This window comes from Macaca mulatta, chromosome 11 (genome assembly GCF_049350105.2).
Source record: "Macaca mulatta isolate MMU2019108-1 chromosome 11, T2T-MMU8v2.0, whole genome shotgun sequence".
Classification (NCBI taxonomy): Eukaryota; Metazoa; Chordata; class Mammalia; order Primates; family Cercopithecidae; genus Macaca; species Macaca mulatta.
Window position 1 is genome coordinate 138298331 of NC_133416.1, and position 288358 is coordinate 138586688.

At 49.1% G+C, this 288358-nt stretch overlaps 1 protein-coding gene and 1 long non-coding RNA gene across 4 annotated transcripts; one reads left to right on the forward strand and one right to left on the reverse strand.

The window, feature by feature from the left end:
- The first annotated feature begins 40878 nt into the window (after nt 1-40878).
- ADGRD1 (adhesion G protein-coupled receptor D1) lies at nt 40879-227658 on the forward strand. 3 transcript variants are annotated; one of them, XM_028830174.2, is made up of 26 exons: nt 40879-41551; nt 41644-41680; nt 53790-53873; nt 56970-57065; nt 59459-59581; nt 69480-69659; nt 74878-75132; nt 78827-78891; nt 80066-80221; nt 85522-85581; nt 88417-88534; nt 89433-89543; nt 91148-91223; nt 99456-99597; nt 162123-162196; nt 169937-170060; nt 191508-191611; nt 192432-192543; nt 195182-195335; nt 204991-205057; nt 207453-207519; nt 217682-217773; nt 221975-222101; nt 223065-223106; nt 224184-224276; nt 225370-227654. In XM_028830174.2, the coding sequence occupies exons 1-26, from the start codon at nt 41486-41488 to the stop codon at nt 225463-225465; spliced, it is 2721 nt and encodes a 906-aa protein (XP_028686007.2). In that variant the 5' UTR covers nt 40879-41485; the 3' UTR covers nt 225466-227654. The 3 variants fall into 3 exon arrangements, with proteins under 3 accessions (XP_028686007.2, XP_001104579.3, XP_077811971.1); XM_001104579.5 differs by lacking the exon at nt 56970-57065 and having other exon boundaries at nt 225370-227658; XM_077955845.1 differs by lacking the exons at nt 56970-57065; nt 191508-191611; nt 192432-192543 and having other exon boundaries at nt 225370-227658.
- On the reverse strand, nt 78439-82440 carry LOC144333213 (uncharacterized). Its single transcript, XR_013401692.1, has 3 exons — nt 82284-82440; nt 80178-80297; nt 78439-78958 (listed from the first exon to the last, which is right to left on the reverse strand). It is a non-coding gene; the product is annotated as an uncharacterized LOC144333213 (long non-coding RNA).
- Nucleotides 227659-288358: the final 60700 nt, after the last annotated feature.

The window sequence follows — 288358 nt, forward strand, 5'->3', positions numbered from 1 at the left end:
ATAAATAGAAAATAAATGGCAAGATAATAGATTTAGATCTAACCATACCAATAATCACATTAAATGTAAATGGTATAAATACCTCAAACTGAAAGACAGAGATGACAAATTGGACAATCTAGTATGCTGCTTACAGGAAACTCACTTCAAATATAAAGGCTCAAGTAAGTTAAAAGTAAAATAATCGAAAAAGTTATAGTATGCTAATATGAATAGCAAGGAAGTTCATTGACTATATTAACATTTGAGACAGTAGACTTTGTGGCAGAAAAAACAGGAATCAAGAGGATCATTACAAAATTGTAAATGGGGTAAATTTATCAAGAAATCTTAATAATCATAATAAAAGAGCATCAAAATATACACAGCAAAAACTGATAGATATGCAAGAAGTAGAAAAACCACAAATATTGTCAGAGATTTTAACACCCTCACTCAACAATTGATAGACCAAGTGAACAAATACTCAGTAAAGATGAACATCATCATGAACAACATGAACATCATCATCCAAGTCGACACTTTTAAAACGATCTACTCAACAATGGTAGAATACACGTTCTTTTCAAGTGCATACAGAACATTTACCAAGGAAAACCATATTCTGGCCATAAGAAAAGTCCCAGTAAATTTAAAAGACTTCAAGTTACACAAAATACATTTTTTAGTAATGTGGAATAAAAAATTGGAAAAATTGGAAATCAATAAAAAAAAAACTCAGCAAAATCTCTAAGTATTTGGAAACTCAATAACACATGTCTACCCGTAAGTCAAAAAAGGAACCAAAAGAAAAATTAGCATTTTGAAGTAAATGAGAATGAAAACACAGCATATCAAAACTTATGAGATGAGTTAAAGTGGCCTTAGAAGGAAATTTCTAGCATTACATTCTTAGAGGGAAAGTTATAGCACTGAACATCAATATTTCAGTAAAATTCTTAAAATTTTAGCAAATCCAAAAAAATGTATATATAAAGGATAATACATCATGAACAAGTAGGCATTACTCCAGAAATGTAAGATTAACTTGACATTTAAAAATTAATCAATATAATTAAACATATCAGGTGCTACATTACACGATCATCTCAATAGAAGCCTGGTGAGCATTTGACAGCCTTCAACATCCATTTCTGATTAAAACTGTCTGCAAACTACAACTAGAAGGTGGCTTCCCCATCATTATGAAAGACATCTATGGAAAATTTACAGTTAATATATATTTATACTTAAGCAGTTAAAAAGACTTTCTCCTATGATCAGGGCAAGGCAAGGGTGGGTGCTGGTTCTCATCACGTCTACTCAATGTTGTACTGGAGGTACAGTGCAATGTGCAGTTGCCCATGCAATAAGGCAAGAAAAAGAAATAAAAGGGATCTGTATTGGGAAGGAAAGTGTAAAGGCATTATTTATTTGCAGATGGTATATTGTATATGTAGAAAATTCTATAGGATCTACAAAAAAGCTGCTATAATTGAAAAGTGGGCCAGGCACGGTGGATCACACCTGTAATCCCAGCACTTTAGGAGGCCGAGGTGGGCAGATTGACTGAGCTCAGGAGTTTGAGGCCAGCCGGGGTAAAACAGTGAAACCCTATCTCTATTAAAATACAAAAAAAAAAAAAGCCGATTATGGTGGCATGCACCTGTAATCCTAGCTACTGGGGAGGCTGAGGCAGGAGAATCATTGGAACCCAGGAGGCAGAGGTTGCAGTGAGCTGAGATGGTGCCACCGCACTCCAGCCTAGGTGACAGAGCAGAAGAAGCCTCTGTCTCCAGAAAAAAAGAAAAGGATATAAAATCTATATACAACATGTATTGCATTTTATGTAATCATAATGAACAAGCAGAAATTGAAATAGAAATATAACTTACAGAGGCATAAAAATGATGTATACACAAAAGGTGTAAAGGACATTGCACTATAACCCAGTACTAAGAGAAAGAACATCTAAACGAATAGCCATATACTGCGCTCTTGGTTTGAAGTTTCAGTATTATTACGATGTCAGTTCTCCCCAAGTTGATCTACAAATTCAATGCCATTCCAATAAAAATCTCAGCAGATTTTGAAGAAATTGACATGGCAATTATAAAGTTTAAATGGTAGTACAAAGGACCTAGAAGAGCCAAAACAACTTGAGAAAGATCAGTACAGCTGGTAGACTTACACTACCTGACTTTAGAATTACTACAAAGTTATCATAATTAAGACAGTGTGGTATTGGCATAAAGACAGGCAAAAAGATCAATGGAACAGAGTAGAGATTCCAGAAATGAACTCAGAGGCATATGGTTAATTGATTTTTGGCAAAGCTGCAAAGGAAATTCAATGGAGAAAAGATAATCTTTCCAACAAATTATGCTGTAGAAATTGGACATCCATAGGCAGAAAAAACAAGCCTCAATTAATATTTTGTATCATCTATAAAATTAACTCAAAAAGGATAATATAATTAGCTGTAACACCTAAAACTGCTAAAATTCAGGAAGACAACATAGGAGAAAATCTTTGTTATCTTGGGTGAAGTAAATAATTCCTAGATATGACACAAGTATGATCTATAAATAGAAACAGATTATAAATTGTACTTTATCAAAATTAAGAATTTCTTCTCTTCAAATGATACTAAGAGAATGAAAATGTATGTATATCCCAGAATGGGCAAAAATAATTGGAAGTCACGTATCTGACACAGGACTTGTATCCAGAATATACCAGAACTCTTCAAACTCAAGAAGAAAAACATGCAACCACATTTTTAAAATGCATGATTTCCTTTTTTTAAAAAAAATTTTTGAAATGGGGTCTTCCTCTGTCACTCAGGCTGAAGTGCCGTGGTGTGATCATAGCTCACTACAGTCTCGACCTCCTGAGCTCAAGCCATCCTTCTGCCTCAGCCTCCTGAGTAACTGGGACTACAGGCATGTTGTAGAGGTGGGGTCTTACTATGTTGCCTAGGCTGGTTTCAAACGCCTGGACTCAAGATGACCTTGGCCTCCCAAGGTGCCGGGATTACAGGTGTGAGCCAACATGCCTTGCCCAAAATGCATACTTGTCTTTTTATTTGTATTCGTTCATTCGATACATATTTATTGATCACCTGTGCGAAGCCCTTTCTAGATGCTCAGTGATTATTGGTAAACCAAGCAGGAGGTCCCTGTCCTCTGGGACTTGTTTGTGGAGCACAGATATTTGCTGTGCAGCTGAAATATGTGCTATGGGGATAGGGCGCTGGTCTACCTAATGCACGCCCGCATCCCCGGCACCCAGGACCCTGGCGGGCTGCAGGCCCTCAGAATCGCTGTGCAATTGGCGATGGTAACACTCGGGGGATAAATTCCCCTACGCGACGCATGGGGGCGCTCACGCTCCACGCTGTGGCCACACTCTCAGGAGCGTTTGTTCGAACGGTCCGCGGTCATCATCCTTCCAGCTTAGCTTCTCAAAGAGGGGACGTGGACGAGGCTCTCATGATTAATGATCGCAGTACGGATTTGTAACTTATTATGGAAGAAAAGCCACATCAAGCATGTGTCGTTTGGAACAAGAGAGATTTGGCCGCCTCAGCGGTACCAAAGGACCGTGTCCTTTTCTGGGTCACGTTTTTTTTAGGTCTTGAAGAACAGTGATTTGTTCACTGCTAATGAAATCCTTAAGTGCTTCAAAGCATTACAACTTAGGGGAAGAAAGACTGGTGTGTCTTCTGAGACGCCCTGAGCAGCACAAATGACTAGAAATGCGTTTACACTTGACTACTTGGGCTGATTGCCTTTACAAAGAGGCACATAGAACCGCAGATATCTGCATGCACAGCCAGCAAAGCAATCGTAGAAATAACCACATTATTGGGAAGTCATATTTTAAGCCGAGGCAGACGCTGTGTCACTGAGTTCCTAGGGTAGTTCAGACACACCTAATATCCAGGTTTTTAGGGAGACTAACGTGTGCGTGGAGCTGTGTCTTGAAATAATTCAGTGTTCTAAGCCTCAGTGAAATCGTGTCTCTGGAAGGTCAATCATTGAAAGTATAATATAAAAACTCAAGAAAACAAGGAGACTTTGTGGCAGCTCTTAACGTTGTGAGACCAGCTGCAGTAGCTTTGTCAACTGTGGGGGCATCAGATAAATCATTTTAAGCTGGAAAAGTCCTTTGAGGTATCCAGATGGTTCGTAAGGCTACATAACTCTGTCAAATACCGTCACTTTGGGGATTTCTAAGAATTCAGAGGATATTAGGTCTTGATGCGTGGAAAGAGGCAATCGGCAGGATTTTAGCAAAGGGACTCTGAGACAAAAGCCACAAGTTTTTGTTCGTCCGTGCCTGCTTTCCTCAGTTTCACTGTGCAGCACCTCTCAAACTTTCATGAGAAATTTGGGATGCCCTGGTGCTCTGTATTTCTAACCAGCTCCCGGCCGACACTGAGGTTAGTGGTTCTTGAACCACGCTTCGGTGTTAGGGTGCTCTGTGGTACGTACCTCGAGGAAAGCGCTTCCACAGAGGGGAGAAGCCTGTTTACCACCCTGTCTACCACCTGCAGGATTCAGCTCATTCCTTCATTCAAGAAAATTGGGCAGCACTGTGGGAGGCCTGACTTACGCTAGTGGCTGGAGACAAAGGGTGAGTCAAACTGAACTTGGTTTCTCTCCTGTTGAGGCTTATTATTTTGGTTTGGGAGACAAGCACAGAGATTGGTAATTCCTAACTTTTAAATGCTGTATAACTTTTAAATGCTGTGCAGTGAGGAAGTGCAGTGGGCAGCTGTGAACACGTCTAACGGGGGCTGTGAGCTTCAGAAGTCAGGGAAGTGCCGAGGTTAAAGGAGGAATTGGGCTTCATTGACTAAGAGAGCCACAGGTGGGGCGGGGTAGATAATATTCCATGGAGAGGAGGCGTGTGTACAAAGCCTCTGAGGCAGGAGGGATGTGGGCTTTTGGAGGACCTGGCTGGTCTGTGTGGTTGGAACCTGATGGGCACACGCTGGGTGAGCGTGGAGTATCTGGAGGTGAGGCTAGGGTCGGTGGGATCCTGGTAATCCTGCTAGGACACCAGGTCATCCTCCGTCATTAGATGACGGTAAAGATAGTGGATATTAGGAGAAAGTGGGGACTGACAGCTCCCCTTTTCACGACAAGAGTGGCGTGTTTCCATTGGACGAACGGACCCGCTTACTAAGCACCTGTTAGCACAGGTGACACCCACCTGCTCCGCGAGCTCAGTAGACATCCATCTCCACGAGGGGGCAGCAGAGCAGAACGCTGAAGCTGGGAGTCTAAACTGCGTGAGAAAGGCTTTGCCGTAGAATTCCAGAATTGATAGTTCTGCAGACATATTCTAGATGTCTCGGTAGAAGCTGTGTGCCAACAGTGGCCCACACGCGCCTGCTCACTCCAGTGGTCCTGTTTCAGTTCCTTCAGGGTGGCTGGTGTCTAGGTGAGAACAGCATCTGGAAAGGGAAAGGTCAGCCCTCCCTGACCCGCACTGCACTCATGAGGAATGTGGCACAACCTGCCAGTATGAATTCCCACTATGCCCTGTGGCGGGGCCCTGGCAGACATGGACATCTGCCAGACAGCCAATGTGATTGCATCCTGCATTAGCTATGAGGTGGGGTAGGAGGAGCTGTTGACTCTGGGGGTGGCAGGTGGTTTGGGGGCCAGGTGGCCAAGTTTATTGAGTGCCTGTGGTTTCACCCCACCTTGCAGGCATCGGGCTGGCGGCCCTCGCCTCTGTGAGCCTCCCAGGCTTTCTGCACTCAGAGAAGGGAGCTGGTGGCAAACAGGCCTCGAAGGAGGGGAGAAAGCAGCTGTCAGGTGCGGCTACTCAATGCTGCCATCAGCTTAGAATTGTAAAGGGCACTGTTTGAACCAGGGCCTGAGAAGAGTGGTTTTATTTCTTTTATTTTCTTTTGTTTGTTTTGGTTGAGGCTAGGATTCCCCTATGACCTCAGAGCATCAAGGGCCAGCCTGTTTCCAAAGGGTCTGCCAGTCTAACGTCTCTGCTGCTCATACTTAGCACCTAAAAATCATATTCCTCCATGTCGAAATCATATTTCTCTATTTGAAATCGTGTTTCCCCATGTTTAAATCATATTTCTCCATGTTGAAATCATATTTCCCCATGTTGAAATCATACTTCCCCCATGTTGAAATTGGAGCAGTCAATTGGGGTCACAGTTTTATCATCTTGTCCTGGACTTTAGCTCCCAGGGGCTGACCAGGCAGTCATCAGAAACACCAACCTATTTCGGGGACTGCCCTCTTTCAACACACACCTGCCCTGATCATTCGGGTTGGAATATGGCTGCTTGCGGTGTTTCCCGCGCTCTCAGCCCCTGACCACTCGGGTTGGAATGGTTGCTTGTTCTATTTTCTGCTCTGTCAGCCTCCACGTTGGAGAGTCTTTGCGTGGCTGAGTGTCAGCACTTGCCACCCGTTTCCTCTTCTTGGGCAAACAGCCTCACTCTCTGGCCATGTGGTCAAATGTCCCGGCCTCACCGCAGAGTTAGATGTGGCTGATGGGATGTGAGTAGAAGCCGTACATGACGCTTGCATTCGTGACCGTAAATGTTTCCGCCACACGGCCAGCAATTCACTTTCTCTGCTACTGACTTGAAGTGACTAACAAGGCAACTTCAATGGTCACACATTACACACAGAGCCACGGATGAAAGGGGCTGAGGTCCCTGAGTCACCACGTGAAGGACACAGTCGCCGGCTGCATGGAAGCACCCTTTGTACTCCTGAGAATGAGGAAGAAACATCCATCACGTGTGAGCCATTCTATGTTTGGGTTTGTTTGCCGCAGCAGTGGCCACATCATTAGATTTTTGTTTGGATCTAGGGACACCACAGTTGGAGGAGAGTTAACTGATCCAGGAGAAGTTGTGTGAACTGCCTGGTGGGCCCAGGTATTGGTGAGACCACAGCAGGGCTGAATGGAGGGAACAAAACTCTGTCCCCTGAGCGTTCACTCCGGCCATCTCTCCTGCTCTCTTCAGAGTGGAGGCCCACGTGCTCAGATAGAGGAGGCGTTATCCTGACCTTCCTCCTCCCAGAATTGAGTTTTATCACTTATGCTCAGAAATCTGAGATTGCTCTTGGAATTCAGCACTGGCTTCATGGATCCTTCTCTGCCAATGCGCATTTTATGGCCAACGGATGACCAGGACTGGCTGGATTGTCATGAATTCACAAGACATGTTCATGGAGACCTTGCCAAGGGTGTGGCCACTTCAGCTGTTGCATCAGAGTGAGTGGAGGGGGTCGGGGTGGCCAGCTTGGCCGAGGATGTACGAAGTATGCGTAAACATTCTTTCTCCACTGATATCAAGTGTATTAGTCAGGGCTCTCAATTGCAAGCACTCTGACTTTCTTAGGCAAAAAGGGAATTTTTGAAAGGACGTCGGGTTCACAGCATCATTGTGGAGCTAGAGGGTCTATCTTGGAAAATGGAACCAACTAAGGGCACTTCAGAAGGCTGGACAGCAGGAATCACAGCTGAGGCCAGGATGCAGGTACAGACTGTTCATCGCTGCTGGAGATTCAAAGTGCCAGGGGAGAGGGCCATCTGCGTAGAGCCTGAGTCACAGGCTTGCTCCCAGCTGCGCCAAGGCTGGTGTGTTGATCGGTTCTCACACTGCTGTAAAGAAATACCTGAGACAGGGTAATTTACAAAGAAGAGAGGTTTAATTGTCTCACAGTTCTGCAGGCTCTACAGGAAGCCTGGCAGCACCTGCTTCTGGAAAGGCCTCAGGGAGCTTTTACTCATGGCGGAAGGCAAAGCAGGAGCAGGAGGAAGGGGGTCGGTGCCACATACTTTTAAACAACCAGATCTCATGAGAACTGTATCACGAGAACAGCCCCAATGGTGCTAAACTATTCAACTAGTACTACTATAGTAATTGATAAACTATTCATGATCCAATCACCTCCCACCAGGCCCCACCTCCAACACTGGGGATTACAATTCAACATGAGATTTGGGCAGGGACACAGAGCCAAACCATATCAATTGGGAAAGGAAGGATTTTACCCACTTCAGCTTTCACAGGAGGTGTAAATATTCCCTCCTACTCCACCCACACACAAAGGCAAATTCCTCCAAACATTTCAGGGGCTTCACCTGATACAAGTTCACTTTCTGTGTCAGAGTCCAATTTCTGGTGTTCCTAGTGAGTATGTTCCCTTCCATGCAGTGACTCAGGGATCCAGGCTCTTCCAACCTGGGGCTCCATTTCAGAGCCCTCTGCTTTCAAACAGAAAAGAAGGAGGCGAGTTACCTCCAGTGCATCTTAAATGCCCCCTGGCCTGGATAGAGCAGGGGAGGGGGATGAATGATATGCTTCACTTTTGCTCATATTCCCATAACTCATTACAAGGCTAACATAATTACAAGGGATGCTGGGAGAGACACAGAAGCAGAAGGATGCTGTGTGGTGCCAACGACTTCTGCTATAAGCCTTTACAGGAGCAGAGGATGTTTGGTTTTTGGACAGATAAAAAAGTAATTGATATATGTGGGGATGGGGAGCTTGAGAATGTGGTCCTTTCTTGAGCTGTGAGGAGAGAGGGATGGGTGCTAGTATTTGTTGAATGGCTACTACGCATTAGGAACTTCGCAGATGTAAGCTCACTTAATCCTTAGGGGTGCTAGTTTACCTTTTTGTCATAAATACTATTCTTTCCACTTTACAAATGAGAAAACTCAGTTAATAGGCGGTGGAGGGATTTTTTTCAGCTAGGCAGTGACAGAGCTAGGATTCACACGTTCCATTCACCACCCAACCTTAAGGGTCGCTGGGCTCCAGCTTTGGCTTGAAATATAGTCTACTTTGCACTGGGAGGGTTTGGAATGAAACGCTACAATTTGGATCAAGATAAGCCACAGGCAGTGAAAGTAAGCTGCAGGGGCTGGAGGCTGGGTTTTCCCACAGATGGAATTTTGGGAAAAGCTGTACAGTTTGGAGGGGCCGGGTAGGGAGGAAGAAGGGAAGGGGGATAACCTCATTCGAGTGAGAGAAGTTATGGTCACCAAATATTTCTCTAATTGCAAAAAAATTAAGAGACTGAAGGATGCCAAAAACATAAAGTACAAGTGTACTAGGCGTTGGCTTTTTTGGCAAAGCAAATTTGTCTGTAATCACTCTTAAAAAGATATAAAAGGAATTGCCTCACACAGTGTGATCACGTAAGCCTGGCTTTTATCTGTTTCTTCAGACGCATTGCATTTTGAAGGAAACCATATTAGCTGGAGATGGTAAATTTGTCTGGTAATTGCTTTCCATTATAAATCTAAGCAACATTTAACACCACTAGGGAATGCAAAATTACCAAGAAAGCTGAAAGAAGAAAAAGTCTTTTTCTAAGTTGAAAGTTCTGTTTTCCTGGTTGAAAATAGATGTTTTAAGGTTCACAGAACACCATTTTGTATCACTTAGCAAGATTATGGGGCAGTGCTTATAAAGTTCCAAAACTCCCTGCTGGTTAATAGATCTTAGAAAAAGCGTCTGAGGCAGATCCCTTGACCCGCAGCCATGCTCTGCAGTGTTCAGCTGTAATAACAATTATTTAAAACTGGGCGTGAGATGGGGGGCGATTGTGATGTCTCTTCTGGCCTTACACACCTGCGATGATCTTTGCTGTGGTCTGAATGTTTGTTACTGCTCTCCCCGCAAATTCTATGTTGAAACCTAGCGCCCCAGGTGATGGTATTAGGAGGTGGGGGCCTGTGCGAGGTGATGAGGTCATGAGGGTGAAGCCCTCAAGAAGGGGACTAGTGCCCTTAATTTTTTTTTTTTTTGAGACGGAGTCTCGCTCTGTCCCCCAGGCTGGAGTGCAGTGGCGCGATCTCGGCTCACTGCAAGCTCCGCCTCCCGGGTTCACACCATTCTCCTGCCTCAGCCTCCCGAGTAGCTGGGACTACAGGCGCCCACAACCGCGCCCGGCTAATTTTTTTTTTGTATTTTTAGTAGAGACGGGGTTTCACCATGGTCTCGATCTCCTGACCTTGTGATCCGCCCGCCTCAGCCTCCCAAAGTGCTGGGATTACAGGCGTGAGCCACCGCGCCCGGCCTAGTGCCCTTATTAAAGGGAATCCAGAGAGCTGCCTCGCCCCTTCCACCAGGTGAAAACACAGTGAGAAGGTGCCTTGGACGAACCAAGAAGGGGGTCCTCACTGGACATGAAATCTGTCATGCTTTGATCCTGGACTTCCAACCCTCAGAACTGTGAGAAACACGTTTCTGCTGTTTATAATTTACCCTGCTCATGGGGTTTTGTATAGCAGTCAGGATGGACTAAAACAATCTTTGACCCACTTACTATTATTTTTGTTGTCAAATCCGTATTGTACGTAGGTCAGCTTCACTATCTTTATAGGGGTAGAGCACTGAGTGTCCCCAGGACTTACTTGGCTCCAAGACATCCTTTTTTTTTTTTTTTTTTTTGAGACAAAGTCTTGCTTTGTTGCCCAGGCCGGAGTGCAGTGGCGTGATCTCGGCTCACTGTAACCTCTGCCTCCTGGGTTTAAGTGATTCTCCTGCTTCAGTCCCCCACCCCCTACCCCCCCGAGTAGCTGCGATTACAGGCACCCGCCACCACACCTGGCTAATTTTTGTATTTTTAGTAGACACGGGGTTTCACCACGTTGACCAGGCTGGTCTTGAACTCCTGGTCTCAGGTGATCTGCCCGCCTCGGCCCCCCAAAGTGCTGGGATTACAGGCGTGAGCCACCGTGCCTGGCCCAGGGCATCTTTTCAGAGCGCTTGAATGGTCAGTGTTGAAACATCAAAAGGTTTTACACAATTCTGAATTTTCAGCTTCTCCAAAACCCCACAAAAATCAGACGATCTTACCAAACTGAGTCCTCGTTTCTGCCTGGCAGAAAGGACTGTATTCCCAAGATCCCCACACACGTGCGGTGCCTCTAGAGCAGGTACTGATGACTTCTTGGCTTCCAGAGCCAACCGTCCTCTCTTCCAATGAGCACCTGGAGCAGAAACATCCAGGGCTCCCAGCAACGGAGAAAGAGTTCTGACTCCTCCATACCTTCGCTGACATTTGGGTTCCTCAGTCTTGTATGTTAGCCTTGCTTGGTGTGTGTGTGATGTGTGCAGTGGACAGTCGTTGTGAGTTTGTTCTCCTAGTGACCAGTGATGTTGAGCAATTGTTCCTGTACTTACTGGCCACCTGGAACTCTTCCACGAGGTATCATTGTCCCAGAAACGGGTCACCATCCTGGTATTTTCAGCTTCTTCTTGCCTTTATAGAACTCTTCCTCTTCCTCTTCCTCTTTCTTCTCTTTTGAGACAGAGTCTCGCTCTGTCACCCAGGCTGGAGTGCAATGGTGCGATCTCGGCTCACTGCAACCTCTGCCTCCCAGGTTCAAGCTGTTCTCCTGCCTCAAGCCTCCCTAGTAGCTGGGACTATAGGCGCCCGCCACCACGCCCGGCTAATTTTTATATTTTGAGTAGACACCGGGTTTCACCATGTTGGCCAGGCTAGTCTCGAACTCCCAGCCTCAGGTGATCCACTCGCCTCTGCCTCCCAAAGTGTTGGGGTTACAGGTGTGAGCCACCATGCCCCCGGCCGAACCAGTCTTCTTAATCTCCCTCTCAGAGAGCCCAGCCCTGGTGAGGCAGGCCCTACTTCCTGGAGGTCTGACTCCAAGCAGAGCCAATCAGAAGCCGGAGGGCAAGAGTTCCTTGTTGAAGTCATTGGGGAGATCAGCCTCCTGGTGCACAGAGCACAGGGGAGGGTGCAGCGTCATGTGTGTGAGTCCGATCTTGGCTTCCGTCAGCTGACATGAGCCTTCGAGTCTGGGCTCGGGGCGGGAGTGAGTGAGTGAAGATCCTCACACCCCAAATGACCGCTTAGATGGACGCTAAAAAGGGATACCTTGGGAACAACACGCCGACGAATGCCTCAAGCGCGACACCACCAAAGCGTTGGGCTCACTTGGCAGATGAAACCCCCACTAGACTCTCATGAATAGAGCAGATGAGACGAACCAGCCCGTCCCCACTGCCTATAGATCTGTCCCGTTTCCTCCTGCAGATAATTGATAGTGAGGTCGGGGTGCCCTCCAGCTGACAGCTAGTCCCTGCTGTGGCTGCTAATCACACACCATGTTTGTGTTTGTTCTTAACTGGAGTTCCCTGCGGGTTTGTGTTTCCAGCAAGATTGAGAATTCTTTGGGTCAGAGACTGTGCCATCTCCGTTCCTTCTGGCTCTCAGCAAGAGACGCACCGTCCTTGATCCTTATTTCTGACCCATGGCTAATTGCAACAAGTGCCAACCAGGCAATGAAAAATAGGAGACTTGTGGTTTTCCAAACATAGGCTGGTTTCTTACTACAGAAGGCAGCTGCTTCAACAGGTCAGCTGACGCTGGCCCCAAACAAGCAGTGACTCACGCATCCTAGGAACTCACGCTAAAGATAGAGGAGGAGAGCGGTCGGAGTCCTGAAGGACACAGCGTTCTTTCATCTGCTGTTGTAAAGTCTCTGACTTAGTAAAGGACACTCTTTGTTTTCTGGTTCTGCGTGGAAGTAAGGGCTACGTGTGGTTGATGTGGTTTGGGAGGAGCGTGCTTTCCCGCCGGGCTTCTCGCTCTGCAAAATGCTGAGATGTTGTTAAGGGTGAATTACACAGATTTGGAAACACAAAAGACGGGTGAAGAATTGAATGTATAATAAAGAACAGTGCCACAGGCTGGCTTCTTAAAATGAGAAACCTTAAGATGTGCTTGAAACTTTTATAAAACAGAATTTTTGGCCAGGCACGATGGCCCACACCTGTAATCCCAGCACTTTGGGAGGCCAAGGTGGGCAGATCATGAGGTCAAGAGATCGAGATCATCCTGGACAACATGGTGAAACCCCGTCTCTACTAAAAATACAAAAATTAGCTGGGCGTAGTGGTGCATGCCTGTAGTCCCAGCTACTCAGGAGGCTGAGGCAGGAGAATCGCTTGAACCTGGGAGGCAGAGGTTGCAGTGAGCCGAGATCACACCACTACACTCCAGCCTGGTGACACAGCAAGCTTCCATCTCAAAAAAAAAAAAAAAAAAAACAAAAACAAAGAATTTTTATTACTTAAGTCATTGACTGGATACATTCTTCTTGTAAAGATGTAAAATGTCACAACAAGGCTAGAGAGCTCTTTTTTTAAACTTTATTAATTTATTTGAGACAGGGTCTTGCTCTGTCACACAGGCTGCAGTGCCAGTGGCGTGATCTTGGCTCACTGCACCTTCAACCTCCCAGGCTCAGGCTCAGGCAATCCTCCTGCCTCAGCCTCCTGAGTAGCTGGGATTACAGGGAGGCCCCACCATGCCCAGCTAATTTTTCTATTTTTATTAGAGATGAGGTCTCACTTTGTTGCCCAGGCTGATCTCAAATTCCTGGCCTCAAGTGATCCTCCCACCTTGGCCTCCCGCAGCTGGGACTGTGGAATAGTCCCAGGCACGCCCCCGGGCAGTAAAGACCTGTGACTTCTGGCCTTTCTCTCCATTCTCCAGAAGTATATTCTCTTTTGGTCTGCATCCTATCCTTCCAGAACTTTCCCTATGCCTTTACATAATATGTACCCAGGTGTCATTTATGCATATGCTTTACGTAAATGATATCACATGCTCTTAATGGTTCTGTAACTTGTTTTTTTTGTTTTGTTTTTGTTTTCATGCAGCATATCTTGGAGCTCTTCCCATGTTAGTCTCGTGCATTCTATAAACTGCCACCCAGGATTGAAAAATATTAATCAGGTTATTTAGGCCACTCTAAAGCTTTTGGAGAATTCTAGAGCCTCAAATTCATATATTTTGACAACTTCCTTCCATTAGCTGGCAATAGGTTATCTTGAATTTCTCCAAGCTTCCTAAAATCCCCATTATTTTAAGAATTTTCTCCTAAATATCTGCAGCAAGTCAGAGTTCCTTCTTGGAAAAATGGCCACCTTCTCCCCTGTGTGGGCCCCCCTTCTACATATTCACTTGCTTGAATTAATGAGTTGCTATTTTCTATTTGATTCCTTACTAACCAACAAGAAAATGATTATGATTTCTCTACCATGTTTGTCAGAAAACTGGTCTAATGAGGCCTGACTCAAACATGTAATCCCAGTATTTTGGGAGGCTGAGGTGGGAGGATCACTTGAGTCCAGGAGTTCGAGACCAGGCTGACCAACATAGCCAGACCTTGTCTCTACAAATTAAAAAAATCGTAGAGACAGGAGGTCGAGGCTACAGCGAGCCATGATCACACCACCGCACTCCAGCCTGGGCAAAAGAGCAAGACTGTGTCTCAAAAAAGTAATAATAGGCCGGGCGCGGTGGCTCATGCCTGTAATCCCAGCACTTTGGGAGGCCGAGGCGGGTAGATAACTTGAGGTCAGGAGTTCGAGACCATCCGGGAAACGTAGTGAGACCCCTGTCTCTACAAAAAATGAAAGAATTAGCTCGGTGTGGTAGTGCATGCCTGTGGTCCTGGCTACTGGGGAGGCTAAGGTGGAAGGATTCTTTGAACCCAGAGGATCGAGGCTGCAGTGAGCTGTGATCGTACCATTGCACTCCAGCCTTGGTGACAGAAGGAGATCCTGTTTCAAAGAAGAAAAGAAAAAAAGAGAAAAGAAGAGAAGAGCTGTCTAATGACATAATTAAGACAAGTCAGAGAGTGAGTCCAGGCTTGGCACTGCTTGTAAATATCCACAGCAAGGAAAGGGTCTGAAAAGAAGGCCAGCATTGGGGAGGACAAAGCTGAACCCCACGATGTCACCTGAGCCCTGGATCCAGCTGTGCCTGCAGCCAGTATCACCACTGGCCTTTCCTTCCATGGACCAGTTTGTTTTCCTTCTGTTTCTATCAGATGGGTTGGTAACTGACACAGCCCTGACAGACAGTGCCATAGTGTCATATCCCATTGCTATCTTCTCATGACTCTTTCTGGTTTCCGCATCTGCCAGGAGCTTCTATTTTTCCTTCTTGGACGCTCTGCCTCTGTTCTCTATTTATTCCAACCCTGCAAAGAACCAAAAACATCAACAATCTGTATACAACATAAATCATTACTTGTCTGACTGCATTCATGGTTACTGTGTGTACTCGTGGATTAGTTCATATTTGGCTTAGGTAACATAACAAAAAAATGACACACACACAGAAAACAACAAACCCAGCAATGCCTTGTATTTATGCGGCAATAGCATAACTTATTTGGCAACACATTTTTGCCGTGGTTTTAACCTAGTGTGTGGGGAGTGGCATATGGAGAAGTTTCACTCCTTCCTGAGTTTTCTTGTATTTGTCATTCTTGAGTTCCTGCCAAAATTTACATCTAATTGCCCCAACGCATCATTCCTTCCCCTCGAATAGAAAAAACTATGAGTCCTGGAATTTTTTTGTTTGTTTATTTGTTTAAACAGGGTCTGGCTCTATCACACAGGCTGGAGTGCAGTGATGTGATCTAGCTCACTGCAGCCTCCCTCTCCTGGGCTCAAACGATCCTCCTGCCTCAGCCTCCCAAGTAGCTGGGACTACAGGTGCATACCACCATGCCTGGCTAATTTTTATACTTTTAGTAGAGACAGGGTTTTGCCATGTTGCACAGGCTGGATGTAAATTCTTACAAACATGTTCCGTCCACATTTGTTTCCTCATTCCACATGACTGTGGAATTGGAAATTCTTCCCGAGATGCCTCTGATGGTGTCAAGCAGGGTGGAGTGTGAGTGGTGCTGCTTCTCTCTTCATGAGGACACGGCTGGGTGTCTTGACCACCCAGTTTTATTCTTCGTTACTGCGGCGGAGGAAGAGGGTCTACCATTAAAAAGCCTTGAGCAAGGTCGGACTAGGAAGGTTTTTTGTTGTTGTTGTTGTTGTTTTCTCATGGGTTAAAGAAAGAAACATTCTCTTGAAGATGCTATGAGACGGGAAGGTTTCCAAAGCCTTTGAGTAGCTACACATGAAATCATCATCAAAATGTAAAAATAATCCTCTTGGTGGTGCACGTGATTGTGAGCCTGTGTGTCTGTCTGAGATGTGGGTGTGAGAGAATTGAGTTAGAGGTGACCACAGGGCGTGTGTCTGGGGACGATAACGTCTTCATGCACCACAGAATATAATATCAAGGTAATGATAAACCCTACTTGTGCACTTCTTTTTTGTAAGATGGTTTTCTTTCAGAATGTTTAGGACATACAGAAAGTACGTGGTGGAGTGGTTAAGAACTCGGGTGCTGGAGTGAGGCTCCCTGCATTGGAATCTTTAATCCTCCACTCACAAACTGACCTTGGGGAACTTACTTTACCCCTCAGAACTTTAGTTTCCTCATCTGCAAAGAAGGTTTTAAAAATAGTGGCTCGTCTCTACAAAACATTTTAAAAATTTACCTGGGCATGGTTGCACATGCTTGTAGTCCCAGCTACTTGGGAGGCTGAGGCAGGAGGATGACTGGAGCCCAGGAGGTCAAAGCTGCTGTGAGCTGTGGTCACAGCACTACGCTCCAGCGGGAGTGACAGAGCGAGACCTGGTCTCCACAAAGTAAAAATAAAATAGCGTAAACTTGCTAGGGTTGTCCTAAGGAATCAGCGGATGCCTGCAGGTAGGCACTCGGGGCAGGGTAGGCGTTGGCGGCTGCCCTACCACTGATCCCTTTGAGGATGATGATGACGTTGTCTCTGATCACGAGATGAAGATGGTGAAGGAAGGGGATGGTGATTTAGCCTTCTAGCAAGACTTGGCGCCCCTGGACAGCCTGCCTGACTGAGGAGTCTCTGTCTATAAATTCAGAGACAACAGCACCTAAGAGCAGTCTAAAAGTATGCTTGTTATTAAAAATCTCTGAAAGATCATGGTTTCAGGTGTGCATTCTCATCTCCCAGAATGAGTTAAAACTTCCCCATTCCAGTGCTGCTTCATTGGCACTCACAGGTTCGGATGTGCCCGGGTCCTCCGGATGTTCAGCTCAGCAGCTGCACGGCTCAAGGTTATTTTTCTGCAGAGGGAAACAAGGTGGGTCACGGACACAGTGCTGATTTTGGAGCAGGGCCGCGTGCAGGGGTCATCCCTTCCCACTCATTTAGTGGCTGTTCCCGCAGGTCTCAATGAGATGTGTGGCCGGCTGTGCAGTAACTGCCAACTGGCTCTGCTGGTTATAATCAGTGGTTCAGCCTTCTCTCTCTCTCTCTCTCTCTCTCTCTCTCTTTTTTGAGATGGAGTCTCACTCTTGTTGCCCACGCTGGAGTGTAATGGTGAGATCTCGGCTCACTGCAACCTCCGCTTCCCAGGTTCAAGCAATTCTCCTGCCTCAGCCTCCCAAGTAGCTGGGACTATAGGTGCGCACCACCACACCTAGCTAATTTTGTATTTTTTAGTAGAGACGGGGTTTCTCCATGTTGGTCAGGCTGGTCTCAAACTCCTAACCTCAGGTGATCCACCGGCCTCGGTTTCCCAAAGTGCTGGGATTACAGGCGCAAGCCACCTTGCCCGGCCTCTCCTTCTGTCTCTCACACACATCTTTCCCAGGGTTTTTTTACTCCTTAGAAATACTTTATTCTGATTTTTGTAAATAATTTTGAAAAGATTTTCCTGAAATTGTCAGTGTACAGGTTGCGAGCCCCAGTTCTCCAGGGGACTTTTTCCAATCCATCACCCCTAACAGGATATGATCGGAATCCTAGGCCAAAGGCTCTCAGAAGAATGTGCTGTTCTGTAGCTTACTGTGATTCATGTAAATGGATTACAAACTGTTACTTTCTACATTTATCATTACCACTTGGCATGCTTTGTGTTTAATAATCTCTGAGCACATGTACAAAAGAAATACATTTAAAAAGAATAGTTTCTGGGCTGGGGATGGTGGCTCACGCCTCTAATCCCAGCACTTTGGGAGGCTTAGGGGAGCAGATCCCTTGAGCCCGGAAGTTCGAGACCAGCCTGGATAGCATAGTGAGACCCCATCTCTACAAAAAATAGAAATAAAATAAAAAGTTAGCTGGGTGTCATGTCGCACACCTGTAGTCCCAGCTACTCAGGAGGCTGAGGTGGGAGGATTTGATCCTGGGAGGTCGGGGCTGCAGTGAGCCAGGATTGCATTACTGCACTCCAGCCTGGGAAACACAGCAAGACCCCGTCTGAAAAGTGAAAACAAACAACAAAAAGAATAGTTTATGCCATTATAGGAATAATGTAACAAAGAACCAGAGAAGGAGTGAGGGTCAGGCATGGTGGCTCTCGCCTGTAATCCCAGCACTTTGGGAGGCCGAGGCGGGGGGATCACCTGAGGTCAGGAGTGTGAGACCAGCCTGGCCAACATAGCGAAACCCCGTCTGTACTCAAAATGCAAACATTAGCCTGGAGTGGTGGCGCATGCTTATAGTCCCAGCTACTCGGGAGGCTGAGGCATGATAATTGCTTGAACCCGGGAGGTGGAGGTTGCAGTGAGCCGAGATCACACCACTGCACTCCAGCCTGGGCGACAGAGTGAGACTCCGTCTCCAAAAAAAAAAAGGAGTGAGGCACACAAGCAAAGCCCCTGCAGCCACTGCATTTCTACTAAAAATGGTAATTAGTGAGTTTAAAGTGACATGCAAGAGGTTATGCTCCGGATCAGAGTTCAGGAAATATGATCTTTGGTAATTGCCTAAATAGCGTATTTTTCCTCAGTGATGTGGAACCACTTGGAGTTGGTAAATGGGAGGCAAACGAATGAGCTCAGGGCATAAACGTTTTCAATTTCCCAAATTCCTCACATTCTGAGTTAGAGAATTTTTTTAAAGTGTGGTTTATAGACATCTAAAATTTAGGGTCAAGGAAATAAATAAAATCATCCCTTCACATATGTTTTCTGTTGTCCCTCTCCCCCTGAGGCTGGGAGGCTGCCTGTGACTTCGAGAGCGAGGTTGAATGCTGGGATGCTGGGATACACACTTACACGCTTCCCGCTCCCCTCCTTGTCCCCTGTACCCCGAGCCATAGATACAGCAGGAGAGCCCCTGGGTGACTGCAAACTGTGCTCCCCTAAACCCAAAACCCCCATCCGCAAAGTCATCCCCGTTATGGCATCCCTCTTATTCCCCTTCTAATGACAGAAGTCCCAGACTCATTAAACAGCCAATAGCTTTTCCCACTTTATTTTAGAACAACACGATGTGAGATAACCCTGCTCCTCTGGAGTTTCCATGGGTTGTAAGTCTTTATGGGAAATGAGGCCAACTAGAAATGCATTCTAACAGCTGGGAAGTTTATGAAACCATTTTCTTCCAGATTTACTAAATATTTTAGCACCAGAGATGCACAGCGATCTCTTAGCTATATTATCAACTAACCTCCGAGTAAAATGAAACTACAGATGAAAGCAAAAGATAAAACCATCAACCCTGATGAACTTTCTGCCAGCCAGGGAGAGTCTCCTAAGTCCATTCCCCTTCTTTTTATCATAACTAGGAGTCAAAAGTGACATCTGATCTATTGCCTTCCAGGTGGCATCATGAAAGGACAGAGCGTGGCTAGGGTTTCAGGGCTCTGGAGTAGAGCCGGGGTCTAGCTGTGCTCTAGGGACTCAGGTAGGCAGGTGCCTTTCATTCTGGAAGGATGAATGACAGTTGAGGACAGAAGAGAAACTGACAGAGACGCCGACAGGGTGCTGCTGCTTTCTTTTTTTTTTAAGAAATGCTTTTTAAGGAATTAACGACACTGATGGCCGCCTCCTTCTCTGTTCTATTCCAGCTCAATTGGCAACCGAGACACAATCCACGGACACTTAGCAAAACACCGCATCGAAAACAAATAAATATGGATGAGCCCTGGAGAAAAGATACACAGGCAACATCTAAGGGGCATGAGGGCTCTTTTGTTAGCAGCTCGGGACGGGGCAGTCAGACAGTCCCCCCCAGGGAGGCAGGGGGATTCTCACCACTGAAGTGGACGTAAACACGCGTCAGACGGCGAGCCCAGACGTGGGTGTCACCCCCTGTTTCAATGACAAGCCCCACAGTAGACAAGGACGTTTTTGGTTGTGCAAGCGGCTTCTGAAGTGGTTCCTGTGGGCACTGTGGGAATTCTCCGGAGCCTCACAGTCCCCAACACGGGATAGGCCCAGAGAGCTGGGAAATGGGAGCCTGCCTGAGATGGAGGATCCAGGCTCCCCGGGGGTGACTCCCCGGGTTTTGACTTCATCGCTGCACCTGTGAGTCTCCCAGTGTCCGGACACTCCTTAGGGCCCCGACACGGAGGCAGGCTTGGGATGACTGCAACCTGCTCTCATGAGTCACAGCAGGTGCCTGTCAAGACCCACGTGGACTCGGGCGGGCAGGACCTCAGATGCTGATTCCCTGTGGGGTCAGGACCTCCTTCCTCCAGGTTCTGCTGTCTGAGGCCGCAGCCTGCTCCTCCCCAGCCTGCTTCTTGTCCAGGGCATGCCTGCTGCCCCCACCAGCTGCTTATCCAGGAGTCTGGGAGTCAGTCCCGTCCCGCAGATTCTCCACCTGGCCTCGTCTAATCCATCATCACATCTTGTCAGCTCTGTTTCCAAAAGGATGCCTTGACTTTACCCACATCTCTCTGCTCCACTCCCACCTCCACTTCCCTGGTCCAAGCCACCATCACTCGTGGCTGGATGTCCTCAAAGGCGTCTCAGCTTGACTTCCAGGGTTGCTCCCCTCCACCCCGGGAACCGAGGATCTACAGCGCAGTCAGAGCAATTTTCTGGCAGTGTCCATTGGCGAATGCATCTGGGCTGCCCGTTACCCTCTGAGTCCAGTCCAGCCTCCTTCCCGTGCTCTGTGGAGCTGCTCATGCCTGGCCCCTGTGCACCCCCAGCCCCTTCTCAGCCTCCCCTGTTGCCTACTGCTTCTGGTCATGCCAACTTTGCCAGCTCTCATAAACACCAGGTTCATTCTTGCCATGGGATGGGGAATGTAAAGATCTCTTCATCCATCACACTTTTTTTTGTTTTGAGATGGAGTCTCGCTGGAGTGTGCAGCGGTGCAGTCTCCGCTCACTGCAACCTCCATCTTCCAGGTTCAAGCAATCCTCCTACCTCAGCCTCCTGAGCAGAGCAGCTAGGATTACAGGCATGCACCACCACACCCGGCTAATTTTTTGTATTTTTAATAGAAATGGGGTTTCACCATGTTGGCCAGGCTGGTCTCAAACTCCTGACCTAAAGTACAGGTGTGAGCCACCGTGCCCGGCCAGCACACTCTTTCTTCAGATCTTTGCATGTCCGAGCTCAGCTCAGATATTACCAGTTCAGCAGAGTCTTCCCAGGCCCTCAAACTGCCGTAACACTTCCCTTCACCCAAGTCATGAACACCAGCTGTGCTTCTTTCTCCCTTTTCCCTTCCCTTCCCTTCCTTTCCCTTCCCTTCCCTTCCCTTCCCTTCCCTACCCTTCCCTTCCCTTCCCTTCCCTACCCTTCCCTTCCCTTCCCTACCCTTCCCTTCCCTTCCCTACCCTTCCCTTCCCTTCCCTTCCCTTCCCTTCCCTTCCCTTCCCTTCCCTACTCTTCCCTTCCCTACCCTTCCCTCCCCTACCCTCCCCTCCCCTCCCCTTCCCTTCGCTTTCCTTCCTTCTTTCTCTCCATCTCTCTATCTCTTGCTGTCCTTCCTTCCTTTGCTTCTCTCTCCCTTTTCTTTTTCCTTTCCTTTCCTTCCTTCTTTCTCTCCATCTCTCTCTCTGTCCTTCCTTCCTTTGCTTCAACTTTCTCCCTTTTCTTTTCCTTTCCTTTCCTCTCCTTCCTTCCTTCTCTCCATCTCTCTCTTTTTCTCTCCTTCCTTCCTTTCTCTCTTTCTCTCCCTCCTTCCTTCCTTCCTTCTTTTGTTTTGTAGGTTGATTTGCTTTTTACAATTTTTACAACTTGAAGGGACTACGTTGATATGCTGACAGGTGATGTGTAACTCTTTGCTGATCTGCTGTTACCCAGTGATAGCTGAAGCTTCTTTAGAACACAAATGTTATTAAAACATACTTTGTTTCAGGGAGGGAGGTGGTGATTGTGAGAAGAAAGGCTGACACAGAACAATCTCATGATATCAGATCTTTAGAATTTTGTGCAAGTTCAGAGAATTTTCTCCATCGGATAAGGGTCAGTATCACTTGTTCTCTTAAAGCACTTAGGGCACCACCTGAAGGCTTTGGTGGCCTCCCTCCCTCCATCCCACAAATATGTATAGAGCCTTAATTTAATTCGATAAAAAGTTGGTATGGTCTGGTCTTTGTGCTCTGGAGACTAAGAATCTACTAAGGGAGTTAAGATAAGGACACAAAGACGGAAACTCCAGGCAGAGTTTGATAAGTGCCATGATAGGTGTAGACATGATCCTTGGGAAGTTCAGAGAAGGGAAGCAGGGCCCTGAAGTGATTAGGGGCGTTAATGCAGGAGGAAGCATGTCTGGGTTCAATTTTCTGCTTCTCTTTTTACTACTTGTGTACTCTTTGGTAAGTTATTTAATAGTTCTGTGCCTCAGTCTCCTTACTGTCTAAAGATACAGAAACTATTAGTACCTACCTCTTAGAATTTTCAGAAATATTAGATAAAATGATGCACATAAGACATATATAAAACAGCATCTTACTGCTAAATATTCAATTTGCAGGACTAAGGATAGAGGCATTTTATCTTAAGGTTGAATAGAATTTGATTGTAAGATAAAGGTGGGCAAGGAACTTCCAAATGGAACCATGTCAACAAAAGAAGCATGAGGAGCAGGAATGCGTGGTTGGCAGTAGCTGAAAAACTCAGTTGACTTGAGAAAATGGGAATGAGAAGATGATAATTTTGGGAAGTTATGTGGGATCATAATGGGGAAGAACATTAGTAACCATTCTCTCTTTTTGGTGAGTAACCATATACCACCGAAGATCTCTAAGCAGGAAAGATGTTGAGGTGGCTTAGTTTCTCCAACAATTATCTTCCTCAGAAATCACTGGCAACATAAAATAACGTAATGAAACCTATTTTTTCCCTTCTGCTTGATTTAGGTTTATTTTGCTCTATCTTCCTCAGTTGCTTAACATGGCAACTTACTAGATTATTGATTTGAGGCTTTTTATTCTTTTCTAATATATTTTGCTCTATTTTTCCCAGTTTCTTAACAGGGCAACTTATTAGATTATTGATTTGAGACTTTTTTATCTTTTCTAATATATGGATTTGATGCTATACATTTTCCTCTAAGCACTGCTTTAGCTATACCCCACAAATTATGATATGTTGTATTTTCATTTTCACTTAGTTCCAAATAGTTTCTAATTTCCATTGAGAGTTAATACTTTACCTATGCATTAGTTGGGAGTACGTTTGTTAATCGCCAAGTGATTTGACATTTGCCTGCTATTTTTCTGTTATTGATTTCTAGCTCAATTTCATTATGTCCAGAAAGCATATTTTGTGTGGTTTTACTTCTTTTAAATTGATGAAGGTCTGTTTTATCTTGGGGAATGCTTCTCATGTGCACTTGAGAAGAATGTGTATTCTGCTGTTGTTGGGTGGAGTGTTCCATAAATGTCAATTAGATCCAGATGGTCGATCATGCTGTTCATTTCTTCTAAATCCTTTGCTGATTTTCTGCCTCATAGTATGGTCTATTAGTCTAATAGACATGGTTTTTTAGAGAAACAAAACCAATAGGATATGTTTCTATCTATCTGTCTACCTATCTACCTACCTCTCTATAAATAAGAGAGATTGATATGGAAATTGGCTTATGTGATGATGAAACTGAGAAGTTCCACTATCTTCTCTCTGCAAGCTGGAGAAATAGGAAAGCAGGTGGTGTGTGTTTGTCTGAAAGCCTGAGAACCAGGGGAGACAATGGTGTAACTCCCAGTTTAAGTACAAAGCCCTAAGAACTTAGCAGGGCACTGGTATAAGTTCAGGATTCTGAAGGCCCAAGATCCAAAAGCTCTCATGTCTGAGAGCAGAGAAGATGGATATTTCAACCCAGGAAAAGAGCAAATTCTTCCCTCCTCAACGTATTGGATTTTGGCTACCTACATTGATAAGGGTGGATATTCTTTATTTCATCTACTGATTCAAATGCTAATCTCTTCCCAAAACATCCTCACTGACACACCCAGAAATAATGTTTTACCAGCTATCTCTGCATCTCTTTGCCCAGTCAAGTTGACACATAAAATTAACCATCATAGTTACTGAGGGAGAAATGCTGAAGTCTCTGATTTTAACTGTGGATTTGTCCATTAAGCCTTTCAATTTTGTCAACTGTTTATGTGTTTTGAAGCTCTGTAGTTAGGTGCATACACATTTGGTACTGTTTTATATTCTTGATGAATTGGCTTATATAGTATCTTTCTTTATCTTTTATAATTTTATTTATTCTAAAGTCTATCCTGTCTGATATTAATATAACCAGTCCGATTTTTAAAATTAGTGTTTGTCAATAGCAAAGACTTGGAACCAACCCAAATGTCCATCAGTGATAGACTGGATTAAGAAAATGTGGCATATATACACCGTGGAATACTATGCAGCCATAAAAAAGGATGAGTTCATGTCCTTTGCAGGGACATGGATAAAGCTGGAAACCATCATTCTGAGCAAACTATCACAAGGACAGAAAACCGAACACCACATGTTCTCACTCATAGGTGGGAAATGAACAGTGAGAACACTTGGACACAGGGCGGGGTACATCACACACTGGGGCCTGTCGTGAGGTTGGGGGCTGGGGGAGGGAGAGCATTAGGAGAAATACCTAATGTAAATGATGAGTTAATGGGTGCAGCAAACCAACATGGCACATGTATGCCTATGTAGCAAACCCGCACGTTGTACACATGTACCCTAGAACTTAAAGTATAATAATAAAAAAATAAAATTAGTGTTTATGTGATATATATATATATATTTTCCATTCTTTTACTTTTAACTTACCACTATTGTTGTGCTTGAAGTGACTTTCTTATAAACAGCATATACTTACATCATTATATAAAATTTAATCTGACAATTTGTATCTTTTAATTGACATTGTATTAAATTTAATTATTGGTAAGTTTGGATTTAGGTCTATCATTTTAATATTTGTTGTCTGTTTGTTGGATTTTTTGGTTCTTCTGCTTCCCCTTTTCTAACTTATTTACGTTTATTGAAGCATATTTTAGCAGGTCATTTAAACTTGTTTTGATTTTGAGTATTTTTTGGTATATATTTTTTAGCGGTTAATCTTGGGATTACAAAATACAGTCTTAACTTTTCACATTTTATATAGAATCAATATTTTACAACTTCAGTTTGTTTCTTCTGTTTGTTTTAGATACAAGGTCTTGCTATACTGCCCAGGCTGCTGGCCTTGAACTCCTGGGCTCAAACTCTCCTTCCCCTTGAGCCTCCCAAGCAGCTGGCATTACAGGCCTGTGCCACCATGCCTGGTTTTACCACTTCAGTTTGAATGTAGAAATTTTGTCACTCTAAAGTTCCTTTGTCCTCTTGTCTTTATGCAATAGTTGCCTTACATACTACATTTACATATATTAAAAATTCCACTAGACAATGTTATATTTTTTCCTTTCAACTGTCAAACATATTTTAAAATTCTGGAAGGGAGGAATAATCTATCGTATTTACCCAGATATCTACCACTTTGGTTACTCTTTCTCTATCTTCTGGTATCAAAAGAACTTTCTTTACCGTATCTTTTTTTTTTTTTTTTAAGGTACAAGGTCTGGTTCTGTTCCCCAGGCTGGAGTGCAGTGGTGCAGTCATAACTCGCTGCAGCCTGGAACTTCTGGAATCAAGTGATCCTCCCACCTCAGCCTTGCAAGTAGCTGGGACTAGAGGTGCATGCCACCGCACCCTTCTAATTTTTAATTTTTTTGTAGAGATGGGATCTTGCTTTATTGCCCAGGCTGGTCTCAAATTCTTGGCCTCAAGTGACCCTCCTGCCTCCCAAAGTGCTGGGGTCACAGTCATGAGCCACTGTACCTGGCCTCTTTAGTGTATTTTTAGAGCACGTCTGCTGTATACAAATTTTTAGAGCACGTCTGCTGGATATTTTATATATATATGTGTGTGTGTGTATATATATATGTGTGTGTGTGTGTATATATATGTGTGTGTGTATATATATGTGTGTGTGTGTGTATGTGTGTGTGTGTGTGTGTGTATATATATATATATATATATTTTTTTTTTTTTTTTTTGAGACAGAGTCTTGGATCTGTTGCCCAGGCTGGAGTGCAGTGGCATGATCTCCGCTCTCTGCAAGCTCTGCCTCCCGGGATTACGCCATTCTCCTGCCTCAGCCTCCCAAGTAGCTGGGACTACAGGCGCCTGCCACCACACCCGGCTAATTTTTTTTGTATTTTCAGTGGAGACGGGGTTTCAATGCATTAGCCAGGACGGTCTTGATCTCCTGACCTCGTGATCTGCCTGCCTCGGCCTCCCAAAGTGCTGGGATTACAGGTGTGAGCTACCGTGCCCAGCCTTCCTGAAGAATATTTTTGCTGGATGTCGAATTCCGGGTTGTTAGTTTAGTTTTTGAAAAACGTTTTTTTCTTGCCTCCATGGTTTTTGATGAGAAATCGTCAGTTATTTTGAATAGTGTCTGCCTGTAGGTAATGTGCTCTTTCTCTCTGCCTACTTTAGCTACTTTTCCTTCGCCTTTAGTTTTCAGCAGTTTGATTATGATGTCTCTGGGCATGGATTTCTGTTTGGGATTTGCTCAGCTTTTGAGTATGTAAGTTTACGTTTTTTATCAAACTTGCAAAGTTTACAGTTATTATTTCTTAAAAAAATTGTTTTAGCACCACCACACTCTCTCCTCTTCTACCAGAATATCAAAGACATAAATGTTAGGCTGTTTTTGTTGTCCCACAGGTCCCTGATATTCTGTTGTTTTTCTTTTAATCATTTTTCTCTATTGTTCAGACTGCTTAATCTTTATTGATCTAGCTTCAAGTCCAACATCACTTTTTATTTGTTATTGTATTTTCTAGTTCTAAAATTTCCATTTGTTTTTTCTTTATATTTTTAATTTTTTTCTACTTTTGTGTGTGTGTGTGTGTGTGTGTGTGTTTCCAATTCTATCAAAAGGTGTTGTAAACATAATTTAACTTCTCCTTTAAGAGACATTTGTTATGGTACAGGTACAGTTGATGTTGTTGCAAAAGCAAATGGGACAAAAGCAGATTAGATGTTAATCCTAGAGACCTTTTCTACTTTCTATTTTAACTTTTATTTCAACAGTGTTTGGATTACTCATTTGAGCATTTTCATAATAGCTGCTTTAGATTCTGTCAGATAATTTCAACATCTGTATCATCTTATTATTGGTCATGAAAAGTTCTCTCTGAAGAAGTGGCAACTGAACTAAAACCTGAGTAATAAAGACAGAGGATTCCAGGCAGGGGAAGCAAGATGTGCAAAGTCCTCCAGGAGGGAACGACCGTGCTGAGGTAGTGTTTCTGGAGCATGGTGGCTTAGCTTGGGTTTTCATAACAAAGTACCATAGACTGGGGTTTAAACAACAGAAATTTATATCTCATCATCTGGATGGTGGGAAGTCCAAGATCAGGTACCAGCTTACTCAGGTTCTGGTGAGGGCTCTCTTTATGGTTTACAGACAGATGCCTTCTTGTTTTGTCCTCATATGGCAGAGACAGATCATCTCCCTCATGTCTCTTCTTGTAGGGGGACTAATCCCACATATGAGGGCTCCACCCTTGTGACCAGCTGGAAATTTTCCAGCAAAGAGAAGGGTGAGGAAGAAAATTCTGATGTTTTGAGCCCAGGGACAAGAGGAATAGAGGTACCACTGGCTAGGAATGAAAGCTTAACCAGCAGTTTAGCATTGTGGAGTGGAAATTGACTGATTGCTTGTTCAACATTCATTCCCCCTTCTTGAGTTCCAGATTCTGATTTTCACTCTACTCCCCACCCGCTGTATCAGTCAGTATAGGTTGTACGTATATGCTATAGCAATAACAGTTCCAACATCTTAGTGGCTTAAGACAACAAAATTTCATCTTGTTTTTGCTCATATTATGTATAAAACTTGGACAGCTGGAGGGGTTCGGCTCATTGGAGCCATTCAGTTGAAGTTTTCGTCCACTCACTCACATGTTTCTGCAGCCTATGAGGCAGTGAAAACTTGAGTATGATCTTCCATATGGAAGTGACGTGTATCACTTCCACTCACCTATTGTCAGGCACAGCAAGGCATATAGTCACACTAACTGCAAATGAGCAGGAAATGAAATCCTTGCACGTGCCTGGAAGTAGAACTAGAGACATTTGTTGAACAGCATCAATGACTGCTCTATTTCCTATCAGTCCTTACAGCCTGCATGTGGGTCTGCCCAGGACCCAGGGATTGAACACCTGACTCAGTACTGCATCAGTCAGCTCAACACATTCCCTTGACCACAGGGATTGGTTCAGGGATGGGCACACGACCCAGTGAAATGCAGTGGACATTTTCTGCAGATGCCAGGGCGTAGGAAGATGTTTCAGCAGCCGTTTTGTGACAGTGAGGCATGAGGCTGATAGAGAATGGAGCCAACAGGAAGTAAGTGGAGACTGAGAAATAGAAAATAAATTCCTGATGCCATTGACTAGGCCCTGAAGGTGGCCATACCATCCTCTGGGATTTTAATAGCTTGAGTGTAAATACATACTTTCCTCCTTTTTGGTTAAGTCTGTTGTATTTTCTGTTTCTTGCAACAGAGAGCACCCTGATTGATATTGTCCTGAAGAAGGTTTTGTGGAAGGATATTATGGTAAATTCCTTTTGTTGTTATGGGTTAAGTTATAGTAGCTCATACATCACAAAATTGCGGTACAATTCAATTGATTTTCAAACCAGATATCTTTTTTGATTTCTAGTTTAATTCTGTTTCTAGGGCCTTCACAAAATTCAGTATTGGAACACTTGTTGGTATAGGCTCTCCCCAGAATACGTCCGTTCACATGCAATTCTCTTTTTGGAGGTTTTTTCGAGCTTCACATTGTTATTCACTGAGACAGTGAGTGAGGTATTAATTAATGGCTAGTTTTGCTGCAGTGGTTCAGCATGACTTTCTAAAAGGTGCAAGGTAATTGATTGTCTTTTCCCCTGCAGTTGGTTTTGCTTCCAAATGGCAAATCATGATGTTTGCTGGATGATCTATTAATTGGTCATGGGATGATGGTCGTGGTGATGACAGATGAACATGTAGTACCTCACTGTCTAATACAATTCCACCTTTTAATACCTAGAGTTATTTATTCCTTAGTTACAAGTGGGTGAAAATAAAAACGGACTTATAGGTAGGTATCCCATGACTTTGGCTGAATTCAGAGGCAAAGTAAAAAAGCCACTCGGGACTGAGAAATCACCTGAGTAATCAAGATGAGGCCCCAATCCACTTGTCATACTGTGTCAGTTAGAGATTCTTTTCTTTTTTCTTTTTTTTTGAGATGGAGTCTCACTTTGTCACCCAGGCTGGAGTGCAGTGGCATAATCTCAGCATACTGCAACCTCCGCCTTCCGGGTTCAAGTGATTCTTCTGCCTCAGTGTCCTGAGTAGCTGGGACTACAGGCACCTGCCACCATGCCCGCTAACTTTTTGTATTTTTAGTAGAGACAGGGTTTCACCATGTTCACCAGGCTGGTCTCAAACTCCTGACCTTGTGATCTGCCCGCCTCGACTTCTCAAAGTGCTGGGATTACAGGCATGAGCCACTGTGCCTGGCCGAGATTATTTTTCAAGTACATGTAATAAACACAAGATTCCAGTGACTTAGGCAAGTAGAGGGGCAATATGGCAGTTCTGCAGTGTCACCAGGGACTCGAGCACCTTCTAATCTGTGGCTCTGCCATTCTTAGCTTATGGGATAGTTCAGGCAGGTGTATTTAGGTGTAACTCATATACAAAAATAATCACTCTTTTTAGAGTACAGCTCCATGAGTTTTGATAAACACATGGTCATGTAACCACCATCATAACAAGACACAAAATTTGTCCAACACTCCAAAAAAATTTCCCTAAAAAGGGAAGTATTTAATTTTTTGGTGTTGTAGGAAGTTTAATATACTTGGTAATTAAAAATTACATTTTAGATATTTAATATCATATGTAAAATGATATTTAAAAATTTAAATTCCCAATCATCCATTGCTACTGTATCAAAACAAATTATTTTTTTCATGTTGAACCTGTTTCTGTGACCTTGCTAAACTCACTTATTAGTTCTAGTACTTTATTTATTATAAAGTTCACTCATTTAAAGTGTACAGTTCAATGTTTCTTATTGTATTGACAGTCATGTAAAAACCATCATAATCTAATTTTAGAACATTTTATCACCCAAATAGTTCTCTTTCTTTCATTTTGACTTCTAGTTCAATTCCATTATGATTAGAGGACATACTTTATAGAATTTCAAAATTTTGTATTTGCTGAGGTTTGTTTTATGGGCCAGAGTATGGTCTAATCGGTGTGTATTTTATGTGCACTGAAAAAGGATGTCATTTCTTTGTTGTGGGACGGAGTGTTCTATAAATGTCATTAAGTCAAGTAAGTTGATAATGTTGGTGAGGTCTTCTGTATCCTTACTGATTTTCTGTCTACTTATTTTATTGATTACTGAGAGAGGAGTCTCTAAATATAACTGGATTTGTCCATTTCTCCTTTCAGCTATAGTGGCTTTTGTCATGTATTTGTCGTTCTTTTGTTAAAGGGATACCTACTGAGGATTGCTATGTGTTGTTGGTGAATTCACCCCTTTATCCTTATGTAATGACCCTCTTTATCCCTAATGGTCTCTCTTGTTCTGAAGTCCACTTTTTCCACTCCAGACAGCCACTCCAGTTTTCTTTTATTTGGTGTTTCATGGTATATCTTTTCACTCTGCTTGTACTTTTAACCTCACTATGTATTTATATTTAAAATGTGTTTCTTGTAGATAGAATATAGTTGGGTCTTTTTGTTTCATCCAGGGAATCTTTATCTTCTCTTTGGTGTGTTCAGATCATTAAAACTCAGTGCAATGATTGATATGATTGGAATAAAATTGGACATTTTTGCCAGTTAATTTCTATTTGTTCTATCTGTCCTTTGTTTTCTCCTTCCTTCTTTCTCCATCTGCTTTTTGATTAATTCACAATTTTAGATTCCTTTTCATGTCTATTATTGGCTTATTATTTATCCCTCTATAACATTTTCTCCCAGGGGTTGTCCTAAGGCTTACCAAATGCTTTTCTTCCACCCCCCAGGGTTGTTATAGAATCTGTCTCTTCAAATTATCTTCCACTAATATTATACCACTCCATGTATCGTGTGAGCACCTCAGGACAGGGCGCTCCTACTTCCTCCCTCCCACGTTTTATTATATTTAGTCATAAATTTTACTTTTACAAATGCTATAAACTCACAGCACCTTCTACTCTTTTGTCACTAGACAGTCAATTTTTTCTTTCTACAGCAACTGAAAATAAGAAAAACACCTTTTATACTTACTTCAAATTTAAACATTTCTGGGTATCTTCATTTCTATGTGTAGATCCAAGTTTCTGGGTGGTGTCATAGTGCTCTGTCTAAAGAGCTTCTTTCACATTTCTTGTAGTTCTGGTTTCTGATAATAAATTCTGTCACTTTCTGTTTGAAAAATAGTTTATTTCTCTTTCTTTTTTTGAGATATAATTCATACACAATGAAGTTCATTTTTAAGTGTAAAATTCAGTGGTTTTGAGTATATTCACAAGGTTGTGCAACCATCATCACTATTTAATTTCAGAACATTTCCATCAACCCCCAAAGGAAGCTTGTATCCAGTAGCAGTCACTCTCCCTCCCCCCATTCCCAGATCTGTCATTCATTTCTGAAAGATATTCTTACTGGATATAGAATTCTGGGTTGACAGGGCCCTCCTCATCCTTCTGACCCCACAGCACTTTAGGTATTTCACAACATCATCCTTTGGCTTACATAGTTATTGATAAGAAGTCTACTGTAATTCTGATTTTTGCTTCTCTGTACATAGTGTATATTTTTCCTTTTGATGCCTTCATGATTTTGCTTTTATGTTTGATTTTTGGCAGTGTGATGATCAAGTGTCTAAATGTTTCTAGGGGTGTGTGTGTTTGATATTTATCTCGCTTAGGATTGTCTGAGCTTCTTGGGTCTGTAATTGAATATCTTTCTTTCTTTCTGTTTAAATTCTTAGACTTTATATCTTCAAAGCATTTTTCTGTCTTATTTTCTCATGTCTACATCTACAGTTTCAATTACACATATGTTAGATTATTTGCTATTGTGACATTGTTCTTTCATGCTCTGATTTTTAAAATATATATATTTTCTTTTTCACTTTGTGTTTCAGTTTGATAATTTTAATTGACCAATGACAATGTTAACGGATTATTTCCTTGCCTGTGTGGAGTGTACTGATGAACCCAGAGAAGGAATGTTTTATTTGTTATCTACCTTTTTTTAGTGATAGCATTTCCATTTCCTTGCCTGTGTAGAGTGTACTGATGAACCCGGAGAAGGAATGTTTCATCTGTTATCTGCCCTTTTTTAGTGATAGCATTTCCATTTGACTCCTTTGTATAATTTCCATCTCTTTGCAGAAATTCTCCATTTGCTCATCAGTGTTGTCATCATTTTTCCAGTAAAACATTTAACATATTAATCATAGTTGTTTAAAATGGTCTATCTTCTAGTTTTGATGGCTTCGTTTCTTGGCAGTGGGTTGTTTTTTCTTTCTCTTTCGTGCGTGTCATAATTTTAGAATGAGTGCTGGACATCACACATAAGACAGTGGAGACTAAGATAAATAGTATTTATGCCAGGAAATGGGGAAAAGTCTCTGCTAGGTCATTAATGCATGTGTGTGCTTGCATGGGAGTGTGTGTGTGTGTGTGTGCAGATGTGTGTGTTTATGTGCATGAGTGTAAGGTATGTGTGTTGGTGTGTATATGTACATGTGTGTGTGATATGTGTGTTAAGTCAATCAGGCGAGTTGAGCTGGGTTTGGGTTCTGTTGCTATGGTTGCCTTCAGTCCACTGGTAGCTTCACATTCCTCTGGCAGAATCTTGTGCTTTGGGTGGGGTTTGGTTTGGCCGAAGATTTTTCTCAGTGTTTCTGCTCTGCTTTCAGTTTTAAGCATTTCTTGTGTGCCAGAATGTCAGAGCGACTCTCCTCTGGCTCCTGCCCTCTCAATCCTAGAACGCTGGATCTTGTAAGCCTGCTCATGGGGAACAGAGAAGGTTCTGAGGCCCAGCCTCAGTCTTGGGTGGACCTTGTGTCTCTGTGCCTTGAGATGGATTTTCTTGGTGGCCCTGCCCCTTTCCCATTTGAAGGAGATCTTTGATGATCTGGGCCCAGGAGAGTTTCTGCCCCTGCCCTGGGAATAGAGGGTAGTTTCTCCCCACTGCATCCCAGAAGTTCTTCCCTGTGCCCTGCGGCTGGCAGGGCTGGCTATCCTTCCCCCAGCAGCACAAGGACTTTGTTCCTTGGGGAGAAAGGTCCAGGCAGGGCTTCGTGCCCTTGCACAGTGGTGGCCATTCACTTCTCCAGCTGTGCAGAACGGTTCTCTCCAGCCTCCTGCCTGCCCCCAATCCTTCTTCTGTACCTGCTGGGCATCCAGGGAGAAGAGGCTGAGATGGGAACAAACTTTCCTCGGTGTCCAGCTGCCAGCAGTCTATGCTCTCACTCCAGCCTACACCGGCCTTTAGAAATCCATTAAAAGCTTTTGCTGAATGCTTCTTACCTGTTGAGCTCATGTTCTGCCACCTGCGAGATGACGCTCATGTCCCGTTTCTCCTTAGACCTATCTTCCCCTAAGATTTCGGGCAGGGTGGTTTCCTTGAACCTCAGCTCTCTGATGGGTTCAAGAAAAGTTACGATTTTGTAGATTAACTGACTTTTTCTCATGATGAGAGTGATGTTCTTTCCAGCCTTTTACATCCCAGGAGGAAAAGCTTGTGGTTTTCATTCTCATGGTTGAGGACAGCTGCTCCACCTCAGCTTAGCATTTCCACATTCCAGCCAGAAAGAAGGTCAAGGTCAGAAGCCTTCAGGAAGAGCAAAGGTGGAAAGGAGTTTACCTTTTCAAAATGTCTTCTCAGAAGCCCATTCAAGAGACTTCTGTCTGTCTCTCCTTGCATGCAGGTCACATGGCCACCCCTAGCTGAAAGGGAAGTAACCTTTTTACCTGCTCATATTGGCACCCAAATATGTTTGCAATTCTGCATACAGAGAAGGAAGAGAACAGATTTTGGGTAGGCAATTAGCAATGTCCCCTGTGCATATTCATGCTGAAAACACTCCTTACAAACTAAGCGGTTTCTTACACCTTCGTCCTTGCTCTTATCGTCTTTGAAAACTGGATAAAAACTACGGACCTGCTCCCCCTAAAATTCACATATGCACATTCAAAATGTGCACATGAGCTGGGCACGGTGGTTCGTGCCTGTAATCCTAGCACTTTGGCAGGCTGAGGTGGGCGGATCACCTGAGGTGAGGAGTTTGAGACCAGCCTGGCCAATATGGTGAAACCCCATCTCTACTAAAAATAGAAAAAATTAGCCAGGCGTGGTGGTGGGCACCTGTAATCCTAGCTACTTGGGAGGCTGAGGCAGGAGAATCGCTTGAGCCCTGGAGGTGGAGGTTGCAGTGAGCAGAGATCGCGCCACTACACTCCAGCCTGGGTGACAGAGTGAGACTCCGTCTCAAAAAAAAAAAAAAGTTCATGTGATCCAGAGCATTTAATGATTCCTGAAGTCTATCCGTGAATGCCTTTGGGATCCTTGGTGATCCAGGAGCTAAAAAGAAATGTTTAGGCAGTTAGTGAGGGTACGGGAGTCCTTGGTAAGGTTTCCTTTTAATACGAAAGCAGCCTCCAAGTCATTTCTTTTCTAACAAAAAGCAGCCTGAAAAATCGAGCTGCCAGTATAAATAAGGAAGCCTGCATAGGTGAACGCTGGCAGCTGTGCCAATAGAAAAGGGAAACCTGGAAGCCAGGTATGTTCAACATGGAGGTTCCCTCTTCCCTTTTCTTTGTGGCCACGTGTGCGGGCATCATGGCTCCAGCCAGGTAAAGACTCCATTTGCATAATAGAAGGTTAGAGTGGGATAGCCAGCCTCTATCGGGCTATGTAAATGGCACATCTGGTCCAACCAATCCACTAACACCGCCTCCTCAAGCTCGTCTGTAAAACCAAGCACATCTCACCCCAAACCCGGAAACCCACTGGGTCCCCCTTCCTTTGCACGAGGAACAGCTCTTCTTTCTTTCGCCTATCAAACTTCCTGCTCTTAAACCTACTCCTTGTGTGCCTTTGATTTCCTTAGCAGGAGACAACAGACCCCGGGGATTTCCCCAGACGCTGCTTCATTGGGACTAACCCACACGAGTGTCTCGTTCTTGGTTCTCCGAGAGGAGAGCCCAGTGCAAACACTTACATGGGAGCAGTGCTTTAGAGTGTGAGTCCAGGGGGTCAAAGTGGGGGACGGGGGCAACAGACACAGAAGTGGGGAAGCGGCAATGCAGGGAAATGCTACTGTGTTGCAACCACGATGGCTGGAGGGAGAAAAGCGGGTGTTTGTCCACTGGATCCTGCACTGCATGGGCATGAGTCCCTTATGTTTCTGGGTGCTTACGCCTGAGGCTGCAGGGCTTCCCTGGGCCTCCCATCTGCCTAGTCCGAGACCCCAGGGTGGAGCACGCTCTGGCTTCTGAGGGCATCACCGTCAGGATCAAAGCTGTGCAAGCCAGTGTGGAGCTGATCATCCTACTGGTAGGTGGATAAGAAGCAGGGCAGAGAAGATTTAAAGAGGTGAACGAGAGGCGCCCCGTACACAGGCCCTCTTGATGATGTTGTTGACTCTCTCCAGCCTCAGCCCCTGCCACTTTTCCTACTTGTGCCTACTCTTCATTGATTATATAATTAATTGTGGTTTCTCAAATACGTGTCATTGACCAGGACTCTTAATCACCAGGGACAGAAACCAAGCTCAAACTTGCTTGAGTCTAACATAAATTTCTCGGTGCCTGTCAGGGAATGCTGGCTTTAGGTCTTGTAGGATCCAAGGCCTCAGCTGACAGCATCAGGTTTTCTCTTGCCCCTCTCCAAGGCTAGGACGCTAGAGTCTCTCTGTTTGCTTGTTATCTTCAGCTCTGTGTAATTATTTTCTTTGTTGTGGGGAAAACGGGCATCACCAGCCTTGACCGAAGACCGTTCTGGATTAGCAGTGGGGGAGGGAGGCTTTTCTCTCCCACGGTCAGTCTATTGATCCCCGGGAAGACACTGATTGGTTTTGAGTGGGTCACGTGTACACCTTTGGGCCAATCACAGTGCCTGTGGTATGGAAGCGCTGCAGGCGTTCCCACTGGGTCCCGAGTGCCCCGCAACACCTGCAGCTTCTGACAGCCCCGTCTGAGCTCACGGGTCAGCGGAGGAAACGCCCTTCAAAAGGAAAGCCGGTGGGAGCCGGAGGGGAGGCTGGGCCGGTAGAAACAACACGCGTCCACGGTCCATGGCACGCTGCGTCGGAGCTTTAGTCCATTCCATGGCTTCTTTCCAGAATGTTCCATCCCTTAACCCCTCAGAGAAAGAATCCCCGAACTCCTTGACGTGACTTCCTCAGTGAATTCACCCCCAGGCTTCTAACACCGTTCATTTCCACGTACGTTGCGTGCTGCACACCCCTCCTAGCACCCTGCTGAAGCATTACTGCTCCGCCTTGCTCATCTCCACAGGAGCAAACGTGATGGACACACAGCTCTTGCTGCCTCTCACAGATATGCCGGCGTGTGGGAGGATCTGAGCTGGAGGGAGGCGCACCTTGGAGTGCTGTGAATCAGGCATCAGGGACTCCTGTGCTCACAGCGTGTCCAGCTCTCCCTCAGCATTTCGGCCACGCCACAGAATTCTTTGTTCAGGCCCAACCTGTCCTCCTGGGACGTCTGAGCTGCTCAGCACCAGGAAACACCCTCTGTCGTGCACAGGCCATCAGCTTTGCAAATGATCCAGTTACATTCCCATGGGCAGCTGGCGTCACACTTTTTGTCCCTGTACAATTTTGAGTGGAGCCTAATCACAGTGTAAAGTCTCTTTCTATCTTTTTTTTTTTTTTTGAGAAGGAGTCTCGCTCTGTCGCCCAGGCTGGAGTGCAGTGGCGCTATCTTGGCTCACTGCAAGTTCCCCCTTCCGGGTTCACACCATTCTCCTGCCTCAGCCTCCAGAGTCACTGCAACCACAGGCGCCCGCCACCACGTCTGGCTAATTTTTTGTATTTTTAGTAGAGATGAGGTTTCACCGTGTTAGCCAGGATGGTCTCAATCTCCTGACCTTGTGATGCAGCCGCCTTGGCCTCCCAAAGTGCTGGGATTACAGGCGTGAGCCACCACGCCCGGCCAGGTCTCATTTTTAATGTTTAATTAGCATCCTGCCAGTGAAGTCTGATATATTTTACCAAAGTGTAACAATGTTTTGCATTCCTTAAGTACAGTACACATGCATGTGGCCAAAAACTATGACTTGAATGTTAAATGTGAGGCTGCCTGCCGGGCACTCCCCACCCAAGCATAGAAAGAAAACAAAATTGGGCCGGGTGCTGTGGCTCACACCTGTAATCCCAGCACTTTGGGAGGCTGAGGCGGGTAGATCACGAGGTCGGGAGTTTGAGTCCAGCGTGGCCAACATGGTGAAACTCCTTCTCTACTAAAAATACAAGAAAATTAGCCGGGCGTGGTGGCTGGTGCCTGTAGTCCTAGCTATTCAGGAGGCTGAGGCAGGAGAAATGCTTGAACCTGGGAGGCAGAGGTTGCAGTGAGCCGAGATCGCGCCACTGCACTCCAGCCTGGGCGACAGAATGAGACTCCATCTCAAAATAAATAAAGAAATAAACAAATACAATAAAATCCTGGGTTCCTTCAAGGGGATTTCCAGCCACCTAGCTAGCCCTGAGAAATATATGAACAACTTGAGAAGCAAGAAGGTAATAGTAGCGTGAAACAATAGTCGAGAGAGTTGGAGTCAGGAATTCATTGCTTCCCTATAGAAACTAAAGATAACATCGTCGTAACAAACGTCCCAGAGTTGTTTTTCAGAACCTGGACCCCCATCAAATGGATCTGTTGACTTACAGACCTCAGATATGGGGGAGTGGAGAGCTGAACTCCACCACCATTCTATGTTCTTTTTTTTTTTTTTTTTTTTTTTTTTTTGAGACAGAGTCTCGCTCTGTTGCCCAGGCTGGAGTGCAGTGGCTCAATCTCAGCTCACTGCAACCTCCATCCACCTCCTGGGTTCAACCGATTCTCCTGCCTCAGCCTCTCGAGTAGCCTCCCGAGTACAGGCATGTACCACCACACCCAGCTAATTTTTGTATTTTTAGCAGAGAGGGGGTTTTGCCATATTGGCCAGGTTGGTCTTGAACCCCTGACCTCAGGTGATCCACCTGCCTCAGCCTCCCAAAGTGTTGGGATCCACCCCTCGGGGCCCACCACTGTTCTTTGTTCTAACTTTCTTCCTGAGGGGCCCGGAGGAGGTCATGCCCACAGGCCAGAGCTAACATTCTTTTTTGCTGGTGTCGAATTTTTGGACAAAGGCTTGCCTTCTTAACCAGTCACAAATCAGAAAATCTATACTCCCACTCTACGACCTGTGGGTCCCCACTTCAAGCTGTCCTGGCTTTTTAGGTCAAACCAATGTGTGGCCTCCAGGTATTATTCATGTGGGACTTAGCCTGTAACCGCTGCCTCTCCACCTTGAAAAACCCTCCCCCATCAGCTATCCAGGAGTTCAGGTCTGAAGTGTGAGCGGCCAGGTTCTCCTCGCCTGGCGCCCTCCTCTAAGTGCCTCACTCCCTCTCGCTGCAATCCTGACGTGCATGTTTGGCGATGCTGCGGGAAGGCAGAGCCACGCTGGGTTCAGTGAGAAAGGCTGAGTACCCACCAAGTACCAAGCCCTGTCCTCAGGGCTGGGGCGCAGAGTGAACAAGCAGAAAGAAGTTATCTGCCCTCATGGGGCCTATGCCTCAGTGGGGAGAGACTGACAGTAAGTGAAATAAACGTCTAAGATATGAAGTACATTGGATCGTGGTTAGTGGGATTGAAAAAATACAGCAGGGGCGAGCTTTAGGGATAGGGAGACCTGCTGTCAAGGTGATGTTTGGAACCAAACACCCCGATGTTTGGGTGATGGGATGAGACACACGGAGGCATCAGAGGTGCTTGGTTCCAGGCCCATGGACCACTCAAGGCCCTGTCTCAAATCTCCAGGCTTTAAGACACGCTGCTTTACATGGAGGTGGGTTCTCCTTCTGGGCCTCTGAACAAGGTATGAGACAGGACACGGGCAAATAGCATGAGGCAGGAGGCACTCACTCGACTGTAGTCCAGGATGGACAGCCAGAGTGAGTCTGCGGATGAATGCAGACGCCTGCAGGGCAAGCTCTGCTGAATTGGTTTTCTATCTAGTTTTTATTACAGCCATTGAATTGGGGTGTCTCCCGTTATCTGATGACAATTTTATGATTAAAAGAAACCATGCTGGCTTTGTTTGTTCATGGAGATGGGAAAGGTCCACATATTCAGCAATCTGTTGAATTCTTCCAGGTTAAAACTGGGGCTGAGAAGAATCTGCAACTGCCTGTCCCTCCCTTCACCTCTTCCAGCTAGAGGCAGTGGGGGACTGGAGAGCTGATGAAACGGCAGAGATAAAGGTTGTAAATTAGTTTTCCCTGAAGCCGACCAGCCTGAGCAACAGGATAAAGGTCGTTATTACAGACAGCCCTGGGCCTTTGGAGTTCACAGTTTCTCTAGTGCTAGGAGATGGAACTCTCTGGAAACCTTCTCCAGCTCCACAGAGAGGCTCAGGCTATCAGAGGATCTGAGTGGTTATAGGCTGCAGGCACGAGTTAAAAATAATCACCTAACGTTTTGACAGCACTTTCTTTTTTTCTATCCCACAGAGATTGGAAGTCATTTCTTATCCTCTTTAGGAAGCATGTTGGATTCGGGGTTCTTAATTCCCATTTAAAGTCAGGACGATTGAGATAACTGTATCAGCTAACGTTTACTGGGTGTTGTGTTATACTTGCTAATAATAATCATAGCTAACATTTACTGAGTGATAATTTTTCTTAATAAAAAATAGCAGCATTTATTGAGTGCCACATATTTTCCAAGTACTGCCTGAAGAGCCTTGGATCTGTCCTCTAATTTATTGTTACAGCCCCGAGGAGGAGGAACTGTTAACCCTCATTTTGCGGATGAGGAATTTGAAAACAGAGAGATTAAGTAGTTTGCCTAGAAACACAGCTGGTGAATGCGGGAGAAACTATGAAGGGTAAGTATTACTGAAATCACATAGCAAATATAGCTGTGATTGCAATTATAGGGTGTGTGTCTCTGTGTGTACACGTGGATTTGGAATAGATAGGATAAACTTTGGTCTTGGGTAAACTGAGGCATGTCTGGAGAAGGGGCTCTTTTCTGTCACACTGAGAACATCCTCCTGGTGCTGGGGTGGGGGGATATGCGGTATGGTATAATTGGGCAGCGTACCTTGTAATTAATTCTGTAGCTTTCACTGACGTCTGAAAGGATTAAAGAGAAAAATGTGGTAAACACTTAATATGGAGGGCACAGTGGGTGTGCTGGTTTTTCTTTTCCATCCCTCTATCAACTTCATTCTTTCTCGGAGGCAAACAAGACTCAGATCTAAACAGAGTTTATGGTTTGTTTTGCATTTTGTATTTATTAATATTTATGCTGACTTCGAGGGTGCCGACCAGAAGGCATCAGTAACACACACACAGCCCGTGTCTGTCTGGCTTGATTCTGAGCCTGAGATCCTGAAAATATTTCAGTTGTTGTTAAGAGGCTGGAGTTAGGACCCAGGAAGGACACAGCAGTGGGGATATAAATAGAGAAGGAGAACAGAACAAGGTTTGAGGAGAGAGACTTACATCACTCACTCCCTCTCCACCCAGAGAGCGGGACGGAGGTGTGAACTTGAGCCAGACCAGAAGGAGCTCCAGAGCGGCCGCAGGACGAGTCCGAGGAGCAGGCGGGCGCTCCAGGGAAAAACCACGCACAAAACCTTCTTCAGAGAAAAGGGAAGCACCAAACCTGACCGAGACAAACGGAGGCTTTTTAAATAAAAAGAAAACACCGCAGGACAAACAGCCTCCCATCCCCGGGCGCAGGTCGCGGTCACAGTGGTGACCTGGGATTGCTTTCCCAGGACTGTGAGTCGGATTTGGGTTTCTCCTCCCTGCATTCCACAGCTGCTCTGGTCATCGCAACGTGTTTATTGATCACTGAAGAATCTCAAGTTTTGAGACAAGGAAGAAACACCCATTAGGTCTCCAAAACAGCTGCGTTTCACAAACTTTAAGGAGACAGAACTTTTTTTTCCCCCCTGGAACCTGTGAAAATGTCCCTTTTCCAAGGAAGTGAAGGTTAAGAGGTCCTGTTCTCACAGACCCTCAGGAATTTCACTTGGCTCCGAGCTTTGACCTCCCAGAAAGCCATGGCAAAGCTGCTGCGGCTGTGCTGCTGGTACTCCCGCCTGCTGCTATTTTGTTACAACTTTCAGGTAATGTCCCCAAGTGGCCAGGATGGAGACGGGCTCGGTTTCTCTGGAGGCTTTCCCCGAGCGTCTCTCACACTGTGGTCTTTTGTGTGCAGGTGCGTGGTGTCTACTCCAGATCGCAGGACCATCCAGGTAAGAGTGTTTCCTTCTCACGCTGAGCACCGCCCTCCCCTCCCTGCCTAATGTGGTATCCCAGGAACAGCCCACTTGTTCATCTCTGAGGCCTCAGCGAATGGCCCTTGCTGGGCTCCTGGTCCTCGACCTCACTGCCCCACCACACGCTGTGGCCCTGGGCAGCTCCGCTACCCCTCACCGGCCGAGTGGTGGACGGAGAAGCGGTTCTGGGCCCCTTGAGCTGGGTCATATGAAACGTGATTCAGGAAATAGGATCTCCTCCACTTGAATGCCTTGTCTGTCCCTCCCTCCCTCCCTTCCTTCCTTCCTTCCTTCCTTCCTTCCTTCCTTCCTTCCTTCCTTCCTTCCTTCCTTCCTTCCTCTCTCTCTCTCTCTCTCTCTTTCTTCCTTCCTTCCTTTTTTTTTCCTAGATGGAGTCTTGCTCTGTTGCCCGAGCTAGAGTGGCCCAAACCTCCGCTTCCCAGGTTCAAGCAATTCTCCTGCCTGAGCCTCCCGAGTAGCTTGGATCACAGGTGTGCACCACCACGCCCAGCTAATTTTTTTTTTTTTTGTATTTTCAGTAGAGACAGGGTTTTACCATGTTGGCCAGGCTGGTCTCAAACCCCTGATTTCAGGTGATCCGCCCGTTTTGGCCTCCCAGAGTGCTGGGATTACAGACGTGAGCCACCGCACCCATCACATGTCTTCAGGGCAGTTTCACTGGGGGACACTTGGAGCTCTGGCCCATAGCAGGGTCTTGGGACCTCCAGCCTCAGAGTGCTGACCAGCTTAGCCTGGAGCAGCCCATGAGTGGGACTCAAGACAGAGGGCCACCCTTGGTCTGGCCCCAGAGCCACATTCCTTTGGCCATTGTGACACCAACCAGGAAGCATCAGGATGGGGCTTCTCCTGGGAGCACAGGGAGGCACACGCCCTTTGCTGTTGAGAGTGTGGGCGCACGTTCCGGTCAGCCAGGGGCAGGGATGGGAAGACCAGGCTTTCTGGGAGTGGCGGGCAGTCACGGGGTAGTTGCTTCCTGCTGGAAGTTGCAGGAGATGGGGAGAAGACCCTCTAGTGCCTGAACCCCTGCTGGGAAGCCTGTTGTGAGCACAGCCACCGCCCCAGCCCCACCAGAGCTTGGCTGGGCACCTCCCTGAGCACTATTGTATGGCCCTGCCTGTCTCTGATGGGAAACCAGCCTTTTTAAAAAAGATTATTTTTATTTTTATTTTTTCAGACAAAGTCTCACTCGGTCACCCAGGCTGGCGTTGAGTGGTGAGATCTCAGTCTCAGCTCACTGCTACCTCTGCCTCCCGGGTTCAAGCAATTCTTGTGCCTCAGCCTCCCAACCAGATGGGATTACAGGCCCGTGCCACCATGCCCGGCTAATTTTTGTATTTTTAGTAGACACAAGGTTTTGCCATGTTGGCCAGGCTGGTCTTGAACTTCCAACCTCGGGTGATCCCACCACCTCGGCCTCCCAAAGTGTTGGGATGACAGATGTGAGCCACTGCGCCTGGCTGGGAACCAGCCCTGAACGATCAGACAGAAATGGGCTCAGGCCAGCCCTGCGGGCAGATCCCAGGGCGATGTCCAGGCCTCCAGGGAGAGCCCCTTTCCTGGGTGGAACACCAGGAGACTGCTGGGGTCTAGGGCCAGGGGCTGAGCCTGCTGGGGTCTAGGGCCAGGGGCTGAGCCTGCTGGGGTCTAGGGCCAGGGGCTGTGCCTGCTGGGGTCTAGGGCCACGGGCTGTGCCCTCAGCCTCTGTCTCCTCTCCGGCTGCCCGGCAGCCCCAAGCCAGGATGTTCAGGCATCGTCACCTCGCCACCACCTCCATCCACCAACGCAGGGGTGGGGACGCTGCCACTTCTCTTTCGTCCACATGCGTAAGGAGCTCCTTTTAAAAAGGTGTGGAAGCTGTGCGTTTCCACTCGTTCCCCTCTCCTCAGCCAACTCACTGAATGAAAGAAACAAGGGCTCCTGTGGCTTGGGAATGAACAAACACACGCAGCGCTGCGTTAAAGAGAGGATGTGTCTGCCTTGGACACCTTGCTTCTCATGAATGCAGGCCTCCTGGCTTGGGCTGGGCTCTCCCAGTACGGGAGAGGACTGAGAGAAGGGGACAGGTGGCCCCTCGAACTGCAGGGCGGTCAGGCAGAGCTGCGCACCCGGGTCCTGCAGCAGGCAGGTGGTCCCTGAGGCCCCAGCATGGCTCTCGCTGCTGCTCAGTGTTGAGGAAAGCTGTGCGGATACTCCCCAGACTTCTGCTTATGATACAGAGCCCACACACATCCTCACACATGCACATGTGTCCACATGCCCCCATGCCACATGTCTACATGTGTCAACATATGCCCACATACACCAACACAAATCACACACATCCACACATGTTGACACATATGCATACACACGCACATACCCAGATGTCTACATGTGTCAACATATGGCCACATGTCCACACACATCACTCACATCCACACACATCAGACATGTTGACACACATGCATACACATGCAAAAGCATCCACACATCTACATGCATCATGTGTCCACTTGCATCCACACATGAGTGTCCACACACTTCACATGTGTAGATACACATGCACAATATACACATCCATGCACACACCCACACCCACATGTGCCAATGCTTGTTGACATGCATCAACACACATGTATTTACACACGTTCACACATGTCCACACATATCCACATGTCTACACACATGACCACACACATTCACAGACCACACACATCCACATGCGTCTACACACATCCATACATTTCTACACACATGCATACATATGTGCACACATTTACACAAGTCCACGTGTCTACACACATCTGCACATGCTTGCACATGTCCACACACATGCACACACATACACACATACCCACACACGTACACCCCACACACATGTCCACACACACTCATACGCATGCACGTGTCCACACATGTCTTCACATACTCACACATGTGCACACACATGTGCACACATGCACCCTCACACATTCACACACATCCACACACGTGCACACCCATTTACACAGCTCACACATCCACACATGCACACCTATGTATACACATGTACACACACATGCACTTGCATTCTTGACTCTAAACTTGAAGGAGCAGTTTGAACTCAGTCTTTGTTCCATATAGAACCTTTGTTCTTCCAACTCTGGATTTAGGGTAGAAATCAATGTTTCCTGATCAAGGCGCCGTCTAAGAGAAACAATGGCCGTGCTGATGATGGTAGAAAGGGATGGAAGGGCGTGGTGACCCGGAGTCTGTGTGGGAAAGCACGGTGAAGGCGACCACGCCTCCTGAGCTCTTGAAACCGAAAGATTTCTCTCTCCTCAGCTTTCCAGGTTCTGGCAGTCCCTCTCTTTCTCCTCATCCTCCCTTGTCCTCCTCTTACTGCAAAATGTTTTTGACCTTTTCCTTTTTTCTCTTCCTTCCTCCTTCCTTCCTTTTTAGAATAATGGTGAAGGTGGACACTTTGCTTAATGCTTAGGTGTCCTCTATGAACAAAACATCCTGCTGCCTGCCTTCCTTCCCTTCCTTCTCTCCCCTTCCTCCTCACTGCTCCCCTCCTCCTCCCCCTCTTCCCCTTCTCCTGCCTTCTCTCTCACTTTGTTTCCTGTCTCATTTTCTTTTTTCCATTTTCCTCCCTCATTTCCTTCCCTCCCTCCCTGTCTCCCTCCATCCTATCCAATCCTTTCTTTTTTTTTGAGACAGACTCTTGCTGTGTCGCCCAGGCTGGAGTGCAGTGGCATGATCTCAGCTCACTGCAACCTCTGTCCCCTGGGTTCCAGTGATTCTCCTGCCTCAGTCTCCTGAGTAGCTGGGACTACAGGCCCCAGCCACCAAACCTGGCTAATTTTTGTATTTTTAGTAGAGACAGGGTTTCACCATGTTGGCCAGGCTGGTCTCAAACTCCTGACCTCAGGTGATCCACCTGCCTCGGCCTCCCAAAGTGCTGGGATTACAGGTGTGAGCCACCGCGCCTGGCCCCAGTCCTCTCTTTTTGTCTTCTTTTCCCACATCTCAGACTCGGTTCACCCCATTTCCTGCTGAAAAGCCCCATCCCTGGCTGTCTGTGTGAACCAGAATCTAGGGGACTCCTGCATGTTCCAGCTTCCATCCCTGAGGCTCGCCTGCCCCTGGGGAGCCCTGGTAGAGGAAGCCTGGCCCTGGAGTGTCTCCTCAGGAGTGCTCATGACGGGCACGGGCGCCCCAGACACACCAACAGAACCAACCTGTTTCCATCGCGAGAGAACAGCTCCGTAATGTGTAGTATTTCATTCTAAAGAGTGCTAAACAGCTCTGAAAACCGGCCAGTTTGTCTGCACGTTGGGCCTTTCGAAACACTGATTTCACATCATCCTCGCAAGAGCCCTGCGGTGGTGTCATGCCCTCGCACCGCAGGTGAAGAAGCGTGTCTTTCAGACAGACCAAGCGATTTGCTCAAGGTCACAGGGCTCAGAAGACACAGTATTAAGCCCAAGAAGCTCACAGCGTGAGGGGAGTTAGGGGGGACAGACGCAGACAGAGATTCTTGGAAAACAGCAGCCGCGTGGTCAGTACCGGGACACAGGTTCCCTCAGGTGCTAGGGGAGCCTTAAGGAGGAGTCCCCAGTATAGAGCAGAACCCGGTCTTCCAAAGGCCAGCCTACTTTCCACCACAACCACACCAAACTGTATTATTTTGTTAAAGGTTCCCACAACTGTTAATCATTTCTTGTTTTCTCATTCTGGCACTCAGCACTGTGCCTTATGCACAGGAGGCATCCAATACATATCTGGCACAGTGGCTCACGCCTGTAATCCCAGCACTTTGGGAGGCTGAGCCAGGAGGATCACTTGAGCCCAGGAGTTCAAGACCAGCCTGAGCAACAGAGTGAGACCCCACCTTTATAAAAAATAAACATTTAGCTGAGCATGGTGGTGCATGCCTGGAGTCCCAGCTACTTGGGAGGCTGAGGTGGGAGGATCACTTGAGTCCAGAAGTTTGAGGCTGCAGTGAACCATGATCACACCACTGCACTCCAGCCTTGGTGACAGAGTGAGACCCTGTCTCAAAAAATATCTGTATATTTATTGACTTGTCTATGCACAGTCACTGAAGATTTGCGAGTCATCTGGTAAACCGCATCAGTAAAGCCAGCCAACCAGCAGGCATTCGCCTCACGGGAGGCTGCTTTGGCTTGTATCACCTGCTTTGCCTGTCTACACTGGCAGAGGTAGCCAGCTATTTGCCAGATCTTTATGTGTACCATGTAGAGAGGTATTTCATTTTGTAAGTAATTGCCAAACAACTTGAAATCATTTTAAGCCTTTGCATACTCTGTGCTTATCTGTGACCATAGATTGTCATTCTGGAGGAATTATAGAATGGCGTAGCTGGGGTGCCGTAGGGACTATTGAGCCCCTTCCCACTTTACAGGGAAGCCAGGAGGTAGGTTTGGAGAGGGAAATCCAGGGTCGGCAGAGTCCGGGCCCCTCCCTGCATCTGGAAGCTTTTCCAGGGCCCCAGGCTGCCCGATTTCTTGCCTCTATTCCCCAGGGACAGCCTTCTGAAGCCGAGATGGTTGATTAATCTGAATCCATAAATGCCACTGGCCAATAAATTGCAGGCCATTCTTAAAAAGTTTATAAGCATGCCATTGTATAGATGACATTTGTAATGAGGAAAAGGGAACTTAAAACAAACCCAAAGCCTGTCATTACCCAGCAGTGTCCTGGTCCTGGGGCACACGGCACAGCTGGCTCCAGCCGTCTCCAGAAGTTTGGGGCGGTTCACTTCACCCGCTCTATTTAGGGGTCTGGGAGGCCAAGCAGATAATTACAGTAATTATCATTCCTTAGATCTCCATCGTGCCGTGGAGTTTATAACGAACTGTCGGAACCGCTAGGCCATGGCGGAAACTTGATTCCTCATCTTCATGGTATTTATAATAGAATTTTAAAGAACAACATTTAGATCCAGTTGAAGAAATGGAAATTTGGCAAATAGAGATTTTCTAAATACTAGAATTATATAGATAATTATAGTCTATGTTTATTTATTTATTTTTGCATTTTATCATTCATTCTACCTGTATAGTTAGTTTTTAAATCGCTAACATTAAAAATCTGGGAGATTTCAAATGCAAAAATCTCTCTCTCTCTCTGTCTCTCTCTCTGTCTCTCTCTCTGTCTGTCTCTGTCTGTCTCTCTCTCTCGCTCTCTCTCACACACACACACCCCTCCCAGGCCCCTTGTCTTAGACATGGGGGATTCAATGTAAATAGAACACTCAAGGAACAGAGTCTGATTTGGAGACAACACACATATACTAACAAAAAATCCCAAACAATAGTAAATGCCATGAGAAAACCAAATAAGGACCTGAAAGAAAGAGCGGACGGTGGTGGCGACGAAGGCGTGGCATGAGGGGAGGGGTCCTGTGAACTGAGACCTGAATCATAGAACCAGCTACACAAAATGTGGGGAAGAGCATTCCAGGCAGTGGGAACAGCAGGCAAAGTTGTGCAGGAAAAATGAGCTCCATGTGTTGGAGGCCGAGGAGGATGGAGCCACGAAGGCCAGCCCAACCATCAGCAGGGGCCGGTGTTCCTCTGTGTGGTATAGATTCCAGCTGGACCGAGTCAGTGCAACACCGAAGATTATTCCCCTACAGGAAACCAAGGGATAAAGGTTTCCCTGGACTCACACAAGGAATAAGTAACAGGCAAGGGGGAAGAATAGGGAAATCTGGAAGAAAAATGGAAAAGGAAAAATTAAAGGTTTTATTACCTTGTTTTGAGTATTAATACTCTGTCTCTCATCTCTGTCTTATGTCTGTGACACACACACACACACACACACACCCCAAACTCAATAAAACATTACATATGGATGATAAATTAATTCTGAAGAACTATGGTGATGTGGGCCTGAATATACCCCTTTCTCTCTCTCTCTCTCTCTCTCTCTCTCTCTCTCTCTCTCTCTCTCTTTCTCTCTCACTCTCTCCCGTTCTTTCTTTTCCTCCTTACCCTCCCATTTTCTCTCTCTGGCTCTGTCCCCTGCTATTTGTTTTCCAGGCTGGGGATGTTTTGGAGTCCTCAAATGGGCCATGGTTTTGCTTGGCTGGCCGACCTGTCTAAGAAGACGTTTAGTCTTTAGGAGAGTTTGGTGAAAATCAAGGTGGTTGCAGAGCTAGGTGGTCTCACGCCACCTTCTCAATGGGAAGGTGCCACAGAGTGCCTTTTTCCCAAAATAATGAGATTTTCTTGCTCTGATGAAATTTGTAGAACTACAAGTTATTTTACTCCTTGAGTTGGAAAAGAAACCTCTGGGCTGAGTTCAGCCCATCCCATTAGCACCACACAATGTTTTATTTTAAAAAAATATGAACATTAAAATTTTGATAGATTTTGCTTTAAAAAAATCTGGATTTCTGACTCCACTTTAAAAAAAGGAAGACCTGACAATCCTGGGCAAACCTTCCCGCAGAGCCGCAATGCTTCGGCATCAGGAGGCACTACTTAATTTAGACAGAGCACAGTTTTCCGCGCCACCTCGGCCTCTCCCGCCCTACGACTCTGGTGGTACCAGCTGATGGTTTCCAGCATCTGCTCTGATGAGTCTGGACTGTGCCTTCCAGCTTGTTAACTACCTTGGATGCCATCCCTGGACTCTGTCCAGTCACTTTTCAGGACTCGCTGGCCCCTGCGGGTGTTACAGCTTGCAGCCCCTTCATTGCTTGTTTGCAGTCAGTGTTGCTAGTTGCAAAACATCTGTGGCAACTGAGGTGTTGTACACTTGTCTGAAGTGCGGTGGTGTGGAGAGAAGGCAGCGTTCTGGCCTCAGCCCCCCTCTTCTCATCACTGGCCGCCTATGAGCCCTGGCTGACTTTGGGGTGAACGAGACACCATCACTTTACTCTGTTAGCCTTTCTGCCAGGACTGATTGTGACCATTTGTAAATGGAAAGAATAGGAAGGGCTTTATCGTCCACAGGGTTATTTTATAAAGACGAGGATTCTGAAGACACATCTGTTCTTTGTATAACAGATGTTATTTCCTTTTACAATTTTTTTTTCCCGGATGACTGGAATAACAAGTCAATGAGGTTTTGTCCTCTTCGAAATGAATATCCTAGATTTTAGGGGGGAAAACAAAGCACAGTAGGAATGAAAATGATTATTTTTGATTTTTGCATTTCAGATTCTTCGTATTGCGTTACAATAGTAGGACTGTCCTCACTGGAAATCAGCTGAAGTCAGGTCTTGCTTTCTAACATGCTACTTTATTTAGATAGGGCTATTTTATTTGGAGAGTAACACGACCCTGAAGTTATTGTTTAGGTACTTCTCCTTAGCTCATGTTGCAGAGTTAACTTTGTTCTTGGCTTACATTTTGAACTTGTGTACATAAAACTGGAGGGACAGATGCAAACTGAAAAGCGGAACCAATGAACGGGATGTGTGCGGACGTTTGGCACCCAGTGGACAAAAATTCAGATATGAGATGGGGTGTATCAGTTCTTATCTGAAAATGGTGGTATGCTCCTAACTACCTATGGCACTTCAGTTGTGAAAGCAAGCCTTAAAATATTTCTAAAGGAATACAGATTGAAAAATTCAAATAGAACAGGAAGATAATGCAACACGAACCTTCTGCTGACACTTTGCACTCAGTTTTTCGATTTCTTCACTCCTAAAACACCAGTATTGGTTTCTGTATCTATCCAGACATCTCTCTCTTCTTCTCTCTCCTCTTCTCTTCTCCATGCCTGCCCTGAACCAACTATATTTTACACAAATAGCTCATAGTATACACATTTTTACCACCTTAATTTTTTAAAACTAGACAATATCAATGAAAGAACATGCTGTCTCAGTGCACTGATGAACCTTAGTATTCGTCCCAGCTGTATTCCAGTCCAGAGTGTAGATGTGCCATATTTATTTAGCCAGCTCTCTGTAGATGAGCATTTAGGCTGTTCTCAGGTTTCTGATACTATTAAAAAATTCTGCAACAAACAAGCCTTTGCACAGAGGTCTTTGATCATGTGTATGAGTGTATCTCTAGAATAAATTCCTAGGGGTGGAATTACTAGATCAAAGGGAATGTATACGTAAAATTGGAATAGATATTGCCAAATTACCCTTCAGAAGGGGTGTACTGATTTGAACTCTCATCAAAAATGTGGTGGAAGTTGCCAGCTTGGTATAGCTAACTTACTGCTTGCCAGTCTGATAGGTGAACTCTGATAAACTCACTGTTGTTTAATATACTTTTAAAACTTATGAGCAAGGTTGGGCATCGTTTGATATATTTATACATAATTTTTATTTCTTTTTCATTAAACTATTTGATTATCTCCTTTGCCTCAATATTCGGTTGGTTCTTTTTAATAGTAGGAGTTTTACCAATATAATCGTTTAATACCTCTAAAAAGAAATCAGTACCCTTCTGTAATATGTATTACATAAACAACACTCCTCGCTTTGATTTTGCTTGATGTTTTTTTTTCTGCACAGAAATTTTAAAAAGGTATGTTGTCACATGTATAGCCTGTTTTCTGCAGAAGCTTTTGTGTTTTATTTTATTACATGGAAATTTTGATCTATCTGGAAATTGTTCTGGTATAAAGAGTGAGGTTGGGATCTTAATTTTTTCCAGGTGGTGAACTGCTTCCAATGCCTTTGTTGAATAATATTTCTCCTCTAATTTAAAAGACCAGCTTTGGGGCCAGGCGCGTTGGCTCACACCCATAATCCCAGCATTTTGGGAGGCCGAGGCAGGTGGATCACCTGAGGTCAGGAGTTCGAGACCAGCCTGGCCAACATGGTGAAACGCTGTCTCTACTAAAAATACAAAAATTAGCCGGGCATGGTGGTGGGCGCCTGTAATCCCAGCTACTCGGGAGGCTGAGGCAGGAGAATCACTTGAACCTGGGAGGCAGAGGTTGCAGTGAGCCGAGATCACGCCACGGCATTGTGGCCTGGGCGACAGCAGTGAAACTCCTCCTCAAAAAATAAATAAGTAAATAAAAAATAAAGGACCACCATTATCACAGACTAAATTTCCGTAGGTGCGTAGGCGTCTTTGCGGATTTTTCTCCCACTGAACTGTGTATCCGTGTGTCGCAATGAGCCATCTTCATGGCTGTAGTTTTATGCTGTAGTTTTATGTGTGTGTCCTTGTGAGTGTGAATCTTCTCTCTTTATCCTCTTCTGTTTCTTCTCCAGATTTTCTAGCTTATTTTTTATATAAACTCCATAATCATATATCTCCCCCACAGAAATTCCCTCAGCATTTTCACAACAGATTTCCTAATACGCATAGATTAAAGGATAGTTGATGACATTGAGTCGGCTTTTCCAGTGGGTTGAATCCTTCATGCATTCAAGGGTTCTTTCATATCCCTCAGAATTGTTATTTTTTGCTTTCTTCATGAAAATCTTGTACAATTCTTATTCTTGTGTTCATAAATATTTTCTTTTTGTTGGCTACACTTATGAGAACTTTTCTTCTTTTTTTGTAGCATTATTGTTGGAATACAGAAAGGCAATTGACATTTGTATATTAAATTTGTACAAGCCTCCTTGCTAAATTCTTTTATTGTTTGTAATAGTGTTTCGCTTACGAAATTCTTTTCTTATTTGTAATAGTTTTCCACTTTGGTTATCAGGCATACATCATTTGAAAATAATTATCTTATTATCTCCTCTTTAAAAAGTTTTTTTTTTTTTTGAGACAGTCTTGCTCTGTCGCCCAGGCTGGAGTGCAGTGGCGCGATCTCGGCTCACTGCAAGCTCCACCTCCTGGGTTCACGCCATTCTCCTGCCTTAGCCTCCCGAGTAGCTGGGACTACAGGCACCCGCCACCACGCCGGCTAATTTTTTGCATTTTTAGTAGAGACGGGGGTTTCACCGTGTTAGCCAGGATGGTCTTGATCTCCTGACCTTGTGATTTGCCCGCCTCGGCCTCCCAAAGTGCTGGGATTACAGGCATGAGCCACTGCGCCCAGCTTTTTTTTTTTTTTTTAAACAAGGAATAACATAAAGATTATTAGTTGGTACTTTTCTATGATCTAGCAGTCATCTGGGGCAGCTGATTATTGTTGAGTCATCTAAACCATTATTCCCATTTCTGGGAATGCATCCCGGAGACTAATCCCAGAGAAGACTAAAATTGTTTGCATAAAGCCACTCATATCAGTGCCACCTGTACGAGTAAGGATGGAAGCTATTGATTGTCCATTAGTAGAAGAATGGTGACACCTGTTATGGGGCAGCCACTCAAGAGAATGTGACCCAAAGTCAAATTATAAGGGCTAGATAGAAACCAAGAAATAATTCATAGAGCATTCAAAGAGAAGACCAGAATAGAAAATAACATACCTGCATAAAGTTATGTTTACTCCAAGTACAAGGATGATGAAGGAAATTTCGAACTGAGTAATGCTGAGTCTGGAGGAAGCATAGAGGGAAAATGGAATGACCGAGACTAAATTGAGAAAGGCTTACTCTGTGAGTATTGTGTCTACAACGAGCTGGCGGTGTGATTTTGTGCAAGACTTTCAGTTCTTGTCTTTTCGAATAGGTTAAGAATTCAATTCTCTTACAGATTATTGTTAGCATGAAATGAGGAAGTGTTTGTTGAGGACCTCAGTGCCTGGCAGACCATTCATGTTAGTTTTCTCCTCTTTTAAAATGGTTTTACCCTTATTTTTTTCTATAGTGTGATTGCATTAGATATTAACTCTAAAACAATAATAAATAACAGAAGGATATGGAACATTCTTATCTGTTCCGGACATGAATGGGCAAGCTTCTAGTGTGTCACAAGTAAGCACAGTGGCTTCTGTTTTCATGCAACAAGAGGCATCTATTCCTATTTACCCTGTTTTGTCCAGTTAAGGAACTATTTACCAGCTTCTAATTTAAGAGTTTCTTTTTCTAACCAAGAGTGTGTATTGAATGTTATTACATACGCTTTCAGTATCTCCCATAGCCATGGTGATCCTTCTACTCTTCCCCCATAATGCGTATGCTAAGCGGTTCTTACCCTTTAGTTCTTTCCTCCCTAATGATGATTTAAAACGTTTATTCTTTTTCCCCAAGGATTTCAGGTCTTGGCGTCTGCTTCCCATTACTGGCCACTGGAGAATGTGGATGGGATCCATGAACTTCAGGATACAACTGGAGGTACAGACACGGGTGCTGAGAGCAGCTGTGGGCCCGGGAAACCCAGGGCCACTGGGGAACATGGGTGCTGAGAGTGGCTGTGGGCATGGGAAACTCAGGGCCATCAGGAGATGCAGGTGCTGAGAGCCGCTGGCCTGGGAAACCCAAGGCCATTGGGAGACATGGGTGCTGACAGCGGCTGTGGGTCTGGGAAACCCAGGACCATCAGGAGATGCAGGTGCTGAGAGCGGCTGGCCTGGGAAACCCAGGGCCATTGGGAGACATGGGTGCTGAGAGCGACTGTGGGCCTGGGAAACCCAGGGCCATCAGGAGATGCAGGTGCTGAGAGCGGCTGGCCTGGGAAACCCAGGGCCATTGGGAGACATGGGTGCTGAGAGCGACTGTGGGCCCGGGAAACCCAGGGCCATCAGGAGATGCAGGTGCTGAGAGCGGCTGGCCTGGGAAACCCAGGGCCATTGGGAGACATGGGTGCTGAGAGCGACTGTGGGCCCGGGAAACCCAGGGCCATCAGGAGATGCAGGTGCTGAGAGCGGCTGGCCTGGGAAACCCAGGGCCATTGGGAGACATGGGTGCTGAGAGCGACTGTGGGCCCGGGAATCCCAGGGCCATCAGGAGATGCAGGTGCTGAGAGCGGCTGGCCTGGGAAACCCAGGGCCATTGGGAGACACGGGTGCTGAGAGCGACTGTGGGCCTGGGAAACCCAGGGCCATCAGGAGATGCAGGTGCTGAGAGCGGCTGGCCTGGGAAACCCAGGGCCACTGAGGGACATGGGTGCTGAGAGCGGCTGTGGGCCCGGGAATCCCAGGGCCATCAGGAGAACAGATGTGGACAGAATCTGCTTTCAAGCCAGGGTGATAGAGATGAACAAATACTTGTGTAACTTCCCATAATAACTATTTCAAAGCTTTTTATTTTTTGTAGAGATGGGGTCTTGCTATGTTGCCAGATTGGTCTCAAGCTCCTGTTTCAGCAATCCTCTGGCCTCGGCCTCCCAAAGTGCTGGAATTAGAGGTGGGAGCCTCTGTGCCAGGCCGCAAAGTATTTTACTAGAATTTTTATAGAGAGAGCTATTACATATTGAATGGCAGAATTCCTGATTCAAAATATGATTAAAATGTGCATTTTCCCCAACAACCTTGAAACAGAAGCTGGCCTGAGGATGCCTCTATATGCAAGTCCAGGTGTCTATTTTCTAGGTTGAATGGACTGGCGTCATCTGCACGCTGGCCACAGCAGGGGCCTATCTGAAGCAGATGTCAAAGGCCAACAAAGACCAACTCACGTGTTTGAAGGGCCTATGCTTCATTCAGCAAATGCATCCCCATCTACCAATCAGCTTCTCCACACATCAGCTCCATTGGAAAAGATTGAGCATCACCTAAGACGTTTCCAATGAGACCCAATTCCAAATAGTCTGTATTTGAGTTAATTCAGACATTTGTTGGTAAGAGAAACCTCATACCTTCCTGGGTATTTTTTTTTTCTCTTTCTAATAAGGACTTTTTAAAAACTGTAAGCTTTGTATGACTTAGGACGGTTTTCCATTTCATTTTTATTTACTGATTGCTCTTGATCATGTCAGATGGCTGATGTGTGCGGCGAGGGTTTGCCGTACAGCAATCCTAGCACGTGCTTTGGTCGTCCCTGTTCTGGTTCCGTGGGAGGCATTTTATTTTTAAAACCATGTATTGCCGGTGACTGTGCTTTCCACACTGGCACACTAGCATTTTCCTTACTCCTATGATTTAATGTGTTGCTGGACATTACTGCTGAAGCTTCTGAAATGCTTCCTTAAAATTTGCACACTGAGAACCATCAGTGCTGCCTCTGTTGCTGGTGTTCTCAGAGTGAGGTGCAGTTGAGCACGCACTCCGTGAAGGGCACCTGCGTGGGTGCCACACGCTGCCTGCCCAGCATCGCTCTCATCCGCCTGCCTATAGGGCGGCAATATGGTCACATTTGGAAACCACCCTAGAGCCAGATGTCTTTTCCAAACGGTTGGCCTGGCAGGGCAGAGAAAGCCCCTGTGTAAGTTTGTTTCATGACCGGTTCGGGTTCAAACAAACCACGTTCCCTTGTTGGCCTCTAGTTTTCTTTTTCGAAGGCCTTTATTTTAAAGCCGTGGAAGGGGGGTCATTTCATCAAGAGGAGCTGTCTTCTTGAAACAGTTCACTGTTCCAGGACCCAGCAATGAAAATGCCAGGAGTTTTTTCAAACAAGAGCTTGAATAACTATCAGTGTCTTGCTCTCCTCACCCCTATACCTGAACTCACTGTGGTGGCTTAAAGCAGTAACTCTTGGTGCTTTGAAACCTTTACCTATGAAAAATTCTTCTCTTAAGGTGATACAATTACAGATACAGTTACACACTGTGGCTGCATTTTGTTCCCTGAATGTATCGACTTCCAGTAAAGCTCTAATAGATCCGTGTTTGTCCTGGAGCACTGCAATGTGGAAGGTTTCTCTGCACTTCCCTGCTGGATGCATTCTCTAGGTTGTAATGCGATGCTGGCATATTTCAATTTGATTACAGGCTTCTTAAGGGAAAAAAGAAAAGAGTCGACCCCATCAGCACATTTAGCTGCTGGGGACAGGCGAATGGCTTTGGCAAGCCTTTGGAGGATGTGCAGCTTTGTCGTTTGTTGCCGAATTCTCCGTCGTTTTGTCCATTTGTCATCATTCACGCAGTTGTTTCCATGCAGAGTGTGTGTCTCATCAGTTCTTGTGACATCATAACCATTCATCCTTTTGTTGAGCCTGTGTTATAAGTGGCCAAGTTCAATTTCATATCTCTCAACTAAGTATCCGCATAGGGGTTGAAGCTGGAAAATTAGAACTATCACACGTGGCCAAATTCAGCAGCCATCACGCCCTGGCGTGTGAGCTGAGTGGGGTCATTGGAGTGGCCGAGCTGCTGACCAAAGTTAACAAGGGTGGTGGAGGCTGGGAGATGTGCGGTCCAAAGAGAAAGTCCAGGTGCTCTTGGATGAAAGAATCATCCTCCTGCTGCCTGCTGCAGGTTGAGAGATATGTTGGTCCCATTTGTCTTTTGTCTCACTCACTCGCTGTGCTTTTTCTTTTTGTTGTTTCACCCAGCGTCCCGAACCCACAAGCTCACTGTGCTTCCTTCCCGTAATGCTACCTTTGTGTATTCCAATGACTCTGCCTACTCAAATCTCTCTGCAACCGTAGGTGAGCATTTACGTACTTTTGTTCTTCGTTCTGTCAAGTTTGGATCTACGATGAATTCTGAGGCCAATTCTGTTTGGTAGTATCTGAATTCACTATGTCCTGGCTAGCAAGTGAGCAAATGTCCCAGTCAAGAGAGCAGATCCAAGGTGTTAAAAAATAACCACTAGGGTTAAGTCTAAAGGAAGATTGCAATACATTAGAACAGGGGTCCCCAGTCCCTGTTACCAATCCGTAACACTGGCACCAATCTGTAGCCTGTTAGGAACTGGGCTGCACAGCAGGAGGTGAGTGGTGGGTGAGTGAGTGAAGCTCCATCTGTACTTACAGCTGCTCCTCATCGCTTGCGTTACTGCTCGAGCTCCACCTCCTGTCAGATCAGCGGCAGCATTAGATTCTCTTGGGAGCACAAACCCCACTGTGAACTGCACATGCGAGGGATCTAGGCTGCACGCTGCTTATGAGAATCTAATGCCTGATGATCTGTCACTGTCTCCCATCACCCCCCGAGGGGGCTGTCAAGTTGCAGGAAAATAAGCTCAGGGCTTCCCCTGATTCTACATGATAGTGAGTTGTGTAATTATTTCATTACATATTACAGTATAATAATAATAGAAATAAAGTGCACAATAAATGTAATGCACTTGAATCATCCCCAAACCATCCTCTCCAACCCGTCCATGGAAAAATTGTCTTCCGTGAAACCGGTCCCTGGTGCCAAAAATGCTGGGGACCACTGCACTAGAAGGTATATACATTCTTTCAGGTTCCCAGGATCTTCTAAGCCAGCTGCTTGTTTTCAGAACAAAACAGACACAAGATGAGACCTTTTCTAAACATAGAGTTTGTTTGGATTTTTCAATGAATTGTCTTCTTTGGGGGAGGAAAGCAGGCCATTTTAACGGAAAATTAAAGTTAATTAAAAAAATACCTCATCAAACATTTGATTTCTTGTAAACATTAAAATCAGCCTTTCGTCCGTAGCTGGACTTTAAAAAAATCGTCAGAAGCTGTTTGTGAAACATATACCCACGAGAATCATGGTTAAATTATTTTCTTATTTGATAACCTCCAGAGCCTACATGGCTCAACATGAAGCTCAAAGCAAAAGGGGTAATAGCAACTGAGGTATTTATTAGATCAGCATAGTAGCTAGTTCTGACCCTGTCGATCTTACCCTGTGATCCTTTTCAACACAGAAACTGTCTGCTCTTTCAACTGTAAGGTGATTGGCTTCCAAAATTAATGTTGCCAGTCAAGGGGTTTATACAGCCTGGCTCAATTATGCAACTACTAGTGATCCATTTAACCTTGCAATACATAGGTCTCCATCAGCAAAAATGAGATAAAATTAAAAAATGAGTTTAAAAACAGTAAGGAAAACCACTGAGGTCCCTTGAATTGGTTATCCATGTGACAATGTAGCTGGAAAGCCTGAGCTGGGGTTGGGGTCAGGTCCGCAGACCCTGTTAGCTCTCCCGTGTGTCTTCAGCTGGGCTGACGGCTGCCAGGGGCTCAGACATTCTCCCCAGCCCATGTGGTAGCAAAGATCTGTGAGCGACTGTGACCCCAGTTAACAATAAATGCCTACTCCTGATTTTTATAGTCTTCACTTATCTATTCTGTAAACCGTTTACCCCACACCCTCACCATCAGATCCCCTGGCCATGGGAACGGGACACAACAGGATGATTGGACGGGGCAGTGCCCCTCGGGATTTGTGGCCAGCTGGGCTTGTCACCTGCAGGTTCTCCTGGGACTATGCAAAATGTTACTTGGGGTTTTCCTCCTAGTGCCTGAAAATGGGTTCTGCTAAAATCCCAAATCTACCTGTCCAGGTTCAGGGGATTTCAATTAAAACTCAAAAGGAGAAGGAGTTCAGCTGTAGTTCCAGGTTCACACTTGCACTGAAATGTTCCACTTGGAATGCTCAGCATGAGGACGGGAGTGGGGAGGACTCAAAAAGCAGGTAGGCACAGCCAAACTCCAGGACAGGAGGCTGTTGCCACGCCACGCTTGGTAACCCATCTGTTGGCAAATACCACAATTATCACATCATCATACGATATGATATGCAATATGAAATCTATATGCAAATATGAAATCTATATTTGTACATAATACCTGCATATTATGTACAAATATATTAATATTATTTAATGTTAAATTTTTACCTGACACATACACGTAACTTATTTACAATTTAATTACTAATTAAATATTACTGATGCTATGAATATTCATATTATAGAATAATATATGTTATAAATATATAATTAGAAAGATCAATAATACCGCATACTTACACAGAAGTTATTTGTAGGTCTGACACACATCTTCAGACTTTTAATCTCAGAAGGTTATTAACATATAATGTTGTCATTTTTTTTCCTTAGATATTGTGGAAGGGAAGGTCAACAAAGGCATTTACCTGAAAGAGGAAAAGGGAGTCACGCTTCTCTATTACGGCAGGTACAACAGCTCCTGCATTAGCAAGCCAGAGCAGTGTGGCCCTGAAGGTGAGTAGCTGATCCCTGCGGCATCTTTGTCATGCATTTCATTATCAGGGAGCACCTGCTCCTCTGGCAACTGGCAGATGTGAACCTGAGGTTCTCATCAATTGCAGAATGCGTGAGAATGTCAATGACAGATTGGAGGGCAGGGGAGGGAGGAATACAGGCAAGGAGGTGACTAAGCAGAGACTTGTCCTGGTGGCTGGAAGTTATAACATCCTCTTACAGCGATGTGAGATCAAAATACTTAATCTTGTAAAGGAGGGGAAAAAAACCCTTCCTAAAAAACAGATACAGCAGTGTCACAGTGGGGATTGGACAGGGTCGCGGCGTTTCTGGGAAGGAAATTGATGGTGTGGCACCTGCGGTGTGATTTCTGGCTCTGGGATGTTGACAGCGAGCGGGCAGGGCATACCCTCGAACACTCGTGCCTGGTTTTGGTTCTTTTACATTCATGGAGAGGGGCTGGGCCATGGCTCGACCTGTCCTGGCAGGCGGTCACAGGCCTGTGGCTAACGTCGTGCCGTGGACAGAGCAGAGATGCAAAAGAAACACCGGGAATCGACTTGCTTTCGTTTGCTTTTACTGTGTGAAGTGTAACCTGCTCTCTCGTATCTAGGTTTCAGGCAATGCACGTCTGGACCACATTGCAAATTTTCTGGGAAATTGTTCTCTGCCATCCAAACCAGCTTGTAGCCTTCAAGTTCCTTTCTCCTAGGCAAAAAGAAAATTATGATTTCTAGGGAGGAACAAAGCTGACTGCAGGCCTTGTACGAAGCTCTGAGGCATTTAGGACATCAGATGGCCTTCTGTGATGAGTTCATTGTACATGATTGTAGGACAATACGGACTATGTTCCAGTAAAAATAAACAACAGCTTAGCAAGGCAAAAACATGTGGGAGGACACATCTTGGGCTTTGTGGAAACCAGAATTTTGAGCAATGGTTATGAGGCCCAAAACCACAGTCAGGTTTACAAACTCATAGTTTGAGCTGTTCCTGAGTTCAAACAGCTCCATAAACATCCCAGGCTTATTTGTTTTTACAAAGTGAAAAACAACCATGGGCTCGGCGTGGGCTCAGTGGCGGGGCGAGGAGGACAGGAGAGTAATGTGTGCTCCTTCCTTTCGTTGGATTTGGGAAGCGCGGGCATCTCTGCGGTGGCTTTTTCTGGGTTTCTAGGGAACAGCTTCTCTTGGGAGTAGAGGCATCCCGAAAGCTCCAGCAGCCACACTGGAATCAATCTCATTTGAGGACAAGGATGGGGCAGGCGCCAGGGGTCCCAAGGCCTGGGACTATCACAGATCACGAACCCAAGACAGGAGACTGTGATGGGACCAGCGGGAAATCAAAGCTACTGGACAAGTTTTGTCTGCACGCCGAGGTCACTTGTGAGAGCCCTCTGAGCTGATTCTGGCGTGTGGCTGTATTCGGTTGGACGGGCATCGGGTTAAAATTTTAAAATTAGCTGTCAACATTGAAAAATAGGAAATTTTCACAGATTTCCAGTTTTTCTGGAGAAATCTCCTGACTTCTCTGGCTGGCTGGAGCTAAGTCGTGGTGGCCCCGGGCTTCTGTCTCCAGTTCCCCTCAGCCCCCACCAGACTTCTCGACTCTTCCAATGATCTTCAGGTTGAACAGAGCCTGTCCGCAGCGTGAGCTCTGGGGCCAAAAGGCGTGGGTTCCACTCTCGGTTCCGACCTGTTCGTGGGGGTCTTGGGCAACCGCTGCTTCCCTCTGAAAAGCCTGATCTGTAAAGTGAGTGAATGAAAGGACCTTCCCATGGAGTTGCTGTGAAGACTGGAGTAACTATTACAGCGTATTCCGGGCACACGGTTGGTCCAGTGTCGAGGGGTCGTTTGGATTTATCATTCGTGTGTTAATGATTCCAAACTTCCCCTTCTGCACAGAGTATATTTTCTAAGAACCCCACTTTGCCTGCTTGGAGGGTGACTTCTGACAGAGGGCCGTTGTGGTTGAGCCGATCATAATAGTTGCATACCCTTGTTTTGAGCCCCGACTCTGCAGCACCACTCCTTGTTCTAATCCCAAACATGTATTCACTCATTTCATGCCCCCAACATGAGACACACAAGAACCTGGGGGGAAGAAAGAGCCATGAACTCGGGCTTCATGTCCCACTGTTGACAATTTCTTGTGTGTCGTGGTTAAGCGGAACTTTTAAGATCTTTTTCACGTGGCCACTTTCTTTAGCGCATGGCAAGATATAAAACAAAGCCTGGGGTGCGGTGCCTCACACCTGTGATCCCAGTGCCTTGGGAGTCAGAGGCAGGATGACTGCATGAGCCCAGGAGTTCGAGACCAGCCTGGGCAACACAGTGAGATCTCGTCTCTCATTTAAAGAAAAAGAAAAGGAAGGAAACAAAGTCAGGAAACCTTCAATCAACGCTAGCTGGGTGAGAGGCTGCTCTTGTGAGGCCTGATGCAGATCAGGTGGGGCATTTCTCATCGTGCCCCCGCTGGGTCTTGAGTTCAGCTTCATAAGGTGACCGGGCCATGAGCCTGCACCAGGGCCGTGGCATGCCTTTTCAGCTCTCCTCTGCCATATCCTTGGCTCAGGTGGATTCTCCTGGGGCCCTGATGAGCTTGTACTTCTGTGTGCGGGAGAAAAAGCCATGAACGGGGAAGACCTGCCCAGCATTTTCCAAATTAAAGTCCCTGTAGCAGGAGGCAGAGGAGGCCTTCTCAGGGGGCACTTGGAGCAACTAAAACAAAAATTAATGGTTTTGTTTTTATTTTAATATAATGGGTGCATCAGAAACGAATTTTCATATATATTATTTAAGAGGAAATTTCAGTAAGCACCGAGCTTTAAAAATGGGTAGATTTAAAGGAAAACATTCCCTAATAATCATAATTCAGGTGGTATTCAGATCTGATAAAAATTGTGAATGACTAGAACGTGGGAAGCATTGATTTAGCCTTTTCAGATGTGTTGAGTGAGTCTTCCACACTTACTGGTGTGGGCACAAGCTTATAACCTGTTATTCTTATAACAAAAAACAACATTTAAATAGAGAAATGCTCTCCAGTCCCTGCCTAACAGGCCCACTGCTTTTATATTTCTTATTTCCAAATCCTGATGTGGTCTCTGTTCATATTTTCAGCTGATTTTTTAACAAATAATGTTTTAGGGGACAGGGTTGATGCTGAGAAACATGACTGTCCCCCGAGGGCACCCATGGAAGGCAGAGGTCCCTGCCACGGCCCTGCTCCGGATCCCCGCTCCGGGCCCTCCCTCCACCCCTGCTTCTGCCGGAGCCTCTCTGCTGCGTGTCTGCCTGCCTTCATTTTAGGAGCTACTGTGGGTCCTGCCTTTTGGCAAATGGTGCCTTCTGGGGACATTTTCTTAAGGTCACTTGCTGCGAATGGGGGAAGCTTTGGAGGACATTGGAGAGAAAAAGGCTGTTTGGATCTCTGCCCATTCTTGAACGTTAAGGTTAGAAAACACAGTCTGTTCCTTCAATACTCAGGATTCTCTCTTTCAACTCCCCTGACCAGTGAGCACACAGGTGGGGCAACTGAAAAGAGGAAGAGACACTTGCTGGAATGTCCCAGCACCTTCTTTCACCTACCTGGAGACCTTGACGGCTCAGCTCGAGTGTAACCCTTACAGGGATGAGCTGCGGTCCGGGTGAGGTCCTCTGTCTCATGCCCTCATTGCTCCCCAACATTTCTTCCCAGAACTTGCACCACTGATGATGGCCTGTCACTGCCGTCTCCCTTACTTGGTCTTCAGCTCAGTGAGGACGAGGACTGAGTCTGTCTTTGTCACTGATGAGTTCTCAGTGCCTGGCACACCATAGATACTGCACATTGGACGCATCTCCATCCAGGCTTTGCTGTACCTTCACATGAATACTGAGCAAGGGCCATTCACAACTCCTAGAGAAGTCATTTCTCCAACATCGAACCCACAGTCAATACTGACTACACTCAAGCACGTTGCTAGGAGGTGGATCTCATGTGACGTGTCTGACCATAATAAAGTTAAATGAAAGGAAACTGATTGCATAAAATTCAAAAAAGGTCATTTTCCATCTCCAGCATCAAGGTGCAAATTATTAGGTAATTCTTCCTTGCTGACTCTCATTTCTACCTCTGATTTATTGCTATGTCAGTTAAGAGAATGTTATTTGATGTAACAAGTAAAAGCACGGACAACAGGAGAAAAAGAAGCCCATTTCATTGTTGGACTCCTCTGACTTTTAGTGTGTTATTTCTGATATTGGGCTAAATTCTGTCTTGAGTAACTTCTGCCCATTGCTTCTAGTTCCAGCTCTACTGTGAATGGCTTTGGCAGCTCCTGGGAAAGGCGGCCTCCCTGATTAGCCCCTCAGCTTCGCCTTCCTCCTTCTGTGAATATTTCCTTCGCTTTTTCCTCACATGTATTAAGAACTTCCTCTGCTTATAAACCCCAGGGAGGCCACTCAGGTCCCGAAGCAGCAGCTGGAGCATCTCCGCATGGCCACTTCCATCTTCTCAGCTTTGAGTTGGCTTTTTCCCCCTTTGCATTTGTTTCCTAAATTTAAAAAGCTGTCGACAATATGCTAAAATACTTGCAGGTGGAGTTTTAGGCTAGAAATTTCCGGAGGGGCCTGGAGGACACGGGCCTGGCAGGGATCCAGCTACTCTCTTCCTCAGATGATCCGGGGTCAGGGGACTCGGAGGCCTGTGGAGCAGGCGATCCTCAGAGAAGCATTCGTTCAGCACGCTCCTTGAACAGATGGGGAAACTGAGGCCCAGAGAGGCTGCAAGATGAGCCTGAGCTGCACGCTGCTGTGGTGCAGTGCATCTCCAAGTACAGCTCATAGGCCCTGGGTGGCAGCAATTGCAGGTTCCCAGGCCCCCACCAGGATGTGCTGATTCCAAGTCTCAGAGGACAAGGCCCGGGAATCTGCATGTTTAGCCAGTGTCTCCAGGTGATTCTCGCAACTCACGTGATACCACATCCCGGAACTGGCCGCGGCTGACTCTACGTGCTTCGTTTGGTGGGTGCTGTGTTGATCTTCTGTTTTTATAGTGAGACTTTCTAGATTGTGTCCAGCCAGGTGGGTGGATCCAAATGCCCTAGCCCACCAGGTTTCCAGAAAGGGAATTTCTCCTGGTGCTTTCAGTGTTTTTCTTTTAAAATTAACATTCAACTCTGGCAGGACTCAGTGGCTTACACCTGTAATCCCAGCACTTTGGGAGGCCAAGGCAGGAGGATTGCTTGAACCCAGGAGTTTCAGACCAGCCTGGGCAACATAGGAAGACCCCGTCTCTACGGAAAAAAAAAAAAAAATTAGCAGGTGCCGTGGTGTGCACCTGTCGTCCTAGCTACTCAGGAGGCTGAGGCAGGAGGATCACTTGGGCCCAGGAGGTCAAGCCTGCAGTGAGCCATGATTGCACCACTGCACTCCAGCCTGGACCACGGGGCAAGACGCTGTCTCAAAAAAAGTCAACCTTTATATATGGGAAAATTTCATTTAAAAATTTACTTCTCTCAAAATATCAGAACTGCTCTCCTGCACCCCACTGGCAGCAGCCGGTCAGGGGTAAGGAGTGACCGCCCATTAAGGCAGGGCTAGCATTTTCCAGACGTCCTCAGCCTGCAGGACTCTCTGCTGTCCCTCGCTGTGGCTGAAGGCAGTGGCCATTCCCCAGGATGGCCTGCGTGTGGCTTTGTTAGAGGAGCAGAGCCAGGGGAAAGGGAAGAATTTCTTATTCCCGTGAGGAAAGTGGGTGCCCTACAGCTCCAGGCATTTCAGAAAGCGATTAGAGTGGGGCTTTGGGGTGGGGGTGAGGAGTGAGAATTTTAAAGGCTCCATGTGCAAACAAGTGTCTCCTCCTGGTCACACAGGTACAGGGCCCACGAGGCAGCCGGGAAACAGGCTCTGAGTCTTGCGTGGAAGCGTGTGGGACGCGCAGCCTCGTGGCTCTCGAGGAAACGCGGTGGGCCACAGGCTGGTCGGGTTGCCGGGATGGCCATCAGACCCCGTCCCTGCCTGGCTCCGGCTCGGTTCTCACCGCTGCTTTCCTGGTGTGGGAGCAGCAGCCGCTCAGAAGCTCCAAGTTCTGGTTTTGTCAGCTGAGTCTGCGCATGCCTGGGCCGGTCCTGGTGATTCCGATTGGCCCAGCCCGAGTCAGCCTTCGGGTGTGTGGTCTGCGGTGACTGGGCGGTTCGGACGCCAGGCGGGCCCACACGCCGTAGAACCTCGTGCCCTCCTGGCCCGCTGTTTCTTTGGCGTGTGTTGAATCATGCTCTTGCACGGTGCTGAGTCTGTGGCCCTGGGAAGAGCAGCTCCATGCATGGTCTCCAAGGGAAGGGCGGTAGCCGCAGCACAGCGATTACAAACGCAGACTCCAGATCCAGGCTGCCTGGGTTCAAATCCTGACTCGTCACAGACCAGCTGTGTGGCCTTGGGCAAGTTACCTCACGTCTCTGTGCTTCAGTTTTCTCCCCTATGAACTGGGGACAGTAAAGATACCTAATTTACAGGTTGTTGGGAGGATTTAGCCTCAGCCCATATAAGTTCTCCTTACCTGCTAGAAATCATCCTTTGTTTTATGCAGTGGTCTTTACATATGAAGGGAATTAACTTCTCATCTGTTAGATCTATGACAAATATTTTTTTCCCTAGATGATTGTCTGTCTTTGAGTTTGTTATGGTGATTTTTTTTTGCCTTGCAGAATATTATATTTATGCACTCAAATTTATTAGTCTTTTCTTATGACTTCTAGATTTTAATTTTTCCTTTTTCTGTCTTGTCGAGAAAGATCTTTCCTCATTTTATTTTTTGGATGTTTTAGGATTCAGTGCTTATAACAAGAAAAAGTTATTACATTAGTTTGTCAATATTGTGCTTGTTTCTTTTTCCTTCAGATTTTTCCTTGTTTGTATTGATGGCCCAACTCCATGAGGCAAAGTTCCTTAAAAGGCTAATATGGAAGGCACATTGTGAATTTTTTATGACTCTATGAAGACGTGAATTGATACTTAAATATAAGCTGTTGCTCAGGTAGAAGTCATTGTTTTGTGGGTTGAGTGAACGAAATGAAAAGCTTGGTTACCAGCACCGTGGATGGCCTTCAATCTACCCTTTCCTAACACCACATGGAATTTTAAAATTTTTATTTCTCTTCCTGAACAGAAAGATATTTGGCCAAGCAGGCTCATTTTGAATTGAGTGAAAGGAGTTTTAAAATGCAGCAAAGTTTTTGGAAAAAATTAACTTCCATGAATCCTACTGGGAATTTGTTTCATAACAACAATTTCACAACGCACTGTGCTGACTTCCTTGTGAAACGGGTTGTTTCTGAGTGCGGAGGGAAGTGGTGGGAGGCTCAGGGGTTTGTCTTGGCCTCTGTGCCCCTCAGAGCACGAGGCAGGTGTTGCAGAGAGCCTGCTCATGAGGTAGGTGTGGGTGGCACCGGCCAGGTCCGGGGACACCCGCGTCAGCCGCCCCAGGCCTCTGTGCAGCCTCCACAGTCACACTGTTCCGCGGTGACCACGTTACTGGGCACTGGTGAGGGCTTTTTCCTTTCCCAGGAGCCTGAGGACAGACACTGCAGGGCTTGGAGTTGGGCACTGCAGCCTCTCAGAGGTCCAGAAAGGTCCAGGCCCCTTCCAATTTTTTGGATGTTCTTCTTCTCTTAAAAAAATAAAATGGAGAAATTCCATACCAGGGTTTTAAAATGTATGCTGTGTTTTTCATGAATCCTGCGAGGGCTTTGAACTCACAAAGGTATAGTTGTCTTGATATATTGTCACAAGACATTTGAAGGACTTCTAACAGATGTGTTAATTCATAAGGCATCACAGAAAGGACGGTGGGCAATGAGACACCACCTTATACATGAATGACAAATGTCTTCTTTGAATTCAGTGACTCTCTAAGACTGTGTCCATAACCTTATGTGAAGGTAAGGCCTAAAGTCTAAATTTGGCACCACTTGTAGAAATAAAGCCCAGGGCAAATACCCTTCTGCCTCTCTCCCCGGCCCACCATCCCATCATGGGCCTCTTTGGACTAGTTCTGGGCACGTGTTCTCTCTCAGCACCACTGAACCCTCTCACCCACGTGCCTGGGCTGGGCTTGGCGGGGGTGAGACAGCTGGATGTATTTCCAGCTGTCACAGAGTCCAGGCAGGCAGCTAGTGTCACACACACAGACACACACACACAGACACACACACACACAGGACTTTACACACAAAGAAAGGTCAGGTGGGCAGATGCTGCTGGAGGCAAAGAAGTGGAAAAGAGAAAACCAGAGCTCCAAAATGCAGTGCTAGGGAGGCCCAAGCTCCACGGAGCCTCCAGCGAGGCCCTGCCCCAACTGCCCCTTCAGCAGAGAGCCCGGCCCCCAGACCAGTGGGCGTGAGTGCAGGACAGCGGTCGGGGTTGGGGCGGCACGCTCAGGAGCTGGGCTTTTGCAGTTCCTCTTTTTTTTTGAGACAGAGTCTCGCTCTGTCGCCCAGGCTGGAGTGCAACGGCGTGGTCTCAGCTCACTGCAACTTCTGCCTCCCCAGTTCAAACAATTCTCCTGCCTCAGCTCCCGAGTAGCTGGGACTACAGGTGCCTGCCACCACACCCGGCCAATTTTTGTGTTTTTAGTAGAGAGGGCATTTCACTATGTTGGCCAGGTTGGTCTCAAACTTCTGACCTCAGGTGATCCACTTGCCTTGGCCTCCCAAAGTGCTGGGATTACAGGTGTGAGCCACTGTGCCCGGCCTGCAGTTCCTCTTGTGGTGAAAAGATGGAGAAATCCTACATCAGGATCATAAAAATTGCACTGTTTTTCCATGTTTACATTGATCACAGTAGGTCTTTGGACCCACAAAGGTACAATATCTCATTGTCATAGTATACCGTAATATACTGCCACAGCACATTTGAGGGATGTTCTATCTGATTCTGGTGGCGGAGGCAGCATGAACTGATGGGTCAGTTCATTCATGCTAACATGCGTCACTCAGACTATTTGGTCCACATGGAATCCCTCCTTCCCCGCCGCATGGGCCTGGGGTCAGGACTTCCACAAATGTGCAGACTGGGGTCTTGAAAAAGGTTTCAGCTGCTGGCCTCTCTGTGTTCAACTGGGAAATGAACAATCGCGGATATCAACAACCTTCAAAGTGTACTTCCCTTTGGCAAGAAATCCCCTCTTGGGAATGTATCCTAAAGGCATATAATCTGAGATATGCAAAAAAATTTGCTTCAAGTTCTGTTTGAAAATTTCTTCAAAATGTGGAACAAAACCTTAAGATCCAGTGACAGGGGACTGTTGTTTAAAAAAAGACTGTGGTGCTTGTTTAGAATGCACCGCTGTGCAGACATAAAAATGACAACGTGAAAGTGTATTTATGGACGTTGGAGGAAGTTCACGGTGGAGTAAATTTTATAGAAATGTTGTTTATAAACCAGTGTGCCTGAGATGGTTCGTGTCTTTGTAAAATCTATTTATAGAAAAGGCTTAGGAAGGAGCCACCCTAACCACGTTGCTGGAGGAATAGGAGAGAAACCTGGAGGGTGTAGGTCTTCACATTTGCACGCTCCCAGTGGGGACTGCAGCGATCGTCCTCCGTCACTGGTGACCTTGAGTGAACTAGCCTCAGTTCCTGCATCTGTATAATGGGGATGAAGCAGGATTTTTGTACTTTTTAAAAGGCGAGAGTTCATTTCAAACTCCTAGAAAAGTGCTGGCGCTATGTGAGCCCTTAATAAACATGTGCAAATATTACTGTCTGGATTTTCTGAACTGAACACACACTGCCTTTAGAATGGGGACAACACACTTTTCGAATGAAAAATAGAAAGCAAAGAGAACCACGTGCTTCTGAGAAGTCGAGTCCCCTGCTCTCTGGGAATAATTGATTTTGTGACTTTCCTCTCCTCAGGGGTCACATTTTCTTTCTTCTGGAAGACACAAGGAGAACAGTCTAGACCAATCCCTTCTGCGTATGGGGGACAGGTCATCTCCAATGGGTTCAAAGTCTGTTCCAGCGACGGCAGAGGCTCCGTGGAGCTGTACACGCGGGACAATTCCATGACATGGGAGGCCTCCTTTAGCCCCCCAGGTGAGTGACAGCGTCGGCCCCGGGAGGCTCTGCCTGGAGGTGACGTGGGAGGCCTCCTTCAGCCCCCAGGTGAGTGACAGCGTCGGCCCCGGGAGGCTGTGCCTGGAGGAGTGGAGTCCTCTCTCAGAATGGGATGCTGAGGAGCCCAGCACAGCCCAAGGAGCCCAGGGATGCTGCTGCCTCCTGGCACCTGAGCTCCTTTCCTTTAAGGTTGCTGGGGAGGTGCACGGGGAGAGGCAAGGATGTGCCCTTGGTAAGTCGCCTTTGGGTGGTGCAGAGCCCGGGCTCCGTCTGCCCATGCGCTGTGACTGCTGTGGGTTACCTGACCACACTGAGCTTCAGTGACGACACCTGTGACGTGCAGATGATATTAACTGTAATTACCTCACAGTTTTCAGGAAATTAAGCTGCAGATGCGGTGTGCAAACTGCAAGCAGTGGTTACATTTTTCCTTCTCATTTTCCCTCTTCCTCCTCATCCTCCTCCTTTTTCTCTCATATTCTTTGTCTCTTCCTCTTTCTCTTCCTCCCCCTCCTCTTCTTCCTTCTTCTTAGTGGTATAGACTCGAAATTGTTTAAAGCATGACGAGAAGAAGCTTTTGGAGAGAGAGGCTGAAGATCCAGGGAGCAGAGGAAGGGGCTGGGGGAGAGGGCGTGAAGCGCTGGGCTGTGTGTGGTCTTGGAGGAGGGAGGGGCCCTGGATGTGTGGGAAGAGGACAGGGGTCCCTGCACATTGGCTGAGTTTGCAGGTGGGTGTTGAGACACGGACATGGGGTAGGAAGCCACAGAGGCTGACGAAGGTCTGAAGTGGAAGCTGGAGAAGGGGAACAGGTGGCCGGGGATGCAGAAGGACTCAGGGTGGCATGGAGTGGGGGCCTAGTGAGGACTGGAGCCCAACAAGGGAAGGGCAGAGGTGAAGGGGGAAGCACAAAAGCCTAGGATGGTCTCCTGGCAGGAAACATCTTTGATGTATTTAAGGGAAATCCATTTTCTGGCTCATTCTTAAGGGAGGCTGCATGGCCCAGTTATTAAAAAGCGTGAACTCTGGAGCCAAACAGGCTGGATCAAATCCCGCCTCTGGACGTTGGTAGTTGTGTGAACCTGGGCACCTTCCCTAACTACCCTATGCCTCAGTTTCCTTATTCATAATATGACAGTAATAGCAGTATCACATCATAGGGTGGCTGTGAGAACTAAGTGGGCTGCATAAAGCCTGGAACGATGACACAGTGGGCCCAGTAGGTGTTTGCCTTTTTCTGTGGATGCTCGGTGTGCTCTGACCAGCTTGTACCTCCACCTCTGTAAGGAGGGGCGATTCAGCAGACACCTGCTTCGAATTTGCCCTCTGTGATCCCTAAGGTCAGAAATAATCTCTGCCTCCCTACCCTGATACAGAACCATCTGAACCTTGTCCGTGACCCTCCTGTTCCACTTGCTATCAGAGTCCGATTGCAAGCATCTTATCTCTGTGCTCCTTGGGGCTGGTGGAACATGGTTTCAGGCACCCAGTAGGTTCTCTGACCTTGAACGTGCTTTAAGGTAAAGCCTGCTCAACTCTGGCCGCTTTTCCACCCAGGGAAAGGGTGAGAATTAGAAACGCTTCTGGCTGGCAATATGCTCTCTTTTGTGCATTGGAGGCGTTTGTTATTCTTGCTTTAATAATAATACTTTGGACCAACCTAGGATCCAAGCATGCTCCAGAGACTCAAAATTATCAGAAAGTTGCACAATCTTGAGCAAGAAGCCCTGATGTCACTCTGGGTGATCTGAGATGCATGGCTGGCTGGAGGCGATGCGTGTCCTTCAAAAGCACTGTGCTGTTCCTTCCAGCAGCAAACTCAGGAGGACGGCTTACCACACACGCTGGCAGAACGAAGGGGACCCTTTGTGGGGGAAGTGACAGTCAAAGTCTGATGAACATTCTTGTTGATGAGCATGGTTCTTGTGCCAGAGACAAGAGTAACACAAAAGTTGGCTGATGGAGGTTCCTGAATGAGCAGGGAGGTTGGTCTTCCCCCCAACTCACTCCCATGTTGGTTAACATTATACGCCCTCGCTTAGAGCAGAGGCTGATGCCGATGGCCTGTGGGCTGAGTTGGGTCCTCAGATGCGTTTTATGGTCCTATATTGTGATTGCCTAGGCCATGTTTGTCAGAAAAAGATTTGGAATGATTTACGATCGTTAGTAATGATTTTATTTTAAAATTAAGATTTTCCAATTTCTCTTGGAAATAAAAAGACTGGCAAGGCAGGCTGTTCATCTCTCAGGTTACTGGTCGGGGAGGTGAGTGGGGGCCACCTCCCTGTGATGGGGCAGCCACCTTCCATGCACCGCAGTCAGCACAGAAGCCACGTCCTCAGGAAAAGTCTGTTGCTGTGCTTACCCGCCCTCGGCCTCTGCAGACTGGCTTTGTGGGCGCCACAGAATGCCTATATTGCTGTTAGATTTTAATAGACTTTGTTTTTTAGAACAGTTTTAGATTCACAGAAAAATTGAGTGCAGAGTTCAGAGAATTTGGTACTCCACCTCCACACATGCACGCTTCCCCACCATGGACATTCCCCACCAGAGTGATCCATTTGTTACATTTGATGAACCTACAGTGACACATCATTGTCACCCAAGGTCCGTAGTTCACATTAGCTCTTGGTGTTGTACATTCTATGAGTTGGTGAGGTAGATCTTTTGCCCGTTTTAAAACTTGGATTTTCTCTTTCTTTCTTTCTTTCTCCTTCCTTCCTTCCTTCCTTCCTTCCTTCCTTCCTTCCTTCCTTCCTTCCTTCCTTCCTTCCTTCCTTCCTTTCTTCTTTCCTATCCCTTCCCTTCCTCTCCCCTCCCCCTCCCCTCCCCTCCCTTACCTCCTTCCCTCCCCTCCGCTGCCCCTCCCTCCCTTCCTTCTTTCCTTCCTTCCTTCCTTTCTTCCTTCCTCCCTCCCTTTCTTCCTCCCTTCCTCCCTTTTTTCCCTCCCTCCCTTCCTTCTCTTTCCCTTCCTCCCTTCTTTTCCTCCCTTTCTCCCTCCCTTCTTTCCTTTCTGTCCTCCCTTCCTTCCTTCTTTCCCTTCCTTCATTCCTTCTTTCCTTCGTTCCTTCTTGCCTTACATCCTCCCTTGCTCCCTTCCTTCCTCTTTTCTCTCTCTCTCTTTCTTTCTTTCTTTTTCTTCTTTCTTTTTCTTTCTGAAAAAGAAAGAAAAGGCTGGAGCACAGTGGTACAATCATAGCTTACTGCAGCGTTTAACTCCTGGGCTCAGGTGATCCTCTCACCTCCGTTGCCCAAGTAGCTGGGATTACGAGCATGTGCCACCATGTCTCACTAGTTTTTTTTATTTTTTTATTTTTTGTACAGTTAAGGTCTTACTTGGTTGCCTAGGCTGGTCTCAAACTCCTGGCTTCAAGCGACCTTCCCATCTCAGCCTCCCGAATTGTGGATTGTTTGTTTTCTTACTGTTGAATTTTAAGAGTTTTTGGGTATATTTTGGATAATAGTCCTTTATCATGTCTTTTGCAAATATTTTCTCCCCATCTGTGGCTTGTCTTTGATAGTGTCTTTCACAGAGCAGACATTTCTAGTTGTAAGGAAGTCCAGCTTGTCAATTATTTCTTTCATGAATTGTGCCTTTGGTGTTGGATCTAATAAACCATCACTAAACCCAAGGTCATCTAGATGTTTTTCCTATGTTATCTTCTAGGGGTTTTATAGTTTTGCATTTTATTTTAGACCTATAGTCCATTTTGAACTAATTTTTATGACAGGTTTAAGATTTTTTTTTTTTTTTGAGATGGTGTTTGGCTCTTGTTGTCCAGGCTGGAGTGCAACGGGGTGATCTCGGCTCACTGCAACCGCTGCCTCCCAGGTTCAAGCAATTCTTCCTGCCTCAGCCTCCTGAGTAGCTGGGATTACAGACGCCTGCCACCATGCCCAGCTAATTTTTTGTATTTTTAGCAGAGACAGGGTTTTGCCATGTTGGCTAGGCTGGTCTCGAACTTCTGACTTCAGGTGATCCACCTGCCTCGGCCTCCCAAAGTGCTGCTGGGGTTACAGGCGTCAGCCACCACGCCTGGCCAAGATTCTCTCTTTTTTTTTGAATGTGGATATTCAGTTGTTGCAGCACAATTTGTTGAAAAGACTCTGTTCCATTGTACTGCCTTTTCTCCTTTGTCAAAGATTGGTCGACTGTATTTTTATTGGTCTATCTCTGGGCTGTCTATTCTGTCCCACAGATCTATTCTTCTGTTTTTTTCCAATGCCACACTGTCTTGACTACTGTAACTTTTTATAGTAAATCTTGAAATTGGGTAGTGTTGTTCCTCCAATGTTGTTTCTCTCCTTCAATATTGTATTGGCTATTCTGGCTCTCTTCCTCTACATAGTTTATCAATATCCACAAAATAACCTGATGAGATTTTGATTGGGATTGTGTTGAAGATATAGATCAATTTGGGAAGAACTGACATCTTCACAACATTGAGTCTTTCTATCCATGAATATGGAATATCTCTCTGTTTATTTAGTTCTTGTTTAATTTCTTTCATCAGAGTTATATAGTTTTCTTCATATATTGCTTATAAATGTATTGTTAAAATATATGTATTTCTTTTTCCTTTTTTGGCACCAATGACAATGATAATGTGTTTTTTAATTGTAAATTCGACTTATTTGTTGCTGACAGATGGAGAGCAATTGACTTGTATATTAACTTTGTAGCCTGTAATCTTGCTATGCTCACTCATTAGTTTCAGCTTTTTTGTTGATTCTTTTGGATTTTCTACATAGACAATCATGTCATCTGTGAATAAATATATTTTTATTGCATCCTTCCCGATATGTATATTCTTATTTCCTTTTTTTGCCTTATTGCATTAGTTAGGCCTTTCAGTACAATGTTAAAAAGGAGTGGTAAGAGGGGACATCCTTGCCTTGCTCCTGACCATTTTTTTCTTAACTGAGCTTATGGTCTGATTGGTTGGCTCTTGTGTCCTGGCATTTTTCAAATATTTTAATCACACTTGCTTGTGGGCATTTAAATTTGTAACTAGTATGTTAAACAAGGAGTCTCCTTGAACTGCTTTTGGAATTTAGGGCATAGGGATAAAAAGATAATGTCTTTCCTGTGCTCCAAAGGACTGGGGAAAGTCAGGTCTGTGTTATACCTTGTGAGAAACCCGTGCACGGGGAGCTCATTCCCACAGCACTCAGAAGGGCGATCTTCACTCTTTTCCAGGCCCCTATTGGACTCATGTCCTATTTACATGGAAATCCAAGGAAGGCCTGAAAGTCTACGTCAACGGGACCCTGAACACCTCCGACCCGAGTGGAAAAGTGTCTCGTGACTATGGAGAGTCCAACGTCAACCTCGTGATAGGGTCTGAGCAGGATCAGGCCAAGTGTTATGAGAACGGCGCTTTTGATGAGTTCATCATCTGGGAGCGGGCCCTGACTCCGGATGAGATCGCCATGTACTTCACTGCTGCCATTGGTCAGTGAGTGTGAAGGGCTGGGGCAGATCTGCTGTCTGTTCCCAGGGTATCTGCCTCCTTTCTTCCCACTCTCCTGTTACAGCTATCAGCACTGCAGGCATGAGACGTGTCCTACTGAACCTTATAAACACAGTTGTGTGTTAGAACACCTATTCCCTGAGATAGACAAGTTAATAATTTACTAGAGATGCTCTGAGATGAATATTGTTTTGTTGATCATCACAAGGTTTCGAGTTATATGTGACGGAGGATTATAGAAGGCTTTGGATAGCAAATATTCCAGGTCCATTAGTGATTTTGATCAACAAATGTTAACTGTGTGCCTCCCAGGGGCTATACTCTGATGGGCCCTTGGAAAACCCCCAAGATACTTCTTCCTACTCAACACAGGGCAATTGTTCAGGGCAGGGACCTGTGGGTAGGTGGACTGGGGTTCAAATATTCATTGTGCCATAATGAGCCATGAGATTTTGGGAAGTCATTTTTAAAAATTGAGGTCAATCCATATAACATAAACATAACCATTTAAACATGAACAATTCAGTAGCACTTGGTACATTCACAGCGCTGCACAGCTGCCACCTCTACCTGGTTTGGAAACATTTTCATCCTCCCAACAGGAAACCCTGTACCCAGGGAGCACAGTCACTCCCCGTCGTCCCCTCCCCCAGACTCTGGCAACCACTAATCTACTTTCTGTCTTTACCTATTCTGGAGATTCCACATACACGGAAATGTGTAATGTATAACCTTTTGGTCTTAATCTCTCAGCTTTTTTTTGCTCTGTTAAATGGATAAAAATACTACTGCTCCCTCTCTGGGGGTGGTGTTGGGATAATAAAATGAGAAAAGGTCTGTAAGGTCATTAGCACAATGCCTGGCATATGGCAAGAATTCAAGGGCTCTTAGCTATTTTTAAAATCAATATTCACCTTCCCCCTACAATTCAATTTTCATTTTGTCCACAAGTGAATGCACCATTTTCCCCCCACTGGGTTTCTTTAGTTCCACATAAAATAATCTGCTAAAAAATGACAGCCCCCGTGTAGGCATTCACAAACATGTGGCTGCTGCTTCACTGGCACCCAGCACAGCGGGTGTCAGGACCGGAAGAGAAAGGCCTGAGTTCCAGACGCTGCCTGCTTTCGTTCCGCTTCTGACATTGAGTCCCTCTGTTGTTAGGACTCTGTTGATTGTATGAGAGAAAACCCAATTCGAAATAACTTTAGCCAAGAAAGGCATGTGTTTCTTTTTCATTTCTTGCAATGGGAGCTCCAGGGGAAACTCTGGTTCAGAACTGGTTTGGTCCAGGTGCTCACATGATGTCAGTGGCAATCTCTGCATTTGACCTTGCCCTCTTTTGTGTTAGCCTCCTCCTGGTGCCAAGGTGGCTGTCATGCTTCTAGGGTTGCATCCTCAGCCCTTAGCAGCCTCTGTGGAAAAGAGGGAGCTTCTTTCTCTTATCACCTCCCATGCTGGGGCTGGGCAGGACTCACTTTGGCTCACATTGACCCATGCACCTTCCATGAGTCATTTTCTGTGTCTGGGTATGCAGAATATGCTGACTGGCTTCGGTCTGGGTGGTAGTCCCCCACCCTCAGCCCCCTTGAAATGACAGTGAGGTCAGCCTTATCCAGAACATGTGGAGGAGAGGGGACTCCCAGGGGACAATCAGGGATGCTGGTCTCAGAAGGAACAGATGCTGTGTGGGCAAAACAGCCTGTGTCCACTACAGCTTTAGATATTTACATCTTCCAGCTTCCACCCAGGAAAACAGAATGCATTCCCTCTCCCAGCACTGACAGAGGGCAAATTATAGTGTCCTTCAGAAGAAAAAAAGGGATCAATCTACTGCATTTTATTGCCTAAGGTTTAGAGTTGTCACTTTGAAACCAAGTTATCACTTGTATTTATGTTATGAAAAGCCTCAGACAAATCCTGCCCTCCTGACAGTTTACTTGTTTTAGTAACACTGGAAAGAGGGGCCCTTGTTTCTGGTTCTTGTTCTCGTCAGAGCAAACTCTCTTCGCCAGAACCGGAACTGAACCAGAACTGGATCTACCAGAATCCCATCTCACCTGGTGACCTGGTCCTGAAGACAAGGCATATAATGTAAAGCATGTATAGGAGAATGGCTCTTAAAGTCCCTGGAAGGCCTGTGTGGGGCCCAGTCTACCACTGCTCGGTGAGTCCAACACAGCCGAGTTCAGGGCAGCCATGCAGAGTGACAACTGGAACTGCAATCCAGCCTGCTCCCAGCCAGGCCGGGCCTCAGTGGGGACATGGCCACACGAGTAGGTAGAAATCTTTCTTCACATGAAGATCTGTCTGCATTTGAAGCCGTGCTGGGGCTGTAGGTGCCCAGAGGGGGTCTTTTTCTGAGTGATCTGGCCAGAGGGGGAACCCTCCTCTAATCTCATGAGCCAGAGCTGGCACCATTTGTTTACCGGTCTGTCCAGGTGGGGTGGCCTTTCCTGATACAAAGGCACAGTGCTGACCGTCTGTCACCCTGGCCAGGTGTCCCCTCTCCCCCACCACTGGAATGGACAGCAGCTCTTTCTGTAGAGGAGGAAGGAGGTTGTGTTCAGAGCCGTGCAATCTGAAAGCGTGTGTCTTTGGGCCCTGGAAGCACACTCAGCACATGGGAACTGGGATCGACTGAGGACCTGGCAGATTCTCATTTTCATTCCAGTCTCCATGGTCATTGCTTGCAAGGGTAGGCAGGATCGCTGGACCGATTTTCACCATCCCTCACTCTGCTTTGTGGACACACACGAGTTAAATGTGAGTTTGACGTGACTCCTCTGTAACTCATTGGCACCTGAGGAGTGAATGTCACTCTAACTTGGAGAACAGAGTGGTGCTAGGGTCCAGTTCTCTCGGCAGCGTCACACCTTCTGCGTTCACCAGCGGCCCAACCCCACCCAAACCCAAGGGCTCAGTCACTCTTGCAGCCAGCCAGGGGTGATGATGTCATTTCCTCAGCTCATCCAAAGCAACTTCAAGAGATTTTCCGAAAATGAAGTAGAATATCTGGTTAAGTCTGTGTTCTCATCAGGAAATAGCAGGATTAGAAATAGTTGGGGATGAACAGGCAGAGAACAGCAAATCTTGGCTTAGTCTTCAATCTTAAATGTCTTTATTGTTTGTAATTATTCATCATTAACCCCATGCGGGCTGCGTGCAAAGGATAGCTGGAATCCTTGGGCTGGAAGGGGCTCAGGAAGACAGTTTTCTCCACTGCATTACTGAGGCCTATTCTCACCTCATCGATCTCGGAGGAGGCGCTCTCAGGGCTCCTGTCTGTGCTGGCCCAGCGAGTTGCAGCCCTCCTCATTTTATTTCCAACCAGTCTGGATGCAATTGAAATCTATTTCTTTTGGTTCTTTATTTATTTGAAATTGGTAATCCTTGTACAAAATCATCTTTTGATATGCTGACTTGCACAAAGGGTGTTCAAAAGCGATTGAGAATACAAATAGAAAAGTTATGTGACCTGGGAAAATCCATATGGCTGACCCATTCAGCTGATTTCTTAGGCCATAATTTATCTCCAGCAACATTCCGACTCAAAACGTTCTCAGCCTCTCTTCCATGTGTCTGAAGCCGGTGCATTTTTAATGAGGACAGGTCTTCCTTGTGGTGAAAAAAGTGACCATGTTTTAGTCCTTAATCCAGCATTATTTTTTCCAGGAAAGCAAGCTTTATTGTCTTCAACGCTGCCAGGCCTCTCCGTGACACCCACAGCAAGCCCCACGGTGAGCAGATGCGTCTTCCTTGGCCCCCCCCCGCCCCCCGCTGACATCCTTCTGCTTGGGCTGTTTGCTGGGAGAGAGAAAATTCCATCAGGTGTCTGGGCTCTTTGTCATCGGCAGTACATTGTCTGGGAAGAAATAACAAATGGAGGCGAAGCCAACTGCAGTACTAATTCTTGGTGCTAAGAGTGACTGAGGGGAAAACTCTCAGTTCCTGCCACCAGGAGCCTCAGGTGCCCAAAAGGAAATGCCGTGGGCGCCGTGGGCCGTGGGCTCCATGAGTGGGGAGTGAGGAACCTGCCCCGCTTGGCTTCTCTTTGTGCCCTTTTCGTTTGATGTGAGAGGAAAAGCTCAATTCATAGAGAAAAATTCTTGTCTGGAATTAGTGTTTGTAATCAAAGAACTGTCCTTTCTTGAGAATGTTAATATAATAGTGAGTGCACGACTCTGACCTATCTGCTTGGGTTCAAATCCAAGCTGTACCACTTATTTTTGTGTAAGCCTCTCTGTGCTTAGTTTCATCCATCAAATGGGGACTTATTTCATAAGGTTGTTGTGAGGATGAAATGTTAATACAAGCAAAATATTCACAAAAGTGTGAGGTACATAGTAGAAGCTATATTACTATCATGGTATAAAAACATTTGACCAGCTGGATGTGGTGACTGCGCCTGTAGTCCCAGCTGCTCAGAAGGCTGAGGCAGGAGGATTGCTTGAGTCCAGCCTGGGCAACATAGTGAAACCCCATCTCTATAAATAAAAAAAGAGGAGCCAGGCACAGTTGCTCATGCCTGTAATCCCAGCAATTTGGGAGGCTGAGGCAGGAGGATCACTTGAGATCCGGAGCTCAAGACCAGCCTGGCCAACCTGGTGAAACCCTGTCTCTACTAAAAATACAAAAATTTAGCCGGGCATGGTGATGCATGCCTGTAGTCTCAGCTACTTGGCAGGCTGAGGCAAGAGAATCGCTTGAACCCAGGAGGCAGAGGCTGCAGTGAGCCGAGATTGCACCACTGCACTCCAGCCTGGGCAACAGAGCAAGACTCAGTCTCAAAAAATAAAATAAAATAAAATAAAAATAAAAAAAGCGTTCAACCCAGAGTAGGACACATTAAACTTCTGTATAATATTTAGATTTTAGTTCTTAGTAGAAACTCATGTTGCCAATTTCTTTCAGATGCCCACAGATGCCTACCATTCCATCATAGCCAACCTGACAGAAGACGGAAAAGCCTTCCGAAGTCCCGGAGTTATCCTGAGTCACCTCCAAAATGTGTCCCTCAGCTTACCCAGTAAGCCCCTCTCGGAGCAGGCGGCCTTGAATCTCACCAAGGTAAGGCTGTTTGATGTCTGTGTCTGGTGGACCAGGGGTGGCACCCTCACCGGGACCATAGGTGTTTCTGTTTGACCTAGGTTGAGTTTTTAAAAAGCAGGAACTTGGCCGGGCGTGGTGGCTCACGCGTGTAATCCCAGGACTTTGGGAGGCCGAGGCGGGCGGATCACAAGGTCAGCAGATCGAGACCATCCTGGCTAACACAGTGAAACTCCGTCTCTACTAAAAATACAAAAAATTAGCCTGGAGTGGTGGCGGGCGCCTGTAGTACCAGCTACTCGGGAGGCTGAGGCAGGAGAATGGCGTGAACCTGGGAGGCGGAGCTTGCAGTGAGCTGAGATCACACCACTGCACTCCAGTCCGGGCAACACAGCAAGACTCTATCTCAAAAAAAAAAAGCAGGAACTTTTACTTAAAAGTTTGGGTTTCAGGCTTCTCATGAATGACCAGCTGGTGTGGCCCTTCTGGCCAGCTCTGTACAGCTCAGTGGAGCCTCCTTTAGGGGCACTTGAGTCTTTGCTGTGGTTTCCCAATGCCCAACCTGCCTGGTCCCCCCTGTGCAGCCACCTGGCCCCCGTGGGTGTGTGGGTTGGCGACTCCTAGTCTAAATAAACTCTGCTACCTCCTGGCAACAGGTAAAAGGTGGAGGGGCCTCACTGGCAGATCCAGCCATGGGGCGTGGACCACAGCCTGTGCACAGTGGGAATCCCCAAAGCTATCTAAACACTTAGAGAATGCAACATTTATGGCATTAAAATCAATATGCTTTCTCTTTTTACTCCTCCAAATAGTTTCCAGGTGAAGGCAGAGGGTGGATCGTGGGTTCTCGTGGCCTTGCTGTCTTCTGTTTCAGGGCTAGGGCTTATCTTGGTGGATGCGAAGGCAGAAGGGGTTTTGAGACTGGCTCACCTTGAAAGCATAGCATATGGGTTAGGAGCAGGGTATATGGAGCCCCACCGCTGCATTGACCTTTGATCTGCACTTACTCTGTGGCCTTGGTCAAGTGACATAACATCTCTGCTTCACTTGGCTCCTCTGAGATGTGGAGGAAATAATGACAGCGCCCACTTCATCAGGGATAAGTGGGTTCCTATGTGCACAGAACAGTGCTGGGTACGTGGTAAGCACTTTTCAAGTGTTCTCAATTCTTACTGATTTCCTTGCTGAAGTCATACCCAAAGAAGCACATGCAGAGAAATGTGTTCAGGGACTTGAGACATCTTGGAATGGAGGGAGGTTGCCGTCAGCTTTTCTTTTTTTTTTTTTTCTTTTTTTCTTTTTTTTTTTTTTGAGACGGAGTCTCACGCTGTTGCCCAGGCTGGAGTGTAGTGGCGCGATCTCGGCTCACTGCAAGCTCCGCCTCCCGGGTTCCCGCCATTCTCCTGCCTCAGCCTCCTGAGTAGCTGGGACTACAGGCGCCCGCCACCGCGCCCGGCTAATTTTTTGTATTTTTTTAGTAGAGATGGGGTTTCACTGTGGTCTCGATCTCCTGACCTTGTGATCCGCCCGCCTCGGCCTCCCAAAGTGCTGGGATTACAGGCTTGAGCCACCGCGCCCGGCTGCCGTCAGCTTTTCTGTCCACGGAAGAGAAGTTAGACTTCCCAGATTTCATTCATTCATTCATTCATTCATCATTCATTCATTCATTCATAGAACATGCTAGATTCTGGGGATTCAGGATGACCAAGTGCTACTACTCCCTGCTTTTAAGAGGCTCAGGGTTGAGGGAGTGATGGCAGGTCATGGAGTCTGAGAGGGCCTTGAAAGGGAACCACATGGAGCTGCGGGACTCAGCAGTTCTGGAGTCAGAGAGACCTGACTTTGACCCCAGCTCCACCACTCCCGGCTCTGTGTCCGTGGGCAGGTTATTTAACCTCAGCACACCTGCTTGCCCACTGTGACATGGGGACAATGAGATCACCCACATCTCTCAGGTGCTTCTGGCTGGGAGCTACAGAGCCCTTTGCTTAGAGGACTTGGACTTCAGGCCATGTACTTGCTTCAGGCAACAGGAAGCCCAGAGGTGGGAATCCTAGGATTCACTCACTCAGTCTTCACTCACTGCAGGGGCTGGATAGGCACCTCTACAATTCTCTCGGCACTCGGCCCCTTTCTCGCCCAGCTGCAGGTCCCCAGCACCCTCGCCTTACCCTAGAACATCCAGAAGGGAAAGAACGAGTCGGGGGCCTCCCTACCAGTCAGGGGGAAATGTTTCCCATGGTTCCCTTTGCTGAGACCACCCCCTTCAAATCTCACTGGCCAGAGCTGGGCCACATGACCACACCTGGACCAATCACTAACCAAGGGGAGTGTGATTGGCCACTGGCTCAGCCAATCATGAAGGAGCTCTGGGGTGTGGCCAAAGGCTGTCCAGTGTGGGAGCACTTCCGGGTTCCGAAGGGACGGGTCCTCTGGGTGTTGGGTGGAAAGAGTGGGTGTAGACAAGCTGGAAGGTCCTTATGCATGTACGCACAGGAGCGGGTGTGAGACACCGAGACAGGGCTTGGTATGCAGTAAGTGCTTGATAAATACTAACGCTCTTGTTTTTATTGAGATGGGCTACCAGGGGTCACTGTGACAAGCGGTGCCTTCTATGCGGTTAGCACTTAATAAACGCTCACACTTCGGGCACTAGTGCTCTGCCTCTAGCTAAGGTATGCAGTCGGGGCTTAATGCCCACTCTGGGCACTGGCGCCCCCTCCCCTCTAGCCGTGGTACACAGTCAGCGCTCAATAAACCCCCACTCTGGGCATGGGCGCCCTCCCCTCTGACTAGCCATGGGTACCCTGAAGCATCCTCAGGAACGTGCAGCAGACACTTAGCAGGCTCCCTCTGTGTTTCCGGGTGTCTAGGGAAGGAGGGAGTCCAAGCGAGGATTAATTAATTAGACGAATGTTGATTAAACACCCACTTGTGTGTGGGTTGCTTCATTAATTATAAAATGGATGGCTTAATGAGCCACAGTTGCATTCTCATGAGTGGGTTCACTGATGACTTTATTAATTGAGCACATCGTGCAGCCTCCGCTCTCTGCCAGCTGCTGGGCTTGGTGCTGGGGATGTGTGATGGATATGCCGGGCATTGCCCCTGCCCTCATGGGGCTTGTGGCCTAGGGCGTGTCCAGTTCTCTGGAAAGCTGCCTGTGGGGTGCTGGTCCTAAAGGTCACCCCTCAGAATCTTGTAGAAGTGTGTGTCCTGCCCTAGGGCAGGCCTGGAGCCACTGTGGCCCACCGCCTGCCTGGCTCTGTGATCTCTTCCTCACTGGCTAGAAGGGTCTATCTCACACCTGACACTGTAGTGGCAGCAGTTAACTGTGTCATTGTGGCCCACACCACCCAGCAGGTCCCTGAACTGAGTGTGATACAAGTTGCTTTCTTTCTTTCTTTCTTTCTTTTTTTTTGAGACAGAGTCTCGCTCTGTCACCCAGATTGGAGTGTAGTGGCATGATCTTGGTTCACTGCAACCTCTGCCTTCTGAGTTCAAGCGATTCTCCTGCCTCAGCCTCTCAAGTAGCTAGGACTACAGGCGTGCCCCACTATACCTGACCAGTTTTTATATTTTTAGTTGAGATGGGGTCTCACTATGTTTCCCAGGCTGGTCTTGAACTCCTGACCTCAAATGATCCACCTGTCTCGGCCTCCCAAAGTGCTGGGATTACAGGTGTGAGCCACTGTGCCTGGCCCCATTCTACAAGTTTCTATGGTGTCTTGGCTTCTCACCTGTCCACTAGCAGCTGGACAGGAAAATGGCAAGGAATCATTTCCTGTGTTGTACCATGAGGTGCTGATTAGCTATGTGTGGCTCATCCAACTAGAGATGTGCTGTGACTGTAAGATGCACACTGGATTTCTAAAACTTTGTGCAAAGAAAAGGGAAATATCTAATTAGTGATTTCATATGGATTCTGTATTGAAATGATAATATTTTAGGTTTTTGAGCTAAGTAAAATACATTATTAAAATTAATTTTACCTTTTTTTTCCTACTTCTTAAAAGGTGCTGGCTGCTAGAAAATTTAAAATGGTAAATGTGGCCCATATTATGTTTCTATGTGACAGACTGCTCTGGATCAAGAGTCAGCAGACTATGGCCCTTGAGCCAAATCTGGTCCATTGCTTGCTTTTGTAAATAAAGTTTTATTCATGCATGCCCATTTGTTTGCGTATTGTCTGCGGCTGCTTTTGCACTGCCATGGCAGAGTTGAGTGTTTGTGACACAGGGCATGGCCCTTGAGGCCTGACCTCGTTCCTGTGTGACCCTTTAAGAAGTTTGCTGCCCCTGCTCCAGCTCAGTGAAGACAGGATGGTGGTTATCCCCTACTTCATTAATACTTAAGGCCTTGCACTCTAAGGTCTCAAAAAATATTTATCTCATAAAGATAAATGAATGAACGATGAGTTTTGATGATGTGTTCTCTAAGTATTTAGTGTCTCAGAGTGTGGAAGAAGGTGAGTATTCTGGAGATGGCGGTTTAGTGGAAATATGGGAGATTTTGGTCAGCCTCTAAGTTTAATTTTGGTGCTGGTAGTTGGAGACACACAGTGAAGAGTGTGTGTGAATAATGCAGATGAGTGGAACGGATGTGAGGGTGTGAGGCAGTGGGGATGGCAGGGTCTGGAGTGGGCTGGGGACACATCTACTAAGGCGGTGCCACTCGGCTGTGGTCAATTATGGTTTTATGGGAATGTGGGCTAGGGGCTGTCCAAGCTTCTGCTTTTTTCAAAAGAAGTAGAAAATCCACATGTTCTCATTTAAATCTCCTGATTAGGAAGCAGTAGAAATTAATTTCATTGTTTCCTTAGAATAATAGTGAGCCGAACCAAACATGGTTTTAAGGTGACCTGACCAAAGGCCCAAGTAGCTTCTGTTTTCTGGAGAGGTCATTTTCAGTTAACACAAGTGCTTCCACATCAGTTTGCTTACTCACCCCAAGAAAGGCACATCTAATAGGCCATGGTTTTCCCATGCATCTCTCCACTCCACAGGCTTTCGCTGAGGGCCTGCCATGTCCCCCAGGCGCTGTGCTGGGGCCCCTCCCGTCACTGAGCAGTGTTCATTCTGATGTTCCAGTGCTGGTCACTGACTTGACAGGGCTGCCACAGGAGCACATAAGATAATGTCCATAAAAGGGCTTTGTAACATGTCACGTGGTCCATGACTCAGCTATTTTTGTTGACTGCTGTGCGTAAAACTGAACTGGTGGTTGATAGCGACACATTGGAAGATGTGGGGAAAACTGAGGGTCTTCAAGTTTGTCGCTTAAGGACTGGTGCTGAGCAGTGTCATTTTGTCCACCCTTAGACCTTCTTAAAAGCCGTGGGAGAGGTCCTTCTATTGCCTGGTTGGATTGCTGTGTCAGAGGTAAGAGAAAAGAACATGGCCGGTTGCGGTGGCTCACTCCTGTAATCCCAGCACTTTGGGAGGCCAAGGTGGGTGGATCACTTGAGGTCAGGAGTTCAAGACCAGCCTGGCCAACATGGCAAAACCCTGTCTACTAAAAGTACAAAAATTAGCCGGGCATGGTGGTGGGCACCTGTAGTCCCAGCTACTCGGGAGGCTGAGGCCGGAGAATTGCTTGAACCTGGGAGGCGGAGGTTGCAGTGAGCCGAGATTGTGCCACTGCACTCCAGCCTGGGCAACAGAGTGAGACTGTCTCAAAAAAAAAAAAAAAAAAAAAAAAAAAGAGAGAGAGAGAAAAGAACATTTTGATCTTCAAAACGTATGTGCCTTGGGAACCATTTTGTCTTCCTAGAAGTGGCATAATATGGCCCAGTTCACATACATAAAAAGAATGATGTGTCTCTCAGTCCTGACATCTGGGATACAAGAGCTCATTTTGAGTAGATGTGCAACTGATTCAGAATGCTTTGTCCTCTAAGGCAAAAGAAATGCACGTGTGTCAGTAATGTGGTACTGTCCTAAACATGGAAGAAGGATGGAAGAAGGAAATGATGTTTTTTTTCCCCCATGAGAAATGTGTATTTGGTTCATCTTGGTCATTTTATATAATATGTACTTTTTTTTTTTTTTTTTTACCATCACATCATTCTTGAAAGATAATAGCTTTTCATGTTAAAAGCCACTGTATTTAGTAAGAAAAAGGAGAACACATGACAATATGTACTTCATGATTAAGGTGCCAAAAATGCTTCTCTTGTTCTCGGTACTCAAAATAGCTAGAAAGGAGAATGAAATAATTTTTCCTTTATTTCTTAAAATAACTATTGATTGTACTTACTTAAAAAGAAAACAAGTAAATAGTTGTGGAGAAGTTAGAAAATGCAGATAATAAAAAACATAAAAATCACTTCAAATCCTAAAACTGTGAGATTATTAACACTCTTGTATATTTCTTTATAGTCTAGTTTTCAATTCACTTATATATATATATGTATTCAACAAATATATTGTATATTTGATTTAATTTGTTTTTCCTTAATTATGTCAATAACACTTTCCAGTGATATTAAGTATTCACCTGCAACATTGTATTAGTCAGGACAGGCCAGGGTGTGCTGCAGTAACAAATAGATCCCCACATCTCAGTGGCTCAGCACAGTAGAAATTTATTTCTCCCCCATGCAAAGTCCAGAGTGGGTCAGAGGAGCCTCTTCTCCACCCAGATACTCAGGGATCCTGGCTCCATCTGTCTTCTGGTGCTGGCTTCTCAACATGTGGTTTCCAAGGTTGCCAGGCAGGGCCAGAGAAGGGTGAGGAGGACTCTTAACTGCCTTGGCCCAGAAGGGTCCCAACCACACCACCATGATATTAAAGTGCTCATTCTCCTAAACCCCGATATTATTTAAAAATGTTTGCCAGTTTGAGAGACAGAAGTGGCATTTTATTCTCTCATTATTAATAAGATTGTGTTAGAGTTTACATTTGATAAACTTTTATTTGAATAACTTCAAGTGGAATGAGATTAGGTTTAACATTGGCAAAGGGAGAAAAAAAGGCTCAAGAATGTAAGATGGATACAGTCTTACCCAGAAACCAATTCCTTTTTAAAAGGTATTACTGTTTTCATGATTTCAAGGGGACTTTGTGTCCAAAGCTGCAGGCTGGGAACACCCAGAGGACAGCTGACAGAAGATCCAGACAGATGTATTTTGTGCATGATTTTGAATTAACTGCTTTTGAATGCAAAATATGCAAATCTGTTACAAAGTATGAATAACCAGGAAACTGTCCGGACTCAGGCAGGGCCCAGTATGCATTAAAGGGAACACATGAACCGGCCTCTGCATGCCAGAAACACAGGCTTCCATGTGCTTCACTGGGCCTGCTGACTGAAGTCAGGCCATGGGCCTAAAAGCAAATGTCTAAAATTGGCCTCAGCATTCTGCTTCCAACTCATGAAGCTCTCCTGGAGTGCATGTTTGTGGGAGAATGCTGAGGACTTAGCAGCATGCAGGCTCTTCCCCAGAAAGGCGGGAAGAAGAGAAGCAGTGAAGGCAGAGCTCAGTGGCCCAGCTCAGCGGGGCTTAAGAGAGGCCTCTCCCTTGGTGACGCGTGTCTGAGGATGCGGGCAGTCAGCCCGAGAGCGGACGCGTGCACTGAGCTTTGAGTACCAGGCCCTGCACTGTCTACAGATTCAGGTGGCCGGGGGGACCCCCTGCTTTCTTGGGGGCAGTGTCTACCAGGATCCTCTGCTCTGCAACTCAGAAAGAAAAGACGGCTCTCGGAGTAGAAAGCAAGCCCCTGGGAAGTGGAGGCAGTGGGAAGCAGCTTGGGCTGCTGGCACCTCAGAAGCAGCCACCCTTCACGGAGAAGGGGACAGAGCTGCTGGTGTCCCCATGCCAGAGTGGACCTGGGGGGTGATCAGCCCCTCCTTGTGAAGCACAGGGAGGCAGGGGGAGGATCTGGGATGTGCTGAGGGTTCCTCTGTGAGTTCAGGGAGGAGGCAGGACCAGGAGTCGGGTCCCCTCAGTCCCAGTGTCTAAGTGTAGAAACGCAGGAGCCAGCAATGGCTGGGGTGATGGGTCCACCCGGGCTGTGTCCATGCTCTGTGAGCTCAGTTAGGCATGTGGCCTCCATGTGGTCACCTCCTGATCCATGGGAAGGGGCAGTTGTGTGACTTCTTCCTCCCTTGTGGCCAACGTGGGGAAGCTTGATTTTGTGTGCTTGGTGCACCTGCCTGGTCCCCTGGCTGAGTGGGGTGGATTTTCATGGCTCCTGGTTCTTGTGTTGCTTCAGGACAGCGCCATGGTACTGAGTGTCATCCACACTATTGACACCGTCATGGGTCACGTTTCCTACAACCTGCACGCCAGCACGCCCCAGGTCACCATGGAGGGCTCCTCCGCCGTGGCAGGTAGCTGTCGCTTGTAAGGGTGAGCCACATGGCAGGGGCGGGGGCTGGAGGCTGCGTTTCACTGCCTTTTTACACCCTTAGCAGAGAGCCATGCTCTGTCTCCCTGACTGCTCTGTCTCGCTCAAACCACATTTGGAAGGAAAACCCGTGGTCAGATCAGGGCAGGATGATCGGCCATGATGTGCAGACAGGGCCCATAAGCTTTTCCCAGTGACTTGGGAGCCAAGCTCCTGCCCTGGGGTGATGGTCTCAGTTCAGAGTGGGAGGCAGAAGCAGCAGTGCCAGCAAGAGTCTGTGGAATGAAAGGGGCGGCCTCGGGTTTCTGGAGTTGGCTTGCTCTCAACGGCGCTGCAGGATAATTGTCACAGTTGTCTAATTGTAGAGGCAGAGGTGATGACCTTTCGATTTTAAAAGTCTTCACCTGCAGCGTATTATCGTGCTGATACTTCGCTGCAAGAGCCAAGCTGGGGAACATGCGCTGAAGCTACACGGGTTAGTTTAGCGGCAGTTTGTCAGCCCAGACCTCTTCCTCTGGGCCATGTTGCCCTCGCCTGCTGCGCTTGGGGAGGAGCCGATGTCACGGCTTTGCTGAGCACAGCCCATCCTTGCACTGGCCTTGAGAGCCCGGGGCTGTGCCGGGGCGGAGGGCGCCCCAGGTGAGGAGCCGTGTGTGGGACAGAATGCTGAGCCTCCCCGTGGCAATCACTGCCTGGGCTCTTCATTTCTTTTTCCTTTTTTTTTTTTTTTTTTTGAGGTCATGCTTTCTAAAGGTAATTATACTTCCGGTGGGGAGCTTGTCCTGTCAAAAAAGAAAAGCAGATGGGGTTTTGCAGTCTGATTTCCTGCAGCCTGTGAGTTCTCTGATGGGACTTCCACTCTCTCGCTGCTTCCACCGCAGAGTTTTCCGTGGCCAAAGTCCTGCCCAAGACTGTGAATTCCTCGCATTACCGCTTCCCGGCCCACGGGCAGAGCTTCATCCAGATCCCCCACGAGGCCTTCCACAGCCGCGGTGAGTGTGGCTGCGCCGGACTCCCTTCCGGGGCGGCTTCCACAAGTCTTTCTGAAGAGTCCCCAAGCTTTGGTGGGTGCCCACCGCACCAGTGAGCTGCGGGGCTCCCCTGGGCTGCCTGTCCTGTCCTGTCCTGCAGGAGAGGGGCTCTGGTCAGCCGTTCTCAAAGCGTGTCCTCGGGCCACCCTCATGGCCACACTTGAGAGGTTCCCTAGTGATGCTAATGCTCTGCCCACTCCAGGCCCCTGAACTGGAATTTGGGGTGGGGTCTGGGAGCATCTAAACCTGCTCACCTGGTGAATCTGGCCCACTGGGAAGTCATCCTACCTACATGCTCCTAAATTGGCACACGCCTGGTCAGCTGAAGAGAAAAAGATGGGGCCACCTCCCCTCCCTGCTCAGGTAGCTGTGGGCCAGGTGAGGGGTTCATCCGTTCAGGAACATGGGGTTCCACTCCTGTGTGGGCCCAAGTTGAGTCACATAATAAAAATTGAGAGGCTCAGAGGACCTCCTGCCTCTGACCAGGGAGCACTATTGGGAGCCCAGACAGCCCTGGCCATTTTTTGCCACAATGACTGTCACCCTCTCTGGTTCCTGGAAAAGCGAATATGACTCTGCAGACATCTCCTTCTTCTCCTTCCCTCCCTGGGGACCACGGGCAAACAGGGGAGAGCCTCAGATTTTTGCCCCTGTCACCCTGGCCAGAGGCCACGCCTCCTTCCCAGGGTTCTGCCTTAGGGGTGGGGACCAGGACAGCCCTGATCAGACACCTCCCTCTGCAGTGGGGAGCCTGCCTCTGCACCTGCCACCTTCTTGATTGTCTGTAAGAGAGTTGCCCTGACTGGTTCTGTGCCCTGTCCTCACCTAGCGTGATGTCAGGTGTGCCCTGCTCCTAGGGCAGAGGCAGGGATGTCCCTACCCCAGAAGCCAAGGGAAGGGCCCAGGGACGATGCCACCTTCCACCAGCATCAGCAGGGAGGGCCCAGGATGGTGCCGACATCCACCAGCATCTCCTGGCCACGTGAGCTGCTGAGAGTGCCCTGATTTCCAATCCTGGCAGAGCCATGGCCGAGCCATGGAGTGAAACAGCAAGAGCACACGTGACTGTGCTTCGTGGCTGGATATAATAGAGGGGTGGCCAGGCGAAGGCATACAGGTGTCCCTGTGGCTGCTGCCCCTTGAAAACCTGCATTCTGCCTCACTCACTGGTCCCCTAAATCCTTCGCTTGCCAAGGGCAGACGGGTCACACTCGTGGGGCAAGGCTGGAGGCTGGCACTGCCCCCTGTTGGCTTGCAGGGGCCTTCTCCCTGCAGGGGCTCTGAGATCCATGTGATGCCCTGGGCGAGCCTGGCTCTCCTGGGGAGTTTCAGCCTCCATGTGTCTGGAGCTGGCTCAGGGGATGGAGCAGGGAGCCGCTGTCACGCTGCTGAGTTCCCGCAGTCTTTGTCCTTACAAATTCTGCCCTAGTGTCCTTCACTTCCTTCTCCCCAGAGGGTTCTTGGGAGTGAGGGGTGGCACCACGCACAGCGGGGGGAGGGGCTTTGTGTTTTTCTGCCCGTGGCCTGGAACACTGACAGCGCCTGCCCCTCTGCTCTCTCTGCAGCCTGGACCACCGTCGTGGGTCTGCTGTACCACAGCATGCACTACTACCTGAACAACATCTGGCCCGCCCACACCAAGTGAGTCTCGGGGGTGCCCAGCTCAGGGGCGTGGGTTTGCGGGGTGGCTGGCCACAGGGATGCCCGCCTCACACACGGTCACACCCATGCACAACACTGTTTGAGAACTCAGGACACGACTGCCGGGTGCTTCACCACTCAGGCAAGGAAACGTGCAGCGTTTTGAAGGCCACACAGGAACCGCAGGCCTGGGGCCTGGGCTGGCAGAGTGGAGGCCAGGAGTACAGGCTAGGAAACTGCAGGCCTGGGGGCCTGGGCTGGCGGAGTGGAGATCAGAAGCACAGACTAGGAGACCCTACCCACCCGCCTCGACCAAATGGTGTGACCTTGGGCAAGGGACTTAACCTCTCTGAGCCTCAGTTTCCACTGCTGTGGAATGGAAGACAACAGACCTGCCTGTGTCAGTCATGGGCAAACATGTAGATGGACAAAACCATCTCACACCAGCTTAAGTGGAAGGCCAGGAAAGTGAGGGCTCAGGGGACTGAGAAGGGAGGAGCAGGTGGGCTTCAGGCATGGCTGGACCCGGGGACCCCAAGGACGCTGTCTAGACCTGCTCTGTCTATCCCCTGCCTCTGCTGTCCTCCAGACAGGCCCCCTCCATAGGAGCAGAGCTCGCTCCTGCAGCATTGGTTCAAGTAGGTTTGGGTCCTGAGAACCCAGAAGGAGAGCAGGGAGGGTGGGGACCGCCAGGGTGGGGAGGACGAGGGAAATGAGGAGGGAGGGGAGGGTGTGCCTCTTTCCTGAGGAGTGGAGTCGTAATTTTGTGATCTGGAGGAACACCGTCTTCTGGGTCGGATTTCTCTGGGAAAGCCTGCATGCTCACCAATTTCCTCCAACAAAAGAAAGTGGGGGACCCGCCGCTCTTTATGTGTGATTTCCAAAATTCTTCAGGAAAATGGTCAAAGAAAAATACAATCTAATTTCCTCAAAAAGATGCCATCTCAGTTGTTTGGGAAATCTTTCCATGACAGTGAATGAAAAGTTGACCCTTGCTTGGCCCCTCCTGCTGAAGTTTCCACCATGAAATTGGCCTTGCCATGAAGTGTATGAGACATGCATTTGTGCGGCGTCGCTGTGCCTTGTGCGGCCACAGTGAGGACCCGTGTGGGAGAGTGGCATCTGTGCCACGGCCCACAACTTCACAAAGGCGGGAGGATTGCTTCCAGACGCGGGGCGCACACATTTCAGGGGCAATTCGCTGTGAGCACCAGAATCTGACTCCGGCCAGGTGTCAGCCAGCTCTTTCATGAGGGGCCAGCTTGTAAATTGCCTTGGCTTTCCAGAACTCTGCCCTCGCAGGGTGAAGGCAGCCAGAAACTACGTGGGGGAACGGGGGAGTGGCTGTCTTCCAATACAGCTTTATTTACAAAACCAGGCAGCCGGCCCAAGAGCTGCAGCTTGCAGACCTTTGCCAGACCTTCCATTAGATCAGCGCTGGCAGGGACGGGCAGAGGAGAGGCTGGGGGGCCTGTTCTGGGAGCCCACAGCCTTGCAGATGGAAGACAGTCTGTCTTGCCTGTCCCCAGGGCCTCAGCCTTCACTCTCCCTGTGCTGTCCTCATGGCCCCAGGTGTCTGCAGAGAGGACACTGGAGCACCAGGATTCAGGCCACTGTGTCCCAGAACAGTGCAGCTAACTCTGACTTCCCCCTGCAAGCCAAGGGCCTGGAAATCAGACAGGCAAAGTCATCCCTGGTTCGTCAGCACTGACACCAGCCCCACAAGTTCCATCAGCAGCACATTTGTGTGCTGAAGCCAAAACAGAATTGCCGTGCAGCGATGGAACACGTTTTTCATTTGCAGTCAAGTTGGATCTTCAGCTCAGGTGGAGTTCTCTTCAGCACTTAGTGCAAAGATGCCTTGTCATCAAAATTAACCTGGAAAAAAATCATCCAAACAGCTCATCCAGTAAAGTCTCTGTACTTGTTACACTCTATCCTGTGGCAGAAAAGGTGGACGGAAGTGGAGGGGACAAAGAATTTGGTTCACAGAATAGACTCGGACCCAGACTCCTGCCTCTCCCTCCTGCAGGTGCTCTCCTTAGCTGTGTGACCCTGGGCAAGTGACTTGAGCCTGGAGGCCTGTGTTCTCCTCTTAAAACAGGAGTAATAATATCACTGATTTCTGAGGGTTGCCAGGAGGACTGAATGAGTTAATGGTATAAGTAGGGCTTGGTATTCTTAAACATGACATACAAGTGCCTGCTTTTGCGATTTTGTAAGCTGATTGGGCATTTGCGCCATTTTGCCTTTGAGGTAATCATCAAATCCTAGGCACGATGAGAAGCAGGTTAGTGCAGCCAGCATGCGGGCAGTGTGTGTATGTGCACGCGTATGCCAGGTTTCTGCCAGCCTGCAGTGGACTTCCCTCCGTCTTTGCCTTTTATTGTGCGCTGTCATCCTCATACATCTGCAGTGTGTCGTGAGGATGAAAGGATGCTTTGGTGCCGTAGTGTCCTTTAATTTCCTCTCCAGGGATGAGGGTGAGGGTCTAAGTCAGTACGTGAGTCTCAGTGCACAAAAGGTGGGGCCTAGGCCGGAAGGGACTTTTGTCTCCACAGCCAGCCCCCAGGCAGACCATTCCAGGGCTCCTGTGATGACTGCGGGGACGACATCTGACTACCCACGGCCCGGTGGGGGCTTAGCTGCTTCCTGCCAGGCTGCCTGTGCCCCTAGGCTCCTTTGAGTCTCACTTGCTGCCTGGCCCCGTAATGATGGAGACTGTTCCGCTTTCACTGGTGCTGTGGCTGGGCCCGGCCAACACCCGGACAGCCGGTTCCTCCAGGTGGACGGGGCTGAGACTGGCCTGCTCCCACTCCTCCTGTGACGATGGAAGCCACAGCCCACAGAGGGAAGGGCCTCTCCCCAGGCTGTGAGGGACTCACAGGTGCTCGAGAAAGATGAGTGGGGGGTGGACCTGGCTCAGTGTGTGTCCTTAGTCACTATAGAGTAACACAGAGCATGGATGGAACCAGTAGGTCACAGTTCTGCAGCCCTCAGTGCAGTAACTGACCCAGGCAGAAACCATCAGTGGATGTGCACGCCAGCGGGAGCAGGGTTGCGGGGACAGGACCTCACGGACCTGCAGAGTCCTTGCTGTCACCAGGTAGGAGGGTGCCTGGTAATGGGGATGTCTGCCGCACCCCTGCAGCCAGGTGGCCACACTCAACATTATCGATGTGGGACACGTTGTGGGCCCGTGTCTCTTGCTGTCACGTCGTAGGGAGACATCCGTGCCTCCTATGGCATACTCCTGTCAGATGTGTGGCCTGACGCCCCTCACGAGGAAGCAGGTAGACACACCTGAACTAAGGGATGTTGTGTGCTGCTGTGGTTTGGATTGCAAGGGAGAAGAAGTTGGGCAGTTCCAGGCTGGGGGAGACTAAAGAGGTTCGAGCCTGAGCTAATGCACGTTCCTGGGTTGAGAGAAGTGGAGTTCTGGAGGACGTGAGTGACGCTGCGGGGAGTGTGCAGTTGACTCTGGGCTGTGCATTAGAGCATCTTGTGGGGTCCTCGTTAAATTTCTGAGTGTGATCATTGTATGATGGTTATGTAGGAGGCAGTCTCCATTTTTAGGAGACACGTGGTAGAGATGGAGTATGTTGTGATGCCTGCAACACACCGCTAGTGCTTCAGCAGAAAGGAAATGTGCATGTGTGCATGTATTTGTGTGGTGTATGTGTGCACACAGATGTATGTGCTTGTGTGGTGTATGTGCGTTATGTGTGCACATATGTGCATGTGTGTTGTGTGTGCTGTGGGCATGCAAATGCGCGTGTGTGCATTTGTGTGTTGTATGTGTGTACATGTGCATGTGTGTGTGTATGTACATGTGTGGGATGTGTGTATGCCTGCATGTATGTGTGTGGTGTGTGTGTGTCAAGTGTGAGCGTGACCGTGCCGGATAAAGTGAACATGGCAAATGATGAGAGCTGAGAGTGTAGGTGAAGCATATTCGTTGCACTGTTTTCTGGTAGATTTCCTGCAAGTCTGGCTATTTAACAGTCCATAGCTGTGTGGTTCCTGGCATGGGCAGGAATCGTGGCTGTTGCAGTCCTTTCTGAAAGGCCCTGGCTGCAGTACTGCTCAAAACAGAGAACGTCGTCACCCAGGCAGCATCGGCGCTGAGGAAGTCGCCTGTTTCCCTCGGTGCTCTCTCCTTCTGCCGTTCGCGTCAGTGAGGAGCTCAGGTCTCCTTCAATAGTTCACCGTCACCCAAGATCACACTCACAGATGCTGCCATGTGCCGCCTTGTTTGCAAGATTTGGATTTCCTTCACACTGTGTTCCCAGGGTGGCGTGGAATTCTCGTGCCGAGGGAGGGTGAGAAGCAGCGTGTGATGGATGGATGAGGGGACTCCTCGAGCACACAGTCACATGTCAGCAGGAGCCAGTTATCAAGTAGTTCCTTTACCCGGGAATATGTTCATTTGTGATGTTTGTTCACTCCCTGATGCGACATGGTAACTATGGGGACTTCGTAATTCTCCAAATAACCTAGTAACAGCCCTTTTTCTTACTCCACTTGTTCTGACTTCTTTGGGTTGAGTTCCCGAGCCGGCCTCCTGCACATGCTGGGAAGGCTCTGTGTCTCCTCATAAATTTCAGCACTTCTCTGAAGCCTCCCATAACTTTAAGTCCCGCTCTGTGTAATTGAAGGCGGAGCAGCCTTGTGGCTTTGGCTCAGATGTGCTGCACGGGGTGAAGGCCACAGAACCTGACCGTCAGTGGGGCTCCGTGGGGCCAGCTAGTAACTTGGGGCACATTGAAGGAAGGAGGATTTGCAAAGGTGTGATCAGGAGTGGAGAGCTCTGGGGGACAGCATGGTCACGGGCCAGGAGCAAGAATGGGGGCGCACTGCTTCCCCCAGGGCCAGCCAGGCAGGGGACAGCACCATGCCCGGGCAGAGATGGAGGGGTCCCCGGACAGTAACTGTGCCCTGGTGGGCTGGGGGAAGTGAGACTCCTGGCCCCACTGTTCACTCTGACGCCCTCTGACCTCCTTCTGGGGCTTCCCTTTCACTGAGCACATGAAGGCAGAGAGCCCAGAGCCTGGCTGATGGGCATAGGATGGGGCCGGTGGAGACAGGGTATGAGGGGCAGAGGAAGAGCCAGCACTGCCCCTGCGCCACCTCACCCCTGCCCCACCCTGCCCCACCTCACCCCTGCCCCACCTCACCCCTGCCCCACCTCACCCCTGCCCCACCTCACCCCTGCCCCCCCCGCCCCACCTCACCCCTGCCCCCACCTTTACCAGAGGAAAATGCGCCTAAGGAGGCGTCTGGCCCCATTCTCATCTTGACTTGGCCGACGTCTGGCGTTGCACTGATTACCAAACTGGGCCTGGTGGAGGCCACGTGTTCCCAGAGCGGAATCCAGGAAACCGCTCCAGATTTGCTTTCATATCATTTGTGTTCATAGAAGGTTCTCACTTAATGTTTTCCTTATGTTTTTCCTAAGAAATTGATCTAAGTCATCGCTCCCTGCCTGTGCGTCGATTCACCCACTCACTCACTCACTGCCTCACTCACATGTGTGCTGAGCACCCACTGTGTCAGGCGTGGTTCCGGGAGCTGGGGAGAGCAGTGACCCAAATGGGAAAGCGTCCGGGCCCCGAGGGAACTTCTGCTCTGGGAGGGAGATGACGACCCCTGGTTGCAGCATCAGGAAATGTCCACGCAGGGAAAGCCGAGGGACGAATCATGCTGCGTGTTTAGGGCCCGAAGCCCACAGCTGTGACTTTCTGCTGCTGGCTAATGGCACAGCCCTAAGTGTTGCTAGAAACATGGTTTTCCCAGTGTGTTTGGTGGGATTGCACACGTGTTGAGTTCATGGAGCTCTGCAGAAAAGGCCGTGAGCATCGGGGCACTGGGCACAGGGAGTGAGAACCAGGCCCCTGGCCGAAGCGAACGCACTGCACACCTTGGGGCCGTGGAGGCACGCACGGGACAGGGCCAACGTTCTGCTGGGCGAGTCATGCTGAGCGAGTCAGGCTCGGCGCCGCGGGGCTCTGCCTTGGTCCCAGCAGCCTCGAGCCCACCCTCACTTTCTGCGGCGGGGACTGAGCCCACGCATGCCCAGTGGTGAATGTTCTCCGAAGGTGAACGTTGTTCCTCCGGGGAAGCATCTGAGATATTACCTGGGTCTGCAGTTCTGCAGAGTGGAGTGTTTACGTACGTTCGATACACAGCTTGTATCTCTGTGGGACTAACACTTTCTGGGCAAGTTTATTAGTAAAAAAAGTCTAAAAAGCCTCTTCAGAGTGGCTATAATGAAAAAAATGGTTGAGAAACATGGACCTAGGGTGATGCTTTCTTTTCATTTTTTTTTTTTTAAGTTTGTGTTTTATTCCATGTGTGTTATCTGGACTTTGGGCTTGGATCAATAGCATGGTCACAGAGAGGAATCGCCAGGTGGAGCAGTCGTGCCTGTTGTTACTCACAGGCCTGAGAATCGATGCCCCTGGTTTGCTCCAGACCGTGTGAACTGGTGACGATCTGTAGGAAGCAGCTTCCGTGGGAACGGACAGGGTGTTCATTCTCTGTGGCACCATCTTTGTAAACACTTTGTATTTACAATTCCAGGAATAATTCTGCGTGCTTCTTGGAGGCCTGCTCTTTTTCAGATATGTGTGTCAGGACACAGTGCAGAGGCTGGGGGTGAGGTAGGGCGTGCTGCTGCTCCGTGAGCCCCACTGCCCATCCCAGGCAGGGTCACTGAACATGGTGTTTGAATCTACTTAGAAGGAAAAACAAGTTGAGGGAGGAAAAAGATGGTGCCCCCAGCTCCCAGGACCCTGTGGGATGTCCCAAAGGTGGTTCCGTGGGCATCAAAACAGGGACCTGCAGGTTCCTCAGTCAGTCAGCACTTTGGATGGCAGACGGGGGAGGCACACAGGACCCAGGTGAGGCCCACACAGAAGCAGATGCTGGGTGACCGCGGGGGGCCTGGTGACAGCACGTCTCAGGCATCTTTGTGTAGTCACCCCAAATTCAAATTCGTGCAACAGATACTTGGTGACCTGCTGTGTGCCAGGCAGGGCTGGAATCAAATCAGGCAAATGGGCCGAGGGCACAAAATTAAAGGAGCCGGTCACCTTTGCGGGGGTCGTGCCCATTGTGAACACCTTCTTAAATCTTGCCCTCCAGGTGCCTGGCTTCCCTTACCCTCCTCCTGGCCCTGAATATCTTTTCAAGCTCATAACCGCACGAGACAACCACTGTAGACATCAGTTAGGCTTCTTTAGATTGGGTTGCAAGGGACAGAAAACCCATCTTAAACAGTTATAGGCAAAAAGTTTATTGGATCACAAAAGCCGAGAGCTCCGCAGGCAGCTGGCTTCAAGAGCAGCTTGATCCAGCGTCGCACTGATGTCACTGGGTTCCATCTCTCGGCAGTTCCCTTCTCAGTCTCCCTCCTCGTGATTGCAAGCAGCTCCCAGGGCCTCGTGCCTCAGGGCATGAGGAGAGGTCTGGCAGGGAGAATGAGGGTCTTTGAGCCTGCATTCTCCCCCTACCTCGCCTTGTGGCATCTCCTCGGATTTGACCGGATTGAGTGCCATTCCTAAATAGTCCCTGTGGCCTGAGGGCTGCAGTGCTCTGACTGATCCAGACCCAGACACCAGGGCTTCCTCCTGAGCCAAGATAAAGTCAACTCCAGGCTGTGTGTGCTCTGAGCCGGGAAGGGGATGGCCACCTAGAGGGAAATGCAGGTGCTTTGATCAGGAAAACAATGGATGAATACTGGGTGGGCAAAACAGCAGATGGCCACTGCACCATCTTATAATCAGGGAAATTGACGTTCAGAAAGGGTGAGTTACCTGCCCAAGGTCACACAGCTGATTAAGTGGAATTGCTGAGATTCGTGCCCTGTTGTTTTGAGCATTTCTGCTCGTCCACACTTCCTGGGCCATCTCCCTTTTCTTATAAACTTTTTGAGGTCAAGGGCTCTGTCTCACCTCTTGGTCCTGGTATCAGACCTTAAAGAGAGCAGGTACTGAAGACAACAATTCAAGGGACAGAGTCCAAACACAGAATAGTTGAACTCACCTGCAGGTACCGGCTTCACATCTTGAAGGAGAGCAGCTGGAGCTGAACGATAGAAATCAAAGTTCTATCCAAAGAAGATTTCCGTCTCAAGAGTTTTGGGTGGAACCCTGGCTCCCAGCCCGGATTCTAGCTGTGTGCTACTCCCCTGCATTTCCCATTTTGTAATGATTTCCATCTCTTCCCAAGGATCGCAGAGGCCATGCATCACCAGGACTGCCTACTGTTCGCCACCAGCCACCTGATTTCCCTGGAGTTGACCCCGCCGCCCACCCTCTCTCAGAACCTGTCGAGCTCTCCACTCATTACAGTCCACCTCAAGCACAGATTGGTGAGTGGTGGTGCCTTCACCCTTGTCGCCGCCTTTGATCTGGTTTCACACTGAGGAATGTTGGGTTGTCTGTGTGCTTGCATAAAGAATCTCCAAAAGCCTTGGTGCTGGCCAGAACTGGAATCTTCCTCTCCTTGGAGCTCCTTTTCTTGGGCCTTTGTTTCTGAGCTGCAGTGGGAAGCCCTCACATAGTGCCTGGGCTGGCTGCGCGGTGTCCCTGTTGGGGAAGAGGGCTCGAGGTGGTTCTCCTAGACGTCTGTGGAGCAATCACAGATCTTCCTCATTTATAACAAGTGTCCTTACTGGAGGAGGGGGGTACCTACGCCATCGCAGTTACCGTGTGTTAGCCCTCAGCAAGATGCAGCACTGTGTTCTGTTAGAGAGAAACATGCTTCAGAGCTCGGGAAAAACCATTTTTACGCTTCAGGCATTGCATGATAAGCCGTTGGTCCTGATGCTTCATAACCGCTCTCCTCTCCACATGTCATTTGTTTTTTGCCAGTGAGTAGGACTGATAGAGACATTGGGGATACCCATGTGCTGCCATTCTTTAGTAAAAGGCAAAAGATGTATACAATCTGAGGAGAAACCAGAGTATAATGCTGCCGTTCTTTAAAAAATGCATGCACTGTTCCCCACGCCAGGTTCACATCAGGAGGTAAGGTGCTGATGTGACACTCAAAGCGTGAGATTTTTCAAAGCGTTTATTAAAGAACTCACTGTGTTATTGGTCAGAATTAACACTAAAGGCATTTCCTGGCAGGATTTTCTATTTCATTCTGTTTCGCTCTGCTCTATGGCCAAGGCCGACTCTGTGTGCACACCTGGGTGGGTGCTCCTGTTCTTTCAGGGGTGACTGTGTTTCTGCCCCACCTGGGAGGAGCCCACACACTTGTGCTGCTGGGTGAGCTGGGGCAGTCAAGAGATGGTACTGGAGATGGAGATAGGAGCCCACACGCTTGTGCTGCTGGGTGAGCTGGGGCAGTCAAGAGATGGTACTGGAGATGGAGATGGGAATGGAGATGGAGAGGGGACTGGAGATGGAGATGGAGTTGAAGATGGAGATGGGATTGGAGATGGAGATGGAGATGAAGATGGAGAGGGGACTGGAGATGGAGATGGAGAGGGGACTGGAGATGGAGATGGCAGTGGGGAGGGGACTGGAGATGGAGATGAAGATGGAGAGGGGACTAGAGATGGAGATGGAGAGGGGACTGGAGATGGAGATGGCAGTGGGGAGGGGACTGGAGCTGGAGATGGAGATGGAGAGGGGACTGGAGATGGAGATGGAGATGGAGAGAGGACTGGAGTTGGAGATGGAGAGGAAGAGGGGACTGGAGTTGGAGATGGAGTTGGAGATGGAGATGAAGAGGGGACTGAAGTTGGAGATGGAGATGGAGTTGTAGATAAAGATGGAGATGAAGATGGGAATAGAGATGGAGAGGGGACTGGAATTGGAGATGGAGATGGGAATGGAGATGGAGAGGGGACTGGAGTTGGAGATGGAGATGGAGTTGGAGAGGCGACTGGAGATGGAGATGGAGATGGAGATGAAGAGGGGACTGGAGTTGGAGATGGAGATGGAAATGGAGATGAAGAGGGGATTAGAGTTGTAGATGGAGATGGAGTTGTAGATGGAGATGGAGATGGAGATGGGAATGGAGATGGAGAGGGGAATGGAATTGGAGATGGAGATGGGAATGGAGATGGAGATGGAGATGAAGAGGGGACTGGAGTTGGAGATGGAGATGGAGTTGGAGATGGAGATGGGGATGGAGATGGAGATGGAGATAGAGATGAAGAGGGGATTAGAGTTGTAGATGGAGATGGAGTTGTAGATGGAGATGGAGATGGGAATGGAGATGGAGAGGGGAATGGAATTGGAGATGGAGATGGGAATGGAGATGGAGATGGAGATGCAGAGGGGACTGGAGCTGGAGATGGAGATGGAGATGGAGTTGGAGATGGAGCTGGAGCTGGAGATGGAGATGGGAATGGAGATGGAGAGGGGACTGGAGATGAGACTGGTCACCTCAAGCTCCTTGCCCTTCCTCTCTGCACGTGACCAGCCATGAGCCTGCTTTCAGCGTGTCCCCTGCCTTGCTTCCTCTGCCCCTCCTTGGTGTCCGTCTCCTTCCCAGTGACTTCTCACCTGGACCAGCAGCCTCCTCGTGTTCTGTCTGCTCCATTCTCCCCACAGTTTACAGATTTATTTTCAAACACACAGATCAGGTGATGCTACTCATCTATTCAAAGACCTTCTGGGACTCAAGGTTCCCGCAGGAGAATTTACATTATGGGGCTGTTGGCAGATCTCTAGCAGACTCTTCCTGTCCGGCTTTCTATCTGCACCTCTGGCTCTCCTTCCAAGCCCAGCAGGCTGTCATTGCTGGTGCCGTTCCCCGTGCCTGGTTGGCCTCTGCCACACCTCTGCTGTCTGAGTTCACCCATCTCAGGAGGAGCCTTCTCTCCTCCAAGCCCTCTGTGGCCTGCACAGAAGGGAACCTTCCTCCTCACTGTCTTTGTAGTGTATTAGCAGAGTCTCAGCACCCATGCTATAATCATTTATGCTAATCAGTAATCCCTTAAATGGCCTGCAGCTTCTCAGAGGCTGCCAGACCCAGCACGGAGCCCACTGCCCTTCCCCACCTGCCCGTACCGAGCCTTGGCACTGAGTGGAGGCTCAGGAGACGCTTGCTGAGTGAGTGCTGTGCTGGAGTCAGTGCCCTGTCTTGCAGTTGTGCGGTTGACATTTGTGTCTTCTCTTTGTATGGAGAGAATCCTGGTGCCCTGCATGGGCTGTCCCCTCTGCCGTGACGTCAGTGAGGATGTGCTCCGTGGGCTCCGCCTGTGTTTGGAAACGTGGCCGTGCCATGCAGCAGAGACACTTGGAGGTTCTTGGCTTGAGGGTAGGGCAGTGCTGCCCTGAGGTGTGTCACGCCTGTAGGCAAGAGTCTGTAGCTGGGCGCAGTGGCTCTTGCCTGTAATCTCAGCACTTCGGGAGGCCAAGGTGGGTGGATCACCTGAGGTCAGGAGTTCGAGACCAGCCTGACCAACATGGTGAATTCCCGTCTCTATTAAAAATACAAAAATCAACCGGGCAGGGTGGCACAAGCCTGTAATCCCAGCTACTTGGGAGACTGAGGCAGGAGAATCACTTGAACCCGGGAGGTGTAGGTTGCAATGAGCAGAGCTCACGCCAGTGCATTCTAGCCTGGGCAATAGAGTGAGACTTTGTCTCATTAAAAAAAAAAAAAAAAGTCTGTAAAGGCAGGAGGCTTGTTCTGAAGGCCTCTGGAACCTCTGTGTGCTCTGAGGTTGAAGCTGTCCTCTTGAGTGAGGTGGGCACTGTGAATCACAGCCGACCACAGGGGCTGGGGGACGTTGAAGAGCAGGAATCACGGATCATCCCAGAAGGTGAGGTGGGGACAAGTGGAGAGGGGAGGGCACGGGCAGAGAGGGGAGGCAGGAGATGAGAGCGCAGTTTGAGTGCCAGGGCTGCAGGGGAGCCACACACCCAGTGAGGTTGCACAGGCGCATGTGTATATACATACACGCACATGCACATGCATACACATCCAGTCCACACACTCAGTCCACACACTTGGTCCACAAACACCCAGTCCACACACTCTCAGTCCACACACTCAGTTCACACACAGTCCACACACACCCAGTCCACACATGCAGTCCACACACAGTCCACACACTCAGTCCACACACACCCAGTCCACACTCCAAACACACACAGTCCACACACCCAGCACAGACACACACACTCAGTCCGCACACACCCAGCACACACATACCCAGTGCGCACAGTCAACACACACAGTCCACACACACAGTCCACATACACCCAGTCCACACACACCTAGTCCACACAGAGTCCACGCACACCCAGTCCACACATACCCAGCACAGATACACACACCCAGTGCACCCACACAGTCCACACACTCAGTCCACACACCCAGCAGACACACACCCAGTGCACACAGATCCAGCACAGATACACCCAACACAGACACAAACACCCAGTGCACACACACCCGGTACACACACACCCAACACAGACACACCCAGTGCACGTACACCCAGTACACACACAGTACAGGCACAACCAGTGCAGGCACACCTGGTGCACACACCCAATACAGGCACACACACAGTACACACACAGCACAGATAGTACAGGCACAGTACACACACAGCCAGCACACACACACCCAGTACACACACACCCAGTGCACATACACCCAGCACAGGCACACCCCAGTACACACACAGCCAGCACAGATACACACACCCAGTGCACATACACCCAGCACAGGCACACTTCAGTACACACAGCCAGCACAGACACACACACCCAGTACACACACCCAGCACAGGCACACACACTCAGTATTCACACAGCTACCATAGATACACACATCCAGTGCACACACACCCAGCACAGGCACACACACTCAGTACACACACAGGCAGCACAGACACACACACCCAGTGCACACACACCCAGCACAGGCACTGACACACACCCAGTGCACACACACCCAGCACAGGCACAGACACACACACCCAGTGCACACACACCCAGCACAGGCACACACACTCAGTACACACACAGGCAGCACAGACACACACACCCAGTGCACACACACCCAGCACAGGCACACACAGTACACACAGTCAGCACAGACACACACATCCAGTGCACACACACAGTGCACACACACCCAGCACAGGCACAGGCACACTTCAGTACACAAAGCCAGCACAGACACACACACCCAGTACACACACCCAGCACAGGCACACACACTCAGTATTCACACAGCTACCATAGATACACACATCCAGTGCACACACACCCAGCACAGGCACACACACACACACCCAGTGCACACACACCCAGCACAGGCACACACACTCAGTACACACACAGGCAGCACAGACACACACACCCAGTGCACACACACCCAGCACAGGCACACACACTCAGTACACACACAGGCGGCACAGACACACACACCCAGTGCACACACACCCAGCACAGGCACATACACTCAGTACACACACAGGCAGCACAGACACACACACCCAGTGCACACACACCCAGCACAGGCACATACACTCAGTACACACACAGGCAGCACAGACACACACACCCAGTGCACACACACCCAGCACAGGCACACACAGTACACACAGCCAGCACAGACATACACATCCAGTGCACACACACAGTGCACACACACCCAGCACAGGCACAGGCACACTTCAGTACACAAAGCCAGCACAGACACACACACCCAGTACACACACCCAGGACAGGCACACACACTCAGTATTCACACAGCTACCATAGATACACACATCCAGTGCACACACACCCAGCACAGGCACACACACACTCAGTGCACACACAGCCAGCACAGACACACACACCCAGTACAGGCACACAGTACACATGCAGTGCATGTACCTACATCTAGCACTCATATGGGCACATACGTGCACATACCCAGCCTTAGTACGGCACATGTGCGCGCGTGCACACACACACGCACCCCATCCTTGCTGGGCCAGGCAGGTAGGAGTTCTGGAATTTGGAAAGTGGAAAGTGATTTTGTTTCGTGTGGTACAGCTTCTTCCTTTCCTGCACAGAGCGGGTCTCCAGGGTGCCTCACCTAGGGGCCTCACGCCTGTCTGCTCTCCTGCCCAGGCAGCCCCCTCCTCTCCCATCCCTCCAGCTCCCAGGAAGGCAGGGTGGCAGTAAACTGAGTCACAACCATGTGGTTAGATTGCAGGGCTGATGCCCGCATTCTCCCAGGTGTCTGCATGTCTGACGCTTCACCCTGGGATGGGGGGCATCGGCTCGGGTTCTGGTTAAATCCCGCCATGCCCCTGCTGTGGAGGGCACCCCCTGTGGTGCCTGATGAACCTTAGTCTTAGAGATTGGTTCATCCTAGCGGTTTCCCACCAAGAGGGTTCACCAATGAGACGGGACGGAAGCCCCACCTCGGGTCGGCCGCCTCACTCACCGCTTCCCTCGTGCTGCCTCATCATTCACTGACTTCAGACCACAAGGACCTGCTGTTTTAAAAAATCCTGCTATTCTATTTTCTTAGGAAGCCAACTTGAGTTAGTTATGACTGGTGCAAAATAACATAGAAAAGAGCCCACCTCCCTGATATGGAGGGGTTTTGCCTTTTACACACGAACGGCAAATAAACACATTCTGCTTAACGCTGTTTAATGGCACCATTGAATCATTTCTGTTAGCAGAGGTGTTGACATTGTACTGGAACTTCTTTCTCAAAGCACAGGCATTTCATTTCTACCATCCTTTCTCAATGTGCTTAGTCATTTTCTTTCAGGACAGACTCAGGTGTTTGAGAGGGACTTTGCTTTTGACTTCCAGGGCTTCCAGGGCCCAAAGCTTATTCTGGTTCTGTGAGGTCCTGCAGGTGGGGGCAGGAGCCTGGGTGGGGCCTGGGGACGTGACAGACAGTATCTCAGCGAGGCCGGGGCACAGACTCTAGGTCTCTGGTTCAGAACAGCCATGGTGGCCCAGCCTGTGCCCGGGTGTGCATGCTTCAGAGCCCCGCACAGACACCTCTGCAGGATTTTGGTTTTTAACATTGTTTGCTCCCCAAACTATCAAATAATCCAGATTCAGACCCTGACCTTGGGCTGACTCAGCAGTGGTCTCTGGTGGACAGCTCCTGCTGTTCCTCCTTGATCACCCTGACCTCTGGCCACTGTCCCTCCTAGCTTTAGGGGCACCCAGTGGGCTGAGACCTTCTGCAGCTCAGGCTATGCTGTTGGGCAGAGCAGGTCTCCAGGGTGCCTCACCCAGGGCTATGCAGGAGGCCTTCCCAGCAGTTCCACGGAGGGTCTGGACAGGGATGGTGCCCACACACCACCTTGGGATGCCAGGAGTTTTTGACATGACAATTGATCAGAAACTGCAGTGTTTTCTTCAGTCAAAATTGCTCACTGCATTCAATCAAAATCTTAAGTTTTAAATCAACATTGAAATGTCAGTTTCCCTTAGAAGGGAGCAAGGAATGAGCGAAGCAGAGTCTTGGGAAATTTGAGAATTAGAATAAGCACCAAAAATACATATTGCAGAGAGCCCAGTGCTGTCAGTTTGATTGCTGTTGTCAAAAATTTGCTCATCAGATGGCCTCAACTCCACCTGAATGTCAGTCAGTCCTAAAGCCAGGCCATCGCGCAGGCTGTCATAAATTCTGGAAGGGACTGAGTGTAATGAGGGTGCTCGAGGGATATGTTCCAGGGGCAGGACTCTGAGCTCTGGCCAGGGCAGGGGGTGCTCCAGGGAGATGCTCCAGGGGCAGGACCCCAAGCTCCAGCCAGGGCAGGGCTCTGCCCCTCATGCACGCCTAATAGCACCCCAGGGCTGAGGTCAGGGAAGAGATTTGGTTCCCCAGGCTCACACGCAGTGGGGCACTGGTGATCTGAGGAGGGAAACAGGCACTGGTGGCAAAGGAAGGTCTGTCAGCCGAGTGCCAAGACTCTGAAACGTTGGCCATGCCCACCTGGACATGGGCCGCATCTGAACGAGGCGGTTGCCCGAGCTGTGGACGCCCTCACATGAAGCCCTGGCTAAGGCTGAACCCTGGACATTGATCTGAAGCCCCCAGACCGTGAAGAAGCCCCCAGGCTCTCTCCTTGTGCAGTGCGGGGGACCTGTGTCCTCAGGACTGGGCACCTCCTCAAACTCGGCCCTCCTCTGGGTGCAGCTCTCAGGAGCCAGGCCCGGGGTGGCCAGTGTGAGGAGCAGCCCCGGACACGGTGCCTTCGGGCTGGGTTTTGGCCTCCTTGGGGTGTCACCGTCACCACAGCTTGAGACTTTCGAAGAGTAACCCAGAATCTGGGCTTTAAATTATATCCCTGGATTTGTCTTGTTGGCAGCTAATTCAAATTTGTTTCCAACGTTGTCAGAGAAACCCTATGTGTGGGTTGCATTCAGCCAGGAGGTCAACAGTTTACAACCTCAATGTTTTAAGCTTTTTATTCTGAAATGATTTTAAACTTACAGAAAAAAAAGATGGCAAGAATAGTACAGAATTCCCCTGTATGTCTACAGAGGTACAGATCATTCACCCATCTTCCCTGATGGTGGTATTTTTAAGTACAATGATTGAAACCAGGAAATTGACACTGATATTAACGACAGATGTTTTTTGAATGGTGTCAGTTTTCTCACTTGCAGCTTTTTTTCAGTCCCGGGATCTCATCTCGGCTGGCACAGAGCATTTAGTTGTCACGTCTCCTAGGTAACTGCAGTCTGTACGGGTTCTCAGCTTCCCTTTGTCTCCCATGACCTTGACACTTCGGCGGCGGCCTGGCCGGTGCTTTGTGGAGCATTCCTGGGCACCGTCGATGATTCCTCCAGATTAGGCCGAGGCCGTGCGTCTTTGGTAAGAATGCCAGGGAAGTGAAACGGTCCTTCCTTATCGCAGCATCAGGCTGTGTGAGTCGGCCTGTGGGCAACCAAGCAACAGACTTTTATTTTCTCGTCGTTCTAGGGGCTGGAAAGCCAAGGTCAAGGTGTTGGTAGGTTTGGTTTCTCCCAAGGCCTCTCTCCTCGGCTTGCAGACAGCATCTTCTCCCTGTGTCCTCACGTGGTCGTCCCTCATGCGTATCTGTGTCCTGATTTTCCTTTATTTCTTTTTTTGAGACAGAGTCTCTCTCTGTTGCCCAGGCTGGAGTGCAGAGGCACAGTCACAGCTCACTGCAGCCCTGATCGCCGGGCTCAAACCGTCCTCCTGCGTCAGCCTCTTGAGTATCTGGGACCTCAGGCATGCATCACAATGCCCTGCTCATTTTTCAGTTATTTGTAGAGATGAGATCTCACTATGTTGCTCAGGCTGGTCTTGAACTCCTGGGCTCAGGCAGTTCTGCCTCGGCCTCCCAAAGTGCGGGGGTTACAGGTGTGAGCCACCGTGCTCAGCCCTGATCTCTTCTTATAAGGATACCGGTCTCATTGGATTAGGGCCTACCCTGATGACCTCATTTTACCGTAATCATCTCTTCAAAGACCCTGACTCCAAACACTGTCACATTCTGAGGTACTGGGGGTTAGAGCTTCAACAGGTGACTTTAGGGGGAACAATTCGGCTCCCGCACAGCAAGTATGGAATGTGAATGTTCATTTCGCCGGTAATGCGCACTCAGATGGCGTGGGTGAGGTGGTGTCTGCCAGGTGAACCCACTGTAAAGGGATGGTTTTCTCCTTTGCCTAGAATAAATCTCTCTCACCACGTGTACCACGAAACTACACAACCCTCCTTCAGCTCATCCTTCTCCATGGATTTCTACATCCATTGATGACTCTTGCCTGCAAACATTTTTACTGTCATGTTTGCCTAATGATGACTTTCTATTTCCATCATTCCTTCTGCATTTATTAATTGGAATTCTATGATAAGAACAAACTGTGATTTATTTATTCAGTTGCTTATGTTGCTGTGACTCAGGGATACTATTTCATCCCACAGGGCACCGTCCGGCTCTCTCATTACGGATTCTGTTGCTCCCGTTGTTCCAGTTGTGACCAGTGGGAGCTTTGTCCAGTTGGCTTCTGCTTCCTTTGATGCCGCCCTCAGTTTTCGAGTCTCTCCTTACATTCAGACATTAAAGCTGTGCTGGGCTCGTGGAATCGGCTCTTTCCCCCAGGAGCCCTGGTGCGTTTGGTTGGAGAATGGCATTTAGAAAGCACCATCGGGGCAGGTGCTCATTTCTGCTGGAGCGTCACTGTTCTCAGTCCTCTCTCTTGGTGGACAGAGCCAGGGAATCTGTGTGTGTGTGTGTGTGTGTGTGTGTGTGTGTGTGTGTGTGTTCTCAGAAGCACATGCATGCACCTGCATCCTCCTGCATTTATCTCTCTGTGTGTGTGTGTGTGTGTGTGTTGCAAACTATGGATTGCATTCTGATACCTGTTTCTGGTCTAAGCCTGCGGGATTCATTTAGCCTTTCCTTGTATGTTCATCTTTCTCCCAAAGTAGGAAACTTGTCTCTCATTATTCTCAATAATTTTGTGTAAACGTGCTGCACACACAGGTTCAGAATTGCTAACCACACCCTTGTGGGAAACGTATGTACTGATGAGGGGACAGTGTGTGTTCACATCCTCTCTGCTTTTAGCCTTACACCCTATAGTTAAGATACCGTTCCTCTGCATTCCATAGCTGCCTCCTTTCTTCTGCCTCCCTTACTGTTGCGTCACTGAGAATACAGCCAGGTTCATCTGCTGTCGTTGGGACTGGCTTTTGGGTCCTCACAGGCTGGTTCATTTTCAGTGTTGAGGTATTTGAGGAGTATGTGAACCATACTGTGGCAGATCTAAAGGCAGATCCACAGCAAGGCATCCTCCGCGGCGCGGCCCACCCCTGCTCTGTCTCCATCCTCCATTCCCTGCACCCTGTTCCCACCCACTTCCCCAGGTAAGCAGGTCCCATTGTTTTTTTTTTTTTTTAAATTTCTTTTGTGCCGAATGAACAGATACATGTACTTTTTCAATAGCCCCTTCTGTCTCCTGTGAAGGCCGGTACACCACAGAAACTCTTTGGTACTCAGTTTATCTTGGAAGTCACTCCAAACCCGTCCGCAGAGGCCTTCCAGCTTCTCAGCTGCACAGCGCCTCACTGTGTGGGTTTACTCAGCCATCACCAGCTTATTCAGCTCATCTCCTACTCACAGGCGTTTACGTTGTTACCCATATTTTGTATAAACAACTTGTTGCAGCAAATGACCCTGTGAACCTGCATATTCCTGCAGGGAGCAGCCCGGCCCCTGTTCTGGAAACCCGGAAAGTTTCTATTCACCTGCAGATGGACCACCTTCTCTCCCTTATGTTGAGCCTTGGGCAGTGTTGAGGGGCAATGAAGGGACAAACAGCAGGGAGAAGACGACCAGTCTCTGCACATAGACAACTCAGAATGGCCCCCAGCTGGCCGCCTTCTGCTCCTGACCCTGGTGTGTGGATTTAAGTCATTTCTGAAGATTCAGCCTGATGAGCTGTCGACCACAGATGAAGACAGAACGGATCTGAGAGACGAATGGTGTCTCTGGGGTTAGCATCTGGATGATCCGAGTAATGGTTTGGGAGTGGCATAGCCTAGAATCAGCCACCCCCGAGGGATAGTGCTTTGTGTCCCTGGCAGAGCGGCCTGGGGGGAGCTGTGCAGGAAGCAGGTGCAGGCAGCCTCGCTGGCCAGGTCACTGGTGTTCTCTGTGACGTCAGGGTCAGAGAGGCCCACACGGAGGGCTGGAGCCTGGTGCTGGTGCCTGATGGCTAGCTCAGTGTGCTGGCTCTCCTGGCAGAGGGGAGGTTGAGCGTGGCTTCTAGTGGTCCCTAAAGCACCAGGGTTTCCAGTGTGGCTCGTGCTGCGGCAGACCCAGTCGAGCGTTCTGCGTGTTTTGGAAACATTCGGTCGTGTTCTGGTGAGTGATAGGTTGCATATACCACAGTGGTCCCATCAGACTGTAAGACCAGATTCTCCCTGTACCTTGTCTATGTGTTGATGGGTTTCAATGCACAGATCCTTCCCATTGTGTTACAGCCGCCGGCCGTGTTCGGTACAGTAGTGGGCACAGTTTGTAGCCTGGAAACAATAGGCTACTCCATACAGCCGGGTGTGTAGTGGGCTATGCCGTCTAGCTTTGTGTACGTCCCTCTGTGACGTTCAGAGCACGATGAAATCACCTAAGGATGCGTTTTCACAATGCGTCCTTGTGATTAAGTGATGCAAGACTGTACTTTTCTTTGCGGAACCATTCAGCCTCCCAGACACGAGAAGGGAGCCATGCAGCAGGCGTCTGTGTGTGAGACGCTCGGGCAGGGCTCTCTGGGCCATTTTCTCACTGGTCCTGAGGCCTGCTGGCCATGGCCCGAGGGCGGGGACGGCCTGGGGAGGCCGTCTCTGCAGGCACTTCCAGTGAATTACAGGCCCCGGGGGGCTTGATGGCGTGGATGAAAGTTTTGTAGAAGGCCATGTTTGTGTCTTCTGTGAAGTACGAAAGGTGCCAGTTTGAAAACCAGAGAAAAAGAAAGGGTGGATTAAAATGCAGTCCCCGTTTTAATGGTTGGTTACTGTAGTTATTTTTAAAAAAAGAAAGTGTTTGAATAAGGAATCTTGTCTTGAAGAGAGGTGGAGAGGAATTTTTATCATACCAAAAGAGGATGGTAATTAAGGCTTGTCTTAGCCAAGCGTTCTCTAGGGTTTTGGGGTTTTTCTTTTGAAGCTTGCTTTTATACTTCGGAGGATGTTCCGGGGGCCTGCTCTCCTGAGTTAAAGCAATTTGTCTGATGGGAGGATTTCCCCTGGAGGCACTGTCTCACGGGCCGTGAGGAGGACGTGAACTCGGAAGAGAGTCACAGGTTTGTACCCCACGATGTTGTCAGGGAACGGTGACATGGAGGCTGTAGGAATTTTTTCCCAACATGGGCTGAGGTCTTGAGGCCCGAGGCCGAGACACTTTCTGTTCTTTCTTATTTTATTTTATTTTTTTTGATACAGAGTCTTGCTCTGTCATCCAGGCTGGAGTGCAATGGCACGATCTCGGCTTACTGCAACTTCCACCTCCTGGGTTCGAGCAATTCTCCAGCCTCAGCCTCCTGAGTAGCTGGGATTACAGGCATGCTCCCTGCTAATTTTTGTAATTTTAGTAGCGACAGGGTTTCACCATGTTGTTCAGGCTGGTCTCGAACTCCTGGCCTCAAGTGATCCATCCACCTCAGCCTCCCAAACTGCTAGGATTACAGGCGTGGGCCACTGTGCCTGGCCTGAGATACCTTCTTTTGCTGGCACAGAATGGGGTGCAAGCTCCCCAGGGTGTGAGGGACGGAGTTGCAGGCCCATCCTGGAGGCTCCAAGGGGGCACCTGGTAAAGCCTGGGGGTGAGGCTGGGCACTCCGCATGCCCCAGGGCTGCACCACGGAAGCCCACGGATGCCCTGGGACACGTGACCATGTCACTGTGCCCGGTTCATGTCAAATGTGCCAGTGCCATCAGTGTGTCTGGGCCTTCGGGCTGCAGAGGGCAGGTGGGAATGGACGGTGAGGCACCATCTGTGCGTCTCCCCTCCTGTGGAGCCTGCACTCTATAGACAGACGGGGCAGCCGTGGGCGTTGCTGGGCCACAGACTGTGTCTCAGTGGACTGTGTCTCAGGGCACAGACCTTGCTTCCGGCCTTTCCCGGTGCCCTCCAGAGGGCCAGGTGGCCTCATTACACCTGCCCTTCTGAGCTGGATGGAATCCCTTCTTCTCCTAAAAGGCTCATTTTAATGTTTTGGGGGGTCCTTTGCCACTCATGTCAGCAATTGTCTGTCCGATCTCTCAGGGCATTGGAAGGGAGTGAGCTCCAGAGCCCTTCCCGACCACGGGGCGCTGAGCTCCAGAGCCCTTCCCGACCACGGGGCGCTGAGCTCCAGAGCCCTTCCCGACCACGGGGAGCTGCAGCGTCCAGGTCGCCCCTGAACAGAGGATGTTCCCAGGCATAGAGTGGAATCCAGACTTTGGCCTTTTGAAGTCGACTTGTGTTTCTGGGGCTTAATCTCCCAAGGGAACTGGTTCTGGTGTGTTGAGATGCATTGGTGTGGGGGCACTCTGGCTGTGGGGCTGGCCTGGGCATTGCAGGGTGGGTGTGGAGCAGCATCCCTGACCTCTACCCATTGATGCCAGCAGCCCCTCCCCAGGTGTGACAACTAGATACGTCTCTAGGCATCGCCAGTATCCCCTGGGAGACTCCCAGGTGAGAGTCCCAAGTGGATGCTATTGCAGTATTCACAGCCGGATGCTACGCGTCGCTATTCCATATTCCGTTATGTGAACAGACCACAGCTGACTCGTCCTGGTGGCCGTAATTTGGCTGTTTCCAGCTGCGGACTATTAAACACAGTCACTTTCCTGTGCTTCTCAGAGGATCATATTCAGAAGCATATTCGAGGGAGATGCAAGCAGGCGGGTGGCTTCTCTTGGAGGCAGGAACTTTCTGGTAGGGATTGTGGCACACAACTGTTGTTTCTCTAGGATTTGCTGTGAATGAGGGAAAAACAGTTGACTGTGAATGAAGCAAGGTTCATTTTCTTCCCACGGTCATTCCTTGGTGCACTGTAGACCCAGGATATTCCTACTCTGCAGGCTGTTTAACACACACACACACACGTAGCCAAACATCATTTGAAATCCCATCCCCCAGAGATGACCGGTGTCAACATTGTGGTGACTTCTTTTGGAGGCTTCTCTAGGTGTGTGTGTGCACACATGATTTTATATAAATGGGGTTCTGCTATCTGCGCTATTTTGCAGCTCCCGTTTTTAAATTTACCATGTCTATATTTCCATGCCAGTAGCTCAGACTGTATCATCATTTTCACGGCTGCTTAATAGTCTACATTTGTCATCCTGCTGGTGTGCGTCTGGCGTCGGGTTTGCATTCTCACAGCGCCGTAATGAGTCTTCCGTGTTCTCGCTCGGTTATCTCTGTAGGATGAATTCTTAGAGGTAGAATTGCTCTGTTAAATGTCTACACATTTTTTTCTCATTTTAAAATTTATTTTGGGTGTTTAAGCCAGATCTGTATTTATTTACCGAGGGACCAGGAAGAATTGTAGACTCATAGGCGCAAAAAAATTAGAGCTAGGGGGACTCAGGTTACTTGGACCAAACTTCTCATCACCCTGCATCCCACCACCAGCCATGTTTTAAAAGCCAATGTGTTATTGGAGTATAAGCATGCTTGCAGAAAAGCACGTGCATATGTGTACGGTTTGACAGTTTTCCCAAAGTGAACATACCCAAGAAATCACCCCTCAGATCAAGAAGCAGCACATGGCCGGCACCACGGAATGCCCTTCTAGACGCTGGAGGAACAGAGCTGCCGGACGTTCTAGTGAGCGCATTTCTGCTGGTGAACCTGACTGTGCCCTTCCTTGTGGGATCTGCCCAGGATGGCGTCGCTGGGTTGAGGGGCATGTTCAGAATGCAGGTGGTGCCTGGTGCCTTTTCCAGAGTGGGTACTGGTTCACTCTCCCCTTGGCAGAGCGCGAGACCCCAGCGTCCAGCGTTGGGTGTGGCCCGTCTTTTGTCTCATTCTGTTTTTTTTGCTTTTCCTGAATGACGTTGGTGACCTTTTTATGTTTATTGGACATCAATATCCTTTTACAAAAATCTACTCAAGTCTTCTGCTCATTTTTCTGTTGTGCCGTCTGCTTTTCTTTCTTATTGATTTTTAAAGTAGTCTTTGTGTATTTTGAATATGAGTCATTTGTTTGATATACGTATTGCAAATCTCTCTTCCACTGGGCCTTGCCTTTTGACTTTGATGGTGTCTGCTGGTGGACAGCCGTTTTCAATGCCAGTGCCGTCCGGTTTATCAAGCTGTTCTGTGTCCTGTGCTTTTGTGCCCGGTTAAGGAATCCTGCCTAACCGGAGGCCACGAAAGTAGTCTCCTGTGTTACCTGGAACAATTGTTGTTTTCGCTTTCGTGTTTGGGCTTGTGGTCCTTCTCTACTTGTTTCTGTGTCTGCAGTGCAGTAGGGTTGAGACTGACCATTTTCCCAGACAGATATGTCATTTACCCAGCTCCACGTGTGGGAAGACCAACCTCCCCCAGTGCTGCGGTGCCACCTTTGCCGTCAGTCACGGGAGGGGCGGCGTGGCTCTTTCCGGACTCTGCTCTGTCCGTCATCCCATTTGCATGCCGGTACGATTGCAACTGCCGCGTTCTATGCCAAGGCCTGAGATCGGCTCGTGTAAACCCTCCAGCTTGTTATTCCAGGCAGCCTCGGCTATTTTTGGTGAGATACGCATTTAAACCTTTGATGCACATCGTGAAACTGCCCTTCAGAAAGGTCGTAGCCATTTATCCAGCCACGGGCAGGCCTTGGCACTGCTGCCTCTCCCATGCCATTGCAGACTCTGATGCGCAGGAAGTCACACCTGGTTGTCATGCGAAGCTGCGTTGCTTTGTTATGGGTGAGGCTTCCTAAGTGAATTGGCCATCTGCATTTTTCTTTTATGTCGTACACCTGCTTCTTTCCTGATTTCTCCAGTGGAGTGTTTCGTTAGTGACTTCTGAGAGCTCTTGATATAGTTCCGACGTTAACTCATTGCCTGCTGCTGCAATCTCCCAGGCTTATTTTTTATATTGACTATTATAGCCAGTGCAGATGAATGCTTGAACCTGTAGCGAGAATCTGTTCCTCTAACTCCGGTCTCCGTCCCACCCCCTCCTCTGCTCCTGCCTCCCTTTGTCAAGACCCTTGGGATCACACTGGACACATGTGGCTAACCCAGGATCACCTCCCACCTCCAGACGTTTAATTTACCCACACCGGAAAGGTCTGTTTTGCTATGTAAAGTGACATTCCCAGGCTCTGGGGTTAGGTTGTGAGCCTCTCGTACGGTGACATTTCCAGGCTCTGGAGTTAGGTTGTGAGCCTCTCGTACGGTGACATTTCCAGGCTCTGAGGTTAGGTTGTGGACCCCGTCGTATGGTGACGTTTCCAGGCTGTGGTGGAGGTTGTGGGCCCCTCGTACGGTGACATGCTGGTGGAGGTTGTGGGCCCCGTCGTACGGTGACATTCCCAGGCTCTGGGGTTAGGTTGTGAGCCTCTCGTACAGTGACATTTCCAGGCTCTGGGGTTAGGTTGTGAGCCTCTCGTACGGTGACATTTCCAGGCTCTGGGGTTAGGTTGTGAGCCTCTTGTACCGTGACATTTCCAGGCTCTGGTGGAGGTTGTGGGCCCCGTCGTATGGTGACATTTCCAGGCTGTGGTGGAGGTTGTGGACCCCGTCGTACGGTGACATGCTGGTGGAGGTTGTGGGCCCCGTCGTACGGTGACATTTCCAGGCTGTGGTGGAGGTTGTGGGCCCCTCGTATGGTGACATTTCCAGGCTCTGGTGGAGGTTGTGGGCCCCTCATACGGTGACATGCTGGCGGAGGTTGTGGACTTCTCTGGCGGAGGGTGGACATCGTGTTTTGTCTGCCACAGAGGGTAAATTAAGAATCCGTACGAAGCCCTTCCAGAACGCACTGCTGCAACTCTCGAGGCAGCGGCTGGATCTCCAAGAATGCAGCTAGATCTCAGAGTGCATCCCCAATGTTGCAGCATGCGCAGGCCCTTCCTCCTGAGGGCATCCACCTTGGTGAATGGGATTTTCTGTATCCTGATGTCTCTGCTCCAGTTGACGTGACAGACACAGGGTCAGACAGAAGCTTGCTGGACATCATGCTTCCCACGAGGCCAAGGCCGGACGAGGGGTCTCTTTAGCTGCACATCGGGCAGGTGACGGGTGTCAGCCACGTCCCAGGGAACAGTAGCCTGCCCGCCTCAGCGGAATGGCGAACTCACTTTCCTGTGGTCTTTGGCATCTGTCGTGTGGATGCCACGGAGTGTGGCGAGTGACACCTGCGGTGTGGCACACTGAGACCGTAAGGAGCGGAAGACACCAGTACTTGACCCCGTGGCTGAGGGCTCATCGCTTTGAATATGCCGGGGTGTGCGGAGCACAGCACAGCTATTGTGTGGGGCAGACACTGAGCATGGCCTCTGCAGCCTGTTGTTCTGGGGTGGCCTTGGTTATGGCCACCTCTGTCACAGTGTGCAGTGTGTCGGAGCCTCCTTCCAGAGGAGCGCTCGCCCACAGTCAGGGCCCCACCGAGGGCCACTCTTTTCACCAGGGTTTCTGAACGGGCCGCATGGGAGCCCGAAACACAGGAAGGGCAACACCTCATCTCAGCCCACCACACTGGGTCCCGGGGACCCTGGGGCGGGGTGGTCCCAACTCTGAGCTCCACTGCCAGTAGCTCTGCTGCCTTGGGGGGTCCTGTCGAAGCTGCTCCCCGCCTCCCACCCTCCCCTCTGCACCATGTCGTTTGTTGGGGGCTCTGACAGTGGAGCCCCCTCATGTCTGCGGCAGCCTTGGGTACCGGGTGCCACCCCCGTGCGGCTCAACACTGGACGGTGGTCTTCATCCCTTTAGGCCTGGCTTAGCCTCTCCCAGGTCTGAGCCCAGGTGCGGGAGGATTTGGGGAGACCGTGGGCATGACTGGAACGGGGCTGTGTTCTGACATGTTACTGGGATGATCATTTCCACAGCTCGAGACATAAATGCAGTCCCTCACCCATGCGATTCTGTCGACAAGTCCCCCATTGCTCACACTTCTCAGATGCGCATTTGTCGTTTTCTCAAGGATTAGCAGACACAGCCCCCACCCTTCCTTCAGGCCTGGTCTTAAACCAGGTCACCCACCTGCCCTCCCCGAGGCTGCCGGAGTTGTGGGGCCCCTCTCTACCATCCCACTGTACTGGGCCCCCAGGGCCACCTCCACAGATCTCTGTCTTTGATTCTTGTGCCCCCAAGGTTGGGCCTGGGTGTCAACACCTTGTCTCCCCAAAACCTCAGGAAGTGACTTGGCTTCTCCCCAGGGGACAGCTCTGCATACCAAATATCCAGGTCACTTCTGCCAGCACTCAGAAACCCTGAGAGGGGTCATTGCCCCCTCCTGCCATGTGCCAGGTGTCTACCTGCCTTCCCTGTGGGAAGCCGGGGAGCCATTTGTGTGTGTTTGCTATTTGGTGAATTACTGCTCCGGAAGGGAGGCGTTCAGATGACCCAGTCTGACTTCTCTCCTATCACAGACTCCACACTGGGCCCTGGGGTTCCTGCTGCTGTGCCCCACAGACAGAGGGGGTGACATTGCTTTCCAAAATGCAGCCCTTAGCCCTTAGACACAGCCCAAATGTCCTCCTCAAAGTGTCAGGCACCAGCTCCAACCCTGCCCCCCGCAAGGAGCACACAGGGCCCCCCCCAGTCTCTACTGAAGCCCCCTCCTGGGCTACACAGGCATTCAGTAGGCGGCAGACCTTCCCTCTCCACCCTGGCGGTGGAAGCAGAGCTCACAAAATAGCTCTATTCAAAGAGCCTCACAGATTCACAGCTTATTGTTCCGCTTGCGAGCCCGCTTAGATCCTCCATGTGCGTGAATCATCTCAGGGTTGTGACGCCTGCTTTGAAAATTCAGCGTAGTGGGAGGTTTCTCAACCCACTTTGGTACCTGGAAGTACGTTTGATGCCTCCGCTGACGCTTCCCCCACCTCCGTGTTGCCTTTTCCCTGAGTGTTCTTGCGGCAGGCCCCGGTGCCAGCGCCTGCACACGAACTTTCGGCTGCCCTCTGAGGACAGCAGTGAGCAGAGAGGGCTCTGCAGCTCCACATGGCCGCTCACTGCGCTTCCTCCAGGGCCCCTCTGCTTCCTCTCCATATGGTGGGGCAGTGACGATTATGCTTGTTAGAGAAATCGCCTCCCTGTCACAGAGATGATGTTTATTAGAGGAATCGCCCCCTCATCACAGAGATGGTGTTTATTAGAGAAATCTCCATGCCGTCACAGAGATGATGTTTGTTAAAGAAATCGCCTCCCCATCATAGAGATGATGTTTATTAGAGAAAGCTCCACCTCATCACAGAGATGATGTTTGTTAGAGAAATCGCCTCCCCGTCACAGAGATGATGTTTGTTAGAGAAATCGCCACGACGTCACAGGGATGACGTTTGTTACAGAAATCGCCTCCCGGTCACAGAGGCCACTCCATTTGCAGCTTCCTCTCCTCCCCACCTAAGTGCACATGACGAGCTCCACCCTGCCCTCCAGGACATGTGTGGCTTGTGCAGGGCAGTGCCCTGGGTCTGCTGCATGCCCACCCTCCATGTGCAGACCAGGCTGGCCCTGCCCGAGCTCTTTTTGTGTGTGGGCGGGGCTGTTGGGTGGGCCGCCTGTAGCCGTGTCCCGATGGGATTGTCTTGTTTTGTGTGGCTGGGGCTGGGGTGGGGTGGGAAGGCAGGACTTCCAGGCCACAGGGGTTCCCATTCCCAGAGCTGGTCATTGCTGGGGCCAGGGTGCTCTTCCATCATGCACCCCACAAGCAAAGCACTGCCCCAGCACCGCATCTGTGCTCAGTGCCGCCAGAGCCCTGGAGGCACAGTGAGCAGGACAGGCGTCCGCACGCGGCCTTCGTTCCCGCTCAGAGCATGGCATGCAGGGTTGGGTTCCTTATGTCTTTTCGGAGGCCCCCTGAACTCAGGGAATTCTCGTCCTCTGCCGGGCTGGGCTGCCCAGTGTGCGTTGACGGAGGCAGCCAGGCGGGTTCTCAGTGAAGAGGGGAGTGTGTGTCCCTCTTGCCTTAGCTGACAGGGCTGGGGTCCCAGTGGAGTGGACTGGAGCTGGCCCTGGAGGGGCTGACTGTGGGTCTGGGTGGCCACAGGGCTTGCAGGGGCACAGGAGGTGGTGGTTGCCAGGTACCTGCAGCAGGTGCCCAACCAGGCTGCACAGCTGTGTGTCCTCTGTGGTCATTTCCACGGCTGCTGTGTCTGCCGGGGGAAGCAGCCTCCCTGGGCGACGTGGGTGAAGGCTGGGGACACGTGGTATCCACAGGGCCTGGGTGTGAGCATCTGTGCATTTTCACGGCGCTCCTGGCAGAACAGAGTTCCACCCTCTGACAGGCCCCCCAGGGGATGCCGGCTCCACCTGTAGCTCACACATCCCATTTCCACTGGTACCCATCGTCACCATCACCAGCCTTGCCCCCCGCTTCACTGTCTCCCCCGGAGGACAGCGCCGGCCTCCCAGCCACCCCCACTGCACACCGCAGCCGGAGTAATATTCGACATGCCCTCAGGTGGTGTCACCCTATGCTTGAACCCTCTCCAGGCTTCCTCTGCATTTCGAGTAAGATCTCCATGCCCTTGTTTCCCTCCCCGCCCCTTCTACTCTGCTCCCGCCACTGCGTCTGCCTTGGTCTGTGCCATGTCAAGTGCATTCGCACCCCAGGGCCTTTGCACGCCTGTTCTTTTGAATGGAATGCTCTTCCCCTGGGTCCCCGCATGGTTGACACCTTCCCAGAGTCGCCACTGCAGACCTGACTGTCCTCCATGGCCCAGCCCAGCCTCGCCAGCTGCTCCTCACATCAGCTGCCTCCATTTCTTCCCAGGAAGGTGGCACTGTCTTACTTCTACGTTTGCTTATTCTTTCTTCTTTGTCTCCTTCACTAGAAAGTAAACTCCATGAACACAGGAGTGGAGGGTGGAGGAAGGAAGGGAGGGAGGAAGAGAGAGGGACAGACAGAGAGGAAGAGTGGGAGAGAGGGAGTTGGGGAAGAGAGGCTGTTATGTTTATTGCTGTTTCCTGAGTCTAGAACAGACCCTGGCATATGATAGGGTCTCCACAAACATGTTCGTTGCATGACTGAGGCTAGGACACGGTGGTGGCCCCTCGCTGGGCAGGGTGGGCTTGCCATGTGTCCCCCAGCTCCGGAGAAGGTGGCTCTACCTGAGGCTCCCTCCTTCACCAACCTGGTTACGTCACCTCGGAAATGTCACTGCACCAGCTCCCGCTCCCCAGCCTCCACCCTGAACACAGAGCCACTCTTGCCTGGGGCCTGCAGGGCTTCCTCACTGGTCCCCCACTCCTACAGCTGCTCCTCCGCCCCCTCCAGCCTCCCCTCCACAGCAGGACGAGCGCCCTTTAAAGAAGCAAATCTGGTCACCTCCCTCCTCTGCCGTGGACTCTTCTGGGCCCCTGTCACTCAGTGGAGACAGACCCTGACCTGTGACTCACAGCCCTGTGTGGTCAGCCCAGCCTTATCTTGAACCTCTCTCCTCCTCTGTCCGTGCCCTCGCCTCCGGGCCTTTGCACATGCTGTCCCCTCTGCCCAGAGCACTCTCCTCTACCCCTTCCTGGTCGCTCCTGGTTGTCCTCCTGTCTCAGCTCTGCTGCCTCTCCTGGGGCCCTTCCCCAGTGCTCCTGGACCGGGTGGGCTCACTGCGGCTGTGTCCTGTTCCTGTGGCTGTTGAGGGCACAATTGCCTTTCCCATCAGGTGGTGTGCGCCACACGTTATGCTTGTCCTGAAATGCACAGCCTGTGCCACACAGTAGGGCCCTTTGCCAACAAGGAAGCTGAGCTTAGAAGCACCTGAGCTGCTCCAGGTGACACAGCTGGGCAGTCATGCCCCGGGGGGCTGGAGTTCTGACTGCAAATGCAACCTCAGTAGCGTCTGCTTTCTCCATAGAATAAATTCAGACTCAGTCTGCACCTTCAGAGCTCTTCTGCGTTCTATGCTTCAAGAAGGAAATCCACTGAGCCGAGACACAGCTTCTCTGTGCTTAATGGATGACGGGGTGTTCGCAGCTGCCCCCACACGTGATGTCTGGTTGCCTGTTTGAAAATAGAAACAGGGCAGCAGTCGATCACTTATGTCGTATGAGGTTGTTATTTATCGAAGAAACCATATTATAACAATATTAGTAGAAGCTAAATCAAAAGGAGAAAAATGGACCCATTTTCCTATAGACCCGTTATGCCTTATGCACACAGACATGAACATTTTATCAGTGGAAATTATAATGTAGATAAAAATGTTATTCTCCCAGTTAATTATTTTCAATGTATCTGTAAAAGGCAAGATGATTGCTTGGAGATTTATTCACACCCAAGCCAAAACCGAGTCACATTACATCACTACTAAGGTTCTCCTGTTCTCCTTTTCATTTACCTACTTTAAAAACAACAAAGCTTATTTGGGTTTAAAAATAAAAAGAAATTAACTTTGGTGAGGCTGTTCCTGTTCCCAGCCCGTTTATGTCAGGCCCCTGGAGAGGCAAGGGGGCGGCAGAGCTCAGCCTTGCAGCGAGTCTTACTCATTGGAGGGGGTTGTACTCACTGAAGGGGGAGTCTCACTCACTGGAGGGGGGGGTCTCATTCACTGGAGGGGGGGTCTCATTCACTGGAGGGGGGGTCTCATTCACTGGAGGGGGTCTTACTCACTGCACCAGGTCTCACTGCACTGGGCCTCACTCACTGCACCGGGCCTCACTCACTGCACCAGGTCTCACTGCACCGGGTCTCACTGCACCGGGCCTCACTCACTGCACCGGACCTCACTCACTGCACCGGGTCTCACTGCACTCGGTCTCACTGCACCGGGCCTCACTCACTGCACCGGGTCTCACTCACTGCACTGGGCCTCACTGCACCAGGCCTCACTCACTGCACCGGGTCTCACTGCACCCGGTCTCACTGCACCGGGCCTCACTCACTGCACCGGGTCTCACTCACTGCACCGGGGCCTCACTCACTGCACCGGGCCTCACTCACTGCACCGGGTCTCACTGCACCGGGCCTCACTGCACCGGGCCTCACTCACTGCACCGGGCCTCACTCACTGCACCGGGGCCTCACTCACTGCACCGGGCTTCACTGCACCGGGGCCTCACTCACTGCACTGGGGCCTCACTCACTGCACCGGGTCTCACTCACTGCACCGGGCCTCACTCACTGCACCGGGTCTCACTGCACCGGGCCTCACTGCACTGGGCCTCACTCACTGCACCGGGCCTCACTCACTGCACCGGGTCTCACTCACTGCACTGGGTCTCACTGCACTCAGTCTCACTGCACCGGGCCTCACTCACTGCACCGGGCCTCAGTCACTGCACCGGGGCCTCACTTACTGCACCGGGTCTCACTCACTGCACCGGGTCTCACTGCACTCGGTCTCACTGCACCGGGCCTCACTCACTGCACCGGGTCTCACTCACTGCACGGGGTCTCACTGCACTCAGTCTCACTGCACCGGGCCTCACTCACTGCACTGGGCCTCAGTCACTGCACCGGGGCCTCACTGCACCGGGTCTCACTCACTGCACCGGGTCTCACTGCACTCGGTCTCACTGCACCGGGCCTCAGTCACTGCACCGGGCCTCAGTCACTGCACCGGGGCCTCACTCACTGCACCGGGTCTCACTCACTGCACCGGGTCTCACTGCACCGGGTCTCACTGCACCGGGCCTCACTGCACCGGGCCTCACTCACTGCACCGGGCCTCACTCACTGCACCGGGGCCTCACTCACTGCACCGGGCTTCACTGCACCGGGCCTCACTCACTGCACCGGGGCCTCACTCACTGCACCGGGTCTCACTCACTGCACCGGGCCTCACTCACTGCACCGGGTCTCACTGCACCGGGCCTCACTGCACTGGGCCTCACTCACCGCACCGGGCCTCACTCACTGCACCGGGGCCTCACTCACTGCACCGGGTCTCACTGCACCGGGGCCTCACTCACTGCACCGGGTCTCACTCACTGCACCGGGCCTCACTCACTGCACCGGGTCTCACTGCACCGGGCCTCACTGCACTGGGCCTCACTCACCGCACCGGGCCTCACTCACTGCACCGGGTCTCACTCACCGCACTGGGCTTCACTCACCACACGGGGCCTCACTCACCACACTGGGTCTCACTCACCGCACGGGGCCTCACTCACGGCACCGGGCCTCACTCACCGCACCGGGCCTCACTCACTGCACGGGGCCTCACTCACTGCACCGGGTCTCACTCTGCACCAGGCCTCACTCACCGCACCGGGCCTCACTCACCACACCGGGCCTCACTCACCACACGGGGCCTCACTCACCACACGGGGCCTCACTCACCGCACGGGGCCTCACTCACTGCACTGGGTCTCACTCTGCACCGGGTCTCACTCACTGCATCATTAGGGGGTTTGACCCCTTTCTGCTGATGTTTGCTCTGACTGTTGAGACGTGTGGGGACCATCAGCAGGCCCCTGTGGAGGGATTCAGATGACCCAGCAGTCTGGAAGCCCTGGACTTCCCCCATCCACATAGCCCAGTGTCTTCACAGTGCCGGGAGGGCCTGTGCGCTGAGCCCAGGGCAGGTGGCAGGCGGCGCAGGGCAGCCATGTGTTAGACTTCCTCTCAACCTTCAAACCTCTCTCTCGCCTGCCTGCTGCCTCTGAGTTGTTAGGCATCCACTCTGATTTGGTATTGCAGAGCCAACACTCCTCCCACAAGGGAACGAGCCCTGCTTATTCCCACTCAGGACCATCCAGCCGTGAGCGTCTTTCTTCTCTGTGACTGGGGCCAGACAACAGAGGGGCTGATACTACAGTTGGGGGGCAGACGTGGCAGGTGGAAATGCCCCCAGGCTCAGCCACGGGAGTGACCCAGGGTGTGGGGTGGGTGGGCACTTATCAGCGTGGGCTGTTTCCTCCTGGCTGGAGGCAGAGGTGATGGAGGGGCCACCTGCCTGCAACTCTGCCATGAGAGCATAGCCGGGGCGCAGGTGAGGGGGACGGCAGTGACAGGTAGGCTGACCTTTGACCTCAGGGTCAGAAGCAAACCTGATGTGATGGGTCCTCCGGTGACAGGGTGGCTGTGGGGGCAGACCCATCCTGTCCCCAAGCCTGCTGATTTTCCCAGAAAAGCTGTTTGCCTGAGACTTCTCCTGATTTTTAAATGTTTGCAACACACAAAAGGGAAGAGACTAGGTCGCTGGCTGACACCTGGGGTAGATGGAGCAGGGTGGTTACAGCCTTGAGTGGAGGGAGCGAGCAGGGCTGTCCCCTGGGGAGGAGGAAGCCTATGGCCGTCTCCCCAGAGCCTCTCCAGGCCAAGCTCAGAGGGAACTGCCTGCGGGAGAGTCCAGGAAACTGCTGAGTCCAGTCCCTGCTGAGCCGGGACGGTGTGGAGAGAGTCCTGTGCTCCCGGCCCCTGCAGACTCCAGCTCAGCCCCCAGTGCTACCAGGACCCTCATGCGGTGACCAACGCCAAGGAAATGGGGGAAAAGCCAGCTCAGCCTGAGGGGAGGGTTTCGGTAAAAACAGATTTCCCGGTCTAGACCATCTTCAGTCATTATCCAGAAAGCTGTGAAAAAATCACAGAGTTCACGACGGCCGCGCCTAAGATGGAAAGATAAAGACACACGAGTCCTGTTCCCCGCAGGGAGCTCTGACAAGGGACGGCTCTGAACATCTGGCCCTGGAGGCTGACTGTGTGGACTCCGAGGCGGTCACTGGTTTGTCGAAGGCTTTCCTCTCTGAGTGCTTTGCCATTTCAAACACGGGGCACACCCATCCGAACCCAGCCCTGGGGCGTCTTGGCTTGGACTCAGCTGGGCCCAAACAGGGCTTTCTGCTTTAAAATAATGAATGTCGTGCAGACATTTCAAAGCTGGGAGATGCCACATAAAAACCTGGAGTTCTATGTTCCCTTGGCAAATGGAGGATCTGAGAAGGGGCCGCCGGCCAGCCGCGCTGGTGGCCCTGCCGGCGGCCCGTGAGGCCGGCGCAGACGGGATCATTCTGTCCCTGTTTTAATGAACAAGATGGACACCAAGGGCTGCAAGGGGACGTGTCTGCTCTGTTTCCAGAGCCCTACCCCACCAGCGGCACCCTCAGGCATGACCTCCCTGGCCCCTGTAGGAGCCTGAGTTTGAGACCCGTGAAGTGACTCCTGCCCCCAGGGGCCGCGTTATTGTGTCTCCGAGGCTTTTCCCAGGAGTCTGGAGGCGAGGAATGGGGTTTGTCATTAACAGGACAGGGATTTGAGGTGTTTTGTCAACCAGACATGCACCTGGTGCAGAGAAGTCAGTGGCTTCCTCCTCTCCCTCCTGCTCTTCATCCTCCCTTTCTTCTCCTTATTCAGAAGGAGTTGACATTTGCTCATTAAAAAGAACACATGGCGAAGCATGGTTTTGATGTATGGTTATATATGTTTAGATTGTACATTAAAGTAAATGTATATTATTTCTTAAGGTAAGGGCAAAGTCGTAAGCAGTAATCTCCATAAAATCATGTGTTTGGCATACCCTTTTAAAAACGCATTAAATACGTAAATATTAAACAAAATGCTCACGTGCTTCTCATACTTGCAGGGACCTAGAGTCATCCTGTGAGCACCACAGTGGGCAGCCTGCCCCTTGAGCCAGGGCAGGGAACTAACAGAGGCCTGGGCCGGGCAGCTCAGAAACAGCCCCAGGTGCACACCTGGGTGAACTGTGAGTTTTGGGTAAACCACCCGCCCTCCAGAGCTGCCTTATTATCTGTGAGGCAGGGACAGAACAATGCCGTGTGTGCCAGCCTCGGGCTGGCTGCCAGATTGTGTGGGACGGTCTTGTGGGGAACGGCAGGCTTGCTCGCTCTTGGACCGAAGCCTGCCAGGCAGCGGCCTCTGCAGGTGCCCCAAATGCTGTTTCAGTTTCAAGACAGCGGCCAATATTTACATCAGACGATTCTTACCTTAGCATCAGAATTGCTAGCTTCTCTCCTGAAACCTGAACTTCTGGCTGTGCAGGTCTGACCTGCTGCGTGGCAGGACAGGGGGGCTGAATGGTGGAATGGTGGCCCCCCAGGAGTTTGCCATCATCCCCACCTGGACAGTCCCTGAGGACGTCTGAGTTGTGACCTCTGACGATGCTGCTGCTGTTTCTCTGATGCCCTCGCTTATCCTGGGGTGAATGTTTCAATGCTGTTAGCAGGAACGGGTAACAGGGACTTCATTGAGCACAGAAAATCGGGGGTCCTGGTGCTGGCCACTGGCACAGAGAGTGTGGGGAGGCGCCCAGAAGGATCCTCCAGGGACTGGTTCTTGGACGATCTTGTGGAGCTGGAGGGTGTGGGTGGGGGATGTGGGTGGAAAGGAGCTGCAGAGGATACCAGCCCTGGAAGGAGGAAGTTGTCCAGGGAGAAGAGCAGGTGTGGACGGGGCAGTGGTCTACACTTCCCCCATCCAGTGGAAAGCCTCATTGGGGAGCCGACCCAGCCGCCTGAAGTGGCTTTTGCCTCCCACCCCACCCTTGAGGGTATGACTGGTGACCTTGAAAAGGCGACCGAAATGGAGACCACTTTGTGACCTCGGCAGGGAGACTGAGACCGTGGGGGCCAGGACAGCATGTATTCCGAATCAGAGAAATGGAAAAGCAAACATTCAGTTACAGCTGGAGAGGCAGGTGTGCAGCTTAATGAGACTCTGCAGAGACCCAGGGCCTGGCCATTCACTCAGGGACACCAGGTGCCAGAGTGGACATTTCATGCATTAATCAGGGACCAGTTCCTGGGAACACACCGCACGCCGTTGCCACAGACTCCCCCTGCCTGGGGCCTCTGTACCTGTGCCCGCCTGGGAAGCACATTCTCGCTCTTTTGGGGTCTTTGGCCACGTCATGTTCCCTCCCCACGGTCCTCTTTTCCTGGATTGTTTTTCTAGATGCCACTGCAGACGTCGACATGACCTAGGGTTCCCTTCGCAGTCTGGTTTGTTACCCGAGTGCCTGAGGAGAAGGCGCCGTGTGTCCTTGGGCGTTTTATTATCTGCTATGCCCCAGGCACCTCCATGGGGCAGTTGCCCACCAGGCGAGGGAAGGGGGCCACTACGTCCCAGCTGCCACTTGCCCACAGGAATGTTTTTTACAGAACTGGAGATCCAGAGTTTTTTTTATACCGTTGTGAACTATCCCGATTTTTACAATATTAGCAAGTGATTCAAAACATCTTAAGTGCTAAACAGGCCAAACCCAGCCCTTCCATGGGGCCGCATCCTGGACCTCCCGGAGCCCTTGGTTGGCCTCATCCTGAGAAGCCTCCCACTTCCCCATGAGCCTCAGGTTCCGGAGCCTGCTCAGTGCTACCCCCGCCCCCCCAGAGCCGCGTTCTTGCTGCCCCGACATTGAGGAGCCAAGAGGAATGTTCTGGAAACAGCCTTATGGTACACAGTAAATATTTGTTGAATGAATGAATGAATGAATGAAGTCGACATAAGAAATAACATGTGAGTTAAAGACAATTCAGCAGACACAGCTCCTGACTTCATGTTTATACGTCCTCCACTTGAAAACCTTGAGGACTCGTCACTCTCCCAACTCGGATGTTTGGTTTCTAAAGGAAACTCCCACCGGCTAGCAGCCTTGCCGCGGGCTTCTCCCAGCTCCGCGTTTGGTCCTGGTGGGGTCACAGGCGCTGGGGCTCTGTCTGCAGTAGACCAGGTGAGCCAGGAGGGGGACGCCGGCCTCCAGCCGACCTCCAGCCCCGGCGTGGCGTCTGCAACACAAAGGCTCTTCCTCCTGAGTGTGTGGGAGCAGCATTTGAGCCAGAGTTTGAAATTGATGGCTTTAGGCCAGAAGAATAATTTGATTTAGCTAGCAACAGTTAAGAACTGGTTGATTTCACATGAAATCTGGACTAGGGCCTGCGGGCACAGCCAGGCACATTCCTCAGTGGTAACTGTTGGATTGTCTGCAGCTGAGGATCTGCCCATAGGAGGCTGCGGCCCTCCCCACCCTGCGGCCCTCCCAACCTGTGCTCTCCTGGGCAGCGCCCAGCCTGGCCCCTATGGGCAGGTGAGTTGTTGACCCTGCTTTCAGCTGGGAGCCTGCAGACCTCAAGTGCATCAACCCAAAGCCGAGCAAAGAGCAAAGTGTGGGGTGGGGTTGGGAGCGAGACAGGCCAGGGTCCCGTGCGCCCTGGAGCAGCCAGCCTGGGGGTGAGCATGCCGCACATTTTCGCAGACAGCCTCCTGTCCGGGTTCATTGCTTCCTCCCACAGCTCTGTGAGGGAGCTGGGGAGAGGCCTTATACTTTTGTGCAGATGAGGAAACTGAGGCTTGCGGAGATCCCATGGGTCCAGACCTGCCACTAAGCACTGGAAATGGGAGTAGGACCCGCATCTTTGGGCCCCTGGACTGACAGGGGTGAAAACCATCCCTTTGGGTGCATACCATCTCTGGGCTCCTCCACCACCCACGCTCACTGCCCTGGCAAAACATGACTTGGCTGTGGGTGTGTGGAACTCACGGCTTTGTCCTTGCAGACACCATGCAGGCCTCTCCCCTGCAGGCTGCATGTGGGCAGGAGGCTGGCTCTCTGTCTCTGCACCCTTTGGTGAGGGAGACAATGCTGCCTGAGGGCCATGGGGTGCCCAGCACTGGACAGAGGAAGCCACGAACACTCGGGTCCTGGGATGGAGGGCCCTGCACATCCACACGGGGGGCCACATGGGGATGCATGCAGGGCAGAGTGTACCCACAGGGCTGGGGAACGGGCTCGTAGGGCTGGGGAGCAGGTTCGTAGTGACCGGAGAGCGTAGTGACTGGAGGGCGCAGTGACCGGAGGGCGTAGTGACTGCAGAGCATAGTGACTGACTGGAGGGTGTAGTGACTGGAGGGCCTGGAGGGAGTAGTGACTAGAGGGCAGGATGCCCTGGTTCCCTCGGGAGGATGTGAGTGGCCTCCTGGATAATTCTGCAGGTGGGTGGGACTGGAACCTGCCACCCTGGGATGAGCGGGAAGTGCGCCTGGTCCCCATGAGGAGGGGGGTCTTTTAGGGACCTTATTCTGAGGAGCAGAGTTGGGAGGGAAGCCTTTGGCGGGGCCACTAGAGGCTCCCTGGTTCTACCAGCTGTCAGGACAGCATGGAAGACTGGGTGTTAGCTTCAGACCTGACACCATGTAGGAACTCCATCAACAAGAAATAGAGGTTCTAATTGGGTTTCCATAAAGTGAACTGAATCTCTACACACCTCTGTGAGGACTTAGAACAGGTTCTGATAAAGCATCGCTTTCTCACCGGCAGCTGTGAAGTCCTAGCTATGTGGCAAGTGGTGTGAGGATCATTTAATGATCGCTGAGCCTTGTTAAAAGGATGAAGCGGCCATCCTCACGTGGGTGCCATTGTGTCCTGTGTGCACAAAAGCATCTGGGCGGAGGAGGCCATGCTGTGTCTGCGCGTGTTGCCGTCCGGCTCCCAGGAATGCGTCCACCCGCGGGTTCCCCCCCTTGACAGGAGAGGCAGACGCACACGGGGCTGAGGGGACTGGTCCTGGGTGCGGTCACAAGAGACTCGCAGCCCCTGGTCTCGGAGGACTGGCTCTGCATCCTTTTACTTGTAAAAGTGGCCCACTTAAAATATTTATTTGTAATTATGTAAACATAATTACATCTCCATTAAGAACCTGAAACATTACAAATGCAGGCAGTGTCCTTTACACTGCTGAGAGGTGACAATGTGCTAGCAGCCCTCACTCTCAACGCCTCCTCGGCCTCGGCGTCCACTCTGGTGGTGCTTGAGGAGCCTTTCAGCCCGCCACGGCACCATGGGAGCCCCTCTCTGGGCTGGCCGAGGCTGGAGCTGCCTCCCTCTGCTTGAGGGAGGTGTGGAGGAAGAGGCGTGGGTGGGAACCGGGGCCACACACTGCGCTGGAGGGCCGCCAGTGCGAGTTCCCGCGGGTGCCGGCTTGGGTTAGGTGGGCCCCGCACACAGAGTGACCAGCCGGCGCTGCCGGCCCAGGGCAGTGAAGGGCTTAGCACCCGGGACAGCAGCTGAGGAGGTTGTGCAGAATCCCCCAGCAGTGCTGGCCCGCCAGCACCGCACTCGAATTCTCGCCGGGCCTTAGCTGCCTCCCCGCGGGGCAGGGCTCAGGACCTGCAGCCCACCACGTCTGAGCTCCCCGCAACTCCCCCCTCCCCCATCCCCTCTCCCCCCTCCCCCTTCTCCCCCTCCCCCCCACCCTCTCCACACTCCCTTCTCCCAGTTCCCCCTCCCCCATCCCCCTCCCCCCCCTCCTCTCTTCTCCCTCCCCCCTCTCTCCCCCACCGTGGTGGGCTATGGCACGGCCTGAGCCTCCCTGACGGGTGCCGCCCCCTACTCAGTGGCGCCCAGTCCCATGGACAGCCCAAGGGCTGAGGAGTGCAGGCATGGCCTGAGACTGGCAGGCAGCTCTGCCTGCAGCCCTGGTGCAGGATCCACTGGATGAAGCCAGCTGGGCTCCTGAACAGGATGGGGACTTGGAGAACTTTTATATCTAGCAGGAGGATTGTATGTGCACCAATCAGCACTCTGTATCCAGCTAACCTAGTGGGGACTTGGAGAACTTTTCCATCTAGCACTCTGTGTCTAGCTCAAGGATTGTAAATACACCAATCAGCACTCTGTGTCTAGCTCAGGGTTTGTAAATACACCAATCAGCACTGTGTCTAGCTCAGGGTTTGTGAATACACCAATTGGTACTCTGTATGTAGCTAACCTAGTGCAGACTTGGAGGACTAGCACTCTGTGACTCTGTCTAGCTCAAGGATTGTAAATGCACCAATAGCACTCTGTCAAAATGGACCAGTCAGCGCTCTGTGAAATGGACCAATCAGCGCCCTGTGAAATGGACCAATCAGCAGGATGTGGGTGGGGCCAGATAGGGGAATAAAAGCAGGCTGCCCATGTCAGCCAGCAGCAACCTGCTTGGGTCGCCTTCCACACTGTGGAAGCTTTGTTCTTTCGCTCTTTGCAGTAAATCTTGCTGCTGCTCACTCGTTGGGTCCATGCTGCCTTTACGAGCTGTAACACTCACCGCTCTGCAGCTTCACTCCTGAAGCCCGCGAGACCACAAACCCACCCGGAAGGAGGAAGAAGGAACAAACTCCAGAGACACCATCTTTAAGAACTGTAACACTCACTGCCAGGGTCCGCGGCTTCATTCTTAAAGTCAGCGAGACCAAAAACCCACCAATTCTGGACACACCACGATTCCCAGGCCTGGTTTATCTTCCCCTCCCCAGAGCCCCCCTCTACCTTCCCTTCCACAGCTGTCCTTACAAATTTCCCCTCGTGTTTAGATTTGCACCCACTGGAAACCTCTGGATGTGCGAGTTTCTTTTTACACACACACGACGGCATCTCGCTGCCAGTGTGGTTCTGAGCTGCAGTGGTGCTCTGGGAGACTTCCTTCCAGCACACCCAGCTACTTCGTTAGAGAACAAAACTGAAACCAAAAGCCAAAGCACGCCTGCCTCGCGCCCTGTTTCACCGCGTGGCTGCGCCATGGTTCGTGTGGCTGATCTCTGCAGGGCTGCTCTGTTGCTGATGTTAATGCTTCGCCCTCTTGTTCCTCGTGCGTGGTGCTTGGGAGCGCCTTCTCCGTAGGCCTTGGTGCGCGTGCCTGGGTTGCTGCGGCGTGTGGTGCGCAGTGGTGTTGCAGCGCCAGGAGTGGATCCAAATGCAAATGAATGGTGTCCAGGGGGCCGCCAGGCAGGCACACACCGCCCACACCACCTGCGGGCGTGTTGGGCATGCTGAAATCCGGGAGAGCATGGATGAGCCTGGCCCTCATCCCTCAGTCCCCAGGGCAGCCTGCAGGACCTGTGGGTCTCCGGGTCGCAGCGGTCAAGCGGGCTGAGCTCTCCTTCCAGCACTGCTTCATGTGGACCCTGTAGGCAGGACAGTGTTCGGGAGGCAGGGATCTCGTCTTCTCCCGAACCCTGGTGCCATCATGTTGGTGCATCAGCCCCAGGCAGGGAGGGTGACAGGAGGATCCTGAAACTGTGTTCACAAGGGGCTTCAGGAGGAGAAGAGCGGGGCAGCCTCTGTCAGCGCACGCCGAGGAGCTGCGGCAGGGCAGTGCTGTGCAGGGACCCTCCCACCCTGCCCCTCCCGGCCCGGGCACATCTGGTGCACAGGCCAGCCTTGCTCAGCATGTGGCTGTTCCTGCATCACACCCATGCCCACCGGGTTCCTTCTTACAACAGCTGAGAGGGATATGGGGATTTACAGTTGGAGAAACTGAGGCTCAGGGAAGTCACCATGCTGCCCAAGTCCACAGTGGAGTTAGGGTTAGAGTTGAGTCTCATTCCGAAGATCATGCTTTCTCCTTGGGGGACAAAGCACCACAGCTGCCAGCACCAGGTGGCCAGTGAGGGAGCTGCCCTGTGGTCCTCAGGGTGGGCACAGGTTGAGAGATGTGAACAAGGTGATAGCACTCTGTCCTGGTCAGTGTGTCCCCAGTCTGTGCTCCCTGCCTTGCCCATGTCCTCCTTGGTGGTGCTCCCACCCTGGGTGGTGCTCCCTCCCTGGTCAGTGCTCCTCCCTGGGGAATTCTCCTTCCCTGGAGAGTACTCCCTACCTGCTCAGTGTCTTCCCTGCTCAATGTCCTCCCTGGTCAGTGCTTCTCCCCAGTCAGTGTCCTCCCTGGTCAGTGTCCTCCCTGGTCAGTGTCCACCCTGGTCAGTGTCCTCCCTGGTCAGTGTCCTCCTGGTCAATGCTCCCTCCTCAGTCAGTGCCCCCTCCCTGGCTAGTGCTCCTTCCCTGGTCAGTGTCCTCCCTGGTCAGTGCTCCCTCTAGTCAGTGTCCTCCCTGGTCAGTGTCCTCCCTAATCAGCATTCCTTTCTTGGTCAGTGTCCTCCCTGGTCAGTCTCTGAGGCAGGGAGGACAGAGCCCATTGAGGGCAGGGGGAGGAGCTCCTGTGAGGAGCTCCAGCCCTGGGTGTGGCCAGTTTCTGTCCTTGGGTGCCGGCCTGAGGGAGGGGAGTCAGGTGACCCATGGCCGGGAGACGCTATGGTTTGGAGACTGTTCCACGGCCCAGCTCTGGTGCCCTCTGCATCTGGAGCCTGGACGATGGGGTGATGGCTCTGGGGAAGATGGGTGGAGCATTCCAGGAGTAGGGAGCCCCCTTCCCCCTTTTGCACCCCCTCCCCAGCCATCCAGGGAGGCCCCTGTCGGGAAGAGAGGTGCAGATGTAGGGTCAGGTCAGCGGCCTTGTGAGAGAAGCCACAGAGGCAGTGACATACTGTGTGATATGAGGACAGTTGCACCATCCTGTGAGCTCACATGGGGACACTTCCTCTGCCAGGCTGGGGCTGGGACTCTCCTCCATGGCCGTGGCCATTCCAGACAAGGGTTAGCCAGCCAGTGTCAGCGTCAGGGACGTCACGATCGTGCGTGGTTCTGGGGGTTGGGTGAGGCCATAAATTCCCCACCTCAGCATTTCTTGGAAGACTGAGTCAGTGGGAGGAAGCTTGGCTCTGTGTAAAGACATCGTCACCAACAGCCACCCCCAAAGAACGACAGCCCTGCTGGTGGTCTGCTTCTCCCTCAAGTGAGGGTCTGAGATGAACATCTGATACTTGCAGGACCAGGCCCTGTGGACCTGGCCCCCACTTTCAGCCCCTTCTCCTCCAAGCCCAGGATGGGGCTCCGCTGGTCACCTCCGTGTCCCATGTCACGGGGGTGGGGTGGGGGTGGCAGAGGCAGACTGTCAGCTCCCCTGAAGGGGGCTAGGGGCTCCACATGTGCCCCTGATCTCTCACCAGCTGGGCTTGCTTGGTGGTCAAAGGCCCTTCAACCCTGAAACAGGGAGAGCAGATGCTTGTCGATCACAGAGCTCTCTCTGGCCCCGCCCCGGCACCTGGGGCTGGTGCAGGCAGTGTGCTGAGTGGAAGGCTAAGGGCTCAGGGTCAGCTGGGGCCAGCAGCACTTCTGACACTGTGAATCCAGCAGTGGACGGCACGGTGGGTGGGCCGCCCTGCACCGTCTGTGAGTCTCACACTCCCCACGGAGCACATTTCCTTTCACACATCCTGCAGCTGGCCAGGGGTGCACCCATGTCTGTCGTGGAGAGCTGGAAGCAGCTGCCCATCCTTGGGTGTCTTCCTGCACCCCCGCTGCTACAGCTGTGGGGCGGCCCAGCTGTGGAGGGGGCCTGCCCGTCTTTCCCAGGTTTGAGCCCACAGCCTACGGGAAGCATTGAGATGGGTGTGTGGCATGTGGGGCGTGGCTGTCGAGGGAGTCTCTGGTGATCCGGGGTTCCGTGGATTTGCGGGGCGGACGGCCCAGCCGGGCACCCTCCCAGCTGACGTGCAGATCAGTAATTTCTTCCACAATGATAATAGGTTGTCGATCCAGTAGCTTTTTATAGTTCACAGAAAGACTCTTGTCTTCTGAGAAACCAGTCTTCATTTGTGGGCAGGGCAGGGATCATTTTCAGATGTTGGTGTGGCCCTTCTGCGCACCACGGGGCTAAACCCACATTCCAGGAGCCAGGTTCCTCCTGAAGGAGAAGAGGGGGCCTGCTGCCCCCTCTCCGAGACTGTGCGGGGAAGGGCCTCTGGGGGGTGGGGAGGCAGCCTGCTTAGCTTCCTGACACTCAGGGCATGAGGAGGGGTCTGAGAAGGAAGAAGGGAGAAAGGAAGCACAAGGAGAATGGGTTTTAAGGGATGGAAGAGAGAGAGCGTGAGAATGGGTTTTAAGGAATGGGAGAGAGGGCGAGGCCAAAGGCCAAGGAAGGGAGTTTGGAAAAGCAGATAATACTTCATAATGCCGCACGTCGTGAGCACTCTGGAGCTGGACCCTCGGGCTCAGGTTCCTGCTTCTTCATGGATTTGCTGTGTGACTTTGACCGAGTTCCTGGGGTCTCTGGTCTCAGCTTCCTGCCTTATCAAGCAGGGCCTTGGATCCTGTCTGAGCCCAGGGCTGGCATGAGGGCTGCATGCCGCGCATATGGTGGAACCTGCCCTTGGGAGCAGGTTGTGAGCCCTGCACTGCCAGGCATGGCCCCGAGGCCTGTCCTCTGCTCCACTCACTCCCGCCCCACCTGCGTGCCCCCTGCACACTCGTGCCCCATGCATTTCCTCCACGTGGAGAAACGTCTTTTTGACCTCCATGCATGCTTTTCCCTCACTCTAAGCCATCATAGCCAGAGATTCTGGAAACAGAATGTTGACTATGTCACTTCCTAATCTGCCTTAGAATGCACGTGTCACTAAAATAAAGTGTTCATCTGTGCATCACCCAGAGTGACCTTGTCGATCAGCAGTGACCTCATGACCTGTCTCCCGGCGAGCCCTGGTTAATGGGATTGCTGGCCCCTCTGGCTGCCCCACAGGACATAACCATGTGCTTTCAAGTGTGTGCTGCTGGCTGGGGTGCCAGCAGGGGTGGCCATGTAGGCTACAGAGTGAGGGGAGGCTCGGGGTTGGCCAGTGGGGCTGCCTTTAGGAATGGCTTTCCTGGGCCGAGGGAGAGCATGGGCCCAGCCATCCAGCAGGACCAGCTGTGCCTGTGAGTGGGGTCTGTGGGGGACCCGGAGCCACTCCCAGTCAAGGTCCCTGGCTGGAGAGGGAGTCGGGGGAGACACAGCAGGAAAAGATGTGAACCAAGCATCCAAAACCTGGACAAGCAGGACAGTTGTTTGTGGCTTGCAGATGTCACCCTGGTGGTCCAGGAAGAGTCATTCCTCTGCCTGGGCTTGGCCCTGTCCCTGGGAAACTGGGCACGAATGCTTCCCTTGCATAGTGCTTGGCACATAGATCAGATACACGGGGGTCCAGGAATGCGTGTGCAGGAAGCTGGGAATTCAGTGTGTCCTGCTAGGCCAGCACGAACCTCACCGCCTGTTGGTGGCCCGTTACATAACAGATGTTCCTGTCTCAAGTTGAAATCACCATCGTCATGGTCATCATCATCATCATCAGTGAGATTCTCAGTGGGGACATCCGGTGCTGTTCGTGGCCAGGACGCGCTGTTAGTTGGGCAGGTCAAGTACTCTGGAGTTGCTTGAACTAAAATTTGACTTGTGCTTTTCTAGCCCAAATTTCCCAGATCATGAGCCACTCTGTGTGTTGTCCTGTGCGTTAGTCTGTTCATTGCTGTAAGAAATACCTGAGGCTGGGTAATTTATTTAAAAAAAAAAGAAAAAAAGAGGCTTAATTGCCTCACGGTTCTGCGGCGGAGCGGGAAGCGTGGTGCTGACATCTGCTGGGCTTCTGGGAAGGCCTCAGGGAGCGACAGTCGTGGCAGAAGGTGACGGGAACCAAGCACGTCTTACATGGGCAGAGCAAGAGAGGTAGGGAGGTGCCACACGCTTTCAAACGACCAGATCCACGAGAACTCGCGATCATTAGGACAGTGCTGAGAGGGGTGGTGTTAAGCCAGTGGCCCCCAGGCGTTTTGGCACCAGGGACAGGTTTCGTGGAAGATAATTTTTGTACAGGTGGGGTGGGGGGATGGTTTCCGGATGAAACTGTTCCCCTCAGGTCGTCAGGCACTAGGTCATCGCAAGGAGCTCGAAACCTAGATGCCCCACAAGGGGAGTTCCTGGTCGGGTTTGCATTCTTAGGAGAACCAAACAGCCGGCTGATCTGATAGGAAGGCAGCTCAGGTGGGGGCGCCTGCTCGCCCACAGCTCACCTTCTGCTGTGCACCCGGTTCCTAACAGGCCACAGGCTGGTCCCACTTCATGGCCCCCGTGTTGGGAACCCCTGTGTTAAACCATTCGTGAGAACGCTGCCTGCATGATCCAATCACCTCCCAGCAGGCCCTGCCTGCAACATTGGGGGTTACAGTTCGACATGAGATTTGGTGGGAACACAGATCCGAACCATGTCACCTTGCTTCAGACGGGCACTGTCCTGTCTGGCTTGGGGAGGAAGATGCACAAAGTCTCACCCATGTCCCCAGAGCACTCGTGCTTGTGGGAAGTTCAGGATTATGCTGCCCCAGGAACGATTCCTTGTTTCTTTTGATTGACATCAACAATAGCCAATGGCCTACTTCATTTCCCTTCTTTTCTGCTATTTGATTTGAAACAGAACTTGGGTGTTTGTATTCAAATGGTAATTGTCCATACAAATTCCTGTTTAAACAAATTGGGAATCTCAGCAATAACATATAATGTTCTGGAGGAGAAGATCCTTGGGAGAGCAGTGGATATTTGTCTCCCTCCCTCCCGCCCTCCCTCCTTCTTTTCCTTCTTTCCTTCTTCTCTTCTTCTCCTCTCTTCTCCTCTCTTCTCTCTTCTCCTCTCTTCTCTTTCTTGCCAAAGTCTCCCAGGCTGGAGTGCAGTGGCAATATCTCAGCTCACTGCAACCTCCACCTCCTGGGTTCAAGCTATTCTCGTCCTTCAGCCTCCTGAGTAGCTGGGATTACAGGTGTCTGCCACCACGCCAGGCTAATTTTTTTTGCATATTTAGTAGAGACGGGGTTTTACCATGTTGGCCAGGCTGGTCTCGAACTCCTGACCTCAGGCAATCTACCTGCCTTGGCCTCCCAAAGTGCTGGGATTACAGGTGTGAGCTACTGCGCCCAGGCGATATCTGTTTTCCTAACACTTTCTTAGCATTTCTCTACCAGTAGGCAATTGTTTAAAGAAAGAGAAAACCTTCTGTTTCCAGGGTGGTGGAGACAATGAATTGAAACATACATATGGAGAGGCTCAAGCTTGCTTCAAAGGATGTTTCCAAACTCGCATCTCCCTGCTCTGCATTTCTTAATTAAATGGTTTATGTTGAGATCTCCTCCTCCTGCTTCAGAAATCCCATCTTTCATAATCTTGCGTGGCGAGCTCTGATCAGAAAACTTCCAGCTCCTCCTGGGGTCTACATGGGACCCTCCTTTATTACCGCAGGAAGGACAGCCGGCCTGGAGAGAAGGGCTTGCAGGAGCCGAGCTTGCAGGCTGGTGATGGCCTGGGCCCTCTGCTCTCTGCTTCCACCTCCCTGCCCCGTTTCCTGTGTTGTGAACGTTTGCACCCTGCCTTCTTCACACATATGTGCCGTGGCATGTTGTCAATGTTTTATTTTCTTGGAAACCTGTCTTCATTTGATCGAGGCTGCTTAATTCTGCTGAAGTGCTCTGCTCAATCAGGAAAATGTGTGTCTTTTAAGTTAAGGGTTTTCTGTAGAAGCAAACATAGTGATTTAGAGAGGACCTGACATGATTTTTGTGGCCTGGGAATGACAGGTGATCATTTCAGAAGTAATCGGCCATCACCCCACAGTAACCCCATAAACACGGCTGTTTTTAAGAATTTTAGACTTTCCGTAACATCAGTCAAAGTCAATGAACCAGAACGTTGCTAATCAACATGGATAAATCTCAAGAAAGTCAACCCAAAGACAAACATCCAAAATGGGAGGGCAGTAGCGTGCCACGACAACTCCACCATGACTCAGCCGTTACTCTGCGGATAGCTGTTCATGTCGTTTACTTGGGGGGTGTCCTGGGGAATGGGGTCACGTGGTGAGAAGCATTTCAGTGTTGCTGATTTTTGCCAAATTTCTGTCCAGAGCAGCACTGAGAGCCCACCAGTGTAGTACACTTAAGGTCTTGCCACCCTCACTGGTGTGAAACAGGATCTCACTGAAGACGTAATTTGCATTGCTCTGATTACCTGTGAGTGTGAGCATCTCTCACCTGGTTATAGCCCGTCCCATTTACTGTCTCCCTCCCAGCTTCTGCTTCCCCTCACCTTGGGTTTCAACCCCTCACCATGAGAACCCAAACCTGTATCAGAGTCCCCAGATCTGGAGCTGCTTCACCTGCACAATTACAAACAACAAAAAAACAAAAACACACTTATTGAGGTGTAACTGGCAAAAAACAACTGCACATGTGTAAAGTGTCCAGTGCATATACCCATGAAACCATCACCCTGGTGAAGATGATGAACATGTGCATCACCCCGAAATTTCCCTGGGTCCCCTTTTTAATCCCTTCCTGTCCCCTCCCTGTCCCTTCCCACCTCCCTCCCCTGTCCCAAGGCAACCGCTAATTCTTGTTCTTTTGCCATGGATTAATCTGCATTTTCTAGAACTTTGTATAATGGAATTGTATAGTATGTACTCTTTTCTGGCCTGGCGTTTTCCACTCAGCATTATTGTTTTGCTAAGCCATTAGTGTCAAGCTAAGTCCAGTTTGGTCACTGGACTAGCGAGCCAAGGCCCTTCTGAGCACTCCACCCAGTGTCCTAGAAGTTCCAAGGTTTCCAGGCCAGTGGGTGTGGACTCAGGTTATTCCTGGCCCTGTGTGAGCTCCAGTTCAGTTCCCTGTAATCTGCTTGGGTGGTTCTTTCCCTGTTCTGGGGGCTTCCTCCCTGCACGTGCCAGTCTCTGCTATGCTGAGAACTTGAGGGGCCCTCCGCTCCGTGCAGCTCTCTCCTCTCCCGTCACTGACCTGGGATATCTGAGCACCAGGGTCTCTGCCGGGTCTGGCCTGGGTTCCCCTCGCTGCTGCAGCATCTAGGAACTGTCCCAAGGCCGAGCTCCAGGGCGGTCATAGAGCTCGCTTCTGCCCTGTTTCCTGTGGCTCATGCACCGCTCACCTTCACTGCCTGATGGATGCCCAGTGCTGTGAAAAGCACAAATTCATAAACTTGCCTTAGGTTTCAGTTGGTGCCGATGGGTGGGTGAGTTCGGTCTTATTACAGTGTCTTGGGCACAAGTCTCGACTGACCTCGTTACTTTATGTTTCTATCTCGCTTCTGGTGCGCGGAAATTTCATTTAATTTTTGAACTTGGCCATATCTTTTTAGTTTGGAAAGTTAGATTTTTAAGAAATACACTTAATTTGTGGAGGGAAGAATTATGGAAGACTTTGAAATAGAACAAAAAGATTGCTGAATGCGCTTCATGGGAAGTGGGCGTTATGTGGGTTATCTGATTCTCAGGAGTCTGTGCTCCCCTCCGTGCCCCTGAACCACCTCACAACCCTGTGAGTGACGGCGTGCCAACGGGTTCACGTGGGCCTTGGCCACGGACGTGTCGGTCTCCTCTGGTTGATTCAGTTGATTCTTCTCCCTGGACATCGAGTTCTGCCAGTTTTGTGTGTAGTAAGCACACTGACTTCAGCATTTGGGATGGGCTCATGTATGTATAGTTCTTTGAATTTCCCTTTGAAGTGACGGTCACATCTCACAGCTTTCCTCATCCATTAACACATTAAATAATATCTTTGATGTGCATTCACTTTATCTCTGTATGAGAGTCATGATTTACCTTGTTGAAGGTTATCCTTTAATATGTGGGGGAGAATTTCAAGGGGAAGGCTTTCTATGTTGTTGACTTAAGAAAAGAGTTCTTGTGTGTGTGCGTGCTCAAGGCCTGGGAAAACCTGGTTTAAACTGTTTTATTTGTGAACTTACAAAATAGCATAGCAAATAAGGGAAAATGTGAGACAAAGCAGACGAACAGAAATATGAACCAGCACAGACTCTGGGGAGAGCCACAGAGCTTCACAGAGCACATCTCTCCTTAGATGGTTCTAGATGCAAACTGTGGGCTGTCAGATTCCCCCATTCTTTTCTAAGTAAAACCGCTCATCTTCCATGGAAAATAACATCATTTTTGATGTGGCATATTAGAGGACTCAAGACCACAAACATGACCGGCTATTATTAACAGCCACAGAGCTAGGCTGTAAAATAGATCCGAATTTTACAACCTTTGAAACCCATACCATTATTTTCACAGGATTGAGGATTACACCCCTGGGAGATCCTGATATGGTCCCCTGGGGGCAAACCTATGATGGAAATTTTCCCATCATCTGAAATCTTCCACCCTGAAGGAATATATTGAGAGTCCTGTTTTGTAGATTGTGTTATGAAAATATTATTTTTTTCCTCTCGGTTGAGATCACTGATATACATAGAGTCAGTGTTAACTTGTTCTAATTGTAAATGCTTTTTCAGACACACATTAGAGGTTGTACTTTACAATCCAGGAGGAAAGTTTGCCGGCTGTAGGGAAAAATCCCAAGTCGTGGCATTGGAAACGGGAACCAGTGAGGATGATCAATGCAGGGACCACTGCCCGTTCTTTTGATCTTTACGAAGAATGTTCTCCTAAAGCTGAGGCCTAGCCACATTGGGGCCCTGACTCTGTCAAAACTCGGGGACAAGAAACCAAGGTGGAGGATTCCTCTGGGAAACATGGAGCCCATCATTGCTGAGGCTGTATTTTAAGATGGGCTTCTCTTTTCTTCTTCTGATACCGTACTATATCACAGCGCAGATAGCATTAACATGAAGTTGTGGAGAACTTGGCAAGATTCTAACCAAGCCTCTGGAGAAAAACAATTTATAACATGAATATTCCATGAGCAAGAGGCACCTGAGAAGAAAAATAGTCTGGAAAGAGACCTAGAGGCAGAGCCAGCACCTTTGATGTGGGTGGACCATGGAACCTGACACGGGGCGGAAGGCCGGGGATGGGCCCCACGTGGGATAATCACTTCCCTTGGTTCTAGCCTGGACCACACAAGAGATCCTTGGGTTAGAAAGAGAAAACAAAGCACATGCTTCTGGATGCAAGCAGGTGTTAATACAGCTTCCAGGGCCCCAGGACAAGGAAGGAAGCCATGTCGCCTGGGGAGAACTGAAGACACCCACGTCCCAGAAGCCGGTTGTGGAGGCGTTGATTGTGCTGTGGGTCTTGGACTCACATGTGTTGACATTCGACAAATAGATGAAATTTAGGATGCTGGGAAGGAGGGGGAGGATAATTACTAATTATGGTAGCATTGTCCACAATGATTAGAGTAATGGGATAAAATTTAGAGAGATGATTTTGTGGCAACGACATGGGTATAATTTTCAAAGCAGAGGAAATTGTTGCAGGAAATAATCACAGACTACACCCGCTGTGATAAAACAGGTTTGAAGAACTGCATGGAACGCCACCTGGCGAGTGCCTGCTGGTGTTTGAGAGAAGCTCTGTGCTTCACCCATGAAGCTGGGTTGGACGGCGTCAGTGTTTCCTAATGTGTTGAGAAATGCCGCGGACCAAAGAACGCTTGGAAGGGGAACGGTTGAGAAAAGGGGCCAGATGGCAGTGGAGCCGAGTCTGCGCTGCTGTGGCCATTTCCTAGGGCCACCATGACAAATGGCTATGCCCTAGTGGCTTTAAACAACAGAAAGCCATTCTCCTGCAGTTCTTGGGTCCACGAGTCTGAGACAAAGGCGTTGGCAGAGCTGGTTCATTCTGGAGGCTCAGTGGGAAGTCCACCCCTGCCTGTCTCCTAGTGACAGCCTAGCATGTGACAGCCAACTCCAGTCTCTGCCCCATCTCCCCACGGCCTCCTCTTCCATGTGTCGTTGTCCTTTCCTGCAGTGTACAAGGACACTCTGATGGGACTGGGGGCTCGTCTCAATCCAGCACAATCTCATCTTCAACCCTGCATTAATGACACCTGCAAGGATCCCATTTCCAAATAAGGTCACACTCTGAGCATTCTGGGGAGACATGGATTTTGTGGGGAAACTGTTCAACCCACAGCACAAGTGGAGCTGGGATGAGACAGAAAATGGGTCTCCATGTCTGTCTTCACTGGTATCTCCCTAGTCAAGGACCCCACACTGCTTTCCTAGAGGATTGACTGCAGCCACCTTCCTGCTCATCTTGCTTCTTTCTTGTTCATGTTTTTCCTTCTCTATGCACCAGGGAGAATGAGCTTCTGTTATTTTAAGCTTTGTAACTTTATTGGGAAATAAAAAGTATTAAGAGAAGCAGATAGCAACTTCTTAGATCCAGAAGTTTAGAGCAAGAGGGGCTTCAGAGGTTACTCTTTTGATACTTTTCATTTCTGACAATATTTTTTTCATGGATTCTGGCCTTGCCCTCCTCGTGAGACTAGAAGTTCTTTGACGGCAGAGTCTGGGTTTTGTATTTCATAGCATCCCTCCAGAGGGCTCAGATTCCAGACCCTACACAGCACATTTTCAGTAGCTGTATCTGTTGCTTGCTGGATTCTAGGGAAGCATCTTGAGAGTCCTGGGTCAGTGGAGTTCCTCAAGAGGATGTGCCCCAGGGCAGGTCGGCTTCTCAGCCCAACAGAAACCTCCATGCCCTTTCAGTGCTCTGTTTGGAATGTGCTGGGTTTGAGTTGCTGAGCAAAGTACCATTGTACACATTTGCAGGCTGGGACTATATTTTTATTTTCCACTGATCTTTCTTCATACCTGATGTTTCAAGATTCCTTCTTTTATCATTTCCTTTCCATTTCCAGAAATGCACTTTAGACATTTTTTATGACTGGGCTGTTCCATCAAATTCTCTGTTTTCCTTTGAGAATGTTCTTGTTTCTTCTTCATCCCTGAAGGATATTTTTGCTGGACAAAGAACGCAGGGTGCACAGTTCATTTCCTCCAGCTCTCGACAGAGGCCACTCCCTTCCATCCTCAGCAGTTCCTGATGGGAAATCCACGCCGTTCTAATTGTCTGACCCTGTAGGTGAGGTGTCCTTTCTCTCTCCCTGCTTTCGACAATTTATTTTCTTTGTCTTTGGTTTTCGGAAGTCTGATTATGATGTGTCTGGCAGTGATTTGTTTAGGTTTTCCGGTTTGAGTTTGCTCAGCTGCTTGAATCTTTGTGTTTATATGTTTTGCCAAATTTAAGAAATTTTGGCCATTGGACTGTTTTTCCAACCCCACTCCCTTTCTCTTCTCTTTATGGGGCTGTAGCGACATGGATATTACATCTTTCGTTGTTGTCCCACAGCTTCCCAAGGCTCTGCTAATTTTTAAAAATCTATTTTATCTCTGTTGTTCAGATTGGGTAATTTGTTGTTTTTTCTTCAAATTATCCTTCCGTCCACTACTCTTTCCTCTGTCCTCTCTATTTTTATTTTTGCTGTTGAGCCATCCATTGAGGGTTTTTTTTTTTTTTCGGTTTGTTTTTGTTTTTGTTTTTTTTGAGACAGGATCTCACTCTGTCACCCAGGCTGGAGTATAGCGACACCATCCCGGCTCACTGCAACCAGCCCCCCGGGTTCCAGTGATTCTTGTGCCTCAGCCTCCCAAGTAGTTGGTACTACAGGCACGCTAATAGACACCATGCCTGGCTAATTTTTTGTATTTTTAGTAGAGATGGGGTTTCACCATGTTGGCCAGACTGGTCTTGAACTCTTAACTTTAAATGATCTGCCCCCCTCAGCCTCCCAAATTGCTGGGATTACAGACGTTAGCTACCATGCCCAGCCCATCCACTGAGATTTTGATTTCAGTTATTCTATTTTTCACTTCTAAATTTTCCATTTGGTTCTCCTTTATACAGGTTGAGGATCTCTAATCTGAAAATCTGAAATCTGAAATGCTCCAAAACTCCAAATTTGCTGGGTGCTGACATGATGCTCAAAGGAAATGCTCATTGGAGCACTTCAGATTTTGGATTTTCAGCTTAGGCATGCTCAGCCGGGTACGTATAATGTAGAAATGTCAAAATCTGAAAAAGTCCAAAATTGGAAGCACTTCTGATTCTTTGCTGAGACTGTATCTTTTTCATTTGTTTCGAGAATGTCTGTACCTATGGAAGCATTTTTATGATTTTAGGCTGTTTTAAAAATCCTTGTCAGTTAATTTCACTGTCTGCATCATTTAATGTTGATGTGTGTTGATTTTCTTTTCTCATTCAAGTTGAGATGTTTCTGGCTCTCAGTATGACAAATGATTTTCAGTTGCATCCTGGACACTTTGGTTATTATGTTATGAAACTCCGGATCTTATTTAAATCTGTTTTAGCAGTCCCCCTCTGATGCCCACCTGGGAAGGACCGTGCCTCGGTACCGCGGCGTGGGGGTGAAAGTCTGAGTGCCTGCTCCATGTCCCTTGGTGTCCTGGTGAGGGCTGGGTGCTGCGTGGCTGCTTGGTTCCCCCAGGGCTCTGCTGATGCCCTGTGTTGCTTCTCCCCATGGCTCCATACTTGGTCTTCTCCAATGCCACCTCTCTGGGGATCCTTGGGGCATCTGCCACAGCCCTGTGACCCACTCAGCCTTTGATCATAGAGGCTGGGTGGGGCCACACTTTCTCCCATGGTATTTGGAGAAGCTACTTACTACCTGTCTAGGTGGCCCCTTTCCTGGTCCTCTGTGGTTACTGGACATATCAGATCAAATAGCTCAGGAGGCAAATAATCCACGCAGGCAGCGACAGCAGGGGTCATGCTCAGAAGACCCAGCAGCATGGACACTGCTCTGTCAGAGCGATGCTGGCTGTTAGCTGCCGACTGAGCCACACCATGCAGAGGCTGGCCAGGTCAGTCCTGGGTGACAGAGGCCATGGCCACAGGAGCCTTACGGCACCAGCAGCCTCTCTGGGTGCATCAGCAGCTGTGCCACTAAACCAGAGGAGATGGATTCTGGTTCTTACTGTTTGTCCAACAACATCAGAGTCAATTACCCCTGACTGTGAAACTTGATGTTCCCTGAAAAGAACTGTTCTTCCTTCTTTCCTCATGTACGATAGCTACCCCTGGTTTCTTTTGATCACAAACTTTGGGATGCGGAATGTAAAATCACTTACGATCTCACTGCCTGGAGATCTCACTGCCTGAATTCTTCTTCTCCTTGACCCTTGGGCAGTCCTTCTTCTCCTTGACCCTTGGGCCAAGCTCATGGGCTGTGGTAATTCTGGCCTCCCAGGGGCTCAGTCCACCCCGTCTGTTACCTGGATGGAGGACAGAGTGGACAGAGTCCTGAAGGTCCCTCCTCCTGGGGTGCATTTTACCTAACAGTGTTCAGAGCTGGACACCCATAAGACTCATCCCTGGGAATAAGCTCAGGATCATGCAGGGCATCATATTCTGCCTCCTCCAGCCCCCACTGCAGGCCTCAGAACAAATCCTGCAGGTCAGCAATATAAGTATAATGAGGCTTGTAACATCAGCACTTGCGGTGAGGAGCCCCCTTCAGCTTCTCAGGGTGATTCCCGTGGCCCCCAAAAGTCCCTGGGGTTCCCACCCCCAGTGGCTCAGGCTGGGATTATGCCTTGAAGGCAGAGGGGGAGGGACCACAACCCATCCGACCTGGCTCTGTGAGAATTTTAGTCGTGGGTCCTCTTGGGATCAATAGCCAGCTATCACCTGCCGTCCCCTTCACAGGCTCACCACCGACTTCTGTGTTCCTGTGCAGAACTCAGCAAATCAAAATGAGACGTAAATATTCAAGTCTCTGGCTTAATAGTAGGGTCCTCTTTTCGCCTGCCCATGCTTGTGTTTCCTTCAGCTAGAAATCTTGACTCATTTATAGTTAATTTGATGTTGATTTAACTTTTTTTTTACACTTCTATTTTGGAATAATGATAGATTCATAGGAAGTTGCAAAAATAATTACAAAGAGGTCCTGTGCACTCTTCATCCAGTTTCCCTCATTGATTACAAATGAGAGAAATACAGTGCAGTGTCCAACCAGGAAACTAACATTAGTGCCATGTATGTTTATAGTTCTGTTATTTTAACACAGGTGTAGATTCATGGAACCACCACTGAAATGAAGATACAGACCGTTTTACCAGCCAGCAGATCTCCTCGTTGCTATCCCTCCTTCCTTCTACCATCCCTAGTTCCTGACAACCAGTGTTCTCTTCTCGGTGTTTATGATTTTGTCATGATGACAGTGGTCTGTAAATAGAATCATACAGTAAGTGGCCTTTTGAGATGGACTTTTCCACTCAGTGGAATGCTCATGGTTGTGTAGGCCAGTTGTTTATACTTTTTCATTGCTTAGTGTGGTATTTCATGGAATGGAGGAACCACAGTTTGATTTTTTTGTTTGTTTGCTTTTTGTTTTTTTGAGATGGAGTCTCACTCTGTGGCCCAGGCTGGAGTGAGGTGGTGCAATTTCAGCTCACTGCAACCTCCGCCTCCCAGATTCAAGCAATTCTCCTGCCTCAGCCTCCCAAATAGCTGGGATTACAGGCGCCCACCACCGTGCCTGGCTAATTTTTATATTTTTAGTGGAGACAGGGTTTCACTGTTGGCCAGGCTGGTCTCGAACTCCTGACCTCGTGATCTGCCTGCCTTAGCCTCCCACAGTGCTGGGATTAGAGGCGTGAGCCACCACGGCTGGCCGAACCACAGTTTGTTTAACCATTTGCCCACTGAAGGATGTTTTGGTTGTTCCCAGCTTTTGACTATTACTAATAAAGCTGCTGTGAACAATTGTGGATGGGATTTTGTGTGGACATAAGTTTGCGTTTCTGTGGGACAAATGCCCAGGAGTACTATTACAGGGCTGATATGGTTTGACTGTGTCCCCACCCAAATCTCACCTTGAACTAATCCCCACGTGTCAAGGGTGGGGCCAGGTGGTGATAATTAAATCACGGGAGTGCTTTCCCCGATCCTGTTCTCATGGTAGTGAATGAGTCTCATGAGATCTGATGGTTTTATAAAGGGGAGTTGCTCTGCGAAAGCTCTCTCTTACCTACCGCCATGTAAGATCGGACTTTGCTCCTCATTCACCTTCCGCCATGATTGTGAGGCCTCCCTAGCCATGTGGAACTGTGAGTCCATTAAACCTGTTTCCTTTATAAATTATCTAGTCTCCGATATGTCTTTATTAGCTAGGTGAAAATGAACTAATACAAGGGTTGTGTGGTAAATATATTTAATATTAAAAAAATCTTCCAAACTATTTTCCAGAATGTCTGTACCTTTTTACATTTCTATGAGCAAATGTATGAGTGATTTAGTGTCTTTGCCAGAGTTTGGTATAGTTACTATTTTTTATTTTAGTTGTTCTCATCATGGTCTTAATTTGAATTTTCCCAATGGTTAGTGATGTTGAAAATTTTTTCCTGTGCTTACTTGTCATCTGAATATCCTCTTCAATAAAATGTCTCTTAGTATCTTTTGCCCATTTTCCAATTGGATTCTTTTTGTGTTTTATCATTGAATTTTAAGAATTCTTTCTATATTATTGATATGAATTATAGATATAATCTATAGATATTATAGATAGATATGAGTTATGGATCTGGATTATTATAGATATGAATCCTGTGTCAGCTACATGGCTTGTAAATATTTTCTCCTCATCTGTAGCTTATCTTTTTATGCTTTTAACAAGAGTTTTTCACAAAGCTGAAGTTTCTAAATTTTGTAGTCCAATTTATTGATTTCCTCATTCTGTGGATCATATTTTTGGTGTCATCACTAAGAACTCTTCATCAAACTCTCGGTCCCAAAGATTTTCTCCTTTATTTTTATCTAAAAGTGTTATGGTTTTATTTTTTACACTTAATCTATGATCCATTTTGAATTAATTTTTTTTTGTATGAGGTGCTATTTCAGCACTGTTTGTTGATGGGGGGAAAACTCTCCTTCCTTCACTGATTGCTGTTCTTTGTCAAAAATCAGTTGGCTGTACTTGTGTGGGGCTGTTCCTGGGTTCTTGGTTCTGTCTCATTGATCTATTTGCCTGTCCCTGTTCCAGTCCCACATAGTCTTGATTACTGTAGCTGTGTAGTAGGTTTTGAAATCAGGTAGAGTGAAATTAGTTTGAGCACATGATTCATATCACATTCTTCTTCTTTTACAAAATTGTTTTAGCTTTTCTAGTTCCTTTGCCTTTAAAGATGAACTTTAGAGTAAGCTTTTCTATGTCTACAAAAATTCTTGCTGGGATGAATAGGAATTACATTAAGACTGTATATTAATTTTGGGAGAATTTATATCTTTGTTGTGTTGAGTGTTCCAATCCATTAACATGGCATATCTCTCCATTTATTTAAAATCTTCTTTGGTTTTCTTCATCTGTATTTTGTAGTTTTTGGCATACAGGTCCTATGCATGTTTTGTTAAATTTACACCTAAATATACATTTTTTGAGTGACTATGAACTCACTTAATTGTAGGAGTTTCTTTCTAGATTCCTTGAAATCATTGACATAAATGCTCATACCATCTGCAAATAGGGACAGTTTTACTTCTTCCTTTTGATCTGTGTGCTTTTTCTTCCTTGCTGTGCTGGCTGGAATCCTCAGTACTATTTGAACAACAGTAATGAGACAAGACATCTTTGCTTATTCCCTATATTAGGAAGAAACCATTCTGTCTTCAACTAATCAGTTAGCTCTAGGTTTTTTATAGGTGTTCTTTATTCGACTGAGGAAGTTTCCCTTTATTCTTAGTTTCGAGAGTTCTAATCATGAGTAGGTATTGGATTTTGTTGTTTTTTTAGTATCAATTGATGTGATCGTGTGGTTTTTCTTCTTTAGTCTGATAATATGGTGAATTACACTAACTAATTTTCAAATGTTGAGCCAGCCTTGTATTCCACAGCATTTCAATTGAAGACTGGAACTATATTTATATAGTACATTTTCTTTCTAAATCTTCATCCTGTGTATTAGGAGAATACTATCGTCTTATGCTTCACGGGGCATGTGAATATATGGGCACATAATTTATGAAACACTATAAGGAAAAGTGTTGGCACTTGGTCTCTTTAAGGAGCACACTATCTAAATGGAGGAAATGACTCAATTGAGGATCCCATGTCTTCTATAGAAAAGACCCTTTCGCTACTCGAGTGAGTTTATCTCAATTCAGACAAACCTTAATGTTTCTCCCACTCTCATATGTTGTTTTAGAAAGCAAAGGGAAAGGACAGTTTTCTTTGGGAACCAGTGAATCCTCAGGTGCTGAGATGCTCGTTTTGGGTACACTGGTCTGGGTGAGCTTTCCTGCATAGATGCATATATGTGTAAATTAATTTCATCAAAAGGCCCAGCTCTTGGGTTAGTGGTCCAGACCTACTGAGCAGGATGAGCAGCGCCAGGCAGGCTGTTATCTCAGCCCTCATTCATCCCTCAGATTCTGCCTCTCCTCTCTCTTTGTGTGCATTTACTACCTTCTACTCCCTTCCCCACTCTCAGAAATCCTTTTCAAATAAATCTTTCCTTGGCTCTTGTAGAAGCACGTGGCCATCCCATTCCCCACACTGATGCCATAAATATCTGCTCAGCAAATCTTAAATGGTGCTGGGGTTCAGGGTTGACTTTTTTCTGCACCAGGTGAGTGGCTCAGTAGAGGTGAGAGAAGACAGAGTGACACGGTGGCTTGGGAAGTGATTGACCAGAGTGAAGACACACCTGTTGGTGTTGCTCGTGCCGGGTTTGATTTCTGAACGAGAGTGAACCGTGTCTGAAAAGCACACCATCGTGAGAAGGCTCAGGCATGGACTCTCGGCTCTGTCTGCTGGAGCCACCGGCCAAGGCTGGTGTGCGGTGCCAGAAGCAGCTCCCTCCGGAGACAGAACTGGAGTCACTCCCGTCCTGTGGGAGGAGGCATCAGACACAGGCCCTTGCCTGTCACTGTCTGTGTTTCCTGACGCGGATCTGTCCTGGGTTGGGCAGCTTCCCTTGTACAGATCTCAGGTGAGAGGCATCCAGGCTCTGGGTCCCTTTTGAGACCAGGCTGGAGTCTGTGATGGGAGGGAGGGGTCAGAGTGCATGGAAGGCCGCTGCCGGAGGCCAGGTGTGTTTAAAGATGTGGTTCCCTGGCTGTTTGTGTGTGTGTGAGGGAGAGGGGGCATTTTTATCAGTAGATGAGGGAGAGGTTTGCCTCTGTCTTCCCCAAATAAGGTAGGATAAAAGTTGTGACTTGATTACCACAGACTCTGAATTTCTGTTCCTGGCTGGAAGTCTCCCAGGTTAGGGCTCTCTATGGGGGTGGAGGAAGAGACCTGACTCAGCCCCGGTCTTTGGGCCTCCCAGGAATGTTGGGGACCTTTTGAGCTGCCCAGTCCCTGGGGAGTTTCTGGGGACACCTGATGTCTCTGTGGTGAACTCTGGCAGGAGTGAGGCTGAGGTTAAACCTTAGAGCTCCAGGGCCAGGCCAGGGGCCTTTAGTCCATTTGAGCCAAACCGGAAGCAAATTTGTGGGGCAACTCCAGACTCATGAACAGGCAGTAAAGAAATAAAACCCTGAGTCCAGCAGTCATAGGATTGTGGCTCACCACAAGATTTGAATTTTTTTTTAAACACAAGAATCCTGGCTGCTCATCCCCTGCTATGGGGAGGGGCAGAGGATATAATCACGCATCTGCAAGCACCACAGGCTTTGGTTCCCTAGGGTTTCCCGCCGAGGCGTCTGCACCTGCTGCTCACTCCGAGGGATGACTCCATCAGGATGTTTAGGGCTCGGGTGGCCTGTCAGCACCTTCCAGGCTGTGGGGTGGTGGCCCTGTCGGTTCACTCCCGACAGGGACGCCTGGCTGGGCCATTGTCCTCGGGCCCCTGTACCCTCCCTCTTGCAGGCCGCCTTGCATGGGTTCATCCCACTGGAGTTCACGGAGTGCCCCTGTGTGCCTGCACCCGTTCAGGCTGTAAGGGAGAGGACAGAGCCAGAGAGACCGAATCCTGCCCTGTGCTGGGGACCTGGGGAGGTGACAGGCAGACAGACAGGCAGTGACAGGTACACGCAAGATCAGATCCCAGAGAGCAGCAGGTGGGAAGCCTGCGGGCAGGAGCCTGTGGGAGGCTGCCCTAAGGAGTGGCCATGTGGATGGGGGATCGTGGGGGCATCTGGGGAGAGGCATCACACACCCTGGCGGGGCACACCTTCGTGTCTGAGGAGTGGCCAGGAGGCCAGGGGACTGGAGGAGGCAGGTCAGAGGCCACGGGCAGATCTTCCCAGGCTTGGGCGCAACTTTAAGGGCCTTGGCTTTCCCCTGAGTAAGGTGGATGCCCCCGGAGGGTCTGAGCAGAGGGACGAAGCGATGGACTTGGGCTTTCACAAACCCTGTACAGGGCAGGGTGAGCAGGTAGACAGGCCGTCGCCGGGAGCCCTGCTCGGGATAGGAGTGGAGGATGTTAGCTTCAGGTCTGCTATCAGGGCTTGCTGACAGGGTCAAGGATTTGGGGGCTCAAAAAGTTGAAGGACAGAGTGGCCGCTGACTGACAAGGGCATGACTCTGGGACAGTCCTGGGCTGGGAGTGAGGTCAGGAGGGAGGTTTGGACATGCTCCATTTGGGAGGCCTGTGGACGCCCAGGTGGGGAAGTTGCATTGGTGGTGGTGGAGCTGGAGCTGGAATGGAGGACAGAGATGCAGATTTTGCAGTTTTCTAGCTGGGCACGTTGCCACCCTGAGCAAAGCTACTTCTGTTAGTGAGAAAGAACCGGAGAAGGAATACTGGTCAGGCATCATCAAGGTCAGCCCAGGCCCTGGAGGAGGTGTGCCTGGCTCTGTCAGACCTCTCTGGGCCTCCTCCAGACCTGGCTTCCGAGCAGGGGCCGCCCTCCACCTCCTGTATGTCTGATCGCTGTGCACCTAATCCTTCTGGAGGGAGATTTCAGAGAAGTCCCACCAAGCCCTAAAGACCTCAGCCACTTTGCTGAGGCCACCAGATTGGTCACCATGGGGACCTGGGGCTGGTTCCAGAACCCCATGGAAACTTGGAGCCCCGGACAGGCAGAGGTCTGGGGCCGAGTGGGGCTGAGTGACTGCACACCGCAGCCCGCTCTGTTCTGGAAAACCGTGTTGCTGGGTTTGATGACGCCTGCTTGTGTCTCATGCGTGGGGCTTGAACGGTCAACTCCGGGCATTTGGGTCTTTTCTCTGCCTCTGGCCCAACATTAGACCAGAATCTCAGATATTCTACTAGGAATGACAGAATGTTCATCTTACCCACCAGACGGGGTGGGGAGGGAAGGCGTGGAGTGGGATGAGCTTGGCCACTCTAGGCCTTGGTACCATGATGACTTTTCCAGCATGAGGAGGGTCCAGGTGGCTGAGGCTGTTTGACTCCGCACTGATTTTGACAAGATTCCACATACAGGCCTCTTTGAACCCCTGACTGTTCTCATGTAAAAAGCCACAGCATATCTGCTTCTCCTGAAAGTTTAAAGACACTCTGGCATTAGCAATGCTTTCCTCTTGTTTCTGTAAATCATCCAGAATTCTTCTTGGATAGAGGCCAGCTATAACCAAATAAATAAAAGGATAATGAATGGATTGGATCTTTTGATGGAAACCATTTGGCCAACTTCATGACAAGCAGAAGAAAGGGAAGAAAAAAAAGAAAACCTTTAAATTCTAGCTGGGATTTCAAGTAGCCATGGCCCAGGAGCTAAATGGAAAAGCTGTAGCACTTTTACAGACGTCTGTAGGTTTTGCTTTTCTGGACTGACTGCAGCGCTGAGGTTAGGGAAGAGTGCCTTTCAACAGGCAAACTTGTTCATTCCGAGCACAGCAGCTGTATGGATTTTCTGTTCTGCCTCTTTTTTTACTCCTGAAAAATGCCGTTAGATGGAATTTGGATGCTCTGGGGCCATGGCCTTCCACGTTCTGGGAGGCACGTGGGTTCCTGTGGATCATCCCCCCGACCCCAAGACTCCTGGAGCCGACAGAGCCGGGGGACCCAGCAGGCCCATCCTCCATCTCTGACGTCACAGGCATCTGAGGGCAGGGCCATGCACTACAAGTCCGTGATGTACCAGGCCGGGGGAGCCAGTGGCCATTCTGGGAAAATTCCATCCCCAGGGCATGAAGAGACAGATAAAGATCAGGTGTAACTCACCTGTGCTGAGTGACATGGTGGGTCAGGGTGGGGCTCTGGAACCAGGAGGTCTTGACCTGAGTCCTGAATTGGCCCCTTCCCAGCTCCGTCACTTGCCATGAGTCCTCCAACCACCATGTGGCTTCGTGGCTTCATTTGTAAAGTGGGGCAAGAGTGCGCAACTGGCAAAGGCTGAGCAATTTAATAACTTCACTCATGTAAAACAGCAGGACCAGGCGCAGGGCAGGTGCTCGGAAAAGGTTAACTATTGCCATCATTAGGAACCATCAAGGGGCTCACACACATGATCTCAGTGGAGGCTTCTAGCAGCCTGTGGGGGGTGCTAGAGATGTCTGGATGTCAGCAACAGATGCTGACTCTGGTTCTCCTGAGCAGAAAGGTAGTTTATTGGAAGGATAAGGGGAACACAATGTATCAGAGTGAAGTCATGAAAACAAGACAAAATCCAAGGTCTTAGAAAATATCTTATATCACATTATTATATTATTTTTGTATTCGGCACAAAAAGACCAAAAATAAGCCCTAATGAGACAACTGTATAAAAACGTTCTGAGTAGCCTAATGAGTGAAAATTGTTTAAAACGTGTTAATTATTATTGCATGTATGAAAGAATACAGGTTGCCTTGTTGCAATAGAAATGCCAAAATCCCTTGCTTTCCAATAACATGAGCCTAAGACAATTCAGTGTCACTCATCCCCGACGATCCAATGTGGACATTTCTATTCCCACAGAGATGAAGCCACAAGCAAAGGCCTGTTCGTGTGCAGGTCTGTTCTGAGCATGAACATCCTGTCCCAGAGACAAAATGCTCCCTCTGGGATGAGCCTCCCTGGGCACCCCCTGCATCCTTGGAGCCCTTTTGGGCCACATCTCTGCTTAGCGTTGGGGGACCTGTCACACCCGAGTGGGATGACCATGGGCTCGCGACCTGTAGGAGGCAAGACTCCAGCATTCTAGGGGGTGACCGCAAAACCAGGCCCTCAGCAGAGACCGCCTCCTTCCAGAGCCTTCTGTGGCTGGGCAGGGGTCTCCAGGCAGCTCCGCAGCCCCCGCGAATACCCCCTGGTGCTGAGTCCGCTTATACAGACAGAGACGAAGGGCAGCGACACCGTTTTTCTTTTCTGAAATGGGGGGGTCGTGTGTCCGCAGCTCAGGAGGAAGAGGGGGTGCAGGCTTTGCCGGTGGGTAGGAGTTTGGTTTGTAGTCGGAGGCTGGGAGCCCCTGGGCTTTCTGCAGGGAGAGGCGGTCTGAGCCACGCTTTGGAAGTTGACCTGCTGCTCTGCGGGGACTCGGTGCGGGGGACAGGGGTGGAAGCTGCTGCATCATCCAGGTGAGAGGAGAGCCAGGTGCGCAGTGAGCCGAGGTGGGAGGAAAGCTGGTTGCCAGGGAGACGAGGGCGTGTCCATCATCGCAAGGCTCCACCCACAGCACTATCCTGGGCAGAACCTTCCTGGCCCCACCCACAGCCTTAGCTGATTGGCTTTTGGAGCACATGTGACTTCAGGCCATGTCCTTATAGGTTGGCTGGCCTCTCGTGCCCTGCCCAGGTGGCCATGGAGTGTCTGAAGGGGACGTACTGGAGAGTCAGGGGTGAGTCTGCCTTCCAGGATGGTGGGGAAAAGTCCTGGGGTCAGAGTGGGCCTGAGAAGGGGCTGTGGGCTTCACCATCAGGGAAATGTAAGATAGGCTGGAGCCACTTGATAGAGGGTGGGGCTAAGTGAAAGGAGGTGGGGCTAAGTGAAAGGAGGTGGAGCCATGTGCAAGGAAGGTGGGGCTGAGTGGGGCAAGGCCACTGGCATAAGAGGGGCCCTGTGAGTGGGAAGGGGTCATGTGAGGGGGGCGGAGTTAAGGGGGCAGAGTCTCCGTGGTTAATTCTCCAGTTTGTCTCTGGAGCTTCTTCCTCCTGGCTCCCGGGACGCTCAGTACCTCTCTCCCAAGGATAGAACCTCTCCACACGCACCTTGGCCACAGTGCAGGTGACCCCAGTGCTGCTGGGTCATAGAGGGCAATTTGTGCATGCACTGGCGGTTCCTGCATGTCCAGGAGGCGTGAGGAAGGAGAGGTGGAGGCCCAGATGCCGGGTTCAAGGCTCACCGGGGATGCGGGCATCAGGGTGCTCCCTCCCCAGCCTCTGGCTGACAACACTGAACTCAGTCGCCTCGTCCGGCTTCTGGTGGCTTCCGGTCCACACTCTACCCTCCTCTGTGGGCTCAGTCTCTGCAGGGTTCTCGGAGACACTGCAGGTCCTAAATGCCAAATGCAGAACCTGGGCTGTGGGTCCTGGCCTGGCTTCGTGTGCCGAGCTTTCCACTGAGCGCCGCATGACTGGGTGCTACTTGGGGCGAGGGGGTGATGCGAAAACACTTTCTGTTCAGTTTGGAAGCAAGCTGCCCTAACTCCAGATCCCCACGCAATTTTGGAGTTCTTTCTTTTTTTCTTTGTGTGGTTTTTTTTTTTTTTTTTTTTGAGACGGAGTCTCGCTCTGCCGCCCAGGCTGGAGTGCAGTGGCCGGATCTCAGCTCATGGCAAGCTCCGCCTCCCGGGTTTACGCCATTCTCCTGCCTCAGCCTCCCGAGTAGCTGGGACTACAGGCGCCCGCCACCTCGCCCAGCTAGTTTTTTGTATTTTTAGTAGAGACGGGGTTTCACCGGGTTAGCCAGGATGGTCTCGATCTCCTGACCTTGTGATCCGCCCGTCTCGGCCTCCCAAAGTGCTGGGATTACAGGCTTGAGCCACCGCGCCCGGCTTCTTTGTGTTTTAAAACAGCAACGCAGTTTCCTCTCTGTGTGCCTCTCCGGCTTGCAGGCTGGTACCTGCGCATAAACCGAGCGTGAGAATCAGGTGTCTGCGGGCCCCTTTCTTCTCAAACGGGACTCCTGAGGTTTCGCAGAGGAGACAGGGACTTAGGGACCTCGGAGGGAGGGATACAGTTTAGAGTTCAGTTCACACTGGAGGGCGGGTCTGTTACCAGACCAGCGTCCCACATTGGCGATGAACAGACGGGAAACTGAAGCTTCTTGGTCTTTGGCAAACATTTCCTGCCTGGGATCTTCTGAGGTAGGGGGCATCGGTGGATCTCTCTGACCCTGGTGCGTCCCAGGTGGCCATGGGCTGTGCTTGTCTGCACAAGGCTGCCCCTCTGCCCGTGTCTCTTGGCTGTCCTCAGTTGCCTTTGAAGAGGGAAGCAGTAGGTTGTGAGGTTGGGGAGGCTGCTCTCTAGGATTGGGGTCTGGCCCCACGATCTCAAAATAAGACACGCATATGTCAGCACCATGTGTGTGGGGGGTGGCGCCTGCATTCTGTGGTCAGGACTTGTTCCATTGAAAGGACAGACCCCTTCAAGCTGCCTTAACGCCTAAGAGGTCTCTGCAGGCTCTTGGGAGGCCTGGAGACGGAAGACTTGGGGGTGTTGTGTTCCAGGGTCTCTGCTACTGTCCTCAGATGGCTTGATCACATGTTGGAAGACGGGTGCCTCTGGTTTCTGAAGGAGCCTGGGCTGAGTGGGATGTCCTGTGGGTCTGAGCGCAGCATCTGTGGGTGTCCTTGGTGCCCCAAGGTACTGCTCACCTCTGCCCAGGAGCCAGCACTGGGGAGAGCGACTTAACCAGACAGATCCACATGCAGATGGCACCAGTGGGGGGAAGGCAGAATAGTAAATCCCCACCATGAGCCCCTGCTCCACTGGGCCATCTGTCCCAGGGTCTCACCTGGCCTAACCTTTCCCTCCCAGCACTGGGGTGGCCCAGCTCATCAACCTGTCCTGAAATGCCTGGATCAGGGTCCTGCCCACCTCCCACCTTTTTCTTCCTGTGCTGGAACCAGGCTCTGAAAGTCCTGTCTTAGCCTCTGTCAGGCTGTGGATGCCTCAACCATGCTGGATTGTCTTATGACTCTTTGAAAGCAAGAAACATCAGAAAGCACCAAGAGATAGAGGCTGGTTCAAGGTTTTTCCTTGTCATATCTCTCCCATTACTTCTGTTATCCTTGATTTCCCAAAAGGTGGGACATTTCAAGCATTCAAAGCCCTGAACCCTGATTAGTTGTGAGATGGGCTGGAGAGAGGATGGCATAGAGGGCTGCCCCGTGCTTTCTGCTGAGCTCCACCTACATCTGACCCACTGCTCTGGGGTCAGTATTTCGGCTCCTTATATTGCTTTACTTACCATCAGATTTAAGGACCACAGTGCCATCTCTCTTTTGCTTGGGACAATGATGGACAAATAGCTCCCCAACTTATTTACAGGTAAAACTGCACCTAGTCCATTTTCTGTTGTTATAACAGAATATCTGAGACTGAGTAATTTATAAAGGAAAGAAGTTTATTTTGGCTCACAGTTCTGGAGACTGTGAAGTCCAAGTTTGGGCAGCTGTGTCTGGTGAGCACCTTGTGCTGCTTCATCTCTTGGTGGAAAAGGGAAAGGGGAAGCCAGCGTGAGTGAAAGAGACTGCAAGAGCGAGTCGAGCTTGCTTTTTGCATCAATCTAATCTCATGAGAACAAATTCACTCCTGCAACAACTAACTTGCTCCCATAACAGTGACATTAATCCATTCCCAAAGGCTCAGCCTGCATGACTGAGCTGCCACCTATAAGACCCCATCTCCCAACACTGCTGCATTGGGAATTAAGGTTCCAACACATGAGCTTTTGGGGGACACAGTCAAACCATAGCAATCCTTACATAAAAGCCAGCACATTTCTGAACAAGGGGCATTAACAGGCTATCATGAGAATCAAAATTTTCTCTTCTCTCTGCTTGCATCTCCTAGAAGGAGACACTTTGGTGTACCTTGCTCGTGAACAGTAGGCAATAAACAAGCAGTTGATTAATCCTGTTTGCTTCTCCCAGACTGGAAAGATCATGATGGTTGTTGGAGGGAGTCTCAGATTCTGTGGGAGATATTCCTGAGGGCTCACAGAGCACTCTCCATTAGACATACCCCAGTGAAGTGTGTCTAGTGGGAAATTAGGTTACTTGCAGTGGAGCCGGCCCTGTGAGGAGGCCTGCACTTCTGTCCAGCAGAGCTCAGCAGCCCCTGGCTTGAGGTTTCAGGAGGATGCTCAGGTGAATGTGGCTGTCCCCCAACACCGTTGAAGACTCCACAGGGAGGGAGCGCCTCATTCCCAATCCCCAGCCACCTGGTGATGAACTGAACTGGCTTCTGTGCCTCGCCCAGGCCTCAGGGAGGCTGGTGGGCTGTGGGCACCTCCCACATTTCTGCATGAGATGCAGCCTGTACACAGATGACTCACATTCTGGCAGCACCACACTCCCGTGTCAAAAACACACCCACCCCACGTCACACCCCTGGGAGCCCTGGAGGCCCCCTTTTCTGGAGACTTGCTGAGAGCGTTTGTTCCCGGTCAGTGCGGAACTCCACACACATGAATGAAGAGTCAGTTTGCTTTTCCCATCCCAGGAGTGGAGGCTGTGATGGAGCCTCTGACGATGGAGGGAGTTTCCCCATTTCAGGGTGTGATCTTGGCTGCAGATCCAAGAGAAAGCTAGCTGCCTTCCCACCCTCCGACCACACACAGGCTTGGCTTCTTACGGTGGTGACTGTTTTCTACATTTCCTTTGAAGAGTGATTTAGATTTGAAGTCAGAGTGTCAGGACTTCCAGAGGCCACTGTGGCCTCTGCTCCCTCAGGGGCTGTGCTTCCACACCCAGGGCAGAGCGGGGAGCTGGCGCTGGGTGAGGAGGTGATGGGAAGAGGCACGTGGCCTCCCTCCTAAGGAGTCCTTGCCTCGAGTTGATGTGTATGGGTCTGGTTGCTTTCTTCCCCAGGTCACCAACTTATTTTTTAAATTTCCTTTAAATTACTCAAGTAACACACAAATACGCCTCCTTGTTAAAAAATTACATATAATGCTATCTGCTGGAGGCTTTGGCTCTGGTGTAGCCTGGGGCCAAGGAAGCGTCATTACACCCCTCTGAGAACCAGGCTATGGCCACCGGGTTTTTGTTCGTCTTTTCTATTATGTGGGGTTGGTGCTGCAGTTTCCCTGCTGATGCCCCTCTGTGGTCCAGGTGGCTGCAGGACACAGGGCCCTCCGTTGTCTGTGCAAGAGTCCACAGCGGGCTGTGGCTTTGGGAGGACAGAGGAGAAGATGTCTTTTCCAGGCAGTTTTAAGAGACCCTGTGATGGATTAAAATTAACCCTAAGATATGGGGCGGCAGGGGTAGGGGACAAAGCAAAAAGAGTAAACATTCCATTTTGCCAAAACATTAGTAGTAGAAGCGCTAGGATAATTGGGTTGAGGCTAGAGGAGCTGTGAGACAGATGCTGCAATGAGAGCCCTGTGAGCGCTTTGATTCTGCAGTGGGGTCCGAGGTGCCTGTCGGGGGCACCAGAGCTGCTGCTTCCTGGGAAAGGAGGGGCTTTTGGTAGAGGCCGGGATGGCGCTCCTGAAGGGGGCTGCCCTCCTGCTCTGTCCTGCACAAGTCAGTGCCTTCCTGAGAGCTGGTCACCCTGAAATGGGGGAAGGTTCTCATTGGAGCAACGATGACTCAGGAATGGGTCACAGAACAGAGCAGGCATCGGACAAATAAGAGATGCTTGACTTGACTGACTGGGAATCCATCAGACACCATTTACCCCGGAGCCATGCCGCCTCTGAGCAGCGCTGGGTCCTGGTGGAGTTGCTGGTCTCCTGTGCCTCCAGCTATGGCTCCTGAAGGAGTCTGTGCCTTCCATTTAGGGTAGAGCCATAGCTGCCGAGTCCTCTGAGCTGGCACCCGGGAGCAGCCCAGGAGAGAACGCCCGTCTCCAGAACAAGGTGCTCTCATGGACCTGTTCACTGATTCTTTTTTTTTTTTTTTTTTTTTTGAGACGGAGTCTCACTCTGTCGCCCAGGCTGGAGTGCAGTGGCCGGATCTCAGCTCACTGCAAGCTCCGCCTCCTGGGTTCACGCCATTCTCCTGCCTCAGCCTCCCGAGTAGCTTTCATTGAACAAATATTTAGTAAGCACCTGCTGTATGCCAGATGCCCTCTAGGTCCTGGGGTTGCAGCCGTGAATGAGACAGAAGCTCTGTGCTTTCTGTAGCTGACATTGTAGAGGAGAAGGTAGCAAACACACACACAGTGGACAGAGGATATGTAACATGCCACATGGTGATCAGGACAATGAAAACATCAGTGAGTGGAATGGAGCTAGAGCAGGCAGGGGGCTGGTGCTGTTCAGAACAGGTAGGGAAGGGAAGATCTCTCTGAGGAGCTCCTTCATGCAGAGGCCTGGCGCGGAGTGGGGAGGGAGCCTGTGGCTGCCTGGCGCGGAGTGGGGAGGGAGCCTGTGGCTGCCTGGCGCGGAGTGGGGAGGGAGCCTGTGGCTGCCTGGCGCGGAGTGGGGAGGGAGCCTGTGGCTGCCTGGCGCGGAGTGGGGAGGGAGCCTGTGGCTGCCTGGCGGGGAGTGGGGAGGGAGCCTGTGGCTGCCTGGCGCGGAGTGGGGAGGGAGCCTGTGGCTGCCTGGCGGGGAGTGGGGAGGGAGCCTGTGGCTGCCTGGCGGGGAGCATCCTATGGGGAGGCATGTCCTAGGGGGAGGAGTGTCCCAGAGGGAGGACCCGGCACCTGCCAGGGCACACAGGTGGGTTGGAGAGAGCAGAGTAGAGGGCAGCATGACCTGGGCCGGGTGACGTGGGACCACACCCACAATGGATGGAGATGGACATCGGTGGCTGTGCCTGTCCCTGCCCGAGGTCACCCAGCCGTGAGAGTCTCGCTGTCATGTCAGTGCTGAGAACCAGGGGCCTCTTCAGCAGCGTCATGCATCGTGTTTGTTTTCTTTCATTTCAGACACGTAAGCAGCACAGTGAGGCCACCAACAGCAGCAACCGAGTCTTCGTGTACTGTGCCTTCCTGGACTTCAGGTACCCTCTGCACAGGGGAGAGTAGGTGGGCACGAGGTGTCCAAGCCCAGGCCCGCCCCATGCCAGCCCAGGGGAGGATCTGGGTCACCCATTTCCGTAGCTGACATGGTTGCGTCACACAAAAATGCTGGAAGTGCTGCAGACATGGGTGGGGCCTGGCAGCAGTGCTGGGTTGAGGCCTCCGCTCCAGACCATGTGAGGGGGGCCTGCTGTTACATGATGTATCTGGACAAAGCCTCTGAATGCCCAGGGTGACTTTCAAGCCAGTGCAGCAGATGCTTGGGGGAGCTGGAGGATGCCGTCCGTTGGGGCAGGCCCAACGGCCCTGGCTGTCCCCCTCAGGGGTCTTGGAGCGGCTGAGGAAGGGGGTTGGGGGAGTGGCTTCTGACTGGCCACGTTGGCATTTTCCTGTTTGAAACCTTGCCGGCTCCACTGGAGCATGCTGACCATTAAGACTCTGAGGCTTCAGTCTCTGCCACTTGGGCCCCGACTGGGGATGTCCTCCCCGGCGTCTCCCATGTCCACCCGTCACACCTGTCTCATGCAGTCCCTTCCTGCCCTCCCAGCCGCCCCCGCCCCCAGCTCGCCTCCACAGCTCACCTGCCCGATGCCCGGGGGGTCTCCCACCATCGCTCTGATCGCAATTCTCCTCCAGACGTGAGCCCACCGTGAGTGGCTCCACAGTCAGAGCGGTGTTGAAAACTCAGCTCCCCGCAGGGCCAGGGAGTGGAGGGAGGGTCGGGCCTTCCGGATCCTCAGCTGCTGCTCAGCGGTGGTCCCCGGGGCTTGTTCCATGTGGGATACAGGTCGCAGGTCCGGTGTTGTCAGGTCATGAGTTTTCATGGCTGGAGTTTGTTTTCGTTTTTGTGTTTTTGAGACACGGTCTTACTCTGTCACCCAGGCTGGAGTGCAGTGGTGTGATCTTAGCTCACTGTAGTCTCAAACCCCTGGACTCAAGCACTCCTTTGGGCCTCAGCCTCTCAAAGTGCGGGGACTACAGGTGTGAGCCACTGTGACTGGCTGTGGCTGGAATTTTTTTTTTTTTTTTCTTTTTTGGAGACGGAGTCTTGCTCTGTTGCCCAGGCTGGAGTGCAGTGGCGCTATCTCGGCTCACTGCAAGCTCTGCCTCTCAGGTTCATGCCATTCTCCTGCCTCAGCCTCTGTAGCTGGGACTACAGATGCCCGCCACCACGCCCAGCTAATTTTGTTTGTATTTTTAGTAGAGATGGGGTTTCACCGTGTTAGCCAGGATGGTCTGGATCTCCTGACCTCATGATCCGCCCGCCTCGGCCTCCCAAAGTCCTGGGATTACAGGCGTGAGCCAGCGTGCCTGGCCTGTTGCTGGATTATTATATGAACTTTCCCAATGTTTTAAACACTGCACAGGTGGCTGGAACACATCTGGGACATCCAGTTCACACCCTGCCTAGTGGCCCATCACCCTACATGTTGTCAGCCTCCCCAACACCTGGGCATCTTCCTGTGCCTGGACTCACTTCCCCAGCTCCCTCCTCCTGCTGCTTCAGGGCAGGATCCACACAGGCTGTGCCACCGCTGCTGGTATGGCCCCGTCAGAGAAAGCTTCTCTGCTCCCTGCACCCAGAGGGCCAGGAGATTACAGGACGCTGAGCTGGGGGTGCAGCAGTGGGTCGGCATAATCCCCTTTTATCTCTGTTCTGTGAACAGTGAGGAAAATACAGCCCAAATCCTGTCACCTCCAGCAAACACTGCTTACATTTTTGTCCCCTGGGATGCCTCGCTCTGGCTATGGCCGTCGGCATCATGACTGTTGGCGTCATGCCTCTGCAGTGTGGATGGATTTAATTTACTTCCTTCAGCTTTCATTGAGTTTAATTTGCTCTTCATTTTAAAAGTTCTTAAAGTGTAGGTTTAGGTTATTGCTATGAAGTTTTATTATTTTCTAATATAAACATTTAATGCTGTATTTTTTTCTGTAATTTCAGTGATTTTGCCCTGGTCAGGCTCAGCAGGTTGCAGCTCTTTTTCCTTTATTTGCAAATTGTGAAAATTTGGAAGCACGTGCTCCTATAAATAGTTATCCCAATTTTGGAGCACTGTTTGGAGAAAAAAATTATGACTAGAAAATGGGATGGGGTTTGGTAAGAATTAAATTGGCATGTTGGTTTTTATTTTTGAAGGAATTTTAAGAACAGAGAAAAGTAAGGAGAATAATATAACAAATGCAGGTACCCATTGCCCCAAATTTATAGTTACTAGCATGTTTATATTTTTGTATTTTTAAGAATGAAACAACTAAAACATTGCAGATGATGTTAACAAACCCTCCACCTCCTTCTGTTCTTTTTCCTCAATTCCCAGAGGCAGCCACCATCATGAACATAGTATCTGTAACCTTCCTGTCCATTGTGCAATTATTACTTATATGATATTCAGAAAAATTCACACTTGTAGATGATTGTACAGTTCTGAGAGTTTTGACAAATGAACACAGTTGTGCAACCACTGTAATCAGGATGAGAACAATGCATCACCCTCGGAGATGCCCCCGTGTGTGTTTGCAGTCATCCCTTCCTCTCACATCCAGGTCCTGCAAGCACTGATCTGTCTTCTGTTCCTATACAGTTTTGCTTCTGCCAGAGTGTGCATAAATGATATCACGGCATAGGCAGCCTTTTGGAGTCCAGTCTCTTTAATGTTGCGTAATGTGTTGAGCATCAACCACATATGTATTGTTGCATGTATCAACACCTCATTTTCACATTTCACTGCTGAAGGATATTCCATTACGTGGATGTACCACAGTTTATTTATCTTCTCCCAAGTAGAGGAACATCTGGGTTGTTTTCAGAGTGGGATCATTATGATTAAAGCTGCAAGTTTTACCAGCTTTGCTTTCCTGGGGTAAACCACACTTGGCCATGATGTATTATCTTTTTGTATACTGCTAAATCGAATTGGCTACAGTAGTTGAGAATTTTTGTGTTTACGTGCATTTTCAGATATTGATCTGCAGTTTTCTTTTTTTTTTTTGTAATGTCTTTGTTTTTATATTGAGGTAATGATACCTTCATAAAAGTTACATTTTGGAATGCACTTTGGAATAGTTCGTATAGAATTGATATCATTTCTTCCATTTTAGTAGAGTTCACCATGAAGTCATCTGAGCCTTCGTTTTCAATGTTGGCAGGTTTTCAACTACACATTCAGTTTCTTTTATGGATGCAGAACTATGTAGGTCGTCTACTTCTTTTTAAATAAGTTTTAGCTATTTATGTTTTTTTGAAATATTCATCAATTTCATCAAAGTTGTTTAATGTATAGGCACAGAGTTTTTGTGGTATTCCCTTATTAGCCTTTTTCTTGCTTGAAGGGTCTGTGGTGATGTTCCCATTTCACTTTTTATGTCTATAATCTGTGTCTTCTTTTTTCTGAGTCACTCTTACTATAGGTTTATTAATTTTATTGATTTTTTCCAAAGATACAACTTTTGGCTTCATTGATTTTTCTCTCTTGTGTTGCTGTTGTCAATTTCATTGACTTATCCTCTTTGTCTTTAATTTACTTCCTTCAGCTTTCATTGAGTTTAATTTGCTCTTCATTTTAAAAGTTCTTGAAGTGTAGGTTTAGGTTATTGCTATGAAGTTTTATTATTTTCTAATATAAACATTTAATGCTGTATTTTTTCTGTAAGCATTGAGTTAGCTGCATCCCACACATTTTGATATGTTGTTTTTATTTTGGTTAAATTTAAAATATTTTCTAATTTTCCTTGTGACTTCCTCTTCAACCTGTGTGTTATTTTGAAGTGTGTAGTTTAGTTCCAAATAGTTGGGAATTTTCCAGAGAACTTTCTGCTGTTGATTTGTAAACAGTTTTTTTATGATCAGAAAATATTCTTTCTATAATGTTAGTTCTTTTAAATTTGTTAAAAGTTTTTATGAGACCCCGTATATGTTCAGTCTTTGATGAACGTCCCATGTGCACTTGAAAAAAAGTGTATTCTTGGTAGAGTGTTCTACAAATGTCAATTACACCCAGCTGATTGATGGTTATGATTATGTCTTCTATATTCTTACTACTTTTCTGTCAACTTGTTCTGTCAATTAAAGAGAGAAGAGTGTGAATTCTCCAATTTTAGTGGTAGATTTATCTGTCTCCTTCTAGTTTTATGAATTTTTCTTTAATGAATTTTGAAGTTCTGTTATTAGGTACATGTATATTTAGAATTGTTATGTCTTCTTGGAAAATTAGCCCTTTTATCGTTACGTAATGTCCCTCTTTACCCTGGGAAATATGTGTTACTTTGAAGTTGACTTAGTCTAATTTGAGTAAAACTATTCTAGCTTTGTTGATTAGTGTTTGAGTGCTATATCTTTTCCCATAATTTAACTTTTATTTATATATTTATATTTAAAGTGGGTTTCTTTTAGACTCCATATAGCTGGGTCTCGTCTTTTCTTTAATCCAGTCCTCAAATTTCTGTTTTTAATTGACATGTTTAGACAATTTACATTTCATGTAATCATTGGTGTGGTTGGATTAAAATCTGCCATTTTGCTAGATGTCTTCTAACTTTTCTATCTTTTAAAAATGTTATCTTTTTCTGACTTCATTTGGGTTGTTGAATATCTTTTATGATGCTATTTTATCTCTACTATAAATGATTTCTAATTTATATATCCTTTTAACTTTTTTGGTAGTGGTTACCTAAGCTTACAGTGTGTATATGTCTAATTCACTCATGCCTGCCTTCAAATGCTATGGTATCATTCCAAATGTATTCTAAGACATTATAATAATAGGTTCACACTTCCTCCTGCCCATTCTGGGTGCTGTTGTTGTAGTACATTTCACCTTTACAGACACCATAAACACAATGCATTGCTAGTATTTTTGTCCCCTGGACATTGAGTTATCTTCTAGAGCAATTATAGCAATTAAGACAATAATAACTGCCTATTTACCTTCACTTATTCCACTTCGAGCTATTCTATTTCTTTGTGTAGATTTTTGTGTAGTATCATATTCCTTTAACTCTTCTTTTAGTTCTTGTCCACTGGCAATAGATTCAGTTACCATTTGAGAAAGTATTCTCTTTTCGACTTGAAAGATTTTCACTGGGCCTAGAAATCTGGGCCGCTTTTTTTCCTAGACTGATTCTTTAAGAAATTATACAAGTAATATATCAATATATTACTTTGTTCAAAAGTAAAACATTATAGAAAAGCAAGTATTCCCTTTGGTCTTTACCTCTTATCCTGATCTCCACTCCTTTCCCCAGTAGTAACTACTGTGGGAGGGTTTTTTGGGTGTTTTTTCAATTATTTATGTATAATTTATATTTATAATCATAGGAAATATATGGTGCTGCTTAATTCAGTGTTTCTTCCATCATTCCTCCACCTTTTGTTTCTGTGTTTTGCCTGTATGGACATACATGTCTTTTACCGTATTTATGTATGTTACATTTTATTTATGCATGACTGAACATTTTTCTGTTTAGATGCAGACTTCCTGGGTCCCAGGGCCGTATATATCTTTAGTGTTATTTGATACTGCTTCATCTGGCTTCCATAGCAGATTTATTTATGCACAAGCTGCAAGCCTGCCCCTTTGTTTTCGCTGACTCCCTTGGAAGTAGATCTTCCTTGATGCCACTTAAGGCTCTACTCCTCTGGCTAACTAGGTCATCGTCACACCTTTGCAGCTCCATCTGAACAATGTGACTTTCGTGTTGTTTAGCTTACCCTTTGTGTAAGCAGAAGGGGCAACTCATACCCATGGCCATGTTCACCTAATCCAGTGCCTGTTAATGTTCAGGCCCCCTTCAAATTGAAGTACGGTCCTCATGCAGCCAATTGACAGACAAAGGTGCAATATATAACACAACAGCTGGTGTTTGCTGACTCCCTCCAAGGTCCTGGGAAAATTAGATCAAAAGGGGTGGGGAGGTAGAGGAGGAGGACATGACCCCATCTTTAAGTCCCATCAATTCTGAAGTTATTAATGGGGTTTTGCTCCTCTCGGTTGGTACATCTGAGTGGCTCTCGCTTTGTCCTCTGCTCTCTGCTAAATGCCTTCTCCCTCCCTTAGGAGAGCAGATCATTAATCATGAAAATCACCACTGAGCTGCTGTCTGAGTCTCCATCCTCAAACTCAGAGCCACCCCTGGGTCATGTCTGAATGACCATCCCAGCCCTCCCTTGGGCTCCACATCACCCAGGGCTAATGCAGGGTGCCCATTGCCCAAGGCTGCTGGTGTGCGCTCGATCTGGAGACATTGGCTGGAGAGGTGTGAGCTAGGGTCTTCATCAGTCACGCCACCGGACAGCCACAGTTCTCATCTGCCACATCCATGCTGGCACCACAGTTGAAAGTGAATACAAAGCAAATACAAACTAGAGCCTTTTAATTTATTCACCTTTATAAATGCCTTCCCCCAAGTGCCATTGCCTTTGGCTGAAGCGAGGATTTGTCTTTACTGATAACTTGAGGTTCTAACTTCAGGGAAGAACCATTTAAATCTTTTTTTTTCTTTTGGAATTTGAAAATATAGAAGACAGAGTACAGTGGCTCACGACTATAATCCTAGTACTTTGGGAGCCTGAGGCAGGAAGGTGGTTTTAACCCAGGAGTCCGAGACCAGCCAGAGCAACATAGCAAGACTGTATCTCTACAAAAATACAAAGAACAATGTTAACTGGCACGGTGGCATGCACCTGCAGTCCCAGCTACCTGGGAGGCTGAGGTGGGAGGATCGCGTGAGAGCAGGAGGTCAAGACTGCAGTGAGCTATGATTGCACCGCTGCACTCCAGCCTGGGAAACAGAGTGAGACCCTGTCTCAAGGCAAACAAACCAACAAAAAAGAAAATATAGAGAAATAAAGAGAAGAAAATGATAGTCACCAATATTCACAACAACAGGATTAACCACAGTTAACCGAGAGCACGTTTGCTTCCCGTCGTTTTGGTCTAGGTTTACACTTTACAAAGTCATGCAAGTAATATATCCACACATTATTCACGTAAAAAGTAAAACATTATAGAAAAAGCAAGGGTCTCCTTAGACCTTTCCGTCTCATCCTGATCTCGCCACCCTGTCTCTGATGGTGACACCGTGGGCGGTTTCTGTGCGAGCGTTTTCTCTGCAGTCTTGTCGGTCATAGCTGTGTCCATGGGAAGTGTGTGGTGCTGCTGGCCCCACGGGCCTCGCGTCGTGGTTAGTCACTGTACATTGTGTTCTGGTGTTTTATCCTTATCGATACATATTGGTCAAGGATGTTCTTTTTAACTGATGCGAGGTATTTTATCATATTTCTCTCTCCCACACCGCACTTACCTGTTTTCCCCGACGGGCGTTTAAGTTACTGTCACTCATGATTCAGTGACCAGTCTTGAATGTGGTCCCTGGTGCGTGCCGCTGCGTGCGCTGTGTGCGTTTCATTTTGTGCTGGGCCTTGTCCAGGTGCTTTTCAGGGTGATTGTGCCGAAGCAGGCTCTCCGTTCCCCATCCCAGAGGGAGGGCCTTGTTTCCTGTGGCCTGACCAGCAGCAGACGCTCTCCAGCTCTCGCTGGCCTAATGGCCAGAATCTCTCCTCCCAGCTCCCACCCCATGGTCTGGGTGTGTATTCCTGGAGTGGCAGGCGTGGGCACCGCCGTGAGTTCATAGGGCCGTGTGGTGTAGGGGGTGCTGCTTTCAGTCCCCGGCCTGCCAAGGTGCGGTGCTACCTCCTCTGATCCTTTCTCCTGTGTCCTCAGCTCCGGAGAAGGGATCTGGTCGAACCAAGGCTGTGCGCTCACGGGAGGAAACCTCACCTACTCCATCTGCCGCTGCACTCACCTCACCAACTTTGCCATCCTCATGCAGGTGGTCCCGCTGGAGGTAAGAGCCAGGCCTCAGGGGTCCCGGGACCTAGAGGATGTGCCATGGGGCTGCAGGTGGGGGCGGGACACATGCTTTGCCCGCCAGTGCCCATGGGCCCTGGGCACATTACTCCATGGGGCCTGTGTTTACAAACGGAATCCATTCTCTTGGCTTCTGTAGTCCAGGGCCCTGCATGTATTGGGTGCCAGCAAACATCCGAGGAGCCCATGGTTGTGTAAGCCGAGTCCAGTGTGGTGTGCTTCCCACAGCAACGCCCAGACTGCACCTGGGGGGGTCCAAGGAGGGACTCCTCATCCCTCCATCCGTCCCTCTGGGAGATTCTCACTGGGCGCCTGCTGTGAGCTGGGTGCTGGGGGCTCTGCTGTAAACAAGAACAACAACACAGTCCTGCTCTTGAGGAGTTTGGTTCTAGTGGGAAAGACAGATAATAAACAAACTAGCAGATAAATTAGTCACTTTGAATCAGTGTAGGAAGAAAGTGGAAGAGAACAGCCCAGTAGAAGGTGACAGCAGGGAATGGGGCTGTCTTCACGGAGCGGTGAGGTGTCTCCGGGATGTGGCATCTGAATGGCCAGAGGAAGCTGATGTCTTGGAGGCCTGGGGGGAGAATGTTCTAGGCCAGGAAATAGCAAGTGCACAGGACAGGGGGCAGGAAGGGGCGTGGTGTGGCCGTAGATGGGGTACCCTGAGCTCCGAGGCCCTGGGGAGGCAGGAGGCTGGGAGGAGCAGGCTCGGCTCCAGCATCCAGGCCTCAGGGAGGAGCGTGAATTTCATTCTAAATGCGCAGGAAGCCTTTGGAGAGCCACTGGGGAGCAGCTTGGTCTGAGCCACCCTGGGTTTGGGGCGGGGCAAGCAGACTCTCGTGTAGGTGGAAACCAGGAGTGGAAGGAGGTGTTGCTGCTGACACTGCACACCCACACTCTCCTCCGTGGACTGGGCTCGCAGAAGGGCTGGTGTGGACAGCGTAGATGTGGCTGCTCCGAGCCAGGCTGGGTTTGGCAGATGTGTTGGGAACCGGTGATACGTTGGATGCTGGGCTGTAATCTGTTGCTGGCGTTGGGCATTTTGGGGGCTGAGAGAGGGCCAGGCTGGAGGGTAAGTCAGGCAGGGAAGCAGTGACGCCTCCAGCGTCTCCCGGACAGATTTGTCACGAGACTCGTCTTCCATGTGGGGCCCTGGTCTTTTAGAGCCTCATGTGCTCATCGTGGCCGGTCACTTCCGGGGGCTCATTCCCAGTCTCGGGCTCTTAGGGTGGCTTCGGGAAGAGTCAGGACGTCTGTGATCGCAGCAGCTCCTGGGAGGGGGCGCCACGCTCAGGTGTTTCCCAGCAGGCACTTTGTCTCCAGGGCGTTAACAGCCATCCCTGCCTGGGTCACCGCCTGCCTCTGTGGTCACGTTTATCAAGGCCGTGGACAGGCGGAATCTACCTGAATCCACCAGCGTCTGCAGCGTCTGCACTGGACCAGGGGGCGATGCTGCCCCGCGTGTCCTGCGTGGTTTCATGTTGGTTTCTGGGGGGTTGAATGGGTTGGGCTCCCACCGTCCTGTTGACCAGGAGACAGAACTCTTCAAGGTATGACAGAGGCAGAATCCGGGTTCCGCCTTCTCCCGTCCTGGGAGACTTTTCCTTCTCCCGAAAGAGGGCCTAGGAATGCGGCCCCCCAGGTGGTTGCTGTGGGAAGGTCACGAGCTCACTGTGACAGTCACAGGTCCAGTGCTCAGCCCAGGCACCCTCACTCCCCAACAGAAACCACCAGCAAACCTGAGCCACAGGATTCTGTGTGCGGAGGCCGGGTGGACCGCAGTCACTCTTAGGTCAATGGGAACAGGGCCCTGGTGCTTGGAAGTGACTTGTAATGCTGCCGGGGCAGACGGAGATAACCTCATCTTTAAATTCCGTGGAAACGAAATGGCAGATGCCCCTGAGCCGCAGCCCCTCACAGGGCGAAAGACGCACGTGACACCTGCGGCCGACATGATCCCAGCCTCACCGGCCCACGGGCTGCTGCTCACATGCCTCAGGGCGAAAGATGCACGTGACACCTGCGGCCGACATGATCCCAGCCTCACCGGCCCACGGGCTGCTGCTCACATGCCTCAGGGCGAAAGATGCACGTGACACCTGCGGCCGACATGATCCCAGCCTCACCGGCCCACGGGCTGCTGCTCACATGCCTCAGGGCGAAAGACGCACGTGACACCTGCGGCCGACATGATCCCAGCCTCACCGGCCCACGGGCTGCTGCTCACATGCCTCAGGGCGAAAGACGCACGTGACACTTGCGGCCGACGTGATCCCAGCCTCACCGGCCCACGGGCTGCTGCTCACATGCCTGAGGGCGAAAGACGCACGTGACACTTGCGGCCGACGTGATCCCAGCCTCACCGGCCCACGGGCTGCTGCTCACATGCCTCAGGGCGAAAGACGCACGTGACACCTGCGGCCGACGTGATCCCAGCCTCACCGGCCCACGGGCTGCTGCTCACATGCCTCAGGGCGAAAGACGCACGTGACACCTGCGGCCGACATGACCCCAGCCTCACCGGCCCACGGGCTGCTGCTCACATGCCTCAGGGCGAAAGACGCACGTGACACCTGCGGCCGACATGATCCCAGCCTCACCGGCCCACGGGCTGCTGCTCACATGCCTCAGGGCGAAAGATGCACGTGACACTTGCGGCTGACGTGATCCCAGCCTCACCGGCCCACGGGCTGCTGCTCACATGCCTCAGGGCGAAAGACGCACGTGACACTTGCGGCTGACGTGATCCCAGCCTCACCGGCCCACGGGCTGCTGCTCACATGCCTGAGGGCGAAAGACGCACGTGACACCTGCGGCCGGTGTGATCCCAGCCTCACCGGCCCACGGGCTGCTGCTCACATGAGCGCGTATGAGCCCCGCTCTGCAGAAGACACTGGAGGGAAACAGCTATTCCTGTTTCCAAAGAGAAGGCCCTTTCTTTTCACAAAATGCACGATGGGCTTGGTGTCACACCGTGAATCACTTTTGGAGACTCCAGAGAGATGTCCAAGCCATATTTTATTTTTATTAAATTAAATAAATTAATTTTTAGAGACAGGGTCTCGCCCTGTTGCCCAGGCTGGAGTGCAGTGGTCTGATCATGGCTCACTACAGCCTAGAACTCCTGGGCTCAGGCTATCCTCCCACCTCAGACACCCAGGTAGCTGGGACTATAGGCACATGCCACAACGCCTGGCTAAGTTTTAATTTTTTTGTAGAGCTGGGCTCTCACCATGTTCCTCAGGCTGGTCTTGAACTCCTGGCTTCAAGCAGTGCTCCCACCTTAGCCCACAAAGCGCTGGGATTACAGGTGTGATCACTGCACTGGCTTTTTTGTGTGCGTGTATTAATTTTCTGTAGAGGAGGGGCCTCACTTTGTTACCCAGGCTCTGAGACATATCTGAAGTGGATAGGACGGGGCACCACACACCCTTGGGCCCCTCATGCACAGATGCACACCCAGCATCCTAGACCTACGTGTTTTGGAGCCTGGACCCAGGAGCCCTTGGCGCTGCGCGAGATGAAGCGTCAGGTGACAGGGGACCGGCAGTCTCCTCAGTAGCTTCCGCGCCGTCAGGGTCCCCCAAGAAGGGCCGGCCATGTAGCAAGTGGAACTGCCAGGCCCTTCCATGCCAGGGCTTTCTGGCTCAGGGCCGTGGGGTTTTAGAGGTTCCAAAGGGGTGGCTCTGTCGTGAGGGTGGTGGGACCCAAGCCCACCCGTTGCCCTCACCCTTCAGTGGTAAATGTTGTGCAGGCAGGTGTGACCCGCCAGACAATCCCGAGGGGTGCTCCTTAAGGAGTGGTACCCCGAGAGCAGCTGCCCAGCCAGCGACTGCCCCTTTCCAGTCCCCACGCCCCCCATGCCTTCCCAGCGGCCCCTCTTCTCCTGGCTTGCAGACCCCAGGGCCTCCACGTGGAGGTGGGCTGTTCACAGCTGGGGAGATCCATGACCTGGATCATTGGTGGCAATTTAAAGAAAATTAAACAGAATGAATGAAACTACACTAGAGAGAGGTGAATGTAGAAACAGTTCCTGGGTTTAAATTTCTTGCATGGACCAGGCCTCAGTCTGAGGAGCAGCATCCTCTGTGGACGGCCGTGACGCCGTCTCTCTCCTCCCATGAGCTCCTTTTCTCCTCTCCCCTCCCCCGTCCTGCCAGGGCCCGGCCCACAGGGCTCCCTTCGGGCTTCCCTCCTGGTGTCGTAGGGAGAGGGGAAAAGGCGCAGAGCTGCCCCCACAGAGAGCACCTGTCCATTCCTGGAGACGGGCGGTCTGCACGGTGCTGTGGCCAAGGCTGTTCGTCTCACCAGTGGAGAAACTGAGCCCCAGAGCAAGGGGGCACTTGCTGGCGTCCCCCATTGTTCAACGGTGCATTATTAAATTACCGGTAGAGCCTGGGCTGTTGAGGTAGCACCCGGGCCATGGGGACCTGGCAGTGAGGATGCTGTGGTGCTCACAGAGACACCGCGAGTCAGTGCACACCATGTCCTGCCCCGTACGGGCCACGCGGGAGATCATGTAGGATGACTTGGGGGATAATTAGGCACTAAAACACGGTGCTGCTGATGCCGGTGCTGTTTTACAGATGGAGGCCCAGGAGGGCCTGCCTGAGAAGGTGGCAGTGGATTCTACATCTCAGGGTGGAAAGGATGGAGCCTCCTGGCCCAGGTAGAGGACAGGGCGCAGGCAGAGGGCAAGGAGGGAGCAGCTGGGGTGGTCCTCGGGGAGACGCCAGGGCTGAGGCAGGGGCTCCAGGCCCAGGGGTCGTGAGGGGCAGGAGGCAGGGAGCAGGGGAGATGGTGGAGGCTGCTGCAGAGACCCAAGAACCGGCACCTTGCTGGGGTGGCGGGGGTGGAGGGCAGGAGTGGCACTGCAGATGACTGAAAACGCTGGCGATCTGTTTCTCCCATGAAATCTTCTGACTGTTAGAGGTGTCATCAGTTATTACTTCTGAGCCATATGTGAGAGGTCATCTGTGTGCTGGACCAGCCGCCCAGGGTCTTGTGAAGATGCAGACCCCACATTTAGCGGGTCTGGGGTGGGGCCTGGCATCCTTGTTTCCGACAAGGCCCGGGTGGAGTGAGGCCCCACTGGTCCCAGACCACCCTCTGGACAGACCCAGGCACAGGCACGCAGTCTGCAAACATCAGCTCAGATTTCTGTTCGTGTCCTGGGAGCTGGCTGCAGCAATTGTTACCAAATCTGAGCACGGATAGTCTGGCCCTAAATATGTGCTCATTGGCATGTGAAAAACTTTCTTTGTTCCAGGAGCTGAAGTAGAGACAGGTCCTCAGCCTGGAAGTGAGTGAAGTGGGAACCTGGAAGATTCAGAGACAGAAGAAACAGACTGTGGCTTAAAAAGGAACCCAAACCAAGGGCCAGGGGGCAGGGGTTCTGGACACAGGCATTGCCTTCAGGGAACACCTTCCTTCATGCATAACTCTGCAGAATGGGCGCCGGGCCACTGGGACAGAGTGGCTGCTGGGAGCCATTTATTGAGTGCAGGCTGGTGATTGTGGCTGTCACACAGCTGACCACCTGGGAGTAAGGGAAAGACAGTAACAGGCACCATTTCAGAGGCTCCCTGCCTGTAGATGCTCCCTGTCTCTGGGTGCTCCCTGCCTGGTGGGGGCTTGCACTCAGGCCTGCCCTCTCCTTTGGTCCTCACCACATGAGTGAGGTGCTATCATTGTGGCCATCACAGGTGAGTCATAGGGGATTCCCTGAGGTCACATCAGGGGGCAGAGCCTGGCCTTGAGCCAAATCCCGAATGTTAGGGCTGTGCCCGGGCTCTGGAGCACCAGCTACCTGGGAGCAGAGCCTCCTCTTCTGGTCCCTCTGTAGGCTGAGAACTAAAGCCCAGTGCAGCTTCCTTCTCGGCATGGCCGGAGAGAGGGAGGTACTTTCAGCTGAAAACTGTGTTTGTACGTGTTGTGTTTTTGTGGTAGAGGAAGGAAGGGAAGGGCCTGGTCCAGCGAGCAAAAAACCTGGAACAGACGACTTATGGGTCTCCATCCATCACCGCTGCCTCTCGGTGACACTGGATTTTGACAGTCTGTGGGTATCTTCATGGGAGCAAATCACATCTATTCATTGCCAGAAAAGGTTGATTTAAAAATGGTTTAAAATTATCCATGCTAAAAATGAACATTCTCCTCAACATTAAAAAAAGTTAAGACTGATATCATAAGTAGAAACCAAATTTGCAGCACGCTCAGAGAATTAATAAAAATACCACCAGTGACCTTATTTGGGTTCCTGGTGCAGGCTCTCTGCTCGGGAACTCACATCCGCATCGTGTCCCTTCTCTCTCCGAGGTTTTCCCTTGGCTTTTCTCCATACCCAGCCTCCTTCTTGGTGGTGGTTTCGGGAAGCCCCTTCCTCCTAAGTGGGCAGTGCCCTTTTTGTGGAAAGCCCATCAGACGACAGGGTTCACCTGAGTGAACTGGGCCGAGGTGGGGCGGGCTTCAGGGCTGCTGTCCAGGGGAGGGAGACCCCAAAACGACACTCTATCTTTGCATACTGCTGTCAACTTGGTGATTAAGACCCAGCCCTGAGGGGCCATGTCAAGGCATCTGCTGACGGACACTGTGATGGCTTCCAGCATCTGGCGACTTCCGGTGGTTCCGGAGTGCATGACCCTACACATGCTTCTTTAGAATAAATTGCTGGCAGGCGAATCTGTGGGCAAAGGGCACCGGCATTTTGGTTTTGAAAAACATTGCTGCATTGCACTCTGGGAACCATGTACCAATTTATTCCTCCTCCAGCCGTGGGCAAGAATGGGTAGCTTTGCTTTACATGTGAGTCACAAAAACATGGCGTCATCTCTGGGTGCTTCTAACTTCTCCTACTGAGTGCAGTTCAAGCAGGGGAACGAACACCCGGGTTGTCCAGTAGATCTGCATCCAGACCCAGCCCTCACCACCCCAGCCGCTCTACTCCCCAGGCATGCTTTCTGCACCTTTGAAATTAGCAACCCCAGATCCAGTAAGAACCCAGAGAAGGCAAGTTTTTCTTTTAATTGGATAAAATTATCCTAGAAAAGTAGGCCATTGGAACAGAGAATTCATCCAGAACAGACCCAGTAACTTCTCAGTACACCCACGAGAATCTATGTCAGAGAATTAAAAGAATCAGCAAGTAAGATGACATAAAAAAGTATGAAATCAGAATATTTACATTATTTATAGTAGAAGGAACAGAAGCATGAATAAATATAACACTAGTGATTGCATAAATTCTAATACATCCACGCTAAGGGATATTATTCATCTCTACACTAAAAGAGGAATGATGAAGTCAGGAAATGCGGTGCAACTGTGAAAGAATGGACTGTCATCATGCCAGTGCGCTTGCAGCGATTTCCAAGGTAACACGCTTCTGACACATTCGTTTGGCCGGGCGCGGTGGCTCAAGCCTGTAATCCCAGCACTTTGGGAGGCCGAGACGGGTGGATCACGAGGTCAGGAGATCGAGACCATCCTGGCTAATACGGTGAAACCCCGTCTCTACTAAAAAATACAAAAAACTAGCTGGGCGAGGTGGCGGGCGCCTGTAGTCCCAGCTACTCGGGAGGCTGAGGCAGGAGAATGGCGGGAACCCGGGAGGCGGAGCTTGCAGTGAGCTGAGATCCGGCCATTGTACTCCAGCCGGGGTGACAGAGCGAGACTCCGTCTCAAAAAAAAAAAAAAAAAAAGAAAAAAAAGAAAAGGACAAGAGGTAGACTAGAGTGATACATATCCCATTTTTGTAAAGCCACGGCAGGATCCCCTGTGCCTGTGCGTGGGTGTGTTCTGTGTATGCATTTAAATATGCAACATTTGTATCTTGGTATGTGATTATCAGAAAGGCATGGACAGCGCATTCAAGGTTGTTAGTGGGCAGGGGCAGGAGGGGGCCACCCAGGTAAGGCAGTGGCAGGAGCTGGGGAGAGAAAGGACTGTAAACATCAGCCTGTGGGCTCTGACCCAGGTGTGTATTTGTGTGGAATTGCATGACATGATCAAATGAATAAAATCATTTAGCTCGAAGAGGTGTTTCTGAGGCCTGCTACCCAGGGGTGATGTTTCGTGCTCACTGCTCCTTCCTGATGCCCGGGCGCTGAGACACGCCTGTGCCCGTGTTTGCTGTATGAATGAGGGCGTGCAGGATCGAGTCTGTTCCACAAGGGGAGAGGAACTTAGAGAAAAAGATGTGTTCTCCTTGGAGGCCGGAATGCCACATGCGTGCTGGTTTAGTCAGTGGATCCCAGTCATGCTGACACAACGGGTCTGTACTGCCGCAGGTAGGTGGGAGTTCAACTTTCTGTCCTCTCTAAGGACTGGCCGGCAGGGTATGAGGGAGCGAGGACCTGAGGTTAACCCAGGAGTGGATGCAGGTATGGGCTGGCTCAGCCAGGGACCAAGAGGAGGGCTCAGGCGTGGACTCCCCAGCATTTCTTGCTGAAGCCACGCACCCAGTGAAGGTGCTGGGCATGGGGACCGGTGCTGTGGAAGGCATTTGGGCCCGGCCTTAGGGAAAATTCAGCTGCAGCTGTTCCTGGCACTTGTGTTCCCCGCTCAGGGTGTGCAGGCCCGGGAGATGGTCTCGTTGTCTAAGGTGGGAGAGCCCCCCGATGTTGATGGAAAGTCCTGCCGAGGCTGCACCCAGTGAGGAAGGGCAGTGCTGGAGGAGTGTGTGGGAGGTTGGGAGGAGCCCCGGGGCCTGCTGCAGTGCGCTCTTTTTCCTGCAGGTGGCCGCTTCCTCCCAGGCGGCCACTTCCCAGGCTTCGGGCATGGGAAGCATCCCAGGCATGGGCGCCTGCCTTGGGGTGGCTCTGACCTGGGGGGTGCAGGAGCCCTGTGCCAGTACAGGAGCCCCTGGGAATGCCAGTCCCCGAACACCCCTTCCTGGGGCCTGGTGGTCACAGGGAAATAGCACTTCAATAAGATGGTCGTGAACCGTGGTCTGAAGGCTGACTCTGGCCAGTGAATGGGCTTCATTTAGCCCGCAGAGGCTTAAATTTTTAAAAATTGGTTGTCAGTATTCCAAAACACAGATATTTTATCTAAACTTTTGGATTTTTTTTTAAATAAAAAAAGAAGAGGAAAATTTGGCCATGCTAGGCTTCCCCCTCTGGCTGGAAACGACGCTGGAGGCGAGTGGCTGCCACCCCTGTGCTCGGGCGAGGTCCCCAGAGCCCCCCGGTCCACATGGCCTCCCTGTACCACAAGCAGCTGTCCTCCCTCATCATGTTCGTATTGCTCTTCTGCTTTTAGGAGACCGTGAAATGCTTCCTGCTCTTTTCTGGGGGGGAGAGTGGCATCTCCACTGAGAAGGACTTTGGTTCGAACTGTGGGAGGGAGCATGCTCGTTTTGGCAGCACAGTCCCACCTGGGGTTATGTCTGCAGGCACCTGCTGCCCTCCTGAGCTGACGCCCTGCCTCTCGGAGGCATTTGAGGTTGTGGTTTCTGAGTCAGAGGAGTCCGTGTCCCGAAACCAACTGCAGGCTTTTCTGGGCATTTCTAAATCTAGCTACGGGTGGGAAAGGAAGGGCACCGTGGGGGCACACCACGCCTTCCTGAGGCAGGAACGGCATGGCCTCCACCCGGACCCACGTTCTAGGCCCCGCGCCCTGCGGTTACCCAGCCAGGTGCAGCCTTGAGCCCCTCAGACAGGCTCTGGCTCCAGGGAAGGGCACAGGGCAGGCAGTGGCAGGGCCTGAATTACATAGCATTGCTGGGAGCTGTGAGAACCACTCTGAGCTGTATTTGCGGTCCCGAGGATGTGTCACAGGCGAGACTGTGCCAACAGTGGTGCCAGCAGCTGCAGCATGTACAGCTCAAGTCAGAAACAGGCTCCCTCCATGGGGTCTCTGTGCGAATGTCAGCCAGACCACCTCCCAATAACACCTCCTGCATGCACTGGGGTCAGTAGAGGCCCCTCTGCCTCCCAGCCAGCTGGACACACAGGTCCCTCCTGGTGATGTGCTGAGAGGCCTTGAGCAGGTGCCTGCTCTGAGCCTCAGTTTCCCTGCTGCGACATGGGTGGGACACTTTCCTTGTGGAGCTGTGGTGGTTATCGGAGGAGGGAGAAGTAGGCACCACTCAGGCTGAAACACACAGCCTCAACACCCAGCCCTGAGCACCCAACTCGGTACCCAGCCTCAGTACCCAGCCTCAGCACCCAGCCTCAACACCCAGCCCTGAGCACCCAGCCTCAGTACCCAGCCTCAGCACCCAGCCCTGAGCACCCAGCCTCAGCACCCAGCCTCAACACCCAGCCTCAACACCCAGCTCTGAGCACCCAGCCTCAGTCCCCAGCCTCAACACCCAGCCCTGAGCACCCAGCCTCAGCACCCAGCCCTGAGCACCCAGCCTCAGCACCCAGCCTCAGCACCCAGCCTCGGTACCCAGCCTCAGTACCCAGCCTCAGCACCGAGCCCTGAGCACCTAGCCCTGCGCACCCAGCCTCAGCACCCAGCCCCAAACACTGCCTGACAGAGTGAGGTCACAGTGAGCCATGAGTATGAAGTTCCTGGGGATGTCCTGGCCTGAGGACCCCATGAGAGTGGAGTGGGAGTGGGGTGGGGTGGAGCAGGCCTGGCTACTGCACTTGGGACTGCAGCCATCCCAGCATTAACCCGTTCATGGCCACAAGTCTGCTTCCACTCACTCTTCATAAGAAGGTTCAGTCCTTGGCTGTGGGCACCAGGGCAGGGTGGTCTGTTGCCCTGTTGATGGGGATGGGGGGAACTATGGAGGCTGGAGGGGCTCAGAGGAGAGGCCCCTCCACCCATCCCTGGACCCCTCTAATCCTGGAGGCAGAAGTGTGTCCTGCCTTGCCCAGGAGTAACAAGGAAGCTGGTTTGTTCAGCAGCCCACCCCCTGACTCCCTGAGCAATGCCATGTTCACTAGTGTCTTCCGGCCCAGTGGGGAGGACATCTGTCCTCGGTACCATCCTCTTAGAGACCCAGAAAATTGTCACCATCCCTTCTAATTTCCCAGCCTCTGCAGTTCTTCCAGAAGGAGAGGGTGGTGGGCAAAGCCCGCTGGGTCCTTCTGGATGGGCTCCTTACCATTCCACCAGCACCCTCCAGGTGCACGGGTGTGTGCTGTTCCCACCCCGCCTCACGGGTGAGTTTTCCCAAGTCCTGTCCTGGGCTGCTGAGAGCTGGGCTGGGGATGGGAGCTGGGAGCTCACCGGCGGGAGGCGCAGGGGCATGCATCCTTCCACCCCCTCCTGTCTCCCACCCTACGCACCCCTCCCATGCCCCTCCAATCTCCCTCAAGACGCCCACTCTCGGCCCCCAGGGCCCTCCCCGTACCTGTGGCCTGTGCCTCTCTGAGTGGAGAGCTGAGTGAGCCCTGGGAGCAGGGACGACACCTGCCACCCCCATCTCTCCCGTCAGTGCCCCTGGCTCTCAGGCTGCCGGCCACCTAGGACATTGGGAAATGGACCTCAGAGGTGAAAACCTGTGTTTCGGGTGGAGCAGCAGCCGGGAGCTGCCGGGCTCAGCTCTGCTGTCAGCTCAGCCCCAGCCCTGCCTGGGCACCTCGCAGTCCTGGGGGCAGGGAGACGTAGGTTCAAGGTTCTGAGGGTTCCACCCCTGACTCTCTTGACAAATCCAGTTGCCTTTGCCTCCTCCAGCCAGACCCAGGCTGCTCCTTTTAGAGGAGAAGCAGATGTTGCTTCATTTATTCCCCAATTCTCCCGAAGCAGTGTCTGCTCGGCAGCTGTGCTGTGCTTGAGCCGCTCTGCAGAGGGAGCTGGCAGCAGCCTCTGGGGTGATCCCGTCTCGGGGGATCTTCTTTCAGGGCTACCCTCAGAACTGGGGTCTCACTCTGTGGGGCTGGGGGCGGGCCGGGTGGCCAGGACTGGGAACATGGTCGGGGGTCAGACTGGACGTTCCAGGGGCGGATGGATGCATAGCCCAGCCGAGGGATCGGGTCGCTTTGGCGGGGCCGCTGTGGGCTGCAAGGCTGTGGTCAGAGCTTGACGTCTGAAGCGAGCCAGGTTTCTGGTCAGCACGTGTTTTTTGTCCTGAGTGTGCTGAATCTTGGGAATTAGAGTGGGGGTGTGGGCCGTCTAGGAGAAGTTGCCAGCCCCCATGTTAGGAGTGGGGACAGGAGTTTGAGGGCTCTTTCTGGGACATACAGGAAGATGGGGTGTCAGGAGATAGAGGGGTTCTGTAGGTTGAATTGTTTGTAAAGATGATACACGCATGTGGGAAAATGCAAGCACACAGAAGGCAGAGAATGGAAACTGACGGTCACGGCCACCGTTCCTGCCTCCCGGCCCTGCCCAGAGCAGCGGCCTAGACACACGCTTGCTTTTCTGTCATTCCAGATGCGGTTGCTGAGCCTGGGGCCCTGGTTTGCTGTTTGTTCTATTTTTGTTTGTTTTTTAAATTTTCTGTACCTCAATGGATGCAAACCGATTTGTTCTTTAAACAAAGGGTGGTGAACTATAAAGACTGCTCCCTTCATTTTTATTTACTGTTTATCTGTTTTAGAGACAAGGTTGCGCACTGTGGCCCAGGCTGGACTCCGTGGCGCCACCTCGGCTCACTGCAGCCTTGACCTCCTGGGCTCCAGAGATCCTCCTACTTCAGCCTCCCAAGTAGCTGGGACTAGAGATATGTACCACCATGCCTCGCAAGGTGGCACACTTTAAAAAATGTATCCACGTATCTTGGAGGTTGCTCCTTCTCGGGGTATACAGAGCCACATCTTCCCGTGTTAACCACTGCGTAGCTCTCCCATGGGTGGACACTGAAGTGATGGCGGTCTTTGGCCACAGCAAACGACCAGCATCCTGTGCCACACATCCCACCTCCACCTGTGAGGATGGGTTCCCGTGGTGGCACTGCCCGGCCAGTTTCACATCGCCACAGCTGTTTAAAGCAGCTGTCGTCTGGGGCACAGCAGGGGCTGGGCCCTGAGTTCCCAGTCATGTTGAGTCCTGGGTTCTGCCCTGAGATCTACCTGCCTCCTGCTGCCCGGCTCTGCCTCCCAGGGCCGACCACTGTGCTGAGGCCCAGGTCTGTCACATGGGGTAGGTGATGGGAGGGGAGGAGGCCCAACAGCTCTTCTCTCTCACTGCTACAGGTGGCTTTTCGGGCAGTGGCTGCGCCTCTGCTGTGGCTGCAGCCCTGCTGGACAGTCTGTAGATCTGGCTTCCACTGGGGATTTGTGGCATGGCACATTCCTGGACCACCTCACTACCCCTGTGAGGTCCCCCTTCTCTCCCCTCCCGAGAGTTGGCAATTCCCTGAGTCAAACGTTCCACCCTTGGAAAGTCTGGAGTGGTTTCTCTTTTCCCAGCTGGCCCCAGACTGATGCACAAGCTGTGCAGCCAGGGGAGGCAGCAGGAGCCCCCAGGGTTCCCGGTCTGGAAAACAAGGGGGCAATGGTCCCCTCAGCTGACTCTTTCAACAGGGTCATGGTGGCCCGAGGCAGGCCAGTCCCAGCATCTCCTCAAACATACAGCAGCCCAGCTGGGTCCTCAGGGAAGATCTCCTGCCTGTGGCCAGTCCTCTCCCATCCCGCAGCACCCCTCAAGTGGCCGAGCAGCTCATTTCCACCTGTCCCCGGGCTGTCGGCTCATTTCTATCAGCAGACGTGTAATGTGCCAGCAACTGGACCCAGCCCAGCGGGAGGCTGGCTGCATGCTGCTGGCACACGCTACGGCTGCCTATGGCCAGGGACGGCCGCCAAACCAGGGATGCCTGGAGTCACAGATCCACCAGGGCCTGGTCGCTCGTGCTGTCCAGGAGCCGAGGGCAGGAGTGCAGCTCAGCCAGGGACTGAGGGCTGCCTTAAGGGGAGACAAGCCCCGTGAGAGCCTGGGTGCCAGCCGCTGAGGGACCAGAGACAGGGAGGAGCCAGCCTGGCTGGGACAGGGTGGGCGTCAAAGCCGGGGGTTAGTTCAAGGGCTGGTGTGAGGGTGGAGTGTGGACCCAGCCCGGGGGTCCTGCTCTTGTGCCCGGGAACCCATCCTCCGCTCGCCCTGCTCTCTGCTCTATGCTTGGCTTCCTGCCAAGTCCAACCAAAGAGAGATGGTGGTGCTGGGGTGGGCAAAGGGGCCAGCCTCCTACCTGGGCCCCTGCTGGCATGGGCATCCCCCTGTGGCTCCAGCCCCTGCATGCAGACCCTTCCCCGCACACCCACGCCAGCCTCACCTGGGCAGGCTAGTCTGGTTCCAGCTTCTGCTGGTGGCCCGGCCTGGCTCTGCTGCCATTACCTCTCCCGCTGTCCTTCCGTGGTGGCCGCTGTCTGGGCTGCCTCACTGCCTTCTCTGCTTTTTCAGGGCTTCCCTCACCTTCATAACCAGCTCCCCATGTCCAATCCCCTCTACTGAACCAGCTCCCCATGTCCCGTCCCCTCTACTGAACCAGCAGGGAGGGTCTTGCTTTCCCATGATGAAAGGAGAGGGTGGATGGAGGCAGGTCAGAGGCACGGGCTGGGGCTGGAGCATGCAGGGCCTCCGAAGCCGTGGGCAGTGATGGAGGGTTGAGTCTGAGTCTCAGGCACCGTGGAGGGGGTAAGCCGCGAGGGACGAGGCTCCAGTGTACAGCGGAGCCCAAGCCAGGAGGGACTTGGTAGAGGATGCGGCTGGTGCTGCGGGGAGACCAGGGAGTCCCAGGAGGCCAAAGAGATCAAGGCAGGGGCTCTAGAAATCAGTCAGAAAGAGGATCGGGACAGATGGCCGTGTCGTGGCTGAGAAGCCAACAGGACTCGGAGGTGGGCGCTCCAAGGGAGAGGGAAGGGCCTGGGTCAGGGCCTTTCTCAGATCATAGCCGTGTGAGGGCCACCATCCCTCTGTCCCTCTGCAGTCACCTCTGCCACCGCCCCTGTGCATTTCCATCACAGCCTCATTAACACGGCACTGGCAGCCTTAGGTATTTATTCACGTTTACACATCCACGTCTTTGTTCATTACCCACTTCCCCACTGCGATGAGACTTCCATGCCTGGCACACAGTAGGTGCTGAATACATGCTTGCTGCTGAAGCAGGGGCCATCAGGGGTCAACCCCAGCCCTGCCCCTCGCCAGCTGTGTGGTGGTGGGCAGTCACTTACTGCGGCTGCCTCAGTGTCCTCATCTGTAAAGGGAAACCACGCTGTCCACTCACAGGCTTGTTCTGAGGATTCGATGCCTTCAAGCAGCAGGGACCTTGTTTCTGTCATTTCCAACTACTCTTCTGTGGTTCTCTATGATGCCTGCAGTTTGCCAGATCCTCTCTCGGGCCCTGGGGATTCAGAATTAAACAAGACAATCGACCTGTCTTCATGGAACTTACTGTCAGAGCTCACATCACTCTGGTCTAGAAGGCTGTCTCCTGTCCTGTCTGTCAGGTTCCTGCCCAAGCATTGAGGCCTGTGTGAAGCCCTCTCCCTCCTAACACCCACTCAGTATTTCTCTCTGCCTCCCTCAGATCACCCTCCCTCCCTTCCAGTTTCCTCAGGCCATGTGCAGGTAGTGGTGGAGTTAATGTTTAACACGGGTTGCAGGGTTAAGTAATACAACGACAAATCCATGGCTGAATGTGTGTTACAACTAGAATGTGCCTGTAGTAAAGAGAAGGGAGTGAGTCACTATCAGGATCACCTAGATTGCCACTCTGTGGACTTGAAAGCTGTGTTGAAGCAGAGAGGTTTGCAGACCCTGACGTGTGCATGCTGTTTCTTCTTGATCCCTCCTGAAGTCTGCCTCATTATTCAGACCATTGTGTGGAAGAATAATGTATGATGTTACGTGCAAAAGCCATGGAGACTCCAGTTTATGGGGGATCTCAGGAGTTTTCAAAAGTCATTTTGATCATCTATCATTTTTACCTGTGGGCTCACCTTAAAACTCAAGCACCATGTAAAATGTGACCCTTCAATATATCTGGCCTTATGTTTCTTACAATCATTTCAAGGCTGCCTGGTCAGGCTATTAGCTCTGTTCGAGGGAAGAGCCATATGTCTTTCTTTTTAGTGTTCCCCATTGTGCCTGGCATGATGCTGGCTTTGGGTGGGTTTGATAAAAGTATATGGTAAAGAAACTTGATTGATGATGGGGTTGGTTCATGATGGGGTTGGTTGATGGTAAGGTTTGCTGGTGGTAAGGTTGGTTGAAGATAGGGTTGGTTAACGGTAGGTTGGTTGAGGGTAGATTGGCTGAAGGTAAAGTTGGTTGACGATGGGTTTGATTGATAATCAGGTTGATTAATAGGTTGGTTTATGATGCATTTGGTTAATGGGTTGGTTAATGGTTAGGTTAGTTGATAGTAGGTTGGTTGAAGGTCAGTTTATGATGAGTTTGGTTGATGATGGGTCAGTTGATGGTAGAGTTGGTTGATAGTGGATTACTTGAAGGTAAGGTTGGTTGATGGTGGGTTTGGCTGATGGTCAATTGGCTGGTAGATTGGTTGATGATGGGTTGGTTGATGGTAAGGTTGGTTCATGGTTGGTTTGGTTGATGGTCAGGTTGGTTGATGGTGGAGTTGATGATGGGTTGGTTGATGGTCAGGTTGGTTGATGGCGGAGTTGGTTGATGATGGGTTGGTTGATGGTCAGGTTGGTTGATGATGGATTGGTTGATGATGGGTTGGTTGATGGTAAGGTTGGTTGATGGTGGAGTTGGTTGATGATGGGTTGGTTGATGGTAAGGTTGGTTCATGGTCAGTTTAGTTGACGGTCAGGTTGGTTGATGGTGGAGTTGGTTGATGATGGGTTGGTTGATGGTAAGGTTGGTTCATGGTCTATTTGGTTGATGGCCACGTTGATTGATGGTGCAGTTGGTTGATAGGTTGGTTGATGATGGGTTGGTTGATGGTGGAGTTGGTTGATGATGGGTTGGTTGATGGTAAAGTTGGTTCATGGTTGGTTTGGTTGATGGTCAGGTTGGTTGATGATGGGTTGGTTGATAGGTTGGTTGATTATGGGTTGGTTGATGGTGGAGTTGGTTGATGATGGGTTGGTTGATGGTCAGGTTGGTCAATGATGAGTTGGTTGATGATGGGTTGGCTGATGGTAAGGTTGGTTGATGGTCTGTTTGGTTGATGGTCAGGTTGATTGATGGTACAGTTGGTTGATAGGCTGGTTGATGAGGGGTTGGTTGATGTTAAGGTTGGTTGATGGTGGATTGGTTGATGGTGGAGTTGGTTTATAGTCAGATTAGCTAGTGGTGCATCATTTGAATGTAAGGTTGGTTGATGGTAGGCTTGGTTAATGGTAAGGTTGATTGATGATGGGTTGGTTGATGGTGAGTTGATTGACAATGGGTTGGTTGATGGTGTGGTTAGTTGGCAATAAGGTTGATTGATAATATGGTTGGAAGGCTTACAGCATAAGTGGGTAGGTGTGGGTCTGGCTAGGCTCCCATTTGTAGGAAACTTCCAGTAGAATGGGTGGCTGAGAATGGAGATTAAGATGTTTTAGAGAGTTGACTGACCAACTGCAGCCCAGTGTGCAGCGAACTCTCATATCAGCCCACTGGAACCTCACTGCATTTGCAAATAGATGAGCTAAAGCTTTATTTTCTCAATTTAAAAGATATTATTAATCAGTGATGTAGATTTAGGAAATCTGTTGAATCAGTGGCAGAGTCAGATGGGTAGATGTGAGGGCTCTTTCTCCCCTGACGCCTTCAGCAAATCCCTCTGGTTACCATTGTGCCCAATAGTGCTCACTGCTGTTTTCAGAGCTGCGAGATGAGGTAGGAAAAGCTTCCCTAAGTGGACTGCATCCTCAGAGCTTCCCATGTCCCTGGGGGAGAGGTGACACCCCATGAAATGCAGTCGTGGTGTCTGAGAGTGACATGCATCCCTCTGGTGGGACGTGAGATAACTTGGGTAGAGCAGAGATGCTCAGGAGTGGGGAGGAGCCAGGGCCTTGTGGGGTGGAGACCTGTGTGGGGTGCATCTCTTAGGGGGGCTTCCCAGGGCAGTGGGCCAGGCAGGCTTTTGGACACCACTGCTTTCCTTCCTTCACTAGCAGTGTTTCCATTGGTTTTTCTTTTTCTTTCTTTCTTTTTTTTTTGAGATGGAGTCTGGCTGTGTTGCCCAGACTGGAGTGCAGTGGCATGATTTCGGCTCACTGCAACCTTCACCTCTTGGGTTCAAGTGATTCTCCTGCCTCCGCCTCCTGAATAGCTGGGATTACAGGTGTGGGCCACCACATCCGGCTAATTTTTGTATTTTTAGTAGAGACAGGGTTTCACTATGTTGGCCAGGCTGGTTTCAAACTCCTCACCTCAGGTGATCTGCCTGCCTCGGCCTCCCAAAGTGCTGGGATTACAGGCATGAGCCACTGCGCGTGTCCTCCATTGGTTTTTAACTGAATTCAGTTTGGTGACTGCTGCAGAGGTGGATGTTCGTTTCCAAGAACCACTTCCTCTGTTGAGGCCCAAAACTTTTGTAACTGACCCTTCCTTCCATCTCTAGGCAGAGATCAGTGTGAGGGACAAGACTTTTCTGTTGCCTTAGGAGACAGCAAAGAAAGATTGCATATCCAGTACAATGTCAGTGTGTCCTGTGTTTGGTTTTATTCTTAGTTTATTTGGTTTTATTCTTAATTTCTGCAAAATCTCACTTCCTCTAAAACAGCACTTCTTAAACCACATCTCTGTTTTTGTCACTGGGTCTTTTCCCTTCTTCCTCCAAAGAGTTTAAGAAATGCCAAGTTAAACATAGCTAAACAGGTGTTTTTTTGTTTTTGTTTTTGTTTTTTACCTGCAGAATCCTCAGAACTCTTAAGTGGCTTTATATTCATCCAAAAAGTCTTCTAAGGGGTGCAGAGAATGGAGTGTTTTCCAAACCTATCTGAAACCAGAAACATCATTTCATGGGATTTGCTAACAATGTCATGGAGAAACTGGAGTGTCACACACGGAGTGTGGGGAATGTGGCCTAGAAATTTAGTTCCCTTCACCCACTGCGGCTATGCGATTAATGGGAGTAGCTCTTGGCCCGTCCATCTGCAGATGGAGATGTTTGTTTCCATTGCCGAGAATGCTGTGGTGGGAAGGCACTGGCAGTGTCGCCTATTGAGGAACTCGTTTTGCCAAACATACTCGGCAGGTGACTGGGGAGTGCCTTCCCCTCCCACAAGGCCCCTTCTGCCGGCAGAAGGCGCCTGTGACCTCAGCTCCCACCTGGTGGAGCAGAGATGGGCAGCACTGGGCAGCCTCGGGCCTCCGGGAGGCCCCTGTTCACCCACAGCGTCCCAGGTGCACTGGCTGTTGCCAGGCAGGGATAGGGAGTGGGCTCTGGGCAGAGTCGGTGTGAGTTCACCAAAGTCTCCACCTTGAGTTCCTCCAGCCCAGTGCAGGAGAGCCCACAAGGGTCAGGGGAAGCTGAGATGGAGGCGCACACCCAGGGAACATCGTGGTACCTGCTGCAGGGAAGCCCACGGGCGTGGCTGTGATTCCCAGGAGGCAGAGGTCCGCAGCCTGAAGGTCCTCTCAAATATGGGAGGCCAGGCCCAGGAGTTGAAGGAAAAAGGTTTATCCATGGGAGAAGGAATAGTGGGGCTCTCCCACCCCTAACTGGATGATTCTGCAATAACCAGAGACAAGAACAAGAAATCGCAGCCATTCTCCTGAGGGGACAGGGGGCCCCGTTTCTTCAGAGTCCCCTCTCACCCTCAGGGACACTGATGGTCTCCCCTGTGACTGCCCCTCTTCTCTCCCTGGGGCGTCATGAACCTGGAAGGGGGATTCTTCCGTTTCCCTGGTCCTGGCCACGCAGTGCCCACCTTTCCCATTATAACCACGATGTCCATGGAGAGGGAAGTCCAGTCCCAGGGAAATCGGAACTTGTGCCCAGGTCCTTGCCTGCTGAGGCCTGAGGTGGCGTTCGGCACAGGTGGCTCCGCCCAGCCCTCAGCCTCTCTGCCTTGTCCCTGAGCCCGAGAGCACAAAAGAGCCCCTCCAGGGGGAATGCTGCTGGTGTCATGGCAACAGTTGCTTCACTCCTGATAGGGGCCCGGCCAAGGCCCTGTCTCCCGCAAGCACTGGACCCCAGAGAGGATACCAGGGCCTGCAGGGTGAAAGTGAGCTCCTGCTAAAAGGGGAGGCCCAGGCTGCAGGGTCCAGGTTGCCCCTACCCCAGCCCCACGCATCCAGGAATCTAGCACGTCTGCAGCCCCTCGGGCGTGAGCCCACTCCCTGTCAGTCACAGTTGAAGGCGGTGCTCACTGAGCGTTCGGGCTTCCCATGGCCCCCTGGCCCCAGGTTGCTACCTGAGGTCCAGGACACTGCCTGCCTCACCTTGAGCTGGGGTCCCCTGGGCCTGCGGTGTCTCCTCTGTCATTGCCAACAGCTCCTTATGCACTCAGAGTGGCCTCCTTTTGTTCCTTTGTCCTGGTGATCGGGGAGAAGGCATTTAGACTCCCCCTACGCCCATGCCATGGGAGGAAGCTGGAAGCAGGGGTCTCAGAGGATGGGGGACACGGGTCTGGGGACTGGGGTCTCTGTGCCCGACGGGGACAGCGTGATGCAGGCTTCAGGCTTCAGCTGGGTCTCTGACAAGAGCCACGGACCACAGGAGGAAGCACGTGGCGCCCTCCTGCACGTGAGCAGCTGGGAGGCTGCCCTTCCAGGCCTGTGGCTTAGGAGCCCGGAGCCTCCTGGAGCCCAGGGTCACACGTGTCTGAGCTTGAGGCCCTGACTTGGGAACCGAGGGAGCGCCGTCTGGATTGTGCAGTTGGTGAACTGCGGCTTTGGTTCGATCCTTTGTGGCTCTACAGCCGCTTCATCCCCAGGTGTGTTTTGCTCTGCCTCATTCCCTCAAGGTGTTGGGACCCCGCAGACACGCGTGCTGGAGATCACCACCGTGTCCATTTAGAGAGCTTTCCTGAGGCCCACAGTGTGCAGGCGGCAGCCATTGTGCGGGCGCTGGGAGGGTCGCAGCCTCGGGCCAGGGCGGTAACCGGCTCTTCCCTAGCTGCTGCAGCACTTTGTGTTTGTAAATTCATGGAGTCCTTGCGGCCACTGGGGGTGGAGAGCGGGCGTTATTTTCATTTCACAGCTGAGTGTCACATGTCCCAGATTGTCAGCCAGGACATGGCCCAGCTGGGACTTGAACCCAGGAGGTCTGGCTCCGGGGCTGACTCTTCATCTGCAGCCCTGTGTATTGCAGTGTAGACAGGACACTCAGCTCCTGGCCAAGCCCATCAGCCGCAGTCTGCAGACTGTGGCTGAGGGAGCCTGAGTGATCTGTAGGGTACCTCAGGGCACTGGACATGCACGCACAGAACCAGGGCTGCAACCCCAGCATCAGCCTCTGTAGGTGGCAGCAACAGACATTTGGGCTGGGAGGCAGGGCTTGGTGGTCAGCACCACGCTCACACGGGACCAGCTGTGCACCTGCCTGGGCCCTCTGCAGCTTCAGGCTCCGATGAGGTGGCTGGGCCAGCTGCTGACGCCTCTGCTCTGCTCCCCGCAGCTTGCACGTGGACACCAGGTGGCGCTGTCGTCTATCAGCTATGTGGGCTGCTCCCTCTCCGTGCTCTGCCTGGTGGCCACGCTGGTCACCTTCGCCGTGCTGTCGTGAGTCCCCTTTTCTAATCCACCCAACAGCCCCTCAGCCCCTGCCTGCACCCCAGATCTCAAGATGGATGAGACGGGAGAGGGGAGGGGCTGTGGAGGTAAGAGCACCAGGCTTAGCTAAGCTGGAAAGGTCTGGAAAGGCCCCCAGCCCAGGCACGGGAATTCTGGTGAAACCCAAGCCAGGCAAAAGGAGATGGCCATGGGCCTGGGGACACCTCAGCTCCCCTCAGTTCAGACATTCATTCTGGCTCCCACGTTCCTCAGCACAGGCGTGTGGTCGGCTCTGAGGGCCTGACTGGACCCAAGAGAGATGAGAACATGCTTGAATGGGGGCTGGACAATAACCAAGTAAACAAAAGCGAGAACAAACATCTTCACGGTGATCACGCCACCAGGCAGCAGGGCAGAGGGGGGGGGTGCAGCTGGGTCCCAGCAGTGGTCAGGAAGCTGATGCTGAGGGGGACATTCGGGCCGCCATGCAGGGACCGGGGAGAGGGTTTACCGCATGGGAACAGCTATGCAAAGCTGGAATAAGCTGGGACTTTGAGAAGCAGGAACATGAGTTGGGAGAGAAAAGAACTGAGTCAGGGCAGAGCCACGGCCCAGGGTCAGACTGTGTAGGGCTGGGTGGGCATGCAAGGAGCTGGGATCAGATCCAAGAGCAATAGGGAGCCATTGAGGGTCCACAGCAGGGAGTGACAGCAGCCCCTTCTGGCTGCTCTTGGAGAAATGGATACAGGGACTCTGTGGGCCATGGAGCTGAGCCTGGGGGACTGGGTTGGCACAGGGCCCGGGCCTCACACCCTGCTTCTGTCCTCAGCTCCGTGAGCACCATCCGGAACCAGCGCTACCACATCCATGCCAACCTGTCCTTCGCTGTGCTGGTGGCCCAGGTCCTGCTGCTCATTAGCTTCCACCTTGAGCCGGGCACGGTGAGTGGGCGCAGGTCCTTGTTCCTGCGCTGTCCTTCCCCAGCCTCCTCGGATGTCACTGGGTGGCACCTTCTCCTGCTAGCTTTTTCCACTCAAATTTCAGACCCTATCTCACCAGACAACCAGGGCTGTGGTTTTTCGGGGGAAGCAGAGACCGTGACGCGCACGAGCTGGTTCCTCTGCTGCACGCCAGCCTCCGGTAAAACTGCTGCTGCCGCCACCCACTCACACTGCCTAGCATCAGCTACGCGCAAGGCACGGTGTCAAGGGCTTGCATCTGCAAAGCCATCTCACCCTCTAAGCACCTGTCATCCTCCCAGCCTACAGATAAAGGAATTGGGGCACAGGGCTTACAGGCCTTGGCCAAGCTGACGGCCTGGTGTGGGTAGACCAGGACTCTTGTCAGCTGCAGGCTGTACGCTTCATCAGGTGCTTGACAGCAAACAGTTGTGCCACCTCTGCTCAGCGAAGCAGACCGGCAGACCTAGATGCCACCTTTCCCTGCTCTTTGCATGGAGTTGGGAGTTCTCTGGGGCCCTAGGAAGTCTTAGACCTCACAGAAGTCAAAGAGCTGAGACTCTGAAGTGACCCAGCAGCGCAGTGACGTAGGCCTGTAAACCAGTTGATGGAAGAGAAAAACAGAGGGCTGCCTGCTCCATGTGTGGGAGGAAAAAGGGAGCTGGCTCTGGCAGAAGCTCTTAGGAACCCAGCAGGATAAGCCCGTGGTCTTAGGGTGCCATCAGGATTGGCCAACAGAAGATGAACGCTTTACCCCATGCCTAGCGGATCAGCAGAGCCTCTCCTCCTCACTGCCCAGCGGAGCCCTTTGTCCCCATGCATGTCCTGGGGCTGCTGCCTATGGACAGACCCGCCTTCCTGTGGCAGCAGGCACCTCCCTCACGGGCACCCCCCCTTGGACTCGGGAGCATCCGCAAAGTTCCTGGATGCACCGTGAAATGGACAGGGTGTGCAATGGCCTCAAGCTCTCCTGCTGGATGCTTCTCAGGCTCCGGTGTGAACCATCACGCGAGGATTCCTTACAGTGCAGATTTTGGTTCAGGAGCTGTGGGTGTGGCCCAGAATACTGTATTTCTATCAATCATTCAGGTGATGCTGATGCTGCCTGTCCAAGTCCACGCTGGGGAGCGAGGTCCCACTGTGTGCTGGCAGCAGGAGGGGAGGCAGGTCTGCAGCAGCTCCAGGTGTCTATAATCCCAGCTGGTGGCCCTAGGGGACTGGGAGAGCATCTTTCCTCCAGAACCCTATGTCTGAATCCCAGGGAAGGGCTCTGATTGGTCCCCCTCTCCCAGAGACCTGTCTCTGAATCCTAGGGAAGGGCCCTGATTGGTCCTGCTCTCCCAGAGACCTGTGTCTAAATCCCAGGGAAGGGCTCCGATTGGTCCCGCTCTCCCAGAGACCTGTGTCTGAATCCCAGGGAAGAGCTCCGATTGGTCCCGCTCTCCCAGAGACCTGTGTCTGAATCCCAGGGAAGGGCTCCGATTGGTCCTGTTTGAGGGGTGTGCCTACAGGGTAAACCTTTGTGCCAGATGGGAGAGGATGATTGTAGTGGTTGGTCCCACCCGAGCCTCTCGGGTGGGGAGGGGCTGCTCCCCAAGGGAAAGGGGTAGCTGGTCCTGGAAGACACAGGGCCAGGGGTCGCTGAGCCAACAAAAATAATAGGTGTGTCTTATTTTTTATCTATATATAACAGATCATGATGACAAGAAACACATTTAGTGGCTCATACATTCCTTCTCTGAGAACTAACTGACTTGGGCACATCTGAAGGACACAACTTGGAGCACCAGCAGAGCTGGGTTGTCCTGGGGTCCTTGGTTTGTGTTCCTTCCTGGGCTCTGGTTCCCTGGACTTTTATCTAGAGCTAAGGGACAAGCCCTGGCTCTTCCCAGCACCTGGACTCACAGGGAGCAGAGGGGTGGAGCCCCAGGAGGATCTGAGGCTGCACAGTTCAGGGCCTGTCTCTCTCCATCCTGGGCACCTGGGGCCTCCAGGCTACAGGGGAGGAATGGAGAGGTTCCCAAGGCCCTACCTGTCTGTCCCTGAGCCCTATTGAGGGGAAGCCTGTGGAGCAGCATGGTTGCCTGAGCCCCTTTCAGTTCTAACTACAACTTGGAAGCTGCAGTCAATTTAGTTAGAACTAGAAGTCTCAGCATCTAGGGTTCAGCCACATGGCAGGCGGCAGGCTCCACACCTCTCTGGGAGCCACGTGGCTTCCAAAGTTCCCTGCTCCAGTCCTCACCTGGGAGGGAAACTCTTCCATAGTCCCTGCCTTAGCCCCAGTATCCACCCTGATTGGACCAGGTGAGTCATGTGCCTATCCCTGAGCCAATCCTGTTGCAAGGAATGGATAGTTTTGCTGATTGGTTGGGCCTGAGTCCTGTGCCCTCTCCTGAAACAATCACCATCCCTGGGGACAACATGGTACTGTGATTGGCTAGCCACGCCTCACGTGCTGCACCCAAATCCCTGGGCTTGAGCAACAGGAAGATACCCTGGGAAGAAATGTGGTCACATGACCAAAAGACCCCCAGGCCACGGATACTGGGAGGCTGGGACCATAGCCACATCCAGGGCCCACCCTGGGCTGTCTCACCTCCCATCTCTGGTTAAATCCTAGACCCCCTGCCGGGTGATGGCCGTGCTCCTACACTACTTCTTCCTGAGTGCCTTCGCATGGATGCTGGTGGAGGGGCTGCACCTCTACAGCATGGTGATCAAGGTCTTTGGGTCGGAGGACAGCAAGCACCGTTACTACTATGGGATGGGATGGGGTAGGTGGGGCAGGGCAGGTGGGATGGCAGGGCAGGAGGGAGAGGAAGAGATAGGTGGGGATGGGGTAGGCAGGACAGGATGAGACAGGTGGAAGTGGGGACAGAAGGGGCAGGTGGGGATGGGGGGAGGTGGAAATGGGGTTTGATAGGATGGGATAGGGAAAGTCAGATGTGCTTTCATCTTCATATTATGCTTCTTGGTGCCGCCTAGAGACCCAGCTAGGAAGGAGAATCCACTGGCTAATCAAAGGCAAAAATTCCACATCACTTGGAAACGTTTCCAACCTTCCTGACGTGATTTATCAATTTTGGTGATCTTTTCAAAGAACCAACTTTTAGTTTGATTTTCTTTTTTGTTTTTCTATTATCTGTTTCTTTAATTTCTGCTTTAATCTTCATTCTTTCCTTCCTTCTGCTTATTTTAGCTTTAGTTTCTTCTTGTTTTCCAGTGTGTCGAAGTGAAAGTGGAGGTTACTGAGTTGAGATTTTCTTTTTTAATATAGGCATGTATAGTGATATATTTCCTTCTTCCCACTGCTTTAACTGCATCCTGTATGTTTCATTTGTGCCTTCATTTTAAATTCATCTCAAAATATTTTCAAATTTATTTAATTTTTATTTGACCCATTGATTATTTGCACATATTCGTGAGTTTCTCACTTTTTTCTATTATTGATGTCTGATTTTATTTCATTGTGGAAAGACAGCATATTTTGTATGATTTCAGTCCTTTTAACTGTATTAAGGTTTGTTTTATGTCTTAGTAAGTATCTGTCCTGGAAAGTGGTCCATATGCCCTTGAGAAGAATGTGTATTCTCCTGTTGGATGGAGCAGTCTCCAGATACCTGTTAGGCCTAAGTTGGTTTATAGTGTTGTTCAAGTCTTCTGTTTCCTCACTGATCTTTTTTCTAGTTGTTCTGTCCATTACTGAAGTATTGAAGTCACCATTTGTTGTGTTGTCTATTTCTCCCTTCAATTTGTTGATGCTGTTTCCTGTCGCTTGGGGTTCTGTTTTTAGGTACACATATATTTATACTTACATCTTTCTGATGAATCAACCCTTTTACATTGATAAAACGTCTCTTCATCTCCTTTTGTTTTGTTTTAAAGTCTGTTTGTCCCATATGATTAGTAGAGCCACTCCAGCTTTCTTGCAGTTGCTGTTTGCAGAGTATATATATTTTCCATCCTTTTACTTTCTACTTATTTGTATCTTTGAACCTAAGGCATATCTCCTGTAAACAGAGTACAATTGGATTTTTAAAAATTGTCTGTCAATTTCTGCCTTTTGGCTGGGTCATTTAATCCTTTCACATGTAATGTTATGATATATATGGTGAATTCACATCAACAATTTTTCTCTTGGTTTTCTATGTGCTTACTGTCTGTTTTGTTTATTCTTCCTTTACTTCTTTCTTTTGAATTAAGTGAATATTTCCTAGTGTAACACTTTAATTCTCTTAATGATTTTTTCACTTTCTTTGGTTATTTTCCTAGCGATTGACCTAATGCTTACTATATACATCTTAGCATATTAGAATCTATTCCAAATTTATACTAAATCACAAGATATAAGCATTATTTTTATATAGGCATATTCTCTCTTCCTTGTGTTCTGTGATTATTGTTATACATATTACATCTGTATAAGGCACAATTCAATAATACATTTTTATAACTATTGCTTTAATCTTGTATCTTTTAAAGAAGCTGGGATAAAAGGAGAGCAAGTACATATTTATAGAGTTATATTAACCTTCTTATTTCCTATTTTTGGTTCTCTGTATTTTTTTCCTGTGAATTTGAGTTTCCATCTGGTGGTGTTGCTTGCTATGTGTATATATGTTTCTGTGTGTGTTAAGATTACTTTTTGGGGTCATTTGCTTTCAGCCTGGAGAACTTTCTTTGTTATTTCTTGGAAGGCATGTCTGCTAGCAACAGATTTAGTTGTTGTTTATCTGGAAATGCCTTTATTTCATCTTCATTTTTAAAAAGTAGTTTTTCCAGATATAAGATTCTTTTCTGCGTTTCGTTCTTTGATTACGTCATCTCACTGCCTTCTGGCTCTGCTGTCTCTCATAATAAGTCAAGGCTCCATCTCACTGGGGCCCCTTGTATTTGAAGAATTGTTCTTCTGTTGATTCTGTCAAGACTTTCTCTTCGTATTTGTCTTTCAGCACTTTAACTCTGATGTGACTGGGTGTATATCTCATTGTGTTTACCTTTTTTTTTTTCTTTTTGTGACAGGGTTTCAGTCACCCAGGCTGGAGTGCAGTGGCACCATCTCGGCTCACTGCAGCCTCCGCCTCCCAGCCTCAAGCGATGCTTCCACCTCACCCTGTTGAGTAGCTGGGACCACAGTTACATGTCACCATGCCTGGCTAATTTTTGTGTTTTTGTAGAGACAGAGTTTCTCCATGTTGTCCAGGCTGGTCCTGAACTTTTGGGCACAAGCAGTCTGCCCACTTCAGCCTCCCAAAGGGCTGGGATTACAGGCGTGAGCCACCATGCCTGGCCCACGTTTTGGTGTTTTTTGAGCTTCTTAGATTGATTATCTTCATCAAATCTGGGAACATTTCAGCATTATTTATTGAAATACATTTTATGTTCCTTTGTTTCTCTCCTCTCTTTCTAATATTCCCATTATGAATAGGTTGGTGTGCTTAATGGTGTTCCACATTTCTCGGAGACTCTTGATTTTTCTTCGTTCTTTTTTTTCTTTGTTCTTCAAATTGCATAATCTTTCTTTATCTCTCTTCAAGTTCACTGACTCTTCTGTCAGTTTGGATCTATTTTGGAACCCTCTAGTGGAGTTTTAACATTTCAGTTATTATATTTTCAACTCCAGAATTTTCATTTGGTTCTTTTTTTAGAATTGTGATCTCTTTATTGCTATTCTGTGTTTGATGAGACAGGGTCGTTATGCAGTCCTTTACTTTTTCAACGATAGTTTCATTTAGTTCTTTGAACATATTTATAATGATTGCTTTGAAGTCTTTTTTTCTTTTTTTTTTTTTTTTTGATAAATATGACAACTGAGCCTTCTCACAGGCAGTTTCTGATGCCTAGATTTTTCCCTGTGTATGTGTCGCACTTTCTGGTTTCTTTGTATATCTCATAGTTTTTTGTTGAAGACTTGTCATCTTAGATGATACATTGTAGCCACCCTTGATACAGATTCCCTCCTTCCCTGGCTTCTCCCTGCTTGCTTATTTATTTGTTTAGTAACTTGGCTGGACTATTTAGCAAGGTCTTTTTCCCTTGTGGTGTGATGGTGTGAGTCCTCTGAGGTCACTCCCCAGAGGGCAGTCTCAGGCATGTGCAGTCACCCTGGGATGACAGTGGTTTTAGCAGGGCACGCTGTCTCTTTCCGTGGCCTCTCTCTCCAGCTCTCTACTCATGTTTGTGTAACACCGTCTGCCAGGTTCCACTAATTGCCAGCCTATGTCTCTGTTGTTTCCAACAATAGCTTGGGGCACATGCTGCTTTCCAGCTTGATCTAATTAACTCCAGGCCCCTTTGTAGGGGTATTTTTGAGGCCAGTCTCTGAGATTTGTTCTGACCCCAGGAAGACTCTTCTTAGCTGTCTCTTCCCTGGCTGTCTCCCGTAAACCGGCCGGAATATGGTTATCTTGGTGTTGTCATGGAGCCACCAGCTTCCTCTTCATTCCCTACTGCAAAGGCTCCGTTCTTCCCCAGACCACCTGAGGCTTGAACTTCTCCACTCTGTTTCAAATCGGTTCCCATGGGGAGCACTTTGGAGTTCTCTAACCTAATGGGTAGCTTCTTTTCCTGGGAAGAATTCCTGAGGTTCTGCTCTGGAGCTGCAGGCAAGGACAGTGGCCCACTTTTTGTGGAGTGACATGTCTGCCTCTCATGCAGGGCACTGGGTGGGGGAATAGCTTCAGATCTTCCGAGCTTGTCTCTCGCAGTGTAGAACCTCTGCCCCATGAGTCAGCAGAGATGAGGGCAGTGAGGCCCCAGGGTTCCGAGCCTGCCACACCTGGACAGACCCTGTGCACTATGAGTTGGAGGAGGAAGGGAGTCCCAACCTTTCAGCTGCTTTTACCTGGACTGGAGCTTCTAGAACACAAAGTTTGGGGGAATGAGAAATGCGGGCAGCCCTCCCCACCTCCCCCAGCCTGGAGAGATACCACAGCCCTGGACTGGGAGCTAGAGGGAGTGGAGCCCCGTCTTCTTGCCCACACCTACTTGGAGCAGAGCCTCTGTCACACCGAGCTGGGCAGGGAAGCAGGTTTTGGCTGAAGTGCCACAGACTCAGTCTTCTTAACAAGATTTAGTAGATTTTCTTGAGCCAATTTTTGTTAATTTGCTCTATACCCTTAGGGAAATGTGCAGAGACTTTAAATGATTATGTTTTTTAAAACTTTTTTTTCAGCGATAGCTGTCTCTGGGGAGGGGTCCGCTGAGCAGCTCGTGCTGTCATTCTGGGGAGGGGTCTGCTGAGCAGCTTGTGCTGTCATTCTGGGGAGGGGTCTGCTGAGCGGCTCGTGCTGTCATTCTGGGGAGGGGTCTGCTGAGCAATTCGTGCTGTCATTCTGGGAGTCCGCTCCCCCGTGACGGGGCTTCCTTGCTGAGCTTTGCCCTTGCCCATCCCAAGGAGTCCCAGTGGGCACTGGAGGCTCTGGGTCGGGCTGTGCGTTGACACTCAGCATTCTCACAGTTGTTGTGGAACATTGACCAGACATGAGGGACCTGCTGCTTGTTTCGAATACATTTAATTTTCACAGTCTTCATTATGCAAGTAGCAGGTAAACAGGCTTACTTTGTGCTTTGAGTTGGCAAATGTAATTTATTTGAGGATTAAGTGGAGATAAATTATGCTCCCCTCGTGGCTCCCTGGGGAGACTGAAGAGGCCACTTGGGCAGCCACCTCCAGACTGCTGCTGGTCATGCAGGGAGCTCCCCCAGTCACACGGATGTCCTCTGTCCTGTCTCGCTGCTCACGCTGTATCATCACGAGGATGCTTTTGCACACACTGGTCCTGAGGTCAGTGTCCTCTGCCCTCCCTCCAGGTCACGTGTGACCTGCTTCTTCAGGCCTCTGTGATGCTCCAGAGAGGAGAGCTGCTCCTTCCGATGATATCTGACCTCATCAGGGAGGATTTAGAGGATGATTTACGGCCAACCATCTATAGTTTATTATAGTTTCTTTATGGATACAGTCATGTAATTTAGAGGCATATGTGCATGTGTGTGTGCACACACACACTCTCCATAAGCCACAGAAAAGACAGCTGGGGTGAACGAAAAGTGTCTGTAGGATTTGTTGCCAGAGTGAGAGGAATCTCTGTAGTGGGGCTGTCTATGTCGCCGATGGGTAGGGTTGGGGTGCGTGTGTGACAGACAGAGGATCTAAACCAATACAGCCTGGAAGGATGTTTTATTTGATCTGCACAATACTAAAGGGAAAAAATGAAATATTTGCCAGTATTTTAAGATTGAGGGATTTTACACAAGATTACAAAGTTCTTTTGAAAAATGAGGAGATCTAATGCCCTGAGTTTATATTCCTCCTTGACAACAGTGGCTGGAACTGTGTGTTTTCTGATACCAAGGCGGCCCCAGTAGGAGACTGAGCTTGCAGTCCCTGACACAGTTCTCTGCAAATGGAGCGCTGGCTGTTTCTGTGAGTCCTGCAACCTCCATCTATCTCCCTGTCAGCTTTCCCTTAATTAATTTCATCAGGAGCCCGAGAACTGTGTCTTTCATTCCAAATGGATTGGAGCTGGCTACAAGCTGAAGTCGGGGGGTCTGCAGGCAGTTGGGCTCTCTCGACCTTCAGTTTTTAATTAAGGAGCTGGAGGCCCACCCAGAGCATGGCGGGGGGAGCCCCTGGGAGAGCGGCTTCTTCCTGCAGATTTCACCCTGGCCTTACTCTAGTTTTTGAGCAATATTATTTTTTGGAAACCTAGAGACTGTTCTGAAGCTGAGGTGGGGTGGTGGGGGCATCAAATCCACACCTTACCTTAAGGTGTTGTTGACTACTAGACTTGTGCTAGGAACTCTGAAGGGAGGGACAGATCCTCTGTCCTCAAGGAGCCCACAAGGAAGCCAGGAGAGCAGAGTGACAAGCATTGGAGAATTTACACATCACTGAAGCAGACAAGAAACTCTGATTGCAAACTCAGAGGTGAAGGGAATGTAGCTCGTTTTATTTTTCTTTATTGCAACTTAGTTTCTTTTGTGAGCTCCTATTCCTCTGGGGACAAAACTTAATCTTCGTTCCAGGCCCCCCCTTTCTCTGAAGCTGCATTTTCATTCCAGGGAGATTGCATAATGCCACGATCACAGGAGGGGGATCAGTCAGGGCAGGCTGGCAAGGCTGCGATAACAAACAGCTTCCATCCCTCCTTGGTTTTAAAGAACAAACATCATTTTCCTGTGCACGCGACATGTCCACGGTGGCTAGTGGTGGTGGACAGTGAAGGGCCCAGGCAGATGGAGTAGGCACCGCCTCGAGCCATTGCTGGATGCCGTGCAAGGGAAGGGGTCAGAGAGGACACTGCACTGGAAATCATGTGCTCAGCCCATAAGACACGTGTCACTTCTGTACACAACTCAGTGCCCAGAGCCAGCCCCATGGTCTCAAGAACCCTGAGGGGCAGGAATGCGGACCTCCCCTGTGCCCACATGTGGGGCGTCTGGAAATAGGTGGCACCAGTGACTTCCACAGTTCCCTGGTATTGTCTCCCTCCACCCCATCTGTCGGGACACCTTGCCCCTGTGCCCATCCTCCTAGGCCTTCGCTTCACCCACCTCGGTTAATCTCTCAACACATGCTCCTCACCTGCCCCTGAATCTTAGGGGCAGATGCCAAGGACAGAACCGGTCTCGTCCCTCTAAAGGTCACCGTGTTGCAAAGAGGAGCACACAAAGTAAATGTCTCTGATGATAGGGCCAGAGGGACTTAAATTGTTGGCAGAAGCATGTTCCAGGTCTGCCCGGGTTACTGTGTGAGAGTTTCAGACAGCAGTGGTGGGAAAGGGGTGAGGTCTGAGCTGGTTGATGATAGAGATTATTGCAGGATTAGCTTCATCATCGAGGGGCTCATGATTCAGAGACAGTGTCTGTCATCCTCACGTCCTAATGATGAAGGCACTCACTATGTTCCCATGGTCTGAGCACAGAATTTCGGCTGGTTCCTTGCAGCTGCACAGCTGGTCCCGGGCAGCCCCAGGAATAGAACGAGGTGTCATCTGGACCCAAAGCCCATGCTCTTCCCACTCACTGTCTTCTCCATCCTACTGCCCCTCTCCTTATCCTCCCACTTAGGAATGTTTTCTTCTTAAAAAGCCCCACAAACTCACTCACGCAGACTTCATAGCTTCTGCAGCTCATTTTGGAGAAAGCAGACAGCGGGGCCCACCCTGTTCTCAGACAGACCCTTGCCCATGGCTTGGCCTCTGCTGGACGCAGGGGTAGATGCAGGGGAAGAAATGGCAGTGGAGCTCACATAGGGAAACTCAGAGTGACCAGATGACAAAGGCCCACAGTCACTGCTGGGCCCCAACTGTGTACCTCTTCCACAGAGGCCGCCTCGTCTCCTTCTGGACAACTTTATTGCTCAGACATTCTGTAATGCATTTAAATCCTTTTGACATTTAAAACAAAGTATTTCAGAGACAAGGCTGTCCAGGAAATGTCTTTCCAGGGTAATTAACTTAAAATCCAAACCCTGACATTTGGAAGGGCAAGAACGGTGTGTACTCTGCCCCCAGAGGGCACTGGAGGACTGTGGCCTGGAGGCACTCGGGCGGGTGCTGGAGCCGGGGGTGGGTGCCAGGAGCCACCTTCCCTCCTCCTCCTTCCTCTGGAGCAGAAATCTCCAAGAACCTGTGTGACCTCAGATACTGAGGCAGAGAGCCGCATGCTCTTCCTGGGCTTCCATCGCCCCCGCTGCCATCCCAGGAATCCGAGATGTGCCAGGAGCTGCTTCTCCCGAGCATCCTCCTGTGGAAAAGGTTCAGGGCTGGAGTAAGGAGCTGGTCCTTTGCAGTCTCTCCATCTCTCTCCCATCCTTCCCTGCAGAGGGAGCAGAGGAGAGAGGCTGCTGTGCTCAGGGTGGCTGCACCAGAGCAGGCCCCGTGGACGATGCTGCACTTTCTGAGTAACCAGAAGTGTGTTCTTTTCAGAAACAGATTCCCATTCGTGCAGGATCTGTTTCAAAGCTCACAGGTGCATGTGGAGGCAGAGCCATGTTTCCAGACAAATTCCATGGATGGCTGAGCGTGAGAAGTGTTGCAATGCGATCTTCCTTTTGGAGAGTCATGAGACACATTAGCACACAAAACCTCTGCGCTTTAAAAGTGAAAGTAGAGGCCAGTTCAGATTTGGGTTGGGTGAGTTTCTAAAAGTAGTTTGACCATAGAGTGTTTTCGTTGCAGAATGACGAAGCTCTGGGGACTGCTGTGATCCAGATGCTTTCTACCTCATTCATGGACCTCCCTTCTGTCACCACCCCCAAAAGTCTCACTTGGCCTTGTCAAATATTAAACACATTTAATTTATCACACTCAGTTTCAAGTAAGAGAAATCCAACTTGAACTGGCTAAGGCAAAAAGGGAATGTAATGGCTCATGTAACAAAAAAGTTCTAAGATGCTGGACTTCAGATATGGCTTGATCCATGAGCTTAAGTAATATAATCAAGATTTTGTCTTCTTTTTCCATCTCTCAGATCTGATCTCCTGTGTGTTGGAGCCACGTACTCTCGTGGTGCCAAAATGGCTGCCCGGACCCCAAGCTCACTGACATCCTTATCCTCTTAGGGGCTTGGTGGAAAAGAGAGTTTCTTCTCAGCAGTTTTGAAGAAAGCCCTTGATTGAGTCCCATTGGGCCAGCCAGGGTCACCTGCCCATCTTTGAACCAATAGCTGTGGCTGGGGGATTTGACGTTCCAGTCAGCCAGTCCTGGGTCACATGCCTCAGAGCTAGGATGGAACCAACCCGCCTGGACCTCATGGAAAGATGGAGTGTGATGGGTTCCCTAAGGAAATTTTGGGCTCAAATACTATAAGAATGTGGACCGTGTGCGTGGCAAAGTCAGCCATATCCAATGTCCCCTTAGTCCCAACTGATCTCCCACCTTTCCCCTGCTGCTCTAGAACAGGACTTCTCAACCAACACTATGGATACTTGGGCTGGGTGACTCTTGTGGGGCAGTCTTGTCGGGTGCTTAGCAGGAGCCCTGGCCTCTGCCTGCCTGATTCCATCCCATTATGACAACCCTAGATGACTTAAGCCATTGCCAGTTGTCTCTTGTGGGGCCACCTTGGCCCTGGTTGAGAACCACAGGTCTAGATAGACCAAGCTGAGCTTCCCTTCCTGCCAGTCACAACGCGCCACATCTCACCCACATGGTTTGTTTTGATGAAGACTCATATACTTTCTTGTCTAGTACATAAGTGTGAACATGTGAGTATGAGTGTGAGTGTGTGTGATTCCTTTGTTTAGACTAAAAGTTCTTTGAGGATAGGGGCTGTTCTGTGTCCCGACAAGTAGCACATAGTTCCCCCTCCGTATACATATATCAGGTGTACAAGGAATGAAGAAAGGAAGGGAGGGAGCGGGGAGGAGGGAGGCAGGGAAGAAAAGTGGAGCAAGTGAACATGATGTTCTCTGATCTTCTGCAGGTTTCCCTCTTCTGATCTGCATCATTTCACTGTCATTTGCCATGGACAGTTACGGAACAAGCAACAAGTAAGTGCAGGGCTTTGCCTTGCTTTTGGCAGGCGTTCCATGGAACCAGTTGTGGTGAGGAGCCCCATGGCTCTTGCTTGCCTGTGGGTTCTGGGTGCAGGGGTGCTGTGCAAAGCTGGCTCCCACAAGCCCAGGCAGTGAGAAAGTCGTGGTCCAGGGAGAGGGAGAAACAACCCAGCTGTGCTCTGGACATTTTTGGGCCTTGGAACTAGCAACAAAGACTACAGAGCGCCTCCAGGAATAGCAGGGGGCCTGTAGGAGTTTCTGCTTGGAAATTTTTCACCCATGTGGTCTTCTCAGACACAGCTCTGGTCATCCACGGAGGCTGAATTGTGACCCTTTCACCCTTTCTTGGGGTGGTCAGCAAGGGCACTGTGCAGACCGTGTGCCCAGTAACTGACAGCAGGGCAGCTACCTGCATGTTGGAGTGCATGGGGCCTGCTGTGTGCCAGGCAGGTGGTCTCAACGGTCCCGTTGCTTGGATAGTAGGGAATGGACCTTATGATGTCAGTATCTCCTGCTGCCACTTGAAATGCAGCTCATGGGCCCACAGTTGTGTCAGGAAGAGGATGGGATGATGCTGTGGGACCAGATCAGCTGTTCAGGTTCCAGAAATATGATTTTCTTTCCTTACGAGTTAAAGAGCTTTCACTCAAATGTCTCTTGGAAGCTGCTACCTGTTCCAGCCAAGCTGAGAAACCACTGAGTGAAAACGTGGAAGATAAATATTGACGGTGCTTACAAACAGAAAGGAAGCTGGGCATTTTCACAGCTTCAAAATGAGATAATAGTACAGACGAATAGTGAAACTGGGAGAAATCCAGCCTTTTCCACGTTGGTGCAGGTTTCCTGAAGGCGAAGCATTTGTAGAAGGCAGTGTTTGAGAGCACGTTGAAACAGGCGTGGTTATGCAGATCACTGTTCTGGCCCATCCTTTCAATTCTGGATGCTGTTAGAAGTTGAGGGACTAATTAGAAGAAGAATGTTCTCCTCAAACACAGCTCGATGACATTTGTTCCCTTTTATCGCATCTAGAGCTTGAGGATGCTGGGCTCACCCACAGCCCTGAGTCCCAGGGTCTGACTGTAATATAAGCCTTTCCCACACTCTTGCCCGAAAGCCAGGCAGCACCAGCCAGGTTCAGGAAGCTCACCGGGTTTCTGAACAGGATAAGGTATCTATCCTGTTGCCTTAAAATTCTGCATGAAATGCTGGAAAGCACAATCTCTCTCTTTGCAGAAGCATCCCACTCTCCGGAGAGCTGGTTTGAATCGCGCCTCTGCAGAGGCACCGTTCAGACTTGCGGTGCATTTTCCTTTTAAACGGTGCATCCTCAGATGAGAGGTTTCTCCTCTCCACACTCTGGGTGTGCAGCCATGAATGAACCTCTTACAGGTGCTGTCACTTGTTTTGGGGCATTTGCTGTTTCCTGGTCTGGGAGGTTCGGGAAGGAGTGGGGGCAGGGAGGCAGTTTGCCCACAGTGAAGTCACCTGAGCTTTTTAGGGCTCAGATTCCTCATCTGCAGGATGGGAGTGATCATAGCGCCCACCTCAGGGCCAGCATAGGAGTAAATGAGATGGAGTTTGTTGTGCATTGGGGCAGACCTGCTGCTCAGTGAGCAGTCACCGAGGGAGTGAAATAAGCCAGCCCCAGGGAGACGCCACATTGTGTGCTAGTGAGGACTGCACCACGCACCTGCCCAGATCCAATTAAAGGCACTCCAGGTCCTTGGGAAACAGTGTCCCAGGAGTCAAGAAGATGAGACGTCCTAGGGAATCTTAGGCTCTTGACAGTGCCATAGGCTCTGGAGATGAAATTGTGAAGGAGCTGACTTTTTTTTTTCTTTTTTTTTTTGCCTGAGTTCTGGGCGTCACTTCTCAGAGGCCAGATCCTCAAACCGGACCCTCCTCTCAGGACATCAGAGCAATCACTAGGACCCTCTGGAACCTTTCCTCTCAGTTGGAGGGCGCTGAGGGAGTGGAACTGACCCCGAGCTTTGGGCGTATGGGAATGGTCAGGTGCTGTGTCACTGACGACTCATCGGTGTGGTCATCCCTCGCAGAAGGCCCCTATTGGGTCATATTTGAAGTGCTCTGCAGGAAAGCCAGTCCCCAGCAAAGGTCTCCTTCATAATGAAATTAAAATCTATTTTGGATTTTGGCTAAACTCTCCAGAGGTTGCTGTCCTGGTCTGCAAACCTGGAAAATCCTTTAAGAATGAGACGTGGGATCATCATGGATAAAAATACATTTGCAGGGATTAGGAAAGTTGTATGGCTGCCCCAGGTGGACCCTGTAGCTGAGAAAGACATCACCTGAGCAACTACTTTTGGATGAAGGTACGCTGGCAGGTGGAACGAGGTGGTTGAAGTAACGGCTCTGCTTCCTTCCGCAGTTGCTGGCTGTCCTTGGGGAGTGGCGCCATCTGGGCCTTTGTAGCCCCTGCCCTGTTTGTCATCGTGGTAGGTTTCCTGCCCTTGTGGGCGCAGAGTGGGGCTGGGGAGGGGCAGGAGGAGAGGGTGCCGGGCTCTGGAGATGGCGCGGGGCTCCCTGAGGAGCTTCTGAAGGATGCAGTGGCGTTCCTTGGTCACTCCTTGCTAGGGCTCCTCTGGACCAGTGACTGAGGGTCTTATTTCCCTGAACGCTCAGGAAGGCGGTGCTTTCCAGGCGGGTCCACTCAAGGCCCAGGGCTCTTCCAGCCGAGGCGTCAGGTGCAGGCACACAGCCCTGAGAACGGCACAGGCGCAGGCTCGTCCTTCCCCATCCTCCGGCGCCTTCTCACCCGCCCGCTCACTCCTTGCTCAGGAGTCACCAGGACTCCAAGGCTGCAGAGGGGAATCTCAGCAGAAGCCTCCAGGGAACCACACATAACAGTTACAGTGGTTTGCAAGTGAAGTTTGTTGTTGTTTTTGTCTTTGTTTTTTTGAGACGGAGCCTTGCTTTGTCGCCCAGGCTGGAATGCAGTGGCGCGATCTCACCGCAACCTCTGTCTCCCGGGTTCAGGCGATTCTCCTGCCTCAGCCTCCCGAGTAGCTGGGACTACAGGCATGTGCCACCATGTCCAGCTAATTTTGTATTTTTGGTAGAGACGGGGTTTCACCATGTTGGCCAGGCTGGTCTCGAACTCCTGACCTCAGGTGATCCGCCCTCCTCTGCCTCCCAAAGTGCTGGGATTACAGGCGTGAGCCACTGTGCTCGGCCCCAACTCAGAGTTTAAACACGGATGGGGATTTACGGGCTCCTGAGTCAGGCCCATCTGTGGGGAGGCTGGGCCCAGGGCTCCTGCACCTGCGCTGGGATGAGGCTCGTCTCATCTTCTCTGCCTCCCCGGATGGAAACCGAGGCTTTCCCCAGCACTCCCCGTGCAAGCCCCAGGCTGGTTCTCATTGGCTGTGGTGAGTCATGTGTCTGTCCCAGAACCAATCAGGGAAATGGGGTGGAGTGGAGTGATTGGCCAGGTCTGCCCCACGTGATTTCCTTGCGCCGTTAGCACCGGTGGACACCGGGAGCTGCTGGCGTGGTGGGGTCGTGATCAGAGGGGTGACCTCGGCGGAGGCTGTGCTTTCTCCGCTGTGCCTCCACGTCCCTGCGTCTGAGGGCCCTGCCTGGTTGGGCTCGGGCTGCGCGTCCTGGCCCAGGCGTCCCGTCTGCAGGTGGGGTCAGGACCCCGCAGCGAGCTGGAGCAGCTCCCTGGGCTGAGGCGCATCAGGGGCCCGGGGGCGTTGGGCCGCGCGCCACCCAACGAGGGGCTGGAGTCTGTGGGGGCAGAGCGGTCGCAAGGGAAAGGCTTGTGGCATCAGAACCTCCCTCAGCGTCTGCAGAGCTCCGAGGGCTGGTTTTTCTTTCAGTGAATCGCTGTCGGCTGCAGAGGGGACCTCTGGGGCTGTGCGGTTGAGCTCTTAGGGTCTGGGGGCCGCAGCGCCTCCCCAGGGCTGCGTGAGGATCACCTGCCATCGCTTTACCAACTCCGCCCTTTAAAGAGTGGCAGAGGCTTCAGTGAGAGGTCCTCGCGCTCCCTGGGCGTCTGGGAGGACGACTAATTCTGTCAGCCAAAATGCAGAAACGCTTTCAGAACGGACTCCAGGCCCCTCGGTCATCAAACTCCTGGCTGGAGCATGGCCAGTGGGAGGGGGTGTAAAGGACGTTCAGTGACAGAGGGTGGGAAGGGAAGTTGTATTCAAGTCTGCTGTTTTTTTGTTCTCTCTCTCTACTGACTTCAACCCTCTGGAACCGCAGGGCCTGGGCAGAACAGGCCCCTGTCTCAGACATTGTCCTGGTCATCTGGCTTTCATGTCTCACCGTGGTCAGTGACAGCTGGGGTTCCGAGGTGGCTCTGCGTGGCTCCTTCACCACCCACACGGCGTGGGGCCCAGCGCCAGGAACCCACCACCCCTGTGTCTCCCAGCTTCACTCGAGTCCCTTCTGTCATTGCTGAGGGGACGTTACCTTCAGGGCCCCATCCCCACCCCACTCCTTGTTGTCAGTGGCCATCATTCCTGGAGGACAGAACGAGTCCTCAAACTCATTACATAATTGAATGGCCTGGGGAGTTTTTTGTTTTTTGAGACAGTCTTTGCTCTGTCACCCAGGCCTGAGTGCAGTGGCATGATCTTGGCTTACTGCAACTTCTGCTTCCTGGGTTCAAGGAATTATCTTGCCTCAGCTGGGACTACAGGCAGGTGCCACCAAGCCCAGCTAATTTTTGTATTTTTAGTAGAGAGAAGGTTTCACCATGTTGGCCAGGCTGGTCTCAAACTCCTGACCTCAGGTGATCCACCCGCCTCGCTCTCCTGAAGTGCTGGGACTGCAGGCGTGAGCCACCGCACCCGGCTCTGGGAAGCTTTAAGAGTATTCCTGCCTAAGCTCCACCTCCTGAAGTTTCGGCTTCTTGGCCTTTAGAATCTTCCAGATGATTCTCAGCACAGCTGGCTTGAGGTCCTTATGCCCTCCTGGGATATTGGTAGCAACAGGCAGATTGGAAGGGGAGCAAGAGCTGAATGGGGCAGCCTTAAAAGATTCCAGATTCAAGTGCGGAGGTCAGCAAACTGCAGCAGTGTGGCCCACCACCTGCCTTTGTAGACTGAGTTTTCTTGGACACAGCCATGTCCATTGATTTGCTTGTTGTCTGTGGCTGCCTTCAGGCTAAAACAGCTGAGCTGAATAGTTGCAACAAAGACTGCATGGCCTGCAAAGCCGAAAATACTAACTGGCTCTTGGCAGAAAGCTTATCAACCTCTGGGTCAGGGGGTGCCATGGAGGTTCCAGCCGACCCCTGCAGGGAGTGCTGTGGAGGGGGATTGGGGGTCTTGTCCCTCTCATCTCTTCAGAGGATCCCAGGGTTTGTGCCATCTGGGTCAGTTCCTCATTTACCCACAAGACCTCAGCCTTATTTCCAGATGAAGAAAGCAGGTTTTGGGATAACAAGTATCGCATGACCCCATTTGTTTAAAAAGTTAAAAGCTCTATATGGGTACATACTCACATGTGAACATATAACTGAATAAGAAAATGCCTGGACAGATGCACACAAAATAATGGTTCCCTAAGGAGAGGTTTGGGTTTGGGGAGTATGTGCTTCAAGATTATATGCATCTAAAAACACCCACGTATTGCCTGCATAATATGAAAATTAAAAACTTTTAGGAAGCTGTGTGTTTGCATTAGGACATGCAGTTTCCCTGTGTCCTGGCAAAGTTCATCCTGAAAAGGCAAGAATTTGGGAGACAGCAAAGGGTCACTGTGGGGCCTTCTGGGCCTAGGGTTGAGGAGAAAAGGGCAGAGCCGAGCCACTTCCAGTAACACCCCCACCAGGCATCTACTGCCAAACACACACACTGCCCACTGTCCCTTCTCAAATTGTTCTCTGCTATGAGGCAGGGAAATGGCTTTTCATTCACTCTGTGATTCCAGTTACACAAAATGCGAACATGCCCGTAGGCCCAGCATTTCGTGGTGTCTTAGTCTCTAGGGCTGCCGTAACAGGACCACAGCCTGCACAGCTTAAATTTATTTTTTCACGGTTTTGGAAGCCAGAAGTCCAAGATCGAAGAGGTCGCCAGGGTTGGTTTCTCCCGGGGCCTCTCTCCTTAGCTCGTAGATAACTATCTTTTCCCTGAGTCCTCACATGGTTTTCACTCTGTGCATCTGCGTCTTAATCTCCTCTTAAAATAAATGACTGCTTAGGCCAGTCATTGGATTAAAGCTCACCCTAGTGACCTCGTTTTAACATAATTACTTCTTTAAAGAACCTGTCTCCAAATGGTCTTGTTCTTAGGTACAGAGGCTTAGGGCTTCAGCATATGAATTTGAGGGGGCAGAGTTCAGCCCATAACACCTGATTTTCCAGAAGCCACAGAGCCTAGACACCCCATTCCCCCAAAGAACAGGGACTCTGTGGATGTCAGGGGCACTTTAGCCTGAGCCTTCAAAATGGCTTGTTCTCTGCTGGCCCCACTGAGGAAAGAAGGAAAGTGCCTCCAGGTCTGGGGAGGAGAAGGAGTCTCTTTGATTTAAAATCTTTGTCTCCCTTGGGGAGAAGCCAGGGTAGCTGTATGTCTGTATAGAGACAGTTAGAGATATGTTTACAGACATATATACAGAGGTATAGATGCAAACAGATACATAGAGACTGATACACAGATACATACAGATACAAATATAGGCAGATACATGGATACAGATACAAATACAGATATAGAGATGCATTGCTATAGATGCATAGGTACAGAAAACATAAATGTAGATACAGATACATACAGATGCTCCTGAACTTACAATGGGATTAAGTCCTGATAAACTCATCGTAAGCAGAAAAATCATAAATTGAAAATGCATTTAATACATATAACCTACAGAACATCATAGCCTAGCCCACCTCAAACATTCTCAGAACTCTTACATTAGCCTAGAGTTGGGCAAAATCATCTAACACAGCCTGTTTATAATGCAACATTGAATATCAAATGAAATTTATTGAATACTGGAAGTGAAAAACTAGTTGTATAGGTTTGCGGAGTACAGTTTGTACTGACATGTATTGCTTTCACACCACTGAAAAGGTGAAAAATTGTTACTCAAACCTCCCTAAGTTAGGAACTGCCTGTAGATACATGTAGATACAGATACATAGATACGAATACCTAAATACAGACAGACATACTGCTGTGGTTTGAATGCTTCCCTCAAAGTTCATGTAACTTAATTTCCAGTGCAACGTTCAGAGAGGTGGAACCTTAGGAGCTGATTCGGTCGTTCAGAGAGGTGGAACCTTAGGAGCTGATTCGGTCATGAGGGCTTTGCTCTCGTGAATGAGTTAACACTGCTATTGGGGGAGTGGGTTCATTACTGAACGAGTGGGTTTCTGATTAAAAGATAAGTTTATCCCCCTTCTTTCTTATCAGGGGAACCAGCCCCCAATATTTCAACTTAGGTTCTTTTCTATTTTCCCTAAGTGTCGGCCGGTCTGAGAAATAAAGGGAAAGAGTACAAAAGAGAGAAATTTTAAAGCTGGGTGTCTGGGGCAGACATCCAATGTCAGCAGATTCTGTGATGCCCCCTGAGCCGTAAAACCAGCAAGTTTTTATTAGTGATTTTCAAAGGGGAGGGAGTGTACAAATAGGGTGTGGGTCACAGAGATCACATGTTTCAAGGGCAACAGAATATCACAAGGCAGATGGGCAGGGCAAGGTCACAAGGCCAGGGCAAAACTAGAATTACTAATGAGGTTCCCTGTCCTGCTATGCACGCATTGTTATTGATAAACATCAGGAAACAGGGTTTAAGGGCAGACGACCAGTCTGACTAAAATTTACTAGGCAGGAATTTCCTAATCCTAATAAACCTGGGGGCGCTGCAGGAGACTTGGGCGTGTTTCATCACTATCTACAACCGCATAAGGCAGACACTCCCAGAGCAGCCATTTTAGAACACTCCCCCCCCTGCCGAATGCATTCTTTTCCCAGGGCTGTTACTTATTAATACGCCTTACTGGGGAAAGAATTCAGCGATATTTCTTACCTGTTTTTGACAATAAGAGAAATATGGCTCTGTCCTGCCTGGCTCCCAGGCAGTCAGACCTAATGGTTATCTGCCCTGTTCCCTGAACATCGCTGTTATCCTGTTCTTTTTTAAAGATGCCCAGATTTCATATTGTTCAAACACACATGCTTTACCAACAATTTGTGCACTTAACGCAATCATCACAGGGTCCTGAGGTGACACACATCCTCAGCTTACAAAGATGACGGGATTGAAAGAGTATTGATTGGGGAAGTGATAAGTGTCCATGAAGTCTTCACAATTTATGTTCTTCTGTCACGGCTTCAGCAGGTCCCTCCGTTCGGGGTCCCTGACTTCCCGCAACACCCTCTCTCTGTGCTCTCTTGCTTTTCCGACCTCTGCTATGGTACAGTGCCGCAAGAAGACCCTTACCAGATGCAGGCCCCTCGACTTTGGATTTCCCAGTCTCCCAAACTGTAAGAAATAAATCTCTGTTCTTTATAAATTACCCAGTCTGTGGTATTCTGTTACAGTAGCAGAAAACAGACTGAGGCACACACTGTTGTGTAAATTCCATATTTGTATATGTGTGTATGTACCTGTATAGCCCTTTCGTTGTGAAATAGTGGTGTCCATTTCAATGTTTTTTCACAAATCAACATTCTGGTGACCCTGAGCTAAGTCAAGAAACAGAACACCAGGATTCCTATGCAGTCCTGCCTCCGTCCTCCTACCAGAGAGCACCGTGATCTTGGCCTTCAGAGTAGCCACGAGAGCTTTGCTTTACAGTTCTGCTGCCTCCATGTGCATTCCTGTTTTTCTTCTGCAACGAGGCCTGTGGGTTGTTTCTTTGATATCTGTCTGCCTTGAGTGACTTGTTGCTGTTCTAATGGGGAGATGCTTGGCTGCTGGAATATCCATGGTACTCTACACTGTATACGCCTCACTCCCAGGGCATTTTCTGATTCATAGTTGAGTGTGGGTGTACCATACGGCCAGGCAAGGATGAGGGTGAGTGAAATGGAGTGAGGGTCTGATTCTGTTTTATATTTTCATGAAATGTCAGATTTGTGCCACTCACAGCCACAGTCCCCCACTTAACTGCACCGGTACAGGATTGGAGGCCATGGCGAGCTGCTCCTCCACTCACAGCCACAGTCCCCCACTTCACTGCACTGATACAGGACTGGAGGCCATGGCGAGCTGCTCCTCCTCTTATGAAGCTACAGCAAATGTATCATCCTGATAAGATGGAAAAAATGTGCCTGGAAAATGAAAGCAGACTGACCCAGATTAAAAGAAAAAAAAAGACCCAGCAAAATCTTTGGAGAAAAAGGAAAGATGATGAATTCTGACAAGTAATAATGTGATCAGCTTAACTGTTATGAAACACTTATAGTAGATCTTATGCAAAGCGGTCAAGATAAAGGCCTTGAAATCTCAAATTAATCACTTGTAGCATTTCACGTTGGCAAAACATTTTGCTGCAAGTTGATCATCCTTTCAGTGGCCTTGTCAGAAAAGTCTGGGAACAGTCGTGTGTGCATCTTTCAGCTTAACAGCGAGAGGTCTGGGGCAGAACCACACTTTATAGCCTCCAGTGGCAAAGCAGGAGTGATGATGAGACCCTGAGCTCAGGTGGGGTGTTGGTTGTGATGGGACCCTGAGCTCAGGTGGGGTGTTGGTTGATGAGAACTCTGCACTCACTCAAGTTGCTCGAGATCCTCTCCAGCATCTCCAGGCATCCCTCTCATGGGTCCCAGGCTTCATGGTTTCTCCATCCCCTGAATCACTGGAACACTGCATCACTAACTTTCTATTCCACCTGACCCCAAGGACACTGCTCAGTTCACAGGAAATGGGTTTCATATTATTTCCTTTTAATTTATAGTTGTTTAAAACTAAAATTTAGTTAAAGAATTTGATTTTTGAATTGGCAACACAAAACTGAAAGGAAAAGCTTGAGAATCTATGCATAAATGTGTCTGCCTATGTGTGTTTCTGCATTCCCTGGTTTCCACCCTCCCTCCAAACAGGTAACCTGTGATGCTGGTTTCATGGGTATCCAGGCAGTTTGTGCAGATAGGGGGACTATAACTACATCCCCACCCCATCGCGGCCTTCAGTGTATGTGGGGGCTGTGGCTTCTTCACCGACAAAGAGCTGCCTCAGTCTGTCTCAGACCCAAAAAGTGCTCCATAGAGTGGGTGTGCACAGCAGCCCCGCCCTCCTATCTGGGTGTGAGTGGCAGTCCCGCCCTCCTATCTGGGTGTGAGCGGCAGCCCCGCCCTCCTGTCTGGGTGTGAGCGTCAGCCCCGCCCTCCTGTCTGGGTGTGAGCGTCAGCCCCGCCCTCCTGTCTGGGTGTGAGTGGCAGCCCCGCCCTCCTGTCTGGGTGTGAGTGGCAGCCCTGCCCTCCTGTCTGGGTGTGTCTGTCAGCCCTGCCCTGCTCTCTGTGTGTGCGTGGCATCCCCGCCCTGCTGTCTGGGTGTGGACGTTCAGGTTGTTTCCAGTCCTGTTACAGATCAGTCCCTTGCCTGTGTCAGTGGGCGAGGTACCCGGAATAGAAATCCCTCAAGGGAAAGGGCATGAGTTGCAGAATGGCAGAGTCAGGACCTAGGGAAATCTCCACCCCCAAAACAAGGAAAGAACTGGAAGAATTGTTTTGAAAAAATATTCGGAATTCTAGAAACAAAGGCATGCACACCAAAAGCATTTATTCAAGAAAAACTTCTGAATCTCAGTAAGAAGAGCAAGCAGAGTCTGTGGCAATTTGACTTGGGGCAACTTTCATTTCCACCCTCCCTCTGTGTGATGCTGTAGCCACCACTGGAGGCACAAAAGTGCTTCCCAGGCAGATGGCCAAGGCCAGCCTGCCCCGAGGGCATGGGCCACACTCACACATCAGTGACCATCAGTGGTCTGCAGTTGAAATCCCCACTCCTTGAAGTAATAACTGCACATTAATCGCTTAAGCTTTTGCCACTGTCCTAGTTGAATGGAATCATCATTGCATTTGAAAGCCACTGACCTGTCATCTGTGCTGCTCCCGCTTTCTGCTCCTGGTTGAGTGTGGTTTTCTTGTTGTTGTTATACAGTGAGGTTGGCTGGAGGGCATCCGCGTTTCTGGACATGCTCTTTGTGCAGATGCCATGCTGGGTGGCTAATATGTTCACTTATTTTCTCTTCCCTGGCCTTGGGACACTTCTATTATTAGCCTCACTTTACAGATGGGAAAATAAGGGCAACTAAGGTGCATCAGACTATCAGCTGAGCTGGGCATGAGCTGAGCTGCCAGGTGTTGAGGTGGTCAGTGAAAACAGGAGCTGAGGAGGGAACAGTTGGGGTGCTCACTGCCACAATAGTGTCCTAAAGGGCTAGGCAGGAGGGGGCAGTCCCACCATGCACTGTTCTCCCCCAGAGAACAGCACCAGGAGGGTCTGAAGCCTCCGTGCAGACAGGGCCATCTCCTGCTGAGAGAGCCCTGAGCGGATGGCTTCTGCTGATTCCTGGGCTTGGGAGCTGTGCGAGGAGGAAGGGGAAGGGCTCACAGTGGAAAAGTCCTGGGCACAGAAGGTGCCTTCAAGGCCCCTAGGGTGAGGTGGCCTCAGCTGGTGCTTCCGAAAGGCCTGGCGCGGGCACCTAGTCCAGGGGTGCAGATGTGTGCAAACATGAGGTTGGCCCATCCCGTGTGGGGCCCAGCGGCTTGCTCTCTGACTGCAGCTCCCTTCAGAGACTGCCAGGCTCTGGCTGCACCCAGGCTGGCGTAGGGACAGCAGCTGCCCTGTGAGGCCGGCCGGGTAGAGTCCTGTTCATTGCCTGAAAGTTCGTGCCTGAGAGCTCACCCAGAGGACTTTCCGCTGGAGCTGCTCCTTGCTGCCTCTATACACAGCCTCAGAATGTTTCAGACACGAGAGAGAAGGCTAACCCTCACCCTAAGCCTGCAGCCAGAGGACGTTAGGGAACTCTTCTCCCTGCTGTGCCTGCCTCGCCAGCCTCCTACTGAGGGAGCTGCCCAGGTGAGGGGCAGGTTGTGCTGAAGCCTCTATCGGGGGCCCCTCAGTGCCCCGCCCAGCCATAGGTCCCAACGGGAGCCTTCCAGCAGTTTCCCAGCAAGGAGGGGCATTGGCAGGAGATGATGACGCTCAGCCGCAGCTTCTGTGGCTCACACAGCCACAGGCCCGGGCCGGGTGGGAGATGAGAGCCAGCTGCTGGGCTGGGGCCTGGCACTTGAGCAGTCATTTGCACAATAGGCACCGTCATTCTCATCACCTGGGGCACGGAGGCTCCGAGGACCTGGGTGAGTTGCCCAGGGTCACGCTAACTGAGCAGATGCTAAGATGAGGTCTGGCCCAGGCTCATCCCCTCATGCCTGGATGTGTTCCTGGGACTAGAACTTGGCTCTGCCGTCTTCACAGCACAGGAGCTCTCAGAGGCAAGCTTGCACGTTGTGTGTGTCGGTAAAGGCCCACGGAACAGAGTGAGATTTGTCCCAGCGATGGCCCTGTGTCCCAGGAGCCCTGGCCGGGCAGGGGTAGCCTGTGGTGAGGGCAGTGGCCACGCGGATGCCGCTCTCCTGCAGGTGCGGCCCGGTCCCTCCTCAGCTTCCTCCCTGGCTTCTTGTGCAGGTCAACATTGGCATCCTCATCGCTGTGACCAGAGTCATCTCACAGATCAGCGCCGACAACTACAAGATCCATGGAGACCCCAGTGCCTTCAAGTAAGTTGACCTCAGGCTGCCAGCAGTGCCACGGCCCTTCCGCCCCCAGAGGACTGCTTTGAGGTTACAGGACAGATAGCCACTCCTGCCTCCTGTGGCCGGCACCAAAGCCCTCCACTTGCTCGGTGTCCCTGCGATCTTGGGGCAGCTCTGGTTTCATGCCCTTGCGTGGCTCTCGTGACCCAGGACAAGGCCTTTACCCAGCCCCAGAGCTCCCATGTGTAGAAGAACAGGGTCTACGGATGTTCTCCTAGGGATTTCTTCACCCCAGGGTGATGAGCAGCTGGGGCAGGGGTGGGGGCGGCAACGGGGAAGATTCTAGAGCCAGAGAGCCCCTGCCAATCCTGCCTCTGCCCTGGCCATCCGCTGGACTCAGCGAGTTCTTTAGCCTCTCAGCACCTCACCTTCCTCATGTGCAGAACAGGATAACAGGTTCCGCCTCGGCTGGCACATCAGGGAAAGTCCAAGGGAGAGTAGCGTCCTGGCGTGCTCTGGGCTGCCCACCTGGAGAAGGGGCAGGGGTCCCTGGGAGGGATTCCAGCCACACAACTCACTGCCATCGGGGTGTCCTGACAGCATCTGTTAGGGCCCAGCCAGTTGCAGGTGACGGAAATCCCAGCATGCGCTGGCCTTACAGAAGGGGGACTGACTGACGCAGGTGACTGTAAAGTCCAGAGCTCAGAAGTCTAGGCATGGCAGGAATTGTTTGGTAATTCGCATCCTCCGTGTTAGCTTCAGGCTGAGGTCAACTCTGTCCCCTGGTGGCAGAATGGCTGTGGCAGGGGTTCAGGCCCACGGGGGAGTCCCTGTCCCACCTGCTCAGACAGAGGCCTGCGCCTGGAGGAGGAGGGGGACTCAGGCTGGGCCTGTGCCCTCCCTGAGCCAGACCCTGTAGAGGGGATTCACTCATGTGACTGTGACTGTTCAGTCAGCACCCCCAAACCACAGGGCCAGAAAGCTGGGGAGGCGGTCCCTCACAGGGAATTTGGGGGCTTGGTGAAGAATAGGGCATGGGTACCAGGCAGCTGACGTTCCGTAATGTTACTTCAGCCACCGTATATCTTTTCTGATGTGAAAGCAAAAGTGGTAAATATGTCAGCAGTGAATCTATGAGAGAATTAGTCCGTAATGAATTCCAAACACCATAAATTAACCTGACAAGAGGCTGCAGCCTCCTTGGGCTGTTCAGCTCCTGCAAACCTTCAAGGGCTGTGCCCCGTGCGAGAAGAGAAGCTTGTGGGGTCAGAGATCATGTCCTTTCCTCTTCCATTGCTGAGACCAGGCTGGTCTCCTGGACCCCTCGTGGCCTGGCCGGGGAGGGACGCGTCCCTTCCTCACCCCAGCCCTCAGCTCCCCGGGCCCTCACCTCAGCGTTCAGGGTCGGCCAGTCTGTTGCCAGCTTGTCTCAAGCAAAAGCTCACGCTCCCCTGTCTGAGCCCGATGAGACCACTACTCACTACACCCACTGTCAGCAGAACACTCCCGTGTACCTGCCTCACACCTGTGCACCAACTTCCATCTCTACCCCACTGCCCCCAGCCTCCCAGCAGTGCCCATCCAGGAAGCAGCTTCTGTCCACTGCCTTTGCTTCTCCATGGAAATGTCCTCCAAGCGACAGGCTGGCACTGTGTCTGCAGCTCTTGTGAAGGCTCGAGGTAGCGTGCCCCGGGAGAGCATGCCCAGGTCTTTGCAGGGCACAGCTGAAGGCACTGCCCACCGTTCCCACCTGACTCTGCACCTGGCAGCCCAGGGATGCGTCCCTCCCAGGGAGGTGCAGGCAGGCGTCTCTGGGGACAGACCTCTCTGGGTCCCTCTCCATTGTGCAACCCAGCACATTCCCCAACGCCTTCAGCTCCTCTCCTTTGGGCAGCCAGGTCTGCCCCCGGGGGATGCTTCCTCACAGTCTTAGTGTGGATTGTGTAACACTGGACTCCCAGGGCTGAGGAAGCAGAGCCAGAGAGCCGCAGCGCCAGGCAGGAAGGGGGCAGTCGACATCGTGAGGAAGTTTCCTCAGCACCTTCCTATTCCTCATCCTCTGGTTTTACTCTAGTGATTTTCTTCGTGCCAAGCAGCCCAGTACTCAGTGAATAACGAGATGAGATTCTTCCTCAGGGCTCTTCACAGGGTTGGCTTACACTCCCCCCCATCCCCCCCAAACCCCGCCACACACAAGAAAAGTGGAGAATAGAACAGGTGAGGTCTGAGAAGGAGGAGAAATCTGGTTTCACTTTTTAAAAAAGTCTGTTTATTGACTGTGATTTCAGACTCCTGAAAAAGAAGCAGGGAATGGTCAGGTTTTACAAGAGGGACCCTGGGGGCAGGGGCGTCAGGGTGAGACCCCCACGGAGGTGCACCTGTGAGCAGGTGGCTGTGGGGGCCAGAGACTCGGCCTGAGCCCCCCAGGCCAGGGCTGACCTTGGGGGAGCAGAAGGGGGTCATAGATCAGAGAGGAAATCACACCCCCTGCCCAGAGCCTCCTCCAGATCCAGGGACCCCTTCCTGCTTTTGACCAGGGACACTGACAGCTCTGGCTGTGTTGAGACTCCTCAGAGCTTCAGCTCGGTGTCTTCCCCCAATATCTTCTTTTATTGTTCATTTTAAGAAAAGTCAAACCATCACTTTAAAAGTAGCACATTTTGGTACCTATTTCTCGGTGACCTTTCATTTCAAATATGGTTTCCCGGGATGTAAAGATTGTAGCTGAATAATGCATGATATCTTTGTTTCTCAGAGACAGGTGTTTTATTTTTACTGCGTTAGTGTTATGAGAACAAGCTGGCTGCAGCTTCTCTGAGATCTGAAGTGCTGGAACACTTCTGGGTTTTATAGGCACCCATTGCCAGGAGCTGTCAGTGCCAGGTTCTTGGGCTCTTGACAAGGGAGCTCATTATGGCCGCGTCTCACCTCCTCCAGGGAGGTGCCAGATCCGTGTGCAGCACTGCTGCATGGCTGTCCATTTGTTCACCATTCATTCATTCAGTGTTTATCTCCTGAGAGCCTCTGAGTCCTGGTGCTGGGATGCACTTAGGGGTTACAGAGACAAAAGACCAAGTTCCAGCCTTTACGGAATCCACAGTCTGTGAGGATGACAGTCTCAGTCACTGGGCGGAGTGATGAGGGGTAAACTGAGGCATGTAACAGTGGCTGACCTGGGCAGCAGGAACTCTAGACTAGTCTCTAGACTTTTCTCTAAAGTTCAAAGGCAGAAGGTCCTTGCTGTGGAAGGCCCAGCTGTTTCAGAAGTCAGGATGGACTGGACTGGAGTTAGCTGGCCATGACTGACACAGCACATCAGGAATGGCTTTGAGGCAGACAGCTGGTGGGCCCAGTCAGAGTGGGTGCTAACTCTGGCCCAGGTGGGGACGTCTGCATACCCTCTGGTTCTGCCCCTGATGAAACCCTCTATCACCTTAGCTATTACCAGGGACTGTGGGGCCTCAGTTTTCTTATTAGAAAATGAATGGGGTCAATATATAACCTGCCTCTCCTGTGTCGAGGGCCCGTGGGGCTCTAAGGAGATAAAAACGCATGCTGGTAGGGGGTGTGTTCGGGGATGGGGCTCTGTCAGTTCACAGCACAGTTCAGCAAGCCTTTGTTCAGCACGTCCTTTGAGCATGACCAGGGCCATGAAGACGGTCAGTCGGTCCTGCCCTCTGAGAACTCACTGTCAGTGTCACAGGAGGGTTTGGGTGATCAGCGGGGGACACGTGGGCTGCAGCCCAGAGAGGCCTGGAGAATTCTTCCTGGCCATGGCCTCATTTCAGGCCCAGGCCTCATTGCCCCCTTCCAAGTGTCTCACAGGAGGCCTGGGTTCTGGATGCTTCAGGGACCCTCTGCTGCTTCAGTCCCCCGAATCTCTCCCCTCCGGCCTGGCTCCTCCTCCTCATCTTTGCAAACAGCTCAAATGCAAGCCCTGGGCCTGGGCAGAGTCTCCCTGTGGCCTGGGTGAGCCCGGGGTGCGATCTGAACTTTTCCGGAGCTCTCTCGCACCCCCCAGCTGTAAGGGGATGGAGGTGTGGAAACTCCGAAGCTCCTTCCAGGTAAACGCCTCACCCAAGGCCACCTGCAGGGAGGACCCCAGGTCTTGCTCCCAGCGGGGCGGTGCCTACACCCATCTGGAAGCCTGGCGTCTTGAGGGCAGTCCTCACAGCCTGCACCTGTCCTCCTGCTGCTCAGGATGACCGTCACTGTTTCTCTCAAGGTTGACAGCCAAGGCAGTGGCCGTGCTGCTGCCCATCCTGGGCACCTCATGGGTCTTTGGCGTGCTTGCTGTCAACGGCTGTGCTGTGGTTTTCCAGTACATGTTTGCCACACTCAACTCCCTGCAGGTGAGAGCCCACGGGGGGTAGCAGGGAGGTGGGGCCACCAGCCGTCAGGAGCAGGCGTGCAGGGAGCTAGGGCTGGAGGGAGGCCTGCCCTCCCCACCGTACCTCAGGAGCCTGTAATGCAGGGCATCCCCAAAGCCCGAGGACTCTCAGAAAGCGGGGCCTGCCCTCCCCGCCATACCTCAGGAGCCTGTAATGCAGGGCATCCCCAGAGCCCGAGGACTCTCAGAAAGCGGGGCCTGCCCTCCCCGCTGTACCTCAGGAGCCTGTAATGCAGGGCATCCCCAAAGCCCGAGGACTCTCAGAAAGCGGGGCCTGCAGGATCCTGACCCCTTCAGGGTGGGGCTGCCTGTGCTTCTGGCCGGCATCTGTAGTTGGCACGTCCTGGCTGGGAATGGAGGGACAGTAAGACAGTCAGCCTGTGGCAGCTCTGGAAAGAGAGTCAGGCAAAGAGGTGGCCAGGGCAGTCCTCAGGTGCTGCCCTCTGTGTGAAGGGCCGGGGAGGGTCACCTGGGAACCAAAGACTTGGGATGCCAAGGGTCAGGGCCCTCAGACCCATGGGCCCGCAAGGGAGGGCAGGCATGGGTCCCCTTCACCATCCATGGCCCTCCCGGCCCTCCCCAGGCTACTCGAGTTGTGTCTGTGTCTGCAGGCCGGTGGCACGTCTTCCGGAAGTGCCTGCCCTTGCCCCGCACTGAGCCTGCCTGGGAACCCACCTGCCGTTGCACCTTTGCCCACGCAGCCCCCCCCGCTCTGAACTCGGTCCAAGCAGCTGCCCAAATCTAGGTTGGATCACAGGGTGGGACCCAAGACGCCCCTCCGTCCTCACAGGCCCCAGGTCATGGGACCTGGTGTCACAGCGTGCGGTGCCAGTGTCACTCTCAGGCTGCATGGGAGGAACCTCCAGACAGTGTTCCGAACTACATGCAAAGGGCTCTAATCTCCGTTTCTTCCCTCCCTTCCCAGGGACTGTTCATCTTCCTCTTCCATTGTCTCCTGAATTCAGAGGTACGTCCACTCTACTTCCTAGCAGTATGAAGCTGGCTTTTCCTTTCTGAAAGGTCACAGGAGTGGGAATAGCGTTGCCCTATCAGGGTGGTGTCTGGGACTCAAATCCTGAGCCAGCTGTGTTCCTGATGACAAGTTGTGTGCCCTGGGCCTGCTGCTCAGCAACTCTTCTCTCCCTGCCTCGTTGCTAAGCGATGGACAAGCATCTTCTCTCCCTGGAGAAGTGGCGACTGCATCCTGGGGAAATGCAGGCGTGTTCCCCAAAGTCCTCCTCAAGGCCTTGGGGAAGCTGGCCTGGCTGTGAGAGGGAGGACTGCTGTCCATGGGAGCTGGGAAGGGGACTTTTGTGATGTGGCTTCCTTGGACTGGGGCAGCCAGCACAGGCTCATTCTTCTCGGTGCTGCTCTGAGCCTGGCACCTGCCATGTACTTGGCTGGGGGAAAGCAGGGGCTGCCCCAAGGACTTCTGTTCCTGTGGGAGAACTTTTCCCAAGTCAGCTTTGAGCCCCTGCCAGGCTGAGGTTGTGGGAGCTGCCTTGGGGTGGGGAATGGGCCAGGGCAGAGGGGTCACCCTGCCCGGTCTCTCTCAGTGGCGGTGTCCGTTTGCAAGGACAGGCCAAGTGGGCCGAGGAGGGCAGAGCAGAGTCGCTGAGCAGGATGGTGACCGGGCAGAAGGGCTGCATGATCACAACACCCAGTGACCCCTTGCAAGGCCTGAGGTGGATCCGGGTGGCAGGAAGGCCGTGCAGCCATGGAAGTCTACCCACCCGCCCACCACGCATTTTTATTTATTTGCTTCTCTCTCACACTCACCCCGGTACATTCACTGCTGTGTGTGAGGAGCCCAGCAGAGTCCACTCCAGACCCAGCTTCCCTGGCCTGCGGCACAACCTGGGTCTGCCACACAAGAGCAGCGATGCACAGCTCAGCTGTGGAGCCACTAGCTCCGACTCTGTTATTTCCAAATCCCAACCTTCCCCGCACATCTGCTTCTGGGGTTGCACTGGCACAGACTCCTCTGGTTACGGCTGTTGCAGCCTCTGAAATTGCTTCTTGTGATCCCTTCCCTGCTTTTAAGGTGAGAGCCGCCTTCAAGCACAAAACCAAGGTCTGGTCCCTCACGAGCAGCTCCAGCCGCACAGCCAACGCGAAGCCCTTCCACTCGGACATCGTGAGTGCAGCCTCCTTAAACCGAGGGTCCCAGCCCATCCTCCATCCCCAGGCTCGGTCGTCAGCAGGATGGCGTGTGCAGGCAGCAGGATGGGATGTGCGGGCAGCAGGATGGGATGTGCATCAGCAGGATGGGGTGTGCAGGCAGCAGGATGGGGTGTGCAGGCAGCAGGATGGGGTGTGCAGGCAGCAGGATGGGGTGTGCATCAGCAGGATGGGGTGTGCAGGCAGCAGGATGGGGTGTGCAGGCAGCAGAAGTGGCTTCGGGTGCCCAGCAGTCTTTGTCCCCCTCTCCTGCCTGACTCCAGCCCACAGGCTGCACGTGCTCTGGGCTCGTGTCCCCCACACAGTGCCCTGTGTCATGATGAAGTCACCACAGCCCTCCCCTTTGACCCTGAAGGGTCAGGGCTTCTTGTGTTCACTTAGGGATGGAAGGACTTAGAGATCAACTGACCATGAGGTGGCCCATCCCTGCCGCCCTCCAGAGCCCAGGCAGGCCCCCAGGCAGTCTGGAGCCGGCCCTGTTAGGGTTCTCACTGCGCCACTGCTTCCCACCTGCTGGAGCCTGCTCCAGTGTCCCATCCTCAGAAGTCCCTCCCCGCACATGGTGCTCAATCAAGGCACTCCCACCCAGTTTCGCACTCCGCCTCCACCCACAGCTGTGTGGTTTTCCATTTGCTTAGGGACCATGTCTGCCCTGCTCCACGGGAGCTGGCTGGCTCATGCACTGCTCTAGCCCCACAGCTACAACTGTGCCAGGTGCGTGGCACGCTCCATGACTCACCATGGAATGACACCAGCATGGACAGATGCACGGGGGTGAAAGCGTGGGTGCCGGGCGGATGGGTGAGCAGAGGAGGGAGTGAGCACTCAGCACAGCATGCTTGTGGTGCCGGAAGGGAGGTCAGTGTGGAGAACTCTGCAGGTGGAGATGCCACAGTGTACACATCTTCATCTCCCCCAGGGGATGCACCTTGCCCCACCGCAGGGAGAATCCTCAGGCAGCTGTGGGCCCAGTGCTCCCCGTGCTCACTGGGCTTATGGCTCTCCCCCGGGAGCAGGCCCCTCACTGCTCATCCGTTTATGCTTTGCAGATGAATGGGGCCCGGCCAGGCACGGCCTCCACCAAGCTCAGCCCCTGGGACAAGAGCAGCCACTCTGCCCACCGCATAGACCTGTCAGCCGTGTGAGCCGGGAGGCTGCCAACCAGGCCAGGCTGCGCTCAGAACACCGCCCCCCCAAACGGAATGAAACTCCGCATCTTTGCCCGTGGGACCCTCTCCTTGCCGCTGTCTGGACTTGGGTGTTATGGCCCTGAGATAGCCGTCCTCCCGTGACTCTGGCTGTCAGAGCACACTGCTGAGTCCAGCAGCCTGATACCCAGGCCAGCGTGGGCCCTCCTGCCTCACGTCCACCTGTGCGCTGAGTGACTCCCTCTGGGGACTCCCAGGACACAGTGGCCTGACGGTGATGGTGCCCTTGAGCCTCCCTTCGTCACTGAGCACCAGACCCAGCGAGGCCAGGACACTCAGGTCCCGCAGCCCCAGGAAGAGACGTTCAGCCTCTGTGCCTTGGTGGGACTTGGGGACTCAGGGCCAAAGAGGTGGTTCAGGTCCCCATGCACCCCCAGACAGTCAGGTGCAGGCAGCTGGGGGTGTGTGGGGAAGAGCATGAGGAGTCCCCAGGGTCTGAATTCACTGGTGAGTTCCCCACAGTTGGCGCCAGCCGTGGTGTCTCCATAGATGGTGCCAGCGTGGGCCAACCTGTGCTGTCATCAGTTTGGGCCCTGCCCAAGCCGAGCTCAAGCCGTGGGCGGGAGTCATTGACTCTCCAGGTGAGGGTGACCTCTCTGCCCTGTCCTTGGGGGGTCCCCTCTGTGCACGTCAAGAGCCACTCTGGGCCTTGAGACCGCCTGATGGTGCCAGTGCTTGGGGGAGCTTCTTGGCCATCCTCTGTGAGTTTTGCCTCTTTGGACCCCAATTCAGTCTTAAGATGCCCTCCTTCTTTCCTTGTGTGCGAGCCTCCTTGGTGGTTCTTGGGCCACAGGAGCTGGTCGTGTCCCTGCAGTGCCTGGTGTCCAGGTGGAAAATGGAGGGCATTTTCCAAGACACCACTTTCCCCGGAGCCGTCCTCATGACTCACAGGCGCTCTACTCAGTTTCTGCTGGGCAGACCACGTGGCAGGTAGCACCCTGCACTCCATCTGGTCACCACGAGGGTGACCCACGCTGAGTCCCCACTGACCTGGAGAGGGAGGGCTGGCGACAGCCATGTCGTCTGTGTTGAGGGAAATTTATGGACTCAGACTCAGCCCCAGAGGAGATGGGATAATCGTTATGGACCTGTGTGTGGACATGATCCTGTGGAACATAGGTTTGGGATCACAGATGTGAATTAAGACACCACTGAGATACGGGCTATGAGGTTCATACTGTGCCGAGAGCACCCGTGGTGTCTGTGAAATGTGGGTGAGACATTCAAACCTGGTTTTCATACTGGAAAGTCTTCCTTTAAAACTGTGACCATGATTCCATTCAGCACCTCCACAGCCCTGTCTGCCTTGTTTCAGAGTGAGTTTTCCATGGAGCTTGTGCCCTTTTGCATCCCGCCTGGTGGCTTCTTAATGTAACTCTCCCCTGGTCACCTGGAGTGGACCAGTCATCTGCAGGCCTCTCCTGCATGGGGAGGGTGGGCAGGGAGCAGTATGTCTGCAGGGGTGAACCTTTGCTCTTCTGTCAGGCAAGGCCCGTGCTGCACCAGCCACCTGACACATGGTGACAGTGCTACGGGCCCTGCGTGTGGCCCCTGCACCCGTGCTGTGGCAGGCACACCTGGCTGCTGCAGGCCAAGGCTGCTGTTCAGCAAAGAGTCCCATGTTTAGTGTGGACTAAAGTCCCATGTTTAGCCACTGCCCCAGGCTCCTGTGACCCCAGAAACCAGGTCACGTGGACCACGGTGGCAGACCCTCATCACGCCCGTGAGCACCTAGAAGTGAGAACACTGTATTCCTACAATTTACACTTGGATATTTCTCCTTATTTAGTTTCTAGTGAAAGAAATCAAGTAAGGAACTATCTTTACTTTAGATGGAATTATTTGTTTTTTTAACTGTTGCCATATTCATCTATATAGCTAATATTTCAAGATAAGTAAAGAACAAAACCTGTCTAAACCTTTTATTTCCAATGAATGAAAGTTGTGCACTTTATTTATAGGCTCTATGTTTTGGCTTCTGCAGTACTTTTATTATCTACACATAATTTGGCCAAAAATAAGAAATTGGAAAGAATTACATGTTTAGTTTATAGTAGAAGATGATGACACTAAGTTGTGAAAATATGTTGTGATTTTTATGAAATAAAATCTTCATGTCCTTAAAAGAAAGTGTGCTCCTTAAAATCTGTTGCTAGTGGAATGTGAACAGGACAGTGAGTCTCTAAACACACATCAGTCACATCCCAGGCTGGGGTCTGCTCAGTAGACATCACTCAGCACCTACTGTGAGCTCCACACACTCTTGCTCTGGGGATGCCCCAGGAGCCTCTGTCCCAGGGATGGGGTATGAACAAAAACCAGGGGCAAGCAGCGGGCCTGGGAAGGAAGCATGGGAAGGAGGCCTGGAGGGACATGCACAGGCCTTTGTCTGCCCAGGGTAATTTATGCAAAATATACTGCTGCTGCTTCAAAGGAGGCGGAGTTCAGCCACATGTCACACCCCCAAATACACTCATTCATTCCTTCCCCATGTTGCTTTTCTGCTTTTTACAGAATTTACAGAGATGTAATTTACGTGGTCCTACATTGCCTCTGTTGTGCAGCCGTCTGCTTTTATTTTTTTATTTTATTTCTTTTCTTTTGAGGCGGAGTGCCTCTGTCGCCCACCCTGGAGTACAGTGGTGCCATCTTGGTTCACTGCAACCTCCGCCGCCCAGGATCAAGCCATTCTCCCTCCTCAACATCCCAAGTAACTGGGACTACAGGCATTCACCACCACAACCAGCTAATTTTTGTATTTTTAGTAGAGACGGGGTTTCACCATGTTGGCCAGGCTGGTCTTGAACTCCTGACCTCAGGTGATCCGCCTGCCTCAGACTCCCAAAGTGCTGGGATTACAAGTGTGAGCCACCACACCAGGCCCGCCATCTGCTTTTAATATGCACTCATAAACCACTTTCCATATTACTCTATTGTTCATAATTATGATTGTAATATAAAGTGTTCTGTTACATATTATATTTTACCAAAAATCTTGCACTCGTTTATAACTGGATTCTATGATTCTGTGTCATATATCAACATTTACATATTTATCATATATTTATGTAACATTCGAATGTTTTTTATATCTATAATATATAATAGAGAGATAGATATAGTGTCTTTGTGCTTATGGCTTTCTTCCTTATATTATTTTTTATGTTGATTATCTTTTAGGTTAAAAATTTGGGGAAAAAAAAAAGAGTTTTGCATCAAAAAGTAAAGAATTCCATGACTCTTGAAACATTCTGCCAAATTCTTTACCAAAAGAGTCATCGGGTCAGTTTTCGCTGCTGGTGATAACTTACTAGTATTCTCAGTGAGAACTTACTGATACTCTTATTTCTCAAAACTTTTACAGGAAAGGTGAGCAGTGTTCTCATCACCAGCTTAGTATGTGTGAAACTTATCGTTTGTATTTTCTTGATTACTACTGAGTTTGAACAGTCTTTCATATGTCTTTTTACTTTCTTAGGAAGGTGGCTACAATTCTGAATATAGAAGGGAGATGTTTCATTTATTTACGGTATCACTCATTGTCCTGCACCCATCCCAATTGCGCTCTCCTGTGGTGACAGTGGGACCAGGTCCCACGGGAGCTGCACACATGGTGACAGGATCCAGCAGCTGTGGCCAGGAGAAATGCCTCAGCTGGTGCCACCCATCCCCGTTGGTGCAGGGCCCTCCCTCTCCCACAAGCCACTTGACGCCCAGCCTTGGCCAGGCCCCTCCCTTTAGCTTCCGGGGATGAGGGGACGAGTCAGGTTGGTGGAGCTGCAAGCATGGGGCAGAGGGGTCACCCTGGAAGGAGGGTCCCCTGAGTGCCCTCCTGCATCCCAGCCCCTCCTCCACAGCGAGCTGCTCCTGCCGCCCTCAGACTTCCTTCAGAGGCATCAGAAATTACAGTCCACAAATGGAATCATTATTTTCATGCTCCAACAGGCCTTTAAAAATACTGTTTTTTCAGCTAAATTCAGGGAGTTGGGAAGTGAGCAAAGAAGATATGGGCAGTGTGCATCATTGTACAATTCCCTGCTTGCTTCTAAATGCTATTTGGTTCCTCTTTGCCCAGCCTCTATTTTTAGCCTTTACGCCAGTTTGTGCTAGGATGATTCCTTTTAAAGGCTGTATTATTGGCTGTGCTTTCCAAGCCAGTCTGAGGATCTCTGCATTTAACTGGCGAATTGACATCTTGATATTTATGTGATCTGTTTGTAACATTTTGCATCTGTCATTTTATACATGCTTCCTGGGGTTTTTTGTGGTGGGGGGTCGCAGTGGAGGGGTTGTGGGAAGTGTTGTTCTGTTATTTCTTTTTGTTTTGGTTTTTGATGTCTGGGTTGCAATCTTTTACAATAATTTGCTTCAGAGCTATCTTGGCTTTTCCCTGACTACATCTGCACTAGTGCCATAGTACAGTCCCACATAACTTAGTATTTCGTGTGCACTTACTATTGGCAACTTTGTTTCTGTTTGGTATTTAAAGAAAGGATTTTCAGGCCGGGCACAATGGCTCATGCCTGTAATCCCAGCACTTCGGGAGATCAAGGCAGGCAGATCACTTGAACTCAGGAGTTTGAGACCAGCCTAGGCAACATGGCAAAACCATGTCTGTATTAAAAATACAAAAATTAGCCAGGTGTGGTGGTGTGTACCTGTAGTCCCAGTTACTTGTGGGGCTGAGGCAGGAGAATCGCTTGAGCCTGGAAAGTTGAGGCTGCAGTGAGCCATGATTGCACCACTGCGCTCCAACCTGGGTGACAGAGCAAGACTCTGTCTCAAAAAATAAAAAATAAAAGGATTTTTATATTAGTGTTTTTACTCTTAAAAGTTATACACATTCCTGCTATTTAAATCTTATTTAAATAGCTTATAAATTAAGCAAATTTAAATTGTTAATCTACTTTTTAAAAATTAATAGGCTTTATTTTTAGAGCACTTTTAAGTCTATAGAAAAACTGAGCTCCCTCATACCTCCCCCTTCCCCCATCCCACTCCTGCAGTTTCCCCGATCATCAACGCCTTGCATCAGTGCGGTGCATCTGTCACAATTGGCGAATGAATGTTGATGCATTGTTGTTAACAAGAGTCTGTAGTTTACACCAGGGCTCACTCTGTGTTATACTGTTCTATGGGCTTTGACAAAGGTATTGACTTACAGCACCATGTAGCTTCACTGCCCTAAAACACCCTCTGGGGTTCACCTGTTCATCTCTTCTCTCTCCCAACTAACCCTGACAACCACTTTTTTTTTTTTAAACTGTTTCTATACTTTGCCTTTCCCAGAATGTCATATAGTTGGAATCATACAGTATGTATGTTTTTCAGATGGGGTTCTTTTGCATAGCAATATGCATTTAAGGTTCCTCTATATATTTTTATGGCTTGACAGATCATTTCTTTTTATTGCTGTATAATATTCCATTGTGTGGAGGTGCCACACTGTTGTATCCATTCACCTATGAAGGACAGCTTCGTTGCTTCCACATTTTGGCAGTGATGAGTAAAGCTAATATAAGCATTTTTGTGCAGGTTTTTGTGTGGAAGTAAGTTTTCATCCCATTTGGATAAATACTAAGGAGCATGACTGCTGGACTGTATGGTAAGTTTTATAAGAGACTTTAGTTTTATAAGAGACTGCCAAGTAGCCACACCATTTTGCATTCCTGCCAGCAGTGAATGAGTTTCTGTTGTTCCACATCCTCACCAGGATTTTGTGTTGTCAGTGTGTTGAATGTTAGCCATACTAATAGGTGTGTAGTGACATCTGATTGTCTGAATTTTCAGTTCCCTAATGGCATATGATATTGAGCACTACTCTCCAAGTTTTGGGTGTTTGTTCTAACCCAGTCAGTATCTGAATTGGCCATTTCTCCTTGCAGTTCATCAGTTTGCCTCATGTATTGGGGTGTTCTGTTGTTTGGTGCATACACAGTGAGGACTGCTATGTCTCCTTGGAGAACTGATTGCTTTATCATCTATTGCCTCTCCTTATCTCTGCACCCTCTTTGTTCACTGGTTCTCTGATGATTATGGAATTTGTTCTGAAGTACTTTGCTGAGTGAACACTTGCCATGTGAACATTTTAAGTTGATAAAAAAGGAGAGTATCTTTTGTTTTTTCTTTGTAAGTATCAAGATACACAATTCTGATGTCACATCCTTTTCCCCAGAAACATCTATAGGTATGATTGTTTTTCTTTCTTTTTTTTTTTTTTTTGAGACGGAGTCTCGCTCTGTCACCCAGGCTGGATTGCAGTGGCGCATCTCAGCTCACTGCAAGCTCTGCCTCCTGGGTTCACACCATCCTCCTGCCTCAGCCTTCCGAGTAGCTGGGACTACAGGCACACGCCACCACACCTGGCTAATTTTTTTGTATTTTTAGTAGAGATGGGGTTTCACCGTGTTAGCCAGGATGATCTCGATCTCCTGACCTTGTGATCACCCACCTTGGCCTCCCAAAGTGTTGAGATTACAGGCGTGAGCCACTGTGCCCGGCCTAGGTATGATTCTTTAATGAAGAAGAGAAATTCAGAAGTTAATAATATAATTTTATGTGAAAGTCAACTTACCCTCATCTGATCTCTTTGGAAAATTTCAAGATTCTTTCCCTTACAATTTAATTTTTAACCAGATTATGTATTGATATTGTTCTCATTCTTCAGTTTTTAGTAGAACATAGACATGCCACTCTTTCAAATCCCAGGCCTTTTATGCTATCCTTTCTAAGTTGCAGCTCTGATGGCATATTTGAGATGTGCATTCATCTCTGTTAGGGACTCCCGTTGTTCACGAGTTGGGAATCTGTGCTGTGTCCTTTGTGTTTATCATCATCTCTTTTTATTTTACTTTTACATTTTCTTGATATTTTGGATATATTTTATAAAATAATAGTTACTTACCAAACTTGTATTTTTTTCGGGGTCAGTTCTCCATTTCCTGCTTTCAACAAAGGTTTTATTTAGTCTACTGTGGTTTTCATTCTGCTGCACAGCACATTTTATCCAGATGGCTTCTTCTTGATGTGATGCGGTGTGTTATCTCATTGATAAAAGAAAACAGCCATGCTGTGAATTTTACTTGCTTCACTTGAAAATCTTTTCCAAGAAGAACATTTTCTTCTTTTTATGATGTGTTTGCGTTGCAAATCTTTTGCAGCGTCATTATATTTTTTTCTTATTCATGAGTTTACTCTGGAGATCAGGATTGTTTTCCTGAATCTCAATGGATTTTCCCATGGCTAGGGTGGCTATTAATTAGACTTTCTGGAATATAAGGATGGGACTAGATTGTGGGTTGAGTGGAAAGAACTCTATGGCAGACCTCCAGGGTACTGATCCGTGGTTCCCAGCCTGTGGTGGGCCATGCAGAGCTGTTTTTTTAAAAAAGTTATCTGCTCATCAATATCTGCCCTAAGCATTGTCTACAGTTTGAATAAACAATGTGTCTCCTGCATCTAGGTGCCTGTCTTTCCAAATGTAGACCATGCTATAATTAATAAGAAGTTCAGTTAAAAGCTTCATTGCAGTCATAACTGTAGATTGACCTTGTGTATTTTTTAACTGGTGAATATTTATCATGCAGTTCCTCTCATGGGAAGGAGAGAGAGTTCAACCAGTCATTTTTATTAGCGAAAGTCAGGGCCCTCCAGCATAAGCAATTAAAATCAGCGCTGTGTAAATCAAAAGGTGAGACTTGGCTGCATATCGATCCCATTATTGACCTGATGGTTTTGTCTTCATAAAGAATTCCTACTGTCCACAGATTGAATTCCTGTGTTCCGTTCTCCTTGTCTTATTTAAAAACATAAACATTTTAGAACATTTTAGGTTTATAGAAAAATTGTGAAAATACAGAAGGTCTCCATGTAACCCACACCTAGTTTTCTCTATTATTAACATCTTATGTTAATATGGCACATTTGTTACAGATAATGAACCAGTATTAATGCTGTATCACCTAAAGTAGTACTTTATTCCAATTTCTCCAGGTGTTCCCTTGTATTCTTTCTCCCTTGTAGGATATTATTTCAGATGCCACATTACACTTAGTAGCCACGTCTCCTTAGGTTCTTCCTGGCCATGACAGTTTCTAAGTCTCTCTTTTTTTTTATGACCTTGACAGTTTTAAGGATTAATGATCAGGTATGTTGTAGAATGTGCTTCAGTTGGGATGGATCTGATGTTTTTCTCATGCCTGACTTGGGTTACGGGTTTTGGGGAGGAAGACCATAGAGGTAAAGTGTCATTCTCATCGCATCATGTCAAGGGTATGTACATGCTATCAACATGACTTATATGTTGACTTGTATGTTGACATATGACTTATATGTTGATGATGACCTTAATCACTGAGCTGAGGTAATGTTTGTCCGGTTTCTCCGATGGGAAATTATTCCCTCCCTGTCTCCCCATTCCATTCTGTTTGGAAGGAAGCCACTGTGCATAGCCCACACTAAAGGAATGTGGAGTTATGTTCTACCTCCTCAAGGAAGGAGGCTTTGCAGAAATTATTTTGAATTCTTCTGCATGGGAGATGTCTATTCTTCCCCATTTATTAATTCAGCCACTGATATCAGTATAGACTCATGGATACTTACTTGATGGATTATTATCCAATACTACTTTAATGATTTTATTGCTCAAATTATTCCAGCTTTGGCCATTGAGAGCTTTCTCAGTTGGATCTTGGATCTTGTGCCCCTCTGACATACCATTGTGTGTGTGTGTGTGTGTGTGTGTGTGTGTGTGTGTGTGTGAGAGAGAGAGAGAGAGAGAGAGAGCACTTCCTCTATTAGATATGTGTTTTGCAATTATTTTCCTCTAGTCCGTGGCTTGCCTTCTCATTCTCTTAACAGAGTGTTTCACAGAGCAAAAGTTTTATTTATTTATGTTTTTAACTTTTATTTTAGGTTCAGGGATACATGTGCAGGTTTGTTACAGGTAAATTGCATGTCACAGGGGTTTGATGTACAGAGTATTAAGCATAGTACCCAGTAAGGTAATTTTTCAATCTTCATCCATCTCCCTCCCTCCACTCTCAAGTAGGCCCCCCAGTGTCTGTTGTTCTCTTCTTTGTGTCCATGTGTGCTCAATGTCTAACTCCCACTTATAAGTGGGAACATATGGTATTTGGCTTTCTGTTCCTGTTAGTTCACTTGGGATGACAGCCTCCAGCTCCATCCATGTTGCTGCAGAGGACATGGTCTCACTCTTTTTTTATGGCTGTGTAAGATTCTGTGTTGTATATCTATCACATTTTCTTTATCCAGTCTACCATTGATGAGCATTTAGGTTGATTCCATGTCTTTGCTATTGCAAACAGTCCTGTGATGAACATACATGTGCACATGTCTTTATGGCAGAACAATTTCTATTCCTTTGAGTATATACCCAATAAGGGATTGCTTGGTTCAAATGGTAATTTTGCTTTGACATCTTTGAGAAATTGCCAAAGATAAGTTTTATTTTAATAAAGTTCAATTTATCAATTTTGTCTTTTGTCAGTTGTACTTTTGGTATCATGTCTAGGAACTCTTCAGCAAAACCTAGATCCAAACGATTTTCTTCTAAAAGGGCTACAGTTTCAGTTTTAAATTTAAATATAGAATCCTTTAAAAAATAACTTTTGCATAAGGTATAAAGCTGAAGTCAAGACACGTTCTTTCTGCCTATGGATATCTTAATGGACATTCAGTTGTACTAGCCTCATTTGTTTGAAGGTCTCTCCTCTCACTATTGACTTGCCTTTGCTCCTTCATCAAAGATCAGTGGACTATACTTGTATGGTTATAGTTCTGGGTTCTCCATTCTATTCCATTGGCATACGTGTCTATTTGTTTCCCTTCCAGTACCACATTGTCTTGATTATTTAGCTTTATGGTAATTGTTCAAATCAAGAAGTATGAGTCACCATACTGTGTTCTTCCTCAGAATTATATTGGCTATTCTAGGCCTTTTGTCTTTCCACATAAATTTTAGAATCAGTTTGTCAACATCTACAAAATACCTTGCTGAGATGCTGATTGGGATTTCAATTAATCTATAAGTCAATCTTGAACAATTCATTTCTTAACAATATTGAGTCTTCCCATCCATGAATATGGAATATGTCTCCATCTATTTTGACTTTTAGAATTGGAATAATTTCTTATTTAAATGTTTGGTAGAATTTAGACTTGCTTTTTGATTTCAATGTATATACTTTTAATTAATTAATTTTTAGAGACAGGGTCTCAATCTGTCACCTAGGATGGAGTGCAATGGCATGATCACAGCTCACTGCAGTCTCAACCTCCTGGGATCAAGCAGTCCTCCCACCTCAGCATCTCAAGTAGCTGGGACTACAGGTATGCACCACTGCACCTGGCAAGTTTTAACTCTTTTTTTTGTGTGGGATGAGGTCTCGCTCTGTTGACCAGGCTGGTCTCAAACTCCTGGACTCAAGTGATTCTCCTACCTCAGCATCCCAAAGTGCTGGGATTACAGGCATAAGGTACCATGCCCAATGTCTATTTTTAACTAGTTTTTATTTTATTTCTAGTGATTGCCCTAGAGATTGAAATATAGATTTTAATCTAAATCCATCTTCAAATAAGAGTATACCACAGGTATACAGGTATCTTATAACATTGTATCTCAATTCCCTCTGGCCCCATGCCCTGTGATCATCCAGCTCACTTGTCTATGTGGTATAATTATCTAATACATCGATGCTATAACAAGTTTAAACAGCTATTTTTAGATCAATCAAGAGCAAAATATATATATATATTTTTTCTTTCACCTCCATTTACTTTTCTCTGATGCTCTTCCATTCTTTATGTAGATCTAAGTTTACATCCTGATTGTATCATTTTCCTTCTCTCTACAGAAATTCTTCATACATTTTTTTACAGGGAAGTTCTGCTGGCTAATTCCCTCAAGTTTTGTCTGAAATAGTGCTTATTCTCCTTCACTAATTTAATTTAATTTTATGAGATGGGGTCTCACTATGTTGCCCAGGCTGGTCTCTAACTCCTAAGCTCAAGTTATCCACCTGCCTCGGCCTTCCAAAGTGTGGGATTACAGGCATGAGCCACCACATCCAGCCTCATTCACCTTTATAGAATCATTTTGCTGGGTATTATGTTAATTTTACATTGGTGATTTTTTTCTTTCAATAACTTGAGTATTTCACTCTACTGTCTTTTTTGCCTGTATGGTTCATGACAAGAAATCTGCTGTAATTCTTATTCTTGCTCATCTATAAGTAAGGCGTTTTTTCCTCTGACCAAGATTTTATGTCTTTGCTTTCCACAATTTTAATATGAAACAAGATTTTCTTTGTATTTATCCTGCTTTGTATTCTCTGAGCTTTCCGGCTCTGTGGTTTAGTATCTGTTGTTAATTTTGGAAAGTTCTCAGTTACTATTATTTCAGATGTTTCTTTTGACCCTTTCCTCTAATTTCTTTTTCTGATGCTCCAATTACACATTTGTTACTTTTTTTTTTTACAGTTGCCTCACAGACTTGGGTGTTATTTGTTCCAATCTTTTTTCTCTTTGCATTTATGTCTGGGAAATTTCTATGACCCTGTCTTCAAGCTCACTGATTGTTTTCTCAATGGCATTTAGTCTACTGATGAGCCTATCAAAGGCATTCTTTGTTTCTGTTAAAGGGCTTTTTATTTCTAGTATTTCATTTTGATTTTTTTCTTAGTCTTTACAGCTCTGCTTACATTAGCCATCTGTTCTTGCACATTGTATACGTTTTCTATTATAGCTCTTAACATATTAATCATAGTTATTTTAAATTCCCTGTCTGATAATTTCAATATTTAGTCATATGTGAACCTAGTTCTAATGCTTGGTTTTTTTCTTGTCATTTGTAGTCTTGCAATTTTTGTTGTTATTGTTGTTAAAAGCTAAATGTTTTGTACTGGGTATTAGGAACTGAGGTAACAAGGACTTTAATATGAAGACTTATGTTACCTGGTTAGGAGTTGGGCTATTTAATGTTTGCTGTAGCTGTAGGTGCCAGAGGCTTCAAATTCCTCGTGTCCTTCCTTTTGTCTTTATTCTTGACTTTGGACTTTTCCTGTACACTCATCCTCATAGAGTCTGCATCTTGCATCTCTTCCAGTTGTAGTTAGTTCCTGTTGTTCTATATTCTTGTTGTCATGGGGGTAATATGTGTGGTAGAAGAAATGTTCTATCATCTTACAATAAATCTCAGCCTTTTAGTGGGTCTGTGTCTAGGGTAGTAACCCTCACAAGTGTTACTCCAGTGATAGCATTTCCCCCTTAGTGTAGATAAAAAGACCTGAGGGAGCTGGGAGGAGGGACCACCCTCCCTGAGGTGGGGTGAGGCTTTGGTGAATACTTCACCCTGGAAGACAGGCTGCCTGCTGGCACCATGGCAGGAACAAGCTACAGTTCCCATCCTCTGGCTGCCAGCTCTCTCCTGGCATGTCACCATGGTGCACTTTAACTACATTCGAAATGTTCTCTTTCCCCATCCTTTTCCCTCTTTATTGTCTTTCTGGGGACTTGGAGAATACTGAGACAAATGAGCAGTGTGCAGGCTCTCAGCTACAGAAGTGGGGATCTGATTCCATTTCTTGATACTTTGGTGCTACAGAAGCTCCCTGGAACTTGGACTCAACTCTGGAAAAACGATGGAAGTGGCCTGAAACATGAGGTCCAGGCTGCCAGTTCTGGGTGGAGTCCATGGCCTGGAGTGAGAGCTTATGGTGCTTTTTCTGGGCCTGCCCATGGCAGCACACACTTCCTCCCTTCTGAACCCATAAAAACCCCCTACTCAGTCAGACTCACACAGATGTTGGGACTACCAGCTTCAGAGAGGATCTACCAATTGTGGGTCTCCTCTCCACTGAGAGCTGTACAGTCATTGGGACGACCTGCCTGCAGAAAGGAGCTACCTACTGTGGCTCTCCTGTTTACTGAGAGCTGGACACTTGGGATGACCTGCCTGCAGAAAGAAGCTACCCGTTTCAGGTCTCCTGAGAGCTGTTCTGTTATTCAATGAAGCTCATCTCTGCCTTGCTGACCCTCCAGTTGTCTGAGTACCTCATGCTTCCTGGACGCAGGACAAGAACTCAGTTCTGCTGATTGGTGGAACTGAAAGAGCTGTAACACAAACAGGGCTGAAACATGCCCCCTCCCCCACTTGCCATGTTGTACGGGATGAGGAGAGAAGAGCTGTAGCCCTTCGGAGAGCCCAGACCTAGGAGCTCCCCAAGCCAAGGCTGTGACACCCTCTTTGGGGCCCTGAAGTTCCTGGTGTCTCCAAGTTTCTGGACACCACCACATTCCTTGTCCAGACACAGGTGCCTGCAATGGAAGCCACATGTGGTACATCTGGTCCAGCTGCTGCCTCACATGGAGCTGGCACCTGTACTGGCACCTGGAGCTGCCCACCCCACCGCAGCAGCTTGTGTGCCTGGTTGTACACAGTGGCCAGACCCCACACTTGCTCGCTCACACACCCCTTGCTGCTCTACGTTGGCTCGCCCTTGGCAGGTGTGGGATCTGGGCCAGTAGTGTGAGCTGAGCGCAGCCTGCTGGGCTGAGTGGACATAATGAGCCCAGTGGGCGTGAACAATACTCAGGCAGAAGGTGCTGCCAGCCACAGAGGTTTCTGGCTGGTGAAGTGACACTCCGAGGATCCCATGACAGTATAAGGGCCTATTCCCTGTCTCTCCCCCAGATGCTGTGGTGTCCACCCAGGAAGTCAAGAACTATCATGTGATATAGGAGATCTAGTCAGGCTATGGCTAACTTCTAAGAATGGCTCCAGAGTTGGAGTGAGCTGAGGTTCCTGATTCTTTATGGATTGGCCCTGGAAACCCCCTTAGGGCCACTGCTGGACAAGAACAATTCCTTCATTCCCTTCAGCCAGCAGGGCAGTGTTTCTTGTTCACATCCGAGGGCCTCCTGGATGTCCCCCCACGGCAGGAAGGCCCATGCACTGGTTGCTCCTGACTTAGGGCTGAGGGAGAATGAGGGGCTGTGTGGGCAGGTCTGGAAGGGGCACCACCTGCCACCCTCACATCTCCTCCAGCAGATATGGTTATTCTCTCCCTCCCTGGACAGACATCATTAGAGAAGATTTAATCAAGGAAGAGCAATGGAGGCCGGGTATTGTGGTTCATGCCTGTAATCCCAGCATTTTGGGAGGCCGAGGTGGGCGGATCACAAGGTGAGGAGTTTGAGACCAGCCTGGTCAACATGGTGAAACCCCATCTCTACTGAAAATTAAAAAAAATTAGCTCAATGCAGTGGTGCGCACCTTTAATCCCAGCTACTTGGGAGGCTGAGGTAGGAAAACTGCTTGAACCCAGAAGGCAGAGGTTTCAGTGAGCCAAGATAGCGACACTGCACTTCAGCCTCGGCGACAGAGCAAGACTTCCTCTCAAAAAAAAGAAAGAGCAAGCAATGGTCTAATGGAGTCTGTCTAGATGAGTGAGATAATGGCCAGACTGATGCCTGCTGCCCAGCCTGCTCACATATTCTGGAGACGCCTCTGCTTCTATTAGGTTAACAAGCTGTGATTGTCAGTGAGACTGCAAACAGCACCTTCCCTCCATTCTACTCCCTGTCCTGCAGATCTCCTGGGTTTTGAGAGATGTTTCCTAAGTGAAGTGACTTTCTCTTTCCTCCCTGGTGGGTCCTGTAGATGGATGCCGCTCAGGCTCTTTCCATGTGGGGTGGGGGACACAGGACACAAAGATCCTCCTGCCGTTCTCCACGGGATAATTACTTAGGGTTTCCCAGGGCTCGTCCCAGGATGCAGGCCACGGCTGCCGGGCTTTGTGTGAAGCTGCGCCCAAGTGTGGAGGTGACTGGAGAAGGTGGGAGAGTAGAGTCAGATAAGGATGGTGGTCTCCCTGTCCCAGACTGATGGAGTGCAGTGCGGAGGCTGGAACTCAAGCAGCCATCAAGGAACGTGAGGAGGGTCAAATATTGAGGACGTGTGGGAAGCAAGATGGAGGATTCCCCCTCCCTTATGGAGATGAATGATGACACCAGGTCTGGACTATACTTCTCTATAGTGTTTTGTGAGAGAGAAGTATACTCCTGTCTTGTTTAAGCTCCTGTGTTGGTGGTTTTCAGTGGCTCACAGCTGATCTCACCTTAACCAACATGGCCATAGCACGTGCATTTCCTGACCCTCTGTGTGGTGCTGCTACTGGAGAAAGTAGCTTCCCTCCTGGCTATGGCTCAGCCCCACATTCCTTAGAGCACTAGTTAAATGGCAGTTGCTGATTCCTAGGTCTGGGCAGGGGCCTGGGATTCTGCATTTCTTACAGGCTCCCAGAGGATTCTGTGCTGTAGGTCCTACTGCTACACCTGGAGTAGCAGGGGCTTAGAACTCACCTGCCTTCTGGAGTCCCAGCCCAGGCGTCTCACATTCCCCACCTAGGACACTTTCTGTCCAGCCCCACCTGCAACAACAGCCTTCAGAGAAAAGCAATCAGCAAAGAAGAATCTAACGTGGATGTTCCTGGCAGAAAGCGAGGGCTCTGCAATGTGGTGAGTCCTGGAGGCTGCCCCATTACTCTTCAGCTGCAAGTGACAGTTAATGTATTACTTTTCCTCACCTGGCTGCCCCTGTGAGTTTCATTCCTTAGCAGGAGACTGTAGCACCACTGTGATATCAGAGGCCTGGGGAAGATCCAGAGGGTGAGTTAATAGTTTCCATTCATGCTCTTCTGAGTCTGTGAAGTAGGCTTTATCAGTCATTTTGCTGGGTTTTGAGATTGGCTTTCCTTCTGTCTTCTGAAGGTTGATTAGAAATTGGAGGCTGCGGTGCAGGAACCCTGATTATACCTGAGGATGCTAAGCACTCTTCAAGACAGCATGTCTGTCCACAATCAGAAGGGATCACTCTCCCACACCTCCTCCCGTCCTCTCTTTGGCTCCTGCACAGACTCTCGAATGCAGATAGGGAAGCTGCAGTGCTGGGCTGGAGGGCCAGGCTTGGAGGAACTGTCAACTTGGTTTCTCTTTGGCCCAATAATTCTCAGTGTCCTCTCTTAGGACAGCCCTGCAAGGAAACAGCCTGGAAATCAGCTGGTTCTCATGATGAACCCTCAGACCTTCTACTTGTTCTCGTGAAGTCTCCCCTGATTGCTTAGAGATTTCTGCTGCTTCCTGAGTGAAACACTTCCACTCATCACTTTTTTTTTGAACAGTGAATCAAGTTTTGGGCTTATCCCAGGAAATCATCTATTTATTGGTGTGCATTCATTAATTTTTAAAGAGCATTTTCTTGAGCAACTACTAGAAAAAAATTTAGTGGTTTAAGACTCCGGGTATACATATTTACTTCTATTCATTTCCAACTCTCAATCATTTATATCAGTCTATAAAATCATGAGTTTTGGGATTTTTCCTCTTGTGATAGTATTATTAGTACTAAAAATATCTTACATATCCATTCTGCAGTATCCATGTGCCAACAACTATGTTTGGAAGCTTAGAAGCAATTTTATTATGGAAAATTTATCAATTATTGATAACCAAAAGGAAGGAAAAGAACCATCTATAATTATGCCACTGAGAAAACTGTGGCAAATATTTCATAGCTTTTCAGGTTCTGTGCATGTGAGAGCTTGTGTATACACTTACACATTTGTGCATTGTCTTCATGAAAATGAATTCATACTATAACTGTCTTCTTCAGATTTAATGAAGTATAATTGAGAAACAGGAATTATGTATATTTAAGGTATGCAACTTGATGTTTTGTCTACCTTGTGAAATGATCACCACAATGAAGGTAGTTAACATATCCATCACCTCACATAGTTACTATGTCTTCCCTTCTTTCTCCCTCCTCTTTCTTTCTTTCCTTTCTCTTCTTTCCCTTTCTCTTTCCTTCCCTCCTCCCTTCCCTTCCTCCCTCCATCCCTTCATTTGGTGAGAATACTTAAGATCTACCTCTTAGCAAATTTCAAATATACCATACAGAAATTGTTAACTGAAGTCGCCAGAGAAGTTCCCTCCAAAATTAAAAACACAACTACCATATGCTCCAGCAATCCCACTTCTGAGTATATATATCCAAGGGAAATGAAATCTGGATCTTGAAGAGAGAGATCTGCACTCCCATGTTCATTGCAGCATTGGTCACGATAGCCAAGATACGGAAACAACATGAATGTCCTTCAAAGGATGAGTGGATAAATACAAAATATCTCTACCTCTGTCTCTCTATCTGGACACACACACATTAGAATATTATACAGCCTTAAAAAGAAGGAAGTCCTGCCATTTGTGACAACATGGATGAACCTGGAGAACATTATGTTAAGTGAAATAAGCCAAACACAGAAAGACAAATACCACATGATCTCACTTACATGTGGAATCAAAAAAAGTCAAACCCATAGAAGCTGAGAGTATAATGGTAGTTACCAGGTGCTGGGGGTGGGGGAAATGGGGAGATGGGGTTAAAGGTTAGAAAATATTGGGCTTTTTTCTTAACAATACAATGTAACAATACAGTCTAACTTTATTTTTAATGGCATTGATGTTTCTTCTCTAGCATGATTTGTCCTCTGGTTGAACTTTAGAGTCACCTGGGGAGCCTTGAAGGGCACACCCAGACCCTGGGCTCTCCCAGGAGGCTGACTGAGTCATGTTGATGTGGTAATGAATAGCATCTCATCTTATGGATGCCTGAGTCCCTCTTTAACCATGGCCATGTAATTGGAAATGGGTATTTTCACCTTTATAGGTATCTATGGAGTATAACTGCCTTTATAAGTACATAACATACTCAGAGATATATCTTTGTATACATCAGGTATTGTGGATACATTCTGGAAACTGGATCAGTGGGCCAAAGAAACTTTATCATATCTAATGCAAACTGTCACTGACACTCCAGAAAGAAGAGACCAGTGAGCACTGCACAGTAGGGAGTGGCAATGCCCGTCTTCCCACAGCTTAGCCAGCATTGGGTGTCAAATGGTTTTACTATCTTCCAGTTTTATAGGTTGTCATTGATTCACTCATTCAGTAATTCTATTTTGCACAACCACTCTGGGCCATGTTCATTCAAGTGATGGGGCCTCTATGGTGACTCAAGACAGACATAGCCCCTGCTCTTGTGCTGCTCACAGTTTAGTGAGAGATGGACTTGAATTCAATAGCCACAAACACTCATGTGAAGGAAGCTGAGACAGCTATGAGGAGAGATTCGTGGTGCTGTGGGAACCTGTGGTGCAATTTGACCTGATCAGAGGAGGTCAGCATGGGCTTCCCTAAGGAGTTGACACTCACTGCACTCTGGAGAGGGGGAGTGTGTGAGGGAGCAACTGGTCTGCAGGTGGGAGAGCACATGGGAATGGGGACTGTCTACAGTGCCTGCAGTTCATGAAAGGTACATTCAAATAGGTGAATTTTACTGAAAATAAATCATGCCTTGGTAAAGTGGGGTCCTGCTAGCTAGGCCCATGGTACCCCTCTCCTCCCAATACTCCAGCAGCTGGCCTGCCTCTCATGGTGGAGCCTGCCTCCTGGGAATGGCCTACAGGGCCATGTGGTGAGGTTCCCATTTTCTCTTCGCCTCAGCTCTCTCTTTCTCTCTGCATTTATTCTGCTCTGCACACACTGTTTGAATGCAGAGTTCCCCACCCTCCAGGCAGGCTCCTGCCTCGGGGCCTTTGCACATGCTCTTTCCAACAACATCCACTCCTAAACTGCTGTGTTCATGAGGGCAGGGCCAGCTTCATGGGCATACACTCAGGGCCCTGCATTTTGGAGAGATCCATGCTTGGTTTAATGCTCTGTTGTTACTAACAATTATTCATTTTTGAAGAAAATGCATTTTTTTTCATTCATTTTTGAATGAGGGGCCCTGCATTTTCATTTTGCACTGGGCCTTGTCAGCAAAAGCTCTACACACCAAGGCTTGGGGGAGCTTCCCAGGGTGGCAGTACTTCATGTGTGTTGTCACACACTGTTGCTGGGAGAATTAAGTGCTCTCCATCTGACTTAACTGGTACAAGACACCTGGAAGTTTGAACCTGGCTTCTCCTGGACTCTGACCTATGCACTTTTCCTTTTTGCTGATTTTATCTGTATCCTTTCATGAAAATACATCATAACTCAGAGTATAACATCTTTTCTGAGTCCTATGAGTCCTTCTAATGAATTATTAAACCTGAGGGTGGTCTTGGGGATTCCCAACACACGAACTTTACTGCACACTTCACCAAAACTTGTTGGAGGCAGGGGTGCCTTTAAGCCATGGGGCCTCAATGGGGAGGGACCTACATACTCACCAAGCCTTCTTCCTTCCTCTTCTCTATGTCAGTGTGACTCTCAGCCCCCCTTTTTTTTTTTTTTTTTTTTTTTCTGTGAGACAGAACTTGGCATTTCCTGGACTACCCAGCCAACACCATTGCAGAGAGGCCCATGGCTCTGGTATGAAACCCCTGGTCAGAAATTCTAATGGGGGATCCTGGGGTCTTGTGCCCTCCCTTGTAGGGGACATACTTGATGGGCACTATGATTGTCAAAGGTTAAATACGTAAAAATATTCTCCACAGATGCTTTCCAGCTGGGGGTAGGATTCCTGATATATTCAACCTAAGCTCTTGGATGGTCCTACAAAGGGGACAAGAGTCAATGGCTCTGCTGTGGTTTGAATGTGTCCCCCAAAAAGCATGTTGGAAACTTAATCCCAAAAGCAACAGTGCTGAAAGGTGGGGTGTAGTGAGAGGTGATTAGGCCCTGAGGGGACAGTGAGTGATAATGCCATTATTGCAGGAATGGGTTCATTATAAAAGAGGGAGTTCGGTCCCCTTTTGCTCTCTCTCACCCTCTCTTTGTCCTTCCACCATGTGATGCCTTCTGCTAAGTTATGATGCAGCAAGAAGGACCTTGCCAGATGCCAGTACCTTGATCTTGGACTTTCCAGCCTTTAGAACTATCAGAAGTAAATTTCTGTTCTTTATAAATTACCCAGTCTGTGGTATTCTGTTTTAGCAGTACAAAATGGATGGACTAAGACAAGCTCCTACATGCACGAGAGAGGGTGAACCTGGAGAGCTGGGTGACCACCCAGTGGCCACATAAACATATAGGCCTATTGCCCATGTGGGGTGTGATCTCAGGGCTATGTGTTCCCCTTCCCTGGAGGTTGGGTTATTGATCACCACTATTTGTCACATTCTTTCCGACAACATTGTCAAAGTCAGTGTGATCCCCACGGCAGCAGAATGCACATGACTGGGACTGAGCCCTTATTCCTCTCAAGGTTCCTCATGCAGGAGTAGAGTGGGTAGCAGGTGAGAAAGGGATTCTATTCGGAAGAGGCAGAAAATAATTTGGGGCAATGTAATGGTCCTTAGGTTTGTGTCTCCAAACTCACTGAGACAAAAGCATCAGGATAGCGTTTCTGGGGAAACTTCTGGTTTCCTGATGAGCCATGGTCTTTCTCAGGTGGTAACTTTTCCAAACATGTCTATGTCCCCTGCAGAGCTCTTAACTGGGGCATCATGAGGGATTTGATCACAGCTCTTAAGGGCCGATAGGTGGCACTAAGGATAAGGAGTCTACCCTCTCCCTTTCCCAAAGGCGAGGGAGGCTGTAAGCTATGCCAGTAAGGTGGTTGGGCACAGTCTTGGGAGACAGACTGTCAGATCTGAATATCCACGGGCACTGTTTTCACCACTGACAATCTGTGTGACCTTCAGGGAAACACCAGGCTTTGTAATCTCACTCAGCTGCCTGGTTCAAAAATCTCAGCTCAAATGTTGCTTCCTCAGGACTTCTCTCCTGAATCTCTCTGCTTTATGTTCTCATACTCCTGTATTTTTCCTTTTAATGACTATTAGTTTAACTTTGTTGGCAGGATTTCTCAGTCCTTCTTTGTGTTCCTCTCTAGACTGAAAGCTCCTTGAAGGCAGGGGCTCTCTCTGTCTTGCAAAGTTTATGCCATCAGTAACACACAGAGACTGGCTCATGGTAGAAAATCAGAAAATGCATGCTGAATGACATGTGGCAAAGCTCCATCAAGGTCTCTGGTGGACATATGGGGTGAGTTTTACATAACATGAGACTTAGAAAATGAGCTATTATCAATCACATAATTATCCTCAGAGAATCTGTGTCCTTTTTCCTTTTAAATACATTGTGCATTATGAGCTTTTAAATACAACTAAGGTGGGTATCACGCTGCGTTAAGATCATGCATAAGAAATGAGGAGATGGAGACAGCTCTGAAAGGGTCTGGGTGTTTATAATGCAAAGTAATTGCAATGCTGTACCATGAAATGCATTTTGTTCTTGAAAACTGAATTTGAGTTTGATGTCTTTTGAGAGCCTTGATGCATTTTTAATTCACACAGAGCCTCCCTTCTCTATGCTCCACTGCGTGCACTGGGGACAGGTGACATACTGGGAGGGGAGCTTGGGGTAAGCTTGGGCAGAGATGCTATAATAAAAATGTCCAGCTCCCAAGTCCATCCCATGGTAGACATCAATGGGAGCATCTGGAGTCTGGGTGCAAAGGGTGAGGGGTGCCAGTCCTATCACAGCTGAGTTGTGACAGGGAGTTTGCAGAAGGGCCTTTAATTTCCCAAGTAGCCTGAGTCCAAGGCTGTGCTGCGCCCAAAGGACACAATCTCTGCCAGGGACAAGTCATAGTTCCTGCAGGACCAGGTTTTGCAGCAGACCTGGACTCTGGCCAATTCAGTTAGAATGGGTTCAATGAAAGGATGAGGATCCTATATTTACTCATTTATCCTTACAGTCATGTGAGGAGGTAAGTCTAATTATCTCTATTTTATAGATAAAGAACTTGGTCAGGGTTACATAACTAGTAAATGCCTACATACACATGCCAAAACCTCCGTATGTATCTCCATCAGGCCAAATGTGAAAAGACAGAAACATTTTGAAATTTAATGTATTTCCACCTGAACTTGAGACTTTTGCCCTGTTCTGACGCCTTGTGCATGCCATAGGAAGAAGAGACGAAAGTGAGCTTAGATCACGGCTGCCTCACAGGCAAACATCTGTGAAACTGCATCCTCACCCCATCCTGGTAGGGGTTCCCCTAGGGGACCTGGTGGATAACACCACCTCCCAGGTACAGCTTCCTCCCTCGACCCACCTTGGCAAGTGCTGGGGGACTTATGAGTGCTGAAACAGAGTATGCCCAAGTCTCTTGAAGGGTGGGATTTGAAACTGCTCTCAGGATGGAATGTCCAGGTGCAGCATCACTTTCCACTGTTTTATTATAAAATTCCCAAAGGTCCTTGGCCTCCCCTTTCTCTGAGGTATTAGCAATGGGTGCAGTAAACTCAAGTGTCACCTAACACCAGCTCCACTGTGATTCCCAGAGTTGCTGGAGGCCTCCTAGGATCTGAGGGGGTCTCTCCAGTCTCAGCCCAGCGGTTTTAACATCCCAGTAAAAACCCACTTCCAATAAGGGGAGGGGTGCTTAGACAGGCCTTGGCAGTAGGACACAACCGGGAAGATTTATGAAGCAAGTCAAAAAGTAGTGTCTGCATAAGCTCTTTTTTTAAAACCTAAAAATGAAGGCTTCACTGCAAAGTATTTACTGCACCAGTGATGCTGAAAAAGGAAATGAACTCCTGTGAGTTACCTTATTTAAATATCATGATGTTCTTTTCTGTGGATGATCTTAAGATAATGAGTTAGAATTGTGATGTGCTGTAGCAAGGAGGGGTCAGCCTAATGCACTAACACAGCCATCTCTTTCTTAGGACCAAGCAAGGAGGTCAGGCCAACTATCCTTCTCTACCCCGCCCTAGTTTCCAAACAGGTTGCATTTCCCAGAGCATCTGGCATTCAGGATAGAAGTAATACTGGGTCCATATCTGGACCTTCTCCAATCTTACCTCTGAGCCTGGGGTCAGAATCAGCCATGTGTGTGTTACTTGTGTGCTGCCCATGTATCTATGGATGTGCATCCTATGGGTGGTATCTGTTACTTGTGTGAGTAACCTGTGCCTTACCTGTCTGGTCCCCATATGAATTGTCCAGGGTTGTGAGTTATGGGCTGCCAATGCCTATTGCCTATGTAAGTCCTACATGTGTAAGCTTCTGCGTGTCACCTGCGTGTGACACATGTGCTCCTTCCCAGTGATCTACGTGCTACTGTGTTCCCAGTGAGTGTGTTATCTGTGTTTCTCATGTGCTGCTATCTGGAGGTTATCTCTGCGTATGTGACCTGTGTGCTACACTTATGCTCCAGTATGTTACCTGCATGTTTCCTGATCATATGCTCCCTTGATGCTGAGTGTGGGTCTTGTGTGCGTGTTATCTCTATGTGTGTACCAGCTGGCTGCATTTCTTTAAGGGCTGTTCCATGAATTATGTGTGTATTAACTGCATGCCATCTACACGCAACCTACACATTCACTCACCCGCGGAGTGAATGGGTTGCTCGCATGTGTTATTATAACCATGCAGGCTGCTCAGGTGTGTTATTATGACCGTGCAGGCTGCTGGAGTGCACTGTCTGTATTTCCTGTGTCCATGGTGCCTTCATGTTACCTGAGTGTGTCACCATCTTGTGTCACTTTTGCCTGTCACCTGTTTGCTGGTGGTCATTTGTGTTGCCACGTGAGTCTTGTATTTTACCTGGTATGTCGTGTGTGTGCGTTCTGCTGTAGGCTACTTCTGTGCGTTTGCCTGTAAACAGCCTGTGTGTACCACCTCCTGTTACCTGCACCTGCTGCTCTGTGTATTAAAACATTCCCGCATGCTCCCGTATGTGCGCTGCTCGTGGGAGGAGTCTGCGGATTCCTTCCCGTATGACCTGCATGGTGCTGTGTGTGGCGCTGCCTGGGTGTATCTGCATCTCCCATGTTTGTGCCACCCGCACCTGTACTTACAGGTGTTACACACGCAGACTGCTGACATGATTATTACCTATGTGCTACAAGTGGACACTGCCAGTGTCACCTAGGCGTGAGGCCTCATGGATACTCACATGCTGCCGCCTGCGGAACGCACCATTCCCTCTACTGTGGCGTGAGGGGCGGGTAGAGACCAAGTCCGGTAGGAGACTCTGGGGAACTCCGGGTCCTCAAGCTGCTTCCGACAGGGCCCTCCAGGTCACGGGAAGAGCCGGTCGCTGTCCTCACCAGGACCGGGACCGTGACCGCATCTCGCTGCCCGTCTCTGACCCCTCCTTCCGCTGGCCAGGACCCTCAGAAGCGAGCCCGAGCCACTCCCCCTCCGACCAGGGGTCGTCCAGAGGCCTGGCTGGGGCGGCCCCGCTGCTGCCTGGGTGGCAAGTGCTGCGGCCCCTCTGTGGGCTCCTGCCGGGCTGGGGCGGCCCCTCTCCGGTCTGACCCTGTCTCTCTGTCCCACACGGGCAGACGCGGGGACAGCGGGCTCTGAGGGCTCGGAGCTGACGTCGAGGTGGGGTCGGCCCGGTGCCCCGCCATGCTGCCCTGAGGCCCTCATGCTCCCAATGCCCGCGCTCTCCGGGTTCTTTTCACAGCAGGGAAACAGGCCACAGGCTCAGGCCAGGACTGTGCAGCGAGGAAGGGGAGTGATCCAGGTTCCCGAGTTCCGGATTCTGATCCGGCTCCGTGTGGATGAGGACTCCTTGGGCTAGGAAGCCCAGAAGCCAATACACGCTCAAATGAGCTCAAGGATATAAAAGCGGGGAGGGGACCTGGCCCTGGAAACGCTGCAGCACCGGCCTGGCTGCAGGCTCGACCGGATCCAGGGCTCCAATGATCTTTTTTTCTATCTCAAATCTGGGCCTTCAGCGGCTTTGGCCCCGCTAATGCCCCAATCAGGGACCCCTACCTGTGAGGCTCCCCCTACAAAAGGATAAGATGGCGGCAGCAGCTGCTTCCCGGCTTCCTCTCAGCCCCGTAGCTCTCCCGCCCCTGGGGCAAGTCCTGGCATGCACTCTGATTGGACTGGCAGAGCCATGTGACCAGGTCTGTCCCAATCATAGACCCAGGGCACAGCCACCTGACACTCCGATTGGACTTGCTCAGGCCATGTAGCCAGCTCTGCACCAATCACAAAGCCAGGGCGCAGCCAGTGGAAATGTAACAGTCTTTCTCATTGGCCAGAGAAGAAACCCTGATGCTCACTCCGATTGGACTTGCTCAGGCCACGTGACCAGCCCTGCACCAATCACAGAGCCAGGGTACAGCGGCTTCCAACCACACCCGGGCCACAGGCCACTCCATAGATCAAGAGCCTCTGTAGCGGTCCCAGGGTCTTAGCTGTGGGTGGGCGGGCGCCTGAGTGAAACTCAGTCCTGGAAGGAGGGGGCGAGGCCCTCGGCAGATCTGGAGTCTGTACCCCCAGGCTCCACACTGGGAACTGGGGACGAGGAGACGGGGATGCGGCCCGGGTCTTGGCCTCCTCAGGCCCACCAGACACCTTGTTCAGGCCGCCTGGACGGTCCTCGTGGGGCTCGGCACTCCTCGTCCTACGCCTCCTCCCGGCCCGCGGGTCCCCGGCTACCCCAGCCCCGCCGCGGGCCGCACCTCTCTGGACGGCGCTGTCAGTAGGTGTTCAGCCCCAGTGCATCCGTGCCAGGACCCGGGCTCCGTGGCCACTGAGTGCAGAACACGCCGAGCTTCGGAGGTCTGGGAGTTCCAAGTGGAATTTGAATTTTTAATCTAATTGTCTGATTCGTGAACTCGGAAACTGACATCACGCCCAGACGTCCCAAAGTATCAGAGAGCTGCAGATATGCACGTGAGCGCTGGTGGGAGTCTCCAGGCTGGGATTTCTGCTCGATCTGGGAATGAGAAATGCGATCTAATGACACCCGGAGCTCCTGAATCACCTGGGGAAAATGACGAGAGACACTCTCTGGTGGGAACGTCTCCTAGAAACAAGGCCTAAGATGGGGCGACAACAGCCCCACAGCTGTGTCCAGATGCAGGAAGCACTCGCCCGTGCTGGTAAGTCTGTCCCACGGTGGAGAAAGCGCTCAGAACCCACGGCCCTGCAGTCCACCCTTCAAGTCACTTGGGCCTGCTCTCTTTCAGCACTCGTGAGTCCCCCAGCAGGTGGGGGTTGTGGGGGGAAATCCACATCAGCAGTTAACCCCCTTTCTTTGGTCTATGAAGCCCTACATGCTCCTCTGTCTCCATTTCCTCAGCGTCATATCCTTGACTTTCTCCACCCGCAACCTGCTCTGCTTCTGTGATGATCTTCCTTTTTCTCTACTTCAGGGCCTTTGCACTTCTTTTCCTTCTGCTTGGAAAGCTCTTCCCACAGCCAGTTGGGTGTCAACTCTTTCCCATCATTCTAGTGAGAGAGTTACCTCTCCAGAAACCCCCTCTGGGGCCCCCTTTTTCAAGCCTACCCAACTCTCCACCGTTTCACCCAATTTGGTTCGCTTTATAGCTGGCATCACTCTTGATGAGGGCTCAGCCTATGTGTGTCTTGCTCACTGCCATGTCTTCAGGATTGAGAGGCTGTTAGTACACAATAGGTGGCAAGTAAACATTTGGTTGAATCCGTGAACATGTATCACGCATGACAGCCCATTATGGGGAAGATACTGGCTCAGAGGAGGATGCCCAGAGTCCCCTGGAGAAGTAGAGGAAGGCTTCACAGAGGAGGGGGCTCTCCATGAAGGCAGATTCACCAGGCTGACAATGGGGAGAGGACATTCCAGGGGTGGAAACCAGCGGGGCCAAGGCTTAAGGGGTGCACACAGTGGGGTGAAAGGGAACTGCTGGGAGTGGGGGAAATGGGAGATGGAGGAGGGTAGGGCAGCAGGTGAGGCTGGAGAGGAGGCAGGGGAAAACCTTCTGCCCCAGGAACGGACTCTCTGAGGGAGGGGGTAAAATGATGGTCACCAAGATCAGATTTAATCTGCAGGCCTGTGAAGGAGGCACTGGGCTTCTGGTAAATAAGAAATTTCCCAGGGCAGAGAGTTCACACTGAAGGACCATGTGCTGGGCAAGATCCTCGTGTGTTTGCTTAACATGATCAGTGTTAACATTTGAATTAGTGGCTGATGCTTAAAATTGAGAGGTTTTGTTTGTAATCCAGATTTCTGGTTTTCCTGAACAGTCAGGACTCTGGTTACCTCAGGCCCCATTCTCATATGGCAGCCATGGCTGTCCCCTCCTGAGGGCACACTCTCACCAGCTCATCCAGCCCACCTGCTCCATTTTTATCCTGTAGCCATGTGCCTGAGGGTGTTCTGAAGATTCCAACTTTGCATCAACTCATATTCACTGAGTGGATCTTTGGAAATTGTGATACTGTTTTTGACCTTGAAAAAGTTTGACTTTCATGTTACATAAGATGGACAGACAAGCAGTTCAACATATCACAGGACAACATCTGTGTATGGAAACAGTGGGGAGAACCTGAATGGTGTGGTTGGCAGAATCATCGTCCCCCCTCCGCCACCCGCCCCGCCAACCGTATGTCCATACCTAAATCTGTGGGATGTATAAATATGTTACTTCACATGGGAAAAAGGGCTTTGCAGATGTGACTAAAGGTGTGGGCCTTGAGATAGGGAGAGCATCCTGGGTTGTCCAGGTGAGCCCTGTGTCATCATGTGAGTCCCTAAAATAGGATAACTTTCCCAGCTGCATCAGAGATGAGTCAGAAAGAGGAGAGATTCAAAGCTTGAGAGAGCCTCACCCTATTGCTGGCTTGGAAGGTAGAGAAAGCTGCCAAGACATGCACATGGCCCCTAGAAGTTGGGAAGGCCCTGAGCCCACAGGCAGAAAACAGGGGTCTCAGTCTGATAACTACAAAGAACTGAATTCTGTCAACAACCTGAATGTGTCAGCAAATTATCCTCCCCTAGGGTCTCCAAAAAGGAACACAGCCTGTGGACATCTTGATGTTAGTCCAGTGAGGTCCACATCAGACTTCTGACTTACAGAACTGCAAGAAAATATATTTGTGTTGTCTAAGCCACTAAGTTTGTGGTGATTTGTTAGGGCCATAGTGGGAATCTAAGATAGACAGTTATGGTTCTGGAAGTAAAGAAAAACTAACCTTCAGCTTGCAGAGACTGGAAGGCTGCTCCACTTGAGGCCAGGGGTGTATGTGCAAGGTATTGGGTAGGGAGAGTTCACCTTAGGATGGAGAATAGAAACAAATGTGGTGAGAAGGATGTATCCAGCTGCCCAGGAGAGAACGTCGGCAGTGTTCACCAGTATCCTTAAAGGTAGAACAGGGTGAGTCAGCCCCAAATAACCAGCACCGTGAAGTGGAATCCTGAGAGCTAATTACCCACTTAGCAGAGTACTGATGCTGCCATTTGCTTAGCAGACTTGGCAGAGGATCAGCAGAACGACTTCCTAGAAATGCTGGGGCAAAGGAACAGGTTGGAAAGTGTGTGATCTGCTGAAGTGTTTTTATTTTCTATTGAGAATGTTGTGTTTGTGCTTTTTGTGTCCTGACTGTGAAATGATACATTGAAAGATTGATTTTGTTAAGTAACTGCTCTTTGGTTGCTATGATCTGATATTTTTGAAAGGTTCTCAGGGAAGGGGTCATTTTTTTTTTCTTTCACTGGCAGGTCTGAATCACACACCATTATTTATAGAGTAGTTGGGCAATTTCTCTCAGCTTTTCTGATCACCAGCTGTACCAGCTCTGGCATGGATCCTAGAATGTTGTCTATGACCTGTGGCAGTGGTGACTTCCTGGAAAAAGCCCACATTGAATTCTTATGATGGTGTTGAGCCTGAGTATGAGCCTATGTCCATGACAAGGACCTAGGTGAATGGCCCTGGGTGCCTGGCCCCCCTTCCACACTTCCCTGACATTCACTCTTTGACCTGATCTTTACTGAGTGTGGACTGTGGGCCAAGCCCTCCCTCGGATGCTGGGTGTGAGCATCAGTGGGAAGATCAAGTCCTGTAAACCAACTCACGTGTCAGAGATTTGTGGAGCAGAGACAGTGGGATGGCAGCAGGATGAAATCTGCATTATCTGTGTACCACGAAGGGGGTTATTTTGACTTCACTCCTAATATTTTAAGCATTCTAGATTTCCAGAAAACTTAGGCTTTTTCACCAATGTGAGGAACTTCAGCTGTGTCCTGTTGTTGCAGGATCTACCCCTGCTATCTCCCTGAGTCTAAGAAGCGTTAGTCAGGTGAAGCTGCAGCCCTCACCTGCAGGCTGGAGAGTATCATCCATCCTGAGAGATCTGGGGTTGTAGAGAGCAGGAGGGGCTGGATGGCAAGTGGCAGGAGAGGAAGTGTGAAATATGCCTGGAAATGGGTGAAGGGGATACTTCCAGCTGTAAGAATGCTGAAAGATTTTCTTGAGGGATGTTCCATTGTTTTGGGGATCATTTAAATATGCTTTATATGAGTGAGTATTAGAAAAAGAAGAAAGAGGGACCACTTTCAATAATGGGTATGACTTACAGACAGAGATGAATAAGAAGTAGAAGACGAACAACAACCAAATGCACATTCCTAACAAGTGCACGTGGAACATTCTCCAGGATAGTCTATATACTAAGTCACGAAACAAGTCTCACTAAGTTTAAAAAGATTGACATTATATGAAGTCTCTTCTCTGACCACTATGGAATGAAGCTAGAAATCAATATTAGAATAAAAACTGAAATTGTTTCCTCTCCTCCTCCTCTTCCTCCTCCTCCTCCTCCTCCTCCTCCTTCTTCTTCTTCTCCTCCTCCTCCTCCTTCTCCTTCTCTTCTTCTTTCCTCCTCCTCCTCCTCCTTCTCCTCCTCCTCCTTCTCCTCCTCCTCCTTCTCCTCCTCCTCCTTCTCCTCCTCCTCCTTCTCCTCCTCCTCCTTCTCCTCCTTCTTCTTCACAGATTTTCACTCTTTCACCCAAGCTGGAGTGCAGTGGCACAATTTTGGCTCACCGTAAACTCTGCCTCCTGGGTTAAAGCACTTCTCCTGCCTCAGCCTCCTGAGTAGCTGGGATTACAGGCGCAGGCCACCACACCCTGCTAATTTTGTATTTTTAGTGGAGACAGGGTTTCACTATGTTGGCCCAGCTAGTCTTGAACTCCTGACCTCAAGTGACCTACCTGCCTTGGCCTCCCAAAGTGCTGGGATTACAGGCGTGAGCTACTGCACCCAGCCTGGTATTTCAAAAATACATGGAAATTAATGCTCTTAAACAACCAGTGGACCAAATAAGAAATCACAAGATAATTTAGCAAATATTTTGAGACAAATAAAAATAAAAAGACAACATACCAAAACTTATAGAATGCGGTAAAAGCACTTCTTACACACAGATCTATAGCAGTAAACATCAACATTACAAAAGAAAGATCTCAAACCAGTAATTAACTTTACACCTTAAGGAACTAGAAAAAGAAAAGCAATGTAAACCTAAAACCTCAAAGTAGAAGGAAGTAATTAATAAAAATTACAGCAGAGAAAAATAGAGAATAGAAAAAAAAATAGAATTAATGACATCAAAAGTTGGTTCTTTTTTTTTTTTGAGACGGAGTCTTGCTCTTGAGCCACTGTACCCAGCCCAAAAGTTGGTTCTTTAAAAATATCAAGCCAGGCACGGTGACTCATGCCTATAATCCCAGCATTTTGGGAGACTAAGGCAAGTGGATCACTTGAGATCAGGAGTTCAAGACCAGCCTGGTCAACATGATGAAACCCCATCTCTACTAAAAATACAAAAATTAGCCAGGCATGGTGGCACACACCTGGCGTCCCAGCTACTCAGGAGGCTGTGGCAGGAGAATTGCTTGAACCCAGGAGGCAGAGGTTGTAGCAAGCTGAGATCATGCCACTGCACTCCAGGCTGGGCAACAGAGTGAGACACTCCATCTAAAAAAAAAAAAAAAAATTAGCTAGACTAAAAAAAGTCCAAAATCCTAAATAGTAAAAGGTAGTCATAAATAAATCATAAATGTGGGGCCATTACTACTGCTGTTACAGAAACAAAAATGATTATGAGAGAATACTCTAAAGAATTGTATGCCAAAAAATTTAAATAGCCAAGACAAAATGGATAATTTCTTAGAAACACACAAATTACCAACACTGACTGAAGAAGAAGTAGAAAATCTGAACAGATCTTTAACTAGGAGAGAGATTGAATCAGTAAACAAAAACCTTCCAATAATGAAGAGCCTACAACCAAATAGCTTTACTAAATCCTACCAAATATTTAAAGAAGAATTAACACCAACTCTTTTCTCAAACTCTTCCAAAAAATAAGAGGGCAACACTTCCAAATTTATTTTATGAGGCCAATATTATCTGATACCAAATCTAGACAAACATACCAGAAGGAGGAAAACTGCAGACAAATATCCCTTAGAATATAGAGGCAAAAATGTTTAACAAAATATGAGCAAAACAAATTCAAAAGCATAGTAAAAGCATAGCATAATATGACCAAGTGTGACTTATCCCAAGATTGCAAGAGTGAATCAACGTGAGAAAATCAGTCAATGTAATATGTCACGTTAATAGAATGCGGGGGAGAAAAACCACGTGATAGTTTATGAAAACTCATGATCAGGAAAAGTATCTGACAAAATCCTACACCCCTTCATCATAAAAACACTCAGTAAACTAGGAATAGAAGGGAATATCCTCAACATAATAAAGCATATTTATGACAAATCCGTAACAAACAATATACATAATAGCAAAAGACTAAAAACTTTCTTCTAAGATCAGGAACAAAACAGGTAAGCTCATTTTCATCACTGCTGTTTAACATTATACTGGAGGTTATGATCAGAGCAATTAGGCAAGAAGAAAGAGACAAGTGGCATTCAGATTGGAATGGAAGAAGTCAGACTATCTCTATTCACAGATGACATGATCCTATATATTTTTAAAATCTCAAAAAATACACACATACAACTAGGGCTAGCAAATGAATTCAGCAAAGTTGCAAGATACAACATCAACATACAAAAAACAGTTGTGATGGTAGACACCAGTAAAGAACAATAAAAAAATTAATAAAACAGTTCCATTCATAATAGCATCTAAAGGAATAAAATACGTAGGAATAAATTTAATCAAAGAGGTGAAAGACTTACACATTGAAATCCACAAAACTTTCCTGAAAAAGTTAAAGAAGACCAGAATAAATGGGATGGCATACTGTGTTCATAGATTGGAAGTCTTAATATTGTCAAAATGACAATACTACCAACACAATCCACAGACTTAATGTAATTTCTACCAAAATCTCAATTTCTTTTTATAGAAATAGGAGAATTCATTCTAAAATTTTTATGGAATCTCAAGGGGCCCTAAATAGCCAAAACCACCTTGAAAAAGAAGAACAAAGTTGAAGGTTTTGCACTTCCTGATTTCAAAAATTACTACAAAGTTGCAGAAATCAAAACAAGGTGATACTAGCATAAAGACATACAGACTAATGGAATAGAATAAAGAACCCCAAATAAACCCTCACGTATAAGGTAAGATGAGTTTTCACAAATGTGCCAAGACCATTCAATGGAGAAAGCACAGTCTCTGCAACAAATGGTTCTGAGAAAACTGAATTATCACATGTGAAAAATAAACTTGTACCCTTGTTTCACACCATGTGCAATAATGAACTCAAAATGGACCAGCAGCCTGAACATAAGGACAAAAAAACATGAAGCTTTTAGAAGAAAACATAGTGGCAAATCTTCCTAACCTTGGATTTGGCAATGGATTTTTAAATATGATACCAAAAGCATAAGCAGCAAAAGGAAGAAAAGAATAAATTGAATTTTGTAAAAATTAAAATCTTGAGAAGCGGTGAAACAAGATGGTGGGTGGAACTCTCCAGCGATAATTCCTCCACAGAAACATCAGTTTGAAGAACTGTTCACACACAAAGAAAACCTTCACAAGAGCTCAGGAAACAGGTGAGAGGTCATTGTTTTAGCATAATAATAAGAAAACATATAGTAAAGTGGGTAGGAGGGACAGTTTTACATTACCCACAGTACCCCTTCTGCAACCCCAGGGAGAACAGCATAGAAAGAGACATGGTCCACTTGGGGCAAGGAGAAGGAAGTAAGCATAGGACTTTACCTTGCAACACAGTAATGTGCCTGCCACAGTAAAACCCAGCACTGGGCACAACCCTTTGGTCTCTGACACCAGGCTGGTACCCACAGAGGGAACCTCTTGACCTATTCTGGTACCATCTGAGGCCAAACAGGAGCCTCTGGTCCCAGTGAGATGTACTCATGTTCTAGTCCACATCACTGCTAGTTGACTACAATGGCCTTGGGCTCTGAGTAAATCTCAGTGGCAGGCAGACTATAGCACCTATTGGCCTTAGACATGTGTCAGTGCTGTGCTGATCTTGGCAGCTGTGGGCTTTGGATGTAACCCTACTTTTGTCAGCCTCAATGGCCATGGAATTGCTCATGTCACCCCTTTTCCAGGCACTGCAGTGTAGTGCAGAGAGAGTACTCACTTTTGGGAAAAGTATGGGGCTTTGTCTTGGAACTCAGTACTGGGACTGCCACAATAAAACTCAGCACCGGGCAGAACCTCATGGCCCCTGATACCAGGTTGATACCAATGGGCAGATTCTGTTAACTGCATTGGTGCCAGAGGGAAACCCATGCCCCTGGGAAGATGGATGTGAGATCTGGCCCACATCACTACCTGTTGACCATAGCAGCCTTGGGCACTGAATAAACCTCAGTGGTCGACAGGATGCAAAAGTCACAGGCCTTGGGCATGCCTCAGTGCTATGCAAGTCTCCATGGCCATGGGCTTTGAGTGTGACCCAGTGCTGTTTCAGCCTTGGTGTCTAAAGGATTCCAGCTGCAGTAGTAATCCTGGTCCTGGGTGACCACTAGGGCTTTAATGCTTGAAGCAGTCATGGGCTTAAGGTTCTCCAGGTCAACCTGCCTGGAATTTCTGGACAGGCTTCCTGCTGAAGGAAACTCCAAGAGCCAGACCATAAAGACTGGATTAGGTACCAACATCAATGCACAGACATCAATATATGGCCACAAGAATCAAGATTAATGAGAGAAACATGACATTATCAAACACAGAATAAGGTGCCAGTTACTGACCCTAAGAAAGCAGAGATGGAAGAATACAAAGAATTCAAAGGAGCTGTTGTAATCGTTTCCACGTTTTCCCTGAGAATACTCACCAGTGGTGCTTGTGCTGTAGTGTTTACCCCAAGATAACTTTGCCACAAAATTGCTCACTTTTATTATTATTTTTGAATTGCTCTAGTATATCGACTTTGTAAACAAAAGACATTATTCTATTTATAGCATTCTGTTTTTAGTAGTGGCATTTCCATTTACAAGATATAGTAATTCTTGATCACTGAAAATGTCAAGTCCTAGAAAATGTAACTTTCTTATGCATGATGTTAACATCGTTCTCAAACAGTTGTTGGCTGAAGATTCATTTGATGAATCTGATTTTTTCAAAATAGATGATTTGATGATTCAGATGATTCTGATGTTAGTTCTGTTTAGAAATAACTGTAAGAACAATTTTTATATTTTATTTTCACATTGAAAATCAGATTTGCCTCAACCTCAAAGAGTGTATTTACATAAAATTTAATGAGTGCTGGGCAATGAGCTGCACTTTTTTTTTCCTAAATGGGAAAGGGTTGAGGAAGCTCAAAAAATATCAACCAAATACAGAGAAGTAATTCAGAAATGTATCAGAGACATTTAGCAGAGATTGAAATAGTTTTAAATATCAAACAGAAATCCCAGAGTTGAAAAATACAATGAAATTTTAAAATGCAATAGAGAGCGTAACAACAGAACTGATCAAGCAGGAGAACAAAATACATGAGCTCAAAGACAGGTTAATAAAAAAATACACTCAAGGAGAAAAAATAATGAAAAAGAATGAAGAAACCTTATGGGATATATGGGATAACAACAAAAGAACAAATATATGGGTCATCATTGTATAAGAGAGAGTAGGCAATGAGAAAGAGGTAGAAAGTTTATTTAAAGAAATAACAGAAAACCAGAAAACTTTGCAAATACAGAGAAGTATATAAATACCCAAGTACAGGAAAGTCAAAGGTCTTCAGTCAGATTCAATCCAAATAAGACTACTTCATGACATGTTAGCACCAAACTATCAAAGATCAAAGACAGAGGATCCTGAAAGCAGCAAGAAAAAAGAAGCAGATAACATATAAGGAAGTCTCAATATGTTTAACAGCATACTTCTCAGTGGAAACCTTACAGGCCAGGAGACTGTGAGATGATATAGTCAAAGTGCTGGCAGTGGGGCGGGGAGAAACAAAAAACAAAAAACCTCTGCCAATCAAAAATACTGTATCCAGTAAAGAAATGAAGGAGAGATAAAGACTTTTCCAGACAAAACAAACAAACACAGAAAACTGAGGAAATTAATCACCACCAGACTTGTATTACAAGAAATGCTAAAGGGATTACTGCAAGATGAAAGAAAAGACTGCTAATGAGTAATATGAAAACATCTGAAAGTATGTAAGTCACTGAGAAAACAAGTAGGGAGTTAAATTTTGAATACTCTAAATGTAATTGTGGTGTGTAAATCATTTATGGTTTTAGTATGAACTTTAAAAGACAAAGCTATTAAAATAATAAGTACAATAATTTATTAAGAGATAGGCAATATAAAACATGTAAATTATGACATCATACATAACAAAAAAATTTCTAAGATGGCAGATTGGAGACATTGTATGCATCTCCCACTGTAAAGACAAAATAGTGAGTTCACTCATGCCATAAACTTTTTTCCAAGAAGCATTACAGGAACTTAAGAAAACTGAGTGCCTGTAGTCCCAGCTACTTGGGAGGCTGAGGCAGGAGAATGGCGTCAACCCGGGAGGTGGAGCTTGCAGTGAGCTGAGATGGCGCCACTGCACTCCAGCCTTGGTGACAGAGTGAGACTCCATCTCAAATAGAAAAAAAGAAAGAAAGAAAAAGAAAACTGAAAGAAATCGTAGACCCTATGGAAGAAGTGGTGGGCTGAAGCCTACACCATGAGCCAGGTGGAAAACTGAGTCCTCAGAGTGAGAGGGAGGAGGAACAGTCTCCAGCATATGTACTCCCACTGGGAAATCTGTCTGTCTAGGCAATGGGGGAAGGCCTTAATCCTACCCAGTGTTGGAACTAATTTGGTGAGTGATGGGGAATATATAAGAAGGAATGGCATCAGGATGTGATTTGTATGCACTCCCAGACTACAGTGAAGACAGAGCGATGCCATTTCTGATCCTAACTCACAGGGGATCTCACAGAAATCTGCCAGCTAACTCAGGCAGCAGTCACAGATTGAGAGAAGCTCCCAACTGAGATTCATGATATAATCTCAAGTGGGGATAACCCCTCTGGTCCAGAACTCCGGAGAGTGGGATGTGTGCTGTAGTCACAGAGGCAGGAACTGGATATCCCTGCTTCATGGGAAGACTGGTAGTGGTGTGGCCTGAAAGCCATGGTTTCTGCCTCAGTGGGGAAGGCTTGTGGCCCGTGGCAGTTTTGAGTTCTGAGCACAGACTGCCTGGACCCTAGCTAGTTGCTGCTAGTGGGACACTGCCGGTGTGAGACCTGCCTTGCCAAGTGCATGGGAACTAGAAGCGGTTTACTGCCACCTGCTACTCCTCACTCCCTGTGGACTTTACTGTGCAGCAGAGACAGCTGTGCTCCTCCCTGGAACACTACCCCAGTAGCCCGAAAACTGCCCTCAACTCCCCACTGGGGCTGCTGCTTGTGCCTGCATGTGAGGAGCCAGAATGTGGACTTTCCTGACCCAGACCCTACCTGGCTTTGCTCCTCCAGCCCCTCTGGTAGCTTAACACAAAGGACAGAAACTTTTGGGAGTTCTATGTCCTTGCCCATTCGGTGAGATATCAGAGTGCCTCCGCTGGGTAACAAGGCAAGCACAAATCCCACTGCTGGCTACCACTGCAGTTGGCACTCTTTTGCAAGCACCACCTCTGGAGGCCAGCCAACAGTCTATTATAACGTCTGCAGGTAGAATAACACATGCCCAGGAAAGAAAACTTATGTGTGACTTCAGCTGTTACCATTGCCTGAATTACCCTGGCTACAGGAGGTCCTGAGTGTCCACGTGACCTGTTCATTATGACTACAACTGGCATTTGAGAAAGCCAGCATACTACGGCTATTAGTAACCAAGGAAATCTCACAGACTCTATATCACTTCTCTGCCACCCTCATCAGAGCTGGTGCTGGTACCCACTGCTGGGAGGCTTGAGGACAGGTCACATCACTGGATCCCTTGCAGGCATTCCCCAGCACTGGTCTGGGGTAGCTATACCCAGAGAAGCAGGATTCACAGTATCTGGCGGGGACTCAGGGACTCCTACTCCTAGGGGAACGGGGAGTGCACCACATCAAAGGAACATTCCACGGGACAGAAGAATCCAGGTGGCAGGCCTTGAGTCCCAGAATTTTCTGCTTATGGGATGTTTCTTTCAGCAGAGCTACAGGTGTAGTGCTGGGCTTAGTGGGGAAAGTCTGCAGCTCTACCTCAAGAGTCAGGCAGCCCTGGTGCTTGTGAAGGGTCTTGGAGAAGAAAATTTCTTCTCCTCCCACATCCCCATCACTGCAGTCACAACTGTGCTTCTCCCAAGGCAGTTTGGCGTGAGTGCACCGCACCTGTAGACAGCCTTTCTGGAACACTTCAGGGTGACTGCATCCCCACAGGAGAAGTGTCCTCCAGGTTCAGGCTTGCACGAGGGGTAGAATCACGATCCCTCTCTACATAGGATATCAGTATTCCTGCAGATGAAGAGAAGTGCCTGTCTGATCCAAATAGCTAGAACACTGTGTCAGGAATATGACTGGGAGGTAAATCACTTTCCTGTTGGCCTGATAGAGGAGCTGAGGTGGCTCCTTTCCTTCCCCCTGTAAAGACCTCAATGTGTCTCACTGAGCTGGTGCTGGTACCCCCTGCTGGGAGACTTGGCAACAGGTCACATCATTGGATCCCTTGCAGACATTCCCCAGCACCACCCTGGAGTGTGGCAACCTCACTAAGTGGCTAGACCCAGAGGAGAAGCAGGATTCTCTTCCAGCCTCCTTTGGAGAAGCTCCCCCAGCCTCCTCTGTAAAGGCTGGGACTTCTGCCTACTATTGGGTATTGCATTTAACCACCTGCTTTAGCCACAGCTGTTTGTCACTTGTGGACACCTCCTACTGGCCTGAAGCCTGAACTGTTCAACCCAGTGAAAAAACACTGGGGAAATTATAAATAAATTTAAAAGTGCACACTTATGGAGAATGAGATAAGCTTCATGAGACCTTTGCCATTCCCAACCTGCTCACACACTGAGCAGATTGCTACTACAACCAGCATCTGAGAAAGCCATCATACAAAGACTCTCTGTAAGCAAGGAACTTATGCAAAGTCTTCATCCCTGAAAGCACCCAAAGCCAAATTAGGTTATAATAAACTATAACTATTAAAGTCACATCTTTTAAGGGGGGGGGAAATAAAATAACACAGTTGAATCAAAATATTAAAATAATTACAAGAAGTAATCTACCCAAATGATAAGAAACCAGAAAAATAATTCTGGCAATGTGAAAAAGCAGGATTCTATAACACCCCTGAAAAGATTATACTAGCTATCCAGCAATGGATCCAAACCAAGATGAAGTTTTTGAAATACCAGGAAAGGATTCAAGAGCTTGATTATTAGGTTGCTCAAGGAAATACAACAGAAAAGTGAAAACCAACATAAAGAAATTTTTAAAAATTAATTCAGGATATGAATGAAAAACTTTCTAAAGTGATAGATATTTTAAAGAAAAACCAATCAGAATTTCTGGAAATGAAAGACACATTTAGAAAATTACAAAATACAGTGGAAAGTTTTAACAATAGACTAGACCAAAGTAGAAGAAAGAATTTCAGAGCTCTAAGACAATGCTTTTGAAATAACTCAATCAGACAAAAATAAAGAAAAAAAGAATTAAACAAGGTCTCCAAGAAATATGGGGTTATGTCAAAAGGCCACACCTAAGAATCACTGGTGTCCCTGAGGGAGAAGAAAAAGCAAAATGTTTGGAAAACTTATTCAAGGGAATTATTGAGAAAAACTTACCTAGACTTTCTAGAGATTTAGACATCCAAATACAAGAAGCTCAAAGAACTCCTGGGAGATTCATTGCAAAAAGAACATCACCAAGGAATATTGTCATCATGCCATCTAAAGTCAATGTGAAGAAAAGAATTTTTAGAGCAGTGAGACAAAAGCATCAGGTAATCTATAAAGAAAAACCTATCAAACTAACATCAGAATTCTCATTAGAAACCTTACAAGCCATAAGGGATTGGGGTCCTATCTTTAGCCTCCTTAAACAGAATAGCTGTCCAACAAGAATCTTGTATCTAGCAAAACTAAATTTCTTAAATGAAGCAGAAATAAAGTCTTTTTCATACAAGCAAATGCTGAGTGAATTTGTCACTTCCAGACCAGCCCTAAAATAAATGCTAAAAGGAGTTCTAAATCTTGAAATAATGGGTCAATATGCAACACAAATAGAACCTCTTGAAAGCATAAAATTCACAAGGAAAAGAAAACAATAACAGTGAAGAAAAAAGTAACTAGGTAACAATCAACATGATGACTGGAACAGTACCTCACATGTCACTATTAACATGAAAGTAAATGGTCTAAATGCTCCACTTAAAAGATACAGATTGGCAGAATGGATACAAATTTACAAGCCAAATATCTGCTGTCCTCAAGAGACACACTTAAGTGTTCACAATAGCAAAGACTTGGAACCAATCCCAATGCCCATCAATGATAGACTGGATAAAGAAAATGTGGCACATATACACCATGGAATACTATGCAGCCATGAAAAAGGATGAGTTCATGTCCTTTGCAGGGACATGATGAAGCTGGAAACCATCATTCTCAGCAAAGTAACACAAGAACAGAAAACCAAACACTGCATGTTCTTCTCATAAGTGGGAGTTGCACAGTGAGAACACATGGACACAGGGAGGGGAACATCACATACTGGGGCCTGTTGGGTGGGGAGGGGTAGGGGAGGGATAGAATTAGGAGAAATAGCTAATGTAGATGGCAGGTTGATGGGTGCAGCAAACCACCATGGCATGTGTATACCTATGTAACCAACCTGTACCTTCAGCACAAGTATCCCAGAACTTAAAGTATAATAATAATAATAAAAAAAGAGACACATTTAACACATAAGGATTCTTATAGACTCATGGTAAAGGGGAAAAAGATATTCCAAACAATGGAAACCAAGAGCTAGCAGTAGTAGTTATTCTTATATCAGATAAAATAGACTTTAAAGCAACAAGAGTAAAACAAACAAAAAAAAACAAAGAAGATCGTTATATAATAATGAAAGAATCCAACAAGAATATATCACAATTCTAAGTATATATACCTAACTCTAGAGCTCCGAGACTCATAAAACAATTACTGCTAGATTTAAAAAAAGAGATAGACAGCAACACAATAATAATAGGGGACTTTAATATGCCATTGATAGGACTAGACAGATAACTAAAGCAGAAAGGAAAAAAAACCCACTGGACTTAAACTGTACTCTAGAACAAATGGAGTGAACAATATTTACAGAATATTCTTGAGTAGAATGTGACAGAACATTCTCTCCAAGAGCTGCAGAACAGACATTCTTCTCATCAGCACACGGAACAATGTCCAAGACAGACCACATGACAGGCCACAAAACAAGTCTCAATAAATTTTAAAAATTCAAAATCATATTAAGTATCTTCTCAGACCACAATGGAATAAAACTATAAATCAATTCCAAAAGGAACTCTCAAAACTATACAAATACATGAAAATTAAACAATCTGCTTCTGAATGATTTTTGGGTTAACAATGAAATCAAAATGGAAATTAGAAAGTTCTTTGAAATGCATAACAGTGACACAAGTTATCAAAACCTCTGGGATATAGAAAAGCAGGGCTAAGAGGAAAGGTTGTAGTGTTAAAAGCCACATCAAAAAGTCTGAAAGATCACAAATTGGCAACCTACCATCACACCTCAAGGAACCAGAGAAACAAGAACAAACCAAACCCAAAGCTAGCAAAGAAAAAGAAATAACAAAGACCAGAGCAGAACTAAATGAAATGGAAACAACAAATACAAAAGATCAATGAAACAAAAAGTCAGTTCTTTTAAAAGATAAGCAAAATTGATAGACCATTAACAATCCTAACCAAGTAAAAAAGAGAGAAGGTTCAAATAATCTGTTAGAAATGAAAATAGAGACATTACAACTGACACCACAAAAATACAAAAGATCATTTAAGAATAATATGAACACCTCGATGCATAAAACTAGACTAACTAGAGGAAATGGATACATTTCAGAAACATACAACTCTCCTATCTTGAATCAGAAAGAAGTAGAAATCCTGAACAAACCAGTAACAAGCAGTAAGATTAAATCAGTAATAATAATAAAAAAAAAATGCCAACAAGAAAAAGCCCAGGATCTGACAGCTTCACAGCTGAATTCTATGGTACATTCAAAGGAGCATTAGTACCAATCCTACTGAAACTATTCCAAAAGATTGAGAGAAGAAATCTTCCCTAATTCATTCCATGAAGCCAGTATTATCCTGATACCAAAGCCATGAAATTATATAACAAAAAAAGAAAACTACAGATGAATATCTCTGATGAACATAGGTGTAAAATTTTTCAATAAAATACTAGCAAACTTAATCTGACAGCACATGAAAAAGATAATTCACCATGATCAACTGGGCTTCATCCCAGGGATGCAGGGATGGTTCAACATAGTCAAGTGAATAAATGTTATTCATCACATAAACAAAATTAAAACAAATGTCATATGATCATCTTAATGGATGTGAAAAAACATTTAATAAAATCCAGCATCCCTTTATGATAAAAGCCATCAACAAACTAGGCATAGACGGAAGATGCTTCAAAATAATAAAAGCTATATATTACAAACCCACAGTCAACATCATAGTGAATGCAAAAAAGTAGAAAGCATTCCACCTAAGAATTGGAACAAGACAAGGATGTGCACTTCTACCACTTCTATTTTATATAGTAATGGAAGTCCTAGCCAGAGCAAGCAGGAAAGAAAAATAAAGCGTATCCAAATTGGAAAAGAGGATGTCAAGCTATCTCTGTTTGCTGATGATATGATTGTATACCTGGAAAATGCTCTAAAAACTCCTCCAAAAGACTCCTAGATTTGATAAATGAATTCAGTATTTATTACTTTTATTCAAAATCAATGTACAAATCAGTAGCACTGTTATACACTAACCATGACCAAGCCGAGAATCAAAACAAGAACTCTATCTCTTTTACAATAGCTGTGAAAAATAGTAAAATACCTAGGAATATACTTAACAAAAGAGATGAAATATCTCCACAGGGAGAACTACAAAACACTGCTGAAAGAAATCAAAGATGACACAAACAAATGGAAATATATCCTATGGTTATGGATTGGAAGAATCAATACCATGAAAATAACCATACTGCCCAAAGAAATCTGCAGATTCAAACTCCTATTAAAATGTCAACATTATTTTTTCATTGAAATAGAAAAAAAATTCTAAAATTCATATAGAACCAAAAAAGAGCCTGAATAACCAAAGAAATCCTAAGAAAACAAAAAAATCTAGAGGCATTACATTACCTGACTTCAAATTATACTACAAGGCTACAGTAAGCACAACAGCATGATGCTGGTATAAAAGTAGATACATACACTAATGGAAAAGAATAAAATCTCAGAAATAAAGCCAAATACTTACAACCAACTGATCCTTAACAAAGCATACAAAAACATAAATTAAGAATACCTGATTCAACAAATGGTGCTGGGAAAACTGAAAAGCCACATGTAGCAGAATAAAACTGGATCCCTATCTCTGACCATACACAAAAACCAACTTGAGATTGATTAAAGACTTAAACCTAAGACCCCAAATTATAAAAAAAAAAATCTAGAGGAAAACCTAGGAAAAACTCTTCTGGACATTGGCTTAGGCAAAGAATTTATAAGTAATGTATCAAAACCAAATGTAATAACAAAAAGGGACCTAATTAAACTAAAAAGCTTCTGCTCAGCAAAATAAATAATCATCAGAGTAAACAGACAACCCATAGAATGGGACAAAATATTTGAAAACAGTGCATCTGACAAAGGACTAATATTCGAAACCTACAAGTACCTTAAATTAGCAAGAAAAAAAAAATCCCATCAAAAAGTAGGCAAAGGACATGAATAGATATCTCTCAAAAGAAGACCTACAAATGGCCAACAAACATGCAAAAATGCTCAACATCACTCAATCATCAGGGAAATGCAAATTAAAACCACAATGAGATACCACGTTACCCCAGCCAGAACGGTCATTATTAAAAAGTCAAAAAATAATAGATATTAATGTGGATGTGGGGAAAAGGTAATACTTATACACTGCTTACACTGCTGGTGGGAATGTAAATTAGTAAAACCTCTATGGAAAACAATATGGAGATTTCTCAAAGAACTAAAAGTTGACTTAGCATTTGATTCAGCAATCTCACTACTTTCTTTTCTCACTACTGGGTATCTACCCAAAGGAAAAGAAGTCATTATATAAAAACATCACCTGTACATGTACATTCATCACAGTGCAATTCACAATTGCAAATGTATGGAATCAACCTATGTGCCCATTAACTGATGAATGAATAAAGAAAATGTGGTATAGGTACACCATTGAATACTACTCAGCCATTAAAAAATGAAATAATGGCTTTTGCAGCAACTTGGATGAAGCCGGAGGCCATTTTTCTAAGTGAAACAACTTAGAAATGAAAACCCAAATACAGCATGTTCTCACTTATAAGTGGGAGCTAAGCTATGAGTACACAAAGGCCTACAGAGTGTTATAATAGACATTGGAAACTCAGAAGGAAAAAGTGTGGAAGATGGTGAGTGATAAAAAGCTACATATTGAGTACATTGTATACTACTTAGGTGATGGGTTGTATTAGTCCATTCTCATGCTGCTATGAAGAAACACCTGAGACTAGTTAATTTATAAAGAAAAGAGGTTTAATTGACTCAGTTCTGCATGACTGAGGAGTCCTCAGGAAACTTACAATCATGGTGGAAGGCACCTCTTCACAGGGAAGCAGGAGAGAGAAGAATGAGCAAAGAGGGAAAAGCTCCCCTATAAAACCATCAGATTTCATGAGAACTCAATCACTGTCATGAGAACAGCAGCATGAGGTAACCATCTTCATGATTCAATTACCTCCCACTGGGTCCCTCCCATGACATGTGAGGATTATGGGAACTACAATTCAAAATGAGATTTGGATGGGGACATAGCCAAACCATATTATTCTGCTCCTGGCCCCTCCCAAATCTCACGTCCTCATATTTTAAAACACAGTGATGTCCTTCCGACAGTCCCCCAAAGTCTTTTTTTTTTTTTTTTTTTTTTTTTTTTTTTTTTTTTTTTTGAGACGGAGTCTCGCTCTGCCACCCAGGCTGGAGTGCAGTGGCCGGATCTCAGCTCACTGCAAGCTCCGCCTCCCGGGTTCACGCCATTCTCCTGCCTCAGCCTCCCGAGTAGCTGGGACTACAGGCGCCCGCCACCTCGCCCGGCTAGTTTTCTGTATTTTTTAGTAGAGACGGGGTTTCACTGTGTCGGCCAGGATGGTCTCGATCTCCTGACCTCGTGATCTGCCCGTCTCGGCCTCCCAAAGTGCTGGGATTACAGGCTTGAGCCACCGCGCCCGGCCCAAAGTCTTAATTCATTGCAGCATTAACCCAGAAGTCCAACTCCAAGTTCTCATCTGACATGAGGCAAGTCTCTTCTGCCTATGAACCTGCAAAATCAAAACCAAGTTAGTTACTTCCTGGATACAATGGGGATACAGGCATTGGGCAAATACACCCACTCCAAATGGGAGGAACTGGCCGTAACAAAGGGGCCACAGGCCCCGTTCAAGTCCAAAATCCAATAGGGCAGTCATTAAACCTTAAAATTCCAAAATTATCTCCTTTGATTCCATGTCTCACATCCAAGACATGCTGATGCAAGAGGTGCACTTTTATGGCCTTGGGCAGCTCTGCTCCTGTGGCTTTGCAGGGTACAGCCCCCCTACTGGCTGCCTTCATGGGCTGGTGTTGATTGTCTGCAGCTTTTCCAGGTACACAGTGCAAGCTGTCAGTGGATCTACCATTCTGAGGTCTGGAGGACAATGGGGCCCTCTTCTCACAGTTTCACTAGGCAGTGCCCCAGTGTGGGCACTCTAATCCCACATTTCCCTTCTGCACTCTCCTATCAGAGGTTCTCCATGAGGGCTCTGCCCTTGCAGCAGACATCTGCCTGGACATCCAGGCATTCCATACACCCTCTGAAATCTAGGCAGAGGTTCCCAAACCTCAATTCTTGTCTTCTGTGCACCTGCAGGCCCAACACCATGTGGAAGCTGCCAAGATTTGGGGCTTGCACCCTCTGAAGCAATGGTGTGAGCTGTACCTTGGCCCCTTTTAGCCACAGCTGGAGTGTCTGAGACATACGGCACCAAGTCCCAACACTGTATACAAAAGGGGGGCGCTGGACCTGGCCCAGGAATCCATTTCTCTATCCTAGGCCTCAGGGCCTGTGATGAGAGGGGCTGTCACAAAAGTCTCTGACATACCCTGGACAAAATGTCTACACTGTCTTGGTGATTAGCATTTGGCTCCTTATTACTTATGCACATTTCTGCAGTGGGCTTGAATTTCCCCTCCAGAAAATGGGTTTTTCTTTTCTATGGCATCATCAGGCTGCACATTTTTAAAGCTTTTATGCTGTATCACCTCTTGAATGCTTTGCTGCTTAGAAATTTCTTCCACCAGATACCCTAAATTCATCTCTCTCAAGTTCAAAGTTTCACAGACCTCTAGGGCAGGAACAAAATGCTGCCAGTCTCTCTGCATAGCAAGAGTAACCTTTACTCCAGTTTCCAACAAGTTTCTCATCTCCATCTGAGACCACCTCAGCCTGGACTTCATTGTCCATATCACTATCAGCATTTCAGTTAAAGCAATTCAACAAGTTTCTAGGAAGTTCCAAACTTTCCCACACCTTTCTCTCTTCTTCTGAGTCCTCCAAACTGTTTCAGCCTCTGCCTCTTACCCAGTTCCAAAGTCATTGCCACATTTTTGGGTATCTTTACAGCAGCACCCTACTCTCTGTGGTACCAATTTACTGTGTTAGTTTGTTCTCACACTGCTATGAAGAAACACCAGAGACTGGGTAATTTATAAAGAAAAGAGGTTTAGTTGACTCACAGTTCTGCCTGGCTGGGGAAGCCTCAGGAGACTTCTAATCATGGTGGAAGACACCTCTTCACAGGGTAGGAGGAGAGAGAAGACACCTCTTCACAGATGAGCAGAGAGGGAAAAAAATCCCCTTATAAAACCATCAGATCTTGTGAGAACTCACTCACTATCATGAGAACAGCAGCATGGGGGTGATTACCCCCATGATTCAATTGCCTCCCATTGGGTCCCTCTCATGACATGTGGGGATCATGGGAGCTACAATTCGAGATGAGATTTGGGTGGGGACACAGCCAAACCATATCATGGATACACTAAAATTTCAGACTTCATCACTGTACAATTCATCCATGTAAACTAAAACTACTTATACCCCTACAACTACTGAAGTAAAAATAACCCAATACCAAACAATCAAACAAAAACAACTCAAAATATGGGGGGAGGATAAATAAGGTAAATAGTAGAGTTTTTTTCTTTTTTGTCATCAAATTTAAATTGCCATCAGTTAAAATAATCTGCTACCACTATAGGATGTTATTTGTGAGCCTCATGGCAAAAATCTATAATAGAGACATTGTGAGCCTCACAATGCAAAAATCTATAATAGAGACATTAAAAATAAAAAGCAAGGAGTCAAAACATACTACTACAGAAAATCAACCACAGAAGAGGACAGTAAGAGAGGAAGAATGGAAGAAATAATCTACAAAACAACTAGAAAATAATTATCTAAATGGTAATGGTAAGTTCTTACCTATCAATAATTAACTTGAATATAAATGGATTATATTCTCCAATTAGAAGACACAGAGTGGCTGAATCGATTAAAAACCAAGACCCAACTATATGTTGTCTACAAGAGACTCATTTCACCTGTAAGGACACAAATAGACTTAAAGTGAATGACAGGCTGGGCGCGGTGGCTCAAGCCTGTAATCCCAGCACTTTGGGAGGCTGAGACGGGTGGATCACGAGGTCAGGAGATGGAGACCATCCTGGCTAACACGGTGAAACCCCGTCTCTACTAAAAAATACAAAAAAAAACTAGCTGGGCGAGGTGGCGGGCGCCTGTAGTCCCAGCTACTCGGGAGGCTGAGGCAGGAGAATGGCGTAAACCCGGGAGGCAGAGCTTGCAGTGAGCTGAGATCCAGCCACTGCACTCCAGCCTGGGTGGCAGAGCAAGACTCTGTCTCAAAAGTAAATAAATAAATAAATAAAGTGAATGAAACTATGCATCTGATAAGGGGTTAATATCCAGAATATATAAGGAATCACATAGTTCAACAGCAAAATAATAATCTGATTAAAACATGGGTAAAATACCTGAATAGACATTTCTGAAAAAAATACATATAAATGGAAAAACAGATATATGAAAATATGCTTAACATCACTAATCATCAAAGAAACACAAATCAAAACCACAATGCAATATCTCCTCACCCCAACAAATTCTGGTGTGAATGTGGAAAAAAGGGAACCCTTATACACTGTTGGTGGGACTGTAAATTTGTACAGCCATTATGAAAAACCATATCATAGTTCCTGAAATAAAAATAGGACTACCATATGATCCAGCAATTTTACACTTGGCTATATATGCAAAAGAAAATAATTATGTCAAAGAGATATATATGTGCTCCTATGTTTATTGCAAACCTAGTCACAAATGTCAAGCTATGGCATCAACCTAAGTGTCCATCAACAGATTGAACAGATAAATAAAATGTGATGTAGATACACAACGGAATATTCTTCAGTCATAAAAAGAATGAAATCCTGTCATTTGCAGCAATTTGAGTGAACCTGGAGGACATTATGTTAATTGAAATAAGCCAGACCCAGAAAGACAAATGCCACATGATCTCACACATATGTGGAATCCAAAGAAGTTGATCTCGGCTGGGCACAGTGGCTCACACCGGTAATCCCAGCACTTTGGGAGGCCGAGGCAGGCAGATCACAAGGTCATGAGATCGAGACCATCCTGGCTAACATGGTGAAACCCTGTCTCTACTAAAAATACAAAAAAATTAGCCAGGCGTGGTGGCAGGCACCTGTAGTCCCAGATACTCAGGCAGCTGAGGCAGGAGAATGGCGTGAACCCAGGAGGTGGAGCTTGCAGTGAGCTGAGATCGCGCCACTGCACTCCAGCCTGGGCTACAGAGCGAGACTCCATCTAACAAAAAAAAAAAAAAGTTGATCTCATAGACATACAGAACAGAATAGTGCTTGCCAGAAGCTGGGAAGGATAGGGGGAGAAATAAGTCAATAGGCACAAAGTTACAATGAGGCAAAAGGATTAAGTTTCAGTGTTCTACTACACAATAAGTTGCTTATAGTTAAAAACATTACATTGTATATTTCAACATAGCTGGAAGAGAGGATCTTGAATGTTGTTACCCCAAAGAAATTATAAATGTATAAGGTGATGGGAATACTATATGCCCTGATTTGGTTATTTCAAAATATATACATGTATCAAAACATCACACTGTATCCAGTAAGTATGTATAGTTGTAATCTACCAATTAAAAAATAAGTAAAATAATAAGAAGTTAAAATATTTCATCCATCATGAACATTAACAAGAAAGTGAAAAGACAATCCACAGAATGACAGAATACATTTGTGAATCATTTATCTCACAAATGTCTAATATACAGAATATATAAAAACTCATAACTTGACAACAAAAGACAAACAACATAATATTGAAAATTGCAAAAGACTCAAAAAGATGTTTTTCCTAAGAAGATATGTAAATCAACAAGCAGAAGAAAAGATGATCAATATCATTAGTCAGTAAGAAAATGCATATTGAAACCACAATGAGATACCATTTCCACACCTGCAAAGATAGCTATAAGCAGAAAAACCAAAACAAACAAGAAACTGAAAATAAAAACTGCTGCCCAGAATGTGGAGAAATTGGAACCCTTGTACCTTGCTGGTGGGAATGTAGAATGATGTAGTCCCTATAAAAATGTTGGAGGTCCCTCAAAAAGTTAAACATAGAATTATATATATATGTCCATATATCTTAGTCCATGTAGTGTTGTTATAATGGAATGCCTGAGGCTGGGTAGTTTATGAAGAAAAGAGGTTTCTTTGGCTCACGGTTCTGCAGGCTGTATAAGAAGCGTGGCACCAGCAGCTGCATGGCTTCTGGTGAGGGCCTCAAGCTGCTTCTACTTGTGGTGGAAAGTGAAGGGGAGCCAGGTGAAGGGGATGCAGAGATCACTGACAATAGAGGAAGCAAGAGAGAGAAGGGGAGGTCTGAGGCTCTTTTTAATAATCAGCTCTCATGGGAACTAACAGAGTGAGAACTCACTCCTGAGGGAGGGCATTAATATATGCATGAGAAATTTGCTCCCATGGCCAAAACACCTTCCACTAAGCCCCACCTCCAACACTTGGGATCAAATTTCAACTATAGAACATATGACCCAGCAATTCCATTCACAGGTATATACCCCAAAATACTGAACACAGGTATTCTAAGAAATACTTGTGTACACATGACAGTGATGGCAGCAGTGGCCTATCTGGAGCAGCCACTGTGAAGACGCCAGCTGCAGCTGGGGAGGTGCAGCCAGGGTTGCATGCTCTATGGAGCCAGCGGGAGCCAGGAGCAGGTGGGAACCCCGCCCCATTCCAAGTTGTTGGGGCTGGAGCCCCATGGTCCCAGGCACAGCTGCAGCTGCTCAGCCATGGCTGCAGACCCAGGCTTTTCTTCACCCTCAGGGGCCTGGGAATCTGCCTTCCCCCACAGGCTCAGAAGTGCCTTCTCCTGCTGCCTGACCTCTCCCTGCTCCTGGTGCCTGCTCTGATTTTGGAGCAAAGTCGAGGCCAAGCCTGCATGCTGTCTCAACCTGGCTGGGTGTGCATGTGCTCAGGATGGCACTAAGATGCCATGACCCTGCCACCTTGGCCCCCTTCAGACTTTGGGTGCTGAAGAGCATGGGAGGGAGGCTGAGGGGAGCACTGAGGATGGCTTGGCATGAGCCTACAGCTGCCCCCTGACACAAACAACCTGGGCACTGTGGACAATATGATTGATGGCAGCAGGAGGCAGACAGGCTCCTGGTAGGGCTGAAAGGGGTGGGTTTCCAGTGAAGCCCCACCTTCAAGTCAGGGACGACTGGAAGCATGGGGGCCCACCAATTCCAGGTGTAGTCAGTTCCAGGAGGAGTCTGCAGCCTGGAGTAAGAACTTATGATGCTTTTTGTGGGCCTGGCCATGGCCATCCATGGACCAATCAGTATGCACTTCCTCCCTTCTGAGGCCCACAAAAACCCCAGACTCAGTCAGACTCACAGAGACATCATGACTACCAGCTGTGGGAAGGACGTACCCACTTTGGTTCTCCTCAAATCATCAGGACAACCTGCCTGCAGAAAGGAGTTATCAACTCCAGGTCTCCTCTCCATGGTAGCTGGACACCACTGAGAGTTGACCTGCCTATAGAAAGAAGCTGCCCACTGTGGGTCTCCTCTCTGCTGAAAGCTAGACACTCATCAGGGCGACCTGCCTGCAGAAAGAAGAGTTACTCCCCTGGGTCTCCTGAAAGCTGTTCTGTAGCTCATTGAAGCTCTTTTCCACCTTGCTCACCTTCCTGTTGTCTGCGTACCTCATTGTATTAGTCTGTTTTCACGCTGCTGATAAATACCTACCTGAGACTGGGAAGGAAAGGAAGTTTAATTGGACTTACAGTTCCACATGGCTGGGGAGGCCTCAGAATCATGGAGGTAGGCAAAATGCACTTCTTACATGGCGGCAGTAAGAGAAAAATGAGGAGAAAGCAAAAGCGGAAACCCCTGATAAACCCATCGTATCTCATGAGACTTACTCACTATCATGAGAATAGCACAGGAAAGACTGGCTCCCATGATTCAAGTACCTCCCCCTGGGTCCCTCCCACAACACTTGGGAATTCTGAGAGATACAATTCAAGTTGAGATTTGAATGGGGACACAGCCAAACCACAGCCAAATTACTCATTCTTCCTGGACATGGGAAAAGACATGGGACAAGACATGGGACAAGACCTTGGGACCTGCTGAATGGCATAATCGAAAGAGTTGTAACACCATCAGGGCTGAAACATGCTCCCTGATCGCCATGTTGCAGGCAACAAGAAGGATAGAAGAGCTGTTGCTGGTGGCATTTTTGCCCAAGTATTGCTCAGGCCCACTGGGCTCATTCTGCCCACTCAACCAGCAGGCTGCACTCTCAGCACAGAGCTCAGACCTAGGGGCTCCCCAAGCCAGGGCTGTGACACCCTTTTTGGGGCTCTGCAGTTCCTGGCATCTCCAAGCCTCTGGATGCCACCATGTTCCCTGGTGCCCACAGTGGAAGCTGCTTGCAATATGCCTGGCCCAGCTTCAGCTTTGCATGAAGCTGCTGCTTGTGCTGGCACCTGGAGCTTCCCACTCTGCCACAGCTGGCATGCCTGGCTGTGCACAGTGGCGGGGTCCCATGCTCACTCATACACCCCTCACTGCTCTGCATTTGGTGCACCCTTGGCAGGCATGAGATCTGAGCTGGTAGCACTCCCAAGTGCAACCTGCTGGGCTGAGTGGGCACAGTGAGCCCAGCAGGCCTAAGTAAAACTCACACAAAGGCACCACCAGCCACAGAGGTTTCAGTCTGGAAAAATGATACCCCAAAGATCCTATGACAATAGCAGCACAATAACCAAAATGCCAGGCCATTTTATATAAACTGCTTGAGCCTTCATAGATCTGGGTATTTGCAGAGGGTCCTGGAACCAATCCCTTGTGGATACTGAGGGACAACTCTGCTGAGGAGCTAGATAAAGGTGGTGGTTGCACAACATTGTGAATGTACTAAATGTCATTGAATTGTTCACTTTGAAATGGTTAATTTTATGTTAGGTAAATTTTAGCTAAAAAAAAAAATGGAGAAGAAGAAATCATATTTGCTGACACAGGAGCCTGAGGGAAAATGGGAAAGTTGAAGTGTGAGCAATTTCAGTTTTCTGTCAGGAGTAAATTAAAAATAATCTAAAGCGAGTTGCCTAAAAACTCAGGGAGACTCTTTTCTTCTGGATGGCAAGCAGGAGAAATGAGATATGAAGAATGTGAAATGGAAGCTCTGACTAAATGTTAATAACCCATAGGCAGTGTGAAAAAGGCAATATTGCATAAAATCTGAAAATCAATTTTAATCTCGAAAAATAATAGTGGTTCCAATTCCTGTTATTCTTCTAAAATGTAGGCTTAAGGATTAAGACTGAGGCAATAAGAAATATGGGTTTAGGAACAAATATGTACATTTAACATAAAGAATTATTTGAGTCCAGGGACCTGTTTATGAGAGAGATGAGGATGTATTTGATAAAAAGTCTTCTAATCTAGTGCTTCATTTGCCAGTGCCCTGAAACACAGCTTGATGGATGTTTATATTCCTCTGCATCCTTTAATGTAAAGTCCATCTTGTGCATGTGATATTGATAACAATAGCATTTACTGAGCCCCTACTGTGTGACAGTCCTTGTGCTAAGGGCTCTTAATGGAGTATTTTATTTAATGCTTACCCAGTGAAGCTGGTACCACCGTCATGTGCTTTTTACCAGTATAGAAACTGAGGCCACAGAGAGATTACAGAGTTGGCCACACATCCAGCAAGGGGTGGATCCAGGATTCCCACACAAGTCTCTTCCAGTCTAAGCTGGGCCCTTCACACCCAGGACCCAGCATGGTGTGGTGAAGCACAATAAACAGTATGAAAAATAATAACTACGTGGTGTAGGGTGTACAGTTTAAGCTCAGTTCCTTTAGACATCACTGGAACTGTTCAGCATTGTAAGAGATAACTGGTTTTTTGTTTTTCTTGTCTGTTGAGCAGCAGATGAAATGAATGCCTTGTTTGTAGGATTCTCAAATGAATAATGTAGTTTTAAACACTGGGATCACCCTGAGGATGGTGAGCTGTTCACCTACAAGAGAGGCTGATGAGGGGACAGCAGACTCCAACCCACAACTCCCTTGCAGTCAAGGTTTAGCTCCTTGACTGGAATTACCTAAATGGCTTTAAATTGCTCTTGCTCTCTCTCTGTTGACTCTATATATTTACATTTTAAAAGCTAGATGAGTGGGCACCAGAGTCCCATTTTATGCCATATAATAACTTAGTAGAAGGTGTTTTGGTCTATATCCACATGGTGAACCCCCCATATTGACTTACTCTTCCCTCTACACACACTGACCACAGCCTGAGGGTGCGGACCACGTGTAGGCTGAGCCCCTCTCCAGTCCCCAGACATGTGTGCTCCTGCTGGGAGAAATGCTGACTGATCTGAAATCTGCTTGTGCCAGTCATATGTGTTATTGAATTTAGGTACTTTTACAAACCATCATAACCCACTGAGATAAAAGGACAAAATGGGTTATTTCTGTAAAACTTGAATTGCTAGTTTTAGAATTATTTAATAAAGAGAGTCATTAAAAATTAAACCATTAGAGTACATTGGGATCAAAGAACTATGAAGTATTTGACAGAAGTCTGAAGGATTTTGTATCCAAATTGTAAATTTTGTACTCAAATATCCGTCATGTAATTGGTAGTGGGTATCCCAATTATACTTACAAATTACATGAATGTATTACGTTACCACAGGTACCCTGGAAATATGTACATCTATTATATATCAATAACATATAAAATTTTAAAAAGGTAAAATAAAACTCTTATTCTTGGACATATTATGGGTGCAAGAGATGTAAGAGATAGGGGGCAGATCTCCAGCTATCAAACCCACACTAAAAATACTAGCAAAGAAAGTGTACATTTATATGTTTTATGGTAAAATATAATTTTCAAGAATTATAGGTGTTTCTTCATGATTCTCCACTTTATTCGAGTTGGTCGGCCTACTCTAATGGGAAGATCCTAGGCATGAAAGGAAACAGAGCCTTACTTTGCGGACCAAGATTTTTCTCTTTCATGCTTTGATGTCCAGGCTTGCCTGTTAGGAAGAATTTCCTCATTTCAGCCACAGAGCTGAGGGATCCAGCATCTTCCCGTTCACTCCTCTGATCTCTTGCTACTACCTCACTACTACTGCCCCCGGCTTCCTGGGGAGTGGGATCACATGTGTTTGAATGAGCTGGGATTAAGAACTTTGACTTCTCTATCATCCCAACAGCTCTGCCCTCACCTTCCCCCCTCCCTATTCCTGGCTTCCATCTTCATGGCTCTCACCTGCTTCTAAACTTACTTTCAATACACCTGGGTGATGCTGTGACTTCCCCGTCTGTCCACTCCCTTCTCTTTCCCCAAAACCCTGCCCATCCCGTCCTCCATGTTCCTGAGACATGACTCACTTTACCCAAACCCAGTGAGGGAGGGAGAGCATGGACAGATGAGGGGACCCTCCAGGAGTCCCTTAGCATCCAGCACCACCCCAGATGTCCCTGTGGCTCAGCCCCAGCAGGCATCTCTTCCACCCACTGTCCATGCTCTTCAAGTGTGATCCATTCTGTGCACACAGAGGGGCTCCAGGCCCCTGGATACATCCTGCCAGAGCCAGTGCCCTTCCTGGAGACACACTGGCTAGAGGTCTCCAGTTCGTGCAGGAGATGTCAGATGGTTGTTCAGCTGTTCCTCAGAGTGGCTGTGGGGATGGGCTCACTGCGATCACCACAGCCCCTCCCACAACAGGCAGCAGCTGAGAGCCCCAGCGTGCCCAGCACCACTGGCCTCTATCTTCCTTCCTTCCCTGAATTACTGGGCTCATTTTTGGAGCATAGGGAAATTATTTGCCATTTAATCATGGAACATGTCCTTCATCCTGCTTCAGGAAGGCAGACAGACAGATCCCAATCCTGAGGCTTCTCCCCACCCTGGGCACCTGCATCACCTCCAGCATCCATGTTTGCTGAGGGGTAGACCCTTTAAAAGTGCCACGCATGGAGAAGTCCAGTGTGGGAGCATGCGCAGTGGATTCTTGTTAAATGCTGGGGCCAAGAACTCTGATCACGCTGGCAGAGAAGGGCACTGGCAAAGAATCCAGACGTTTGAAGAGGCCACGTGCACAGACACAGGTAGCAGCGCAGACTCAGATTCATCTCCAGAATATACCTTCTGGGAGGAGCCCTGCCTCTGTTTGGGAGATGCCTAGGGGCATCCATGGATCAGATCTACTGGGGTCATGGTGTCTGGCTGGGATGGCCTTGGAAAGACATTTTAGAGTCTCATGTTGAAAGGGGGAGGGCATTGTGGAACCTTCTGGGCAGTTTTCTCAGTCTGCTGCCTTAGATTTGGGTATCATGTTCTGAAATGACTGGGATGGTCAGGAAAGCTCTCTGAGGAGGTGACATTCTGGCTGAGGCCTGGATGGAGATGTGTGAGGAGAATATTCCAGACGTGAGTTGGGGATGGGCCTGGTTGGTATGAAGGAGGCGTGTGCTGAGATGCACAGGAAGGGGCCTGGGGTCCTGTCAGAGTTCAGGCTCTGGGAGAAGCTGCCATGGGCATTTTGTGGCCTCTGATGATCCCTGTGAGTGCCCTTCCTACATGCACACGTCCCTCATGCTGCCTTGCACAGTTCCAAGGTGGAAACCAGACTCCATTTCCCAGCATCCCTTGCAGTCAGGCCCTTCATGTGACTTGAGTCCCATCATGTGACCCAGGCTCAACCAATCAGAAGTCTCCTTTGAGCCTCTGCTCAGGAAGAGGGTGTAAAGAAGATGGCACTGGGCGGATCCCTGTGTGGGCGCTGGGGCTGGAAGGGCCTCGTGGATTCAGGGGGAGTGGGAAGGAAGTTCATGTCCCCTCCTGGGGCCATCAGGGCAAGCTGTGGGGTCTGGTTGAATGGCATTTTTCAGAGCAGCCCCTGGTGTGGGCTGGACACTTGTAGCCACTGAGTCTCTGCCCCCACAAAGGGTTGGGACCTTCCTGATGTCCACACTGGCCCCAAGGAATCTGCTTCCCCTGGGTCTCGTTGGAAATGGCACCATCTCATACCCCAGCCCAGACCTTCTGAGTCGGGGCCTGCATTTTATCAAGACCCCTGGGGCTTTGTGTGTAATGGGAGTTGGAGAAGCGTGATCTGTAACGAGCTCCTCCTGCTTAATGCAGCTGGGGGGTGGGCTTCTGTGGTTACAGCAGAGAACCAGATGGTACAGAAGCCACGGGAGGGATGTGACCAGGGAGTGAGATGATCGGGTTCATCCTTTATCCATCCTGCTGCTGACTGCAGAGGGGCGAGACAGGAGGCCAGCGTATATCCAGAGAAAACACATCTCTGACCAGACAAACACACAAAACCTGTGAAAAGACCCAGACACACACAACTGCAGGTGACACTGAGACACACATGCACACACACAAACCCAGAAGCAACCATCTACACAGGCGCACAGAACCACAAAGACACAAGCAGGGCTGGGGCGACTTCACCCCAGAACGTCTCCTTTCTTGTTTCCCTGGATCTGCAGGAAGGAGCCGAGCCTGCCTGACTTTGGTCCCTCGCTCACCACTAGACCTTGAAAGTGAAATTGGATATCCACAAGCCCGTGACCTTGGGGTTCTGGAGAATGGGTCCTTAATGAGTGTCCCGGCTCCAGGCCAGATGAAATGCAGGCGTTCCAGCCTCTGTCCGGGAGGGTCCCTCGGCCCACTTGCTGAGGGCCGCAGATCGATGTGGATCAAATGCTAATGGCTTTTCAGCTGGGGCTGCTAGAGCCCAGTGCAGGACCATGGGCAGTGTGTTTGCTGGGGGCACTTTCGCCCTCCACAGGGCGTCTCAGGCTACCTGCTGAGACCCAGGTTGGCACAATGTGATATGTGCCATTTGTGCAGCAGCAGGGGACTGGGCACAGAGACAGGGGACATCAGCCTGTGCCCATGATCCAGCTGTAAACACAGATTTATACCCAGGCCAAATCTATCCATGAATCCATTTCAAAGGAATAAAATCGCATTAGAGGGATAGTAATTGTGTAATATATTGCACTTGAAATTAGAATTCTGCGAAATTTCATTATTTATGTCTAGACTAAAAGAGATTGAGTTTTGGTTATTTAACTACATTTCCTGTTGCTCTGATGAGGAATGATGCTTCTCTAAGGGCCGACTGTCTCATTCCTGAAGAGTGGTGTTTTCAGAGCAGCACCATGAGGGGCTTCTGGAAGTCTCTGGGACTCAGGGTTGGTCTGGAGGGACATGGGGGCTGCCCTGGGCCTGCTTGTCCTCAGGCCCCTTCATCCCCCTTCCCACGAGTCTCTGGGCTCACCCCCCTGGGTCACATTTCCCAGACTCTGACAGGGCTGGTCTCTGCCTGGAGTAGCAGTTGGGGGCTGTGCTGGAGAGTGGGGGCAGGAGGACCCAGGGTGTCCCCCTCTGCCTGGGCCGCATCTGCAGTGCCCATGTCTCCACCATGGCGCCAGTCCCCTCCGTGGCCCTGAGCTGAAGACAGCCCTCTCTCTTGGCTCCTCTACCCCAGGGTCAATGACAGGTTGTCGCTGATCTTTGCCTCACAGGCCCTTGTTTGCCTTCTCAGCTTTCCATGCAGATCCCTGTATAGTCTCTTCCTTGCTGAAGCACCTGCAGTGACCCCCCTTTCCTTGGTTGGAGCCTGGTGCAGATGTGCCCCTCAACAGGACACTCGGGTCTCTACCCCAGCCCATTTCATCCTCCTCTCATCCTCACACACCCTCTGCCCTGGTACCCAGACTTCCTTCTGTCCTCTACACCAGCCCCAGCGCCTTTGCTCTTGCTGCCTGCTTGTCTGGAGTCCCCACTATAAACTCAGCCCCTCTGTGAAGTCCCTGCTTATGTGTGACCTGTGGAAGTCACCATTCCTAAGCCTCCCACCTGCAGATGGGATCTGCTGGGACATTCCAGAGCCCTTGTCTGTTCCCTTGTGGGTGCTTAGAAAGAGTACATCCTGGGGTGGTCACCCACATTCGCTTTCATTCTTTATGTATTAATTATTCACCAAGTATTCACTGATGCTGACTATGTGTTAACCACTGTGATACAGCAGGATAATCAGGACTCTTTCCATTGTAGGTGACCCAAAGCCAAACTCAAATTGGCTTGAGTAAGAAGGAAAGTTTTCTGACATATAACTATTCATAGCAATGTCAACTTCAGGCATGGCTGGATCTAGCAGATCCACTGAGGTCTCCGAAGGCTATCTCTTTATACCTCTTGGCTCTGCTTTTCTTCACGTTGGTGATGGAGCTACAACAATGTAATGAGAATTTATTTTCAGTTCAAAGTGGCAGAAATCTCTAGAATTGGCTTAAACACCTAATCGCTTATTGATGTAAAAAACTACCCAGGGGTAGTTTATCTTCACGCATGACTGGATCCAGGAGATCTCCAGAATTCTCTCTTGTTGCCTCTTACTGTGCTTCCTCTGTATTGGCTGCATCCTCAGACAGAATCCCTCACTGTGGTGTCAAAATATCTTCTAGGGGTCGTGAGTCTTGCATCTCAGCCTCTCAGGAACCCTGCTGGAAGGGGAAGTTCTTGATTTCTCCAGTCCTTTAAAACAAGAGTTGCAAAATTTAGTTTCCTTGTCTCCTGAAGGTCTGGTTTGGGTCACACATCCATCTGTGTTCCTATAATTGTGGCCAGGGGAATGCAGGGGTTTGATTGTCTGTGCCTGACACACAGGCCCAATGAACCAACCGTAAGTTTCCAGCAAGTGAAGTATATATGTGTAAGCAATGAAAGATTACATATATTCTATTCAAAGTTTGATTTTGAGAAAAATTGTAGATTCATGTGCTGTTGTAAGAAGTAATACAGGACCTTTTGCAACTTTTACCTAGTTTCCCCAGTGGTAACTTCTGGCAAAATGATGGCCCAATATCACAGCCAGAGCATCCCCAGTGAGGTCTTGTCAGGTGGAAAAATGGTGGCCATCCCAGCCAAAATGTCAGAGATAGTTCTTGGTTGTGTTGTCAGATGCGCCATAGGCTTCTGTGCATGCATCAGTGTGTTTGCAAGAACACCGCACAGGGTAGCAGATGTTTGCCACAGAGGCCACAGGCTACAGGGGTTTCGTGAGGTGTGGTTAGACTGGAGGAGGTACTCAGAGCCTCGTGAGTTATGCGTTAGCTTTAGAGGAGAAAATGTTCTTACACTGGTGTGCAACTAGAAATTAGTTTCCCAAGATGGTGGACTAGGAATGTGTTCATGCATCTCTGTGTAGTTAAAATTGATTTTTAAAAATAGAAAAAAAAAAAACATAGTGTCCATTTCCCTGAAGGCAGAATGTCTCTTATCTAGCGTGATGTTTGTCACATGACTGGCAGAGAGTGTATGATTTTATTGCATCTCCTCAGTAGATTGCTGGAAAAACTTTCTAACACAATAAGGTTAAGAGCTTCTTTATTATTATAGCTTTGTATAATTGCAGCATTTTATTGATGATATAAACCAGCATGGACTCTCAGTCTATAAACAGTCCCCTTCCTCCCTGTAGCGGAGAATGCCTTTCCTGTGGTTAACGGGGACATATTCCTGGCTTCAGAAGGGAAGAACTATCTTCAGAGGGTAGCCAGTCCCGCAGATCCTGGTCTTGCAGGCAGTGGGCGCTGTTGCGCTGTCCTGGGAGGGTAAAAAGTCAAGGTTACTTTTCTATAGGGCAGGGGAGAAGGGAATACATGTACAAGATGCAGCACGCACAGCCCCTGCTCCAGGATCTGCAATGGCTTCCTACTGACATTCATGATGGAAGAACTACTGACGGAGGGGAGGGAAGACCACACACGCACCATTTATCTGGTGTATGTGTGCCAGAAGCTCACTCAGTGTGTTTTATGCATCCTCTGATGCATACTTCAAGTAATCCTGTGGCACAGACATGAAAATTATCCCCATTCTACAGAGGCAGGAGCTAGGCTCAACTCCTAATGGTGGGGCCCATGTCTACACCCATGTCTGATTTAACAAGAGCCTGTGCCACTTGCTACAGCCCTTCAAGTCTTCAGTACCATCTTGGCTCTGGCTTGTGAGCAAGTTGCCTAAGTTCATGGATAGGGGTGTGGGTGCTGAGCATGCCCTCCTTTTTTTCTTTTGCCTCAGGGAAATGAAAGGATATACATGGAAATGGAGTTGAGGAGGAAGGTCTGAAAGGCAAAGGAGGAGGAGTCCATTTTATTCTTACCTCCTGGTTATCCATCATTATTACCATTATCATCATTATCTTCATCATCCTCATCATCACCATCACCATTTACCATTGTCATTGTAATAATCGTCGTCATTATTGTCATCTTCATTATCATCATGTTCTTTGCCATCATCACCTTTGTTACCATCAACATCCCCTTCGTCATCACTATTGTCATAACTATCGCCATTATCATTTTCACCGTCACCAGCACCAGCATCATACCATCCTCATCGTCACCATTATGATCTCTATCACCATCATGACCAGCATCATTATAACCATCCTCACCATCACCATCATCACCATCATTACCATCATCATCACCATCATCCCCACCATCCTCACATCATCATCCTCACCATCACCATCACCATCACCATTACCATCATCATCACCATCAACACCACTGTCATCATCACTGTCATTATTGTCATCTTCTGCATTATCATCATATTTCTTACCATACTCATCACCAGCACCCCCATCCTTGTCATTTCATTATCACTGTTACTGTGTTCTTCATTATCATAATCATATGTTTTACCATCATCACTCTCATCACCTTCACTATCACTGTTGCCATAACTGTCATCATTTTCACCACCACCATTATCTCAGCCATCATGAAATATGGTGCTCCCCCGTCCCAGTGACTGCACTAGGTGATTTTCATCTATTACTTCTCTATCATTATCCCAAGCCTAGAAGGTAGGTGTCATCATAATCCCCATTTTAATGATAACGAAATTGGGCCACAGAGAGGTTACGGAGCTCACCTAATGTCACACAGGTAATACTGGCATAGTCTGGATTCACACCCAGCAATCTGCCCCCACAGTTCATTATCTTAGGCACTCCCTGTACTGTAAAATAAAATCTGGGATGCCTGAGTAGGAGTGGCCTCTGTAAGGGCTCCTGGAGACTCCAACCCCAGGATGTGAACCCTGAACCACCCCTGGTCAATGTGCTGATAGGAAGAACCAGTATTAATGATACTTGCTCTGTGCTGACCACACTTGTGGGAGAATTACTTATAAGACCTGCACACTGAACGATCATCCTAACAGGTGGGGATTGCCTTATTTTCAATATGCAAACAAGGAAACTGAGGCACTCAGTGGTGTGGTTAGTTGCCCAAGCACACAGTGCGTGAGTAACGGGGCTGGGATTTGTTATCCTCCTCATCCTCATCACCATCTTCATCCTCATCACAGTCACCCTTCCCTCCTTTCTTTTTGTAAATGATTGTTTTTTCTATATGTTTTTATTTCTTTGAGAAAGGGAGGTCATTTTTCATTGTGGTTTTGATTAACTTGTTTTTTTCGTAAACATACAGGCACTGTTTGGAGATTTACACAGATAATATGTTCAGATATTGTGAAATTAAAACCAAGTAATTGTCTAAAATAAGAAGAAAAAGTCTGGTCATTCATTCTCACTAGTAGTATTTTTATAGCTTTCCTTCAGTCTTATTTTTCTGAAAAGATATGCTTTTTTTTTTTTTTTTTTTTTTTTTAAACCAAACAGGTATGAATGCAGTCCATGCTATTTCACAACCACCCTCCCTCACTGGGTGATCTATCATAACACATCATGCCATATCCTGCCACTGTGGTCCCTGTACAGGTGCTTCATGATAGGGAACCTTCAGGCATGACTATGGCCAGCCCCTCCCACCTGTCTGGTCAGTGGGACAATGCTCTGTTCCCCACCTCCCTCTTTCCATCTTCATCCCACTGTTCCTTGATCATCAGCCCCTGACCTACACCTTCCAGGAGACCCTTACTCCCTTGTCCTCTGGGATCCTCTTCCTCACAGGGGGTTTACAGCCCATATGTGATCTCACCCCACACCCTTGTCACACATGCCCTGAGGCCCTCCCACTCCAGACACTGGGCTGGGTACTGGGGACATAGGGACAGCCCGGCCGACATTACTTGACCCCTTACAGGCACCAGGAATTTACTCGTCTAATCCCCTGCATTTTCACAGCAGCCCTACGAGGTGTGTTCTGTTCTGTTCCTGAATGGAACATAGATAAAGAGAGGTGGACGTTGCACAGTGAGCAAGAGGAGAGGCCGGACTTCACCCCAGGCCATCAGAATCCAGGGTTGAGCCCCGAACTCTCATACTAGTCCATGGCCCCAGCCTGGGAGGAGGTCACCCCGTGTCAGAGGACCCTTCCCCGTCCCTGCCTTGTGTCGTGAGGAAGGCCAGACAGGGCCCTAAGTGCTCTGAGCAGCTGGAACTCGTTGGGATACAAGTGACAGAAAAGCCAACTTTAACAACAGGATTTTGGATTGAAGCTCCTGCACAGTCCAGGGCTAGAGCTGGCTCCTGCAAGACTGGATTCAGGCTCCGTGGCGCCATCAGGGC

Excerpts from the sequence above, each read along its gene's own strand:
- ADGRD1 (XM_028830174.2), top strand. The coding sequence starts at position 41,486 with ATGGCAAAGCTGCTGCGGCTGTGCTGCTGGTACTCCCGCCTGCTGCTA. Across the intron at positions 41,681-53,789 it reads CAGATCGCAGGACCATCCAG|GATTTCAGGTCTTGGCGTCT; the intron begins GTAAGAGTGTTT and ends TTTTTCCCCAAG. Across the intron at positions 75,133-78,826 it reads GTACTTCACTGCTGCCATTG|GAAAGCAAGCTTTATTGTCT; the intron begins GTCAGTGAGTGT and ends TATTTTTTCCAG.